Source organism: Rhinolophus sinicus, linkage group LG03 (genome assembly GCF_036562045.2).
Source record: "Rhinolophus sinicus isolate RSC01 linkage group LG03, ASM3656204v1, whole genome shotgun sequence".
NCBI classification, from domain to species: Eukaryota; Metazoa; Chordata; class Mammalia; order Chiroptera; family Rhinolophidae; genus Rhinolophus; species Rhinolophus sinicus.
In genome coordinates this window covers 9752065-9968392 of record NC_133753.1, presented here as the reverse complement: position 1 = coordinate 9968392, position 216328 = coordinate 9752065, and the positions used below count along the sequence as shown (strand labels likewise).

The window sequence follows — 216328 nt, the reverse complement described above, 5'->3', positions numbered from 1 at the left end:
CCGGGGGCTTTTTCTGGTTGTCGCATTGACTGGGGGCACACGGGGCATTTAGCTAGCTGGTGTCAGGAACCCCATTCTGCGATGTACAAAACAGATGAAGAGATGAGGGGGTGGAAACTGAGCCTCTTCGTGTCACGCTGGAATATCTCAGCCGCCATCCACATAGGTGAAAAATCTGTTTATAAGTACCTGAGGTCAATTAAGCTGGCAAACTCATCCTAGAAAAAGTGCTACATACTTCAATGCTGAATATCACCAAGGTCACCTTTGAAGTACTCCCCTTGGGAAGCTATGCATCGACGCCAGTGCCTAGTCCACCCTTCAAAGCAATTTTGGAATTCTTTTTCTGGAATGGCCATCAGAGCTGTCGTCATATTACCCTTGATGTCCTGAATGTCATCAAAATGTCTTCCTTTCAATATTTCCTTTATCTTTAGGGAAAGAAAGAAGTCATTGGGAGCCAGGTCAGGTGAGTAGGGAGGGTATTCCTATAAAGTTATTTGTTTACTGGATAAAAACTCCCTCACAGACAGTGCTGTGTGAGCTGGTGCATTGTCGTGATACAAGAGCCATGAATTGTTGGCGAAAAGTTCAGGTTGTCTAACTTTTTCATGCAGCCTTCTCAGCACTTCCAAATAGTAAACTTGGTGAACTGTTTGTCCAGTTGGTACAAATTCATAATGAATAATCCCTCTGATATCAAAAAAGGTTAGCAACAGCGTTACAACAAGTTCGTGAACTTAATTATAAGACCTCGTATAAGCCTGGAAACTAATTTGGTTTTATAATCAAACACAAGGTATTTTGTACACAGATTTATCACTCACTTGCATTTTCAGGAATTCGAGAACTATGTAGACAGAAAAAGAAGGTTATACTTTGGTTGGTTTGGGACTCTACCAAGAGTTGTTTAGTGTTTTAGGAAATCACATCTTAGTGGAATTTGAGTCAACACATGACATCTTTGTCACTGTTACATTCATAGTAACCTATGTATAAAAGTGGACGTCTGCCAGAAGAGTTGTACTTTAAAATACGTATTAAATTATTTAACATTAATTTCTTTTTTATTTATCTTTTAAATTTAGTACATTCTATTGATTTGTTTAAAGTATAAGCTTAGGACAGTTTTATTATCTGTGAATTTATTTCATGTTTGTAAAGTGTTATAAAAGGGGCACTTGGGCAAATGTGCTAATAAGCAGAGATCCTACTGGAGGAAGGGAGCCAGGAGCATATCTGGGGAAGAGTGTTCCAGGCAGAAGGAACAGGGAATGTGAAGACATTGAGGTGGAGGGGAGAAGGAGACCCAGGGAAAGGCGCCCCGTCAGGCCTTGTCAGCCATGGCAAAGACCGTGAACTCTGCCCCCCTCCCCTTGGTCAGCACTGAGGATTCAGGATTGAGCCAGCAGGACAAGCATATCGCAGGGGTCAGGACCAGGCAGGAGAGGAACATAATCTGACCTCCCTCCACCCCTTTTTGTAAAGCTCACTGTGGTTGCCTGATAGCGAATAGCTAAGAGGCTACTGCACTAGTCCAACCATGACAGTGGCTTGGATTAGGGGAGGAGGCAAGACATGGTCAGATTTGTGATGTGTTTTGAGGGTAACACCCACAGGATTTGCTGAGGTGCGTGTGATTAAAAAACACACACACAGTAGTCAAGGAATTGCCGCTCAGAGAAAGGATGACAGGGAGACAGCTGGCGAACCCACAGGGGATAATCAGGTTTCTAGTTGCGAGATTAAATTGAGAAAGGTTTTGCGTTTTGAAAACACAGTGAATGTCTAAAAATAGAAAATATTAAGCCTAATTAACAAAAAAACTCGTCAGTGTATTTTTAAGGGGAGGTATGGGTATTGTTTTATTATACTTTATAGTTTGCAAGTGTATGTTACATATTTTCCTTTGGACATGTTAAATATAACATAATAGAACTTTTAAAAAGCTTGGCACTGACATCTTTTGTGAGCCCTGGGACAAAGCCAGGACTAACTGGACTATGGGCAGCCGCAGACTGACAGGTGGCGGTCAAGAGGACGCTGAAGGAAGCAGTCAGGGGTTCGGGGCAGGACAGCGGAACAGGGGAGCTGGTCGGCCAGGGCTGAAGTTCTGGCCTCCACGCTTGTCATGTGCCCCTGGGCAAGTTCAGTCACTGCTCCGAGCTGGTATCCTCATCTGTAAAATGCAGACCATAATGGCGCCTCCTGCTAATATGGCTGAGGACAAAAGGGTCATCTATGCAGAGCCTCCAGGACTATGTCGGGCACAGAGGCTGCTTCAAGTTTACTTGTACGTGAAGATGGGCTCAGGGGATGAGAAGGGGGTTAGCTGGACACTCCTGATGGGCCGCGAGCTGAGCGTCGGGCTCCCTGGTAGAGACAGGACCCCCAGGCCTCGGGCTAGTGCTGAAGAAGCATCCAGGTTTTGTGCCTCCAGCGTCCTCTTTCAAAGGTGTCCTGCAGTCCAGCCCCTTTACTCAGCACCTTCTTTCTTAAAGCAGAAGGCAAATCCCTCCCCGTTTCCCTGTGGCCCAGGGATGAGGAGGAAATTTTTCTCCCGGAGGTCAGTTCATTCTGCACCTGTACGCCAGCTAAACAGGAGGCCAAATTGTAACAAAGAGGCCATTTGATGAGCAGGGGAAAGTAAAGGGGTTGATCTTACCTTAAAAAGTGCATGTGGCCTCCCCCTCCCCTTGGTCAGGCTGAGGACATGGCAGGCCCTGCCCTGAGCCAGGACCTGAATGGTCAGGGGATTGGTTCATACACAGGGAATGAGCCAACATGGAAACAGTGAAGACAATGGGCTCCGGTTTCTCATGGTCAGAAAAGAAAGCAACTTCCAACGGAAAAGGGGAAGTACTAGTGTACACCTTGTGTGTTGGACTGGAATTAGAAATGGTGTAAACTCGTGGTTTTTAAATATAGATACATGGAAGTTGATATTAGATGTACATATTAGCCATTCTCTCTCTCTCTCTCTCTCTCTCTCTCTCTCTCTCTCTCTCTCTCACACACACACACACACACACACACACACACACACATTTCCTGGCTCTGGCTGCTGGAACACCTAGAAGCTGTCAGCTCAATAGCTATAAGCATACCTGGCACACAGGTCATGGTTTCTAATTTCTTTTCTCCATTAAAACCACTAAAATCATTATTGAAATGGCTGATTCCAAGGGCGGGGCATGGAAATGACAAGATGAGCCTGGAATGTCTTGTGCCAAATGTAAGGAAATACTCAAAAAACAAAATGATGTGTGTATATCAAAGTACCATGTTTCCCCCAAAATAAGACCTACCCTGAAAATAAGCCCTAGCATGATTTTTCAGAATGACATCCCCTGAACATAAGCCCTAATGCAACTTTTGGAGCAAAAATTAATATAAGTCCCAGTCTTATTTTCAGGGAAACACGGTCACACAAGAGCCAACTGAACGAGTTCCCAGGAGCCAAAGCTAAAGCAATCTAAACACGTGTCTGGCTCTTTTTGGATGTTACGAGCTCCTTAATGGTTTACTGAGTATCTTAGTGTGTTTGGCGCTATAACAAAAATACCATAGACTGTGTGTCTGACAAACAACAGAAATATATTCTCACAGTTCTGGAGGTTAGGAAGTACAAGATCAAGGTGCTGGCAGATTCTGTTTCTGGCAAGAGCCCGCTTGCCCTTTTGTCACTGTGTTCTCACAAGGCGGACAGGGCAAAGGAGTGTGGGTGTCTTTTGTAAGGCCACTAATCCCACTCATGAATGCTCTGCCCTTATGACCTAATCACCTCCCAAAGGTCCCACCTCTAAATGGCATCTACTGGAGTTAGGATTTCACATACAAATTTTAGGGGGACAAAAAACATTTAGTCTATAGCATTGAGTATTAGGTGGAGTATAAGTTTGGCTACTGTAACAAGCCCACTGGCTAAACAAACAGAAGCTGAATTCTCTTGAACTTAAAAGTCTGAGCTTCTAAGCTGGTAGAGTGCCTCACCTCTGCGAAGTTATTAGGGACCCCAGCTCTTTCTGCATCCTCAACATTCATCTTCTACCTCATGGGGCAATATGGCTGTTCCACCCCCTCCAGCACAGCCCTGTTCCAGTCAGGAGGACAGGAGAAAAGGTGAGTGTGTGCCTTCCCTTTTATGACATGACCTAAAAGTTGTACATATCACTTCCGGTCACATCCAAACACTCTAAAACATAACTACCAGGTCATGCCCGTCTGCAAGGGAGGGTAGAGGGGGAAGTGGAGCGTTTAGCTGAGCAACTGTGTACTGAGCTAAAATGATGTTACCATGTAAGAAAAGAGTAACAAGTTGGGGGGCAGTTAAGAGTCTCTGCCACTCTTACAAATAAATTCCTTGTTTTGCTTTAATTAAACAGAGAGTTGACTTCTGTTGGGTATGACCAACAAGACACTAATACAGGAAAAGGGGACAATAACTTTTATCGACCATCTCCTGTGTCCCACGCACTTCATAGAGATTTTCTCTTTTAATCTTAACAGTGACTCTATAAATAGGTTTTGACAGATGAGAAAACTGAGACTCAGAGCGACAGTGACTTGCTGACAGTCCCAAGCCATAAGTGACAGAGCCAGAATCTGAACCTAGATCTCTGGGACCCCAAAGTTCAGGTTCTTTCCATGGAACCACAGTCTAGGTGCTCCCCCACTCTGCCCAATGCACTCCCCCATGCCCCAGCCCCTCCTCCCACTGGTGCTGGAATACACTGGCCGTAGCGATCCTCGCTCCACACTTTCTGCATGTGTCCCGGCCTGTCTGTAGTTAGCGTCTTCTCCCTTCAGCAATGTCGATGCCCTGCTCAGTGACACACCTCTGGGCTTAGACAGCGGGCAGTGTCTGCAGCTACACCCTGATCTCACGATTAGAACCTGGGTGTTAGAACACACCTTCGTCATTCCTCAGTCATCCCTGTGCTCAGGAAGCAGACAATAATCGGGGCTTCCCTGGAGAAGCTGCTCGGGTAGCAAAAGACTCAAGAAATAAACATAAATTTAAAAGCTGTAGAGGTGATGAGATAGAGTATTTGGGGGGTAAAGCGGGGGCACACAGTATTTGGGTATCAGGACAGGCTTCAGAGAAAAGAAGGTATTTGGTCCAGAAACTCCTGAAACCCTATGCAAACATTTTGTGTGTGTCTGAGTGTGTTTTCCCTACGGGAGAAGGTCCATGATCTTTATCAGATTCTCCAGATGATTGACAACTCTAGAGGTAGAGACCCTGAGCCAGAGGTTGAGAAGGCTGAGGCCTGGGTGTGGGGATGGGGTGGGGAGGGAGTGGGAAGGAAGGCGCTGGTAGGAAAGAGCCTGGTGATGCAGGAGGGCAAGGGCCACTGCTCAGAGGGCTAGGCCGCCTTGCTAAGGAGCGTGGACTTCACTCTAGGGGCAATTGCCTAGTTGGGTGTATATGTAACCTCTGGCCTATGTCACTTAACCCTCAGAGTTCTGAATTGTCTGCTGGTGTCTCTGAGGCACTTTGAGTACCCAGAGAACTGGCTTCCACAAACACCGGGGAGGCTTCTCACAGGAGAGGCACTGGGTGGAGAAGCACGAGTAGGAATTTGCCCAGCAGATGTTTCAGTCCTGTAAATGTTGAATAACCAGCTTTTAGCAGGGATCCTTGATTTGTAGCATTTGTCAGTTTCTATGGTGTAAATACCACTGCCATGGCCTATTTCAAGCTACCGATGTGATGTCATTGAGCAAATACATACAGTTAGTTTTCATGAGCCATTGTGAGCTAGCTTCCACACACCACTGCTTATAACCTATTTATTGTAAGAATATAAAGGTACTTTACGAGGACCAAGCTGGAGAAGTAACTGGGTCTTGGATCGGACTGGAAGCAGGAGCTGAGTACTTTTGCAACCTAGGCTACCCTTCCTCCATCTCTTCACTCTCATTCTTCTGCATTCTTTTCTCCTGTGGTGGGAGATTGGCTTTCTCTGCTCCCCAGGCCATGGAGCAAAGCATTGTTCCTGCCAGTTTCTAGTTGTTACGTCTCTCTTGACAAGAAAGCAGCCAGACTGAAACTTGGTCTCTCTTAGTCCCAATTCAGATTCCCTGAAGAAGAAGTCCATTGGCCCAGCTTGGCTCAGGGACTTAGCCCTGGTCCAATCAGCTGTAAGGAGGGAATAGGATGTTGTTATACCAAGATGGCGACCAAGCTGGGTGGTCCGATGGTCCCTGTACTGGGTGGTGGGCAAGGAGAAGTAACCAGAGAAAAAAAGAAGCAGCCAACTCCTTAGGTATCTAACCAGCAGAAAACGGGGGAAATTCATCATATAATAGTTTGTGTTATCTCCTCTAGTCTTTTGAACTATCCACGGAGGGTTAGTCACTAATTCATTCATTTGTTTATTCATTCAATCATGCAGTCAACATTAATTTGACATCTATTGAATGTGTGCCCTATATCAGACACCAAGTATGGCTAAAAATGAAGGGAATAAGATTTAGTCACTGCCCTCAAAGAGTTCGTAATCTGGGATTGAGACACAGCATCCATAACACAACATGGGAAAAGCTGTGCAAGAAGTGCGTGCAAAGTGCTGATGCCCTGAGGACTGCAGTGGGGAGCTGTGGCCAGCAGCCCAAGCGGGGCTCCGTGATCCTCACCTCCTGGTATTCACACCCCTATCGTGCCCTCCCACCATGCACCAGGGTTGGTCTGTGTGGCTAATAGAATAAAGTAGAAGTGGTGATATGAAATTTCCGAGATTAACTTGTAAAAGACTGAGTCTGCCTTCTTGGGTCCACTCTCTGTCTCCTTCTCTTGGACCATGCACTCTGGAGGAAGCCAGACGCCGTGTCAGGAGCAGCCCTATGAAAAGGGCTCCGTGGCCAAGAGCTGAAGCCTCTGCCAACAGCTGTGTGAGTGAGCTTGAAAGCGGATCCTCCAGCCCTAGTCAAGCCTTCAGGTGAGCCTGGGGCCTGCCAGGAGCTCAGGAACAACCTCAGGAGCGACCCTGAGTCAGAAGCACCCATCGAAGCCACTCTCGGATTGCTGACTCTCACAAACAGTGGGTCATAATAAATATTTGTTGTTTTAAGCTGCAAAGTGTTAGGGTAACTTGTCACGCAGCCCCAGAGATGACTAACACGGGAGGTGATATTCAAGGTGGATCTTAAAAGATGAACTCACCAAGCAGAAACAGAAAGGCGAGCAAAGCAGGTCATTCTGCCAATGCCATGTGCAAAGCTGTAGACGAGCAGGAAATGAATGGGGAACAGTACCTTGGTGTGGTTCAAACTTGAGCTGGCTGGGAGGAGACAGCATAGGGCTGTAGAGATGGGCCAGCCAGGTGAAGGGCTAAGGATACTGTTATCAGTTTAGTCAGCGGCTTCTAACCTTCCCTAGCACAAGGACCCCCTGCTTCAAATAAACTCTTGTACGAAAGGCCAAGCTGTAAAGAGACAAAATGGAGTTTCTATGGTTGGAGGTAGTGGGGTGGGGGTTGGAGCAGATGAGGTCCTGCCCCTCCTCCCCTGTCCCGATTCGTTTCTATACACAGCACACTGGGGAGAGTGGCCCAGGCAGGGGACCTGCTGACTGAATGGGTGGGAGAGAGAATCACTTTTTACTAGATTTTCTTTTGCATTTTTTGAATTTTAAATTGTGTGCATTATTACTTATTCAGAGAAGTAAACAAAATGAAAGAGAAAGCAACACCACTAGAGCAACCTTAGGTGGAAAACCCAGGAAGGTTTTCAACAGGGTAGTTCCAGGTTCGGATCACACTTGTGGACGGGTCCCTCTGGCTGCCATGTGGCGAACCTTTAGACTAGGGGCAGGGCAGGAGCCCAATCAATCCAGAGGCCACTTGGAAGATTCTTGGAAGATTCAGGCAGAGTAGAGCATGCATTCCAGGGACATGTCTGAGGTGGAAAGGCCAAAGCCCTTTAAACCATTGTTGTCCGGTCAACAAATATTTGTTTACTGAGCGCCAGCACGCACTGAGTATGGAGGGAGGCAGGAGTGCATGCCGTGGGGCTCAGTCCAGCTCTGCCCCTCTCTGGCTCTGTGACCTTGGGGAGGCTAAATGACGTCCCATGCCTCGGCTTTCCCATCTGTGAAATGGGATTACTAATATTACTCACCTCCTGTTTAATTTTTAAAATTTTTTATCATAAAATGTTCAAATGTACAGAAAAGTAGATAGTATAATGAACACCCATATACCATCACCTGGATGTAACATTTTGCTATATTTGCTTCACTTAGCCATCATTGTTATTGAATTAAAGTATAGACATCATCAAATTGAACCTCTAAATGATTCATTATGCTAAAAAAAAGTGACATTGTTTTCCTACAGTCACCACCACATTGTTATCACGACCAACAAAAGTAACAATAATTCCTTTACATCATCTAATCCCCAGTCCATATTCAGATTTACCTAAAGGTCTCCATCCAATATGTCTTGTACTGATCACTTTTTCCAAATCGGGTTCTGGTCAAGGTCAATACGTTGCTCTCAGAGCGTCTTCGTCATAAGGATGAAATGAATCAATAAGCAAAAAGTACTTAGACAATCCTGGTGCGGTAAATGTTGTGGGTGTTAACTCTTATTAGGCATTAGGGATTGAGCGCTAACTCCACAGGCACCAGCCTCGCGGAGCTGCAGACACACCATATCACAGTGGCAATGATGAGGGTGGCAAGAGCAGGACTGAGGTCCAGAAGGCCTGCGTGGTTGGGGGTGGTGACCCCGTGGGAGCAGATGGCCTAGAGGGGAACCTCCAGGTATGTCCTGACTGTCCTCAAGAAGGTGACTTCTTCAGGTCGTCCCAGGTGGAGGGGGAAGCTGAAAGCTTGCAGTGAATACAGAACCTCCAGGTGGCTTCCACTGGGGTCCCTGGCTGCGGAGTGGACTCTGCCTTTGGTGGAGGCTTGTGTGGGCCCCTGGGAAGGCTCTGCCTCTGAGAGCTTCAGGACAGACAGGCCCTGATCATGCCATGGAGACGGCCAGTGCCAAGGTCAGAGGGGCCTGAGCTTTGCGCCACGGCCTGGGCCACAGAGCCTGCTCCAAGTACACCTGTTATTGAAGTGAGCCTGGTCAGCCCCAGCTCTGGCCTCCCACCCCTACTGCTTGGAGGTCCCCCCTTCTCCCTCCCACCCCAAGGGTCTGTGCTGAATGGGGATGTGAGGGGACTGCGGGGGAGAAACTTCCTGCCATCTGTAAATGTGTTGCTCCCCTCTCCCCCCACACCCAATTTGGCATTTCTCTGGGCCTCATCTTGCCCCTTCTCCCAGGTTAGCACTGCCACTGAAACTTGAAAGGAGCCAATACCCAAGAGACCAGGCTTGGTCCTCATCCCCCACAGTGATTGGGTCAGAGGAAAACATGTGACCCTATATGGACCAATCAGGGCCCATGAGGGTCAGGTCCTGGACTTAGGCTGAAACCACCAAGAAAAAGGTGTTCTTTGCAGATGAGAACAAGCTGGAGCAGCTGGTGACAACTTGCCTCCATTCAGGGAAAGCCTGAATAAGAATAAAGCCAAAGTGGAGCAAAACAGAGTCTAGAGACGGAGAGAGGCGGGGTTTCTGGCACATGGTTTAAGCACTGAAGCCAATACACTTAATTTTTAATGTATGCCAGTTAGAGTTGGTAACTTAGCCCAGGTTCCCCAGAAAGCAGAGCCTGGGGCAAAGGCCTATTTGCTACTAATTTATAAAGGAGTGCGATCCCTGAGAGCAGGAGTGAGGGGCAGAGGAGGGGGTGGTGAGAAGGAGCCACTGTCTACATGAGGAGGCTCCACCCTGCCGGGCCGGCATCAATTTCATCTCAAGACAGTCCATGGCGGTAAAAGGGAAAAATGTATCCCCGTCTCCCATTGATCAAAGGTTTGCCTAGTGAGGCATTAACTCCCCTGCTGTCCCCCACCCCTAAGTTGTCCCCACCGCTTGGCTTATTACTTTGCATGGGGAGCTTTTGGGGCCTCTGGGAATGCTGGAACTTACATTCTTTGGGGAGGCCAGAATGAAACAAGTAACTGCAAGACGGTGTTGTGAAGAAATTGAGCAGGATATTCTGGAAGGGGGTCTGAAAAGACCATTTGAAGAGGTGGCGAATCCAAATGAAGACCCGAAGGAGGAGCGGGAGTTAGCCAGGCCGATAGGGTGCAGGTGGGGAAAAGGCGTGGAGAAGAGAGGCGAGTACCTCGGAAGCCGCGGAGCCGGAAAGAGCTCGGTGTGTTTGCGGCGCAAAAAGAAGGCCAGCATCTTGCAGCATTTAGAGCAAGGCAGATCAGTAAGCATTTATGGTGCACCAAGTATATACAGGGACACAGTCCCCTATTGTTGGGCTGCCAGTCCCTTCCCCCCTTTTCTCAGGGAACGGCGCCTTCTTCCTTAACTGCCCGCGCCAAGTGGTTACCATAGGAACAACCTCCATCCTACAATTGGACCACACCCCTCTGGCCACAGTTGATTGGGCTAGAGGTGAACACCTCACCAGGCTGGACCAATCAGAGTCTCAATCCCTAGAGACTGGGCAGATTGGGACAGAGTGATACGGTTTTCAGTGCAGGGCTGGACAAGTTGCACATCTCCTCGGAAATGCTGGCAGCCAGGTTTTCAGCCTAGGGGACCAGGAAGCAATGGAAGACACTGCAGGGAGGAGGTGTTAATGAGACAGATGCAAGAGATGAGGAACGGCAAGAGAGCCTGATTCCTGTTCCTCCAAGACGTGGCTGCACCCCTGCCCTGGGGCTCCTGGAAACAAAGCCCCCTTATTACTTAAATTGCATCTAGTGGGTTTCTATCTTTTGCAATGAAACAAGCCCTAGCCAATACCTTGCCGAGTGCTAGGGCTTTACATAGGTGCATAAATATGGCAGGGTCTCTGCCCTGAAGAAAGTCATAAACTGGCGGTAGAGATGGACATATACACTAACCATTAACCAGTGAGCGTAAGTGCTATCATAGAAGATTGTTCGAAGCAGGGAGGTTGTGCAGAGATAAATGAAGATAACAGATACAAAAGTATTTTTTAAAAATGTGTGTATGTTCCCTAAATCATACTTAGGAGATTCAATTGCATTTCTACTTTTAATTTAATCAAGAACACAGCCACCTTAGTCTCACAAGGACGCTGTCTTACAAGGCAGGTGCTGACCTGTCATCTCGCAATGAGTAAAGTATCCAGCGTCTCATGCTTTTAGGTCTTCATCTGTGTTTGGAGATTGAGTACTTAAATACAATCACACTTTCCCAAAGAATTGCAAAGCATTTGCTCTTTCTTCCCTTGCTGCTATGTCACAATTTTCTACTCTTTCTGCCCTGCCTACATCAACCTCTCCTTGACTCCTTGAAATGAAAAGGCTGCTGACTCAACTGAAATAACATTTCACAAGTGCATCACTAATTGAGAATTTCACTGATAGACATCCCGTGGCTACGTTAACCACAGATGGTGACATTATGTCTGGAGAGAACGTGTGACTGCTGCAACCTAAACAAATCTTCAAAATCACCCTGTCCAAAGGCCGCTTCAAATGAAAGAGCAATGATACCTTATTGAGAAATACCTGCCCTCCGCCCTCATCACAGACAGACACCTGGTTATCCCTGCTGAATTTCTGATGGCAGAGATAACAGCAGAAGCATAACTTAGAGGCATCCTGGTGTACAGAAACAAAGCAAGCTATGTGTCAAGCTGACCTAGGTTCAAATCCCAGCTCTACAGCCTACAAGCTGTGGGGTCTTAAGCAAGTTACTTAACCTGTTTGAGCCTCAGTTTCCTCATCTGATGAAGGAAAAGACACTGACAAAAGATCAGCTGGGGGTGGGGGGCGTGGACGGTGGATAACAGAGCCATGCAGAGTTGTAAGGATTAAATGAGAGAAGGTGGATAAGCATAACCTAGCACAAAGTGAAGCTAAAACCTTTTTTGTTTGTTTCTTCTCCTGTATCCTGGAGTGACTGAATTTTCTGGGACAGGCTAGGAGGGCAAGACCTCCTTTCCAGCAGAGATAATCTAACCCTAGGTATCAGAATCTCATCGATCACTTTAATGAGGATGATGGGTTTCTAGAGACTTGCATCATTTAAAACCCAATAACTCAAGGATAATTTTCACATAAGAATAACTCTAATGCTGGGGGCACGATCCTCAGAGCACAATATACACGCATCGTGGTATTGTTGTGCTTCCGTGGAACTTGCTCTCTGCACCATCTCTATTGTTTTGCAGAATGTTCACATACATAAATTAATGGCAACCGCAATCACAGCGACTGGCCTTCTTTGCAGCACTTTATCTCAGCTAACCTTTCCGCAAACGTGATCACCACACTGATGGAGTGTTTCAGGCCCAGCGCTTCCAAGACCACTTGAACTTGGAAGTCCCATACACCCAAACAACGCTGCGGTTCCCACGCGTCGGCTCAGGGTATGCATTTCTGTTTACCCGCTAAAGTGGCGCCACCCGGTGGCAACATCATGCAACGGTGTACAACCCCCAGTCCAGCCAGTTTTGATATTAAGGGATTTTTGACTAATTTTTAAAATTGGGTGGGGGTTCTCTATCTCTATTTCAATAATATGAGGTCATATTCATATTTTTACATTATTTCAGGTTCCCACAATTCAAATGGACATAAAATGTAATTACACTATATTCGATTTACTTAAATCTTTGAACTCCAGATTCAGGAGTTTCTCCCATCCAGAACATTTTTAGGAGAGCTACTAAATTTGGGGATTAAAAGAACTTGTCTTTCTGTGGGCGTTGTGTCTATGTTTCAACAACCCTGGGAGGGAGATTTTGTGTGGGCCACCCCATTTTATAACCAGGACTCTGAAAACGATAGAAATTTAAAAGTTTGCCCAACTTCTTACCATTAGTGACAGAACCAGGTCTGGATCTCCTGGCTACTCAAATCAATCCTCCGACAATATTGAAGTTTAAAATTTCAATGTTTCTGTTCTTATTTCTTAATTTTTGTGTCCCGCTGCTCCCTCCATCCCCCAGGTGAGTGAGAAATGCACAGGCTTCAAATCAGAGCGACCTGGGTTTCTCTGCCAGGAGGGCAGCTTGCGCAGATACTAAACCAATCTGAGTCTTAAGTTTCCCTACCTTTACAAATAATATGGAGGTAATCACATACACATGAGTGCATGAAAAAACTGGTGAAATTGGAATAAAATCTGTAGATTGTACCCACGTCAATTTCCTGGTTTTGCTATTGTACTGTAGTTATGTAAGATGTCACCCTTAAGGGAAGCTGGTTAAAAGTACACGGGGCCCTCTGTACTATGTTTGCAACTTCCTGTGAGACTCTGATCATTTCAAAATGGAAAAAAAAATATTTTTAATGTAGATAATTGACACTCTCCAAATTTCATATATATATATAATATATATATGTACACACATATCCTTTTAATTGTTTTTATTACTCAAAAAAGCTTCATTTTTTTAAATTTAGCTTTCTGACTCTGTGCTTGTGCCTTCAACACTTTCACAACGATTTTCTGCTCCTCGATAAGGAAAGCAGGCTTGATCCTGCACGGACACATTCAGCACACATGGACCCACCATAGGCTGACACGCTTTTCTGTTGTAGACAACCTTATTAGAACTTTAGGTCTCACAGCACGAACTCCATGAAGTCGGCCTGGGCACAGGCCCATACATGCAGATTTTAATGCTTTCCCAACCCTCTTGGTATAGAGGTAAACAATTCTATTACCAGGGGTTCGGGACAGCCTAGTTTTGTTAGAAGCCATACTGTAGGACAGCCTCTGACGGAATGTCAAAACGCTGGACCATTCTGAATGCCTGTAGACACCATTCCCTCCAAAGTATATTTTTAAATGTTAGTGCTTGCCTGGTCTTTGCTGACCCATGGGGAAATGCTTATGTCCTATTGTTGCTTGAAGAAAAATAAAGAACTACTGAACTGTACTCATGGTGTGCTTACAACTGTATTCAAGGAAAGGAAATTTATACCTCAAAGAAGTAGAAGGAAATACTTCCAAAAGTTAATAGTGACTGTCTCTGAGTGGTGGGCATTTGTTTGATTCCTACCCACTCCACTGTAGTTTTTGAATGTTCTATGATGAATTTGACTTTTATAATCAGGGGAGGTAACACTTCCCCAAAAGAAGAACAGACTTTGATGCCAAGCCGGAAAATCCAAGATGTGTGGTTGGCAATCACTCTGCACCGTATTGGTCTTGGAGAGTTGAGGCACTCTTCATTATTTAACAAAATGATTTCTCAAATCAATTATCCATGCTTATGTTAACAATCCATAAAGTGTAGTAGGGTGGAAAGGAAGTTCCCTGACTACCTCCTTCCTACTTCCCAGAGGTAAGCATTGTTAATTGTTTTTTGGTTTTTTTTTCAGACTCTACTCACTTTAGCCTTTTTTTTTTTTTTTTTGAGAAGTTTGCAGCTCATGTTTTAAGGAAACACGGTGGAAAGGCAATCATATATCTTATGTTGTTTACTTCCAGAAGGAGCCCCACTCTGTCCAGGATTACACCAGGCTTCCTGGAGGAGGCCACCTCTTCCTCAAATGTATAGGAGGTGTCTACATTCATCCTTGGAAACTCACCCCCACTTCCTTCCTTCTACTGTAGTCTTCCCAACGTGTTTCTGCAGGTCAGCAGAAGACACCTCCAGGCCCCGTGCATGTGGCCACTAAGCATCTCTCGTTTCAATCCTTTCCCCACATAACAGAAGGTGGTGCTTTGCAGAGTGGGGTGTGTAGGCATATTCCTGGGGGGTCTCTGAGTTCTACCAGAAATTTTGAACTCTGTGTTTTCATTTTTGGATCACCTGGATGAGCATCCCAGAACGAAGTGCCAAGTCCCAATTGTAAAACCTGCTTTTCCATTTGAATTAAGGTCATGTTCATGGCAGATGAGTCAGTGTGCAGTCTCCTCGAGGGCACACATTTCACCAGAGTTCAACTAGAGAAAACTGGCTGGAGAATTGTGTGGTCCTATGAGATGATGGATGTTGCAGCTCCCATCTCCTGCACATCCAACTTGCGACAACATGCATTAGCACTAAGTGTGGCGTAAATGAACAATAAAGACATTTCATTAAACACCATTTAAATATTTTCTGTATTATATTTTGGGGATGCATGATTAAATTAATTGGCTCATTAAAACATGGGTAAGTACTTTAAAAGGGGCTTATTATTCAAAACCAAAAAAATAACGATAATGTCAGTGACTCAAATAATGATCCATTATCCAAAAAAAAAAAAATCAAGTTGAAAATACATCTTTCCCTCATTAAACCACACACCCGTGATTCACAGTAATTCAGTTCCAGTAAAACATCATCACATCGATTTAAATGTGGTTAATTTGAAGTTCGTGACTTGTTTTTTATTTTTAAGTTTATTTTCGTTTAATAGCTGAGGCAGCGCTGCATATGAGCTTTTTAAATATGGAAATTTAAAAGGTTTGTTTTTCTCCCTTTTCTTCCCTCCCTGCCTTGGAAGGATTCAGCACAATCTAGGAAGGGTGCACACACCCCCATGCAAATATGCCCAATTATCTCCTTTCCTTTTCCAGTAGCAGAAGAAGAATGAGTCCTTCCAGCCTTCAGGGCAAGGGAAACCAGTTTTCAATGGGTAATGATTTAGTGTCTAGTTTTATTGGCCCACTAGGGTCTACCAGGAAAAAGAAGAGAGTGGAGTTTTTGTGTGGAGAGCCCGAGAGCCCAGGCTATGCTGGACCCTCCCCAGCTTCTGCTGGGGGACTAAATACAGATGCCTCTGTCCCTGCCCAGCAGGGACAACACCCAGCGATGCCACAAGACTGTGTTCTGTCCTGCTGTGACTACACAGTGTGTAGCTGCCTCCTGGAAATGGCCCAGAACCACTAAGAGCCCAAAGGGCATGCCTGGCCACCCAGCAGCAGGGATGGGAGGAGGCCTCACAGCTGTACTTAGCTGGTATAAAGCACATACTCAAGCTGCAGGCCCCCAACCTGGGGCACCGGTTGGAGGCGACCTAGCACCAATCAACCCATTGGGAAAACACCCCTGTGGAGGGGGCACTGCCCAGCCGCAGCCAACACTTGTAAGAAGGCACACGGAGCAGGTCCAGAGGTGTTGAAGGAGTCTGGAGGCTGGGACTGACAGCTTTTGCCAAGGCAACACGGACAGGAGCGTCAAGCCACAGGAAAGGTGTCCCTTCTCTCTTCCTCCCTGCCGGTCTTTCTGTAGATAGGCTGGGCCCATCAGAAAGCCAGTTAGCCAAGGAGTCTAGAATGTGGTTTTCAGAGTGCCAGCCCCAGAGCAGGTAGTTGAGAGGGCTTACCACTAAGACACTAGGCCAGTGACCACCAAGCCACGTTTAAGGCCAGAGAGGAGTTAAAATCCTGCATCTCATTCAGGACTCTTAGTTACAAGGTACAGAAGCTGAGTCTGGCCCATTGAAGCGGAAAAAGAATTTACCAAATGCTCTTGGGCATCTCATAGAACTGGCTTGAGAACCAAGATTAGAAATTGGACCAGAACCACAGCAGAATCACAGCCCAGAACCAGACCAGAAAGGACACTGCTGCCATGTAGCATCTTATGTTGCTGCCATGGTGTGGTAGATTCCATTATTTTCCAGGAAGGATTCCTTCTCCCCTCCCCCACCCACGCCTTCCTGCCCCACTGACGGTGGGCTTGGCCATGTAACCTGCACTGACCCATGGAATATGGGCAACGTGACCGTGTGCCCTTTCTGAGCAGACCTTCTGCCCCGCTCTTATGCTCCTGCCATCTTACATGAGAAGAGCACACTCCAGGACCTGTTGGTCCTCCAGCCTGAGCTCTGGAATGAAACATGGAGCACATCTGAACCCAACCTACAGCCTGGAGCCCAACCTGTGGGGACGCAGTAGAAACCAGCCAAGCCGCAGTCCACCAACAACTCATCCACATAACTGAGTGAGAAACGCAAATGTGCTGTTTTCCACCTGTGAAAACAGTGCGTGTCATCATCCGTTTAGTGGCCCACTTTAAGATGAGAATTGAGAACCGAGTAGCCTCACACATTTGAGAATCCACCACACATCTTCTCAGACTCATTTGCGAAAAGTTTCCAATACGAAAGAGAGAACAAAACAAATAGAAAAAAGAAACTTGGATGTGGGGCTACCCCTCGATGGGACATGAACATCACAAGATGCAGCGCCCATGGCTTCCGCCCAAGTGAGGGGCTCAGCCAGCCAGTCCAGTTGCCTCACCCAAGGGATGGATCTGACTGGAGGAAACAGCAACAGGTAGGCAATAGTAGAAAACTAAAATAATAAAGGAGAAGTCAGGCAGACAGCCAAAAAACCCTGCAATCAATATCCTGAGAGTGGTAGTAAAAAGTAATGAGCCATTGAGACAGACTGCGTTTCGCAATTACATGTCCGTCCCAGTCTGAATGCTCTTCTCACAGTGGGAGCTGCGCTTTCCTTAAGTCTGGGTGGGGGAGGGGCTGTGACTATCCAACCAGTAACCAGTGAGTACAACAGAAATGATGCTATGTGACTTCTGGAGCTAGGGCAAAGAAAGTGTTCAGTTTCCACCTGACCCTTGGCATGTTTGCCCTCGGAACCCAACCACTATGTTACAAGGAAGCCCAGACCACGTGCGAAGGCCTGGCAGACAAATCCTGTTCGGACAGCTAGGCCCTGAGCTGAACCCAGCACTAATGGTCACACAAGTGAGTGACGAGGCCTCAGATGATTCTAGCCCCCCTGCCTTAGTCTTCTTGCCGAAGCCTAAGATATCATGCAACTGGCAAGACATCCCCACTAAGCCCTGTCTGAATTCCTGACCCAAAGAAACCGTGAGAGATAATCATAAATGACTATTACTGAATTAAGCCACTAGGTTTTAGAGTAATTAGTTAGGTAGTAATAGTTACTAGGTACTAATAGTAATACAGCCAAGAATAGAAAACTAATAAAAATGGAATAATCACACACTACAAATGAAAGCTCAGAAAGTAAAGCTATAACCGAATTTAAAATTCAATAGAAAGGATGAAGAGGGAACTGGGGAAATGGAGTTCATACTTCAGCAGCTTTCATCTGGTCTCATGCCCACCTCGTGACCCACCGATTAGTTTAGGTCTAGGTTATCAATCCACCCCAAACTATGGCTAAGCTCTGGGGGAGAGAATCCCCAAATCAGAAGTGGGGTCTTGCTGGAAGAAGATAGAATGGGCGCTGGAGAGAAAAGCAAGTGTTTAATCAGAAACCCTGAGGAGTTTGCTCATTTCTTCAGTTGCTCTGGTCTCGACTCAATTCAAGTGCAGTCAGTCATTCAGAGAAAAAGCCTGTCCTTTGATCGTCCCAGGCTGGGCCACTCTCCAGGTCTAGCATGAACCTCCGCCCACTGGCTCCGACTGGGACATCTATTCTCTGAGGAGACGCTGCTTAGCCCTGCTTTGCTTAACGAATTATAAATTACTAATAAAAAAATAAGAGAGTAGGGTTTGCCTCTTGGAATTTATCTCTTATGGTTTGTTTTATTTTATTTATTTAAGAATCTGTAAACATTATACCAATAGGAAGTATTCACTGGAGAAAAGCAGAAACTTCACTAAAAAAAAAAAAGATAAAATTACCCATATTTTACCACCCAAAGATAACTACTGTTAACATTTGGTGTATGCTTTTCCAGACGTTTTTATTTACAAATGTATCTATGGATATTTGTCAACACAAAAACGAAATTGTTCCAGAAATGTTGCTGTACTCCGCATTTTTCACTCAATAGTAGGTTGTAAACTTATTTGTATAGCAAAAATATCCTTCCATTAGGTTGAACCATCTGAGATTACCAAAATGCAACCAGTTTGGGCTTACAAAACCAGCGATTGCATAGATAGGTTCCACCCAGTACAATTTTGTTTTAATGGCTACAAAGTTTATAGCCCTTTGGGCATGGCAAAATTTACTCAACCTATCACTTATTATTGGGTATTTCTATAGTTTCCCTTTTTTCCACAATGATAAAAAGCACTGCATGGGGAACGCATTGTTTGTGAATATACTTAGTTTCTTAGGATGTATTTCTATAAATGGCACACATTAGATAAAAGAAATGCACATTTTAAAAGCTTTTGTTGCATAATGAAGGCATAGTTTCTGAGACGCCAGAAGCTGGTTGAAGCTAGAAGCTAGAAGAAGACAAGGTAAGTCTTCTTCCCATTCCCAGGAAGGTGGGTGGGTCGGGCCTGCGGGTTACTGCTTCTCCTTAAAGGGCACTCAAAGGGGAGGGAGGTGAGATCAGAGGGAACTGGAAAGTGAGAAGCAGATGGGCATTTACTGCTCAGAGCAGAGGGACCCTGAGGAGGTAATTACGCCTGTATTCTAAGAAGCTGAATGAACATATGTTGGTTGTAAAACCTATGAGGGCCCATGGCAGTCTGTAGAATGGACAAAGAACAGCCTGTGTTTATCACTCTGATACATGTAAAAGTTAAATCAGTGATCAGGAATATAATGGAGGACTTTTGTTTCTCTTCTAACCTGGACCTAATAGAGGAATTTGACCACTTAAAGGTAAAATATAAAGAAGTAACGAAGCTATAGACTCGTTCTCTGTATATGTGAAAAAACAGTAACAGCTGTCATGCGCAGGCCTCTCAGATGGCTCCCAGTGAGTCTGCCTCCTGGAATTCCTTGTGTAATCTCTTTCCTTTGAGTATAGGCTGGATTTATTGACTTGCTTCTAATGACTAGAATACGACAGAAGTAATGGGATGTCACTTTTGAGATAAGATGATGAAAAACCTGTAGCTTCTGTATGGGGTGTTCTCTCACTCCCTCTTGGCTGGCTTGCCTCCACTGGGAATCAGCTGCATGCCACGTGGAGAAGCCCCTGTGGGCGAGGTCAGAAGATCTCCCAAGGGATGGCCACAGTCCTGGCCGACACCTCTGCTGCAGTCTATCCGAGGGCCAGAACTGCTAGTGAAGTCACTCCCAGAGTCTTGATGTACAGAAACTGAAAAATAACAACTTTGTTTTCAGTCACTAGGGTTTGGGTAATCTGTGCAGCAACAGAGAACAAATACACTAGCTGTTTGCTGAGTACTTATTAGGTAGCAGATAGTTCTCAGCACTTTACGTTATTCATTCATTTGGTCTGCACAGTGACCCTATGAAGAAGTGCCATTATCATCCCCATTTTCAGATGCAGAACCTGAAGCCCAGGAAGGGTTCATAAACTTGCCTGAAGCCACCGAGTCAGAAAATGGTGGGGCTGGAATCTGAATTGAGGCATTCTGGCAGAGAGCTGCGCTCACATAAATAAAGATAAAAAATAGCTGTTCATGTTTCACTGGACTGAATTGCGTAATTTGCCCATGCCTCAAACAAGCAATTTGGCAAAGGGTACCGAATTATCTTCAACTAATCAAGAGTTACCACCCCCACTTCCTGCAGCGGCTAGGGAAAGGCTGGGTTTCCCCTGAAATTCACAGTTCTATAAAGTGGGTGAACAAATCTGACGTCAGTTACAAAGGTGGAGGAGGGTTAATGGTTGCTGGGTGAGGGCTATCAGTGTTGTCTCCATGGCAGCATAACCTGGCTTGTATTATTAATTATTTTTGGAGGGAGACGGTGGGGAGTGGTGATACATAGGGTTTTAGGTTATATGGTCAGAAACTGGTTCACCGATGATTGTTAATACATTCACATACTCATCCCCACTCTTCAAGTGGTGCTAGTTTGGTTCAGAGCCAAGATACTTTTGGAAGCTGCCTCGCACAGTTTAAGTTACTGGCCGTTGAACCAGATACATCTTGGTGTCTTCTAGTTGTGTGACCCTGGGCAAACCACTTTATCTATCCAAAGATCTGTTTCCTTACTTGAAATTAGGGATAGTAATATACCCACAAAGGTTGTAGTCAAACTTAAATGAGGTAATATATGAGTATGTAAAGCCTTTAGCAACCTGCCTGGCACATAGGAAGAGCTTAACAAATGACAGCCATAATTATTATTATTATAGGTACTGAGGCACATCAGAGCATTACTAATTAGTTAAGACATATTTATTACCTCTCAAGTGGGAAACACCATGTTGGGCTTACATGGGGATATAATACCCCTTGATATCACAGGGAACAGAAACTAGTTAGGGAATTAGAAAGAACAGTCATTACAAGATATCTTTATAGTATTTGGGAACACATGTGAAGTGACAAATATTAAGCGTGTTAAGAATTTAGAGTCAGTTTTTAAATTGAGGATATTGAAATAAATATAGGGATCTTTTGAGTCACACAGTTTTAGAGCCGAACGGGACCGTAGATTTTGAAGTTAAGTAAACTGAAGTCCAAGAGGAATTAAGTGCCCTTACTTCAGGTCTCAGCAAGCCAGAGGCAGGCTGAGATCTGGGTTCAAGTTTTCGCTCTGTCACTAATTAGCTGTGTGTCTTTGAGAAGCCACTCACCTTCTCTGAGCCTCACTTGCCTCATCTGCAATATTCTATTTAGAACCCAGCTTTCTGACACCCAGTCCACCTCTCAGGGCGGTAACTAAGAGCCTTAAAATGCTATTTTACACTGAATCAAATTATTTAATAAACTGGTCCAGTTTATATGGTAATCCACGTGGGTATTAGGCTAGCTGGTAACAGGCAGGAGAGTGTGGGAAACCCAGGATGGCTAGAGGACTTTTGACCTAACTGTCATTCTCTTCGAAATGAGACTTTCAGAAGTTGATTTCTGAAATTATCTAGTTTCCAATGTTATGAAATGCTCTGGCTGGGGCTGAAGTGGAATCATTAAGAATATTCTCACTAATATAGACAGATCATTCTATTTGCCAAGGCCAGGAAGTCACTGTGACTGGCCTAGAGAGGGAGTCACTGTGCCACACTGAATGAGTACTTAAATACTTTTCCACATAAAAGCTTGAGAAATTTTCTACGCTTTGGAGAGGTGGGGGCAGGTATGATGCCACTTAAGAAACAATCCTCTTCCCTTCTTTGCCCCGGCAGAGGCCTAACCTGGGTGCTCACCGCCACCTAGTGGTGTTTAGATGAATAACCATTTTTAGGAAGGGGGGACCTCCAGTTACTTACTTATTTCACTGGCTGGCAGCCCAGATCACTTATTTGCTTGTGTATGTATGTATGTAAGTATCCAAGTATGTATTCAATGATTATTTTAGAAAAGTTATAGACTTACAGAAGTTACAAAGATAGTAGAGTTCCTGTAATATGATTCTTGTCCCTTGTTTCCCCCTATTAACATCTTACATTACCATGGTACATTTGTCACCTCCAAGAAACCAATACTGACATATTACTATTAACTAAAGTCCAGATTATATTCAGACTCCACTTTTCCACTGAGGTCCTTGATCTGTTCCAAAATGACTTCCAGAATACATTACATTTAGTGTCTCCTTAGGCTCCTCTGGTCTGTGATAGCTCAGTCTTTTCTTGTTTTCCATGATCTTGACAGTTTTAAGGAGTGTCGGTCAGGTATTTTGTAGAACGTCCCTCAACTTGGATTTGCCAGGTGTTTTTCTCATGATTAGACTGGGTTACGGGTTCTGAGGAAGACCACAGACGGAAGTGCCCTTGTCATCACATCATATCGGGGTTACATGCTGTCCACATTACTGACCACTGATGTGAACCTCGATCACCCAGCCAAGCTAGTCCTTGCCAGGTTTCTTCACTGAAGTTACTATTTTTCCTTTCCATATTCTTCCTATATTCAGCTCACACTTAAGGGTGGGGGAGGGAATAAACTCTACTTCCTAAAGGAGGCAGTATCTACATAAATGATTTGGAATTTTTCTGCAAGGAAAATTTGACTCTTCTCCCACATTTTATTCATTCATTTATTTGTAGAATTCTGAAATGAGTTGTTTCACGCTGGGCAAGTTTTTCTTAACTCTTCTGTGCCCATTCCTGTGCAGCAGTTATAAGAAGGTTGAGAAAGTACATGGAAAAATGTCCGGTCCAGTCTGCCACGCAGAGGTATGCAATGTTTAGTTCTTCCCTTTCACCCTCCAAATCAATGCACGGGTGCACCAACACACTGATCTGCTACGTGCACTAATTTGTGCTGTTTCATTCTGTGTGCTTCAGCAGGTCCCTCCAGTCATCTCACTTAGAACACTACTTCCCACTCATTGGGCACCACGAGGCAAGTGTCCAAAGGATTAAGATTGTGTAAATTCAGTGATTTTCAGATTCATGCTTGTGGAACTCTTTGTTCAAATGAAGTCTCTTTGGACATTTGATAAAAACGAAACAGATAAAAGAGGTCATTTTATTAGCATTCCTTTATTTTATAAGTTCATGCCTATAATCTTGTAACACCAATTAAAATGATACTCCAAACTTGATGTTTTGATGACACATCAGGAATCTGGGGTTAGAGATGGCAGCTGCAAACAACCTTACCATTTAACTCTTCCTCTTGGTTCGACTGAACCGAATCAATACAATTCTGGTACAGACAGAAAAATAGTATCTTAACCACTGCTCACAACCTTCACGATAAATGAAGGGCAGTGCACACCTAAAAACCATGACACATTATCACATCTGACACACTACACTGGCACGTTACAAGCTGACGTCTCCACGCGATCTGGTCAGCATACGCACCTGACCCTTGCCTTCCTGTCAGAGCGCTACACATAGGCAGTAATAGACCATTTGTGCAATTTTGTATGATAAAAAAATTCACAGGGGTGAATTTAAATATATCAATACCAGTGCAGAACTATACAGCCTTCCTAGTCAATGACACATTTAGGAGACATTAAAGAGGCACAGAAATGACAATGGATTTATACTGTGAACTGCACATAAAGGAGTTACTTGGCAGCACAAGGTAGGGATTGGTTAATGTCTATCACTGGAGTATATGGATTGTTCTACCTCCATGCTCTGTCAGATATCCCTTCCTGGTTTCCTAAGATTCAGGTGAAAAGCCTCTCTAATCCTGCCTGGAGAAGCACCTCCTCCTCTTCCTCAGCTGTTTCTTCATCCCTTATCAGTGTCAGTAACTGCAATGCGCCAGGGCCTGGGCCGTCCTCTGGCAGAGCAAGCCTCCTGTGCAGTGTTCTGTGGACTGTTCCAGCAGGGATTTGGGCAGGCGGGCCTGATTCACAGCTTCTCTCTCAACTGCTCCTCTCTCCACCAGTTTCTGTAATAAAGGCTCCAACCTTAGCACGTAAGCGGACAGTTTTTCTTCATCCTTCTGGTAAGGGGTCAGATATTTGACCTGCAACTCACTAGGATTATCAATAACGCCGAAGACTTGCTCAAGAGCCTGCAGACATTCAGGGACCGTGATTAAAGGGTTGTTTCTCTTGAGGACACGAATAATATCATATGCTTGGCCTTTAAGGCTCTCTAGCAATCGCCTTCTTTTCTCCGCATCTGACACCTGCCATGACTTCATCATTTGAATAGTATGAAACAACCAGGAATCAAATTCTTCTTCTTCTGGTCCTGGAGGACCACTGCCTGAAAATACTCGCAGCTTTTTGTATTTTAGGTACTGCAGGGCCGGCTGAAGAGCCTCATCTAATGCCTGCGCCAACGTGGGGGCCCGTGTTTCCGGGATCACGTCCTGGTCTCGGTCAAAAGGGTCGTTTCCATACCCAAGAGCTCTGGTCAACTCCCCTAATGTCATGCCCTCTCCCTCTAAGAATTCAGCTGATCTGCTTAAAAATTCATTATCTGGGCCAGGAGGCTTCCAGATCACTCTCCAGACACCCCCTTTTCCAGGCATCTCCTTAGGGACCAGAGCATAACTAGTCTCCTCGGTGAGTCCTATTAGGGCTACCTTCCTGTTCTCGTCCCTCTGGAACATCCTCCCGAGCAACCTGTACTCGCCCAGCGGGGCTAAACCTGCCCACAGAGCCTCCTCCATTTCTGTCACATTACAGGTCTGGGGGATGCCGGCAAGCAACAGTGCTTTCCGAGGGTTCACATCCATCCCCCCTACACCAGTCTTCTAAGAGCCTAAGCGTCATGGTGCCCAAAACAATAGATTTACGTTCCGGTTTGTTGGGGGCACTGATGCCACCGCAATTCACAGCATTCCTCCGAAGTACCCCACATAAGTCCTGCCAGCGTCCGAGTTCCGGCGGCCTGTGAGGATAAAGCAGTCAGGTCAGTGGAAGGTGTCACAGACCCAGGGAGTGGGAAGCCCCGCGCACGCCCACTGGCGGGCGACGCCACGGCGGCCCTACTGCGGCAAGCAGCCACCTTACCCTCCTCAGCTTCGGGCGTCCCGCCGTCATCTAGTACTCCGTGCCTGCGTCCTTCGCCGGTGGCCGAGGCGCCAGGGCCGGCTCCTGATGCTTCTTGGGAGGCCGGGCCTGGGGAGCCGGAGGGCGGCCTCTGCTCCACTGGGATGGGCACTTGAGAGGGCAACCGGGGGCTGCGCGGAGGCGCGACCGGAGTGGAGAACCGCCCGTCGCTGCGGAGCTCTCAGTGGCGAGCAGCGATGGGGCGATTAGAGTCGCGAGCTGGGCACGCGGTGCCAGGCCAAAGGGCAGAACCGGCCCGGACAGCCGCCCACCTGGAGGGACGCACCGCCCCCGGCGCCGTGGCAGCCTCCTCCCACGTCCCGACTGGAGCTGTGCGGGGCGTGCTCAGGAAGGCGGTGCCGCCGGCTGAGGCACCCTGACATCACCCGGGAGCCGAAGCTTTCGGGGCGGGGCGTGCGCGCTTCCGGGCGGAGCCGGAAGCCCCGACGGTGGCAGCATCCGGGACGGCGAGCGGGCGGGCCAACCCGGATAGGAAGGTGAGATCCGGGGCCTGCCCAGCTCTGCAGGCTCGGCCGGTGGCCCCTGCCCGGCACTGGGCTCCCGGCGCTGCAAGGCGAAGAGGCCCGGGCCTGGCGCCACTTGTGCAGCCCCGGTCGCGGCCGGCGGGCGCTGCAGCTCGACAGGGGGCGGGGCCGGCTGGGGAGCCTCCCGGCCGGGCCGGGTGACACAGGCTGGGGGCTCCGGCAGCAGCGACGGGGGCCGGGCCGCCGCGTGACCGGCCGCAGTCACGCTGTGCTTAATCACAATTAGCTTGTGCTCCAGGCTGGTCGCCTTCACCTTCCTCCCAGCTGGTGACCCCGGGGATTTCTTTTATGGTAGCTTCTTGTGAAATGCCAAAGCCACCCGATTATTCAGAACTGAGTGACTCTTTAACGCTTGCCGTGGGAACAGGAAGATTCTCGGGACCATTGTAAGTGTTTAAGAGTTACTGTCTTGACTTGGGAGCCCCGACATTGGTTTGACTTGTAGAACCAAGTGTTCACGTCTGAAGCAATAGTATTGTCAGAAAATACTTGAATTTTAAAAGTGAAATGTTCCGTAGGAAACTAGTTTAATTCCAATTTCTTAATGGAAGGTGTACTGGACCTATTTAAGTCAGATATAGTGTTTTATTCTGTGGGATTCACGTAAAAGCAGAAAATATATGCCGAAACTTTCTGTACTTCCTCATAACTATTACATAAAAAAAAACCCCGTAAGTCATTCACAGTTCTTAATAAATGTAATTTTCATTTATTTTAAACCGTAAATGCGTTAGTGGAGTACTCTAGAACTCAAAAGAAATAAAGCACGTACACTTGGAATAGATGCCGTGACAGCATTACTAGACACTAACTGTATTTTCTCTTTTTTAAAAATTGAAGGCACAGAGCATGGAGAATGATGAACTTCCGCCAGCGGATGGGATGGATTGGAGTGGGACTGTACCTGTTGACAAGTGCAGCAGCATTCTACTATGTTTTTGAAATCAACGAGACTTACAATAGGCTGGCCTTGGAACACATTCAACAGCACCCCGAGGAGCCCCTTGAAGGAACCACATGGACACACTCCTTGAAAGCTCGGTTACTCTCCCTGCCATTTTGGTTTTGGACAGTTATTTTTCTGATACCTTACTTACAGATGTTTTTGTTCCTTTATTCTTGTACAAGAGCTGACCCCAAAACGGTGGGCTACTGTATTATCCCCATCTGCTTGGCAGTTATTTGCAATCGCCACCAGGCATTTGTCAAGGCTTCTAATCAGATCAGCAGACTACAACTGATTGACACATAAAGTCAGTCACCGTTTTTCCTTATGATTACAAAACTGCCAGTACTATATGGAACCTGATCACAAGACTGCAGTTTCTTCACAGATCTCAGGAAGTTGTGGTGGGGCAGAGGCTTTTTAAAAAATGTGACTAGGGGGCTATCTTTATCTGAATAATAATGAATTTTAGGTAAAGCCTGAGATACAGTGCAACAAAATCATGTTGATGACTTCAGATTTTGGAAGTAAAATCGTGTCTGTTATTTGCATTCTTTAGAAACTTGAATTAAGTACCTGAACTCTTATTTTTATTCTACTGTGCAACATAGTGATGGTTCAGAAATTTTTCCTTTGGGGAAAAAAAATGAATATGAACATTTCCATTGTGTTTAATGTAAAAAGGTCCAAACATGGTCATAAAGTTTAAATTTTATACAATTACTTGGCTTGCTTTAAAATTCTTTAAACTAAAACCCCAATTCATCCTGTTGTAAGCCAACTGTTTATGCTTGCTTGTTATCAGCTTGTGAGAAATTGGTAAAAATTACTGACGTGATGGCTGTCTCGATAGGCAGAATTTGTTCCTCTTTTTGGTAATGCTACTGGCATTATTAATTTACTAGCATTATTAATGCTACTGGTTTAAAAAAAACTTGGGAAGAGGCTAAATGGTTGCAAGTTGAGAAATCTCACACATAGAAGATGGAAACAAGGTGTTCGATGAAAATACTTAGTGCGGTCCTGGTCAGATGTGAGTGCTCTAAACGATGCTGTCATGTCCACATCCTTCTGATTTCCTTTTCCAGCCTAAGAGCTGGTCTTCAGGCGATAGGTTCGTTGCATGAAGATGTGATCCTTGTACTTCCTCTTTGCATTTGTACTTACTACCTACCTCATGTCTGGGACCAGTACAAATAACTGAAAAAAGGGAAATATTAGATTTTGGAATTTTTTTTTCTGGGTGACATCTAGATATATTTTTATACCATTATGTCATTAATACCAGGGAAATGTTTCACATTGATAGATTTTAATAATAATCGTAACATTTTTTTGGTGCTCATTCTGTTGGGCCCTGTTCTAACAGCTTTATATGAATTAACTCAATCCAAAAACCCTGTAACAATTATCAAGATTTTACAGATAAGGACACTGAGATGGAGAAGTAACTTGCCAAAGGTCACATAGCTGGTAGGTGGCACAGCCAGTTATAACCAGGCATCTGATACCTTTGGTCCTGACCACGGAGCTGCAGTGCTTCTCACAAATGATCGGAAGTTTTAGCACTGGGTACTATCTGCCTAGCCGTGCCAAAGAATGTAAGTGGCATTACTGAGGAGGGTTTTGCTCAATTTGTATGAGCTACTGAAAATCTAAAGATTTTCTAGAAACCTCAATCTTTAAGTGTGATGTGACCAGAATGGAAGGCTGCACATTCCACAGCTTTATTTGAAAGATAAAGCAGGTGGTGACCTGTAACTCGAAAGCAGCAAGATCAGACCGCTAATTAGTCTTCATTTCTTTCCTTTAGTACCTCCAAAGGTCTAGTTCCTGAAATGATACTTAGTCTGCTATAGTACACCAACTCTTCAAGTAAGCGGCAGTTTGAAATACTTGTGTTTGAGTGTCAGATAACCAAATCACTTGCATTTTTTGAGTACTTACTAAGTACAAACCATCCCCAACTTAACCATGGTTTGACAGGAGTTTTTGACTTTACGATGATGCGAAAGCAATGTGCATTCAGTAGAAACCATACTTCAAATTTTGAATTTTGATCTTTTCCTGGGCTAGCGATACACACTGATACTCTTGTGAGGCTGGGCAGGGGTGGTGAGATGATTTGGCTCCAATGTAGGCTGCTGTTAAGTGTGCTGAGTACACTTCACGCAGGCTAGTTTAAACTCTGAGGTTCGGTAGGTTAGGCGTATTAAAGGCATTTTCAACTTAGGGTATTTTCAACTTAACGATGGGTTTGAGATGTAACCTCATCATAAATCCAGGAACATTGTAGTATGCATGCTGCAGGCACTCTTTTCTGGTTTACAGTCTTCACAACAGCCCTATGAGCAGGTATATACTGGTACTAGTGCCATTTTTACAGAAGAGGAACATGAGGAAACCAGAAATAGGAATAACTTGCCCATGTCACACAGCAAGTAAATGGAGGAGCCGGGACTTGAACCGAGAATGTCTAGCTTGAGATCTCCAGTTCTATCATTCCACTATACTGCTTCTCAAACAATGAGGATAATTTGAGGAAAATCATCGAGCAGTTTCTTGTTTTATTTGATTAGTCTTGAGGCAGTAATAGTTTGGAAATGATTTAAGAAAATCTTTTCAATTATTTTTTGTTTTAAAAATGTCTGATGTAATGCAAGGTTTGTGAATTTGTCACTTGTCTTGTAAAATAGTAATTCCTTTTTATTGAAGTAGACTTTATCTCTTATACTTCAAATTCTAATATTTTGAGATTTGGTAAGTAAATACTCAGTCCGTCTCTATTTTTCAAGATCATATTGCCTTGGTAGTAGAAATAGTAAAATAATTAAAGTAATAGTAATGCAGTATTTCCAGATGTAACTATTAAGTTTCAGATTGCAGAGTTAATCTGTTTTTTGATTATTTAGGAAGTAATTATCCAAGTTGGATTATTGCTGTTTTGTTGTCTATGGCTATTTAATAGCTCAAAGTATTCTTTCTGTAAAGAGGGAAAGGTAAACTTTATCTCCTCGCTCTATTAGATTGAGGAGGAGGTTGAAATTGATGTGTATTACAGATCATTTATTTTATATTCACATCACAATACACAAAGCAGTGATTCCAGGAGTGAGGTAGTGAGATAACGGCAAATACAGGAAGTGCTTCAGAGATTTTAGGGAACGGACAAGCATCCTAGGATCCATAACTAGTCAATAATTTTCTTCCAGCTATGAGAAAAACAGAGTTATATCCCACAGTGGTTTAATGAGTCATTTATTTGCAACTACACCTGAAATGAATATCTGTATGATGTTTTTCACAGAAACATGCCAGAAATTTTTGTTTTTAAAAAGTGCCACGATAGGGAATAAATAAACAAATTGTGGAAACAAACATCTAACTCATGGAGTGTTAGTTACCACATAAATTTACTGGTTTTAAAGACATTACCAGTTTTAAAGAAAAATGGGATTCCCTAAGTTTAGAATTGACTCTATTTCAAAGATTATATAATTTCAAAGCTTCATAATTAAAAGCTCTCCTTTGGGGAAATGGAATCATTAGATAAAGTGCCCCCAAGAGCACTTACATTATCTGCATCCATACTCAAATAGTCAAACTGGTCTGTTTGTTCACCATGGGTATTGTTAAAGTCTTTATTAAGATTATCTAGTGTTGGTTTCCCTCTCCATGGGTTTAACATGCTCAGTCTCCAAAACATTGGCAGAAAAGCTTACCACAATACCATGTGACTCATTTTTGTATCAAATATGTGCCATCACTACAGATTCAACATATTTGTGAAGTTCCGGGTAATTCTGGACCATGATTGGGAATCAGCATGCATTAGCAGTTTTGTTTTGGTCTAAGGCGAGTAGGTCTTTAACTGCTTGTATATTAGAATCACCCAAAGAAATAAACAGCAAAACTTCTCACGTGAACAATACTAGGGTCCTTTCCCAACCAATTATACCAATCTCTGGGGGTGTAGCACAGGCTATCCTATTTTTAGAGATCTTCAGATGATTCTCTCAGGGTTGAGAATCACGGCCATGGGGTTTTATGCACCACGAAGACACCTGTCAGGAGAGCTGTTTGTCTTGGGAACAGCTTCAACAAATATTTGTGGTAAGTTCAACCCAGCTGGCCGATTGCCAATATTTAAAGAGGTGTCTATGTTTCTTACGTTTTCAAGGTTTAAATAGAGTTTATTGTTAGAAGGTGAGAGGCCCCACTGAGCAGGGCCTTATAAACTGATATATGGGTGTCACCATGGAGAAATCGAGAGGTCATGATTCCAGAAGAGGTCGCTGTACCTGAAGGCCATGATCCAGGGGAGGCCAGACAGGAATGCACAGAGCGACCAGGACAGGCTGGGGTGGTCAGTCCCAAGGTGAGGGACAGGACAGTTTCATTCCTGCTTCTTGAAGCTCTCCAGGTGTGACAGACCCAGCCCATAGCAGGAGGAAGCAGGACGTGAGGCTGCGGTGACATCCGTGGTCCTGAGCTGCGCCTGCAGTAGCTTAGAATGGATCTGGGCACACGGCACTGGGAGCCCCGGGCGGGCCTGTCAGGCCCCTGAGCAGCGGACCACACCGAGTAGACTTCAGACAGCCGCCAGCTGGAGCCTACGTTTGGCAATGAGGTATCTGTATTTTCTGATTCCCATTCCTGCAGTTTATCCTGAATACAATTTTATCAGTTTTTTGCTTCATTCTACCAAATCGGCTCTCTTGTCAAGAGGTCGCTGGTTACTTACAAATAACTAAATCCACTAGTCAAGTCTCAGTCCTCAGATTGTTTATTAGTAGTTTTTGACACACCCCCTTTCCTTGAGATGTGTACTTTCTTCAGTCGCCTTCCGGATCAGTGCTGCTCAGTAGGACTTTAGTGAATATGGAAGTGTTACACATCTGTGCTGTCCTGATAAATCAGTAGTGACTAGCCACATGCAATAAGCCCTGAGACGTGGCTAAAGTGAATCAGGAACTGAATTTAAAATTTCAATTATAATTTAAATAGCCACAGGTGTCTAGTAGCTACCTTGTATTAGCCCGGTTTTAGATACTCTCCTGGCTTTCCTCTTCCTCATCAGCTTCTCCTTTCTCCTCTGTTGGTTTCTCCTCGGGGATCTTTCCAATTAATGTTGGCATGCTTCAGTTCTCTTTTCTCTACTTACTCTCTTGGTCATCTCATCCAAGCTCATGGCTTTAAACGCTCAAACTTGTATCACTACCTTCCATCTCTTTCCTGAGCTCCAGGTGTGAATAGCCAGCTGCCTACTTGATATTTACTAAGATGTCCAAAGCCACGCTGCTGATCTTACCACTCACCAACAATCTCAAGTCCCCGATAGGACGACTACCTAACAACTGGCGAGGGGTCCTTTTCAAATGCTACGCCTCTCAGAACTCCTCTTACATCCTCCCTTCTCAGAATCAAAGCCGAAGTCCTTAACATGGCACACAGAGTCATAAACAAGTAGCCCTTGACCTTTGCTTCATTTTCTACTACTCTCTCAGCCTCTGACTCCACTCCAGCCACACTGGTTTTCTTGTTGATTCTAGAACACACCAGAAAAACCTGTTTCAAGGCCTCTGCACTCAGTGCACCTCTGCCTGGATGCTTGGCCCTGGCCTGCTCCATCACCTTCAGACCTTCGCTCAATTATCAGTTTGGTAAGGCTGCCTCCGACAAACCTACTGAAAAGTCAGCATCCTCCTTCCCTGTTTTTCTCCACAGCACTCACCACTTGACATGTTATATAATTTGTCAGAATCTAAACTCCCTCCACAGAGGGCAGGGGTTTTGTCTGTTCACTGCTGTTTGCCCCTGCTTAGAAGTGCCCGGAACCTGGTCGGTGCTCAGTAATTATTTACTGCATGAAGGAGTCTCAGTGTCACTGAACACCTCGCTCACTAGCCTGCAAAACAATCTAGTTCACTCTCCAGAGAATAAAGGTTAAACTTAACATTTACTACTAAGTGCGTAGCATAAGCTGTCAGATGTGCCAGGGAAGTTTGGTTATTAAGCTCTTTCAGGTTTCAGCACGTAGTGATATATTATTTTCAAGGCCAACATTTCAAATGAGCCTCTCAATTTATTTTTGCTAACAGTTCTTGTGATGTTGGTTGTCTTGGGATTTTTCTTATGGATGCAGAGAAAAACATATACCACACTCACAAACAAGTAGTATATTTTAAGTGCTGGTGAGAGTCTTGAGAAATTCTCAAGTTATAATCATGAAAGTAACAGTTTTCTAAACCACCTAACACATGCACCAAGTGTCAAAACAACCTCTTAGAGCTACAGCACACAATGTCAGTACTTTGATGTTCAAGGCAATACTTGGCCCCATAAAGCACTCATTTAAACTAGTAATGTTTCTATAAGCTACTTCTATCCCCAGCAGAATTTTTGGCACCAGAGTAAATTTCCATTTAAAACTGTACCCAATGTGAGCGGCTACTTTTTAAAAGATTTAAATAGAAGCTTACTGTCTAGCATTCACTGTTTCCTGGGTCATGTCTTTAAATAGAGTAATTCTGATCCCAAAGGTCACCTGAGACTGGAATCGTCATAGCAACACTGAAATTCGTTTTATACTTTGAGAATAATTCACTGGCTAGAGAGCACTTTTTTCAAGGTTCAGGCCAGGCACATCAGTTTTAGAAACACCTCCTACCTTTTTTTTTTTTATGGTACTCTACCTCATATTTAGCCCAGCTTTTCTAACCTCTTTAGAAGTAGCATTCTACTCCCTATTCTGACAAAGTAGCAGTCAAATGAGAAATGTGGATTTTTTTTTTTAAAGTGTGGATTGGTTCATTTTTGTCCTGAATGACTTACACGACAATGTTTTAAACTGTTAATATAGCTTATCTGCCCTTATTAAATCTAAAGCATGACTTTTTAAAAGTAAAAATTGTTTGAAAGTTTCACAATAACTTTCTGTATTAGCATATAAAAATGTTACATGAGTTTTTGTTTATTCATCTTTTAAATAATTTATTTTTTAATTAGTTGACATACAATATTATATTAGTTTCAGGTGTATAACATAGTGATTACGAATGTATATAACTTATGAAGTGATCCCCCTGATAAATCCAGTACCCATCTGGCACCATACATAGTTATTACAGTATTATTGACTATATGCCTTATGTTCCCATGACTATTTTGTAACTACCAGTACGTACCTCTTAATCCCTTCCCTTTTCATCCATCCCGCTAACCCCCTTCCCATTTGGCAACCATCAAAATGTTCCCCGTATCTATGAATTTGTTTCTGTTTTGTTTATTTTGTTTTTTAAATTCCACATATAAATGAGATGACACGGTCTTTGTCTTTTTCTGTCTTTCGTATTTCACTTAGCATAAAGCCATGTAGGCCCATCCATGTTGTTGCAGATGGCAAGATTTCATTCTTTTTTATGGCAAAGTACGTATGATTTATAAAAATGCAAAAAGAGTATACAATGAAAAAGCTCCCTTTCACTCCCTCTACCTACAGTCTATCCTTTCAGAGCTATAAGATGCACATCTAGTCAATAGTCTCCAATAGTAGCATTTTACACTCTACTCTTTACTATACACTTAGGTGTCCAAGAAATAATTATCACAAACTGATCCTAATGTAGTTAACTGCCCCAAAACATGTTAATTTTATTTGCAACCATCACTAGCTGCATTGCGGTAATACAGTTTTGAACTCGGCAGTACTCAACTACCAACCACAATCAGTTCAAACAGGAATTTCTTGTCAACATTTTATCGCCACACAGTGGCTGACATTTGAGTTAACAAGCTTAGGTTTTCAGGATGTCTTATGTATGAATCTTATTGCCAAAAAAGAAATGACATTCTATACTTGTACAGGTTGAACTGAGGAATAGCTGTATCTTTAATAAGCTGAACAGGAACTGGATAAAAGTACTACATAATCAACTGAGGGCCACAGATATCTCCAACTGATTCTCTCATTTGGAAGAAACATAAGCTTTATTGCCTTTAAAAGTACAGGCCTTCTCAATAAAAGCTTTAAAAAAATCTGAGTAGCTGAAGAAATCATTCCCACCTAGTACATTTCATACTATGAGGGGGGACGTGCAGAGCACCCGAGAGACACACCCAGCACATGGACCTAATGTTGTCGAGAAAGCCGGGAAAGGTCTACTAGAGGCGTGTTTTCCTAAACGATGAGAAGAGCTAGACAGGCCAAGGAGGTGACATGGCCCAGGATGTGAAAGGCAAACTGGTTCCAGAAGCATAAATCCTCTGAGTGTGAACATCTCTAAACTGGGGCGTGCGAGGTGGGGAGGGGTGGGGAGAACTGAGTTCCTCCCATACTCTTTTTCCCTGTTTGTTTTCAAAGTCAATTTTTCTTCTCAGGTGATTTTTTAAAAAAATGTTCAAATTCCCTAACTCATATTATAGCCAAGTAACCTATTATAACCTATTATAAAGGAGCAAAAATTCTTGTCCTTGGCCACAGAACTCTATTAAGTATTTTTCAATGTGACACAAAAGCACTTATTGGAGATGTTTCAGAGAGTAACTGTTCTGCTTGTCTGAGGCTAATACTTCTACACTTACAAGGTAAAGAGTAGAAAACCAGGCAAGGCATTTCTTCTATACTGGTCCTTCAAATACGTGGCTTACTTATGAAGACTAGGAGAATTAAAATCAGTATTAAAGTTAAGGAAAAGATCTATCAAACCTATACCTGACCACAAAACACTGGACCACAAGCACACATATCTTGGTTTCTTCTTTATAAATATATTTACTCAACAAAAAAGGAAACAAAATGTTCAAGAGCAAAGTTCAGCTATTAATGAAAAAATACGGAATTTTTTTTAACTACAGCTTTTTTTTAAGGATTATGTAAAGATAAAAGATTATAAATCAGTAACTGAGTTGTAGTCCCAATATTAGAGATAATCAGAAACTAAACAATTTCTGACCATTTAGACATTCTCCAAATTATGATGGTTCCACTTAACAATCTTTTTTACTTTATGATGGTGTGAAAGTGAAAGCCATACACTTTCAGTAGAAAGCATACTTTGGTCTTTTCCTGGGCTACCACTATGTAGTAGTTATTTTCTCGTGATGCGGGCAGAGGCAGTGATTTGGCCCAACTGTAGGCTAATGTAAGTCTTCCGAGCATGTTTAAGGTGGGCGAGGTGAAGCTATGCTGCTTGGTAGGTTAAGTGTATTAAACGCATTTGCAACTTACAGTTTTAACTTACAATGGGGTTATTGGGATGCAAACCCCATCGTAAGTCAAGGAGCATCTGTATAAAACTTTTTCTAGTTGGTGTTGTTTTGATTATATATTTATAGATATAGATATATATTTCCAAAAAAATGTGTACACATTTTAAGAAAGGAAAACTGTATTAAAATTATAATACTCAATATACACCGATAACAAAAGATGAATACAAGTCCCGTTTGACTTCTGCAATGACAAGAGGTGCTCAAAGCGGTTACCTGCAGCGTTCAGACACTTCTGATTATGGTGAACTACTGCTTGAGCAACGCTGACCAAAGTGTCCACTTGTGTACATTTTTTTTGGCACCCCTGGTATGTATATACACATATATATACTTAAAGGACTTAAAATAGTCCTTTGTTAAGCAAAATCATATGGCTATAGGATGGGAGGAAATATCTAAGTTATAGTCAACACAGATGGTTTAAATACTTTTATTTGTGTTCATATATATAACATACCGCAGCAAAAAGCACACACCATTTGGCTCTCTTAAAGTAAAGTTAAATATGTGTTCGCTGAGTACTATCATCTCTCGATGTCTGTATATTGGGTGTGAGTGCGGATTCAAGGTTTTCTTGGGTTCCTCTCAAGGGCTCTCTTTCTCTTCAGTATTTCTCTCTATTCCCATTTCCTCCTACTTACGCACAGAACTGCCATTCTTGTTTTTAATACCCAATTTTCACCACTTGCTCACATCAGTTCTTTGAAATGTTACTGCCCGTGGACCATGACATGTACTTTTTACAACAGATGTGAAAACTAAAAGATGTAGACAGCACACAAATTAATTCAATGGTTGTTTTAAAAGTGGAAAACAATTAAAATTCAGTTGCCAACTTAAAGGATTTTACACATTATGAAATGTTCTCTATTATTTCCATGGTCTAAAATTTCTCACTCAAGAAAACAGATTCATTTCTAAAGAGTACATCTTTCTCGGCTGGAAACAAAAGAAATTTTTCTTTAACAAAACTGTCCCAGGGAACAAAAACAAATGCTTTTCCAAGTTGGGGCAGCACAAGTCTTCATTAAATGTCAGTGTGTGATAACTAAGATATGGTAGCAGTCTTTAAAATTTCATAAAAGCTATTAAGATGGTGGTTTTGGCCGTTTTGCAGATGGTCCTTCTGAGTTAGTTCTGTTATCAGTGTTATTTTCATCTTCTGCATCATCATCATCATCATCATCACCTTTTAAAATAAATATTTGTTGTATGACAATATGTTCAATGGTTGAAAACATAGTTAAAATGGTTGCTAACAAGATCATTTCACTTTAGGAGCAATAAGACCACATTCCAGATTTGAAATATGCATCGTTAAAAATATTTCAGTAATTTTAGTGTTTAAACCTTTCCTGTCTACTACTTTTTTTGAAGACAGAATTCATACAACCATAAAATTCACTCTTTTAAAGTATACAGCTTATTGGTTTTTAGTATATCCACAGGTTGTGCAATCATCACCACTACCTAATTCTAGAAGAGTTTCATCATCCCAGAAAGAAATCCCATACCCCTTAGCAGTCACTTCCTAGTCCCCTCAATCCTTGGTGACACTAACCTACTTTCTATCTCTATAGACTTGTCTATTCTGGACATTTCATATAAATTAATCATACAATATGTGGCCTTTTGCATCTGGCTTCTTTCACTTAGCATGTTTGCAAGGTTCATTCATATTGTAGCATTTATCAGTGCTTTATTCTTTTTTAGTGCTGAACAATATTCCACTGTGTGGTTATTCCACATATTGTTTATCCACTCATCAGCTGAAGGGCATTTGTATTGTTTCTACTTTTTAGCTATTGCGAATAATGCTGTTATGAACATTAGCTTACAAGTTTTTGTGTAAACATGTTTCCAATTCTCTAGGAAGAACTAGGAGTCCCTAGACATGGAATTGCTGGGTCAGATGGTAACTTTATTTCAACTTTTTGAGGAACTGCCAAACTCTTCTCCAAAGAAGGCTGGTCATTTTACATTTTCACCAGCAACGTATGAGGGCTCCATTTCTTCACATCCTTGTCAACACTTGTTATTGTTCTTTTTGATTACAGCCATCCTAGGCATGTAGCAGTATCTCGTTGTGGTTTGGTTTGTATTTCCCCAATGGCCAATGACGTTGAACATCTTTTCATGTGCTTATTGGCCCTGCATATTTATTTGGAGACCTGTCTATTCAAATCCTCTGTACACTTGGTAATTGGATTAATTATATTTTTAGTGTTGAGTTCTACCACTTTAGTACTTATACTTTTTTATTTTGTATATTATTTGTTGAGATATAACATAAAATTCACCATTTTATCTCTACCACTTTTAACAAACGTCATTCAAACCTAAACTTTATGGGATTTCATCAAGCAAATACAAAAACATGTCCACCTATACAAAGATATTGCTGATGCACCATTAATAGAACAGGTGACAGTTATTTTTCCAGTAAATAATGACAGACTTTTTTAAAAAAATGGCTCCAGCTATATACTCTTGTCTTTATGCCAATGACAACATTTTCAACAGATGAGAGAGGTACTTTTGGAGCCAAGAAACAGGGCTTCACTTTCAATACACGTGACAACACCCAACTACCTTATTCACAGAAACAATCTATTGTCTGAACTCAGTGTAATGTTACGAATTGGCTGCTTCACATTATCTGGATCTATCAAGATGTAAATAAGATAGAAAAGAAAGAAAAGGAAAGTACGGTTTAAGCTCCTCTACAGAGCAGTTAAATCCTGACTCCAATATTTAGTCTTAGGTTGTTCAGCTCAGGGCAGTCAAAATGTACCTACCTATTTTTGCATTTAAGACAAGATTTAAAAAGTACGAACGCAGTTCAACTTCACGTTTCTACTTTCAAACTGCACCTACAAAACTGGGATATGGGGAAGTAGTGCCTGGGAGTGAAGGCTTGTTAAACTGACATCTATCTGTCCCAACCCTCAGAACCTGCACCTATTCTGCGATAGATGGCAGTCTTCCACACGTATTTGCCATTTCACACCTGGTAAAACTCCTTTTCATCCTTCAGCACCCAGCTCAAAAGTCATGCCCTCTCTGGGCATGACTCTCTGAAGCCTTCCTGGGTTCTCTCGGTTTACAATAGGTACAGAGGGCCCTGGGGTCACACTTCCACTCTTTTTAATAAGAGTGTTTGCCTGTCTAACCCCGCACCAGTCTGAATTCCACAAGGAGAGTAACTGACTCACATTCACCTCATTCTTTCTCCAGAGCTCAGCCCAGTGCCTGGCACAGAGTAGTACGCGTTCAGCACGTTCTTGTAATATAAATGAAAAGAGACAGAGTCATGAAAACGCTTAGGAAGAAGCAGCCCAGATAAATCAGCCCAGATTCAGCTCAGGCATGGTGGAAGGTACCAATAACTGTTAGGTGGCATTCTCTGTCCTGTGAGGCGCACTTTCTTCAAGTCTGCTACACAACACGGGCTCCACGAACAGATGTTTCCTGGGCTCCCCTGCCCCTTCGCCCTGTTCCTGCACCGTCTCAAAACTCACCGTCCAAAGCCTCGTCCGGAGCCGCCGCCACCCGGTCCTGAGCTTCCCGCTGTACCAAGGGGCCGAAATGCTCAGCCACCAGCTCCCTCATCTGGGCTACGCCGGACAACAGACTCTGAAAAGGGTCGGCGTCGCCCGGCGACTCACAGGGCACCTCCAGCTGCCGCCGTTGTCCCTCCGGCCCGACGTACTCGCCCAACAGCTCCATGACAACCACCGGGCTTCCAGACGCGCTACAGGGAAGTACCACCGGAAGCGGAAACCAGCCCGCGCGGGGCGCAGGCGGGAGAAGGGAGAGGAGTGACTTCCGCTTGTCGGAAGTTGCTCCTCCCTCTTCCTTCCCTTCCTTTCTTTGGGATTGGTTCCTGGCTCTCAGGATCTGCCTCCTCCGGCCACGCCTCTCGCGGCCGCTTTTCCCGCCTCCGCCGGAGAGGAGCTGGGGTCCGGGTGACAGTTGACGATGGCCGGAGCTGAAGGGCCCGCTGGACGGCAGTCCGAGCTGGAGCCCGTGGTATCGCTGGTCGACGTACTCGAGGAGGACGAGGAGCTGGAGAATGAGGCGTGCGCCGTACTGGGCGGCAGCGACTCGGAGAAGTGCTCCTACTCGCAGGTGGGTGCGCGGCGGGGGCCTCGCCGCCCCTGGGCTCCCGCGGAACCTGCTCTTCCCGACCGGACTGGGACTTATTCCCGCCTGCCGCGGCCGGCTTCGCAGTGGTGGTCTGAGGCCGCGGTTCGCCGCAGGCTTCCCCATCCCAGGCCCAGCTGCCCCATCACCCCCAGCGCCGTGGCCCCTCTGCAGCTTGGGTCCAACAGGGCCCCCTCCTCCTCGATCTTCGTTTGGCCGCTCAGGATTCTCCAGGCTTTGGCCTTGGAGCAGCTGCTTTCCTTCCTCCCCCGTCTCCTCTCCGTGTGCCCCGGCTGCTTTTCACGGAACCGTCCCCGTGACCTCTCAAATCCAGACATCTTTGTCTTTACTTTTCCCATCCTAAGAGTATTTATTGGGAACCGAATGTGAGGGTCAAAACAGAGTTAAAGGAAAAAGCCCTTAATTTGAAAATCTCCCCGTGTGGGCTGGACTCCTGGACAGCTAGTTCCTCTGCAATTTAGTTTGACCAGCGGTAGCTGGTATTTTTAGCGAAAAGCAGCAGGTATCGTGTCGTTACGCAGTCTGCTCCCCATGGGAACTAGAGCAGCACTAGCACTGGCGAAGGAAGGGAGGAGAGAAAGGTCCACATGAAGAGGAAATTTGGCTTTTGGAAGACGTCATGAAGAAGGATTTGAGAGGGTGTGATATAGTGTTGGGTGACTCATCCTATATTTCGAGGTACAAAAGTGGATTGAGGTGGGTAGAAGAAAACTAAGAGATGGAAATTGGTAGGATGAAGAAGATTGTTTTCCAGAGCGGTGGAGTGGAAAACTGGGGAATGAGGAGAGAGTCTTGGGGTCTTTATGTGGTGTGGACTGAGATCATAATACCAGTTGTCATCGTTGACCAGTTTACACTGCAAAGTGGTTAGATTTTTTTTAATACACCTGGTATCCAGAGATAGTCCCAGATGTTGGCTGGTATTTTAAAACCTTTGGTCACCTCTAGAACAACTTTTTCTCTGCTTTCCTTTTTTTTTTTTTTTTTTTTAAAATCTGTACATAAACTATTTTTGGAGTGTAGTCAGCTTTATAAAATGATTTTCTTAAATTTTAATTTTATACCGTAGTGGATTATGTGACAAATTGCCTAGATTATATGTAGGGTTGAAAACAAACCAGAGGGACCTGCCACCCAGATAAAGAAATAGAACATCACTGGCATCCCCGGAACTTCCCATTGACTCCCCGAAACTCCCTCCTTTCTAGAGGAAGGTAACCATTATCAAGATTTCTAAAAGTTTTCCCCGTTTTTCTTTCAGCTTTTTATTTTGAAACATTTTAAATCTACCAACAAATTGAAAGACTATTATGAACACTTGTGTACCTCTTCCATATACTCATTTTTTAAACACTTTAGCACATTTATCTTTTTCCTCTTTTTTATAATTTACTTTTGTCCTTTGTTCTTTGCTGAACCATTTGAAAATAAGTTCCAGATATCATGATAATACAACTCTAAATACTTCAACATGCATCTCTTAAAAATTGAATTGATTAATGCATTGATTTTCTCTTTTGTGGAATCACAAGCATTTTCCAGAATTAAAGTGTGATATTACTTAACATAAACCTAACACATTCTCCTACATTTTCATGCGTCAAAATGATTAAGCAAACAAACTTATTCACAGCTGACTGAAAAAGATTAAATTACCTAGCACTAAGAAAAAAATTGTTTGAAAACAAGCACTAGTATAGTACCCATACGATGACATGAAACATGCAACAGTGCTTTGGTACTCTTGTGTAAGCTTTTTTTATTAGTTTTAGTGGTTTTTATAAGATCTTGACCACAGATAATATGATTTCAATTATTTCTCAGATCACAGTATGGTTATTAGGTAACTACGCCACACTTCATTAATTTATTTTCTATCTTTTTCTATTTTGGGGCTGTCTTTTAGGGCTCAGTAAAGAGACAAGCACTATATGCTTGTAGTACCTGCACCCCAGAGGGAGAAGAACCAGCAGGAATTTGCCTAGCTTGCAGTTATGAATGTCATGGAAGTCATAAACTATTTGAGCTGTACACAAAAAGGTAAAGACAGTCAGGGATTGGTGCTGAATATTTTTTAAATGTTTAGATTCTTTCCCAGCTGCACTTTATTTCTTAATCTTGTTTTTCCATTCAAAGTAGCTGTGTACTGGTAAAATTTATTATAATTGGTTTACGTAATTCGAGACAGTTTTTCCCAGGGGGCTTTTAAAATATAATTATGGTACAAACTCAAATCTTTCTCTGCCATTAACTTATGTGTGCCTGTGGATGTGATACAGATATTTATCTCTATGCATGTTAATTTCCAGAATTATTAAATCTTTTATTGTTATGTGCTTGAAGAAATTCTGAATTGATACATGAGCAGCATGTATCCAACTTTTTGGATTGTACTACCTTTTACATCCTAGAAATGAGTTGAGAGGGAAGAGGCTATGATATGAACTTAAAGAAGTCATTAGATTTAAAAGAAAAATTAAAATTGGCTCTTCCTCTTTTGTTTCAGAAATTTTCGTTGTGATTGTGGAAATAGCAAGTTTAAAAATTTGGAATGCAAATTATTTCCTGTAAGTAAGCACTGTAACTAAATGCATCAAAAGTAGCTGAGATCGATATTTGACAAAGTGGATACAAACCAAATATTTTCCAAAAGAGAAGTTTTTATGCTTATTCTTTGCAAAGGGGCAAATTAATATTAGACTTCATTTTTTACCATGTTAGAAAACAAACATATTCAGAGCCTACAGTATACATTGAAATAAATATGAAAGGTTTTGGGGAAATGTTCTTTGAAGTAATTTAGGTTGCCTTATGTTGGTTGTGCTCATGCTCTAAGGTTTTTAAAAGAGCAATGGTATGATTAAAAACTGAATAAATAAAACTGGGTAATAATGAATGTAGGCCAGATGCACACAGGAGTTTTTCACTGCTTTTTGACTAACAAAAACTGCTTTACAATATCTTTAGTGAAATAACAGGAATGGAAGAGAAAGTCAGGGATTTTATATTGTTCAATCATAATTGCTAAAACTGTCTTGCTTTTCTCTCCTTTGCAAGTTATTTTTAGACAGTTTTCTTGACTGCTTTTTATTTTATTAATACCTCTTAGTAATCTGGAGGCTTTGGCTATTACAGCTGGGCATTAAGAAGTACTTTGAAATTCTAGGCCAATGTCAGTTAACATAGTTTATAATTAATACTTATGATTAACTTATCACTATTTTATTAAATAGGTGTATTCATTTCCCCCCAATTTCTACAAAGAAGGTACAAAAAATAATTTATCTTTTTTCCCCTTGTATCTTGGGAAAAATATCCCTTTAATGGGAGTGAATTCTTTTTCTTTGTACTTTGAAAGTTAAAGACCAGCTTCTGGGGGAAAGATACAGAATGCAGAAATTTACTGAATATAGGAATTTCTGATGCATGAAATTATAAACTTAGATCATATTATGTATTGAAATTAATACCTTTCAGGACAAAGCAAAGATAAATTCTGGCAATAAATACAATGACAACTTTTTTGGATTGTACTGCATTTGCAAGAGACCTTATCCTGATCCTGAAGATGAGGTAAGAGAATTGGTGGTTAACACCTGGGACTGTGTCATCTCTAACTCTTCAGCAGCGTCTTGTCATATTTGGGCCTCTATAGCTATTCAGGGGGGATTTGGGGTTTGTAAAATGTTTCTATATTTATCCCTCCTGATGAATCTAGGCTGGATCTATAACTGGTACAGAGCTCAACTATTCTCATTCTTGCATCATAAGAATGAAATACTGGGCAGGATTTTCCCAAGACTAGGACCTTACTCCTTCCTCTCCCTCTGCCTGACTGCTCCACTCCCCCAAACATTATTCAAAAAATGGTATTTAACTTTTTGCCTCCCTGGAAGAAAAGAAATGGGATGTACAAATTGGATCCTGTTAAAAATTTCAATTAGAAGTATACAGAAAATTTAAAAAGAGTTCTTCCTCCCTCCTGTTCCTTCTTCCTCCCAGATATAACCAGTGTTAGCATTTTTGGTGTATCTATATTTTAGACCTTTTTCTGTGCACATATAAATGAGTGATTGTATGTTTTAGTTTGTAGTTTCCTTTTCTTGTAACAGAAGTGAAAATTCTAAACATTCACTTCTGCAACTTGCTTTTCTCTCTTATCAGTATATCATACATATCTTCCATGTTAAACAATACAAATCTACCTCATTCTAATCGCAGCAGAGTATTCCATAATTTGACATGCCATAAGTTAGCACCTAAATGTTCTTCTATAGCAGAATGGCATCGTCTATTTTTTTCAATATTATAAAGAAAGCTGCAGTGAACATCTTTATACCGTAGTATAACTGAGTAAACTGCAAGGAGTTACGTAGAATGGAAACCTAGAGTTAGAATTGATGGGTCACAGGATATTTGTATTTAAAATTGTGATCATGTCTGCAAAAGGGTTCAGCCTTTAACAGTATATGATACTGGTTTCCCCCCAACATTCTGGTCATCCCTATATATTTCCAGTCTTGCAAAATTTTGCCATTCTGATAGACGAAGAACAGTATCTTTTAAAATTTTTCCTTTCCTTGATCATGGGTAAGGTTATGCATCTTTTCATGAACTTATTGGACATTTTTAATAGCCATCTCTTTGAATTGTCCTTTCACATCTGTGGCTCATTAAGATTTTATTGGGGAAGGGGAACAGGACTTTATTGGGGAACAGTGTGTACTTCCAGGACTTTTTTCCAAGTCAAGTTGTTGTCCTTTCAATCTTAGTTGTGGAGGGTGCTGTTCAGCTTCAAGTTGTTGTCCTTTCCGTCCTAGTTGTGGAGGGCGCAGCTCAGCTCCAGGTCCAGTTGCCGTTGCTAGTTACAGGGGGCGCAGCCCACCATCCCTTGCGGGAGTCGAGGAATCGAACTGGCAACCTTTGTGGTTGAGAGCCCGCGCTCCAACCAACTGAGCCATCCGGGAGGCAGCTCAGCTCAAGGTGCCATGTTCAATCTTAGTTGCAGGGGGCGGCCCACGTTTTAATTGGGTTGGGTTTTGCTTATGCATTTACTAATCTGAAGGAGTCTTTGTATTTAGAGAAATTAGCCTCCTGCTGTCTTCCTTGCTTTCTTGTTGTCTTGGAACTGTAATTATTGAACCAAATTATTTAGAGGAGAAAATTGAAGATATCTTTGAGTTAACAGATAAAACCTTAAAACTGAGTATTTTAAGGTATGGGGTAAATTGTTATTAACACTGTTGAATCAAAAGACAGAAAATGAGGAAATTGATCAAGGCAGAAGAAAGAATAAAACTGCCACACACACGTGCGTACACCCATTTTAAGGAAAGGACAGAATAACATTGGAATGTTAATTAGTAGACAATGAAAGCTGGGAATAAAAGGAAAATCATTCTAAAAATAGTCTATGCCCTTTGTTATAATTTTCCTAGGCCAGAATTTAATTATTTATTCAAATTAGGGAAGTTGTTGCTGTTCATATTATCAAGAGATTGCAGCATTTACTTTCAGTTACTTGGCAGCGTGGTGTGATAAAAGTCCCAGTTGTCACATTCTATATTGATCAATTCATAATACCTTCTTGGGCCTGGGTTTATGTATAAAATGAGGATATATTACTTATTTATAAAGTTCTGTGAGAATCAGATATTAAATAACTGATGACAGAGCTTTGGCAGTTGCTTGCAAGTGCTTATCTCTGTAGCACCAGTTCATATAGAACGAACTTCTCTTTGGCCCCTTGATCTGCTTTTTCCTTTTCCCCTTGGGTAGCCCCGTGGATAGCACTCTCACAGATTGGGTAGACAATCACTTAATATCTAATTCTACTGTGTGCCAGAATTCTGTGTAATCATTGACATACAAACTGCTTTTCCATGTTAGATTCCAGATGAGATGATCCAGTGTGTAGTCTGTGAAGACTGGTTCCATGGAAGGGTAAGGAAAGCCTTTACCTTTTAAAGCCATTGTCTTCACAAAAGGAGACAAGATCTTTGCTTTTTAAGTTGTGTTATATTTTACATTATAGTTACTCTTCTAAAAATATACTATAAAGATATGATCAGTGTATTATTGCAATATTTGTTTATAAAATAACAAGCATTTTGGACAAGCTGGAGATCACAAGAAAAATGCTCAGTTTTCTGTACTCACAGCATCTTGGTGCCATTCCCCCCGAGAGTGGGGATTTCCAGGAGATGGTGTGCCAGGCCTGTATGAAACGCTGCTCTTTCCTATGGGCTTACGCTGCACAACTGGCAGGTAGGTGTCTCTGTGGAGCTGGTGTCTCACAAACTTGTGCTTGTGAAATTTTTGTGTTCAAGTCCAGAATTTTTAGCAACTATTTTTAATTGGACTCTGAGGTATAGAAAAAACTGTAGGATACGTTCTTTCTCCACAAAGTACTTAGAGATTGAATAGGAGACTACCAAGAACAAATTTGTACTTATAAATGGCATGATGCAGAGTATGGATGAGACTGTAATTAGGAAACGTGAAGGAGGCAGTTTTTGAATGGACTTGGAAAGATAAATAGAACCCAAATACGTTGTTTTTTAAAATGTAAGACATGCTATCTGTTGGGGAGGAGTGGTGGGTGGTACAGTATGTTATCTAGTGTTTTTATTATACACTAAGAAATTGACCCCAAACAACTATTCAGCAATGAATGGTCTTGAGGCATTAAATATTTCATTTTTTTGGTAATACTATATGGGTTTATGAATTTTTTTAAGTGGCAGTTACTCATACTATTCTGCTCTAGCCTCATAATTTCTTCTCTTTCTCACCTTTAGGGAACACTTCACCGTACGTACCAACCACAAGCAGCATAGCCACACCTAAGATCTCATCCTAAACTTTTGTTTTAGCTCAGAGTTCTTAAACTTGGTGCTGTCTTTCTGTTCATACTCTTCCTAGTTCTTTCTCTCTCTTTCCACTGGACCTGTATGTATTTCTCATTCATTGGGTTTTCTTAATTGGATTCCCCCCCGCCCTTCATGTCCTTCCCTGTCAATAGATGGCTTCATCTCCTATTAAACTGAAATGCCATCATGCCATGAGCTCCTTATTTCTCTTCTCGCCTGCCTCTACCCATCCGTTTTGATTTCTTCCTCTCATAAAGTTAAGCTGGTTGTTTTTTCAAAACGACCCTGCTACCTGTGTTTGCAGTTCAGTTCTTCCTTCTACCTCTTCTTGAGGTATCCCATCTCTCTCTAACATCTGGGGTATTTTTCTTTCTCCTTTACATATAAAGTGCTGAAGTAGTCATTGATATTTTTAAATAAACTGTTTAATTATTTGAACTTGTTGGATTAGGCAGACATAACCTTAAAAAGTACTGATTATTTTCTTTCTCATTATTCCAGAGATTAAGGTTGACTCTCTCCTTTTCCAGATTCTGAAATATTTTTTAATCAGGCAAAGTGATTTCATTGTCTAATATGTCTGTGGATATGTGTGTACATGGGTTTTTTTTTCCATTGAATCCACAGTAACCAAAGTACCTGCCGAGGATGATGGCTTGGCACTGAATGTCGATGGAACAGGTGATCAGGAAGTGATCAAATCTGAAAATGGAGATCATCAAGATGGTGCCCTCACAGAGGACAGTCCAGAGCCTGGAAAGGACGCTGACAAGGAAGTGAAAGCAGAGCACACTAATGAACCATGTGCCAGCTCTAGTTCTGAATCTGATCTCCAGGTAACATATGAAGTAGGAGCCATAAAAGAAAGAAAACTTAAGCAGAATTAATTCTGTTAGCTCTATAGCATTGTATCCTTTGCGTAAAGAAATCCTTTTTCAAAATCTAAACTATGATAGTTTAAAAAACACTTCAAAACTTAATTTTATTTCAGACAGCGTTTACAAATCAAAGTCTCAACACAGGATCACAGTCTGACTGCAAACTTCGGGAGTTTAAAGCTAAGCATTTTATAAAGAAAGACACTGCCACCTATTGGCCCCTGAACTGGCGTAGCAAGTTATGTACCTGCAAAGACTGTATGGTAAGTACCTGATCAGTGTTAGTATGTTTTGTAAACTTATGCCTAAAATAAGAACATCTGAAAAACATATTGATGAAATTGATGTTAGGAGTGTAGAGAACTTAAAAAAATTTTATATTAAGCAAATTTATGAAATAGTATTTGTAGTCTGCATGCTTATGGAAGAAATGAAGAATTTATGCATTACTTTTTATTTACTTATCTTCATTTTAGTGGGAAAAAGCAATTCTTAGCTTTTTTATATCATAGAATTGCTTGGAAACACAAATTGCTTGCGAGTTATAGTAAGTCAGTGGTTTTTAAGTAAAGCGCTCTTAGGCCATACAACAACTGTTAGGAAGTTGGGAGATTTCTAAGAGAGGGTTGGGCAAAAAGAATAAATCACTCAAGCAACTCAGTGCTAAAAGGCTTAGGTTTTTCTGGCAGTTAGTCTAAAAAACATTAAGAACACTTTCTTCGAGTGATTCTCATGACGTTGACTTTCTGAGAATGACACACAGTTCTAATGGGGAAACTGGTTTTATTTTTTCAAGAAAATGTATGGCGACCTAGATATCCTGTTCCTGACAGATGAGTATGACACGGTCCTGGCTTATGAAAACAAGGGCAAGGTGGACCAGGCAGCCGGCAAGACAGATCCTTTAATGGACACTCTGAACAGCATGAACAGAGTCCAGCAAGTGGAACTTATTTGTGGCAAGTACTTTTGGGTGGGAAAATCCATGAAGTTCATAAAGTTACCTTCACAATTGAAAAAAAAAATGTATGTGTATAGGGAGGATGACTAATACCTGTTGTTTTAATTTAATATGAAGAAAGCTTAAATTTGGAATTTATAATAGACCTCAGCTACACTTGCTTAGTTGTAATGTTGCTGGATTTTTAGTTGCTATTCCCACTGAGTCAGGGTTACGTGCCAGAGTAATTACATGCTCGAGAAACCACAATATGTGCTATTTTGATTCAGCGTAGATGTGTGAGTGAAGAATATTAGAGCATCAATTTCGTTTTTCATCCAGTGAAAAATAATTTTCATTGAGCGTTATATGTCCTCTTTTTGAGCAAAGCATTTCACCTTTTTGAGGAGAAAATATTCCCAAACCCTGAATTGCAGGCTTAGACATGTTTTTCCTCCAGCAGGCCCAACTTGTTTCAGTGTTTCCATCCCAACCAGTTTCTATGGGGATACCACCACCGTTGCACCCCTTTTATGGCATCAATCATTTCTATCTTTTATTTGTAACTACTGGATAATTTCCTTTTGCCTTTATTAGACGAAAAGCTTTCTGAGGATGGAGGCTGCATCTAAATCGTTGTTGTAGCCCTCAACGTGCCTCATACACAATACACTCTGTTGAGTGAGTGTATGACTTAAAACTTAGTGTTTGACAAGTCTGAGGTTATTTCAAATATTAGAATTCCAGAGAGATAGGAAACCCTTTTTAAAAATTCGTAGCTTGTCTTTTTGGGAGTGAGGATATCTCTGGCTTTTTTTTTTTTTTTAAAGATTTTTTTTTTATTGGGGAAGGGGTACAGGACTTTATTGGGGAACAGTGTGTACTTCCAGGACTTTTTTCCATGTCAAGTTGTTGTCCTTTCAATCTTAGTTGTGGAGGGTGCCGTTCAGCTTCAAGTTGTTGTCCTTTCAGTCTTAATTTTGGAGGGCGCAGCTCAGCTCCAGGTCCAGTTGCTGTTTTCTAGTTGCAGTGGTCATAGCCCACCATCCCTTGCGGGAGTCGAACCGGCAACCTTGTGGTTGAGAGGACACGCTCCAACCAACTGAGCCGTCCGGGAGGCAGCTCAGCTCAAGGTGCCGTGTAGGGGGCAGAGCCCACCATCCCTTGCGGAAGTCGAGGAATTGAACCGGCAACCTTGTGGTTGAGAGCCCACTAGCCCATGTGGGAATCGAACCGGCAGCCTTCGGAGTTAGGAGCATGGAGCTCTAACCACCTGAGCCACTGGGCCGGCCCTCTCTGGCTTTTGAGGTTTTCTTTTTTAACGAAAAAGTGTTCCAGATATCAAAATGAAGGAATTTTGGAGAAGTTGGGAACAAATTTCTATGCAGTTTCACTTAAAGAAAAATGTAAACTAGTAATATACTCAAATGTCTGTGGTAAAAGCAATTTTTTTTTTCTAAAAGCAAATGGCGTAAGTCCTTTTTGTTGATTTTTTGATTTAGAATATAATGACTTGAAGACTGAACTTAAAGACTATCTCAAGAGATTTGCTGATGAAGGCACGGTATGTTGAGTTAAAGAATTTTAATCATAGTCCTGTATGTTTTAAATAAACTGTTTGTTTTCTTTGATGGGAGAAATGACTGTGCATCTTAAACTGGATCCTTGAAAGTTTAGTGCAGGCAGAGCTAAGGGAAGTCAGTAAGCGGTGGTGAAACACCAACGGACTAGCCTCATTGGAGTCCTTCCCAAGCCTGGGCCAGAGGGACGAAGCAGTCAGTCACACAGGATCTGGAGGGAGTACGTGTCGCTTAGGAGAAGCCATTGGATTGCCATACCATTCTACCGAGCCTGACCTTCAAGCAGGGATCCTTGGAGGAGGAAGGAAAACTGACCAGGCAGGAAAAAATTAAAGCCAGGCCCCATTTTGGGGATTCTGCATTCTATAGTTTAGGATAAAAGAACTTTATAATTGGGGGCTAAAGCAGTTCTCTTGCTAGCAAGAAAATCTATATACCTTAAAGGGGAGACACTGACTCTACAGTTTATAATGTTTTAAAATAGTCTTCCAGATGAATTTACAAATACTTCGTAACCCTTTACTATTCATACTTCTGTGATGAATTTCTTTCTAAAATAGTTTTCTATCAGGGATGTAAAGTGCAACATAAGGAATATAGTTGATAATACTGAAATAACTATGGATAGTGCCAGGTGGGTACTAATAGGGAGATCACTTTGTAAATTATATAAATGTCTAACCACTATGCTGTACACCTGAAACTAGTATAAACTTATATGAATGTCAACTGTAATTGAGGAATAAAAAAATATTCATGATAAATACTAAACATATTACAATATAGAAGAATGTTCATGATAGAACACTAATTGAAAAAAAATAAAATTCTATCTTGCGAAGGCAGACATAAAATTTAACTTTTCTTTTCATGGTCTAAGTTTGTCCTTGTGGACAGTAAATGTTTTGCTCTGCTGTAGCCAGACATACAAATCTAACTAGACAGGGGTCTGCCGGATACCCAGGAAGTGCTTGTGAGACTAGCTTTCTTGGGAGAAGTCTCTGCCAGCCTACTTCAGGCCATTTGCTCCTTTCTCATAAATGTGAGAAGAACTTGCAGCGGCCTGGATTTCTGGACAGGGTCACAGTGCTGCCCTTCTACAAAATGAATTGTGACGTCAGAAGTGAAGAGCCTTCTCTTAAATGGCTTTCTCATCTTTTAGGGAATGGTTTTCACTGTCAGTGTGAACGTCTTCCTGTTTCCCAGCATTATCATACTAGAGTTATTCTTATTTCTATTGCAGAGGCTATTCTCTGGTTAATGTAGACTCACATTTGAGAGTTTTATTCAAAGCCTTCACATTTTTCTGCAACAAACCGTTTCCCCGAAAATAAGACCTAGCCAGCAATCAGCTCTAATGCGTCTTTTGGAGCATAAATTAATGTAAGACCGGTATTATATTATATTAGATAAGAACCAGTCTTATAGGAAAATGAGACCGGGTCTTATATTAATGTTTGCTCCAAAAGGCGCATTACAGCTGATTGTCCGGCTGGGTCTTATTTTCGGGGAAACACGGTAGCATCTTTGTTATCACTAGAGTCACTTTTTATGAATCTTCATGAGAGAATTTTGTAATCTGACGTGATGATTTAAAAGGACAGAAAATATGATTTTTACATTATTTGTTCCATGACATTACTAACTAGATCTTTACCACACACACACACACACCTTAAGTTGCCATAAGACTTAATCTGCTGTGCTTGTATTTGTCCACAGAAGATAATGCTAGCAAGTTCTAGACATTCTTAGATGATGGACCGCCTCTATTTAATGTTTGTGTCCGACTATTAAAAAACACTTAGAAACTAAATTTTCAGAGATAAACCGATCAGATGATTTATTATTGAGCCCAAGTATTTATTATTCTCTAACATTTCTACTCTGCATGTTGGCTGTGACCATTTGAGGACATCTAGAAACTAAAAATTACATGCTGCAATTTGTGTGCTTTTAGGTCTCTTCCCACAGTATCCTTGCAGGAGAAATGTTTGTCTTTTATTGCTTTTCAGTGTTTCATGTTTGTGACCCAAGGTCAGGAAAGATCCTTCATATTGGAACTTCCAGGCATCTTTTAAGTGTAAACTTCCAAGCCACTTAGCCCAGTACATCAGCGCTTTGAGCTGCAGCTGTCTTGGAGTACGTTAGCCATCTAGATCTTAAATCTGTTAGGGGTTCTAGTTCCTCACTGGTTGACCAGCATTTTTCCTCTTGGTGCTTATGAAACTGATGTATCAGCTACTGGTCTGTGGTAGAGTACTGAGAAAATATTCTTTTATTTAGAGGATTAATAAGTATCTTACCCCAAGAAAGTTCTTCAAGTAAGCACTGCCGTTTGTATATGTTAGCAGCACTTAACCATGGGGAGTGAGAGAGGAAGGTTTTCATTTTATACACCAGTAATTTTCCTCTTTCTTCTCTTTATCTCTTTCTCACATACATTCACTACTTCCTTTTTCTCTTTCCCTCCTTCTCCCTGTCCTGCCTTCATTTCTTCATAACAATAAGCACGTGTTACCTTTATAATTAAATTGTAAATTAACAAACCTGTCTCTTGTGATGGCCATTAGCTTTAGATCAGATCAACTGGCAAGACTCAGTCTTGGGCTGAACAGGGACTCCTTCTAGGCGGTCCCAGTTTACTTTTAGCCATATGCTCCCCTTGTCTTATTTTCTTATTTTTAATATTTTATTTTGCTTATATCGTAAACACCTTTGTATGATGCTCCAATCCTTTTCCCAAAAATTAGATCAATTTTTCATTTTTATTGCATAAAATGGATATCCATTTACTAAGAGTAGTACAGTGGTACGTCGGTTTTCGAATGTAATCCGTTCCGGAAGACCATTCGAGTTCTGAAATGGTTGAAAACCAAGCACGGTTTCCCCATAGAAAGTAATGCAAAATGGATTAATCCATTCCAAACCTTTAAAATCAACCCCTAAAACTGCAAATTTAGCATGAATTTTACTATCTAATGATACCATAGATCCATAAAATTTACGGTGTTCGTGAACACCTCAGCGGAGACATTCGAAAACCAAGGTACCACTGTATTTCTATATGGTTTTTGCCAATTTTCTGTTTATATAAAAATATCTTTAAATTTGGACTCTCCAAAGAGGGGAATGTTTTTTGGTTTCTTTTTTTCAGTAAAGAAGAAAGCCCAAATCTCAAAACACTGTATTTTGTGGGTGCTTATGCAGAGCTGAGGACATTCCCAAGTCAGCTGTGGTGAAGAAAGAGAGCAGGGGTCTAGGAGACCCTTAGAGTTCTCTGTTTTTATGCTGCTCTGTCACTTTTCTTTTCGCTTCTATTTATTGAGAACTTATTATGTGCCAGGCAGTGTTCTACAGGCATTTTATTTCATCTCTTCAAAAGCATAAAAAGTGCTGCTTTTATCTCATTTTGCATGAGGAAACCAAGGGAGCTGGTGGACTCTACTACGCTTGGCACCATATGCTTTTCTGCCTAGCAGTGTGACCCTGAACAGGCCAGTGTCTGAGCCTGGATGAGCTCTCTGTAACAGGGAGCTAGTATAATTAATTACACATTAAAACAATTCTCATCAGCAGTATTGTTTGACTTGTGTTAACTACAGGTTACCGCTATTCTGTAATGTAGTCCCCTTTCCTAATCTTTGCTTTTCATCATTAGGTTGTTAAGAGAGAGGACATCCAGCAGTTCTTTGAAGAATTTCAGTCAAGAAAGAGAAGAAGAGTGGATGGGATGCAGTATTATTGCAGCTAGAGTGGAGGACGGCGCCTTCTCACCCAGGCCAATGAAAATGCCACCTCCTGTTCCAGGAATAAAGGAGGCATATTTCACATTTGGTCCTCTTCCCATCCTCTCTGTGGAGAGGCCCCTCTTCCGGCCTCCAGCTTCCTTTACTCTCCTTAACTACAGCAGCCACAATATTTGTGCTGATTTCACAACCAGCATTCTTCTTTCTGACTCAGTTAAAAGCAACTCATTCCACAGAATACAGCCCTGATCCCACCCCTAGTCTATCCAGGGTTATCTGCTTATACGTTTTAAGAAGTTTGGTTTGGTTTTGAGAAAGTAGTTTCTTTTCTAATGATTTGCTCTTTAAGTTCCGAAGGTGTCTGCTCTGCCACAGAGCTGTTGTCTTCCAGGACCTGCTTTGGGGGCGTCACGGAAGCTCTCTTCCTGTCAGCTTGACCCGCTATAGGTCCCCTCAGCCCTGGGACCATGGTGCCTTGGGTCAAAGCTTCCTCAAGCCTGGTCACCTTCTCCCAAATCCCTGCTTTCTGAGGTTCGGTCGTGGCATACAAGGGATCTCGGAACTCGTTTTCCTTTGGGCCGAACCTCTGGAGTCGCCGGGACCGATGTTTGAGGAAGCGAACCTTTGTTAGGAATTTTACTAACCAATCTAAAGTGAAAATTTCACTCACAATTCTGCTGGCACTAGAATATTAGTATTGCAGAACTGTGGTGCTCACAGGGCTTCCTGGAGAGAATGTGCCAGTCTACTTAGTCCCTCTTCTGCTGCCTAGAAAACAGACCGGATACTTCCCTGTGAGATCTCAGTGGTTTACAGAGTCCTCTGGGTGTCTTTGTATTATCAGGGATATTCATAAGCATATATTAAAAACGGACCTATTTTGATATTGTTCTGTTAGGAAAATGTTACTAGAACCCCAATAAATTATTTTTCCCCCCTTAAATTGTTCTGGAGAAAAAAGATACTGACTTGGCTTACTCATAGTGAGCAGGGCAGTGAGTGTCCTGTCGGGGAGAGGCAGACTTGTGTGAAGAGATTCCAAACAAGGCCCGAGGCTGCGCCAGTGAGCTTTATGTATATAAGCGGTAATGCCCATAGCTGGTTCCCTAATGACTGACAGCTTTTGAAGAACTCCATGGAATGTTGTATAAAACCCTGTATTTGAGGGGAAGTCCTTTCAGTTGGTTAGAACTCTCTTTCAAGTTCCTCAGTCTACGTGGAAAACACCTTTTGATAAACAGAGCCCTCAGTTGCTATCTCCCTCTGGAGGAATGAGGTCTGTCCTGACAATGGATGACATACTGAGGTATGTGACTACAAGCATTTGAGGCGTTGGGGCCACAAGTGTATACTAATGTTCCTTTGTGTGTTGAGCAGTCACTTACACGGGTGCCCACTGATTGCTGGGTGAGATGAACTCAGTCTACAGGAAGTCCAGGCCTCAAAGAAATGGTCCCACGTTTTCTGCATCACGCCTCCCAATGCAGACAGACCCTCATGAAGAGTGAGTGATGTGTGGAGCTGGAAGGTCTCATGGCCACAGGAGATGCTTATGTGCCCTGAGCTGGCCTTGTAGAAAAAGGGTAAACAGGCTAGATGGGAAAGCTTGGCATCTCTGAGATTTTGAGACTTTCCAGTTCCCGGCTTGGGAACTCTTCCAAGTCGGGATTTTTACCCCAGCTCTGCAAGGCTGTACTAGTAGTGTACTGCTGTGGTCTGCAAGTTCATCTTCTCAAATGTTTGAATACCAGAAAGTTCCTTCCTTGTGACAGGTCAGGCCACGTGTCAGGGGATGCATTACAGCACAATAGTACACGTCACCCAGTACTGAAGGGCTTGTTGTATGAAAGGCACTATTCCTTCTTTTCCATTAACCAGAAAACCTCCTTTTTTACCTGTTGTTCACAACTGGGTTTATTACTGACTGTATTGGGCCATCTCTTCTTGTAGAGACTGACTTTGGCTAACATATGGCAGTTCATATTAATGCATGTTTTATGCAAAAGAATATATTAGTTGCTTTTAAGGAATTCTGGCATTGTATGTGCATTTTTGTAGACTTGTTACTGGACTTATAATTACATACTAAATTCCAATCAGGTTTCTGTAAAATTAAATAAAAGCGATTCAGAATAGTGGCTTTTCGGATTATTTAGTCTATTTAAAATGCACACAGCCCCCCTTTGCAGGTTATAAGTGAATGAGGGTGAGTACACTCCGGCAGCTGTCCCTGCCCTGGGGGACTGGTTCATTTCTCCTGCTGTTACAGATGTGGCCCGATCGGAGGTCATGCCAGCAGAGCTCCCTCACTCCCCTGGCTTTACAACACCTGGGGGGGGAGGGTCCATATCTTTGTTGGGACCTAGATGAACAATAGAAGAAAGAAATGGACTTGGGTTGTGAGCAGTCAGTTTGTTCAGGCACTGCTGTGTGCAGGAGAGGGCTGGGCGCTCACAGTCTAAGGAACAGGTGAGGTCCCCCTGCATGCTAGCCATTATTTCAAAAGTACATGTGAAAACAAACCCAAAAGCCAAGGCAGAGCCCCATCTTTGGCCTCTCAGCAGCTCTTGCTTCCTTGGAAATCATTCAGTTTGTTAAGCTTAGGTGAGTGAAGTGCTTGCTGCAGCCCTGGAGCTGCTCGTATACCTCAAAACTCACAATGATGTCACCAATGCCAAGAGAACTGCAGTTCTCCCGGCACCCCGAAAGGACCCTGTGGAGCAGAAGAAACAGAGCAATCCAAGTGATCGCGGATCTTGGCAGTGGCCTGGTTCAGCTCCCTGTGAAGATGGGTGTGTTCCAGGGAACGTGGGAAGTTCACGACACCAACCCAGCAGAGCTCCCAGGAGCCAGTGAGGCTGCCTCTGGTCTAGATGCAAGCCTTGGTCTGAGGGGCGCCACATTTGGCACCTGTCTCCCTGAACCGCTGGGCATTAGCTAGATTTGTGTTCCACATGTAAACCAGACTCCCTCAGTGTGAAGGGACCTGAGACGTCACCCAGCCTCACCTCCTCTCAGGGCAGAAGTCCCTCCCTCACAGGGGAGCTGTGCTGATGTTGGCCATTTGGCTTCCATGCCCCTTGCTCGTGGTGACTCAATTTTTAGTTAGCTCTCTGCCCCTCCACTTCCCTGCCATGTGATTTGAGGGCTCTGGCCACACACCTCTCCCAGCTGTGGGCATAAATCTTGTGGGCAGGGGAGCCAGGCCTAGGAGGAAGCCAACAGGGGCAAAGAGGAGGGAAAGAAAGCAGGTCTTTGGTGACTCGGGCATGGAGCCACGGGAGTAAGCCTCGCCTGAACCTTGTGCAGCCAGCACTTTCCTGAAACGTCTATGATTCTCTAGCTTCTGCTTCCGAATACTTCTAGTGACAGAGTGCTCACCCCCTCACATGGCACTCACCCCCAAGTCTTTCAGTATTGGTGTCCTTTTCTCTGGAAAAAGCCAACACTTCCTATGGACTTCCATTGGGCTCCCATCCAAAGCTCTGCTCTGGTCTCCCTGTGACTCTGGAGGTGTAGGGGCTGCTCCTGGGGCTGTCGAGCACTTGCTCAGCAGCTGGGCCTTGCCTCTCCCCACCTGGAGACTCCCACCGGGTTTCTCCTCAGCCATCTTTCCTCCTGCCTGGGGTCGACGGCTGGTGCTGTTTTCCTCATCCACTTCCCAACCCTGGCTTCCCTCTCGAGCCTCTGCCTCAGGCCCCACAGCTCCTAGATGCAGCTGACCTGTAGTTCCATGAGCCGAATTGGCAAGTTCTACAACTGTATCAGGATTCTCCAGAGAAACAGAACCAATTGGATATATGAATATGAAACAAGGAACTGACTCACGTGGTTATGGAGGCTGAGAAGTCCCACGGTCTGCTATCTGCAAGCTAGAGACCCAGGGAAGACAGTGGTGTACAGCCAGTACATGCCAAAAGCCAAAAGGCCCCGAGAACCAGAGAAGCTGATGATAGTCTCAGCCTAGAGCAGGAGAGGACCAATGTCCCAGCTCAGTCGGGCAGAGAGAACGCTCCCTTCCTCAGCCTTTTTGTTCAAGCCCTCAACTGATTGGACAAGGCCCACCACACTGGGGAGGGTGAACTTCTCTATTCAGTCCAATTCAAATGTTAATCTTACCCAGAAACACTCTCCTAGACATACCCAGCAAATAGCCAGGTACCCCATGGGCTAGTCAATTTGACACATGAAATTAACCATCACAACAATCAACCCATTTATTTCGTCTCATTCCACCAGCAGCTATGTTTGTGGAACAAGGTAGGCCCCGTATCCTGGGCGCCCTCTCCCTGGGAAGAACAGTAACCTGTGCTCTGCCTGTTGTTCCATTCTCTCTTGATCCAGGTGCAGCTCAGACAGTTTGCATTGTAAGACGCCAGCTGAAGGACCCAAGTGGTGGGGTGACAATGTCAGTCACCCCCCATGTGGGGGAAGGGGTGTCTCAGCTCCATCAGGAAAGCTCACCTGGGTGAGCAGGCTTGGAGCATAAATAAAATGGGGTAGCAACCGGGGAAAACAGGAGTTGCTTTAGAATGACTGGGAACCTTCTCTAGTTTATTCACAAGCTGCAGTCAGGTCACTGATTTCATTCCCCAGGTTCTCTTCTTTGTCCATTGGCCAAACACTGCTGCCTGAGGCTCTCCTGCTTTTTCCTGACTGGCATCCCCTCCCCGCTCAGTGACCTCTTAATGACGGACGGAAAGACCTAAGACATTGTGGGTGGCTAATACTCAAATCACGATTTCACTTTGTAATAGCATACATTAATATCTGTGAGTTTATTTGCTTACATATCTGTCCTCTCCACTAAACCATAAATTCTGTGAGGTCGGGGACTCTTTCCAGCTCATTATGAAAGTGCTGGACGCTGGCCCAATACCTGCCACATGATGGGGGCTCCACCGTTAAACACACGGATGGGGTGCTCACCCATGAATCCAGCGGTTTGCTGAGCACAGCCACAAGCTGCAATCTTCTGTGTATATGACCTCATTTTATCCACCCTCAACGACCCTCAGAATGTTACTGTCCATCCCCATTTTGCAGATATGGAAATGGAGGCTCCAAGAAGCTGCGGTCCCACAGCTAGTCTGCGGTGACTCCGGGGATTAAATGCTCGCCCGCCTGGTCCCAGGCCCTGTTGTTTTATTCCACCAACCTGGCCTCACTCAAGTGGGGCACTTGTGAGTAGTTAAGACTGGCTCAGAAATGACGGAAGATGCTGATGGCTTTTGCCTCAATCACAGGATGTCATATTTTGCCCCAGGGTAAGAGGGATGTTGACTCTCTTCTTGGATTTGTTTTGGTAAATGAGCTTCGACCTACATGGCAGAATTGGACCCTTACAGCATGTAAGCCAGTCCAGGGAGGGTTTTCTAACCCTTCCCAGAAACACGAAGCCAGCTCAGCCACCCCAGAGCCCTCTTTGCCTTGCCCAGTGGTCCTTACTTCCATCACCTGCACTTTGAAGGTCCTCTTCACACGGAACTCCTCCCAGTCCTGGGACCAGTTAGACCCCCAGCCTTACCTCTGGAATTATTCAATGTCTTTTCTTCCTTGAGACGCTGAGCTTGTTATGGGTGGAATGGTGACTGTCTTGTTCATTACTGTCACCTCAGGACCTAGCAGGGTCTGGAAGGTAGAAGTTGCTTATTTGATGAATCAATGTTTGCTGAACAAATGAATGCCACACTTGTACCGACCTCCAGCCCCCACACAATTTGTGTCCCCTGCCCGGGCCACCATACTTTCTGGTGCGCAGTACAACACCGTGGTTGAGAACCTGAGCTCTGGAGCCAGACTGCCTGGGTTTGAGCCCAGGCTGTGCTAACTTATTAGCTGTGTGACCTTAGACAAGTTACTCGGTATCTCTGTGCTTGTTTTCTCATTTGTAAAATGCCACTAAAAATAGTATGTCATTCACGGGTTAAAGAAAATACATGTAGTACCTAATTCATTGATTGAAGAAATAAAAAGTGCTTAGCACGGAAACCAGCATATTTCTCCCATTCATTCCTGGGTCCGGTCAGGCCAGCCTTCCCCTTAGCCATTACCTCCTACTGCTCTGTACCATTCTGTTTCTCGGACAAAAGTCATTTCCACCTATAGTTTCAAGTTTCTGAGAATAGGGATCCTGTCTGCTTTGTCTGCTGCTCCATATTCGCAGACTCTGGGAAGGGTGGACTCAAATACTCCTAATGCGCTGAGGAGAAATTAGGCATCAGTGGGAAAGCTGGCCTGAACTCACTTTTCCAGGGGTAATCCACAAGTGGAGACATGAAAATGGACTTACTCAATTTTTCTTAGATTAAGAAGCTCACTCACAAAAACCTTCGGTTTTATGTTGAAACTCCACAGTTAAGCTTAAGTGGTTACAAAATATAAAGAGAGAATTGCCTTAGAGAGGCATGAAGGGTGAAATGCTAGGGCGGAACCTATTAGTGAAATAATTAAAATAAAAGAGCTATTTTACAGTAATTAAAAAATGGAAGTTAGAGAACTTTCTCTTTTGCATGTTTTTTTAGAAACCTAGACTCTAGAGCATGACTTCATTCCTCTTTCAATTTGATAAATGTTCACAAGTCTGAGTTTGAAAGAGAATAAAAGCTCAGAATGTAAGCCAGGTCTCCAACACCTGGAGGCCCGTGAATCTCGGGATATACCTAGGTCTCTGAGCACATTCCAGGTACTGGGGCCTCGTGGGCTGAATGTCGAGCCTTCTCTGGAGACCCCAGAGCAGGTAACGTGTTGCTGAAACTTGTAAAATGAAATCTCTCAGAAGTTCCTCAATGAAAAAAAGCAACATATAATGACCTTGATTCAGACAAAAATGTGTTTCCAAGAAAACCAAAATTAAAAAAGCCTCCTGAATAACTGAAACCTTAGAAACAGAGGGTAAGTTCATGGTGAAAACCTCCCCATTCTAACCTAGAGGGTACAATCGCGTCTGCAATTGAGGGCTGCAGGCTACTCTGCGAAAACAGACTATCCAACTCGCCAGGTTCTAGACAAGCCATTTATTTGAAATGCCAACTATATGTAGGATAAAGTCAGTGTTACATGCTTATCGGTAACAGTAGAAAAATAGAACCAGTGAAAACCTTTGTACAACTGTAATGATACTCAAAAGAGAAATGTATCGTTTTATAATGCTTCACACAGACCAATTCAAGTTTGGAGGTACCTAAATAAAAATACTATATATTTCTTTAAAAAACATTATGTACAATTGAAGCGTAAACAAGTTTTACAAAGTACTGGTTATGCAGGTTGTAGAAAACACTTGCATAGGACATGGAATCAGTTAAGAAAAATTTCTGAGCCTTTAGCACTGAAGGCACTTGACTTTAGACCAGTCACAGCACAACCACAAGAAATGCAGTGCTATAGAAGCGCCACCTCTCTGATGTGGCACCCACAGCGTGTGGCGTTCAGGAACCTTTCAGCCGCCCCGTCTAAGAGCAGGATTCCAGACCACCTGCCCAAGGAACCCAGATACAGTCTCGAGCAGGTACCTGAAGCTTCCAGAGCTCATCTTGTCTCTTAGACAGAACCCACGTAAACACACAAACACCAGAGGTTATTTTCAAGACACACACTTGCCAGTCACCTTTCTATAGAAACAGCCACAGAATTATAATATTCAGAATATGGAAGACTGACACACAGTCTGAGGGTTTTATAAAGGAAAAAAATCAAGACTTAATACAACAATTACATAACAGCTATTGCCATTTATCAGACAAAAAGACAACATTCATAAAACATTGTTCATACAACAGTGTTAATGGAAAATAGTAAAATACCTTTTAGCGTGTGATGGTAACTCTTTTAGTAAGGTTGTCTGTAATGAGGTTTCAAAGTAATTACTTAGTAGACGAAGTAAACCATTGCAGAACCGGGAATAGCACCCATCACTGCTGCTTTAATAGTAACTTTCAACAGAAAGTTGAAAGTCAACTAAATAATTTCCTAAAAGTCTAATAAACATTTCCCTTTGAGTTCAGTCCTAAGATAAAAACATAAATGCCTTAGAATTGCAAAACAAGCATCTTACAAGTGTTTCACGAAACACGTTTTCTCCTAAAAGGTGAATTGAACATTATGAAAACACATACTTTGCTGAGTAGTTACTAAGAAATGTTAATCCTTCACCTCGAGGTCAGCTTTGAACCCCACCGCTATCGCCACATGTGCTGTTCCTCTCAACTCAAACGAACAAGTATTGCCCATTGCTAAAACTTGAACAACAATTCAAAAGAAAACCCAATAAAGGATAGCAATTGTAATAAAGTTTTTGAGGAAGCAAAAACAAGAATTAGGTGAAGTTTCAGAGAGTTCTACAAAAAGATTCAAACAAAAGGAAGTCATTAAAAATCCTTAAAATCTAATTGGTTATCAAAACGTCAGCGGGCTTAGGTCTAGGGGCACGTGCTAGAAAAGCTAAAGGGGCATGTGAGAAAGGGTATGGTATGTGGGAAATTCAAACCACCATTTTTCAGGAATAATTTTTGCCTTTGCATGCTGCTACCTTTTTCCTTTAGGAGTCACAGGTAACTTTGAACTTAAATGATTGATCAAAATCACAAAACTAAAAGAAAACGCTAAGAAAATCAGCATCTTGAGGAAACGCAGGCCTTCTCTTTCCGATTCAGGACCTAACAGGTAGTTCTCTAACCTCAACAAGGCGGGCACCGAAGGTGGCGATTGTCTGACGGCCTGATTGTCTGGGGGCCCGAGACACGATCTGGCATTCTGAGACGTGGTTCTCATGGAATATCTAAACCAAGCGAAATGTCAGGTCCTGTGGCCTAAAGTGTATATTATACATTTCTTTTTTCTGAGAGCAATCGTACTCAGACTTCACCTTTATCTTAGTACATCATTAAAAGATTTTAATGCTTAGTAAGCATTGAAAAAGATTGAATAGATGGGTTCAAAAGCCAGAGGCACAGAGCTATTCAACCTACCCTATTAACCATACTTCACAAGACACATTGAAAGTCCGCTAACACCTACCTTAACACACACAAAAGCCACATGTTTACCTTCTGAAAGTCACATGGGTCCACAGTCTCATAGGTTAAAGCAAGTTTCTCTCTATACACAGTTTAGCCAGGTAAGCTACTAAATAATTCAAAGCAAACTTCACAAATTAAATAAACTATGAACAGTGGCCACTTATTTTCATACTTACACTTTGGGGTCATGAAAGAATATTTAGGAAATTTTCAGAAAAAATGAATGTGTGGCATCAATAGCTCTTGTCTAACGTTTGTAAAAAAAACCCCAAAAAAAACCAAGTAAGAGATGAGAAAGTTCCCCCCCACCCAAATTAGCTCTACGCACTCTTATTTGCAGTACCAGTACATTATAGTCTGAATTCAGAATAGAAATTTAAAACTGTATCAAAATAATTCATGTCAACACAGGTATATAAACACACATTAAGGAATCTGATGGAATTAAGTTTTTGCTTCTGAGCGAGACAGACTGAGATTGGCTTCAAAAGACACCACCAGCTATTATAGAGTCAAACCTCCTAAAAATGAGAACGGAGTCCTATGTGTTTCTATTTTTAAAAAAGGGAGCCTGGGAGGCGATGCGGCGCCGACCTTACAGCAGATCAGTGAGCTCTGGGAGGCCTGGAGCTGCGTGCGCAGCCTCCGCAGCGCGGACTCGTCAGGCAGCAGAACCAGCGGCAGCGCGTGCCCGTGTGCAGGTACACAGACGTCGGTCCCACCTTGGAGACGATGGAGACTATCTACTGCTGGGAGTTTTTAAAATGTCAGATTATTCCTGAGTGTATATCCACAGGGTAAAGTAGGAAAAGACTGTAAGAGAAACTACAATTTCGGGAGAAATCAGAGTTGTTGACACCCAATAGAAACCTATAGACTGAAAAGTGCATGTAATTCATTTCTATGGTAGCTTGTAAAGGCTCCCTAGCCCTGCATAGCTTTAGAGTGTGAGTGACTCAGTTTTATATATACATACATACATGGAAGAGAGGCTCCCAAGCATCCTTCACATGAGGGAAGATGCAGAAAGTCTCTTTTCTTCTAAGTGCTACAGCTGTGTGTATGTGTCTGTAAAAATACAAAGTGAATGCTCAAATAATGTTGAAGTGATTTAAAAACTCAAATACTAATATATTTACATTGTAGAGTAAGAAAAAAACAGTCCTTAGCTCACACATTGCCCTTCCAAGGGAGAGGATCTTAAAAAATCCCATGTGCTCAGTGGTTCAGTAAAATCCCAAACCAGCGTCCCCAGTGGAGTTCAAGTAGGACATGTAGTGTTTCACTGAAAAAGAATGGTTTCTCTTTTTTGGTGACAAAGCATTATGCATTATACAACAACTTTATAGGACACCGAAATTCAGACACACTTTAAAAAACATTTAAAAGAAAACACGCTTACAAACACCAAATGACATCCGTAAGACTGAAGCCCTTTTGTTTTTTTGTTTTTGTTTTTTTCCCACAGAGAGCAAGACAACTGAAGGCAGCAGCAGTCATTTCCCCATCTCAGCTGGAGTCAACGCTCAGAACCAGGAAACCCAGAGTGCTGCCTCTAAGTTACTTCCTGATGTCCCCGGCTTTGATTGCAAGAAATCCGATCTCTTTAGAAGCTCATCTCTTTTCCTCTAACCCACACCACCAGAATTTGCAGTGATTCTGAGAGCGTCCACTCTGTGAAGACAGCAACAGTTGTCAGCCTGGGCACAAAAGGCTTTTCTCCTTCCTGTTCTTTACTGAAACAGCAAACTTCAGGATCCCGATTGGACTCCGCTGGAGGAATGAAGACCAGCTCCCAAGACTTATTAAAAAAGAATGACAACAGACTTATAGAGATTGAGCAGGAAGATTTCTGAACCAAAACAATTACTGAATAGAGAGGAGCATTTTGATGTGCTGTTCTTTGGAATTTCTATAATTAAAAAATAAACACAGAACTATTTCATAAGAAAATACATCTTAATGTGCAATCCAATGCACATGGAAATTGGTAGATGAACAGTAAAATGCAAAAAGTATGAAAATACAGTCCTTTAAATGTGGCAATAAAGTTTAACATACTGATATAAAATCAATAGATAAAATAAATGTACAAGTGCAAAAAAAATCCATCATTTGTAAGGAGAAAAAAAAGTGCCAGCTTGCTTGTTCTTAAAAATGCTTCCCCACAGAACTGTTCAAACACAAAACAGACAGATGCAGCATTCAAAATAACCCTCTTAGCATGCCACGTCTAATAAATGTGTATATACAAAACCAGAATAAAACCATGTGAAACTGAGTTATCAGCTGGCATCAATCAACTGGTCTCTAAGTTGTTGGGTTACATCAAAAATGGGATGTTTCACATCTCAGGCACAGACGACTTGGAGGTTGAGCTCAGAGAGCAGACTTTTTGTAGAGGAAGTCTGGTTTGCTAGGTGACCTCCTTCCTCTGCTTATCGAATCTTCCCTTTCCAAATCCGTATTTCGCTGAGCTCCAGGGCCCAGGGACTCGCTGTCTGCTAGTCTTCTACTGGATCTCTCTTCTGGAGCTTCTGAGCTACATGCAGAATGTGAAGGTCTGTTAGGAATCAGCCCAAAAGTCAAGTCAGTTTCTACTGCTGTCCGTCCCCTGACGTGGGCTGGACCAGTGCCAGCATTTTCTGGGGCTGCCAGAGGACAGTCTGACCGCTGGGGAGGTTGCTCAATGACATCCAGGTGTATCGGCTCGTTCTTCTGTCTGTGCGGCTGCCCGTCAGGGGAAAGTGGATATTCTTTCCTAGCTTCTTCCTGCTTTTTAGGAGACGTCTGGCTAGGCAGGTAGGCTGACTTTAAGCCACTCGGTGATGCCTTATTGTGGCTATACAAATCGGGACCAAAATATCCGCCTTGCGAAGGGGAAGGGGTGCGTCTGCCAGGGGCAGGAGTAGAGGGTCTGCAAGCAGCGTTTGAGAAGTCGTAGAAGCCTGGGTATTCCTGCTGATTTTCTCGGGCATCTGTTTTCTGCTCTAGTGTGTGTTTCTTCCGAGACGTGTGTGTGTGCCTCTGTGGAATACACGACAGATGCTGGGGAGGCCCTGGCCCTCCTTCAGACACTGATTGGCTTAATTCTGTGTCTGCAGTGAGTTCTGGAAGCCGCCTGTCCTTGAGTGACAGTGTGGACACACCCATGGCGATATCTGGCATTAGGTCGTTTAGCACAGGCTGTGTACACTGCAAACAGCAACAAAAGGAGGAGGAGGGTTAGACGAGAAGGGCCCATGACTCCCTCTTTGTAAAAATGATGTTCACTGATTTTGTTTCCTCATTATAAAACCAATACATGCTTGTTTAACAATGAGAAAGATACAACTATGAAGGTAAAAAATAAAACAAAAATGAACCCCTAACCTTCCCTCCTGAGATAACCATTTGTTATTAACATTTTGAGGGTTTTTTTCTTTCTTTGCACATATATGAATTTTCACAAAATTTTGTGCATATATAATTGTCACTAAATTGTCTCTGAGATTACTATTTAAATTACTGCGTAATATTCCACTGTATCAATGAGCTGTCACTTACTTAACCATTCTCCCACTACTGGACATTAAGGTTGTTTCTAATTTTTCTTTATTATAATATAATGAAGACTGCAATGAACATACAAATTACCTTTAAGGGGAGTTTTATTTAAAATGTAAACTAGCAGAACTTTTATAACTGTAGAAAATTTGGTTTATCAAACACTATCAACCTTTGTTGTCTCTGCTTTTGGGCGGGGGGGGGGACACAGCAGGGGGAATGGGGAGAAGGGTATGAGGTGAGGAAGGACCACAATTTGACTAAGTTGTACATTAGTCCCTAGATGCCAAAAAGTTCCATTTTACAAAGATTCCCTGAACTAATATATGTATCTTTTGTTTCTCTCTATATTGAATGCTACTGACAGTGGGTGACTGAGCAGGAAGACTTACAAATCACGATTTTGTTTCCCCCAAATGTATTGTGTAAAACAGAAATTCAACCTCTAATGCAGTGCAAAATCAAGCAAAGAACTCGCACTTAATTTACGAGCTGCTGGAGCTAGTACTTTGGCTCCCGAGCAAGTGCTCTGACCACGGCTTGCCAGACAGAGCAGGCGTGAGGACTAGTTTTCTGAATGGGGAGCCTTGTGCCACTGCTGATGGGACTCCTCCTGCCTCATCAAAGCATTCGGCAGGACAGTAATTCTGTAGAAGTCAGGGACAGATGCCAGAAACATGCTGGAACAGAGCTAGGATGGTGGGAATAGCCATGTGTGTTGCCCAGTAACCCCACCCTTCCCAACACCTGCAAAACGAACATAAAGATAAGGCAGGCTCTCGACTACTCCTTCCATATACACCTCTGGTGTCTCTTCTCTGTCCTTTTTCACTCCCTGACACTCTTTTCCATACCCCTCAAGTCTATGCTTTCAGCTTGTTAGTAACACTTCTGAATCCCACTAGGGCTCTTGGGGCTTCTAATAGTGCAGACTTCCTATTTTAGGTAAGTTACAGAACGCTGGCTAGCTTACCACTTGTTTCTCAGATGCTATTGTTGCCGAGGCGGCAGCAGCGGCCACCGTCTGTCTCCCCAGTCCTGTGGTGTTGGTACAATCAGGTGCTCCTGCTTTAACTCCTGGCAAATAGACTGGAGGGGGGCCAGTTTTAGGAGCCGTTCTGGAGTGAAACAGCGAATGATTACAGGGATAAGAAAACGAACGTGAAGGATGCTGAGTGGGCGGTCTTTGTTTCCAGCCGGCTTTGAGTTGATTGTGGATAGGGGTAGCCGGGGGGTGGTACGGGGGTGGTGGAGGGGGCAGGGGCGGGTGGAAGGCCACAAAAGAGTCCAGATCTGTAAACATGGTTTCTGCAGTGGGGGTGCTGTTAACCCGACATCTCCCAGACTGTCTCATTGTCAAGAGCGGACTTTCATCCCCAAAACGTTCATCAGGAAAGAACTTGTGAGGATTCTAAGAAAGATTAAAAAAAAAAAAAAAAAAAAAAGACATTAACAGATTTCCTAGATGAACATCTACAGGCTGACAGAGTTAAGTGAGGACCTAAGAAAACAAGAATAAAAGGCACAACATATTTTTCTAGGCTGGAAGTCTCCAAGAAAAAAATTACCTTAATAATATCACCAAAGAATAGACTGCAGCCTACCATACAAAAAGAGCTTCACTGAACATTCCAGCAAGCAGGTCAGTAATCTCTTGCAGGATTATGTGGTAATGCAAAAACAGGAAATAAAACCTAGTTCAAATATATCTTTACTAAGAAAATAAAATTACAATTAAATACCAAAAGAAGAAAAGGCATACAAGTGAAAATCCTCCTAGAACTTTCTAACAAAACATCTGTACACTCTCACTCTGAATAAAAACTATAAAATACGACTCCTTGCCTATTATATAGGAATAAGTTTGATTAACATTTTGATAAACATTATAAGGGACTATTTGAATTATAAAATCATTGTTTCCCCAAAAATAAGACCTAGCTGGACGATCAGCTCTAATGTGTCTTTTGGAACAAAAATTAATATAATGAAGAAACGACATACGAATGGCCTGCTGCCTTGCCGAAGAACCACGCACGATGTCTCCCTTTGAAGACTCAGGCTAACAGGGTCTGGAGTCAGTGGCCAGAAAATTCAATCTCTCGACCAGATGAAATTACATTTTACTTTAGTCTCTGACTTGGCAGCCATGAGCAGACTATACAGCAGAACCCCTTGTCTATAGTTTCGTTTTCCGTGGTTTCAGTTACGTGTGGTCAACCAAGGCCCAAAAATACTACATGGAAAACTCCAGAAATAAACAACTTATAAGTTTTAAATTGTGAGCCATTCTGAGCAGCATGATGAAATGTCACGTCATCCCTCTCTGTCCTTCCTGGGATGTGAATCATCCCTTTGTCCAGTGTCTCTGTGCTGTATGTACAATAAAATATTCTGAGACCACATTCACGTAACTTGTATTACAGTACTGTATATTATAATTGTTTTATTTTACTATTTGTTATTGTTGTTAATCTCTTACTGTGCCTAATTTATAAATTAAACTTTATCATAGGGATGTATGTGTGGGAAAAAACATAGTATGCGTAAGGTTCCGTACTATCCATAGTTTCAGGCATCCACTGGGGGTCTTGGAACATAGATGGGGTGGGGCTACTGTACTTTATAAATTCTACCTTCACTGCAAAATCAATGCCATTGCTTTTGTACCTAATAATGACTAGAAATGAGTTTTTTCCTGCTAGTTAGAAAAAAACAGCACTACTTTCTTGATTCCTTGTTACAGGGTTTGAACCATCATGCAAAACATTTCTTGTACTAAGGGGGAGGAGGGAGGAAAAAGTGCGGCAACTAGAAGATCTGTAAGTATGGTAGTGGCCCAAACCAGAAATTAGTGACCAAACCAGGGAGAGAGAGTAACGGAGGGTCAGAATTTTCTACTTCCTCTTTCAGCAGTTGGATATACACACCATGAACTTTTAGGAGTCACCATTTAATGTTTATTACATACAAGAGACATAGTTGCTTTACATATAGCGCCTCTAGTCTTCACAATCCATCAGACACATAAGGAAAGTGATGCTCAGAGTGGTTACGTGACTAACTGGTAAGCAGCAGAGCCGGGATGTAAGCCCAGTTCTTACCCCAGAGCCTGTGCCACACCCACTCTACCACACAGCCTCTCAAGGATCTCCCATGCACTGGAGGCAGCGGAAGAGCATGTTTTAAGAAAAAGACGCATGCTATGAGGGCTCCTGGGATATCTAAAATATTGCCTGAAAAACGACCATGGCTCCCTAGTTTAAAGAGCTTCACACCGTTCCCCACCTGCAAGAGCTCTGCAGCAGCATCTGCGAGACCAAACTCTCTCAGCACCCGAATCTGAATTTCATAGCTGACTGTGGCGCCTTCCCCACAGTTAAGCGCATAGGCCCTCTGCACCTGCTCAGTGTGTCGGAGCTCCTGCAGACGTCTGACCATGTCTTTCAAAATGAGGAGCCGAGGAACTGCAAGAAGAGAAACAGTCTGTAGGCAAAATACCTGAGCTACACAAAAGATCACCCACTGAGCACAAGAAAAAAAAGTGTGTATTCCACATCAGAATCTTCTTATAAATTTTTGATAATATTTTAATTTCCTAGAAACTTAGTATATGTTTCTAATTATTTTTTAAGGTTTTAAATTTTGCTGTGCCCAAAAGGCTCTCGGTAATACCAAACAGCTCCTGAGCTATATTATTAGTTTACAGCGTAAATAAAACTTTACTTGCATATGTTCTCTTCTGAATCTCAGGATATTTCAAAGTCTTTAAAATACATTCACTCTTTTATTCAAATAATTTCTGAGTTCTGACTAGGCACCAGGGATGGTGGAAGATTAAATTATGTTGCTATTCATAGTATTAACTCAAGCTGATAAAAACTGTGCTAATTACCAAAGCTTCAAAATTTGCACAAATGAGCTACAGAAATATTTTTCTTGATATTGTTATCCAATGTATACTGTAAATGAACATGTAGTGGACAAATCTGAGGCAATAACTAATCAGACATTAGTCTCAGAACAAAATGTGTGTGTTCAATTAAAAGTTGTCATTATGTCTTTTATTTATCCTTAATTGAAACATTTCCAAACAGAAAATGAACGGTGCTATTTCCAATAATGCTATAATTTGCTGATTTTCCCCCCCTTTTTTTTGAAACTTGCAATGGTAACTGTCAAGAGCTATGATCTGGGGAAACTGGATCTCTAGGAAACTAACAGTGATCACATTTTGGTTTATAATATTCTTCCCAAAGCGTCTTATAACGTGATAAATACCCTACAGTGATGAAAAAGCTGAATTCCTCTAAACCAGTGGTTCTCAACAGGAGGCGATTTTGCCCCACAGTGTATATCTGGCAATGCAGAAAGAAACATAAAAATGTTCCCCAAAAGCTGTTGCAAAGGGGCGCATGTGCGTGCATGCTATAGGCACCTAGCGAGTCCAGGCCAGGGAGGCTGCTGAACACCCTAGTGACAGGATGCCCCACAACAAAGAATTATCCATCTCTAAATGTCAATAGGGCCAAGGGTGAGAAACTCTGGGCTAAACTGAAAAACTGTGTAAACTTGTTACTGTAAAAGGAAATACAAAACAAAAAACGTAGCTTGTAAGTATTTATTCTTTGAGAACGATGCATAATGGGTATTGGAACGTGCAGAGAATTAGCATATATAAAGGGACTAAAAAAAAGATCAGTTATTTAATATAAATGCCTAAAACAAGGTTACTGCCTTACCGGGGATTTCATTGGCCACCACCGAAGGAGGGCTTGACTGGTTACTGCTGATCTGCTGATGGCTGATCATGTGACAGCACTGCGGTACGGCGTTACTGACCATGTAAAGTGTGTCTGGCACGTTGGACATTCTAACCATTCGCAAACGCACCAGATCTGTTTGTTCCACCATCATCTCATCTAGTACTGACTGAAAGAACAATTCAGTATTAACAGAATTAGTCAGCCCTTTATCTCTGTTAAATCACATTTGGAGAAAGATTACTACCCTCAGCCTATAAAAAGGGAATTACTTTACTGCTTCCAGTGTATGAAGTTTACAATTAGTGGTTCAAGGAGAAAGTATCCCTACCTCTTTAATTTTTAAAGGATCTTTTTGGAATATCTTTGAAAATAAGTAATCATCTTCTGAAGAGTTTCCTTTTAATTAAAGTGTTTGAAATTTGAAGGGGGATATAAAATTAATTGGAAGTAAATTATACATAAAGTTACCATAAATTAAGAAAACACTGTATATACATGGGCTGAATATCAGATCCAAAAAGAAATGCTCAAAAGACAAAATATTAATACTGGTATTAATTCAACAAACCTATAAATAAATCCGTTGTTAAAATCGGTTTCACCAAATCGCAGAATGGTCAAAATGACCTAACATATAAACATTTTCCACATTTACTGGGGGCAATTAACTACTTACGTACAGGTACAGCTGTCTGAGAAACAGGAACGTTCCAGGAGGACTACTGATTAGCTTACTTTGTAAGACAGCAGAATGGAGGGCAGGTCTAGTGTGTCACAGACCTTTTACCACCAGACGAAACCTTTTGTAAAGGCCTCTTGGCGGCTTCAGTGACTTTAAGAATTGAACTTATTTCAGAAAGACCAGATACAACCATTCTGCTTTTCCCCCTATGTTTCAGAACTATTTAAAATGTCAACTACTCAATAAAAAGGTAGATTATCAACCTACTCAATAAAATAAACTTCTCACAAATCCTTTTATATATCTTAAATTAGGAACTCTGACAACAAAAATGAGGAGAATTTTAAGGTAACTTAATTCTATACCCAAACACACATTGTTTGCCTGTTAATTTATAAATTAACATAAAGCTTAATGGTGATTTCTGACTTTCAAAGACTGTCAGTTCCTCAAAAGGCCACCCAAAAGTTCTTATGGCTGAATACATCTAATAAAAATTACAGTATTTCATTTTTACACTACCATTCTTTCTTGGAGAGTTATAATATACATAATGCCAACTAGTTACTTAATAGGCCTGAAATTTTGTCTTAGTTTGTATACTTATTCTAAAACTAAACACAATTTCCAACAGTCAGCCATTAGAGACATGTTGAAGAAATTGCGGCATTACTGTAGTTTATGAAGGATGACAAAGTGTGTGTAATCTTCTTTCAGAACATTTTCCCCATCTTGAAGGTCACAAAATACTGACAGCTATTTCAGTAAAATGAAACCTTTTTTTCAAGTTGACATTTTATAACTAAGATAATAAAAATGTAAAATGCAATATAACATGACCTAAATTATAAAAGCATGCTTGATAATTAAACATTTCAAAAAACTATTCTGTTGAGTAGTCAAACTATAATTTATTTTTTCACTTTCCCTATTCTTGGACATTTAGATTATTTCCAAATATTTACACAATGTCACCATATTTTTGTGTTCAGTTTGTAATAAAATAGTCTAAAATCTTAAAATAGTGTTCATTACCTTTGCTTCCTCCACATAGGGAGAGAACAGTCGAGGACGAACATATATTCCAGCACTCTTTTGCCGTAACCAGGCGTTTGACTTTCCACCTTCCGATGTAGGAAGCATATCTGATGGAGGAGTACTAATCAAGCCTCTTTTCATCTTGAAAAAAAATTATTTTTTACATAAACTAGAGGTTTGTGTAGCAATACAATACTAAGACAATAAAAATAATTACACCTGTAAATCAGAATGTTCCAACTTTACCATTTGTATAAAAATTTAGGCATATATGTGCAATTTTAAAATATTTCAAATGTTTAATAATATTTAAAGGATTCGGCAATAAAAAAGTAGTACAATTTCCCATTTTTCTCTAAATAGAGGAATGTTTTTTAAAACAAGAGCTATATTAATCAAAAATGTAATGAATTGGACTTTCAGAACTCAATGAACACCAATTTTTATTTTTTCTCTTATTCATCTAGGAACTGATTCCACCCCCACTCAACCCTTTTTCCCCAAAGACAAAACAAGAACTACAGGGCCCGGATCTGCAGTACAAGGATACAGGCTGTGTGTAGGGCGCTTCAGGGCTGGGACTAAAGGGGAAGGTGGCCTTGGCCCACACCCCCCACCCATTTCACAGCCTGTGACCAAGAGCGTCACCTTTGACCTGGGCCTCACTTGAAGGGCTCTTAGATGGAAATGAGACATCGCACAACTAACTAAATGTGGTGGTCCTGTTGTTTCTGTATCTCTGTTAAGAGAATATAAATCAAGTACCTACAGCTTATAAAGTGGTTGTGAGGATTAAATGAAGGTAATGCAGTTTAAAGCACTTGGCACAGTATTTAGCACATACAGAGAGCATAACCATTAAGAGGCATTATTAGCAAACTTTTACTGAGTACTGATTACGTATTAGGCATGGAATTAAGAGCAGCGACAGACATTTTCTAAGTCTACTAAACCAAAGTTCTAAAATATTTTTCTAAACCAAATTCAGGGTTCAATTTGGTTTGAGCCCCAGTGTTTGAACAAAACCAAACATTGCTTCTCTAATATTATTCTTGTTAAATACAATAAATGTCTAATTGCTACATTAGTTAAAATGATTTTTAACTAATAAAAGACAGCATTAGATAGTATTTAGAAAATAGAGAAAAAAACTTATAACTCTAATCTATTACAACTAATAATGTTGCTATATTTTCTTCCTTTTTTCAAATGAATTTTAATATAACTATATTCTAGAATACATAAAATATATTTTGTATTCTTATAAAATTATATCCATTATTAGCATTTTCCATGTTGCTATATTAGTTGTTATAACCATTGTAAGAGCAGCAAAATATTCTGTTGAGGAATTGTACTATAATTTACTTTATTTTCCATTCTTAGATATTTAGGCTATTTCCAAATATTTAATGACAGTGCTAGCAACATAGCAGCTATATGTCCCATAGCTATGGGGCAGTAACAATATTTCAAAAATTACTGACTTAATAGGTGAAACCACACTGAGATTTGTGATAGTTCATTCATTATGTTTAATTCTTATATTAATTAGGATCTTTTTCTGGGTTATTTTGTCATGCTTGTTATGCTAGCATCACAGATTAAATATTAGAGTTTTAAAATATGTTTTACATTCTGGAATAGTTACCCCTCCTTAACTATGTTCTTTTTAGAGAACTTAAAAAAGATTCTTACCAGTTATTTTCCCAGATGACTTCTATAATGTTTCTGTGCAGTTGAAAGAAACTATTGTTTACAGCATTACATTAAAGTTATAAGTCAATGTATGAGGAATATCTATAGTATTTATTTTTCTCATCTATTAATTTGAGCAATTCTATTAGCTTTAAAAAATTCACTTTAAAAAATTATAAAAGTAATATGATTAGCTCCATTAATTTTTAACTGAAATACAATTGTAAGACTCATTCATCCTTTTTACAGTGAACCATTCTCCCTTTGTCCTGCTTTCTGATTTATTGCTGTTTTTGAAGAGTCTCCAAAGGTAATTTCTACCCTTTCTTTTTCTAATAAGAATATACTAAATCTATACTGATAATTAACTATACTGATAATTAACTGCTGAATTAACTCCTTAGAAGCTATCCTCCTGCAAAAGTAAGACTGATATACCCACTCAGCTCTCATCCATCGTGCCATGTGCCAGATACTGGGGATACAATACAGTACAAAAGAAACATCTGTCTCTCACCTCATGGAATTTACAATTTCCCAAAACTCTATTAGTAGTAGAAATTATTTACAATGAAAAAAAAGGTAAGTCTATACATTTTAGTGCATTTCCTTTTCACGAAACGCATAAATGAAGAGAAAACTTACTGCGTCACTTAGGATTTCACTGTTTATAGGTAAGATGTGGTCAATTCGCACAAAAGGTAAGAGAGAAGAAAGGATCTCTCTAAGCTCTTCAATGTCCAGGTCTCGTCTTTTCACACCTCTTTTGTTCACACTATGAGCAGTGCCACTCAGTAAGTTTGGCTCTATGAGACAGAAAATGAAAAGTCCCCAACCAAATCCAAATTTTCAGAGAAAGGCTTTCTTTCTTCTCTAGTATACTTTCAGCACCATTCTTCATACTTAGGCACATTTGCTTTAAAAATGGTTATAAATTTTATGTCTTAAGAAGCGTACCTAATAGAGATGTTCTTGGACAGAGAAAAAAGCATGGTGTCAACAGTATAATAACATTCTTTTATGACTGTGCTGCACTAAAGAATAAAGGATTCTTTTCCATATACTAACTCAAAGGCAAGATGATGATCTATTAAAATCTAGTTAGACCAAAGGCTTTTTCTTAAGCTTTCTCACTTCTGTGACCAGTTTTTAGTATAATAAGGACACTGCAGGGCAAACACTATTTCTAGTCACTGTAGGTTATCAGTATGCTTATTAGGCATACTGACATGCCTAATAAGAATTTAACAAGATATTAACAGCAATTTTAACAAGATATTAACCACCTAGTATCTAACGCAGCAAAATAAAATACACTCTATTTAACTTAAGACTTTTATGATAGTCTCCTAAATTTCCACAATATGGGAATGTTACTAGATATAAGTGAACCCTTTGATCTCCGACATATATTTCCATCATCCACAGCAGAGAATAAAGATTTTCTTTATTGGATATTAGTGAACGGGGAAGATTTGAAGTATACATATGCTTCCCCACTGAAGTGGGAAACATTTACATAAATTTTGGAATCTTAAAGCACGTCTTTAATCTAGGGGGCTGTATTATTTTTTTTTTTTGCTAAAAATATAAGATCTTTATCATTCACAAACATAAATGCTATTCTGCAGTCTACAGACAAACTGGCAGTCTATAGGCAAACTAGTATTTCTTAAATCACGTGATACATAGATAGGTAAAGAGATTGATTTTGAGAAGCTGAGCTCTTTCTGCAGTCATCTGAAATAAAATTGTTGCAAGTATGTGAAAAAAGGTTGCTTTCCTTGCCTTGCTATCATTTATTTGGCTTCATACCTATATAAGGTATTGCTTGTCAAAATTTTTTTTTCTTAAAGTAGTGGTGTCCTGTTTTCAAATGAATCTTACATAAAATTCCCAAATATGTAACAGGTGAGGGCAGAACCTTTATATATGAAGGTGACAAACGTAGCCTGGTTCGCTTAGCCTCCTTAGCATCCACGTGGAAGAGCATTCCATTCTAACTGAGTCTGAAAACCACCGTTTTTAAGGAAAATTTCATCAAGGATGCTCATTATCTGCCCAAAATAAATGACATTACCAACCTTACATCACTGAACAAACCTATGACCTGTAATGATCATGTAGCAATATGTATACTCAATTCTTGTTCTTTGGGGTTAATTACGTTCCCTAAAGTCACCAAGAACAATTAATTAGCAAATACTGAATCACTGCTAAGGGAAACACAGGGTTAGCTTCTAGTGCGTCTTTGGTCACATTTTCGTCAACCAGTCAAGACAACTTTGTTTTACATGTGTTTCTGTTTAAACACACCTTATTAATATATATTGTTGATTCATCAACACTGAACCCAAGGCCAACAGCACTATAACTCATACCTGGATGAAGCTTATCTAACACACACATTTTCTGTCAGGCACACCACAGCCTTTTTGTGCTTCGGAACACTAGTCAGCACTAAGTATTACACTTGGGGGCAATTTTAAACAGTGAGATTACCCCCAAAACCCCTAAGAATGTGAAAAACACTGTGAAAGGACATTTGTTTACAATATGAGAGGAGAAACAAGAAGGCAGAGTGTCACCTTGTTTCACCTTAAGCTGGGAACATGTGCATCAGGGAACTCAAATTTTTTGTCACTCTGCACATGGCTTCAAATGCCCATGAAAGTGCCATGAGTACTGATTTTGGGGTTACAAATAAGTTTTAGCAAGTAAGTGAAATTGCAAATATAGAACCTGTGCGTAAGTGGAGACAGATTGTATACTGGCATTTCAAAAATGTCCCAAATTAATAGTAGTGGTTATTATACTAAAAAAAAAATCAAATCTGAGAATTGCTAAAGACTTTTGTAGGTCACAGAAATAAATTACGAGGAATGACACAGGAAGACTGCTTTTGTTCCCTAGTGCTTGGGTAGTAGTCATTAAAGGGACACTGTAAAAAGGTTTGAAGGCAGTTTAGCTTGATATGCTTTTATATATTTTAAAATGTGGCAGAATAACTCTATAAATGTACTAAAAACCATTGACTTCAACACTTTAAACAGGTAAACTTTGTGGTATGTACATTATATCTAAATAAACCTGTTGAATTGACAGGGAAGGAAAATCAGTATTTCATTTTTCTAATTAAAAATTTTTGATTTGGGTTCATTATATAGAGGAACACAATATTCAATGAGGCAAGGAGTATAGGTGGGGGGGGGCAGCCCTACCCTAGACATAAATAAAGGACTGCTATAGAAGCGTGAGCTTCCGAAGTTGAAAGCTCACCTCCACATGATACTTTCATTTTTTTCTAACGTATCCCCAGTTGGAGGCCATTCAAAGTATTATTTCTCCTTTACATTCCACAAAATTTAACAATAAACAGCAAATATGCTTTCTTGGGTAACCATATATTTTTTTTATTGAGGTGAAATTCATGTAACATAACTCACCATTTTAACCATTTTCAAGTGTACAAGTCAGTGGCTTTTAATACATTTACAATGTTGTGCCTCCGTCACCACTATTTAATTCCAGAACATCTTCATCAACAATGTGCTTTGTAACACTTTAATCATTAAATGAAAAGTTACATTCTACTACTTCTGTAAATCAGTCAACATATAATAATAAGCACATAGGAAGATAACATTAAAACTAAACGGTGATTTAAAATTACAAAATGTAATTTTTTTGGTTCATTTATTTCTAACAAAGTATACCCTTCTCCACTAAAGGATTGTGCCAACTGTAAAAAATTTTATTTCCACCAGGCGATAGCAACTACTGTCAAGACCGACATACAGCATGCATATGTGAAGGAAAAACTTACGGTGCAAGCTAATTTTCTGAGCTTACCTCTGTCTGCTATTCTTTTCATCAACTGATGCTCACCCCATTTAATCAGATATTTAAGGATATCTTGTTCACTTGCCTATAACGAAAAATGATTTATATTTATTTTGGTGAAATGAGATAAACAGTTAATTTTATTAATGATTTTTCCTAGGTCATAATGTAAATACAGTGCGCAACTTAAACCACATTTCACTCTTTACACTGGTTGTTTGAAATGTTTGTGTTAAACCTGTGGCCCATCAACAGCAAATACTGTTTCCCAGAAAATAAGACCAGGTCTTATACCGTATTTCCCCAAAAATAAGACTGGGTCTTATATTAATTTTTGCTCCAAAAGACACATTAGGGCGTGTCACATCAGGGGATGTCTTAGTTTTTCATGTACAACAATCTACATTTATTCAAATACAGTCATGTCATCTTCTTCTGGAACATCGTCATAACGTACTAATGCATCCGTCTGGCTGAGATCTTAACTGCGGCTTATATTCGGGGTAGGTCTTATTTTTGGGGAAACACAAAACTACATTACTTGGGTTTTGTCTCACTTTTGCCTCCAACTAAAGTTTTTATTCTTATTTCCAATTTTATTTTTTCTTTATCCTGTTCTCTTCACTACTTTAAATTTATTTTATCTTACTATGTGGTCACTTTACAGCTGCCTTAAATTCTTTTGGGTACAAGATGGAGATAAATAAAGAAAAGTAGAAGTAATATCTCCTGCAGAAACAGAAAAAACAGGTTTGACAACTTCTTTGGGCAAGGACCCTTTAAGCACAATCTATAAAATGGTAATGTGCCCCTTATTTGTTTGTATTTTATCTAAAGTATCAGAGCACATCTAGGCTGCTCTCCAAGGTTTTTACTTTCTAAGAACCAAACAGGAAGCTTCTAAAGACAATAATCTAAGAGAACTGACAAATTTTAACTCTCATAATGCACACAGAACAGTGAAACAAGATTAATAAACACAGATCCTAAGTAAATCAAATCCAACATTTGCTCAAATAAATCAAATGACAACATTTGTACTACAATCAAAGCAATATACAAAAAAAAGCGCAGACGCTAAGTGGATTATTTAACTCTTCACTGCATTTCTGACTGAGATGGAAGCATTCTGTGATTTTTCTAGTACAAACATAAAGGAACAGGAAATGGCTCAATGGGTTTTTATGTCTTCATAACATTAAAACTACTCTACAATTCTCAGCATAAAATTCATAATACCAATGCAAAAGAAAATTAAGCTTGCACATACTTTACCTGAAAATACTTTTTTGCAATATTTAAAATCTATTGTTTTAATTACTAAATTAGATGGATATATAAGTCAAGGACACAGAACTTGCTAAAAACTGCATCTGATTAAAAACAAGTCGTTGAAAACATTATTATACTTTGGCAGAACACGTGTACTGAGTTTCTATGAGCATGGGAGTAGATCAGGAATTATTCTTACTTTGTGCTGCTTAAGCTACTGTCTACGTTCTAAGTAGCTACTACTCCACCAAAAGTACGAAACTGAGACAGTGAATCTACTATTAATGGAAGCCAAGAAAAGCACTGTTGGGATATGTTTCTGACCCTGCCTACCGCCTCAGCCCCTTCGGTTTGGATGGTTAGGACCTGGGATGGTTCACAATGTTGAATGGTAGCAGCAGAGGGCATGAAGGACCAGAGAGCTAGAAGGCCTTGTTGTGCAAATGTGAAGAGCGGATTCCTGGGTAGGTTATCTCCCTACATGGGAGAATAACAGAGTACAGATGGGTTTCTTGGTGAACATATGAATGACAATGAATTTCAGAGGTGTAGCAATGATTACCTGTAGGTAGTCAGACTGGATAGCAGTAAGCAGATGGTCTTTGCTGAGTTCATAAAAAACATCCGAAGTCATGACCTGGGAAAATTCCTCACAGAGGAAATGTAAAGCTTGTCGGTGCACCCATTTAGAGCCATATGGATGAGAGCTCCACTTGAGGATGGCAATTAAGGTATCTAATGAGATGCTCTCAGCAATGATATCCTCACAGCCTAAAAGAGAAGGCAAATACTTCTTGAGATTAATCACAAATATTACTTATTGAACATCAGTGTGTTAGACACTATACTTAAAAGTAGCAATAGTAAAAAAGAACAAGGAGATAAATAAAATCTCACGGAAATCACCAAGACTTGGTGGGATGGGGTAATAATAAGTAAAAATAGACTATGGCATTGATAGGAAATCTGCTGTTCCATAGAGACAGATCCATAGACAAAGGCAGGGAATCCTCACAATTGTTTAAGAAAATACATATCTATGTGCAAATCCAACAATTTGAGTAGGACACTATAGTGGAAGACATTGGACCAAAGGGGAAAGAGGAGTAGGTTAGAAATGATACAGTTGTGGGAATTGGCCAGTTAGAGGAAGGATATGGATGACATTTGACTAATAAGAGAATCCACACTTGAACTATGAGGACATTTTTGGGGGGTATCATTCTAATAAAAAAATAACTTGCACTTTGATATTTTAATCCTTCAGGATACAGACAAAATATGGTAGTTTTACGCTCAACTGGAATTAATTCTGGTGAATTAAAAAGAAATAAGTAGTTTAATGAAAAGGACCAGAATCCTGGGGAAAGTAACTCTGACACCTTAAGAACTCAAAGAAAGAAGAAAATCTGAGATCAGCTAGTTTACTTTGGAAGGATCATTTCAAAATACAAAGATAATATATAAATAAAATCTGTGATGTCTCTCGATTATTAGCTCCATAAGACAGGGACTCCTGTCTTCACTGTACCTCTAGCACTTTCTTGCACACGGTAAGTGCTAAATAAAACTTTGTTTGAATGTACAAATGAGATCTTTGCAGATAAGACGAGAGGTAGATGGATGAAAGAACAATGGCTAACAGAACCATTTGTAAGCAGCACTGATCAGCTTGGGGGTGGACTGAGGAGTCTGTTTCTGCGATATTTATCAAGAACTTGAATGAAAATGTAGAAAGCATGCTTCAAAATCTTCAGATGACTAAAACTGGCCAACAGTTCACAACACAATGGATAACATGATCATAATTGGCATAAATGATGGGTCAAAATGAAGATGAAATACAACTAGGAAAATGAGGAAGCTCTGTATTTAAAGAAAATGCACTGCACAGATGACAGGGGAGAGCTAGCTTAACCTGAGTAAAGGGTATTGGAATGAAGGCAAAATGTGAAAGGGTTGCAATAGCTAAAGCAGTCTCAGGCTTTTAAGATACAAACACAGAGTCCTAATCAAAGGAATAATGTTGCACTGCTCCCCTGTGTGCTGTTGTGGGCCCTGGGTTTTAGATGGGGCACTGGCAAAATTCCAGAACTCTCAGAGGAGGGCAAAAGAACAGTAGAGAGTTTGAGACTTGTTATAGGAGAAAAGCTACAAGAAAGTAAGATTATTTGGCTTATGTAAGAGAACCTCAGGAGAGACATAATTATCTTTAAATGTCTGATGGACTTTCATGAGGCAAAGGAGAAACGACTATTGTTCCAAGAGCACGTCCTGGGAAACAAGTGGTTCTTAAAAGGGGGATTTTAACTCAATACTAAGAAATATTTCTAATTTGGAATTTCAAATTCCTAACAATTAGAATTGCTCTCATTTCCTGCCCTCAAAAAAAAAGAAGACCCCTCTAGAAATATGTAGGAGCAAAGGCTGGCTCATCACATTAGGGACAAAGGACAACGAAGGCCTATATTGGACATGGAAGAAGGTCAGATGACATCTAAGCTGTTTCCATCACAAAGATAAAATCATTTTTAGAAAAACAGTAACAAACAGAATAATTTAATCTAAAGATCAATTTAAACATTAAAATGAAATCCTTATAAGGAACACTAAGACCACCACAATGAAATCTGCATGTAAACAACACCCAAAAGACATGAATATGGGCTAAGAAGTAGGAAATATGGAAAAGTTCTCATTATTTTATGGTGAGCCTCGAGTGCCAAGCTGAGGACAGGCCCCTCCCAGTAGCCAGTGAGGGGCTTCTGTCAATCTGCTGTTGTAAAGTAGGCATTGGACTAGAGTTTAGTGCGATCAACTCAATCTGACAGAAAAGGAAATCTGACAGATGTATTCGGGAATGAAGCAGGGGCTTTTAGGAAAAAAGCGGTTATTTAGAAGGATGTATCACAATCCTACTAAACCAGGACATTGGCAGAGGTGAAAAAAGAGAATTAATGATAACATCACGTATTTAAACTTCTGAGGTTTACAAAGAAGTAAAACCTGGTAGGGAAAAAATGGGCTTTGAAATCAGACAGTTTGGCCTTGAAACCCCACTCTGACCATGCAGCAGCAAAGTCACTTGGGGCAAATTGCTTCACCTCGCTGAGCCTGAAACGTCTTCATTTGTAAAACTGGATTATACTCCTAACTCGGGGTTGTTATGTTGTTTAAACGAGCCCGTTCCCTTGACACCCTTCATTAATTCAAACATGCTGGAGCACCTACTTGCCAAGCGCTGTGAATACACAACTCTTTACTGCACTTTCCTGGGTGATGTCATCTGCCTCCCTGGCCTTAATTCTCATTGCATCTTATGGCTTTCAAGTCTACAGATCCAGCCCGGAGCTCTCTCCAGATGCCCTGACTCACTCCTTGAACTTTCCATTGGAGAGTTCTACATGGATATTCTGCACACATCTTAAATTCAAGTCATTCAATTCCTCCAGGAAATCTAGTACCACCCTTTTTAATCTCTGTTTTAAAGAAGGATATCTCATCTACCTTTCACCGAAGCCAGAAATCGGAGTACTATTATTGATTCCGTCTCCAGAAGGCCATATCCAAGCGTCCATCAAATACTGCTCATTCTATTCGTATTTTAAATCCATTCCCTCCACTGACTCTCTACCACTTCTGTTTAAGAATCTGATACTTTCTCCTGCATTATTAAAATAGCCTAAAAAATTTCCCATCTTGTCTTTCTCCCTTCCAATGTGTTCTGAATACTATTGCCAGAATGATCTTTTAAAATGTAAAGTAGATTATATACGCAACAAATTATTCAATAGCTTGCAAATCACTTCAAGATAAAATCCAAATCACATATTCTTGATGCCCTGGCCCCTGACACCTCCAGCCCCCTTTCTGCTCATATTGTACCGACACTAGTCATGCTGCATTACTTACAATTTCCTAAAATTCCACCAAACTCTTTCACTTCTGGGCCTTTACATAGGTTGTTCACATTTCTGAAATGTTCTTAATGCCCCTTAACTCCTCCACATCTTTAGACTCAGCTTAGACATTGCCTTTTTCAAAAGCCAACCTTGATCCCGCTCCCCAAAAACTCAGTCAGATGTTCCTCCTCCCTAAAAGTTTCCATGGTACGCTGTTTCCTGTATGATAGCATCAAACTCTTATACTATTTTATCTTTGTGATATATTTGTCCGAATCATCTACCAGCTCCTTTGGGAAACTCCACCTTATCTCTGATTCTAAAAGGCCTGACACCTAGTAGATAATTAAAAGCAATAGCTTACATTTTTAAAATTTATTATGTCTCAAGCTCTGTACTTAACTTAAATATTTAATTCCAGCAGTTTTTATCAAAGAAGGTGGTAGTATGTTTATTCCCATTTTACAGATGACAAAACTAAGACTCAGAAACCTTAACGTGCCCAAGGTTCTACAGCTATGAAGAAAACAAGTTATACTTAACCAAACATATCCTTCCCTTTCCTTCTAAAAATTACCTATCCCCGACTTTTTTGTGCCTCTAAACTAGGTCTTCCACTAATCAATTCTCATCAGAATTTCTTCATTTAAAACCATATCTCTCATGAAGAGAAAAGCACTTTATAAATACACTAAACATGGTGATACTAACTTACAAATGCAAAAGGAAGACAATTAGACAAAAAATTGGAATGTTAGAAGGTGTATTTTTAAAGTGATTTTTTTAATACTATCAAAATTAATATTTTCATATTACGGTAAAGGATTTCAAATAGTGGCAATTTGCATTTGGTCAAGGTTATCAATAAAGGAATGAAAATATAATTATAGCAGCAAGGTCCAAGGAACGCTGGCAGGGGAGGCCAGCAAGTGAGATGCAGAGAGGCTTCATAAAATGCCATTTCTTTGGTGTATTCTGGACCAGTCTTGTAGGTCCCAAAACATTACTAGCACACTCAAAGATGGTCAGATTCTTTGGTGACAAAGTGGTATAACTTAAATCCCAAAAGACCTCTGTATAAATCAGAAGGTCCACTTATGCGCAATGCAAGTGTTCATTTCTAGTGAGCAGAGTTATCATATTCTATCTTAGTTCTTCTCAAACTATCTCAGGTCAAAGAACAGTTTTTTGTCTTTTTAATTTCCGATCTGTCATGGACCAACACAGTAAAATTCAGTAAAAATCTGCTTGAATATTGTGGCACTGTCCAATTGCTACAAAAGTTTCTCAATGCTTATTCTCAATTTCTGTACTTACCTCACTGTGGACACACTTTGAAGAGCACTCCTCTGTCTAGAATTCCTTCCTCCTTGCCAGTTTCAGGATACATGGAGGTCAAATTTGTTTCCTCCCATTTGGTCCTAACTAATCTTCAGAAGGAACTCTCTCTTCCTCTTTTCTTCCCCTATAATGGAGTTCAGTGACTCCATTTCCTAACTACAGACAAAATAGTACATTATCTTATATGCCTTTAAAGACAACTAAATGACACAATCAGAACGACTACTTATTTTAAACTAGAGCCTTGGAGCGCAGACTGTTACCCACATATGGGAGATTACTGTTCAGACATATTCACAACCCGGAGCCTCCTGGTCTCCCCACAGCCCCCCATGGGCAGAGTATATGAGCGTATTTCCCCACCCCAAGACTTTGGACTTAGCCATGAGATCTGCTGTGACCAGTGAAATGTCAGTGGCTGTGATATGACAAACGACTTCAGAAGGACTTTTAGGAACTGGGGTTGCCCTCTTGCCTCTGCCACTGCCATAGTAGGAATATACTGAGATTCTCCAGTTTGTTACACAGCAATGGTTGGATTAATAAACCATGTAGCTTTTTGGATTAACTCAAACGCTTTTAACAATTTCCTTATAACAGACAAACTCATCTGTAGCCAAAGCCAAGACATTTAATGGCTCAAAGATGCCCATGCATTATGTCCAGGTGGCAGATTTTCAACGATGCTGCTGTGAGCTTGACAGACAGTGTGAAGTCAACTTCTGACGAGTCTTCTCTTGTGACGACCTCATCTTGTAGATCCACCTCCTACTTACTTAATTCCCTCTATTCTTTCACCAGAGTATTTTCTTTCTAATCTGTAATGTGGACAAAAATGCCTCTTTTCAAAAATTTGAGCTACATAACATGAATGATCAAGGCAGAGACATAAAAAGCAAAACAAATCAACTTGACAGTTAGTGATATGACTGTAATTATTGCGTGTTAAATAGGATGACTTTCCTTTTTTTCTCCTTTTCGTGTTCCTGGTAACTAAAACAAGCTTCAGTGTTGACAGACGTCCTGAAAACACACTCACACTCTTTGTTATTTTAGGTATACCCTCATACTTGTTTCACCAGTACCAGTGGGAAACCTTTCCACTGGCTCAAGTCCATCAGGAAATGTGTAAGCAGCCTCCACATTCAGAGTTTCATATTGGGGTTGAGGTGGGAAGAGAAAGAAGGAAATAGGCAAGGGGGAAGAAAGGGAAGGAACTGTGGAAGGAGATTACAGCTTGCCCTGCAACATAGAACAATACACAGGCGTACTGCATTTTATTGCGCTTTTGCCTCATTGTGCTTCACAGATGTTGCGTGTTTTACCAAATGAAGGCAAGAACCTCCACCAGAAAAAAAGGATTACAGCTCACTCACTACACTACAGTGACTGCTTCGTTGCGGTGGTCTGGAAACGGCCCTGCAACATCTGAGGGATGCCTGTAACAAGGTTAGGAGGAGGCTGGCCTCAGAGCAGGTACAGTGACTCTTCAGTGGCACCAGTTTGAAAAAAGATTTCAAGTGCAAATAGGCTTGAGAGAAAAGTTGCTTCAAATCTTTCCTACTAACCTGTATGTGACTGATTCTAAATCCCAAGGAAAGGAATTATGAAACAAGAGTGAAGTGAGGGCAGCATGAAGTAGCAGAAAGAGCAGAGGCTTTGAATTCAGGCACTTAACATCACTAGCTCTTGACTCTCACTTTTCACCCTGTGTTGGATCACTTCCTCGTATCGTGGATGAAACAATCCCACCAGATTTCTGAGGATTATGTTAAATAATACTGGGAAGCCAATGTGTCCACCAACACCACGCTTTTTCTAGCCCAACAATGTTAAACCAGCTGTGCCGACTCACCCTCCTTTAACCTATGCAAGTAACTAATCAATGTGTCCTAGTGAGTCTTCCTTCAAAATGCTCCTTGATTAGCTTTATTTTCCAGTCCTAACACGGCCTTTGTCCAAATCCTCTGTACTTCACACACCAATTACCGAAGTTCCCTCCTGTCTCCCTCCCTTCAGTATTCCAATCCATACTGAGCACGCTGTTGAAAGGTTTACGTTTTTTAAAACACCCATCAACACATTATCCCTGGACATCTCTCTATTTTAAAAAGGCAACCAGAATTCCAGATCCAAAGCAGAAAATGAGAGTCAGACACGTGGGTTAGAAGACAAATTAATCTGTGCCTTCGTGTTGTACCAGCCAGGCCTTGGATCTCTAACTTCTGAGAGCTGCTTGGATAGCTGCTCCTCTTTATTAGTCCCCAGGACCGTTCTGAAGAGGGCACAGAGCTCCTCAAAGGACCCTGGCAGGGTGGAAGCCCAGGAGCCTCCAGTGGTGACCAGCTCAGTGGCCCATTCTTGTACTGCTTTCCCTCCTCCTACTTCACTGGCCCCATTCTCACTTCTGTTCATAGGATAACTTACCAAATAAACTACCTGAGTGCAAGCCTTTGTTTCAGAACAGGTTTGGGGGAAATGGAGGAGACACGCACACAATTACAGTAAGAGAAATGGCCCTAGAAAACAAGATTCTCAAATGACATTCTGGAAATGGAATCACTGGTCAGGTGGCAGGTGGGCAGGTAACACCCCTGCGTGCAGCAGTAGTGGGGGCACCTGAGCGGAACAGGAGCACTACCTGAGGTAGGCGAGCTTTAGTTCACAGCTTTAGAAATCCTGAAAAAAAGAACAGGACAGGCTCAGGTGAGCCAGCCCTGAAGTGTCAGCATTCTGTCAAAGTCCGGCTATGTCTAGGTCAGTGGTTAAAAAGGCCCCTATTTCCTGCAGCTGTGGTGCAGACTTCTACCAGAACTCAGGCTCAAGACTGAATTTCAAGGATATCAGCTACAAAAAAAGACTTGAATGCAAAGCCTTGGCAAATCTTCTATGATAAAATCTGGAGTTGGGGTTATTTGGATGGATGAGCTAGGAATGTTACACCCCAAGATTCGCCTGAATATTCCAGGTTGGGAGGAGCAGCTCCCCTGATCCCTTGCCTGAGGACAGCAGTCTCGTCTTGTGAGGAGACCGTGCAGGTGCCTGAAAAGATAACGCTGTCAGACCTGCTCCTGCCCGGACAGCAGCTCCAAACCAGTCATCAGGAAGGATCTGGTCACTCATCATCAGTCTGAGTGAGAAGTGGTCCTGGGAGGAGAGGACACACCCAGGAACTGCAAGACCTGCTCTGTGTGCTGGCAGGTTCTGGAGGAACACTTGGGGAGCAGGCCTCGAGGGTGCCCAACCAGGGTGCTGGGTCTACGGCAAAACAACAGGAGCAGGAAGGTTCATCTTGGATCCAAGGGATCCGCTTCTCTGCCCAGTGATAACGGAGACCTAGCAGCTGGAGCACCCATGGATAAAGCCAGTGACATGCCTCTGCGATGAAGGTCTGGGTCACCCCACCTGGCAGGCTACCTAGGCCTGCTGAAATACTTGGAAAATGGTGACAGAAATCTAGGCTGGGAGATAGAGAAGGGAAATTGTGCTGAGCAGCACTGTTTCAATTTGCTTAAGCTAGAACTCTTCCCCACAATCTCCATCCTTGTATGATTCCAAGCTGAAGTTGGCCAGAGAAATATGTGAGATCTGGAAGGCAGCAGTGGTAACCATTACTCTTTAAAAGTCAGCATAGCTAGATGTGGTGACAGACAGACAGAGGTCTGTGGGTGCTACCGTAGCTTGTTCTTATTGTCCTCTGCTCGGCGTCCAGCTCTATCTCCCAATGCAGCCTGGTGACAACACTGGCCCCAGGCCACCACCAGATGCTTGCCTGCAGATCCACAGACCGAACAGTCACTGCCCCACTCCAGTGGCTCGATGTGCTTGGCTTCGCAGGTTCACTGTGGGTAACGTCTCTGATCCTACTCCTCTCCCTCTCAGACCGGCACTTCCCCCACAACTGCGTAAGGCCCAATTTCTATACTAATTCTCTGACCCTGTAAGTCAGAGTTGTTCAGCTTCCCTGACTGAACTGAGTGATATAGTTATGATGAGAATACCAATTACAGGCTCCAGTCAGTTGCAGCAGCTGGAAGGATGGGTAATTCCATCATTTTTCCTGAATTACATCTTTTGTAGAGGTGTGGCTTGTTACCACCTTGAAGGCTCTGTGATAAACTGGATTTAAATTATTCTCTCCTAATTAACTTAAATCACACAAAATTGTTGATAATGAACAGTTTTGACATCAGAAAATAACATCAGAAGATTAAATAATGTACTGCTGCTGTGTAACAAATGACCACAAATTTAGCAAATTTAGACAACAAATCATCTTCGATTTTCTGTGGGTCAGGAGTCTGGGCACACACAGGTCATGGGAGTCCTCAGCCAGGGTTACGTAAGGCTGCAATCAAGATGTCAGTTGGGCTTGCATTCTAATCTGAAGGCTGCATTCTCATCTCGACTGGGAAAGACTGCACTTCCAAGCTCATTCACGTGGTTGGCAGAATTCATTTCCTTGTGGCCGCATGACTAAGCTTCTTGCTGGTTATTGGCTGTGTTGGGGTGGGGGTGGGGGTCGGGCCCTGTTCAGCTCCTAGAGGCTGCCTGCAATCCTTGCCATGTGGTCCTCTCAACAGGCCATCTCAAAACACAGTAGCTTACTTCTTCAAGGCCGGGAAGGGTCTTGGAAGGAAAAGCGTCTCTGGTGCAAGTCTGCTATCAAGATGGAGCCGTATACAGTGTCATGGTATCGTGAGAGTGACACCCCATCATCTTGGCTATATTATATTGATTAGAAAGAAGCTGTAGGTCACACTAACACTTAAGGAAAGGGGATTGCATAAGGGTGTAAACACCAGAAGATGGGGATCATTAGGGGTCACCTGAGGGTTTACTTAGGGTCATAGTAAGCTTATGGCCATCCTAGCAATGCCCTTGCAGACATATTGGACAATCCCAATAATTTTAGTCTCCCCTTGGTATTTATTCCTTTGATCTACTTCAGCTGTCTTTCTCAGAATGTGTTCTCTGAAGACTGGTAAGAACTGCAATTAATATTTTAGGTAAAGGTGTATCACAGCTTGGCAAAAACAAACAAACAAACAAACAACAACAAAACACTGACTGACAAGGGAGCCAATACTAAATGGGAAAAGAAATAGTACTGGGAAAACTAATTATCCACATGCAAAAGAATGAAATTGGGCCCCGATCTTATACCACTCACAAAAATTAACTCAAAATGGATTAAGGACTTAAACGTATGACCTGAAACCGTAAAACTTAGAAGAATACATCAATAAAAAGCTTTTTGACATAAGTCTTGGCAATGACTTGTTGGATATGACACCAAAAGCAAAAGTCAACAAGTGGGACCACATCATACTAAAAAGGTTTTGTACAGAAAAAAGAATCAGCAAAATGAAAGGCCACCTACAGAAGCAGAGAAAATATTTGCAAACCATGTATCTGATAAAGGGTTAATATACAACTCAATAGCAAACAAACAATCTGATTTAAAAGATGGGCAGAGGACTTGAGATACAAATGGCCAATAAGCATATGAAAAGATGCTCAACATCACTAATCATCAGGGAAATGTAAATCAAAACCACAGTGAGGTATCATCTCACCTGTCAGCATGGCTATTCCCAAAGACTAGAGATAACAAATGCTGGTGAGGATGTGGAGAAAAGGGAACCCTTACGCACTACAGGTGGGGCTGTAAATTGGTGCCGCTACTATAGAAAACAGCATGGAAGTTCCTCAAAAAACTAAAAAATAGAACTACCATATGGTCCAGCAATCCCACCGCGGGGTATATATGAAATCACTACCTCAAAGAGACATCTGCAGCCCCATGTTCATCGCTGCATTAATCATAATAGCCGAGACATGGAAACAACCCAAGTGGCCATCAACAGATGAATGGATAAAAACAATGTGGTATATATAAAAAATCGAGTGTTACCCATTCATAAAAAGAAAATGCTGGGGCGGCCGGTTCGCTCAATTGGTTAGAGCGCAATGCTCCTAACACCAGGGTTGCTGGTTCGATCCCCACCTGGGCCACTGTGAGCTGCACCCTCCACAACTAGATTGAAACAACTACTTGACTTGGAGCTGGAAAATCACACTTAAAATAAATAAAAGTGGTTTTTTTTTCAAAAAAGGAAAATCCTGCCATTTGTGACAACATGGATGGACCTTGAGTGCTTTATTCTAAGTGAGATAAGTCAGACAGAGACAAACAAATATTGTATGATCTCACATGTATGAAACCTAAAAACATCAAACTCATAGAAACTTAATAGTAAAATGGTGATTGCCAGGGGCTAAGAGGGGCGGGGGTGGGGAAATGTTGATCAAAGGGCACAAACTTGTAGTTACAAGATGAACCAGGTCCAGGGATGTACCGTACAGCATGGAGACTGTAGTTAACAACACTGTAGTGTATCCTTGAGAGAGTTGCCATGGGATACAGCTGTAATGTTCTCACCCTAACAAGAAAATGTTAATTATGTGAGGTAAAGGCTGTGTTAGCTAACCTTATTATGGTGAACATCTCACAATTTATACATATAGCAAATCATTACATTGTGCACTGTAAACTTAATGGTTTAAGGATAGTACAAGGTAAGTTTCTGCCCCTTTTAATAGTCTTATAAGATTTCCTTGCAATAGCAAAATGCCAAAAGGCATTATTAATATTATACATCTGCTCCAAGTATCTTTCTATGTTCCTTTTCCATGTATTTTAAAAGCTATGTTCTGAGACAATCTCGGATTATCTGGATGGATGGATATACAAGAAGCAGGTAACATTGGTTACCTCTGTGAAGGGGAACTGAGTGGTTAGGGGACAAAAAGTCAGGAGGGCGAATACTCTTCACTGAGGACTCTTCTACCTTTTGAATTCTGTTCCATGTGAAAGTACTAATTTTTCAAAAAAGAAAAAAAACAACATCATCAGGCTATGGAAGTTGCTGGCAGTTTCTTTCCTCAGTGCTCAGTATAAAATCAATCACTGACCACAAAATCCAAGCAAATATTGGAAAGGAAATGAGAAGGTTCTCTACTTTGAGAACATTACTCCCTTCTGACGGGAAAGTGGTCGTCACTGAGATTCATACCGCTTGTGTGTGAAAATGTACACTGAAGGCTTGTACTCTTTAGTCTTAAGCTTTTGCCAAGCTGAGAGGGAAAAGCAGACAAAAATGGGAAAGAAGCTGAACACTTCTAACCTAGTAAACAGAGGTGGCTAAAGCACACAGACAACCATTGATAAAAGACTGAAGATTTCTCTCTAAGCCCTGGGAAAAAAAAAATAGACTAAGTTTAAGAACCCTTAAGATTCTTAATTGAATACAGATTTATGTTTCTTTGATGTTTATAATGTTCTCTAACATGGCATGTTAAATATTTATGCTTAAGTGTTTTTTGGGGTGAGAACAGCACAGTGAAAAGGGAAAGGATTCATGGGGATGTCAGTTCTCAGCACACAGGCCTCATAAATAAGCCCCTGCTGTACCACAATTCAGGGGGCTCTAACAGCGACCTACAGGATGCCCGAGCTCCTTGAAAGCAAACACAAGCTCTCATGTGCAGGCATCTCGCTGGAAGAGAGATGCAAGATAGACCTCTAGATCAGACTGACCAGAGATCCTATCCCGATTCCCATTTCCACATCTGAAAAATGTTTCCTAATCTTCAAAATTTACCTCACTTATTTTGAGGATTTAATAATATACAGATAGCACTTACCGGTAGTACAATATTTAACTTATGGGTAAATAAGTGGCAGCTATTACTATAATTAAGTTTCCCTGATGAGGGTGAAGGACATATAATTACAATTTTCAGAAAACTTTTTGATATCTACTGTTTATCTGTTAAAATATGATCATGTGTTCCCTTCCAAACAATGCACCTCACAGATGATTTCTTCTCAGAGATCATATTCTCTCCCCCTTCAAATGCGGAAGTCAGGAAATCTCTGGAGTCAGAAAGACCAGATTCAAATCTCGGCCTTAACATTTTGTAATCTCAGGTGACAATATTCTCAAGCCTCAGTTTATCTCTAAAATGGGGATAATAACTACCACAGAGGACAATGTGAGTTCAGCGCTTAACACAGTGCCTGGCAAAACACAGGTGCTCAAAAAGTTCTATGGAATAAACGAATAAATATGGTAGGAAACTTTTAAAAAGAATTAGTAATTTTTGATGTATAATTTATAGATTTCATCTGCTTAAAGAATGTATTATTTAAAAAACATTATTTCTGGAACATTTCTTATGGTCTGCATGCTGCAGCCAGAGATATTCCAGAAAGTGCAAATGCAGTCAGGTCACATGACTGGCTAAGCTCAGGATAAAGCCAACCACCTCAGCACAGTAAACCAAGTTTTCTCCTACAGCCCTGCTTGCCTCTGCAGCCTCATTTCTTGCCACCTCTCATCTCTGCACCCTCTATCCCCTCCCAACCTAAAGTGCCTTGCTCTCATTTACCTCCGGGTCTTTGGACCTTCTGCCTGACGTGCTCCCTTTTACCTCCAATCTTTATTAACTTAGCTCCCATTCATTCATTCTCCAGGTCTCAGCTTCTCTGGCAAGTTCTTGATACTGCCCCCTTCGCTGACTCCGTGTTGAGGTTCTGGGGCTCTTCTTCTTCCTATGTGCTCTCCTACTACCATCCAGCGCTTTGCTCTATTCAGGCTCTTATACTGTAACCGCCTATTGATGTCGGCACTACTAGACTATCATAGCTCATCAGTTTAATCTCAGGGCCTGGCATATAGAAATAGCTCAGTAAGCGTTTGGTAAATAAACGTAGCGATCACCATGCTGATTCTATACCAAGGGTCCATTTGAATCGACAGGTTATATATATTCCTTCACACACCGCCCCCCGCCCCCCCCACTAATATCCCATTTTTACCTTTATTTGCTTGAAAACTCAGGCAGGTGTTATGTTCAGGTACAGACCTATTACAATGATCAGAATTACAACACTGTAACCACCCACTTCTATTTTAACCTAGTACCTCTAAAAACCTGACATCAAAATGTAGTTTACGAGCGCAGTTCATACCACTGAAGACTTTAGGCACAATATTTTTATTGTTTATACTTATAAACAAAAACTATCAATTTAGAATTTAAGATGAGGCATAAGAACAACAAAGAAACTATTTAATCTCACAGTTTAGCTTAAAAAAATTTCTGAACCTCTCATCACAGACAAGCTCTGCTATCAGCATTTAGAAAACCAATGTGATGATGCCCATGTATTTTCTAGAAATATTTTAGTGAATCAGTGTCAAAATTCAGCAATGTTCTTTAATAAGAACTTCAATTAGGAAGGAACAGTGACAGTGGAAATGTAATATTAAAACCAATACACTTCGAAATAAGCCTAACTCTATCATGGTTAAAGAGGAATATGGCAAGAAACAAAGACATGTAAATATGCAAATTGTGTTTTTCACTTTCTGGCACTATTTTCAGATGCACGGATATTTCACCTTCAAATGACATGACATGTAAAGCATTTATCAGAAGTTTTATAGACATAGCAATGCTAATATGAGGTATATATAAAAATGTTTTAGTGAAAAGTACCAAAGCAGAGCTCAGAATCTTTTAATATATCAAAGTCATCCGCTTTGTGGAGACAAATTTAGTGAGGCTAACCCATGTTAATTCATAATAGAAACTGATATTCCTTTTCATCAAAATATATGAAAAAATAGCTGGAGGCAAGGAACCTTCTGGACAGTTTATAGTCACCGAATGTTTTAGCAGTTCCAGAAATACACTCCAAACTAAGTTTCAGTCTTTAGGAGATATTTATAAAAAGGTATTATTTGTCAACAGTGTTTTTCACTGGGGAGTGAGACTGAAGAGTTCTTAAACGCCTTTTGTATTATTTGTATCACCTGAATATCCAAATATTAGTGCATCTCTTATATTAAAAAAATGCAGTTATTAAAAAAAAGTTATCCTATATGTACTGACATAATTTTTCCGAAGTTAAAGCAACACAGAGTAGTATGTATAAAGTGGTGCTATTTTTTACAATAGAACAAAATATGCATGTAAAATACACAGATTCCTGCCAGATAAAGGTTTACAAGGAAACTCTTCAAACTGTTCAATGTCATCAATGAGGATTTGGGGGAAAGAATGGGAGTAAGTGAAAATCTACCTTAGGCTGTGTTTCTATTATTATTATTCCCCTTTTTCAACAATGAGCATGAACTGTTTTGAATTAAATTCATTCAAATTTAAAGTTGCTACTGGAGATGGTTTATTTATGAATGCTACCCAACATACTATCTAAAGTCTTTTCAAGTACAAAGTATACAGGAAACTTAGCTACTGAGTGTAAATTTTTGTTTTAAAGTCTATCTTTTGATCACTAGAAGTCACCTTGGGAAAGTAACAACTTAAGAATGTTTCCTCGTCTCTAAAACAGAAGAATGATGGCAGCTACCATATAGGTCACTGTAAAGATTAAGTGAGGTATTCCACAAAAAGAGCTTACTTAGCCCAGTATCTTGCACACAGCAATAGCTAAATAATATCATTACTAATCTATCTAAATTCTTAGCATAACTTCTTCCAGCTACTTGCAAAACCAGTAAACAGAATGCTTATGGCTGGTCTGAGTCCTTCTACTTTGGATATTTTAGGAGGTAAGTGCAATATTTGATTTTAAGGCAGAAACTTTCACTCTGTATCTTAATACTGAGTTAAAAAAGCCCACATATTTGTACAATGCAGAGGGCCTTCCTTCCTTCTGTCATTTTCCCTCCTCAATCACTAACGCCCTCCCCTAGTCCGCCTTTCCTTATGTCAAATAACTTACATCTTTGATTGTATTAGTTTTGTATTCCTTGGCAATGGAAGGTATAGGAGAGGATTCAAAATTTGACAATGGCAGTCAGAAAAATAAAAATAAGTTGGGGCTTTAGGAAAAAGCAACAATTATGCCATTTGTCTTAGTGTTTCTAAGAGAAAGGAGACTATAATTGAATCAAAGTGGAAGTTTAGACCAAATAGTCCACACCAGGAGAAAGCTCTGTGGACCATGTTTTATGGCCCTGCTTTGCCATCATCTAAGATTGACAGTTCCCTGCAATTATGAACACATGTATCACTGTTGCTAAAAGTCTGAATCTGGTAATTTTAGACTTTGGAAACTTGGAGTGAGGTTCCAAATGGTGTGCAAGGAAAATGACTCAATTCTTATCTTTAGAAATCTTCCACTAAGGAGTTAATGCAATTCAGTTTTTTAAAACATTTATTAAGGCCCTGACAACTGTAAGCAGGCATAATGTGTGCTGCTTGCGTTTCTATGAAGAAGAAACGAGCTCAGGTTGTGGAATCCAGACAGAATTTATGTGGTTAGTATGTGGCAGAACCAAGACTGGAACACAGATATAACCCCAAAGCTCATTTATAAAACACCATTAAATTTGGGCACTGGTATCTATCTCTGAACCTCTCTGCCCAAACTGGAAACCCATTCTCCAAGCTGCAGGGGGTTGTTGTGAGGATAAAATGAAGCACTGCGTGTTAAGTGCCTGTCGTAAAGTTAGGTACATAGTGGCATTCAACAACTGTTAATTCTCTTCTCCGTGGTATTATAGCTTGATAGCAATATAAGCTAACCTGAAATTTAAAAAAATAGTTTTTACGATCTTGAAAGAACTATGTGTCTTGTCTTAGGCCTCCTGACATCAAGTGCTGATCAACTGATAGAATTAACCATTGTTTTACTTTGACAGTCATATATAAACAGTGCATGCAAAAGGTAGCAAAAAACAGGTACTTCAATAATTCAGGACAAAATGTGATACCACTAATTTACAAGTCTTTCTCTAGTTCAGAACATGCTGCCCTGGACAGCACCCCTGGAGATGCTAGCTGCTACCTTCATGGTGGCTAGAGAGCAGTAGACTCTTTAAGTCACAGGTCTTTCTTATCCCAGAGAAGTGCTATGTTGTTCAAAGTTTTGTGTTCATATCCATACTGACCTGAGTACAGCGTTTTATCTTTTATCTTATTATATTAATGTCTGTCACATTCAAATTAAATCCAATTTCTCAGACCTTGACTATAATAAACACATAATTTGGGCTGAAGGAAAAAAAACAAAACAGAACAAGTCTTCCTCTATTCATCATTTCCCTCCCTTGTGGCATCCTCAGAATTTCAGTATCACAGAGAAAAGGTTTTGCTTATTGAGAAAAGGCTTCTAATTAAATGCCATATAATTTTAAATAAACAGAAGACATTCAACACACTCTACTTTAAATAACTGCACACATTTTAGAAATAACACTTCTTGCTAGAGCTACAAAGTGCCTGATAAACATTTACATTTACAAAGTTATATAACAAGCCATAACATTAATTTACGCTCACTTTCTTCTAAGTTTTCAAATAAGGGTGAATAAACACTTCCACCTTATATAGACAAGAAACAAACAATGGCAACTCCTTATAATTTTATTTTCCCTTAATAAATTAAGCAGGACAAAAAAGAAAAAAAATGCCTAATTTAAAATAAGAATTTCCAAGGTACTTTAATATTCTAAATCACATTTGTTTATTAATGTAAATACATTTTCATTGACATTTTAGATAATTAGTTTTTTAATCTACATTATAAATTAATACAAAAGGACTGCCCTTGGATGAAACTTTTTGGCTTCAAAAGATTAATAGCCTTGATTGACTTCCACGAATATTTTAAATCCGATTGATATATTTCATATCAATGGACCAACAAAGTAAACAGTTGATAATTTCATTTGAAATTTAACTTAAAACTGAGTTTAATGGTAGACAGTTATGTACCATTTAGACCACATCTAAACTTACTTTTATAAAGAACACTTCATGTTTATCTCCTACACTGAGGTTCAGTGTTTTCATTTTATTTGCAACTTCCAGGGTTAAACATTTATTACATTTCCCCTCCCTTTTTTAGAAAAGTTGCTCAGTTTTCATAGGTATTACAGGTAATTCAAAATACGTAACAGAGTCTACTAAGAGCAAAGCACTGTATTAGGTTCATAGGGTGATTCAAAAATGACCAAGATTTTGATCTTGTCTTTAGGGAGTAAATAACAGTTACTAGTTGATGGAGGAAATGAGACAGGTACATAGGTAATTCCAAAACAAGCTAGAAGATGTCAAAAACCTGGAAGAAAAATAAAAGAAGCGATTCAAAAGTTTGCAGGAAGTAGAAAATATTTTTAATGTGGAATGCCTAAGACAAAACAAGGAACGGAGCATGTGAGTTGGTCTTAAAGGGCAGGGTAGAATATGGACATTTAGTGATTAAAGGCAAAGATATTCCAAGACAAAATGAGCAGAGGGTCAGAGGTGGAGAGTTTGTAGTCTGTATGAAAAATTAAACTTAAGTTCTAAGATAAAATATGCAATTAAATATTACACTTTAGAACTTGTCATAATTTTCAATAAAAAAAAATTAAGTGCTACGTTAAGAGATGTATAGCTTGAAGGTCATTTGAACTGCCATTCCTGAAACTGAGATTAATTCATGTAATGTTACATGTTTAACTGAAACCTACATTTACTACTCTGATCTGTTGATAACTGTGTTTAACTTAGCTCCATTATTCTCTAGAAGTATACTCAGACTAATTTGCTGAAGAGGAAACAACTACAGACTGAAGTAAAATGAACTGCCAGCTCAACAAACTGAGACAAAAGGAAGAGTGTCACTATGGGAACAGTGGAGAGGATGGGACACAGAGGAAGAGATTAGTGAGCGGGACAGTCTTTGCTATTTTGCATTTGTTTCAAGTCACACACTCTTGGAATCTGACCAAGTTGGTAAGGGAAAAAATTAGGTCATTGCTTTCAGTTGTTTCTATTAGATTTTTAATTCAATAAAACATAATCACATGCATTATAACTAAAAATATGGGCAATGCATTACAGAGTCCATTTTAGAACTAAAGTTATAAATAAGTTTCATATTCCAAAGACTGAAAAAGACATTTTGGATGAAGATAAAAACATAAAGCCTGCCGTATGAAGTGCACTGCTGTAAAACGTCCTGCACTGAAATGTGCATGTAAATGGTGGGGCGAATTCTGGGCTATTCTGTCTGGGATCAACACAAGAAAACAAATTCTTACAGCAGGACTGTGGGTTAAGAGTTCATGAGAAAACCTCTAGTTCTCCTAAAGAGATTTTTACTCAAAATAACTATAAATCAATAGTCTATTCTCACTGTTCTCACATTTTCAGAGCTGTTTAGAGTTTATGCTAAGGTCATTGTGAAAAGTCAGTGATCAAACATCAGCTCCTTCATTTGAGCCTCTTCCAATCTAGTCATCTATTCTGGAATTTCATGCACTAGTCCTTTTAATATAGGTACTGTTATCAACCAGACTTTTAAGCTGCAACCATAGAAAACAACTCTAGTTGGTGTAAACAGAAAAGGAATTTATTTGAAAGGATAGTTAGCCCAGAGGTGCTGGGAAAGCTGGAGACCAGGCTCAGAAAACGAAGAGCAATGGCAGGTTGTGGAATGAGGATTACATCACAGACACAGCCCAGCGAGAACCTTGGGAGCTGCGGCGGGTCCCTGGCCACTACAGCTCCCGCTCTGTGCCTGGACAGTGAATGCTCATTGGCACCACTGCCAGTGCCCTCTCCTTTTCCATTAGATGTCGCTGCCCCTCCCCTTACAGAAGAATTCTCTATAGTCCCTGCTTTCAGTTCCAGATTCAGAAAGTCTAGGTCACATGCTTAAGCCCAACCAGAGAAGGCCGAGAAAGCAAGCATATGACCCTTCAGGTTTTTGTAGCAGGAGTTGGGCTCTGCCTTCCATCAAGACCTATACAGTGAGGAATTAAAACTAGGAAGGAGGTCCTTCGGCTTGTTGGGCAGCCGAAAAAGTTAAATAACCAGTACAGGAACACTCGCCTATTCCGGAAAGAATGGCCAACTCAGTAAACGCCCTCTGTTCTCTGGCTAAGTGCTGCAATGTTCAAGTCTGAGTGGTGACCCACTCATCCCGCCCTCAGTTTTTAAACCTCCAGGCTGGGGCCACATTTCCCTCCGGTAAGTGTGTAGCCCCACCCCAAGTGGGTCAGCACAAGTCAGGCTCCCAGTTGAGACTTCTCTGAGTGGATGTTTCAATCACTGGCCTGCTGTTTTGTTCCTAAAACTAGGCCACAGTGGCCTCGTCCCTGGAAACTGGTTCTCATATTGCTCCCCTCTCTCACCATGCCCCGATTCCTGCGCTTGGGTCAGAAGAGCTGGTATGAGTCACAAGTTCATCACTTACAAGCTTGGGAAAAGGCTAGTTATTAATCTCTGAGCCCCACAATATTCATATGTTGTCAGGATGATGAAATGAGAGAAAAAAGCCCTTTATAGACTAAACTTATAAGCATGATCTCATTAGTTAACATTCTGATAGATATGATAAATTCCCCAGTTCTTTCGGATTGTAGCCTGTCTCTCTGGTTCTCCTGAGCACTCATGTCATGTTTATTATAAAAATTAATTTTGTAATCAAAGCAGTATGTGCTCATATTTAAAAGTCTTGTACATAGTAGTAATTAAAAGCTTACCCTAAAATCAAAACCCTCTGCCTATTTCTTTTCCACTCCCCGTCCTGCTCCCTAGAGGCTAAAACTACTCTCAGTTCTTCACCTCTTTTCTTCTGGTACCTCTGTACTGTAATTTTTATTAAATCAACATTCAGTATTAATATTATAATGGCTACTTAAATACTGCTTACTGCTGACCCAAGCTGTGTACTAGAATTTTCTTCCAACTGTAATTTAAATTTTTTCTTGGAGATATTTGCTTCCTCTTTTCCCACTTGCTTCGTTTTCTATAAATTTACTACTAATTCTTCATAAAGGCACCAAAAGATCCAAAGACTCTTTCAATGTCGCTTTTCACTTCGCGTCCAAACATTCAGGTAATTGGTTTCTTCCAGAGGTAGGCTTTCATGATCCTCGTCCTGTCTCGATGGGATGCCCATTAGACCTGTTACACAGCTAGTAAGTAAGATTTCCCTTTCTTCTTTCTTGTGTGGGACCCCGTTTTCTTGATCCCACACTTCTTTGTTCTTGGTTTACTTGATCATTTAGTGGAATATCCTCAGTATCTCCCTGAGGTGGCGTTCAAGAAAGATTAAGTTTTTTTGAGGTATGACTGAAAAATGCCTTTATTTAGCCTTATAATTGATTGACAGTTCAACTTAGACTTTTTTTTTTTTTTAAGATTTTTATTGGGGAAGGGGAACAGGACTTTATTGGGGAACAGTGTGTACTTCCAGGACTTTTTTCCAAGTCAAGTTGTTGTCCTTTCAGTCTTAGTTGTGGGGGGCGCAGCTCACCTCCAGGTCCAGTTGCCGTTGCTAGTTGCAGGGGGCGCAGCCCACCATCCCTTGCGGGAGTCAAACCGGCAACCTTGTGGTTGAGAGGACACACTCCAACCAACTGAGCCATCCAGCGGGCAGCTCAGCTCAAGGTGCCGTGTTCAATCTTAGTTGCAGGGGGCATAGCCCATCATTCCTTGTGGGACTCGAGGAATTGAACTGACAACCTTGTGGTTGAGAGCGCCCTCTGGCCCATGTGGGAATCGAACCCGGCAGCCTTCGGAGTTAGAAGCATGGAGCTCTAACCGCCTGAGCCCCTGGGCCGGCCCCTAAGTATAGACTTTTGTTTAAAATTATTTTCCACCACCTTTTTGAAGGCTCTATGCCACTGTATTATAGTATTCAGTTGTTGCTATTGAAATACCATTATGAATACCAAATGAATACCAAATGAATACCATTATGATTCCTATTTCTTTGTATGGAATCTATTTTTTTACTCTATGTTAACTTTTTAGAATCTTCTCTTTTCCCTTGGTGTTCCTTAGTGAAAAGAATGGAACTTTTTCATATAGATATTTCTTTAGTTTTGGCAATATTTCCTGCATTACTCCTTAGATACTGTCTTCTCTTCCATTTTTCTCTGGTATATATTTCTAAAACCACTATCTGTTAAGATGCTACACCTTCTGGATGAATACTAGTTTCCTTATTTGTCTCCACTGTTGTCCGTCTCTTTGTTATTTCTTTTACTTTCCTGATTTCTTTAATTTTATCTTTATTTCTTCTATATTTTTCATTTCTGCTACCTTATTTCCAAGAGCACCTGTTTTTACTTTTATAGCAGCCTATTTATGTTTCTTTGATTCAGTAAAATGTTCTTTTATATGAGGGTATTTTTATTCTATTGAAGTTTTTCTTTTAATTCACTCTGTTTCTTCTTGTACATACTTTGTTCTTTTTGTTCTGATCTCTGCCTCAATTTAGAAGTTTCCCTCAAACATCCAGTGAGCCTTAGATGGGTTTTCGTATTTCAGAGTGAGGCAGCCATTTGGAAGCTCTGCTGAGAAGCACGCTGGCTGACTACAGTAGCCCCCCCTTTCCACAAGGGATATGCTTCAAGACCTCCAGTGAAAGCCTGAAACCACCAATAGTACCGAACACTATTTACCATGTTTTTTCCTATACATACATCCCTGTGATAAAGTTTAATTTATAAATTAGGCACAGTAAGAGATTAACAATAATAATATAAAACAATTATAACAATATACTGCAATGAAAGTTTTGTGAATGAAGCCTCTCTCTCTCTCTCTCAAATTCTCTTATTATACTGTACTTACCCTTCTTGTGATGTGAGATGATACAATGCCTACATGATGAGATGAAGTGAATGACACAGGCATTGTGACGTAGCACTGGCTACTATGAGGGTCTCTTGAATACAAACACTGTGTGATCTGATAACCAAGCTGGCTACTGAGTGACCAATGGGCAGGGAGCATATACAGCGTGGAGACGCTGGGCAAAGGGATGATTCATGCCCTGGGTGGGATGCAGCAGAAAGGCGCAAGATTTCATCACGCTACTCAGAATGGCATACAATTTAAAACTTATGAATTGTTTATTTTTGGAATTTTCCACTTAATATTTTTAGACTGCGGTTGACCATGGATAACTGAAACCGTGGATAAGGGGGGACTACTGTATTCTTCTTTGTAGAACAACTGGAAGGCAAACTGGCTTTTCTACCATGTAATTCCTAAGTATAACTTCATCATGGAACTCCAAAACACCAGTATGTACAGGCACACTCTTGGGCTGTTCACCATTTCTAGCGCTCCAGTTTATTGCCTTGTATCTGTCGAGGTTGAGCAAAGGAAGGCAAGGGAGTAATTTCACCATCTAGTTTGCAGACGTTCACATAATTCCAGATTTCAACCTTTTGCCTTACCATCCCAGCCCACCCCACCCCTTAGTAGCTATTTCCAGACTTGGAAGCTTTCTAGTTTGATTTCTTTAGAGAACAAATCTCAGGTCTTCTGTGCTTAGTGTGGGGTGGGGTACAGAGAAGGGAATTGAAGGGGAGGGTCAGGATTTGTCATCTGGCTGCAAGCGATACTGATGTAAGAACAGACAAATGGACCACTGAAACAAAACAAAAAGGAGTAACCCATATATATGAACTTAATAAAAGGTGGTACAAATCAGGGGTGGGGGTGGGGGGAAATGGATGGTTTATAGAGGATACTCAGAAAACCACCTCATTATATGGAGTAAAACAAAAACCTCATCCCTCTCTAACACCATATATAAAGGTCAATTCCAGGGTGAGGGAAAGGGTCCATCCACTCAGTGTTCAGACTTCAAATCAAATCTCTCTTTTCAGTTCTACACCATGCTTATCCCTGCTTTCTCGAGTACTTAGTACCCCTGTGAATTGCCTCTCTTCTCCTCAGTAGCCTCCTTTAAAGAATGTTGCATTATAGACTTCTCCTCTCTGTTAAGCCAGTAATCAGCTCTTTATTTGCTTTCCAGCTTCCAAAAATGTCAATACCTATCCCTTTTTCCACTGTTGTGTTCTTCTCAGGTATCTTTTGTCCTTGAGAGTTTATACTTGTTTTATTCCTTTATTCTAATATTAGGGCTTTGGAGGAAACCGAAATAAACATGTTCAATCTGCTATGTAGAAAATCAAGTAAAGTTAAATCTACTCCTAAAATGCCAGGTCAGTAAGTTGAAGTCCCATAACCTGTTAATTCACCTCCCTAATAGTGATTGCCTACTTGTCTGAATAAAATGCATTCTCAGTGTAGGCCAAGAATCCTTCCTTTTATCCACTTGCCAAACCACTCTTGCTGTCTGCCTATACTGCCTCTTTTTATGATGCTCTTGAAACTATTAAATCACCTTTACACCTTGAAGGGCACATCTAGTCTCAAGGTCCCAGACTCTCTCGATAGAATTTTGTCTCCTTTTAAAACTGGAGTTTAATTTTTAAAATGAAAACTAATTTGGAATAAAAGGTGACAGGTGCTAATTAAAAAAACATTTACTGAGTGCCTACTATGTTCCAGGCATTGGCGACGCAAAGATGAGAACAACCTGGCCCTAAAGTTGCCCAACACGCTTGTCTCACAGCCTTTCTTAACTGGGAATCGTGTTTGAACCACAGAACACAGAAAATAATTTTGTTGACTATTTTCTTACTTCTCTCCAAAAGGGTACATAAGTAGTATCATGCTGAATGCATGGGAGAGACACTAATTCATTACACAAACAGATACCTAAGAGCATTATACAAGTTAAAACATGGTAGTAAAGGATTCAAATCCAGTTTGTCTGGTTCCAGCGCCTGAGCTCTTAAGCTTTATTGTTTAAAATCCCTTTCCAAGTGACCAAATACGAGTATTCTCCTTCCCCTGGAAACAAGGTAAAAATTATGTTGAAGTTATAGTCTATTATAAACCTTACTTAATATGAATTGTATCATGGGCTTGGGGGGAAAGATAAGGCCTTTTGCAAAAAGCAAAAGACCACATATTAGAAACTATATTTTGAATAACGAAAGGAAATAGAAAGCCATGTACACCCAAATTTAAGGGAATTTTTAAAAAACTAACCAAGATTAAAGTAATACAAGGAGGGTTGTTTTGTATTTTAAACGTACTTAAAAAAAATACAATATCTAGCTAAATGATTTTTAAAAATTAAACTCACTTAATATCGATGAAGTAAAAAAAGTATTACCTAAATCCAAGAGCTGGCTCACAATTTTACTTTTCATTCAAAACTTAAAACAACAAAACTATACTAAGAGATGCTTTACCATTTTTTAAAACAGCAAAGTATGCACAATACACTTTAGTTTCTTATTTTTTAAACATGTCAAAAATAAAACCAATTTGAGAAAACAGAAATTATTATAATACCTTTTTGGTAATGTTGCAACCTTCAAATTTTTCTGTAGAGGCATTTTCTCACAAATTTGGTTTAACAGAATAAAAGAATAAAAGGTTAAGCTGCTAGGTTATTTTTGATAACACCTTTTCCTATAATCTGACACCTAAACAGTCTACTATTAATAATAATGATTTGTATTTTAAACTAACAAGAAAATATTTTAATGACATTTTGATTGTGGTAATAAAACAAAATCAGAACAATTACTAAAAAGATAATTGTAAAATAAGATTTTAACAGATTCTTTATGTAATAGAAATCTCAAATTTTTCACTCATGTTTATCAATGCCTTCTGTGTAATTCCTCTTATTACTGACATTGTTATTTAACTGGGGCATTTGTTTTATTTTTTTCTCTCTCAAAGTCCTATTAGTTTGTTGATTTAGCCATACACCATACAATATTTTCAAGTTAGAAAAATGTGCTTAGCTTTCCTTTTTAAATTCAGATCTTCTACCCAAACCATTAACATTCTCTAACTGGCAACTTCTAATGTTCTTTTAGCAAATACTCATTAGATAAATTTCTCAAGTAATTTTATGTCATATAGGTTGTTTTCTTTTAATATATAGCCATAGAAAGCTAAGAATACATTCTGTCAAGACAGCAATTTCCCTCTGCTCTCCCACAGGTCTCTTTTCAGATCTGAAATGTCAAGATTCTAATGTTTACCAACAGATATATAATTCTTCTAATGTAACTTCCATGTATTCATTTGCCAATAACACAAAAAGTGCCGTCCTAACTTAAAACTTTTTTTCTAAATTCAATGAGGAAGGCGCAGGAGTCTTGCACTAACTGTGCTTTACACACCTCAAGCGTCTGGGCTGTTGCTTCATGCACATGTTGGGCCTGAAAAGATTTAGAATATACTAAAATTTAAATCAGAAACCCTGCCCGATTCTTTCATTCAAATAAATTTCTCAATGTATCTTCATTGTTGTCATGAACTTTCATTCTTATCCTAAACTCTTCAGCATCAATAAGGCACTGAGTAAACACGAGAATCTATGTTAAGTTATCCAAAGAATCCTAGATCAAGAATAACCTTGAAACCTGGGAAACGGGGCTTGAAGTTCAAAGCTTGGGTGCAGACAGGGTGTAGGTGGGTGGGAGCTGGGTAATTACATGTCGCTGTGCCTCTCTTACATTAGGGAAGAAAGAGCCTCGAGTCTCATCTACTGCTCTTAGTCATTAGTTTTGAGCGCTTGGTTTTAATAGCAAATGAAGAGCCACATGAAATATTAACCCTCAATTCTGTCTCAGATGTCATAACTATACATTCTAAACAAACTGACCCTCTCAATCCCAAACAATGAAATCATGGAACATATTGGTTGCGTTTTCAATCTGGAAGAAAAATATGTAGTTTTACAAATAAAAATTAAAAACCAGAATTTCATACCTTGTGCAAGCATGTTAAATTCCAAGAACAACGCTATGTGGTAAAGTTCCATGGCTTCTTCTGCCCTGGTCATGTTTGGTTTCCCTGCGACGAGAGCCTGAACTTCACTGAGACTCCCCACAGAGGGGCTACAGTGCAAAACGGAGAGGTCCACCACATCGGTATACATACAGTGTAAGATAACTTTTGCATATTTTTTTGGTATAATGGACTCATCTAATATAATTCTTGTGGGAGTCCTCAAAGTTCGGTCCGTGATTTCTTCACCAGTCCGTATCCTCCTTTGTAATAAATTTCGAAAAAATGGGGACCGTGCTGAAATAATAGCCTTGTGAGCTTTGAGCTCTTCATCTAAACAGTTCTGATTTCCACCAAAAGCTTCCACCAGTTCAGAGTCTGAAGAAAAACTAAGGACGACATCATAGTAACACATGTAATCAAAAAGTCCACGCATATCTACATCAAGGGAATTTGGTGTTCCAAATTCTTCACTAAGCTGAACGAGGATATCGACGTTTTGAAACCTTGAGTCCTCCATCCCAAACTCTCCCGTATACAGGTAGTGTAACAAAGCAGAAAACATGGGCATATCTATACCAGCTGTATTGATGTCCATTATGATCTCTGCCCCATACTCGGGTGAGGAAGAAAGTAGTGTTTTAAAAAAAGGACACCTTGCCGCCAAAATGGCACGATGAACAGGAAAACAAGTTTCTTGAAATATTAAGTCTACATCAGTACAATACTTGTACTCATAAAGATCGGCCATATCTTTCTGCAGTGTCCGGGCTTCGGGCCGAGCCAAACTGGCTTGTAGCGAAAGCTCCTTTAAGGCTGAAGTCCCCTCATATTCCTCCACGAGCGCGTTCACATCTCTGACATCCCACCCGGAGAGGAGCTCTCGCATCTGCTTGGCGTGATCAGCAGACCTATTCGATTTTCGACGCTTAATGAACTTCTTTTTGAGGGTGGCAAGGCCAGAGGTTCTCTTTTTTTTGTCTTGTGGTTTCTCATGGCCATGGTCAAGACTATATAATTTTGATTCACAACCATAGCCTTGCTGAGAATAGGATGATGTCCCTAAGAAGGAAATTAAAGAAATAAAAATGTGTTTTTTTTAACATTCATTTTCAACATTCACTTTAACATATATTTCATGTTAAAAATTGTTACAGACATTCCTGAACCATTGAAATAAAACTGACTTTTATAAAAAGTTCAAATAACTCATTTTATATTAAATAAGAAATAGGACAAACAAAGCAGATTTTTCTTAATTTTAAAAAATGCTTTTGGTTCTCTGGCTACCAAGGACCAGATATCATGGATCTTAATCATGGATTTTTAGGAAATGAGAGTTAGGCGGATCTGTAAATTAAGGATATTATTTATATATAATTGTGAAATGTTTTTTTCCCCTTAACTACGCAAAGGCTGCATTTGTATGGGGGGAAAAATGGACCAGGACACAAGAAACATATATTTTACTATTTCCACACCAATGGAGATTGCTCCTTTTCCTAGGGTAATTGGCAATTATGGTTAAGATAACCAAAGGAAAGATCAATTGTGCTATATAGTGACTCAGCTAAGATGAACATCATAAATCAGGGGCAGCCAGATAGCTCAGTTGGTTAGAGTGCGAGCTCTCAACAACAAGGTTGCCGGTTCAATGCCCACATGGGATGGTGGGCTGGGCCTCCTGCAACTAAAGATTGAAAATGGCAACTGAACTTGGAGCTGAGCTGCGCCCTCCATAACTAGATTGAAGGACAACGACTTGGAGCTGACGGGCCCTGGAGAAACACACTGTTCCCCAATAAAAAATTTTTTAAAAAAATCATAAATCAGATTTCCATTTGTTGGGAAAAAGATCTGGATGCTGCAGAATTATTATCTATAGTAACTTTCCACAGCTCAATTCTCTTTTCATCCAAAAAGACCACTTAAAACACAATTATATTTATATTCACAAAAGAAAATGAAGTAAGAAAACAGTTACCTATAAAAGTCTGCTGGGCTTGGGAATTTCCCCCTACCCTCGGGGAACATGAATGAGGATAGTTAGATGCATTAGCACCCATTTTCTTCAGTCACTCAGGCATTCCATCTGCTGACTCTTCAGAGTATAATCCCAGAGGCCTTTACGAACTTTCAACCCTGGATCCAACAGCCTCTTTTCATCCATTTCTTGATTTGAAACAAAAATAATTTTATTCATTTTTTTCAAATTGCACAGTAAAAGAAAAGTAAGTTACCAAAAACTGCTTTTATTTGCAAACAATGATATGCTGTCAAATTCACATGTAAAAATTTCAGGAAATGTAAACAAATAAACTGGAATTATGAGTCAGTGTTAGCTGCAATTCTGAAGCATAAAATATATTAATTATATACTTTCTATGACAAAAAGTAACATATTAGACTAACTTAAATACATAGTTATAGAGTTATTTCAAATCACAGGGAAAAGTATTTAGACTAACAAAATTTTTTTCAATTTTTAAAAAATCTTTCGAGGCAACCACCACTTATTATATAACATTTCTAAGCAATTTACAAAAACTTAGGAAGCTGATACCAGTACTACACATAAAAAAAGCAGATGATTAAATGATTGGTTTGTTTTTCTGCCTTAGATAAAACTGATTAAATTGTTCTTTAATCTGTGAAATTGGGCATTTTACTGAAAGAGGGGGAAGGAAAGGTGAACAATTAATACTAAATATCTTTAGGCTACTTGTTCCATAGCAATTTTAAGAGATATTATTATAAATACAGTGAGACTCAATAAAAAACAAAAACTTCTTTGTATCCTCCCCATAAAGCCCTGAAATAAAAAATACTGCTGTCTATTATGTAATATTTTGACTTAACATGGACAGGGCAGTACCAGTAAGAGACAATTTTAACAATTACAGAATAAATTCCACATCATGGAACCTTAACTTTCAGAACTGCCAGCAGGAGATACACAAACGTACAGAGAAGAAAACCTGAGAGAGAACAGGGTTAATAGGAATACTTCTAAACCTTTATAACATCTGTATATATTAAACTTATCTGACTTAAAAGGGATAACGGTTTAAGAGAAAACACAATTTAAAACATATTAGAAATGTTAGGAAACCAAGAAGAAGGCAGTTAATGTTGCTTCAGAATGAAGGAGGAAGTATTTTAACAAATAGGAAAGAGACAGACAGACAGACACACACACAAATCACAAAAATCCCTGCTGGAAAACAGAACTCTGTCAAAATTCTTGGAATTCATTTTCATCTCTGTTACACACACAGCATAACCGTAGGAATTCAAGTTTAAGAAAATCAGTTAACATTTGTGCTTTCCTTCAGTCTTTTCCCACCATACATGAAAATTAGTATTTAAGCATAGAATTCTCTACCTACAGTGTTCATGAGAAGGCTGGGAAACTTTCTACTAATTAGATGTTGTGCAAACTAGCAGTACCTTCAATCATGTCATTTACTCATACAAGCAAATTTCCTATTTGAAATTAACACAGCACATTACTTTTTACTTTGGTGTATGCTACTGAAGTCAGACAGGCTACAGGCAGCCAGAGATGTGCCAGATGTAAGAACTACCCAGCAAGGAATCCAAAGAGCTTAATATACTGACTATTTGGTGAACACTAAATGGTCAAGAAAATTATTTCTTCCAGCAAAGTCAGTTTTCTTAAAAGTTTGATGGTTAAATTCAGTTTTCTATTCTTAAATATAAGAAATGTAGAAAAGTCTACTTTCTTTTGCAATTCATTTTGAATGCTGTCAATTTTTGTAAAAAGGAATTAAATCTTCCTGTGTTAATTTCAATTCAAACTTAAAAAAAACAACAGTAAGTCTAATAAATCTTCATTTTCAAATTTAGCTCTTTAAAAGCTTCAAGGTTCTATCAGGCATTGTTAGTGGTTCTTTAAAAGAAATGAGGGTCGTAGGACGCCACGTTTGTAACCTCATTTACAGGTCAAATCCTAATCTTACTAAAGATTTGTATTTAAAACATAAAAACAGCAGAGACGATCCCTTTTCAAATTTGAAATATACTAATAAAAATCCAGAATAAAAAACATGTAAAATAAAAGCCTTTACTAAAATGAGGAGGGGGAAAAAGATTAGTAAGATGAGTTTTGACTCAGGAAGTAACAGTGGATGGTGAAAAGCGCTTCTAAGTGTTTCTAAAGTGTCAGTCACTTTCTCCTTTACTCATTCTTGAAGTTCCATATTGTTTCATTTTTTTTCTTTTTAATTTCTAAAGACTGCAGAGCAAATTCACTAACAAAGCACAAAGTACGCTGTTGAAACAAAACAAAGAAGAATGGACCCTTGCTTCCAGACGAAGAAAAATCAGAATTCACCAAAATGGACAGAATTTTCACTCTTACCTTACTGAATTACACGCGCGCGCACACACACACACATTTTATTTTCACCTGAGAATTTTGTAAGGTTTGTTTTGTAGGGACACAAAATACTATTATGTTGGTCTGTTTTGAGATTTAAACCATATGAAATACGCCTTTTTAAAAAGCTCAATTTTATGATCAGCACACTTAGAAAACCTAAAGAAACCATTTCCGGGCTACAAGACATCATGAGCCCCACTGGAGACACAAGAACAGACAAAGCACTAAGGAAGTCACAGGCTGAGATAAGGATGCTTGTCAATTTGCCACTATAATGAGCACCACAGAGACCGCTGAGGTCTCATCATGGAGAGGTGGCTTAAAACAAACGTGTCTTTGGGACTTAGGGACAGTCTCTTCCTGGAAGCTTAGCTCCTAGTCAGTGGGAATCCCATTCAAGAAGAACTGATACGGGTTGACATTTATATCTCCTACTGGAGCTCTAACACTAAAGTAAACTTGGTGGGAGCGATTTTTCTAGATCAAGTATAATAACCCTTAAGTTCACCCTATGTCACTAGTTCCAAATTCTGGGGGTAACCCTAACTGTGCAGTTTTAGTACTAAAGCTATACTCCTCAAAATTCTCAGGAACAAATTCATTCATTTCTTAAGGTAACCAAAACCCTATGCCAAATGGAGCACAGTATTCTGCTACGTACTTCTTAATCTAATCCGCTGCCTTTAGATGCTGGAAATGAGAGTCACAGTCTAATCCCTCCAGGGATGTTTTCATTCCAGGAAAGCATTGTCTGTCATAAAACAAGGAGAAATCCAATCTTTGGATGATATGACAGGAAAGGAAAGGGAAAGAGAGGGCGTACAGGACTAGGATAGGCCCACAGGATGCAACGGCCCTAGAAAACTGATAAATTGTTTTTCTAGATTCACCATTCTGGGGGAGCGCCCTCTGTTACATGATCAATCTGAATCAGATCATAGATCTCACTGGCTTAAAATAAGCTTCAAATGTAATAGCAGACCTAATTGAAGGGGGGCGGGAAATCATGCTGAATGCAACATAAATAACAACCCTGAGAATTTTTTAAAAACAAAAATCAACCTCTGTCCTCAAAAAACCCCTAAACCAGCATTTCCAGAGTCTTCCCAAAATTGAAACAAAGCCTGGCAGGTTTCTTTACTTCAGGACTTTTATTATCTTTCAAGTGCTGAGGTGCACTGTGAACTTCCGAAAGGAAGCATTCAGCATGATCTAAAGGAGACTGTTTGCCCTACATCTGATTTCAAATTGTACCACAAAAAATTTCAAAAACATACTAAAGAGAATAATAGTACACTGAGCCCCCAAAGCCTCCATCCATCACCCAGATTCCAGAATTATCAAAATTATTTTGGCTTATATTTAAATACTTAAATACAATGTGTAAGCTTATAGCTAGAATTTAAATGTTTGTTGTTATCAGATTCTCACAGAAATAAAAATCTGAAGACACATGTATGCAGATACATGATTTCAATAATTATCGTAACACCCATCAGCAGTATGAGCCAGCCATGTTAAGCAGTTAACATGAATTAACTCCTTTAATTTTCTCAATAATGTGAGGTGTAGGTCTATTATTATCCCAATAGTATATAAGGAGAGACTTGGGAAGTAAGGAAAAAGGCACGGAAGGCTTGGTGGCTAAACCAAGGTCACAGAGCTAGCAAGCTGCAAAACCAGGCCTGGCATTCAGGCGCTTAGGAACAATGTTATCTTTGAGATTTTTTTCCTCTCCTAAATGTCCGAAGGAAAAATTTCCAGAGTAGACTAATATAGTTTCATTCCAGAAATGAGAAGTGAGTACACACCTGATAGTGTGACTTTTGACGCTTACCAGGATTTCTCATGTGAAGCAAAAAATGACTTAAGTGAAAGGAGAGCTAATGAAACGAAAGCAGAAGTGCCTTTCTGAATATTTACAGCTAGACTACATGTTGCTTAATGGCAGGATGACACTTTTTTTATGCTTGATCCATCCAATTCTAAGCATTTGCCATGTGTCAGGCACGCAGGCCTTGGGAATACAGCAGTGATCGCATCCTGAATAGGACCCCTTATGAAATTAAGAAAAACTACTGTTCTGGTTTCCTAGTTTAGAGCCAGAGCTTCATGAATTAATAGGAGTGCATCAAGCAAAGAAGGAAAGGTCATTCAAGGTAGAAGAAATAGGATGAATAAACAGGAATAACTCCCAACCTTATAACTCTATTATGTACTAATACTACAACATAATTACTTACATTTCCACCAAACTGCAGTAAGTTTCCCAAGGGTAGGCACTCAGCTTATTTATCTTAGAATCCTTACCATCTACCACAGAACGCAAAGTAGACACACAATATTTGAGAGAACAAACGTTAGCTATTATCACCAATGTTGATAAATAATGTGTCCAAGGCCTAAGGAGTACAAATGTCTGGGTGTACAGGTAGGAGTTGGATCAAAAAGCCTCAAATCCCATACGAAGGTTTCGAGCCTTTATTCAGAACACAATGGGGGAACTACTGGAGCAAAGCACAGAAGAGTAGGACAGAAGTACCATTACATTTGTGTTTTAGAAAGATTACTAAATGGACTGAAGCAGACTACACTTGCTGCAGGAAGACCTATTAGAGGTGTCTTTCACAGCCCAGGAAAGTGTTAATAAGGATCTGACTTTATCTCTAAAATGAGGATAATAACACCTATTTTACAAGGCCATCTTAAGAGTTTAATAAGATAATAAATATGGACTTGACACTGGAAAAGCAGAAGTAGCCCATCACAAGAGAAGGGTTTCATGAGGGGCCTGTTCTTATGCCAAGTTTGACCTGGCCTGGATGAACTACACATTAGAGATGCTGAGGTATCCTGAAAAACTCAGTTTCTATACACTAAATCCTGAGGACCAAGTCCTGGAAAGTGATGAGTGAAGGACCTATACGGCTGCACTTGAAGACATGAATGGACCCCTTACTCTGCCACCTTAACCTCACAGCTCACACTCCAAACCTCAGAATAAGATCCTCCTGAAGCAATGGGTGGAGAAATGGGAATAGAAGGCTGAAAAGGTTCAGAAGCCTGCGTCTCAGCCCCTGGACCTTATTTAATCCCCGCTGTCTGAGCCTTTGGCCCTGGTAACTGTGACCTGATTCGGAAGCCCGGGCCAGAGCAGTGATGGCCACAGCAGCCGGAGCAGGAGCTGCTGGCGTGGCCCAGCCAGCCCCAACACCCAATCCTGTGTTGTCTTTTCCAGCAGCCATACCCTCCCAAACTGAGGCAGCTCTGGAAGGAACAAGAAAGATTTTCTCCAACAGCTAGGAAAAAGGGCCTATAAGCAGAGGGCGGAAATGATGACGAGGCCCTCCAAGATAGCTCGCAGAACCTGCTCAACCAACTGTCTTAGAAGGTAAAGGTGCCACCTGGAGCTTTTGTATTCATGACAGAAAGATTAGCTTTGAGCCAGGCACACAATATTTGAGTGAATAAATGAAATCACTGCTCTCCTCGGGGACAACAGTTTTTCCTGTTGGCTTAGTGGTACATAGAAAAGTGACTCTGGATGTTTTAGAGACGGCAATGAGAAATCTGAGCCTAGATTTGCATTTACAGAAGATTTGCAGAGAAAAATAGAGCTGAAATCAGAGAACATATTCAAAGCAACTGAAGTTAAAAGAAAAAACATGGAACTTACCATAACTTCATTCCAAGTCAAAAAATTCACATTTTCTGACACAAACTTAGCAAATGTTAAAAAACACACAACAGCGTATTTGTTGATGATGAGTTTTTGAGGGCTCCACTGGCAGAGTTGGGGAGATAAGAAAATAGGCTGAGTGAACCTGACAGTAAGCCTGAGACCACGACTGCACACGGAGAAGAGCCAAATAAAGAACAAAACAGAGACAGGAATAGAAAAACTCAAAGGTATCGTTATCCAAGACCATCTTCACAAAGACATCCAAAGCACTGAACCAGCAGGGTATAGTCATGGGACCAATCCCAGGAATTATTCAAATTCTTATAAATGGGAAGATTATAATGATTTGGGGGCTAGAGATAATTCTGTACTAAAATTATGTTTTTCTTCACATCAGCAAGACTAACAGAGTCCAAATAAATATGGGAGAAAACACCCCACTACTTTAAATTTTCAATGAAAAGTAAGAGCAAGCGATATAGAAGGAGGCGCTGGCCTTACTAACGGCTGCGAATTCCCTTCGCCCATCAGAGCACCTGCTGATACTTGCAGAAGCTTTGTTAGCGTGTCAAATGAGGATGTGCTCCTCCTAAATTTCTTCTGAAGTCTAAAGTTAGACAGACTCTTGTATGAAGGAAGTAGTGGTAGGTTTGATGATGAACAAGTTTTAAGAAGTGTGGCTATGAAGGACCCTCTTGCAGAGACACCAACAAGACCTCTTAAGTAAAACAAGAAGTAGAAAATCAGACAAAACTCTTGCCCTCATAGGGATTATGAGGGGCCTTTCTTGGAACTACAATAAAAAAAATTTTCGTATCTCCCTCCTCAACTCCACGGCTCGTCCTGTTACCCACCTGTTGCAGCAGAAACACTGACGAGGATATTACAGTCCAAATATGAGCCTGGAACAGGTAGTCCGGGTCCTGTTTATGCAGCGTAAGTCTGCGTCTCCTAAAACCCCGTTTTGCATTTGTTTAGGACATCTATAAGGAAAACTGAGATAATCCATGGAAGTCCTGATTACAGGACACCTAGAGAATGCTGCCACATGAGTGAGGAGGGGACGGAGGGGACGAGGGAAGGATGATGAGGTGTCTCTACCTTGCAGGACTGGGTGGCGAGCCCTGCTGGGAACCAACAAGAAACACAGGACAAAGGACAGTTTATGGGTGAACCAGGAATAATAAACATCACGAGTGTGAGCTCCCAGAAGGACATACCAAGGGAGAAATAATGCAAACAGAGCAGACATAAAGGCAGAAGTCTAACAATAAGTTTCCCGATACTGATACTTTAATTCTAGAGAGACGTCTATTACAATACAGCTTTCTATCAATATAATTCATCTACTTCTGATTAAGGATGTTATTTACAAATTTCCTATCAATGTTTGAAAAGATAAAAGAAGAGTCTAAGAAGTGCCATGGTTCATTTCTTTGGCATAACACATGACTGCACAGCGCTCCGCGAGACACAGGTGACGTCCAGGGTCTCCTCCAGTCCTCAACACGCCTGAGTCCACGTGTCTCCCAATAGTTTCTGTATTATTGTCACGCACATAGTTTCAGTAAGGTATCTTGGATATTAAAGTATGTCATTAACTAAGATTTTTAGAGATTACTTCTTAAAATCAAGACTCTTTATCAGCTGTCTCGTATCTGCCTTCTTTGAAAGGAAGATAAATACCCTTTGGGTTCACTGTGCCAAGAAAATAACACCTCACATTAACAGAACATACAAACAAAATTCCCTAGCACTTTCCATCTTTAGTTTTCCCTTACTTTTCTTCCTAATAAGATAAACTAATCCATTTCCTTATATGTGTGCTGGGTACCAGTTGAGACAGACAGGTCTTCATTTGACTCCCAAGTTGTCTCTTTAAAAAGCATTTCCTGTTCCTACCTTGGGGCCTGATATTTCCTTTGCCCAGAACACTTTTTCACAGTTTTCACACGGTTCACTCTTTCATTTTATTCAGGTCTTTGCTCAAATGCCATCCCCTCAGAGAGGTTTTCCCTAATCATCCTCCATAAAATAACATCTTATCCTATCCCATCCCATTTTTCTCTATCCCGTTTCTTCAGCTTATTTTCTTTACAGCACTTTTCAGTATTTGAAATTATATATTTGTTTGCTTGTTAATTGTCTCACACTACAATGTAAGCGCCATGACAGCCAGAACTTCATTTACTCAACATGAAATCTTCAGCACATAGAAAGGCGCTCAGTTGAAAACTGCTGAATGAAATCAGTTTTTAAAAAATAAATATTCAATAAGGAAAGACTTGTTTGTAATCATTCTTTAAACTTCTCTGTCCAAAAATTGTTTCTCAGGATCCATATTCCTTGAATAGTCTAAGCCTCTTAGAAGAGTGATTTAAAAATTGCACTAATACTCGAGAGGAAAACAAATACATTTCCTAGAAAAAAAGACGCATGGATCACAGCCTCAAATATGACTCTGTTGAAATGTTTCAAAATACAAAAGCAATGAAGTAATTATAAAAAAAAACACCCAAAAAACAAAACACTAAGGCTTCAAAAAATTAAACACAGAATTACCATACAATCCAGCAATTCCACTTCTGGTTATATACCCCCCAAAATTAAAAATTCGGACTCGAACAGATACTTGTACACATATGTTCACAGCAACATTATTCACAATAGACAAAAGGCAAAAGCAAACCAAGTGTCCATCGACAGATAAATGGATGAACAAAATCTGGTCTGTACATACAATGGAGTATTTTTAGGTCTTAAAAAGGAAGGAAATTTTGATACATGCTACAACATGGATAAATCTTGAGGACACTATGCTAAGTGAAAAAAGCAAGTCACAGGAAGACAAATATCATATGATTCTCTTTATATGAGGTACCCACAGTCAGAATCACAGACAGAAAGTAGAATGGTAGTTGCCAGGGGCGGGGGGTGTTAGTAATCAATGGGTACAGAGTTTCAGTTGGGAAAGATAAAAAAGTTCTGGAGAAAGATGGTGGTGATGGTTGCACAACAATATGAACGTACTTGAAGCCATTAGAACTAAATACTTAAAACTGGTTAAAATGGTAAATGTTATGTTACATATTTTTAACCATACTTTTTAAAAATAGAAAAAAAACCCCACTAAAACAGGCAGACAAGCAATGACATGTCTTTCCTTTTTCACAGTCCTTTAATGACTTCAGCGCAAGTATTAACAGAGATACATAGTTTACACACATTAAGTCATTTTATTCTCACATTAAGTCTTCACTGCAGACAGACAGGCTTTGTCCCTTTATCTCCGAATGAGGCCATAAAGGTAGAAAAGTGCAGTGACTTATCCAAAGTGAAATATATACAGTAAAATGGCAAAGTCAAAACTAGACCCCAGGCATTTTGAGCCCTAATTTAGTGTATTTTCTCCCGTAAACAAGGAAGCATCTCAAAGTATTCAGTCCAATACCAACCTTTCTGAAGAGCAGAGCCAGGTCTTCCTTATGCTTCTCTGTCTCCTACACTGCTGTTTTCGTTACTCAAGTCTTAAACTGCTCAATTTTCACTTTATCCCCCAACAAAGGTTAAGGGACAGATATTAAATTAATCTCTAGTGCTCTGAATTGTTGGTGAACAATAAAGTTTCTGGATTGTGGATTATGTCCCACAAATATCAACCCCCCAGCATTCAAACAGCAAAGACAATTATGACTATGCTTCTCTATGTTCACTCCTTTCTATTACTCGTTTTTTTCCTCTTTTGAAGGAGATAACGCTTGTAATTTCTGTAATAAAGAAAAAAATATGTACAAAAGTAGAACAGTAAAACAAACCTCCACCCATCACCAAATTTCAACAATTACCAATTTGTGGAAGTCTTTGATCACTATATCCCAATCCACTCTCCATCCAATCCCTCTAGATTTTGAAGCAAATCCCAGATAGCATATTATTTCATCTGTAAATATTTCTAATGTGCATCGCTAAAAGAAAGGATGTAAAAGAACAACTACAATACCATTATCATATCTAAAATAATGAACAATAATTCCTTAATAAGAACTTTCCAGGCAGGGTTCACATTTCCCCAGTTGTTTCATTTTTTTTATTAGTTTTTTTGAATCAGAACCCAAATAAGGCCCATATATTGTGATTGGACGACTATCTCTTAAATTCCTTTAACAGGTTCCTCCCCGCTCCCCTCCTTTTGCCCTTGTAATTTTCTTTGTTCAAGACATAAAGTTATTACAGAATTATACACCTGAAATCTATGTTATCTGATATACAGTTTGTAGTGAAAAGACAGAATAAATTATTCTTTAATTTACTAATTTTCAAAACAATTAACTTTCCATCATTCTCTAAAGATGATAAGCGAGTTTAACAAAAATGTGTTCATGGATTTCAACGTATTTAATGGGTTTCAATCCTTTGTAGTTATCCTTACTGAGGGTCAAATTGTCCCACATTTGGACAGTGGAAGCTTATTCAAATTGGCTCCTGAGACCTTATGACACAACGCTACTTTGCATTTTGGGGTTACATCTTATTTCAGTCTTATCTTGCATTTTTCTTGCTTTAGGCCTGGAAGTAGCCATCTCTTCGAAAAAGCCCTAATTTACCATATTTTGCCGTGCATAATGCACGCTTTTTTGCCCACATTTGTGAGGGAAAAATGATGTGCATTATATATGGGTAGTACTAACTTGGTGTCTATATAAATGTTTTTAATTCTTTCATTATGAGTTAAAAGTGTAAATCTAGAAATCAATAATGTTATCCGTATGCAAAATAACACCCTGGAATACGATAATCCGTTTTGTTGAACTTATGATGAACTTGGAATGACGCAGTCCTTGGCCTTCTAAGATGCATAAATACTATCAATTTGTTATCAGTACATAAAATTTCTTGTATCTTGTATGTGTTCTTGTGTTTTGTTAATGATTTGCTATATAAAATTCCCTGTACCATAATATGTTAAAAAAAATAAATGCTAAAATTCCTGTATAATACAAAAAACAAGTACCTATATGTAAACAAATAAAAACTTGAATTAAAAAATTAAAACAAAAGATTTTTTTCCCCCCCTGAAAGTTTGGGCCAAAACCGTGGGTGCGCATTATACACAGAAGCGCATTATACTATATATGGCAAAATATGGTACTTCAGTGGGAACTGGTATGTAAAAACCACAATCTCGGATGGCTGGTTAGCTCAGTTGGTTAGTGCGTGGTGCTAGTAACACCAAGGTTGCTGGTTCGATCCCCACTTGGGCCTCTGTGAGCTGCGCCCTTCTTAAAAACACATCAAATCAAATAAAAAATAAATAAAAACCACAATCTGAGTGCTGGTGGCTTTCACTGCCTTTTTAGTACACAGAGCTAGGACAGTTTGTACACACATATCAATTTACACATGCATATGCGAGTTTATACCAATGCTTCAATTCACATTCAAACTTATAGGGTTTTTACTTTGTCTCATTGATCTCTCATCTGCCAAAACCCTATTCTCAATGTTGCCTACATAAGTGTTCATATACTTTATCCCACAGTAACACAAAACAGCCAAGAGTTAAAATGTCAACACTACCATCAACAATCTGAGGTCCGTGTGGTAGATGAATTAGACTGGAAGCAGACACCAAGTTTGATTTTGTGACAATTCGAGGAAGAGGTAATAACTAATGACTTGGTCTAAGTTGTTTGCAGTGGGATTAGTGAGCCAGTTTGATACAGAGGAGAGGGATGAGGGAGAGACAGCTACAGTTTTGACCCTGGATGCACAGAGTGTTTTCAACTAAAGGCATTTAGATAGAGTGGACAAATCGAGTTTCATTTCCCTGAAAGCATCTTCCAGTTTTTTGGAAGTGGTTCAATCAAGAATACAGCATAAGTACAAACTCCTTAGTCACAAATCCGTATCAGTATTTCCCAAAGTGCATTCTATGGAACACTAGTCTTGCAAAATAAAAGAAAATGAACCTTTTAAAAAATCCCGGTTAGGCTGGGAAATACCACTTACTATAGCCAAATTTGTAGCATTATTCTTTAAATATTTGAGTATTGACTATATGCCCTATGCTAAGTGCTGCGGGTTATAGTTGTGAACAAAATAGTCTTGGTTCTCATGTTGCTTACAGTCAAGTGAGAAAATGGACGTTTAAACAAATAATTACAGAAACACAATTATATGCTGGGGTAAATGCCATGAAAAGCATGGGCTGCTATGAGAAAGAATGAGTAATTTGATTTATTGGTATCAATAAGCCCAAAGACATTAAGAATACATAAAGCATACAGAAAAGAGATCTTGACTTAAATACATAAATATAAATAATACATAAACATAAATAAGACTTGACACTATTTACTGACAGAGGTAGTAGGTACGCGATGCTGGGGAGTTAAGGCAGAGTATGCAGTTTATCCTGGAAAAGCAAGAAGGCCACGATGACTCAGGCAGAGAAAGGGGGAGAAAAGGGGAAAAAAAGGGGTAATGTGAGATGAGACAGGACAAGTAATGAGAAGCTGGTCATGCGCTTCACTCCAAAAGACTCAGAGTCCTGAAGCTAAGAAATCTGTTTAAGTTAATTCAACCTTTCCAAACTTAATCACAGAAACCTTTCTAAGAAAAACCAGTAACAGGGCATGTACAGTGTTCCATGGAACACACTTTCAAACATACCGTGTTTCCCCGAAAATAAGCCGCAGTTAAGATCTCAGCCAGGCGGACGCATTTAGTACGTTATGACGAAGTTCCAGAAGAAGATGACATGACTGTATTTGAATAAATGTAGATTGTTGCATATGAAAAAATAAGCCATCCCCTGAAAATAAGCCCTAATGGAGCAAAAATTAATATAAGACCTGGTCTTATTTTCAGGGAAACATGGTAGGATAGCAATCAAGGTATGAAGTGAAGGGTTGCACATTTTGAGAGAAAGTAACAGTGTGGAAACTGGTTTTTTAAATGTATTTAAATTTTGAATGAAAAAAAAATCAAAAGATATTAAGCAGAACAACGTTAACATGGTAGGCGTGGGACTGCTGTCTTTAGAAAAACCTGCTTGCAAGCTTGGTCCTGGCTGGTCTCTGGAACTTGGATTTTGGACGTTCCGACCGTCCCTTTACGGATAAGGATGGTTCATGCTGCCTACACTGTGCAAACAATATGGTTTATGCGGAGTATCTGCTTGCCTTCTGCGAGCCTGGAAGTTTGGTACATGCTAAGTAGCGGGTGCTTATGTGACTAGCCCTTAACAAAAATCCTGGGTGCTGAGTCTCGAATGAGCTTCCCTAGAAGATAACACTTCACATGTGTTGTCACAAGTCAATGGTGGAAGAATTAAGTGTGTCCTGTGTGACTCCACTGGCTAAACACTCTGGAAAGCTTGTGTCTGGTTTCCTTTGGACTTCGCCTCATCAGCCTTGAATGTTGACTGATTTTTCTTTGTATCCTGTGCTAAACAAATGATAGCCACGAGTCTGACTGAATTCTGTGAGTCCTAGTAAACCTGGGATGGGCTTAGGGACCCAGACACAGCTACAAAACGGGGCCCTGTGAAAGGCCGCCCTCTACCTCTGTCCTCCAGCCTCCCAAAATGAAACTATGTTACTCTGGAATAAATACCTAGTTAGTATTCAGGTATAAAGCTATTTTTAAAAACTCTTGAAGGAAATTAACATAAAAATTGGAATAGTGGCAACCTTTAAGAGATGAAGAAAGTGGCTGTGGTTGGGAAGAGGCATGAGGGTGGGCTTCTAGAAGGCTTACCCTGTTCTAGCTCATGACCAGCGTGGTGTCAGCTTTAAAATAATTTGTTAAAAAAGAAGTTAAACTTAAATTCACTTAATGTGCTTCTTTGTATGTATATTATTTCACAATAAAGCATGTTTTGCTATAGCTAGTGCAGATTGAAAGTTGTTAGCTGAAGCTTTGAAACTAAATGCATTTCCTACAGAAAAGGACATGGAAGAATGAACGGAAGTCTAAGTACTAAGCCACAGGAAATGCTGATCATTTGAAACTTAAGCGAGAACTGAGTAAATGGAAAACACTAATCACCCTGGGCAGTGACCAGAATAGACTGCATGTAAGAAGTGGCATCTGAATGAGCTTTACTTCAAACTGGGAAGCCATCCCTTTCCTCTTACCAGAGTTTTGGATACATTTCAATTTCAGTATTGTCACTCTGTAAGGACAATTCATTGTTAAGATGTCCACGTCCTCAAAGACATTAAGTTCCTAGAGTACTGGGACTGTGTCCTTTTTTCAGTAACTACCTTGTTTCCCTGTAAATAAGACCTACCCCGAAAATAAGCCTCAGTTAAGATCTCAGCCAGACGGACACATATAGTACATTACGGCCATGTTCCAGAAGATGACATGACTGTAATTGAATAAATGTAGATTGTTGTACATGAAAAAATAAGACATCCCCTGAAAATAAGCCCTAATGGAGCAAAACTTAAAATAAGACCCTTATAGTAAAATAAGACTGGATCTTAGGTCTTACATTAGTTTTTCCTCCAAAAGATGCTTTAGAGCTGATTGTCTGGCTAGGTCTTGTTTTCGGGGAAACAGGGCAAGTACCTTGAAGAGTACCTGATTCATAATGAGCCTTGGATAAATAAAGGCTTAAAAATGGTGAATGAAATCGGGAAAGGCCCACATCACAGAAGCTACAAAAAGAATGTAAAGAATTCTGTGATCAGTTAAGTATTCTTCATTTTTCCTCTTTTTCTCCTACCTTTGGCAAACTTGCAGGTGGTCACTGTGTTTACTAAATTCTTTCCCCTCTACTGCTACCTCCTCATTGTTTCTTCAACAACTATCTAAACACCAACTAGGTGAGCTTACCATCTAGTGCAAGGCATATTTCAGTAAACAAATAACACAAAGTTGCAAGTGGATACAGAGATAAAGACTATGAACATGGCAAGGAAGTCAAAGAGGGTGGTTCCCTCTTTCCTTCCAGGAAAGGCTTTCATGGAAAGATGACAACTGCTCTGGTTCTTGAAGGATGATAGAATTTAAACATGGAGAAATGTAGGTACTAAGGGCATTTCAATAGAGAAAACAGCTTAAGAATTAATAGGTATAGGAGAGACACTATATAAGGAAATGAGGCAAGAAAGGCAGGAACTGACTTGATAAAAGTAAGAAAGAACGAAGTAAAGATTATGCCTCTGTCCAACTAGGTAGAGCTGACAAAGGAGACCAAAATGGAGCAGCCCGAGAGGGCGAGGAAAACCAGAAGACTGCGGTCTCATAGAATTCAAGACAGGAAACTGAACTGGAAGTGAAATTTGGAGAAAGCAGATGTTTTGTAACTCTTTTTCAAGAAAGGCTGTAAAGAGGTGCCAAGAAGTAAGGCAGTAGTAAAGAGAAATGTGGAGGTTTGGAAAGGTGTGTGATGAAGAAGGAGAAACTACAGCAAAATAAGTAAGTGGAAAGGAATGATGCAGTCAAGCAGTTTTCAACCGGGGAGATTTTGCCCCACTAGGGACATCTGACAACAATCTGGAGACAATTTTGGTTGCCACAACTAGGGTTGGGGAAGGGTACTGCTAGCCTCTAGTGGGTAAACGCCAGGATGCTGCTAAACATCCCGATGCACAGAACAGTCTCCCACAAAACAGAATCATCTGGCCCCAAATATCAACAGCGCCAACGTTGAGAAACCCTGTAGTAGAGTGTAAGGGATGCAGAAGAGAGCAAGATTAACCCCAAGAAGCCCGAGAAACAAAGTCTTAGGTAAAGCAAGAGCAAGAGCATTCATGGAGAAGGAACACTGTTGGTTCTCTATCTAGTGACCCTGATTACAGCACGATGCTGGAAGCAGCTTTATGCGTTATTTGAAAAGTCTATTGAAACATGACAACATTTCAACTTCTCCCATAAACATCAACACAATGTGCATGTCTTAAATCATTATCTACCCTGTGCCTATGTGATATAGCTTTATCTTTTGGGATACAGTCAGGGTTTAAAATGTGGACTATGTCTTTTTAAAAAATTGTATACATGCACAGAAATCACACATTAAACAGTTAATAGATATAAATGATCAGAGTCCATTGCATAGATGTAGATGTGAACAAAAACCATCTCCATCTTTGTGTCCTTTCACGCTGTGACCTTTGACCAACCTCACTGCCCTAATCAGCATAGCAAAGTCTTCTAGTTAATCATTACCTGTGTTCCCTAAAATGTAATCATAAACACTTTGGTTAGTAATGGCCAGAATGACAACAGAGATGACTATCAAACTGGTGACAGTGCCACTAACACGAGGTACGCCCTCCCACCACTGCATTCTTTATCCCTTTGTCTTGTCAATCAATAGTATCTGCGTTATATTTTTAAAACAGTACAGTAACAGGAGTCTTTAGCAGAGAATAATTTGCGCAAAACTGCTGGGGCGTCTGTCCACTCCAGCCCCATCTTCCTGTAGGTAAACCAGCCTACAATACATTGTTATATTCAATGGGGCTGTCTGCTTCTTTCACTCTGAAGATACCTTCTCATTATGGTGGCCATCATACCTTTGCCCCACCATAGGACAGTCCATATACTAGTGTAAGTTTATTTTATAACATTTCCTAGGTACCATCTAGAAACTAGTTACAAATGAGCTATAGTTTACCAGTTCATAGGGATACTGAAACCGGAAGCCAACTGAGTCCGGGGCTCATTCTGCCTGTGCCGTTCAGCCAACAGACTGACACAGCAGTTGGGCTATTTAGAATAAGAGTTTATTATTTAAACACTGGTGGTCTGAGAAGGCAGCAGGTTAACACCTCCAAAAACTGCCTTAACATTCTCAGACCGGCTCTGGATATTTAAGGGAAAATTTGGGTATTCCTCCAGAAGCTATCAAGCTACAAGATAGTTGGGGGGTGGGGGGGCGAGGTCTGCATGGAGCCTTCCCTCTGGCCAGGTGATTCTCTGGTGGAATCAGCAACCCAGGAACAATGATGGGAGTAGCCTGGAAAGATTCCCAGCCCATAGAGATTGTGATCAATAAGCCTAACGGTATTAAGGATAAGTTTCAGGGTAATTTTCTGAAACAGGGAACTGGGTGGGACAGGGGACATTCGGAGTTGAAGGCAGGTGCAGGGAGTTGATGAACTGTTAAGCTATAGGTAGGTCAAGGAAAAGGGAGGCCTGGGACAGCGACACCTCTACTGTGGGGGTCCCAAACGAGCCCTGTTTCAATACTATATGAGCCCTGTTTCAATACTATATGAAAAGGAGCACCAGTTGTTGTTTTTTTATCTTTATTAAATTGATTGGGGTGACTTTGGTTAGTAAAATTATATAATAAAATTATATAGGTTTCAAGTGTACATTTGTATAATACAAAATCTATATTGCATTTTGTGTTCACCACCCAGAGTCAGTTCTCCCTCCATCACCATATATTTGAAAAGCACGTTTTTTAAGTTGCAAAGTGATATTGTTACAGAAGGCTAAACTGAGTTGACAGTGGTTATAAACATGGGGTTATAACTATCTTTGGTGGGTAGTACAATATACTTTAAAACCACAATTAGCTTTATCATATAAATTTTGCTTTGTAACATAAGCACGAAAAGACTATTGACACATGAAAGGTACTGAGAGAAACTAATCAAAACACTGCTTTCAATTAAGAGAATTTTCATTCAAACATTTTCTGAGCACCTACTATGTGCTAATAATTAGCACATGGGGATATGACAATGAACAGATACAATTTTTGCTTTTCAGGTACTTAGGGGCAAACTGGTAAATAGGCAATTACAATATAGAGGAAGCATATGAGGTGTGATCAAAACTGAATGCTGCTGCCAAGTGCCATCTAATGGAAAGGCAGGGATCTTCAATACAGGAAGCAGCACTTTGAATCTTACTAACAGTGTGTGACAAGTTTCAACTTGTTCTGTGCAGTTAATCAGGTGTGAGCTATCGTTGAGAGAAGGTGAGGTCTGTTTTAAAGTGTGCTGTAAATCATCCTCCATCATGACAACGCTCTGTGTCACACATCGCTTCTGCTTTACGGCAATTTCTGTCAAATAAAAATATTACGGTGTGTCTTCATCCACCTTCTGGTTCTTCCCGAAGGTCAAAATGACCATGAAAGGTAAATGTTTTCAATCAATTCAGTACATGGAGGCAGTCACGACAGCGCAATTAAAGACACTCACAAAAGAGGACTTCCAGAACTGCTTCAGAAAGTGGCAAGAACGATGGGATAAGTGTGTTTGAAGCGAGAAGGAGTATTTTGAAGGGGATTAATGACAATGTGTCTTTTATTGTAATAAATTTTTAAAAATTTAAACATTCACCGTATTTTTTTTTCATACCTCATAGATTAGCAGAAATAAAGAATTCTGAAGCCAAACTGCCTGGGTTTGGATCTTGCTCTGCCATTTATAAGTTGTGCAATCTTGGGGGCAATTTTGTAAAGCTTGCCTGTCTGATAACAATAAAAGTGTCTACCTTATGCGGTTGTTGAGAAAGTGGTATCTAAGATGTAAGACTGACAACCTAAAAAGTGTGAACTTTTCCTTTTCTTGATGAAGATAATGGGGGGAGGGGTTGGGATGCCAAAATAATGCTCTAAAACTATGGGAAGGTCCAAGAAGAGAACAAAACCTCGTTCACTGAGGAAATAAAAGTAATTGTATGTGTAGAGTGGGAAGGGGTTGTGGCAGTAGTAAGATATGAGCCAGAGAAGCAGCAGAAGCTAAATAGCAAAAGCCATGTAATCCATGACAAGTTGTTGTTTAATTAAAAAAAAACAAACATATATAATTATTTTAACTGACTTTTTCTTACTCGAGAATTAATAAACCCACAGGACATAAAGAACACATACATATAGAAGAGAAAGATTGGCTTAAACATTCAAAAGCTGAAATCCAAACAGCATTAAAGGCATTTACTTAATTTTGAAAAGTTGATGGATAAAAAAGGAATCTGTTCTAAACATCTGTTTAACTAAGGATCTGTTCTAAACACCATATTGTGTTCTCATAGATAACCTAGTAAAACAAGAACTCTGATACGACTCACTTTACAGATGTGTACGACTCACTTTACAGATGTGTAAACTAAGGTACAAGTAGGTTAACTTGTCCAAAGTCCAAAGGTAAAAAACTAGACATCAAAACAAGAAGCATGTTCTTCATAGTCAAATGTGACAAATTTCTTTTTCACAATAATCTCAATTCATGATATTATAACTTCTACATGTATACTCTAGTCCTCTTTTCCTTGTTTTAAAAATTACTATGTTGAAGTTTAATTTATCTGACTGAAATCAACAAAGGGTGAAGTATATATACCAAATTGGGAAATTTCTCTCTCCTTTGTCAGATTTATTGTTGAAACATGTGACAGAACTCCCGTGCTTCCCCGAAAATAAGACCTAGCTAGACCATCAGCTCTAACGCATCTTTTGGAGCAAAAATTAATATAACACCCGGTCTTATATTATACAAGACCGGATGTTATAGATTATATTATATTATACCGGGTCTTATATAAGACCCAGTATTATATTATATTATATTATATTATATTATATTATATTATATTATTTTGTATTATGTAAGACCGGGTCTTATACTAATTTTTCCTCCAAAAGACGCATTAGAGCTGATGGTCTGGCTGGGTCTTATTTTCAGGGAAACATGGTATGACTTAGTAATTAAGGCTATAATGAGATGTGTCTATCATAAACTATTACTAACGTTTGCTACAAACTCATCTAGTTCTGTCACAGATTTTTTACTTACCAGAAAATTCTCATGTCTAGTCTCAAGCAAGCAAAAAATATTTTGGGAAAGTCTAAAGACAAGAATAATTAGGTCTTATGAAGCAAATTATGGGATTTTCCCCCAAAGAACAATTCACAAATAAATCCCCGACAAAACAGGCCTAAAGAAGGAAGGGAGGGAGGGAGGAAATTGCACAGAAACAACACAATTCATTTATTGCTCCTCCCAGGGTTCCTCTTTAGTAGGTAAGATTTTTTCATAAAATTTAAGGGACTGTTAAACTTTTAATCTAAGTGAACACTTTTAGAAAATAATTAGGGGCAAGCAAAGAACACTTTGTATGTCTAGTCTAAAGACAATAACATACCTCGTGTTTATTAAAAAATTGTTTACAAAGCACTTTTTCGTGTTAGTTCATCCTAACAACTCACTGAGTACCTATAATGTATACCAGATACTGTGCTTACATACTGTAGACTTTGGCTCAAAGTACACTATTACATGGAAAAGTCAGACATACAAGCAAGTGATTATAATCCAGTGCAATGAAGGCTGGAAGAGAGGTCCGAAGTACTAAGGGAGTGAGTGTGTAACTACCGGTAAAGATAATGTTTGAACTGGATCTAGAAGAATAAAGACCAATGTATCAATCAGGATATTTTTTGATGGCAAATAACTCCAAAGAATTGGCTTAAATAATAAGGAATTTATCTGTCCTAAGGAGAAATGCTGGTTGGGAAAAGCCCCAGGCCCAGTACAGTATGTGCCTAAAATGATGTTATCACGGACCCACGTTCATTCTACCTCACTGCTCTGCCATCTTCAGGGAATGTTTCATCATCCCAATGGCAATTTGGGAAACGTGTTTGTTAAGATAGGGGATTGTGTTCTCTTGTTCATATACAAAAGGGGAAAAATCCTCTCCCCTAGAAATAGAATGTCTCCTTCCCTTCAATCTGACTGGGACAAATAACAGTTTGCAGGGAAATGCCTTGAGCTGATTGGCTTAGAGTAATAAAAATCTAGCTCTGGAGTGGGCAATTAATCACCTTCTCAGTCTCCTAAATGACAAAGAATAAGAACTCCAAGCACTGAGATAAACATGAAAAACAAAAGTACAGAAAACAATAAACAGCTTGGTATGACTGAAGTGATGGGAAATCTAAAGCTGGATAGTCTACAAACTCTTGTGAATTTGGGCTTTATCCTACAGCAATGGAAAGTTAATACAGGTTTTTTAAGTAGGAAATAGGGTTTTTTAAAAACAGAAGTGTGGTAACAATATAAAAAATAGCCAGAGGGAAAAACTGAGAGTGGGAGAACAAATGGCAGAGACTTGGTTGGTGGGCTGTTCAATAAATAGTCCATAGTAGTAAGGAAGTGGTAACAGGGAGGGAAAGGATGGAATAAAAAAATACTTACATGGGGGCAAAGCTGCTATGTCAGACGCTGCTATACTTAGTTGTACATACTCATATATATATACACACACACACACACACACACACACACACACACACATGTTTTTTTTGTTTTACAGATGAAGAAAGTTAAGTCTCAGACAGGTTAAATGGCTGCTTAAGATCACAAACAGTAGCCAGAATCTGAATGGAGGTTGGATTCCCAGTCCAGTGTTCTACTACATCACAACTATTATCTAAAAACTCTGAACAATGCTCAAAAAAGGGGACATTTTTTTGAATCCTGTGATTTAAAGGATGTTCTGTATATTGGATTAAGATGATTCCTATTTTATTCTAACCTTAACATAATATTCACTATGTAGATTTAACGTCAATTATAAAATTAGTACATTGTATGTTTGAAGTTTTATATTACTTAAAATAGTAAGGATGTTGTGAAAGACTCAATTTGCAATGCCAATTTACAGACTATCAAAATTTTAATAATAAAAAGCCCCCAAACCACTGCAGTTTGTATTAAATATTTTTTGAACTTGTTTTGCAAATAAACTTGGTATTGAATGTTTGATTTTCATTATAAATCTGGTCAGCAGGCACTTAAAAGGTTTCTTATAAATTATGCCTTTTTGAAATTTTGATAACTAACTTCCACTAGCATCAACTTTAAAAGAAAAAACTGTTACCTCATTTTTAAAATAATAACTCGTATTTTTAAAAGTGACCTGCTTGTTTCTTTTTTGAGTGGAGAAGTTTGATTTTGTTTTATTACCATTGTACCAAGGCTGGGTTAATAGGGAAGACGGTTTAAAATAAAATAAATATAAACACTTTGAATTCCATCAAAAAATTACAAACAATATACTTGTTAGTTTACAGGTTCAATTCTAGTCTTGCTTCTTAATTCAATTATTAACTTTAGTGAGCACCTATGTGCTTGCACTTTGCTAGATGCTGGGAATACAGGTATGAATAAAATTGTACTATATACTGTGGTGCCAAAAAAATGTATGCAAAGTGGACACTTTGGTCACCGTTGCTCAGCAGTTGCTTGCCGTAATCAGAAGTGTCTGGACGCTGCGGGTAACCACTTTGAGCACCTCTTGTAATTGCAGAAGTCACACGTGACTTTATTCATCTTTTGTTATCGGTATACATTGAGTATTAAAATTTGAATAGTTTTCCTTTCTTAAAATGTGTATTCATTTTTTTGGCACCCTCTGTTATTTGTATGATGATTTGATTAAGGTCGGTCATCCCCACTGAATAAATATAGTACAATTTTTCTTCAGCCAAAACATTACTGTAAACACACAAAATGATGCCTAAAACATCAATTTGGCAATAACGTATTATTCTGCTAATGGTACCAGAATTTTCTCGTTCATCAGGCTAGAAAGAATTTTCTCTCTCAGCACCCCTGATTTTTTTTTCCTTAAAGCATACCTGCTAAAACACTCAACAAACCAGGAATATAAGGAAACTCGTTCAACATAATAAAGGTCATGTATGAAAATCTACAGCTAACATTATACGCAGTGGTCAAAGCCTGCAGCACGTTTTCAGGAACAAGACAAGGATGTGCCTTCTCCCCACTTCTAATCAACATAGTCCTGAGCGATATAGTCCTGGCTAAAGCAATTAGGCTAAATAAATAAGTAGACATTCAAAGTGGAAAAAAGTAAAATTGTCTTTTGAAGATAACATATGTAGAAAGCTCTGAAGATTCTACCAAAAAAACCTGTTAAAATAAATGAATTCAGAAAAGTTGCAGGATACAAAACAAACACACAAAAATGCGTTGTTATATATACTAACAATGAACAATTCCAAAAGGAAATTTAAAAAATCAATCCCACTTACAATAATATAAAGAAGAATAAAATACTTCGGAATAAATTTAGCCAAGGAGATGAAAGACTTTTACACTGAAAACAACAAAGAGCTGTAGAAAGGAATTAAAGACACAAATAAATGAAAAGACATCCTGTGTTCAAGTACTGGAAGACTCAATATTAACATGACAATACTAGTCTAAACAATCTATAGGTTCAATGTAATCCCTATCAAAAAGAATATCCCAATGGCATTTTTCTTGCAGAAATAGAAAATCCATCCTCAAATTCATATGGAATCTCAAGGGACCCCAAATAACAAAAACAATCTTCAAAAAGAACAATGTTGGACATCTCACATATCCTGATTTCAATATTATAAAGCTACTGTAATCAAAACAGTGTGTTATTGGCATAAAGACAGATTTATAGACCAATGGAATAGAAAAGAGTCCAGAAATAAACCTTCACACCAAGTGATTTTTCAAGATGACAAGACTATTCAATGGAAAAATAACAGTCTTTTCAACAAATGCTGTTAGGAAAACTAGATATCCATATGCAAAGACCTAACTAAGCATAGGAGTTTTCTTATAAGAGTTTTATAGAGGGAAAGCTTCAAGACATTGGATTTGGCAATGATTTCTTGGCTATGACACCAAAACCATAAGCACCAAAAGAAAAACTAGATAAGCTGTACACCATCAAAATTAAAAACTTTTGTGCATCAAAGGACACTCAACAGAGTGAAAAGGCAATGCAAAGAATGGCAGAAAATATTTGCAAATCATGTATCTGATGAGGGATTGAACATATAAAGAACTCCTACCAACAACAACAAAAAACCAACTTCATTTAAAAGTGGGCAAATAAGTTAAACAAATATTTCTCCAAAGAAGATATACAAAAGGCTGAGATGGTAACATCACCCATCATTAGTGAAATGCACATCAAAACCACAATGAAATGCCACTTCACACCCAATAGGATGGCTATTATCAAAATAACAAGTGCTGAAAAAGATATGGAGAAATTGGAACCCAAATATACAGTGCTGGTGGGAATGTAAAAATTTCTAGGTATGTGCCAAAAAGAAACGAAAGCATGTACTCAAACAGCATGTCACAGCAACATTAGTCACAACAGCATAAAAAAAAATAAATGGGGGGGGGGAGCAAACCAACTATCCATTGACAGACAAATGAATGAACAAAATGTGGTATACACATACAATGAGATATTTGGCTTTAAAAATGAAGGCAATTCTGGCAAATGCTGCAATAGGGATGAACCTTGAAGATATTATGCTAAGCGAAATAAGCCAGTCACCTAAGGATAAATACTGTCTGATTCCACTTATATGAGGTTCCCAGAGTAGTCAAATTCATAGAGACAGAAAGAAGAATGCTGGTTGCCAGGGGCTATGGGTGAAGGGAAATAGGGAGTTAGTGTTTAATACATACAGAATTTCAGTTGGGGAAGATGAAGAGGGTTCTGGAGATGGATGGTGGTGATGGCTGCACAACAATGTGCATGTACTTAATGCCACGGAAAAGTACACTTGAAATTGGTTAAAATGGCAAATTTTATGGTATGTATATTTACCACAATAAAAACAAAAATAACACTTGCTATGCATCCTTCCTATTGACTCTATCCTAATCAAAGATCTCATCTCATCTCTTCATACCCAGGTAAAGGCAACAGCTACTGTAGTCCCTGGTTCATCACATTCCCTTCTCATTCTAACTTAATCTGTAGATCACTGACAGGTTCAATCTTGCTGGTTTATCACATTAATATCTGGTCTCCAAACTTTCAAAGGCTCTGCGTATCTTACAGAGACTAAAAATTGAAATCTCCTCAATCCAGTACTCACACTCTTTTGTAGACAGATACCCTTCCAATTGTCTAATGTTTTCTTTTTAGTCCCCCAAAGAAATTCAGTCGACAGCATCAGCTCATCCTTGTTTCTATTTCCCTCCCCCAAAACTAATCTCCACATTATACTCTTGCTCTTACCTCACAAAGTTAACTGCTCCAATCTCTCTGTAAATCTAAACCCTCACAGGTTAGCTCAAGTCCCAAGTGTTCCAGGAAGTTCTTCAGTCTCCTGAGGCCTCATTCATCTCCCTCTAAGCAGAATACCTACCGCATTCTTTGTACCGGTAGTACCAGACTGCCTTCTATACTCACAGAGGCACACAGCTTATCTTTCTGGAGGGCAAAGCCTACATATTACACTTCCTTTTTTCCTCTAGCACCTAGCATAATGCAAAACCCAAAGCAGATCTTCAATAATCACCTGTGTAATTGAACACAAGGTACAATGTTGGATGTGTAAGTTTCATTCACCAGATTATGAAATCAGAATCATTTGATATTATTGTTATTTCTGAATGTTAACCTGTGGCATACAACAAACCAAATTGCTGTGATTCAACAAGACGCATAGAAACTAGGTGGCATAACCTGGCAAACACAACACAGGTGTTTTAAATCCTAATATTTGAGTCTGATACAAAAAAGTTGTTTAAATGCTGCTGTTGGGGCACAGACAATACAGTAATTTAGGTCATGGGACAGAGTATTGACATATGGGGTTTTACTGAATGCATGCAAGAATGAGCCGTGATGTAATTGGGCAAAAATGTAGTCACAGGCCTATGAAAACTCTAAATGAAAAGTCATTTTTTATTAAATTCAGGTTAGGAAAAAAAAATCATCAGTTAGTTATCATAACTGCTGGTAGCTGTCAGAATCAGAGTAAGATACTCTCATTTCTGCTTTCAACTTGAATGCACAAAGACGTAGGAATGCTGATAGGTATTGGTGTGAATGCAATCAATGAATAAGAATTCAGGAGTGTAATAAGAGCTTTCTAAATGGGGCGTAGATCCTAGTTTTGGTCCAATCCCTGACCAGCTGTAGAACCCACAGCCAGTCACTTATCTCCCTGGGCCTAGTTTCCTGGCTCTAAAAAAGTCACTAAAGGTTTTCTGACTCCAAAATTCCAGGACAACCTTAACCACAGCTGCCATTAATATGCATGATTCTTACAATTTTAAATCTTCCACATTTCCGGAAGAAAGTAATTTATTTCAGCAATCTAACAGGAATGGATGCTACTCAAAGGCAAGATTCTGTTAGTTGAAAAAAACTAAAAAAAAGAGAAAAAAAAAACTAAGTAATTCTGTAAAAATGCCCATGTCCTCATTACAGTAAGATGTTTTATCAGGGGGAACAGTGCTATGGTAAATATAACCAATACTGCTTCTGTAAATTACCCCTAATCCAGAGTATTTATTATCTCTCCTTGTATGTGAAGACGTGCTATTGTAAATAGTTAAAAGCAGAAGCAACACTCCTTAGAGCTTCTCCAAAAGACAAAACAAAAAAACGTGAGAAAGTTCTCATCCTCGGGATAAAGCTAATAAACAGTTGTGCAAATGATAAGAAACTGAGAAATGCACGCTGTTAGCCATTCAAATACTCCAAGCACACACTCCTTTATCAAACACTCAGTACTGTCTCCCTTCCAACCTGTCAAAGCGCAATTCCAGTTTGATCCCGAAACAGAAACTTACCCGGACAATCTAACTTCTCCCCCCAGGAGCAGCCATCTACAGGCCTGCTCCCTCTCCAATTCTGGCCGGCCGTTCTCACGTCTACACAGGGGCAGTCGCAGCCTCGCAGCCCCGCAGCCGGGTAAACACGCGCCGGAGTCTCGGGAGTGGTTCCCCGGCGTCCAGGGAGCCAGCGGGTCCCGCCCCCCGAAGCCAACAGCCCGGAGTCCACCGAGCCGCCACCGCCGCCACCTACGACCGCTCTTCCCGCCCCGGGCGCCACACCTAACGCTGCTGCCCCCGGGACGGCGGCGCACAGCCCAGCCCGCCTCTGAGTGCACGGGGACCGGCCAGTCCGCTGCCGCCGCCGTCGCCTCAGCCCCAGACGGACAACTGTCCCTTCCCCGCCGGCGGCCCGGCGCCTCCCGCGGCGGCCCAGCACCAGCGCGGCCCCCTCACCGCCCAGGCACAGCCCCTTCATCGCCGGGACGCCCCGCGCCGCGCGGGGCACAGCCTCGGCTCACAGCCTCAGAGACACCGAGGAACACTCACCCCGGAGGCTCCTCCCGCCGCTGCTGCTGCTGCTGCTGCCGCCGCTGGGACCGCGGCCGTCGCCCCCGCCGCCGCCACCACCAGCACCGCCGTCCGCACCGGCGCCAGCACCCCCAGCCATCCTCCTCCTCCTGCCGCTGCCGCCGCCGCTGCTGCCCTCTCCGCTCCTGTCAGTGGCTCAGGCTCCGGGACTGCTCCTGGTTTCCCTCGCCGCCATTTTGACTCCTAGAGGGAGCATCGGCTCGGCGCGGCCCTACGGCGCCTGCGCGGCGCTGCGGAGCCGACCCGAGCCCCCCCCCCCCCACGTACAGCGTCCGGGATCATGTGGGCGCGCGCGCCGGGCTGAGCAGTTCGCGGGACGCGAAGCCGCCTGAGCCGAGTGAATCCGTCTTATTCCCGCTCCACGCCGGGGAGTGGGGCGCATGGCGCTCGGAATTGAAGTTCGTTGTAGCGTCCTGCTTATTACAGGAAATGATGACAAATCATTAAATGTATTAGACTGTAATTATAGTAACTATGTTATGGACGACCGGTTCTATCAATTCATGTTTCCATTCGTCGGCCGGCATCCTAACTGGTCGCACACAGCGTAACCACCTTAAAGAGGAGTCTGCGCTTTCGCGAAGTCCTTTCTAACGTTCTTAGTGGTTCAGTGGCTTCTTGGCAGTTTATCTTAAGCACTGTCTGCGTGGTATTTTTACAGGCACCACCTTGCCAGTTGTATAGTAGGTTAAAAAAATCTTGAAAAGTTTTTCTCAACGAGATACCTCCATAAACGAGGGACAAGGATTGATGAAAACCCACAGTTGCAACGTGATAGAGCCAAATCCCTCTTCCCTAGATGCTCCTTGTCGGGGAGGTTGCAAAAATTTCAGCGGTGCAATAACAAAACGCTTTACATTTATGGAGTGCCTTACAGTTCTCAAAACACCGTTTTAGAAAGAAAAAAGAAAGGCATCATTTGAACACAAAAACTACTCGGAGGTAGTCGCAGCAAACTAAGGGGATAGACTTCAACGTAGCAAGTTGTTTGCCCAGGGGCAAACCAAGTAGGCAAACCAAGACCAGAACCTTCACAGTTCTATAGGCCTTAGCAATACTAGACGTACTAGTCCTCTGGGGTTTATTGAAAAACCTCTGTAAAGTATTTGCATTTTCAATACCGACCCACCCTTGGGAAACAAGTTTTCTAAGTCCCAGCTAGTCTCTGTTATGAATCCACCTCTAAGATTCAAAGAACAAGAGCAATTTCAAAATGTGTGAGTATTTTTGACCATCTCTTGGTCCTTTGTTTTTTTATACATTTCATAGCTGGTTTGGAAGATTTTTCTTTTTTGACATCCTTCAATGGAAGGACTTCATCTCTTTGACTATAATGGTTGCTTTTGTCTGTACTTTCTTCAGATTCGATTTGCCTTCCTTGTGCTCATTCATCACCTCCTTATTTCCTTGACAAGATGTTTCTTTCCAATTTGTATTCAGTTTTTTCCGTTCCAGCCCATGCGTTTCCCTCTACCCCAATCCTTGAACGTTTGGAGGTTGTAAGGAGAGATTGTAGTATTCCCTTGTCTGAAAAAGGATCCCCTAGCTAGCCAGGTTATCTTTAACTGAGTACATAGATGTGGACAGTAGACAAGAAGTGTGTGGAAAAGTGAGAAAATACAAGTGAAACTGACCCATCTAGTTGGAGCAAGAATTGGCTCTGAATGCCCACCTCCCTCTTTGTTGTATTTCCCCTAAATGCCTAATTAAATCTTATCTATGAAGGGAACCAACGTTTTGCCACCTTTAAGCAGCCTTTTTGGGATATTGATTTTAAGCTGTTTCTTAAAAAACAAAAGACTCAGAAAGAATCTTTGACCACACATCCTTTCCTGCTCAAGAGATTCAGACAGAAAAACCTGCTTCAGGAAGGAACTCTTAGGATGTTCGCTTTAGCCTAATCTAGCTTGAGTATGCTAAATAGGAGGGCTTCAGGCAGGGGCCTGTTAGCTAGTACATAGCCCCTGTGTCCCATTGTTTCTGGGTTGCTGTCATGCGGGAGACCCTGCTCGCTGCGCCATTTTTCAGGCGGGGCGGCCTGCGGGGTCTCTGCTCCCGCTCCCCACACAAGAACGCAGGATATGGTGAGGCCAAAAAGGAACACCCACGGAGCCATAGGTAGGGGAGTCATACCACTATGGTCTCACTGGAGGCTGGGCCCACTGGACGCACGACCTGCCATCCGCCTTTCCGCCAACCGACCAACCGACGACTCTCCTCCACTCTCGACTCTGTTCCTCTCCTCTCTTCCGCTCCCCTCGGCTCTGCTCGGCTCCTGGGCAATCCTCGGCAGTCCTGGGCTCTCCTCCGTAGCCGCAGCAGTTATACCAGTGGCCAATTGGCTAACCGGCCACAGCCGACAGCCAATCAGCCACAGCCGAGCCAGCACCTTTCCATGTGAGGCCGAGAGCCTGTAAACTACTCTCTGGGGCTCTGTCCCCACAGTTGCCTAGCGAGAATTGGCTTACCTTGTATGTTCTGCTCTTCCTCAATCACCTGCAAATCGCCCATTCTCACTTCTGAAATCTAAGGCCCCATTCATCCCTTTTCTCCATTGTCCAAAATGTCATATATACCCAGTGTTGCCTCACTGTCTTTGTAATTTTCATGTTTACATGAATTCCCCATGTGCATGTATTAAAATTTGATTGTCTCCTGTTAATCTGTCTCTGTTAATTTGATTATTAGCCCAGCAAGAAGAATTTAGAAAGTGGGAGGAAAAGTATTTCTTTTTAGCCCCCACACTATTTGTTTAGGATTTATATAGCTATGAACTAAAAGGTTTAGCTTTGCCTGTTTTTGTATTTTATGGAATTTAAGATGCCATGATTTGACATCTCATTAAGAAACAAAAATCTATTAATTAAATCACAACCATTTGTGACAATATGGATGGATCTTGAGATTATAATGCTAAGCAAAATAAGTGATTCAGAAAATGCAGAGAAACATATGATTTCACTGATATGTGGTATATAAACCAAAAACAACTAAAGAACAAAACAAACAAATGAGAAACACAAACTCACAGACACAGACAATAGTTTAGTGGTTACCAGAGGGTAAGGGGGCTGGGAGGGTAGTAGATGAGGGTAAAGGGGTCAAATATATGGTGATGGAAGGAGAACTGACTCTAGGAGGTGAACACACAATGGAATTTATAGATGATGTAATACAGAATTGTACACCTGAAATCTATGTAACTTTACTAACAATCGTCACCCCAATAAACTTTAATTAAAAAAAAATCACAACCCAGCTATAAGAGAGCATCAATTTTAAGACAACAAATTTTAGCATTGTTAAAAAATGAAAAAATAAAATAAAAGCATCTTAGAAAGGATGAAATATAAGTGGAATTGTCTTGTATGATTACTTTTGTGTCTTGCTCCTTTGGCTTAACATCATGTTTGTAAGATTCATCCATGTTTTGTACAGCTCAAGTTCATTTAATGCATGAACATATCACATTTTTTTTAATCCATGCTATTCTTGATGGATATTTAGGTTGTTATTAGTTTTTGACTCATATAAACAATGTTGCTGTGAACATTCTTGTTCATATCTTCTGGTGCACGTGGACATAAGTTTCTCTACACATATACCCAAGAGTGATAGGACAAGCCAATTTTCATCTTTTCTAGGTCATGCCAAACTGCTTCTCCAAATGGTTCTTCCTATTTTCACTCACACCAGCAGTATAGAGAGTTTCTATTAGTCCATATTCTCATCAATGGAATTGTCTCTTTTTTTCTTCATTTTTACCAATCTGATTAGTCAGTTGTGTTATCTTATTGCAGCTCTAATGTGTACTTCCTTTATACTAATATGGTTGAGCACCTTCTTTCTCATTTGAATTTCTTCATTTGCTCAGCTCTTTTTCCCATTTTCTATCTGGTTGTCTTTTTCTTCTTTAATTGTAGGAATTCTTTATGTATTTTGGATGTAAACTCTTTTCTTGGTTTTATGTATTGCAGATATCTTTTCCCACTGTGTGGCTTGTCTTTTCACTCTCCTTATTGTGTGTTTTGATGAAGTGAAGTTCATATTTTAAATGTAGTTGAATCCATGTGTAGGGGAGGCAAAGCTTTACCCATTTCAGGTCTCTAGCGGGGATTGAGAATTAAATTAACAGAGACAGACTAACAAGAGAAAGGCATACAGACTTTTACATGTGCGGGGGAGCCCCCTAGGAAAGTGAAGACCCAAAGAAGCAGTTAGAGCCAAACTAAGTTGGACAAAGAGTACTAAATTGTAAAAATGTGACAAGACAAAGGGGCTTGGGCCAGAGCAGTTAATCATGAAAAAGTGATTAGGAAAATAAGGGTTAGGTTAACAAGATTCATTTGTATAGATTTCCCTCATCCTTGATTCCCGTCTCTGGTGATAAGAATGTTTCTTTTCTCCAGGTATGTGGAGGACGTCTTTCATATCTTTCAAGGTACCAATCACTGTCCTGGGTACTTTGACACATTCATTTTCTTTTTTTTTTTAAGTTTATTGGGGTGACAATTGTTAGTAAAATTACATAGATTTCAGGTGTACAATTCTGTACTACATCATCTATAAATCCCATTGTATGCTCACTACCCAGAGTCAGTTCTCCTTCCATCACCATATATTTGATCCTCCTTACCCTCATCTCCCACCCGCCTCCCCCCTTACCCTCTGGTAACCACTAAACTATTGTCTGTGTCTATGAGTTTTTGTTTCTCATTTGTCTTGTTCTTTTGTTGTTTTTGTTTTATATACCACATATCAGTGAAATCATATGGTTCTCTGCTTTTTCTGTCTGACTTATTTCTCTTAGCATTATACTCTCAAGATCCATCCATGTTGTCACAAATGGTCCTATTTCATCTTTTCTTACCGCCAAATAGTATTCCATTGTGTATACATACCACAACTTCTTTATCCATTCATCTATCGAAGGACATTTTGGTTGTTTCCATGTCTTGGCCACTGTAAACAAAGCTGCAATGAACATTGGAGCACACATGTCTTTATGTATAAATGTTTTCAGATTTTTTGGGTAGATACCCAGGAGAGGGATTGCTGGGTCATATGGTAATTCTATTCGTAATTTTTTGAGGAACCTCCACACTGCCTTCCATAACGGCTGCACCAGTCTGCATTCCCACCAACAGTGTATGAGGGTTCCTTTTTCTCCACAGCCTCTCCAATACTTGTTACTATTTGTTTTGTTGATGATAGCCATTCTGACTGGGGTGAGGTGATATCTCATTGTGGTTTTTATTTTCATTTCTCTGATGATTAGTGATGTTGAGCATTTTTTCATATGTCTAATTGCCATTTGTATTTCCTCTTTGGAGAAATGTCTCTTCAGGTCCTCTGCCCATTTTTCAACTGGGTTGCTTTTTTGTTGTTGAGTTTCATGAGTTCCTTGTGTATTTTCGATATTAGCCCCTTATCGGAGGCACTGTTTGCAAAAATCTTCTCCCATTTAGTTGGCTGCCTCTTTATTTTGTCGATGGTTTCTTTTGCTGTGCAGAAGCTTTTAAGTTTCATATAGTCCCATTCATTTATTTTAGCTTTTACTTCCATTGCCTTTGCAGTCAAATTCATAAAATGCTCTTTGAACCCAAGGTCCACAAGTTTAGTACCTATGTTTGTTTCTATACAGTTTATTGTGTCAGGTCTTATGCTTAAGTCTTTGATCCATTTTGAATTAATTTTGGTACATGGTGACAGATAGCAGTCCAGTTTCGTTCTTTTGCACGTGGCTATCCAATTCTCCCAGCAGCATTTATTGAAGAGGCTGTCTTTCCTCCATTGTATGTTTTTAGCTTCTTTGTCAAAAATTATCTGTCCATATTTATGTGGTTTTATTTCTGGGTTCTCAATTCTATTCCATTGGTCTATGTATCTGTTTTTCTGCCAATACCACGCTGTTTTGATTATTGTAGCCCTGTAGTACAAGCTAAAGTCAGGGAGTGTGATACCTCCAGTATTGTTCTTTTTTCTTACGATTGCTTTGACTATTTGGGGTCTTTTGTGGTTCCAAACAAATCTGATGATTTTTTGTTCTACTTCTTTAAAAAATGCTATTGGGATTTTGATGGGGATTGCGTTAAATCTGTATATTGCTTTGGGTAATATGGCCATTTTAACTATGTTGATTCTTCCAATCCATGAGCACGGAATGTCTTCCCATTTCTTTGTGTCTTCTTCAATTTCTTTTAAAAATGTCTTGTAGTTTTCAGCATATAGGTCTTTCACATCCTTGGTTGTTTATTCCTAGGTATTTTATTCTTTTTGCTGCAATTGCAAAAGGAATTGTTTTTGTATTTCTTTTTCTGAGATTTCATTGTTAGTATATAGGAATGCAATGGACATTTGTATGTTGATTTTGTAGCCGGCAACTTTACTGTATTCGTTGATTGTTTCTAATAGCTTTTTGGTGGAGTCTTTAGGGTTTTCTATATATAGCATCATGTCATCTGCAAAGAGTGACAATTTAACTTCTTCATTCCCAATTTGGATGTCTTTTATTTCTTTCTCTTGCCTGATTGCTCTGGCAAGGACGTCCAACACTATGTTGAAAAGCAGAGGTGATGGGGACGACACATGCATTTTCATTTCTCTTTACCTTTTCGGCTTTAGGAGATACAGAAAAATGCTTGGAAACACTATCTTATATGCAAAGCATATGAGTAAACAGAATTTTCCTTTTCTTCATGATTTTGAAAACCCCACTTCCATATTGTATTTCCAGAAAGATGAGCCTAGGTAGGGGCTTTGGTGGATGGTTATGCATAGTAGAAAAAGGAAGGAACAGAGTCGAGTAACAGAAAATGGAATACACATTTAACGTAGAAAATGACTCCGGTTTTCAGCTTAAGTGACCAGGTGGATGGAGTGCAATTCACTGATGGAGGGAGCAGGGGGAAGAATAGAACGTAAATTTAGGACTCTGGATTGCAAGTGACAGAAACTCACTGATTTTACTCACTTCCATCTAGCTTAAAATTTCTAAAAAAGGAGGGAGTTAGGGCAACTTATTGGCTCATAAAAACTAAAACACCAGGGATGGATTGGTCTTTTCTGAAATTTCCAGAAAAGGTTCTCTAGAATCCACACTCTTCACCACTACCGAATACAGTTGACACTTGAACAACACGTTTGAACTGAAAGGGTCCACCTATATGTGGATTTTTTTCCCCCCACTAAATACCTGTACTGTTTTTGATCCACAGTTGGAAGTCTATAGATGTGGAGGGCTGTCTGTACGCATGGATCTGCACCATTTTATGTCAGGGACTTGAGCATCCTGGGATTTTGCTATCTGCTGGGATCCTGGAACCAATCCTGAATGCATACCAAGGGCAGTTAAGTTTTGGGGGAGTCAAAAGTTACACGTGGATTTTTGACTATGTGGGGGGTCAGTGCCCCTAACCCCCATGTTGTTCAAGGGTCAACTGTACTATCTTAGCACTAGCCTTTTAAAATTGTTATTGTTTTAAGTTATTTTTCAATCTGTCTTCCTATTTAGATTCTAAGCTCCTCAAGGACAAAGATTCATCTATTTATTTAGTTTTGTTATAAACATTTTTTGTTTATTAGTTTCGGGTGCATCATTTATTTTTTCACCCTGAGCATCTAGTGCTGTGCTTCACACATGGTATTGAATGCCTTAAAAAATATGTGTTGGACTGAATTGACAAATCTAATTCAGATGGATGTGTAAACTGAACTAATTCAATATCTCAAAGGTGCAGCTAAGTGGTATAATAAGAAAACAGGGTGAGTTAAAGGGTAGGAAAAAAAAATCACAGAACACTCATTCATGGTTTCTATGAAGGCAAATCATATCCAATTTATCTACTAGAGTTCTTCAAATGTACAGATAGACAAAAGGACAAAGTGGAACCAGCAGACCTTATTTGGCTTTTCAAAAAGCCTTTGGTAGATTTCCACATCAAAGGCTTTTAGAAAAATGGTGTTACCCTGGAATTACATAGAATGCTGTCATTTTTGGTATTGTTTTGAAAATTGTGTCTAGGAAACAGAACCAAAGTCAAGCAATGAAAGTTAATAATAAATGAGAAAGTGTAATTAGTGGGTACTGATCTTATTTAACTTTTAATAAATTATCAAGAGGTTGTATGGACAATGGAATTTTTAGTTTGCATATAACAGCTCTTTTGGTTAACTCAATATTTAGCTGATGAAGACAAATGCAAAATAATGGAAAATATCAGTAGGTGGCTTTAATCTAGATGTGGAGGATAAAAAAATTACTACTTTTCCTCCCACCTTCTAAGTTCTTCTAACTGGGCTAATAATCAAATTAACAGAGATAGATTAACAGGAGACAATCAAATTTTAATACATGCACATGGGGAATTCATGTAAACATGAAAATTACAAAGACAGTGAGGCAACACTGGGTATATATGACATTTTGGACAATGGAGAAAAGGGGCCTTAGATTTCAGAAGTGAGAATGGGCGATTTGCAGGTGATTGAGGAAGAGCAGAACATACAAAGCAGGCCAATTCTCGCTAGGCAACCCAGAAACAATGGGACACAGGGCTATGTACTAGCTAACAGGCCCCTGACTGAAGCCCTCCTATTTAGCATACTCAAGCTAGATTAGGCTAAAGCGAACATCCTAAGAGTTCCTTCCTGAAGCAGGTTTTTCTGTCTGAATCTCTTGGGCAGGAAAGGGTGTGTGGTCAGAGATTCTTTCTGAGTCTTTTGTTTTTAAAGAAAGCTTAAAATCAATATCCCAAAAAGACAGCTTCAGGGTGGCAAAACTTTGGTGCCCTTCAATAGAAAAGCAAGGATGGGTAATGGTGATACAATCTCAAGTATTTAAGATGCTATGGAACATTCTAGACATCTATTTGGCAAGGGTACCAGCCAATCCTTAATCCTTGGAAGCATATGTATCCTCCACGAAACCTAGAGATGGAATTTACCTCAGTTTACTCATCATCCCACTTACAGGCACATTCTCACGTTGTCTTGGTTCTTCATCCATTTCCCACCTTCCTTCTTTCTCATAATTCCTCACTTTTTCCAATCAAGTGACTTGGGTGGGATAGATTCCATGTTTTTATATATCTGGTTGCCAAATTTGACTAAGATTTTCAGCAAATGCTACTCCCATGCTTTTATGGGTTGGTTCAGAGAGGATATGTAACCCCATCAAGAGCCAGGATGTGGTGAAATGTTTGCTAGGACTTCTGGAAAAGAAAATCTATCCTTGTATAGAAGATGCTGAAAGAGTCTCCTCCTCTTTTGTTGAATATGACTGAAAAGGATGTAGCCCCAGGAGCTCTTGGCAACCATCTTGCTACCTGAGGGGCACCTACCTTAGGGTATAGCTAACTGGTACCCTAAGAAAAACCAAGTCCCTGGAGACCTCATTAGAGATGCTGTTAAGCACAACATTTTTTAACGTCCACAGCTGAAAGTCTTTTTATAAATAAAGTTTTGTTGAGCCAAAAATACTAGCCAGAAAGAGGACTGGTCTTGGCGCATGGAGTATATACCAGCAGCAACATGGCTAGGTAGAAAAGACAGCATGTTTTTCATCCTGGAGTTTTGCAAGCATTTTTTTTTTGGTTTTTATTTTTTGTTTTTTTTTATACATCAAGTAGGGGGCAGGGGGAAGAAAGAGGTAATTTGAAAGAATTTACATAGGCGAAGGGGTGCAGGGAGGTGAAGCCTGGCCAGCTGTGGGATAGCAGAGTCTGCATAAAGAAATGTTGGCTCATTTGGAGTGGCTCAAACATCAGTCTGGAAAAACCATTTGTGTAAACAAGTGGAGGCTCCTGGAGTTAGGTGGTGCCTGGCTAAAATAATCTGCAGAAATAGCCACCTGGAAATTATTTCCAATTTCCAACAGGCCAAACAGGAATGTGAGAAGTCTTTTGTTAGTTGGTTAGCATCTGTTAACAGACTACACAGTTCTGTCTCTTTCTCTCACTCTCTGGCCACTGTAATTTAATTTAGAACATCTCAGAATTTTTTTAAATCAGTGATTAATTAAGCTGCACCTGAAATTAGTCCTACCTCTGGCCTTTCCAATTATGTGAGCCAATCAGTTTGATTTATCATTAGGTTTTCAGTAATATGCATCCAAAGTGATCTTAAGTACATATATATATATATATATATATATATATATATATATATATATATTCACTTTATCTCCCTGTCAGTATTTGAAGAGAACGTTATACTTACTTTTTATTTGTCTGAGCCTCTGCAGTTAGGAAATGGTAGTGCTAAGGTGTGACCTTTGATCTTTTAGCTCTCACTGCCAATCTCTTTTCACTCCAGGATAACAAAAATCCACTGAAAAATTTCTGGATGTAGTTCAGGAAAGGAAGAAGAATGACAAATTTGAAAACAAAAAAGTGATGCAAGAAAACTAAAATGGGTTTCAGTTTTAGTAGTGGTTTTATTCAAATCAAGTGTAATTTTTTTGATTAAAATATCAGTTAAAAAATTTTGCACAAGTTCAAAACAGTGAACTTGGAACACCAAGATTATCTTTTGCACTGTATAGGGACAATTCTTTCTTCACATTCTTTGTAATAATGGAAGTCGGCTTTTGTTGGATCTTATATCACCACTGTGCTTTCAATTCAAAAGTGTGTTACTGATGTTACCAGTTGCATAACTCTGAAAGTTTTTCCCACATTTGCAACCCTTCTGCTCTTGCTGCTTGCTTATCTGAGTTTTCTATCTTTGAGGTCATGTAATTGTAAAGACAGCCACAAATAGACCCACAGAATGGCACTGCATTCCTCAAAAACCTTTGGTCCTTGAACAGCAATTAAATGTGTGTTTCTAGAGAGGAGATGATTCAAGACGTTTGAGCCTGGGGTAATGCAGTCCTAATACATTATATAATTTTCTAGAACCTTAGCACCAGTGTATTTAGAACATGAACATTTATAAAAATCACATTAAAAAGAAGTAAGTGGGCGAGTGTGCCTTTCCTTTTCATTGTATACATAGAGCTCAAAAAACTTGATCTCTAGGCTGTAGTTCTAATTATGTCCTTTTACGTAACTGCAGCAGGAAGGTCCCGCATTGTAGGTCACTGAGAATATATTGAATGCAGTGCCCACTAAGCCTTTTATTGAAAATTGTACAGGTTTGAATCAACAGTGCTAGTCTTTTGTGACTTGGAGAAGAAGGTTGTTTGTACCGGTAACTTGAGAAGTTAAAAGTGCCACCTCCTGGGGTAGGGGTGGGAGGCAGGGACCTTAATGGTATTGTGACTGAATGTGGAGTCAGATTTACTGACACTGTCAAAAGAAATTTAAGGTTTGTCACAGAGGAAGACATGAAATACTTAATTCACACATCAGCCGCACTCTAACCTTTTCCAGATTATGGTTAGTCCAGTCAGGATTGTCTCTTATTGAGCTCTTTCTTAGTGTCCTTCAGCATTTTTTGTTCCCTTTTTTCCAATTAAGAAGGGGGGAAAAAAACCTGAGAAAAAGACAATCAATACAGTCTTCATTGAGACTTTTTAAAAAATTTATTAGGGTGACAATGATTAGTAAAATTACATAGGTTTTACGTTGAGACTTTTTTAACCAAAAGTGATAGAAACCCAGCTCCAACTACTTTTCAGCCAAAAGGAGGATTCATCATAAAGAAAATAAAGAGAACCCCAGACTTAAGGACAAAAAAGTGTTCGAGCTTCAGGTACAGTGAAAACCACAGATTTGAACATGGTCAGGATGTTCCCTCGTCATTTATCTCTGCTTCTTTCAGTAGGTTGGCTTCATTACTAACTCATGGTGGAAGGGCTTTTGGCCAGTTAGAAAAAAAACTTGGCTCCCAAGTTAGACCATCCATCGCATAAAAGATTCTGAGTTCCAGCCTGCTGGTCCCAAGCATAACATTGGTAGCAAAGGGCTCTTTGGCCCAATATTTGAGTGAAGAGCCCAACTTTAAATTACTCTACCGTGTTTTCCTGAAAATAAGACCTAGCCAGACAATCAGCTCTAATGCGTCTTTTGGAGCAAAAATTAATATAAGACCAGGTCTTATGTTAGATAAGACCTGGTCTTATATTATAGTAAAATAAAACCAGGTCTCATGTTAATTTTTGCTCCAAAAGATGCATTAGATCTGATTGTCTGGCTAGGTCTTATTTTCGGGGAAACATGGTATGGTGGCCAGGAAATGGGGACAGGCTGTACCAAATCAGTTCTTAAAGGACTCACGTAACCCAGAGATGCTCAAACTATGTCTGGGGATTTGGGAGTCCCTTAAACCATTTTAGGGACCCCACGATGTCAAAATTATTTTTATTAAAAACAAACAAAATTATTCTCATAGTAATAGTAAGATATTTGACTTTTTCACTCATTCTCTGAAGAGTGCACAGTGGAATTTTCCAGCGGCTGCATGACATGAGATATCACAACAGATTGAACACAAAAACAGATGTGAGACTCTAGGTGGCTTAGTCTTTCATTAAGCCTGACATTAAAGAGATTTTAAAATGTAAAACAAGGCTACTCTTCTCACTATTATAAAAATACATATTTACATTTCATAAAAATATTATATATGTTAGTATGTGATGGGTTTATTACCATTTTAAGTGAATTAATAAATACATTAAATATTTCTTAGTTTTTATTTCTAATATAGTCTTTATTAATAGTATAACCTAGGTAAACAAAAGCTCTTTAGAGTCATTAATAATCTTTAAGGGGGTCCTGAGATAAAAAAAGTTTGTGAACACTAATTTAATAATGGACAACTTGCTTGGTTTTTCTGTGCCTTAGCTTTTTCATCTGTAAATGGGGATAATAACAGTGCCAACCTTATAGGGGTATAGGAGGATTAAGAGAGTTAATACTTGTAAAATGCTTAGAGCAGTACCAGGTACATACTAGGTGCTTTAGAAGGATTAAATAATAATAATAGCAAGAACAACTACCACCATGTAGACGGGGGAGGCATGGTTCTCAGAAAAAGAGAGGCTCACGGACTATGCCAGATGTCAACATCATTGGAACCAAAAAATAACCAGAAAAAATTGAGCAAAGTATCTAGGATGCTATGTTAACACAAATACTAAACAAAAAGAAGTACAAGGTTAGAAATTATCTCATTACTGGACTCTATAGATCTTGATTTAGGTCACTCAGCAGTTTAAGTTTCTCTACCAACATGCTAGTTGATTCTGTGTCTCAGAGGTTGCAACTTTTCCTACATGGCTCCTCTTTAGATCTACTTTGACTAATTGTTGTGCCCTAACCCACAGATTGCCCTCATTTTTGGGCAAGTATGACACCTATTGTGTGACACCCCTTCTCCCCCATGTGCCAAAGGCACATTTAATCCTCTCAGCTTTTCAGAACTATAGGTATTATTAACACAATTTCACAAATGAGGAAACTAAGGCTGAGAGAAGATGCAAGCGGCCCCAAATAATACAGTTAAAAAAGAACAACGCCAGCAACTGAACTTAAATTTGTCAGATTGTGAAGTCCAACATCTTTCCAGTATTCCATCTAGTCTCCTATCTAGAGAGAAAGAATGAAAGCCTTTAATAAGAAACACTGTCTTTCATTTCACAGTTAGAGATGAAAGGCTTAGTTACACCTTTCCCTTTTTCCAACATATACATCTAGTGCCAAAAACTTCCCTCTAAGTACTGCTTTACTGCATCCCACAAAGTTTGATGTGTTGTGGTTTAACTTTCATTCAATTGAAAATATTTTCTAATTTCCCTTGTGATTTCTTCTTTGATCCATGAGTTACTTGAAGGTGTGTTGTTTAATTTCCAAATATTTGGGAATTTTTAAAGATATTTTTCTGATTTTGATTTCTAATTTAATTCCATTTTTGTCAGAGCATACACTGTGAAAGACATCACTCTTTTCCAATTCTTGTGACTTCTTTTATGGCACAGAATATATTCTATCTTGGTAAATATTGCATGTGCACTTAAAAAGAATGTGTGTTTCGGTATTTTTAAAATAGAGTGTTCTATAAATGTCAATTACTTTAACATAATGGTGTTGTTCAAGTCTTCCATATCCTTACTGATTTTTAAAAAATATTTTTTTATTAGTTTCAGGTGTACAAAACAATGTAATAGTTAGACATTTATCATTTATACCCCTCACACATTTGACAACCCTCCTCCCCCTCCGTATTGATTTTCTGTTTGCTTGTTTTATCAATTATTACAATAGGAATTTTGAATTCTCCAACTACAATTTTAGATTTACGTATTTTTCCTTTTGGTTCTGTCAGTTTTTTCTTCACATATTTTGAAGCTGTGTTATTAAATCCATGGACATTTAGGAATTTTATGTCGTCTTATGAAAGATCCCTTAATCATTATGAAATGTCTCTCTTTATCTATGCTAATTAATATCCCTTGCTCTGATGTTTACTTGGTCTGACAGTATTCCACTCTAGCTCTCTGTAATTAGTATTTGCATGGCATATCTTTTTCCATCGTTTTCATTTTAATCTATCTACATCATCTTTAAAGTGGGTTTTCTTTAGACAATATGTAATTGGATGAATTTTTAAAAAATCTGATATGATAACCTCTGCCTTTTATTACTTACATTTACTGTAAATGGTCTAAACATATAATCATCAACCATGTGGTCTAGGCTCAGAAATGTCAAATGAGACATGTAATATGTCACCTAAAAGACATTTCACAATTTTAAGTTTTTTATTTCAATTTTTCAGATATCCTCAAGGGGATACATACACTATAGCAATCCTTAAAATTGCCCTTCATTTTTCCTTCTACTTTCCTCACACAGTGCAATTCTTTGCACTCCTTTATTTTCAACTATTCAGAAAATTGCCCCTGTCCTTGTGTCTCCTGTCCTTCTCTGCCTCCCCATTTCCTCTTGATTCTGCATGACAAGAGTTCAAAAGAATATTTCTGACACCCATCTTCCCTCCATCTTGGAGGGTGAGGGAGAGAAAGAAACTGAGTAGGCAAAACTGGAGTCCTCTTTGGTCTGCAGAAAGAGAGACAGGTCTTGGAACAATTATACATTAATATCTTTTGTACAGTCGTGCTGTCCCATGGTTTAGCTGATGGCCACAAAGAGATGACCAATATTTAAATGTGCCACTATGCATTCATTCCCTGTCTTCACTATCCAGTACCTATCTTGCCTATTTTGTCAGCTTCTGCTTTGTAGGAGAGGGTATCATCCCTCTGTTTTTTATCCTCTGCTTTCTCCAGATGTGTCTTTAGTAGGGAAAGGAAAAGAGAGCACAGCAGTGTGAGCATTCATTCATTCAACAAATATTTGTTGGGTACCTACTATGAGATGCTTTTGGGGTGGTTAGGGGTGATAGAGTCAGGTAAGATTCCTGCCCTTGCAGTGCTCACCTCCTAGCAAAGGAGATACACAATTAACAAACAAACTGTGTAAGTTCTGATGGGGCTTATGGACCATGAAGAAAATAAAGCAGAAAAGGGGAAAGAGAGCAATTCAAAGTGGGGTGAGGGCAGGCAGGACCTGAGTGGTCAAGGTAAGATTCCAGAGCACAGCCATTCAAGGGAAATATAATGTGAACCATATGTATATTTTTTAAACTTTCTTGTCGCTATGTTAAAAGAACTAAAAAGAAACAGGTACAATACTATTTATTGTGGATTATTTTAAACAAAATATATCAAAAATTATATCACTTCAATATGTAAGCAGTATAAAAACGACTGAGATATTTTGCATTCTTTTTTCTTACTAAATGCAATGGACTGAATGTTTATGTCCCTCCCAAATTCATATATGGACATTTTAGCTCCCAGTGTTGATGGTATTAGGAAGTATGGCCTCTGGGAAGTGACTAGGTCATGGGGGCGGAGCCCTAATGGATGGGATTAGTGTCCCTATAAAAGTAACCCCAGAGAGAGTTCCCTTGCCTCTTCTGCCATGTGAGGATATAATGAGAAGGCAGCCATCTATGAACCAGGAAGCAAGCTCTTATCAGACATCAAATCTGTGTCTAAGTTACTTCCCGGGATGGCAGTAGTTGGGAAGCTTAGAGTAGAAGACCCTTACTCACTTTGACATGGGGATGAGGAAGGATGTCTTCCTGCTTGTCAATTGACCTACTCAGCCCCCTCACATAGGTCATGCAATCAGCATTTTCATTCTGAAGACAGATTGGTGATAGAAAAGAATCCATGTAATTCACCAGGCTCTTCATAGTCATATGCATAAGAAGACATCCAAGGGTCATAAGACAGTTGAGCAAAACCAGCAAGGCCCAAAGGAATAAACAGACTCACCCTAGAAGAAACAGAAACAGTTCAGTGAACAGAACTTTAAAAAAAAGTTCAAATGATAGTCTCAGAAAAATTTGAGATGACAGTACATCTGTAAAATATAAATAGGTGACACTTTAAAAAAACTCAAAATAATTACTAAGTGTTAGAAATAAAATTATAAAATGAAAAACTCAACAAACAGAAGGGTTAAAGGGAAAAGTCAAGGATATCTTCCAGAATGTAGGACAAGGAGACAGAAATGGAAAAGTTGAAACACATAGATGACCCACCAAGAAGGGCCAACATCCATCTAATAGGAGTTTTAGATTGAGAATAGAGGAATTAGAGAGAAGGAAATAAATGACAGAAGTAGATTGCTCTTTCTTTTCAACCCGGTGGCTGAGCAGCTTCCCCAGCAGACGCAGAGATGCAGAGACGCCGATCTTTGTGAAGACTCTGACCGCTAAGACCATCACACTTAAGGTGGAGCCCAGTGACACTGTTGAGAATGGCAAAGCTAAAATCCAGGACAAGGAGGGCATCCCACCTGACCAGCAGTGTCTGATTTTTGTAGGCAAACAGCTGGAGGATGGTTGCACTCTCGCAGATGATAATATCTAGAAAGAGTTCATACTGCACTTGGTGCTTCGTCTGTGGGGGCGGCATCATCCAGCACTCCCTTTGCTAGCTCGCCTAGAAGGACAACTGCGACAAGATGATCTGCCACAAGTGTTATGCCCACCTGTATCCCGGAGCTATCAACTACCACAAGCAGTGAGGCCACACCATCAACCTATGTCCCAAGAAGAAGTCAACTAAGGCCTCTCCACTGCCCCCTTGACCTGCAGGGCAGACTCCTGCCTGAACCCCTTACCCCTAGGGCTTCAAAAAAGTTTCCCTTTGGTTGACTGGAGCAATTAAAATAAATAAATAAATAAAATCTCCCAGAGCTAAAGAAAGATCCAAGTCTTCAAATTGAAAGGTCTCACCCAGTGTTAATCTATATGAATTAAAAAAGACCCATATCTAGCCATATCTTGAAGAAACTTCACAAGTCCAAAGACGAACAAATTCCTAAAAGATTCCAAAAAGAAAACAATGGAGCCTACATCAAAGGATGAGAATTATATTGGCATCATACTTATCAGTTACAGAAAATACCGAAACACAAGGGAATCCTGCTTCTCAAACTCCTGAGGGGCAGTTATGTTGAGCCTAGAGTTCTATAGCCAGCCAAATTAGCATTTTAAGTGGGGAGCAAAATAAGGATGTTTTGACTTCCAAGGATTGAGGAAATTTATCACCCACAAACCATTCCTGAAAGAATTGCTTAAGGAAGTACTACAGCAAAATGAAATAGGAATCTCAGAAAGAGGAAGATAGCAGGTTTCAGAAACAGGGCAGTCAAAGGAAATCCTAGAATGCTAGTTGTGTGATTGGACTAAAAAAGAAATACTGTGAAAAGATTGGGTCATCTTAGAGAGTGGATAAAGATATAATATTACATTTAAAAATCACAATATATATTCCTTTTTTCCTTCAAGAGCTACAAGTTTAGTGGCACCACCCTTTCTTGTGTCCAAACACTCTTTCATCCTGCCATGAATATTTTTAATATCATTCACACACTACAGATACTTGCTCTTGGTTTTCAGTGTTGGGAATTAATTTACAAACAATGTATAGGAGATTTAATTAATGTTAGAAAACAGTATAAATGTTATAAACTCTGACAATGAGAAGTGATAGCATATTGAGAGGTATAGGTAGGGAAGAAAGATAAAGAGAAGTTAAGTGTAGGGGTACTGAGTTCTTCACCTTACGAAGCAGAAAATCAAGAAATGCTCTGTTTGGGTTTGGACGGGAAGTTTGGAAGGGGTAGGAAGCTGAGCCTAGGAGCATAGGTTTGAGGGAGTTGGCGGTAGGATGGGAAGGGAGATGGGTTGAGGGCTGGGAGAGAATGAGGGCGGGGACGCTGGGCGATAGGGGCGGGACAGGGGCAGAGCCTCGCAGGGTACTGAGCGGAAGAGGAGGGGCTGAGCGGGGGAGTGGCGCGAGCGCCCCCTGTGGCCCGGGCGCCTGCGCAAACCCGCCGCCAGCCCAGCCCTAGAGCTCGCGCAGTCCCGCCTCGCCTCTCCTCACCTCACGTCGCGCGTGCTGTTTCGTCGGCCTCGCCTCGCTTCGCTTCGCCTAACCGGACGCGTCATGCCCCGTCTGCTTGTTCTCTGCCTGCTTCGCCGCCGCCGCCGCGTGGCCCAGTCCGGCCGCCGCCTGGCCCACTCGGCGCACGGTCGCAATCCGCAGCTCGCGTCGTCTGTGGTGAGTTGGGGCCCGGCCGTCAGGGCGGTGCGGACGGGACTTGGCGGGCGAGAGCGCGTGGCGAAGGTTGAGGGTGACCCGACGGGTGGGGAGGAGGGGAAGACGTGGGCCACGGCTCATGTGCGGGGCTTCGGTGCCGGGGCCGCTATTGGTGGAGGGTTGGAGGCCGCGGGCGTCCGGGGACCGGTCACGGTGAGCGCGCCGTGGTTAGACCTGAGGGGAGAGAAGCCGAGACCTTGCGTACGGGGGAGGGGGGGCTTGGAAGGGGCTCGGCCGACTTCATGTGTACCCTTTACGGGCACCAAGACCGAGAGCGCAGCCGTTGTTGCACCGCCGGATGTGTACCACCTTCGAACGCCATCTTCATTGCCAAGACCTTCATTGCCAATTTCCCCTAAGATGGTGGAAATCTGGGCGGTATCTAGGTCCCAGAGTTCAAAGGTCGCATCTGGCGAACCGTTAGACGAAAAATGAGGTTTTACTCAAATATTTAAGTTAGGTCATCAAGGAATGGAAATTCTGCTTTTCTGTGTTCGTCCGGTCCCGCTTTCTAGGACGACGGCGAGATCCTCACAACTAAAGCGGTTTTTGTTAGGCAGTGAATGATGGTTGCGGAAGCCATACTCGTTAACAGCACTTTTCATCTTCTCTTCCAGGACGTGGCTGTTGGACTCGTCGTGATTTTTATGACGTTCCTAACCCCGTGTGGGTATGTGCTGAGCAATCTGAACCAGTTCCGAAGAGATTAGATGGAAGAAGATGTAGAGCAGCTGTTAACGCCCAACGAGATTTCAGAAAAGCTGTGGCTTCTTTAAATGAGTAAAAATGCTAAGTTGGGTTGATGCAACAACCACTGTGGGCTTTCAGTTTCATAACCATGTTTATGGCAAATATTTTGCACGTTTTTTAATACTGTGCATTATATAAAGCTGAGTTATATCGTCATTTAAAAATGTTAAATAAAATTGAAACATTCATGCATGCTGGGTATTATGCGTGATCATATTTTTCTAAACATCGTGAAAGGTGATACGATTTACTGATGAAAAATACAATGAGAACTATGTAAAGTCAGACTTAGTGACTATAGTGCCATTGAGTGTTATTTTATGGGAGTGAATGCATGTTTCTAGTGGCATAACGTTAAAAGACTAGGTATATATCAGGGTAATATAAGTTTAGCTAAATGATTTTTCCTACTATTTTTTTTCTTCCTATTTTTATATTCCATTGTTACTGCACCGTAGAGTAATGAGATCCAGATTTCCCTTTACACTGTGAGAGAGGTAACTATTAATTTGTCTTAAATTTGCCTCTTTAAATTCTTACATTCCAGGATTTAGTAAGTACCTATATACTTTATTTGTACCTGTCCTAAATTATTCTAAGTCGTCTTTGCATTTTGAAGAATCATACACTTTGAATTTTAGCACACTATTTCAATCATGTTGTGACTATGGACAGCACAGTTTTAACTCTGAGCCTTGGTTTCCTTATTTCTGTAATAGGAACTTAAAATTGTGATCTTGAAGGGATGTTCTGGGGGAGTAAAACATTTAACAAAGATCAAATGCCACCTAGCATAGTTCCTGAAATAGAATAATAAATAGAAGTTACTGTTAAGAGAATATATGTTTACTAACATTCATTCATTCAGCAGGTGCTGCATTCCTGTGATGTGCCAGGTATATTGTCCCAGGTCAATAAACCAACAATAGATCCCTGTCTCTTTAGGGCTTGGAGGACTTGCATTCTAATTACTTTAATATTCTTGTATTTCCATTTCAAAATTTCTATTGGTGTATTAGGATTCTCCAGAGAAACTAAAGCAATAGTGTGTGTGTATTTATACACACAGAGAGGGAGAAGGATAGAGATAGATGACGGATAGGTAGATAGATTGATTGATTTTAAGGAATTGGCTCCATTTTGGAGGCTGGCAAGTCCGAAATCTACAGCGTAGGCCAGAAGCATGGGAACTAAGGAAAGAATTGCAGTTTGTATCTGAAGTCAGTCTGCTGACAGAACTTTAACTCTCAGTGGAAGTCAGTATTTTTCTTAAGAACGTCAACTGATTGGATGTGGTCTACCCACATGGAGGGTAATCTGCTTTACTCAAAGTTACTGATTTAAATGTTAATCTCACCTAAAAAAATACTTCACAGAAACATCTAAAATAGCATTTGGCCAAATATCTGGGTACTATGGCCTATCCAAATTGACACAAAATTAGCTTTCACAGTTGGATAAAATAATTTTTTGGAAGGAAACCATGAAAGGGGCTTGTGATATTCCTAAAATTTAAAGGTATAAATACAGTGGCTAATTGAAATATCACTAATTTGTTAAGCTCTACCTTCTGTGTTCATTGATGGCAAACCTGCTCTTATGCTCTTTAAAAAACTCTGCCCCATCAGGACACTGACTCTTATCTTCTGGTTTCTTGTATTCATCAAGACTATGTTCCTGCCGCTGATTTTGAACTTATTTTTTTCTCCTGACTGATGACTGTGCGTAAGCTTCTGACACCTGCCTCTCTGTGCTCCAACTAATGACAAAAGACTGGTCTTCCTTTGTCCTGGATGGGGAATAATATTGAACTATAGAAGTCTCTTCCATAGAACTTTAGCACTTAATTTTCTGAATCATTTATTTGGCACTCTTATTGAGTATTCTCATGGAATAATGCTATGTGTTGGGAAATGGTAGCTCATTTTGGTAAATGAACTCTGTTGCCCTGTGTTGTTACTTAATTTTACATGCGTAAAGGTGTCACATTCAAAGTACAGTTGAAGGGGGTGGCTGCTTAGCTCAGTTGGTTAGAGTGTGGTGCTAGTAACACCAAGGTTACCGGTTTGATCCCTGCATGGGCCACTGTGAGTTGTGCCTTCCTTAAAAAAACCCCAAAACACAAAAAGTATAGGGCCGGCCCGGTGGCTCAGGCAGTTAGAGCTCCGTGCTCCTAACTCTGAAGGCTGCCAGTTCGATTCCCACGTGGACCAGTGGGCTCTCAAGCACAAGGTTGCCGTTTCAACTCCTCGAGTCCCACAAGGAATGGTGGGCTCTGCCTTCTGCAACTAAGATTGAATACAGCACCTTGAGCTGAGCTGCCTCCTGGATGGCTCAGTTGGTTGGAGCGTGGGTTCTCAACCACAAGGTTGCCGGTTCGACTCCCACAAGTGATGGTGGGCTGTGCCCCCTGCAACTAGCAACGGCAACTGGACCCGGAGCTGAGCTGCGCCCTCCACAACTAAGACTGAAAGGACAACAACTTGATTTGGAAAAAAGTCCTGAAAGTACACACTGTTTGTTCCCCAATAAAGTCCTGTTTCCCTTCCCCAATAAAATCTTTAAAAAGGAAAAAAGAATACAGTTGATTCTTGTTATTTGGGGTAGTCAAGTTCTGTAAAGTCACTGTAAACACTGAATTAGTGAATACCGAACCATTGTTCCTAGGGGAAATACAGGGTTAGGTTCCTGTTAGCCTCTGGTCACATTTTTGTCAGCCTAGCAATACACAATCTTGTTTTATATGTGTTTCTGTTTAAAGACATGTAATTTAATATATATTATTGATTCATGGTTCATAACCATTTTACTCATGGCCAACAGCACTGTAACTTGTGCCTGAGTGAAGCTTATCTATACTCTTTTCCTCATAAGACACATAGTCTTGTGCTTGAGAAGTCTAAACAGCACTTAAGCACTATGCATGAGGGCCATTAAAACATTTTTAATTGGGGAATATTGGGGAAATGTGTGTTTTTCCAGGACCCATCAGCTCCAAGCCAAGTCGTTTTCAATCCAGTTGTGAAGGGCGTAGCTCACTGACCCACATGGGAATCGAACCAGCAACCTTGTTATGAGCACTGCGCTCTAACCAACTGAGCCATCCGGCTGCACCAGGTAAGGGCCATTTTAAACTGAAATCAACAAAAAGTACAAAAATGTAAACTGATGCTAAATAGGAAAAGACACTTGTTTATAGCATGATTGCTGAAGCAAGAAGGCAGAGCATCACCTTTTTGACCTCACCATTGGGTGATTCCAATTTTTGCCACTATGCATGTCTTTGATGTGAAAGCATTGTATTGATTTTCGGAATGCAAATCAATTCTAGTGAGTAGGAGGTTTTGCAAGTACGGAATCTACAAATAATGAGCATCAAGTATAACTCTTAAGGTTTTGCTCTCGTTTGTGGAATATTTTGGGAAATTTTAGTTTGAAATTTTAAAAATGTGCGGGATATTCTTTTGTGAAGAACTAAGTGGAGAAACCTTTGCCCCTTGAGGTTGGAGTTTTGTGAATAGTTTTAAAAAGGGCGTTTGTGGAATAAACCAAGTAGTGCCACCTCTTAGTTTAAAAATGAGATTTGGCGATTAGAAACTAATGATTTTGATAAAATTGACTGAGGTAAACTGTGAAAGAGGACATTATAAACTATTTTGATAGTGATAGCATGGTAGATTAGAGTTTCCATTATCCATTTTCCAGATAAGTACTTCATTGGCCAACATCCAGTTGGGTATACAATTGGGTACCTAATACACAGTTAACTCAGCATATAAATATACTGCAAGTCTGTCTCATCTACATAGCCAGATTTAAAATTCCTTGAGGAAGGGTGAAGTATGATAATTTTTTTAATCCTTAGGTGTAGCATATTAGATAAAATATTTACTTTTTGATCAGAAGACTGAAACAGCTCCTTCACATGAGTATTTTTAGTGAACATCTATTATATATATTCTGTAGATGGCAACACAGATAGTTCCTATCATTTTTTCCTTGTCTGTCATCATTTTTTTTTTTTTTTTTTTAATACACCAATTGAGTGGTTAAATTGCTGGTGACAAATAGGGTTGATCTCACTTGCCAATTTTCATCTTTTCTAGTAGTGGCTGTCTACAGTGCAGTGTTGAGGAAAATTGTAAAAGAATTGGAATAATTTTAATCAGTGTAAATGTAGCATTTATATTGACTCAGCATATCAATTTTTCCTTCATAACTTTTGGCAAAGAAATTTATAGAATTATAAATTCAGGTCTTTAGGCAAGGACCAGAAATGATATGTAATATATAAGCATGAATGTAGTATTTGTAAGCATAATAAATGCAGTATTTGTGGCAAATATTCTTAGATTTTTGTAAGAAAGTTGATAATTAGAAATACTTTTCTTCAGAAGGATCAGGAGTGAGCTATTTTTCAACACAGGAAAAACATTTCTTGTAAAGTTCCATTTATTTTTACAGTTCTGTAGCTATGTAAAGTTGATGGATTTGGGCAAATCACTTAATTTCTGGATGTCTGTTTTCCATTTCTGTAAAATGAACAGGTTGACGTAGACCAGTGATTTTTAACTTTTTGCTTTATTCAAATCAACATATTGAAAAATTTCATGGCTTACCATGTACGCAGGAGATTTTGAACTTTTAAAATAGTAACCTAATATTAGTAAGAATTAAACTTTATAAATCAAGTACTATTTAAAATTGATGTTTATAATTTATGCATACCAGTATATGCATAAAATATACATGCAATATGATACATGGGTAGGCCCATCAATGGGGAAAATCACTTACCTAATGTCATACATATCAGGCTTCATTCCTCAGCTTTATTACTCCGTTGTTCCCACTACACCTTTACTTGGCAAAACTTAGACTTCTACTTCTTTCTCCTCCATCAGAACCCTGCTTTTTTTCCTGACTGACTTATCCAGTCTTTTCACCTTACCCACTTTTTTCCCCCACTTTTTATTTAAGTGTTCTATTGCCAATACCATTAACTTCCTTGCCCTTTTATTTTTCTGTATATGTGCCCTACACAATACAAACCTTGGATAAATCTTAGTCCCTTGATTTTTGGCTCAGAGAAGTGTTTGCAGAGGGAATTACAGAATCACACTGTTAGTGCTGTTAGAAATTCATCATCTCCAAACCCAAGCTTGCAATGTTTCTTTAAATTCCTTTGTCTTTTCCTTTACTTTTCGTGGTAGTAGCTATTTAAAAATCTCAACTTACTGTATTGGCCTTCTTCTCAATCTTAGCAGCCTACCTCACCTCCTACTTCACATAGAAAGTTAAAGATATACCTTAATTATTTCCCCACTGTCTACAAATGTAACTGAATCTCACCCATTTTTCCTCCAGTCACAGTGGAAAAAGAATTCTAAGGCTAATCTGTGCTCTGGGTCCTACATCCTTCTTACACTATTAGGATATAAAGCTCTAGCAATTGTCTAACTTTGATTTCTTTTTATTGATTCTATCTCATAATTTAAGTATGCTCAGCTTTCATTCTTTTGAAAATGAAAAAAATAAACCCTTCTACCTTCTTTTAATATAAGCATCCAAGTTTTTGGTAGTCTTCTCAACTTTCTGTACTCCCATTTAATTTTCAACTAAACTGAAAATTTATCTCTGCTTTTATTCTGTACTGCTATCCAAGGTCATAAGGATAAGGGGGTTTGTCACTAAATCTAGATGTTTTTAGTCCTTACCTCGTTGTAGTATTTGGTTCTATTTACAGTAGTCCCACTTATCCATGGTTTTGCTTTGTGTGGTTTAAATGACCACGGTCTCTGCTGTCTGAAAATATTAAATGGATAATTACAGAAATAATTTAAAAAAAATTTTTTGTTGGGGACTGTTTGGAGAACAGCGTTTTTCCAGGGTCCATCAGTTCCAAGTCGTCCTTCAATCTAGTCGTGGAGGTCGCAGCTCAGCTCCAAGTCTAGTTGCTGTTTTCAATCTTAGTTGCAGGGGGCACAGCCCACCATCCCATGTGGGACTTGAACCGGCAACCTTGTTGTTAAGAACTCATACACTAACCAACTGAGCCATCTGGCCGCCCTGAAATAAACAATTCTTAAGTTTTAAATTGCATGCTGTTCTAAGTGATGAAAGCTCGTGCCCTGCCACTGTCCCCCAAGGATGTGAATCATCCCTTTGTCTGGTGTATCGACACTGTATATGCTACCTGCCATTAGTCACTTAGTACCATCTTGGTTACTAGATTGACTGTTGTGGTATCGTAGGGCCTGTGTTCAAGTAACTTAACTCACATAGGTATTTAGTCATCTCACATCACAAGAAGAAGAAGGGTGTGTACAGTAAAATAAGATGATTTTGAGAGAGACCACATTCACATAATTTTTATTACAATATAATGTTCTATTTTATTGTTGTTAATCTCTTACTGTGCCTAATTTATAAATTAAACTTTATCATAGGTATGTATATATAGTAAAAAACATAGTACATGTAGGGTTCAGTACTATCTGGTTCCAGGCATCTGGTAGAGGTCTTAGAACGTTTCCTCTGTGGAGAAGGGGACATGTCTATGTTTCTGAAATGTATTCAGTTGTATCACACACTTGTTTACACACTTCTTATTTATCTCCTATCAATTTGATTGTTCTTTCTTAGTCTAAGCTTCCCTACCCCTTTTGCTTAAAATTCTCTCTCTGTATTCTCATCCCTTTGGATGGCTTCTTTTACCACCTGCATGATTACTCCCAAATCTGTCTGTCTGGCCTAGATCTGTCTACTTAGCATTTCCTCTTGGATAGTGCATAGACACTTAGATTAAAAATATTCAAACCTGAAATCTTTCCCCCTCAAATCCGTTCTTCCTGTGTGCATTCATTTGTTTGCTATTTGAGTACCTCCTGTATGCTGCTGTTCCATTGTGCTAGGTACTGGATATATACTGAGGAGTCAAAGTCGTGGTCTTAACCTAGTCTAGAGGGGGAGTCTGACAAACTATATCATCTTAAATACAGAATCATAAATAGGATATGAAGAATAATCAGGAATCTAGCTTAAGTTGGGGAGGGTGAGTCATTGAAGATGTTTGCTAGAATATTTAGATTGAGACAGAGATAAATAGGGGAAAAATGGGGGCAGGAAATTAAAATTTTAGAAGGAACATGTGTGAGACCCTGAGGTGGCCAAGATCTTGACATTTTACAGAACTGAAGAAAGCTGCATAACCTTTAGTGTTGTGGGTAAGAGGGAAAGTGTTGTGAGACCTTGATGATGGTATAGGTGAGAATCAAATCACAGATGGCCTTATAGACCATGTTAGAGATTTTTGAAAGTTTATTGTATGAGTTGTGATTAAAAAATATGGTGAATGTTTGAATTTAAAAATAAATTATTACAGTAAAAAACACATTGCCATTAATCCCCCTCAAAATACTCCTTGCTTCGAACACACTTATCCCATCATTTTTGCCACTTTCTGAAGCAGTTCTGGAAGTCCTCTTTCATGAATGTCATCATCCTTCATCATGACAACACTCCCTGTCACACATCACTTCTAGTACGGCAATTTCTGTCAAATTAAAACATTATGGGGTGTCCTCATCCACCTTATTTAGCCGATCTGTCCCCGTACAACTTCTGGCTCTTTCCCAAAGTCAAAATGATTCAGGACATCGAGGCAGCCACGACAGTGTAACCAAAGACACAAAAGAAGACTTCCAGAACTGCTTCAGAAAGTGGCAAGAACTTTGGGATAAGTGTGCTCAAAGTGAGTATTTTGAGGGGGATTAATGGCAATGTGTTTTTTACCATAATACGTTTTTTTTATTTAATCATTCACCATATTTTTTTTATCACACCTTGTATATGGCTCAATGAATTTCAAAAAATTAACACAGTCATGTAACCAGTACTGAGACCAAAAAACAGAATGTTACCAAGATCCAAGAAGCCCTTCTTATGCCCCCTTCCTGTCATTAGCCTCCCCTAAATCATAAACCCCATCCCAACTTCTTACAGCACAGATTACTTTGGCCTGTTTGAACTTGAGATAAATGGAATAGTACAGAATGTACACATACCTCTTGCTTCTTTAGCTCAATGTTATACATGTGAGATTTATCCATATTGTAATTTAGAGTTTACTATAATAGATTTAACGTAGGTGAGGGGAGAATAAATAAAGAAGGTAGACTTGGCATATATGTTCCACCTCCAAATAAATCTGGAGAAAAACATTGCTCAATAGTCACAATAGATGGGTGTTTTGGATGTGGGGAATTCCAGGCTCAGTTTCAACATATACAAAGAATGGGAAAGGGGTCTAGGATAATCCTGAGTCTGGGAACTATACTTAGCTGCTTATCAGTTTATGGCACTGACTTAAAAAAAAGCTTTAGTGAGATATAATTTACATATCATACAATTCACTGGCATTGGTTCTAGACAAAAGTTGTAAATGTGATCACTCGGACTAAACAGGCTGGGATTTTCTCCAGGAAACTACTTCTAAAAGGGATACAGAGCTACAATCACCATTAGGTCCTATCGGGGACATACGCTGTCTCCTCTTTATCAGAGTAAGGTTACAATGAAATGAATAGAAATTTTCAAGTAAAAAAGTGATCAGACTACCAAGTTTCACCTAATACTTGAGGAAAATCAATACCATGAAAAAAGAAGTACCAAATTCAAGAAATCCAAGAAGTATTACTGAGAAATCAGAGTTAATATAGCAAGCAGAAGATTTTAAAACAAATACATTCTCATAGATTTAAGAATGTTGCATATTTTACTATGAAACAGATCTTGGATGTTAAAAAATGTTCTTAAAATGAACTCAATATCTGGGCTAAATGACAGAGTGATACAGTCAAAGCACAAGTTAGCTGCAAGAGCAAACAAATTCTTTGAGAACGTAGAGGTCAAGAGATTAGATATTGTGAGAAAAAAGGACATATGGTTGTAGATTCAGGAGTTTAATTCCAATAGGAATCCTAGATAGAATAGAAAAAAAATTGAAGTGAGGAAATAAAGGAATCAAAGAAGAAATTTTTTTCCAGAGCTTAAAAAGACAAGATTTCACATTGGAACAATCCATCAAGTACAAGTAGAATAAATTATAAAAGCCTGCACTTAAATACATTATGGTGAAATCTGAGAAGACAAAGCATAAAGAGAAATTTCTGGAAAGCTTTCGGACAGAAAAAAAGACTACAGGAAAAAAAGTCAGATTTCTTATTGTAACACAATCTTTGAAGGCAATGAAAAAACACTTTCAAAGATAGGGGAAATGATTTTTTAACTGATCAGAATACTATACCTAGCTAAAGAAGCATTAAGTGGGAGGGAAAAATAAAGATAATTTTTAGATATGCAAGGCCTCGACCAGTTTTCCCTAATGTCAGCACCTTATATAACCATGGGATACTTGTCAAAACAAATGAAAATGGGTACTTTACTATTAACTGAACTCCAGATTTTATTAGAATTTCATCAGTTTTTTAACTAGAGTTTTTTTCTGGTCTAGGATCCAAACCAGAGTACCACATTGCACTTAGGTATATTCGTGTTGATTCGTTTGGATAAATCCCAGCTGCAGCAACTCTGATAGTGGAGACAGTATAAATTCAGGATCTCTTTCTCTCTCACTAGTACTTTATTTCCTCTCATCTTCTATAGCTTTCTCTCATGTACTCACATGTAAGCATACAAGTAATGAGTTTTCCCTTTCCATTTGTGGGATTCCTAGAGGCCTGATTTGACGGAGACTCCATTGACCTTCAGCTGCAGCTGAGGCAGTGAATTTTGCAAGATTCAAGAAAGGAGTTGGGTGAGCATAGTTGTTTCCTGAGGATATGGTAGGTATTCTGAGGGATGAGGGCTTAAAAAGAACAATTACAAGGGGAAGAGGGAAATTATTGGAGAAAAGATGAGTTGGAGAGTAAGAGTAATTACATAAAACTCATTCTGAAGGTTTAACCAGAGAGGGGTTGCTTATATTGTGATAAAGGGGTGGATGAGCTATAATGGAATGTAATTTCCTTCTATGCTAGCATGCACCATCCCCTACTTTGCATCTGAAATATAGTTTCTGTTTCCTTATGTGAGAGGATGGGGTGAAGTGGGAGTTGGGGTTGTTGAGGGAAATGGTAGTGAGTGGGTAGGGAAGTAGGGTAGAAAAAGTGTCTAATATAATTGATTTTTAATTCAATGTAGAAAGAATTCAGGGTTCTTGTCTCACAGCCCCAAATTGTCTTTTTCAAGTAAGGACTGACCAATTTTATGCATTTGTTTTCTTATGGATTCCCCTTCTGCCTTTCCTAGTTCTGACACTTTGCCACACAGGAGAAGTCTGAATTTTAGAAAGTTTATGAGGAGTGTTAGAATGCTGAAAAGGAGAAAGCAGGGAAATCTTTGGGGGCTGTGTGTGTGATGATTGGGAATGATTGGTGGGGAGGAAGCTCTGCCTTTAGACAGAGTCCATTTGTTTTTGTATTTATTTTAAAACCAAAAGTCAATTAATTAATTTATAGTGAGAAATATAGCTGTCAAAGGGACTGAGTGTTGGTTTCCTTTGGCCACAACACTCTCTAAAGGCAAATTGCAAAAAGAGCTTTCGGGGCCATCCCGGTGGCTCAGGTGGTTAGAGCTCAATGCTCCTAACTCTGAAGGCTGCCTGTTCGAGTCCAACATGGGCCAGTGGGCTCTCAACCACAAGGTTGCCAGTTCAATTCCTTGACTCCAATTCCTCGACTCCCGCAAGGGATAGTGGGCAGCGCCCCCTGCAACTAGTAACGGCAACTGGACCTGGAGCTGAGCTGTGCCCTCCACAACTAAGACTGAAAGGACAACAACTTGAAGCTGAACAGCACCCTCCACAATTAAGATTGAAAGGACAACAACTTGACTTGGAAAAAAGGCCTGGAAGTAAGTACACACTGTTCCCCAACAAAGTCCTGTTCCTCTTCCTCAATAATATCTTAAAAAAAAAAGAAAAAAAAAAGCTTTCTCAGGACCAGTTTCTATTGGTTGTTTTTTTTCTTGTGTATGGGTCATACTTTGTTGTCTCAGCCTGTCTCATAGTTTTTTTGTTGAAAACTGGACATTTAAAATAATATAACAGAGCAACTCTGGAAATCAGATTTTTCTCCTTCCCTAGCATTTGTTTTAATTTTTTGTTATAGTTTGTTTAGTGAGTTTCTGAGTTAATTATGTAAAGTCTGTATTCTTTGTTGTGTGTGGCCACTAAAGTCTGCGTGTTAGCTTAGTGGACAGCTAATTATTGGTGGCGAGTTCCTTACCTGCCAAGAATCAATACGTCTCCCAGTCTTTGCTGAGGATCCGTTATGTACGTGTGTCGGGGGTATGCCTTCAACTCTCAGATGGGCAGTTGACAACTTTATTTCAGCCTTCAATTCCTAGACAATGTCTCAAGGTTAAGCAGAGGTGAGAGCTTGGGGCTTTCTCAGATTTCTCCTGAGCATGTGCATAGCCCTATATAGTATATAGATGGTCTTCTGGATTCCTTCCCTATGTTGGAGCTTTTCAAAGCCCGTACAGTATCTCATTCTCTATCTTTTCCTTTTAAGCTTTTTGGTTATTCTGTTGTTTGCCCCCACTGTTATCCACCCACTGAGGCAGCTGTGAAGTTAAGCAATTGCCTGCAATTGTTTTTGACAAATGACTCTTGAAAAGTCTTTTTGAATTTACACTTGGGCAAGCTCCAAATCAGGTCAAATACAGACAACCTTGTGAGTGCGATCTCCCAGGAAACCATCAGACAGGTCAAATAATGACAATTCTTAGGGAAAAGGACTTTGAAAAAGCCCTAACTTGGTTCTGCCCCAATCAGTGGCTGCCAGCTACTAAATTTCATTGCAAATACAATCTGTTAAGTTTTCAAGGTTGCCTTGGAGCAGGAGAGGGGGATATGAGCGTAGGACAAGTTATAATGCCACAAAGCTCTCTGTCCTTACTGAGATTCAGTTTTTTAAAAAGTAAATGCTACCTGGATTGCTGCAAGCCTTTAATTTCCAGAGTTCAGAAAAAGTTGATTCTGACAAATTTTGCCAGCTATTTCTTTGCTTTTATGACGAAGAATTTTCAGAAGTCCCTCCTACCACTTTTCATTGATATCTTCCCAGTAACTATTAAGAACTTAGCTGGTCTGTTTTACATGATGTGGATATAGTCGTATAGAAGCATAAAATATTTTTTTACGTGTGCTCCAAAAGAATCTTGTGATTTGGTTCTATCTACAGGGTCAGCATAAGCCAGTAGGTGGGATGTTTTCCTGGGCACAAGATTGAGTACAAGCTGGAGGATTAGAAGCCAAGGCAATGTGAGGTAAGGCATCTGGAATAGGGAAGCAGCAACATTATGGAAAGAGCCAAAGTTGGAGCCTGGATTATAATATTGCACATAAATTTTGAAGGGCACACACGTTTTCTACATAAACTTTCAAATGCGGGCAGAAATAGAAGGATGTATAGAGTAATTAATAGAGTTTAATCACAGAAGCAGGCCCAGGTGATTAGTTCAAGACTGAGACTCACATTTTGGGGATTACGATGCAGAAGGTAAAGGAGGGATAAATGGAGAAGCAGTCAGATACTACCTGCCCAACATGGTAATATGTTTATAAATTGGGCCTAAATTCATAGTAATGATAAATAAAACATGGCTGAGTTCAAAACAAGATCAATATCAATTTACACCAGAAATGGAACAGAAATGCAAATTTATTAGTAGGGTTGATGTCACAGCCTGCTACACTCCAGGCTGAAAGCAGACAAAGTTATTGGAGAGTTTCTTGCAGGATGATGGGGGTACAAGTTTTCCTTGTAAGGCAGAAATTAGAACCACACCTATTGCTTGAAGTCTCCTGCTTTCCTCAGCCTCTAACTCCACCTCAATAAAACAGTCTAAAGGGGCTGCCAGTTAGCTAGCTCAGTTGGTTAGAGCACGGTGCTCTTAATAACAAAGTTGCTGGTTCGATCCCCACATGGGCCACTGTGAGCTGCACCCTCCACAACTAGATTGAAACAACTACTTAACTTAGAGCTGATGGGTCCTGGAAAAACACACGATAAATAAAAATTAAACAACAACAACAACAACAAAAACCTTTAAAATAAAGAAGAAGAGAGTCTGAAGAAAAGTGTTGGCTCCTGACTGGGATACATACAGCTTAGCGCACACTGTAAACCTGGAGATTAAGGAAGATATCTATATAGTCTTAAGATTTAGAATGAATCAAACTGCCCAGTGATTTGTGACTGGATTTATGATATTTCCATTTAACAATCTTCTCTGCTAGTATAACATCTGGTTCAAGACTGGCTGTCCTGGGTGTTAGTCAGAAGCAAACAAATAAACCACTAGTTACTAGATAGGGAGAGTTAAACAATAAGGAAAAGGAGAGAGAGAAAAATTAAAATAACAGAAACCTCTTATACAAGGCACACCCAAAGATTCCACAAATAAACCTAATGGAAAGAAACGTGACCCAGAAGAAAATTTATGATATGTGAATTCAATATAAATAAAATTATTTTTCATGGAACAAACTGTCAAAGACCTTAAAGCAAGTATGTTTAGGATTGAATGAAGGAATAAAATTCATAAACAAGAAAAATTATCAACAAAAATCAAACATACATAAAATGAGAATTGGTGAATCTGAGTAATATAATTTAGATACAGGAAAATGAAATATTTACATCATTGAAATAAAAATTAATAGTTGGGACATACACCCAATGGGACACATATAGAATCAGAATTAAAAGATAATTCTGAGGAATTCATCAGACTGCACCATGAGAGATAAAAAGATAAGGATTATGAATAAGCTGTTAAGAGCTATGGATAGAATTAGAGGTCATGAAACACCAAATAGAAGTTACAGAACAAGAAAAGGGAAGAGATGGTAAAGAAGAAATATTTAAGAGAAAATAGCAGAAGTTTTCCAGAATTAAAATGTCATGACTTCTCAGGTAGAAAGTGCACTCTCAATGCCAAACAGAATAAAATAAATCTTCATTTAGACACGTCATAGTGGATCTGCAGAATATTCATGATCAAAGTAATGTTTTCAGTGCTACCAGAGAGGGAAAAATGGATTATCTAATAAAAGGCAATTAGAGTGACAGCAAACATCTCATCAAAAAGGATTCCAGGAAACAATACAGTAGTATCTTCAAATGTTGAGGGGAAAATAATTTTGAATCAGAATCTTTTATCCAGCTAAATACTACATGACAGTGTGGGACAAAGAGAAACATTTCAGCATATGAGAGTTCTCTATGTACATACCTTTTCTAAAAGAAATAATAAAGGATGTACTTCAATAAGAAAGGACAGTGAAACCAGAGGGAAGATATGGTATAAGAAATAATTGTGAGCACAGAAACTGACAAAATATGCTGGTAAATTTACTTAACTTGATCAAATGAGTAAATTTTATTTTTAAAGGCAATCCACAGCTCCAGACAACAACAAAATGGAGAATCCTGTTATGCAAGTAGGATAGAAATATTGAATAGTTTGAGTTTGTTAGAAAAATTTATAGTTAAGCATTTTACATTAAAATTTGTAAGAGTAATCAGTAAAAGATTAGAAACAATCTATATCTTTCAAAAGAGCAGAGGGGAAAAAAGGATTAAAAATTTAAAGTTAGATGAGAGAAAAGGAGAAAAGTGGCAAACAGCTTCATGCATATATAAAAACTTGATTTATGACAAAGTTGGCATGGGATTAGAAATTGTTGGGGAAGAATTTAATGATTTAGGATGATATTTATCTATATGGGAAAAAGTAGATCCTATCTCACACTATACATAAACATTAATTTGTAATAAACACGTAAATGTATAATGTAAAACTTTCAGAATGAAATGTAGGAATCTCTTTATAACCTTGGGGTTGGAAAATAATTTGTTGAAATATAAAAAGCATAAATTATAAAGAAAAACATTGAAAAATTTGGCTACGTTTACATTTTAAAACTTCTGTTTAATAAAGACTATAAACAAAGAGAAAATAGCAAGATAGCCTATGAGAAGAAATTCTCTTAGTTTTCTTCTATCTGAAATGTTTTTGTCTTCATTCTGAATGATATTTTTGCTGATATAGAATACTGCACTTTCAGCTTTCTTTTTCCTTTTAGCACTTTAAAGATCTTGATTCATTATCTTCTCATCTCCATTATTTCTGATTAGAAGTCGGTGGAAAATAGAACTTAAATTCTCTTGTATGTAATTTGTCATTTTTCTCATGGTTGCTTCCAAGATTTCCTTTTTGTCCTTAGTTTTTGGCAATTGGAATCTGATGCACTTGGACACGATTTTCTATGTATTTCTCTTGCTTAGAAATTTTTAGGGCTTCTTGAATCTGTAAATTTTATTTCACCAAATTTGGAATTTTTTCAGCCATTATTTAGTAAAATTATTTTCCTGCCTATTCTCTGTATCTTTTCCTACTGTGACTAATATTACACATATGTTAGACCTTCTGCTACTGACCTATGGGTCCCAAGGCTCTTTTCATTTTGTTTCAATTTTAACCTCTGTTCTTCAGATTGGATAATTTCTGTGGATTTATATTCAACAAGTTTATTGAATATTTCATCTATTTTCTGCCATTAAGCTCATCCAATGCATTTTTAATTTAAAATACTGCATTTTTATGTTCTAAAATTTCCAGTTGGCTCTTTTTAAAAATACTTTCCATTTCTCTGCTGGCATTCATATCTTTTCAACTCATTTTGAGCATATTTTATTTTACCTCACTGAGCAGAATTAGGCTTTAAAATCCTTCTCTGCTAATTGCAACTTCTAGATCATCTAGAGTTTTTTTTCTGTTGATTGTCTTTTTTCTTGAGAATAGTTTACATTTCTTTATGTGTCAATTAAGTTTAATTATATTCTGGACATTGTGAATATTGTGCTGTGAAGACTCTGAATTTTGTTAATTTCCTTTGAAAGTTGTTGATTTTTTTGTTTTAGCAGATAACTAATTTAATTCAACTTAAGCTATAAATGAACTCTTGGGTGGCAGCTTAAATCTGAGTTTAGTTCTTTTATTCCTAGCTGGATTGTTGTTTGCACATAGCCGGGCACGTGTATGGTTCAGGGATCAGCTAGAGATTTAGACAGAGACACATAATTTTTATTTCCTCCTCTCTAGCTCTATCTTTCTAGTAGCTCCCCTCCCCTTTCCAGGAGATATGGTGGTTCTAAACTATATGCTTTGTTAATTCACACCACAAAGGCTGTCAGTATACTCTTGGAGTTTTAGTTACCCTGGGCGGCACCAACCGAACCTACCCCTTAGGTCAAAAGCTATAAAAAATGGAAATTCATATTGTTGTGATATTCATTTCATCCAAGTGTTGTCACCTTTCCAGGATCTACCTTTTGGTAAGTGTCCAGTTCCTTCAGAGTTTAATTTTTATATTTAAAAAAATTTATCCAGAGTTTGCGGTTGTTATCTTTGGGAGGGTTGGTCCAACAGTCATTTATTTGGCTATACTGGAAGTGGAACCTGGAGCGACTTGATACAATCATGTTGGCACGGAATTTGGCAGTAGCTGGTAAAAGTTGTAGTTTAGAATATTTTAGAGAAAATTTTGCACATGTACCCATATATAAGAATGATTATTGCAGTTTTTTGGTAATAGGAAAGAGTTGCAAATAACTGAAATGTTCATCAACAAGACAGTAGGTAAATAAATTGTGGGATATTTATAAAATGAAATACTATACAGTAGTGACAATGAATAAATAGTGCTTTTTGTATCAACATGATTAAGTCAAAATGTGATGTTGAGTAAAAAGTGTGATTCACAAAGATATGTTAGTAGAGTATTAATTATATAAAGTTAAAAAAATGTGAAACAATACATATCATTTTGGATATAGATCTATATAGTGTGTAGAAGCTACCCTATCTAAAATTTTACCCTACCCAACATTCTAAGCTCTTTCAATATTTCTTCTCTCTTTTCCTTGGTTTAGTACTTTTTCGCTTATGTAGTTATTGGATAAGATACTATATATTTTACTTAATTTTTTGTCTTCCCCCCTACTGTGTTTCACCAAAAATAAGTCCTAGCTGGACCATCAGCTCTAATGCGTCTTTTGGAGCAAAAATTCATTTAAGATCTGCTCTTATTTTACTATAAGACCGGGTCTTATATTAATTTTTGCTCCAAAAGATGTATTAGAGCTGATGGTCTGGCTTATTTTCCGGGAAACACGGTAGTATATTAGCTCCATGGAGGCACAGATTTGTCTTTTTTTTTTTTTTTTTTTTAACTGTATTCCCAGTGCCTAGGTGTTTGGCACATAATTGGTACTCAGTAAGTATTTGCTGCATGAATAAATGAATAGTATAAAAATATGAGGGTTTGATTAGCCACACATTTAGATAAGCTTTATGGGCTTCAAGTGAATCTAAAATGTTTTATTTCTTAAAAGTAAAGTACCAAATGAAAATTTGACAAAATATTAAGATCTGATGGCACTGAGTAGTGCAAAATTAGTGTTTATGCTATTTTTTATATTTCCAGTTGGAAATACTTCATTAAACAAAAGAAGCACCAAAAGTTTGGAGAAGAGTTTTCAGAACGTTACAGCATGGAAGTTAAGGGAACAGGGAGTTTAACAAATGAATAGATATTTGAAATGCTGGAATTAGTCACCAAGAGATAAGATAATTATAATTTACTATTAGGAAATTATTAGTGACTACTGAAAGAACTTGTTGCAGCAAGGAGTTGATTATAGAGGGATGCTGAGGAAATGGAGGCAGTAGGTGAGGAAATGGAGATTGCTTATTCAGTATGATGGCAGGTATAGCTTTTCCAGGATGGAACATTTATTCATGTTTTTGAGCAGAGCAGAACAATGCATTGAAAAGATGGAGACTTAAAATGTTGGAAAGAGAGAAGACAATTAATGGAAGCATTTATAATTAGAGGCATATATTAAGAAGAAAAGGGCATTTCACTTGCAGTGAGGATAGGTACTACTTCTGCAATAGAAGAAAGAGAAAGGTTGACACAGGTAGAGACAAAGACAAGGAAAGGTAAGGAAGTTCATACTTGTTTCTTTGAAGTAGTAAGTCAGGCCATCTGTTGGAATGGAGAAGATGGGTAATGGATATGGTCCAGGTTAGTAAATTAGCACAGTGGACAAGTCAGAAGATTGAAGCTCTTAGAGCCTACCTAAGTTGATAATTAGGGTATCAAGTATATGGATGATTTTAGGCTTTGAAATAGTCAGAACTAACCTTAATGGAATGGGTGCATTTGAGTGGCTTGTACAGTAATATTAACAACAGTAAACACTGATATGTGCTAGGGATTATTCTACATTGTCATGTGTCATTTGAAGTGTGCCAGGGATTGTTCTAGATTCTTTACGTATTCTCATTTAATCCTGACAATGACCTTTGAGGTAGCGATGTTATTAAGAGTATTCTGCTGGTGAGGAAATGGAGACACAGAGAGTAACTTGCTCAAGGTCACACCGAGGCAGAACTGGACTTCAATCCCAGAAGGTCTAACTCCTGAGTCTGTACCCCTAACAACATTATACTCCCTCAGTAGGGTACTGGGTGGTTTACTTGATGAGAAACAGCAGGATTAGTAAGCAGTCCAAGGGAGAATAGTTTTCTAACACATATTTTGTTACTTTGTTTCTGGGTTATCCAAGATACCACATTAAAAAAATTTTTTTTTCAATCATTGTTTTTGTTTTTCTATTAAAGCCTTAAAACTCCCAGAAATTCCTCAATAAATCATTTTTTCTTTTAGTCACACAAAAGATGTGTCATCTCACAAATTTATATTTTCTTTCAGAATGATCCCAACTTATTTTTGCCAAAAATTAACTTTTCAGCATCATTCTTCATATCACCATTAATCTTTGAAGAATGGAATTCCCTTTGGGATGTATTCTGGGAAATGAAAATGGTAGGGTGATCTGTCCAATTAGCCAGAGCAACCTGTCAAGCAGCGAGGTGACATAGTCCGGTTGCCTATACATCCTAAAGAGACAAATTACTAACATTCTGCTACTACCAGGAAGCTTAGCCGCTGTGTATGTCATAATGGGCAGCTTCCTTGCTGTCTGTAGACTTTTTTTGGCTACTTAGAAACATCTTTTCGTGGTATTTGTTTACGTATTTTTTTCTTAATTGTTAAAGATTTATTTAGAATATATTGTACATATCATATACAATTGAACATTCTTTTCCCTAAAATAAAGATTATTCTTTTTTGGTTGAGGTGGAAAAACATCGATTTCATGGCCAGTTGTCAATGTTAAAAATAACAGGTCACCTCTTACAGTTCTGCTTCGATAGCTTTTGCTAGATCAACCTGCTTTGATCATTGTTTCTCAGCTTTCACAAAGTATTTAAATTCTATATTTGAATGAAGAATGGTCAGAATGGTTGGCAGTCGTACAGTATTTTAATTTTAAAAGGACTTTCAAATTCATAATATACCATTTGATCTGCCCAATGATTCTTTAGGTGACAGGGCAGGTTTTATTGTTCCCATTTTACAGATGAAGAACCTGAGGCTTAGGGACATTAAAGGATTGGTCCTAGAATGAGTATATGGTGGAACTGAGTCTTGAATTTGCTTCTTCCTGATTTTAAGTCCAGGCTCAGAATATCGCTCTGCTCTGTAGATGACTCTTTGTCTTCCTTTTAATATTCAGGATGCTCTTTTTCCATCGCCTTCCTTTTCTATTGACTTTGTTTGGTTTCCCAGCAGAGGGGCTTCCTAACGTGCCTGTCTCCATCCCGGGTGGTGGCAAGGGAGCACACCTGGCTTCCTGCTGTCTCCAGTCTTGCATTTTCCTTTTCTGTGGCCCTTCCAGTTTCACCATCCATGGAAATCTCCTCCTTCCGCAGTCCCAACTTCTGAAATCTTCTCACAGCCCCCTGTCAGTGGGACCTCCCATCCTAATCATCAGCAGGAGAGCCCATGAGAGAGGGGAGGCAGAGGGCAGCGAGCGCAGCACGCCGGGAAGCCATGCTGAGGGCTACTTCTGCATTTCCTTCCTCCCGGTCCTCCGCTGCATCCTCACCGCCCTTCGGCCCCGGCTCTCTCCAGCCCGCCCCGGATCCGCCTCCCCCTGCTTCCTCCCGGAGGTTGAGACGAAGCGTGGGACGCACCTGTGTCCCTCTCCGGTCACCCGGTTGAGACACCCGGGGCTGCTCCCGGAGCAGGATTTACAGGCCCGGAGAACGCCAATGGGAGATCCAAATGGTCGGGGACTCCGGCACTTTAAGAGGCTTTTCTCTGGGAAACACCCGTCCCCTCCGTGCGCCTTATGAATGGAAATACTCCTCCCCCGGTCGAGCCCATTTTCCCATTTCACCAGGAGCCGCAGCTTGCTCTCTCCTTTCGGTCTCCCCGCCCACATCAACGCGGGCAGCTCCAGGAGGGGACGGACAGGAAGCCTTTGGCCGCCTATTAAATCCCACCCATTTCTCCGGGGGCGATTTCCTAACCTTCCGGGACCGAATTCTGCAATTTGATGTGCGTTTTGTCCGAATGGTAGCGACACGGGCCTAAGGGAGGGGGAAAGCGAGGGGGTGGGGGGTGGGGGGTATGCGCTCTTTTCCTCGCAACATCGCTGGCGGAGCGAGGGAGCTCACACGACACAGATTTTGGGGCAAAGCCTTTCCATCTGGACAGCACCATGTCCACCAAAGCGGAGCAGTGTAAGTAGCAGCCGGCCCGGCGTTCCGGCCCGGCCTCCGGCTGGGAGCTATTGCAGTTGCGGCGTTTGCGGCTGCCGGGAGACCTTGGCATCGTGCTGGTGCGGGGGTGGGGGCTGAGGTTGGGGCGGGTGCGGGGTGGGGGGTTGAAGAGAAGGTGGGGGAGGGTGGACGTTAATGGCAACGCGGCGCTGTCCCCGGTGCTGAAAAATAATGCGGTCTTCCTCGGGCTTGTGGGGTTTCGCAAAACTGAAAGACCCTGCGAAATGAAATTAGAATGGGGTCATTCTCGAAAAAAAGAGGCCTCGTATCTTTCTGATAAACATTTCAGTATGTCTTGTTGGAGTGGGGGAAGGGGGACAGCGGCAAATCAGGGGCGGGGAGCTGTCAGTACAAGCAAAGCCTGCCTGGCCTTCTGAGCATGCCCAGTTCTCTGTGCTGGAGCCATAGGGGAGTTTGTCTGCAGTTTCCACTCGGGTTGGAGAGGCAAGCAGGGAGAGAAGGGGGTGGGGGTGGACCGGGGAGCCAGGCGGAATTCAGGATCTAGTGTGAGAAATATCAGCTCAGGAATACCAACACTAATGCTAAAACTAAGCACAAGCATAGGTTAAAGCAGGAGTTGGGACTTGCAAGAGAGTGAAAGGGGCTCTGGGAAAATGATCTAATTATTTTTCCAAAGCGCTTTCCTTTGTAGGGCAGCTCACACAGACTATAACAAATAGCAAAAGGATTTGAGTTGTCCCAGTAATGGTTGAGTGGTTGTTTGGTTGGAAACAACCTGCGAATCCTCGTGAACAGAGGAAGTTTCTAATAGGCTCCCTACAGTCCCTTATTGCAGTGCGCATTAGTAGGCCTTCAGTATGTACTTGGTAGGTTGATTAATGTGAAACCTTTTCCATAGTGCACTTGAGGGATTCAGGAACTTAAACTTCTGATTGTGAATAAAAGATGTTTTTATTAATCAATTAATTGGAATTTTTAACAAATACACCAGAACTTATTCATCGAATTGATTCTTGTTTCTTTCAAACAAGGTAGTTATGCATAGTTATGTTGATAATGCTGTCAGTACTTAAAAGTCTTTGTTATTCTTCTTTGGAATAGCTGTTAAAGCCATTCTGTGAGACACCCCAAACTGTAGTCTTATTATTTGGGGGCAGTAGCTTGTATATGATAAAAAGTGGTCTGTCACTTACTCACCAGATAGGTTAAATGAACTGAAGACTCATGGAATTTCCAGATTGATGGTTTACTAGAGATTGTCTATGCCCAGCTACCATCCAGTGTTTGTACCTCTTTACCATGTTTTTTGGAATCTGGAACACCTGAGTTTGAACCCTAGTTCTACCATTTACTGTTTGACCTTAGATGAGGTAATTGACTTTTCTGAACTTTATTTCCTCACCTGTAAACCTGGGGTAATAATGCTGATGGGGTTATGATTATAAAAGAGAGAATGCATATGAGAGGTTGAGTAGTGAGCCTAGCTCAGAACAAGTACTCAATAAATGATGGTTATAGTACTGACAATTACTTCCCATTTAATAGTCCATCTCTTCTAAATAGCTAGAAAGTTCTTTTGTAATTTTTTTTGCCTGTCTCCAAAAGTTAAGTCAAAACCTCAAAGATAAAATTTGCTTCTACAGAGGCTTTTGGGAAAATGGAATGCATTATGTTTTGAGAAATGGCCACATACTTGGAATCGGTGTGGATCTTCCCACCTGAGGAAATCGCACCCTTGAAGAGGTTTTATGATAGTACAGTTAAGAAAACCACCACCTGTCATTTGATTTTTATAGTTACATATTACATAAGAAATTTCAGGTTAAAGCCAGTGAGTATTACTGTCCTCTTCCTGTGTTTTCTCTTCCTAGTTATATTTTGAGATGCACTGGATACTTTGTCTTGTCTTTTTCCTGGACAGTTAACACCAAGACAAGATAAGTAAAATCTGCGTGTGGACTTGGCTGTGTAGTGCAAGTAGTGTGTAGTTCAGTAGCTATTTTAGAATTGTTTGTAAAACAGATTTTTCCATCTGTAGATAGTGGAAAGGACACCATATTTGAAGCTAGAACATGTGGACTTGAGTTTTGCATGCCCTTCTGATGAACTGTGTGATGCTGGGCAATTAATAGTTTTGTGCCTCAGAGTTTCCATCTATCAAATAAGGAATAGTGGTAGCAGCTATCTTTGTTTAGTCCTAAGGGTTTTGGAGGGCAACGGAGGTAAATGGGAGTAGGCTGCAAAGAGGAAAAGGATGCTTTGGGTGTTTTTAGGTGTCTTTGTTTAGAGTGAAGGGAAGTTAAGAATCTCTTTTCTTTTTCTCTTACGTGCATGAACTTGAATGGATTGACATCATATACCTGAAAATAGAGAGTAAACACATAAAAGATTGCAGAGCTGATGTTCAAGAAGGGTGAATACTTTCTAATAAAGAGAAGATGCAGATCGTGTTTTATCCTTGGACTCTGTAGAGTGTGGCTAAGGGGAAAGAGAAAGAGAAGGGAAGACCATGAGATTTTTCTCTTCTATTGGATGTGAAGACCACCCGAACGGAGAGAACGAGAGAGTTCATTTCTCCTCTGCATTCAGGCGTGTGCACAGTACCACTTGCCTAAGGACCGAAAGGGGAAAATTAGGTTTAACATAATGTGAAAGTATTATTCCTATTACTCTTCTTCCTGGGCCTCTTGTGTAGGTAAAGGTTTCACTGGTACAGGAAATGGGCATAGTTTGGTTGAATCAGCAAGAGGAAGTACTTGCATTTCAACCCAAACAGATTACGTGACTTACCTTTGAAATGTAATGTATCACGGATATGTGAAAAATGATTTTATTTTTATGTAGTGGTATTTTCTTTTATGAAATAAGTAATAATGATGAAAGAGAGGCTAGTTTTAGCTAAGATATAGTTTGGAGGCTGCTTTTATACATTCTATCTGTTTCCCATGCTATGTACATAACATCGTAACAAGGTGAAAGCTTAGCAATTTCTCAGGCGATTGCAGAAGAGTTAATTTTTTTTTCCCCTCCAAATGCTTCCTTTTCTTACAAAGTTCACTGCATGAAATGAACTTTGAAATGTTTATGTAGCTGACATAGAATCTGGAATAATAAAAATAAGAATTTATAGTTCTTTTATTTGGGATTCTAAAGAGGAGTCCAACTCTCCTGTACCCTCCCACCCCCCAACTTTCTCTGCCTTCTAAGAGTTAAAATTGATCAATCTGGAGTACTTTGTGTGTGTGCTTTCCAAAAGAAGCTTGCTTTTGATGAGAGCAGAAGTTAAGAGTTGGGATTCTAGAATCAGACTGCTGCCTGGGTATGAATTCTGACCCTGCTTATAATCTGTGTGACCTTGGACAAGTTAACTCAGCCTCTCTAAGCCTCGACTGCATTAATCTATAAAATGGGGATAGTTGTAGTTGTGAAGATGAAATGAGATGATGCATAAAAAGTGCTTAGCACAGAATCCTGACACATAATGAGGAGTTAATTAAATGTTAGCTATTATTATCATCATCAAGTATAAAATCTTGTGCTTGCTGCTATGTTATAAATTACAAATTTGGATCTAGTCCCCCAGAGTGTAGCAGAAGAAAAAGTAACCATGATATCACTTAAATGGGAGATGGGTTATTGGACTGTTTTTTATTCTCCTTTCCTTGTCCTCTACAGTAATCTGGGTGGGAGGGGATCTCTGTCTGCATGGCAATTCCTTGACTTGGTATACCTCGGAAGGCATTGGCTAATCACCTAAATAGGACATTTCTAAGGCATGAACTGCCTAAGGCATGAACCTTTTGTGTTATGATGACAGTGTAGCAACTGGTAAATCAGTTACATAAATATCCATCACAGTGTTTTTCAAATTTGGAAATTAACCGGCTGATAATTGGAGTATAAGCTCAAAAATCGCTAATTATAGAAATGTGAATGTATGCTGTTTGTAATGTGTTTATCCTACTCAACATCTTTATCTCAGTAACTAAAAATCTTTTTGATTACATCAAAAACACTTTTAAGAGTATAGCTAATTTGCAATATGATTTGAAGTTGAATTTGCCCCTCTCCCATACATAATTACGGACCATGCTTGCAGAAATCAATAGAATGTTTTTTAAAAAACTTTATGCCCATTATAAGATAATATTACTAAAATAGAAAAGTACTTTTCCTTTGAACAGCACTGCAATCTGTAGTTGTTTAAAAATCTTTGCATAACATCACTAACTTCTTATACATGAAACTCTAGTTTTATTCATATATACTAACAATATGACTACTAACCATATTTGTGGTAACAAAAAGAGCACATGATTTTTAGCTCTTGTCTTACACGATTTCTCTGTACCACCGACACTAGGTGCCGCATTCCTTATTTAAACTCTTTTTTCTTCTTTTTCTTCTGGCTGTTCTTACTCAAAAATTTTTTAGGACTACTTTCTTCTTGCCCTTTATAAACAGGATTCTGTCATTAGTCCTCTCACTTTTTTTTTTTTAATTCCTACAGATTCTTAACCTCATTCAATCTCATGGTAACAGTTATCATCTTTATGTGGATGACACCCAAATACAATTTTCTAGTCTAAACATGTCTCTTGAACTACTACTATAAGTCTTTGTTTCTATCCAGACATCCTATAGGCATCTCAAACCCAAGCTCATTGTCTTCTGTCCCACACTTGTACTTCTTTTTGTATTACTCATTTCAATGAATGGCACTACCTATGAACCCAAATCAAAAAGTTGGGAGTCTTCTTAAACTTCTACTCTCTATGATTACTATTTAACAGATCAGCAAACCCTGTTGATTCTAGCACATCCAGCCAAATCACTGCCCTAACTCCTTACATTGCACTGTTTCTTTTTTTTTTTTTAAGGTCCTCCAATGTATCGTGTTCTTTTTGCCTGAAATGCTTTCTCTCCCTCTGTGGCCCTCTTTTCCTTCTTATTGTTCAATATTTAGCTTGGTAGCCCTGCCTGCTTGCCAGTCTTCCCCGGGATGCCTCACTCCTGTGCTCACACTGTATTGTAACGATTAGTTTTCTAATATTAGGTGTCCACATTTACTTTGTCTGTAGACTGTATTTTGTTCATCTCTGTGGCTCCAGTGTGCAAACTTCGTTGTCTACTGCAGTGTTTGCACAAAAACTGTTTCTTGTATAAGTGAAAATGATTGAGGGTGAATTGAATGTCTTTTATAAAGGAGGATTGTGTAATTAAGTTTTTGGATTTCATTAATGTGAGGATTACACATTTTTGCCAGTTTGAAGTTCTGCATTCTGTGCAACAGAATGCATGCTTTTCAAATGTTTTTACAGGAGAATAAAAATACACTTGTCAAAAGTGCTTAAAACGTATTTGCTAAATCAAATTTATAGTATTTATATAACAAGTTATACTTTTCCTGAACATTCATTGTGTTTTTGGTTCTTTCTCATCAGTTTAAATTTCTATTGTTATGTTCAGCATAATAATTATGATTCCTAATTGGTAGACAATTTTAGCACACAGCTAACTGTTTTTCTTAGATAAAACGGTAATACATCTGAAGTCAGGGACTCTTCATGTTTGATGTGGATCCTTTGATAATACATCTGTTCAAGATTTACATACTGATTACTTAACCAATAAATAGGCTTTAAGTGGGGATTTTCATTTTGCAGCATCACTGTTGGAAATTCACATGCATTTATTTCTTATATTCTGAAAAGATATGGGTAGCTCTGCATAATGGGGTCCTTTTTTTTGGTCTTTATTTTTATGCATAAAGGCTATTGATTTTTTGTGCTAATTTTATAACTTTTACTACATTATTTTCTTTTTGTAGTTGTTTTTTCAGCTATTCTTTGGGTTTTCAAGATGTATGATTATATAATCTGAAAATAGAAAATAGTTTTATCCTTTTCTATCCAATTCTTATTATCTTTAATTGTTTTGTCTTTTCGTATTGCATTGGCAGATAGCTCTAACACAATGTTAAATATAGCATAGCCAGTGAGTATTCTTATCTCGTTTTTAATTTTAGTAGGAAAGGTTCTAGTATTTCTGTATTAAGAAAGTTATTCTTTTGGGCTGGGGTAATGAGGTAGCCATCAATTCCTATTTTATTGAGAAAAACAAAACAAAACCTAAATGGTATTGAACTTTGTCAAGTTCATTTTCCGTATCTATGGAGACCATATGACTTCTCTTAACTTTATTAGTGTGCTGGATTGGATTTTGTCATATTTTATTTAATAATTTTTGAATTGATATTCATGTTAGATTGGTTTTTTGTTTGTCTGTTTTTCGGGATGGGGTGGGGAGTAATTCTACTCAAGATCTGGCAACGATGTTATGCTCACTATATAAAATGAGTCTGGAAGTTTTGCTTCTTTTTCTGTGCTCTGGAATAATTAAAGTAATATTGAGGTTATCTGATCTTTATAAGTTTGTTAGAGTCCCTTGTGAAACCATCTGGCTGGTACTTTTTTATAGTGGAACTCTTTTAACTTCTTTCTCTATTTTCTCAATGACCCTTGTTCTATTTAGACTTTCTGTTTCTACTGGGGTCAATTTTGGTAAGTTTTATTTCTCTAAAAAATTATTCAGTTCATCTAAATTTTCAAATTTGTTTGCATAGAATTATGCAAAATAGTCTTTTAGAAATTTAAACATTTCCATTATTTTGATGTTTATTTTCTCCTTGCTATATCTAATGTTGTGTATTTAGTGCTGTATATTTGTGTCCCCTGCCTCCTTTTCCTTGATTGAGTTAGTCGTTTGTCTATTGTTGATTTCTTTTGTAGGGAACCAGTTTTGGGATTTACTTATTCTACTGTTGTTTTTTTTGGTTTCTAAATTAATTTCTGCTTTTATTATTAATTCCCCCTTTTCCTGAGTTCTTTATTTTATTTTGGTGTTCTTTTTCTAGCTTTTTGAGTTGGGTGTTAATTTAGTTATTTTAATATTTTTGATATAGTCATTTCATGCAATGTATTTTTCTTCGACACTTCCTTTAGCTGTAGCCTACAGATTCCTGAAAATGTCAGGCTTTTATTACTATTTTCAAGAAGTTGTGCAATTAAATTTTGTATTTTGCCATTGACCCAAGAGTTATTTAAAAGCATACTTGTAAATTTCCATGTGGAAGGAAATTTTGTTTTTTTAAAATTTTGTTAATTGATTTTTATTTTTATTGCATTATAATCTGAGGATGATATTTGCATTATTTTTATTCTTTGGAACTTACTGAGGTTTTCTTGTGGCCTAAGATTTGGTCAGTTTTTGTGAGTGTTCCATGTGTACTTGAAAAAAAGTTGCAATCTCTATTTTTAGGGTTGGAGTTTGATATAGATCTATAAGATCTACCTTATTTATGTTGCCTAGGTCTTCACCTTTATTAATTTTTAGTATGCTTGATTTTGGATTGTGAGGTATGTTAAACTTATCCCATTATTAGTGTGTTTCTGTCTTATTTCTCCTTGTATTTCCTGTAGGTTGCTGCTTAATAAAAATTACTGCTGTTATTGGGTACATAAATATTAGTAATTGTAATATCTTCATTGTGAATTGTGGCCTTAAACATTATTAAGTGTCCTTCTTTATATATTTTAATGCTTTTTTGGTCACAATTCCCCTTTGTCAGATATCAAGATTATGACCCCGTTTTCTTTTTGTGTTTGCCTGATATATCTTTTTCCATCCTTTTATTTTTAACTCTTTTGAATCTCTTTGTTTTAGGTGTGTCTTGTATTCTGCATAGTGTTGGATTTTGCTTTATTAGCCAATCTGAAAATCCTTTTCTTTCAATAGGTGAGTTAAGCCCATTTACATCTATTGATATGATTAATATGTTTGGCCTCAGTTCTATCATATTGTTTTATTTTTATGTCTTTTATAGCTATACTTTTTCATTATGCAGTGGGTTGTATCTGCTTGGTTGTTTTATTGTTTAACGTTATACTAATACTTTTATATACCATTAATCCATTTTTTAGGATTTAATTGATTTCTTACATTGAACAATATTGATATTAGCTTGTAAACTCTTCTTCTCCCTTGCTCCTTCAATCCCAATATCTGATCAAAATAATATCTTTGTATTTCCAGTTAATGTCTATTAGGTGATCATATCCATATGCAGTCCTTATTTCCCCACCCCAATTTTTGATAATCATATTATATTATATCTACTATATTCTCTCCTTTATAACCATGGTTTAGCTTTGTTCTACAGGTATATTTATATTGAACGCTTACCACTGATTCTTATATTACTGTCTCTTAGTCTCTTTGGTTTCCTGAATGTCCTTTTCTAATAGATTTCTTTGAAGGGCACACAGGATCAATGTACCCTGAGTTTTGGCAAGTTTACATATGATAGTTTGTTTGCAGCTTTGTACTTGGAGGTCAGTTTGGGCAGGTATAACTTGCTTAACTCACATTCCCCTTCCTTGAGTATCTTAAATTTATTACACTTTTTTTTTTTTTTTTTTTTGCGGGGGAGCGGAAGGGGATGGCGGGCAGAGCATTAACAATTGTTGAAAAGTCTGGTGACAATTTTGGTTTCCTTCTCTTATTAGTGACTTAGCGTTTTTGCCTGGTTGCCCAAATGAGTTTTTGTTTTTTTTTAAAGTAGTTATGACTCAGTGTAGGCCTTGCTGAAATGATTGTGGTATATCCTCTCAATATGTAATTTAGAGTTTTTTGTTAAATTTTAGGAAAGTATTCTGGAATTATAGTTTTATGATTTATTTTGTTCTATTGTTTGGCATTCTTTGCAATCCGTATCTTATGTATATTGGATCTTTTTTGCTGCTTGTCTGGATGGATCAGTTTCTACTGAATGTTTTTAAAATCCCTTCATTTCTTTTGAGGTTTTTAAGAATCAACTGTACAATATACTTTTATTAGTCTATATGTGAACTAGTCTATTCATGATCATTCTGTACGTATATAAGTATTATAGCAATATATTTGTTTAGCTCTTAAATTGAGATGTCAAATATAAATTAAAAATTGAAATTATTCAGTTGAATATTATCATTCTCATAAATCCAAACGTACTCATTATAAGTAAGTACAAGCATTTATGTCATTATGTCTCCTAGTGCAGATATGCCCAAGTACCTGCGTATTGGAATACATGTTATTTTTGTCCTGTTTTTTGTTTATTATGGAGATAGTTATATATAGTAATATTCAGCCATTTTGACCGCATAGTTGAATTAATTTTGCTAAGTATAAACAGTAGTGTAACCACCACCCTACTCAGTATAAAGAACAGCCCCCTTACCCTGAAAAGATTCCTGTACCTCTTTGATCTTTTTTTTTTTAAGGAGGGTGCAGTTCACCATGGCCTATGCGGGGATCGAACCAGCAACCTTGGTGTTGTTAGCACTGTGCTCTAACCAACTGAGCTAACCGTCCACCCCCTCCTCTTTGCTCTTGATCCCCTTCCTCTAGCCACGGTCCCAGGCAGACATTGATCTGCTATTTTATGTCACTATAGTATTGCCTTTTCTAGAATTTCCTATAAATGAAATCATTTAGTACGTAGTCTTTTCTGTGTGACTTCTTTCATTTAGCTTGAAGGTTTTGAGATTTATTTGTGTTATTGAATGTATTAATATTTTGTTCTTTTTATTGCTCTGTATTCCATGGTATGTATATATTGGTTTGTTTCCAGTTTTTGGCCATATGAATAATGCTGCTAAAAGTATTTGCATACATGTTTTCATGGGGACATATGTTTTTAATTCTCTAAGGTGAATACTTAGGAGTAGAATAGCTTGACAGTATGGTAAATGAATATTTCATGTAATAATATTGCCATATTGTTTTTCAAAGTGTCTAAAACATTGTGCATTTCCACCAGCAGTGTGGGAGCGAGTTCCAGTTTCCCCATCCTGACCAACACTTGGTATTGACAGTCTTTTCGACTTTTGTCACTCCAGTGAGGGTGTAGTGGTATCTCATGATGGTCTTAATTAGCATTTCTCTGAGAACTAGTGATATTGACCATGTTTCTTGTGCTATTGGCTGTTTGTATATCTTCTTTTGGGAAACGTCTGTTCCAATCTATTCATTTTTTATTAAATTTTTGGTCTTCTATTTAATGAGTTGTAAAAGCTTTTTATATATTCTGAATACATGCTCTTTGTTTTGAAAAATTTTGCTTCCATTCTGAAGTTTACCTTTGTGTTTTCGTAACTATGACTTTTGAGAAATGAGACTTTCAAATCATGAAGTACATTTTATCAATTTTTTCTTTTATCATTGGTGATTTTGGTATTCTGTTTAAGAAATCTTTGCCTAACCTAATGATACCAAGATTTTCTCCAATATTTTTTTCTAGAAATACAATAGTTTAATCGCTAACATTTAGGTTTATTTTTGAGTCAGTCTTTACATGTGGTATGAGGTAAGGTTTGAGGTTCATTATTTCCTTATACAGTATCCAGTTGTTCCAGCACCATTTGTTGTAAAAGCGATCTTGACTCCGTTGAATTATCTTGGTACCTTTGTTAAAAATCAATCAACTGTATATGATTGGGTGTATTTCTAGACTCCATTCTGTTTATTCATTTATATGTCTATGCTTATGCCAGTGACATACTGTCTTTATTACTGTAAGTTTATAGGGAGCCTTGAAATCAGGTACTATAAGTCCTCCAACTTTTTCAAAATTGTGTTAGCTGTTTTAGGTCCTTTGCTTTCCATGTAAACTTAAAAATCAATGTGTCCTTTTTGTTTTTTTTAAAGAAGGTTACTTGGGCTTTGGCCTATAGATCAGTTTGAGGAGGATTATTCTTTTAACAACATTGAGTTTTCCAGTCCTTGGAATGATATATACGCACACTTATTTAGGTCATGTTTAATTTCCTATTGTAATATCTTGCCACATTGCTCATTAAATGTATTCCTAAGTATTTTTGTGAATGGAACTGTTTTCTAAATTTCATTTTCTAATTGTATGGTGTTAGTGTAGAGAAATATAATTGATTTTTGTATGTCGATCTTATATCCTGTACCCCTGCAATGTTCACTTATTAGTCTAGTAGATTTTTGGGGGTATTACTTAAGGTTTGCAACACATGCCATCACGTTGTCTGTGAATCAAGTTTTACATCTATCTTTACAATCTTTATACCTTTTGTTGCTATTTATTGCCTTATTGCACTAGCTAAGACCTCCAGAACAATGTCCATGAAAGTGGTGTGAGTGGATATCCTTGCCTCTTGGTTTTGGGTAGAAATCTTTGAACCTTTCACACTATTAGATCAACCTTTCATTCTTGAAATAAACCACATTTGGTCATGATACATATCCTTTTAAAATAGTGTTGTATTTCATTTGCTAATAATTTGTTAAGGATTTTTGTATCTATGTTCGTGATTGTTATCAGTCTATAGTTTTCTTTGTGCTTGATATCTTTGTCTAGTTTTGGAATCAGAGTAAAATTGGTCTCACAAAATGAGTTTGGGAGTGTTTCACCTTTTTTTTTTTTCTGAAAAAGTTGTATAAAATTGATGCTTGTTTTTCCTTAAGTTTTTGATAAAATTCAGCACTGCAGCCAGGTCTGAAGGGGGTGGTGGTGGTTATTTGTGTGTGTGGTGGGGGGAAGATTTTAAATTTTAAATTCAATTTATTGATATAGAGCTGTTCAATTTTTTTTCTTGTTTTAATTTCTTCTTGGTCAGCTTTGTTATTTGTGTCTTTCAAGGAATTTGCCCATTTTGTACTTTTGATAAATTTGCCCATTTATTGACCTAAAGTTGTTTGTAATAATTCCTTTTTATCCTTTCTATATCTGTAGAAACTGTTGCTATGTCCTTTAATTCTGATACTGGCAATTTATGTCTCCTTTTTCTTGACTTATGTGGTTAGAGGTTTATCAATTTTATTGATCTCAAAGAACCAGCATTTGGTTTTGATTATTTTTTGTATTGTTTTTCCGTTTTATTGATTCCTGCACTTATTTGTACTATTTCCTGCCTTTGCTTTGCTTTGGATGTAATTTGCTCTTTTTTTCTAGTTTCTTAGAGTGAAACCTTATTTTATTGATTTCAGACCTTTCTGCTTTTCTAATACAGACACTTAAAGCCATAAATTTCCTCATAATGCATCTACTTTAGCTGCATTCCACAAATTTTGATAGGTTATATTTTCATTATTGTTTAGTTCAAAATATCCTGTAATTTAGCTTATATTTTTCTTTGACCCAAAATTTCTTCAGAAGTATGTTGCTTAATTTCCAAATAGTTGGGATTTTTCTTGGTTATTTATTGTCTTTGATTTCTAACAATTCCATCTTTGTCAGAGAACATATCTGTAAGATTTCAGTCTTTTGGCATTAATTGAGACTTATTTTATGGCTCCAAACATGGTCTGTACTAGTAAACATTCCATGTGCACTTGGAAAGAAAGTATATTCTGCAACTCTTGGGTGATGTGTTCAAATCTTCTATGTCTTTGCTGATTTTTGTCTAGTTTTTCTATCAGTTGCTGATAACAGCATATTGCAGTCTTTAACTATGATTATGGAATTGTCTATTTTTCCCTTTAAATCTGTCAATTTTTGTTTCATATGTTTTGAAGTGGAAGTGCTGTTACTGGGTTCATACTCATTTATGATGGTTGTATTTTCCTGTTGAATCATCTATTTTATCATGATGAAGTGTCTTCTTTGTTCTTGTTAATATGTTTATCAGATCTAGTTATCAGATATTAATAATGCTACTCCAGCATACTTTTGCTTACTGTTTGAGTGGCATATGTTTTCCATTCATTTTCTTTCAACCTTTAAAATTTTCCTGTTTGCTTCTTAGGTATTGTCTTTTGCATTTTTAAGTAAAGATTGACCTGCAAATTATAATGTACAGCATTAATTTTTCACAGTTATCATACAGTTAATAATACCATTTTATTTAAAATATAGAAATCTTGCAGACTTTATGGGTCCATATCCGTCTTCATTTCATAGTTGTTATGTAATAACGTAGTTGTTACATTAGTGTAATATATCTACATATGTTGTATATCCCAAAAGATAATGTTATTATTTTAATTTTAAAGTTATATGGTTGATAAAGAAATTAAGAAGAAACAGGAAATAGTATCTTTTGTATTTACAAAGAGATTTACCATTTCTGATGCTCTTCGTTCTTTTCTGAGGATCTCTGTTTCTATCTGGTATCATTTTTCTTCATCCCCCAAATTTTCTTTAGCCTTTTTTTTTTTTTTGGTAACACAGCTTTGCTTGTGACCAGATTTCTTCAGTTTCTTTATCTGAAAATGTCTTTATTTTGCTCTTATTCTTGAATGATATTTTTGCTGAATATAGAATTCTGCTTTGACAGTTTTTTTTTCCCTTTAGTACTTCAAAGATATTATTCCATCTGACCTTCACGGTTTTAGAGGAGAATTCAGCAATCAGTTGTAATATGTCTGTAATATGTATGTAGTATATTTTTCTCTTGTTCCTTTTAAGATATACTGTTTATTTCAGGCTTTTAACAGTTTGAGGATCATATAGGCTGCTAGATGTTTAGTCTGTTTGGTGTTTGCTTATCATTTCGTGTGTGAAAAAATTTTTTTAAAATTAAATTTGGGACATCCTTGGCTATTATTTCTTCAAATATATTTTCTCTCCCATTCTTTCAGTCCTCTCCTTTTGGTATTTCAATTACACATCGTTAATTTTACTGTTTGATGTTATGTAACAGGCCTCTGAGGTTCTGTACATTTTTTCCCCCCAATCTTTTTTTCCCTATGTTTTTCAACCTTCAATACCTTCTATTGATCTATTTTCAAGTTCATGTACTCTTTCCTCTGTCATGTCCATCCAGTGAATTTTTAATTCAGAAATTCGTATTTTTCACTTCTAGAATTTCCATCTTGTTCTTCTTTTATTATTTTTATTTTTCTGTTGGGACTTCTTATTTCTCTGATGAGAGTTTCATGTATTGAAAGCATGTTTTGTTTTACTTCATTGAGGATAGTTATAGTAGTTGATTATACCTGTCTGTTCCAACATCTGTTTCATTTCATGATCGAACTAGACTGATTTTCTTTTCTTCGGAGAATGTGTTTCATTTTCTTGGATCTTTGTATGTCGGATAATTTTGGATTGTATCCTGGACATTATATATGTTAAGTTGTGGAGACTTTGGGTTCTATTACTTCCCACTGGTGACTAGTGTTGCCTTTATTTTAGTAGGTTATTTTCTTGGCTGGGCTTGAACTGCAAACTCGGTTGCTTGTGCAGTAACTCCTTCCTTTGTTCAGATCGTTTGCCTTTAGCTGGGTTGCTTTGAGTCTGTTTTTGACTTGTGTGGTTCAGGGGCCAGTCAGGGTGGCTATTCAGAATCTGCCTGTCCCCTTTCCCCTGTGGGTGTCCCCCACTTGCTTCAACATCCGCTGTTTGTCATGCTTTCCTTTGCTGGTTCCCCAGGTCAGAAAGATTGTGGGTTTTTCTATGTCTGCCCTCACTGCTGTGCATGGACTGCACTTAGCCTCAGGCTCAATGCCACAGAGATGGGAATTTCCTCACAGAGCTGCCTGTCTCCCCTCTTCCTTGGCAGCTGGATTCCCTCTCAGAGTCTGTCTGCTTCTGTCCATTCTCCTCTGCTCTCACGCAGTTGCCTTTTCGTCATGTCCAAGCCTTGCGGTAGTTTTATGGGAGAAATGGAGGAGGAGCTGTCGGTAGAGGTTTATTTTATCATAGCCAGAAACCTCTTTATTTCTGTTTTTAAAGAAAATAAATTCTATTAAATTTATGGAAAGGGTGACATTAGTTAATAAAATTATATAGGTTTCAAGTGTACCATTCTATAATACATCGTCTGTATATTGCATTGTGTGCTCACCATCCAAAGTCAATTCTCCTTCCATCACCATATATTTGACCCTTTTTACTCTCATCTACCACCTCCCCCTAACCCCCTTACCCTCTGGTAACCATTAAACTGTTGTCTGTGTCTATGAGTTTTTGTTTGTTGGTCCTGTTTGTTTATTGCTTTCAGTTTTCTTTTTTTTTTTTTAATATTTTTTTATTGGGGAAGGGGAACAGGACTTTACTGGGGAACAGTGTGTACTTCCAGGACTTTTTTCCAAGTCAAGTTGTTGTCCTTTCAGTCTTAGTTGTGGAGGGTGCAGCTCAGCTCCAGATCCAGTTGCCATTGCTAGTTGCAGAGGGCGCAGCCCACCATCCCTTGCTGGACTCGAGGAGTTGAACCGGCAACCTTGTGGTTGAGAGCCCACTGGCCCTTCTGGGAATCGAACAGGCAGCCTTCAGAGTTAGGAGCACGGAGCTCCAACCACCTGAGACACCGGGCCGGCCCATATTGCTTTCAGTTTTATATCCCACATATGAGTGAAATCATATGGTTCTTGACTTTTTCCATCTGATTTATTTTACTTAGCATAATAATCTCAAGATGGATGCATGTTGTTGCAAATGGCAGTATTTCATCTTTCTGATGGCTGAGTGGTATTCCACTGTATATATGCCACATTTTCTTTATCCAGTCATCTATCAAATGACACTTTAGCTGTTTCCATGTCTTGGCCACCATGAATAATGCTGTAGTGAACATAGGGGTGCATATATTTTTGTGAATAAATGTTTACAAATTTTTCGGGTAGATATACAGAAGAGGGATTGCTGGCTCATGTGGTAACTATATTCTTAATTTTTTTGAGGAACTTCCATACTGTTCTTCATTTCTTTTTAATTTTTAAGGATTCCTTCTTTCCATGTTTTATTTCTCTTACACATTATCCATTGTGTTTATTTATTCCTATGTTTCTACTGGTTGAGACTCCATTTTAAAAATATTTCCTTTTTTATTTCTAATTCTCTCCAGAGTTCTTTCACCTTCTTTTTTGTTTTTTGTTTTTTTAAATTGTTTCATTTTTTTTCAATTACAGTTGACATTCAATATTATTTTATATTAGTTTCAGGTGTACAGCACAGTGGTTAGACATTTATATTAGATTGGTGCAAAAGTAATTGTGGTTTTTGCAATTATTTTTAACCTTTTCAACCGCAATTACTTTTGCACCAACCTAATATAATTTATACAGTGATCCTCCCGCCTGTCACTATACATTGTAGTTACAACATTATTGACTATATTCTCTATGCTGCACTTTACACCCTGTGACTATTTTGTAACTACCAACTTGTATTTCTTAATCCCTCAACTGTTTTCACGCAGCTCCCCAAACCCCACCCCCTCTGGCAACAGTCAGGTTGTTCTCTGTGTCATGAGTCAGTTTCTGTTTTGTTTGGTCTTTTTTTTTTTTTCTCTTTAAATTCCTCATACAAGTATAAGCAAGATCATATGGTATTTGTCTTTCTCAGTCTGACTTATTTCACTTAGCATAATAACCTCTAATCCATGTTGTCCCGTCACCTTTCTTTTTACAACCTCTTTTCTCTAGTCACTTAATTTCAGTGTGTTTAATAACACAGTTTCAATCCTTTTCTTAATTTCTTTTTGCTTGTTTTGAAATATGAGGTTACAGTTTTCATCTGTATAGTGCACATGTCTCTGCTTCTTATTCTCTTTCTCTTGTGATAAATTTGTATGGGATTTTCTGTTGCTCATCTTTTAAAGAAAGTAAGTTTTGTTGTAATTTTAGGAGGGAGGGGAAGGTCAGGATAACTTTATGGCTCCTCTTCTATGTTCTTGTTTTGCAAAGTAAGAAAAAAAACGTTCTTGTACTTTCTGAGACTGGCTTTCTTTGGTTCCCTTCCCCACTTTTATTTGGACTTTCTCCTTTGCATCTAATATCCTTACAGGGTTCAATTGAGATTCTATTCCCAGCAGTTTCTTCTGATCACAGGGCTTTATCCTGAAAGTAGCCTTGGTTTGTTTTCAGATTTGATGTGCTCCCCTTACCATAACTCTTATTACCTGAGGAATCCCCTCCCTGCTTTGACTTCTGTTTTCATGTTGGTCGCCATAGTTCTCTGTGAGTACCTGTGGATGATTTGGGAGCTCCCCTGTCCCGAGGACCGTCAGTGGCCCCATGTCCTTCCTGGTGTGGATGCTGCTACCGCATGGGCGTGTAGCTGTCAGAAGTTTGTCCTCATCCTCTGAGAGTTGGTTTATAGGGCTACCTTGTCACCTAGTTTTGTTGTAGATATTGTCAGCCAGTGTTGGGGTTGCCATCCTCATCAATCTGTCTGTTTTTAGGTGAGGGGCTTGGGTTGATTAAAAAACTCTGCTATTGCCACTGCCCTCTTCCCAGAACCCTTCCCTTTTAGCATATTTAACCTGACTCTCTTTTAAACCTTGTTCTCTGGTATTTAAGATCCATTTCCTGAATAAATGGCTGCTGTTGTTAGAACTAGACTTGTGACTCTTCGTCCACTCTCTGTGTCTGTGTCAAGATGAAATCATAGCAGCCTCTTTAGTCCTTTTTTCCTGTTGCCACTAAGAGACGACCAACACTTGTAACTATGGGAACTTTCAAATCAGTGGCAAAATTGTGTTTTCCTGACACTATTGAGTTTGGGCTTACTCTTCAGTAAATAATGCAGTGTGTTATTACTATATGCTATATACATGCTCGGCATGAGACTATAAAGAAAATCAAGGGAACACTTCATAGAAAAGTTAGAAAAGTGTTTACCTTTATGGTGAGTGAGGGGGATGAAAGTAGAGATCGATACAGATAAGGTACAGGAAATGTTCTTTTTATCTGGGTGGTGGGTCTTGAGTGTGCATTTGATATTATTTTTGAAACTGTATATGTATTAATAATTTATGCCATCTTTCATACCATGAAGATAAGGTAAGTAGGGACACAGTTTGAATTCAGTATCCTTGAGAGTCCATTCTGGGGACGTCACAGAGCAAGGTCAGCAGTGAGTGAGTCCAAGAAAAGCAGGGTTCATCACAGTTGGGGATTTTGGTGGATGCAGAAGTGTGAGCCAGGTACTGGGTCTTTCCCAGGAGAAAGGACGCATGGGAAATACATTTTTCATAAATGTCTTTATTTTTGATTTGCGGTTTGCTTGAATATAGATTTCTACTTTGAGAATAATCCCCCCCCCCCCCCGCCCCCGGGTTTTAAAGGCCTGGCTTCATTGTCTTGCTTCCAGTGTTGTTTTGAGAAGTCCAAAGCCATTCTGATTCCTGGTCTTTCCTAAGTGACGTAAATTGTTAAAAAATCTCTAGAGGCATAGAGAATCTTTTGTTTGTCACCAGTTTCTGATCTTTCACAATGATGTGCCTTGTTATTTTTACTCAGTGTGATAGGCCTTTTAATTTGCCATATTCTAAAAATTTCTTAACGGTTTTGTTAATGATTTAAACCCTTTTAGTTTTGCTATTGCCATTTCTGGAAATCCTTTTATTCTGATGTTGGACCTTCTGGATTAATCAGTTCTTTCTTATTTTCTCTCTCTCTCTCTCTTTTTTTTTTTTTTTCTGTATTTTCGGGAAATTTCCTCAATTGTCTCTTCTAGCCCTTCTATTGGTTATTTAATTCTAGGATCACATTTTCAGTTTGCAAGGACTTTTCTGTTTGGTTTGTTCTCTGCATTTGAAAAAAATAAGGAACTCAACATTCATTCTCGGATAGAGTATCTCATCTTTCTTATATTAGTAACAGTTTTTTTTAAAAGGTTTTCTTCTGTCTGGCATCTACTCACTCTTTATATCTTAAATATGATCTCTGATGAGAGACCTTCGCAAATCATCCAATGTAGAGAAGCTATTATTTTTTTCCAAGTTGATTTTCTATTCCTTCTGATCTGCTTTCCATGTTAGAGGCTTCATTTAGGTAGCTGGCCATCCTTTCCTATCGTCATGCTTAACGGTTGGGATTAAGGAGCTGACCTGAGCATGTTGGGGGGCCATTTATTGGGAGACCTTTAATGTCACTCTCTGCCATCAGATCTTTCCTCTTTGACTGGTTAGGTTCACAGAAGGAAGGAGAAAAAAAGAGGCTTCCAGTCTCCAGCCTGAAGGGTAAGGGTCTGGCTGCTAGGTGTTGGGTGAGGCAGGCAGAGGTTGACTCGGCTCTGTACTCAGTATTCATACTTCATATACCCACCAAATCCCCTTGGTTTAGGTAGGTTACCCCAGTCTTCAGCTGTGTTTGGTTTCTTCCATTCCATAAACCCTCCGGTATATATTTTCTTTAGACAATAAACTTCAGATCCATTGAGTTGGGGAGAGGTGCTCTCTTAGGGATGTGAGGTAGGTGAGAGAATTTAGGGATCCTGTTGCTTCTTGGGCAGCTTTCAGCCAATTTTTTTTTCTCTCTCTCATTCCTGCTCCACACCTCTAGTTCAGAGTAATCTGGTGTTGCCAGTTCCATGCCTTTTGAGAATTTTGAGATGCCCGTTGTTCATTCTCAGCTTTCCTTGCTGTTGGCCTGGGCTTCAACTCTCTGGTCTGCCAAGGCAATTGCTGCTTGTCTGTTGGCTTTCCAGCTCCTAGAATTATGTTGCTGTGTGTCTTCTTGCCTGTTGTTCCTTTCTTCTTATCTGGAAAAGATCCTTTTACTGTAGTTTGGTGGCATTTCAGGTGTGTATGATGGAGATGATAGTGTTTACTTTGTAGCCTTAACCCAGAAACTTTTCCCCATTTTTCCACATCTGGCATCTACTTATTCTTTATATCTTAAATATGATCTCTGTTGAGAGACCTTCCCAAACCATCCAATGTAAAGAAGGTATTTCCTATGTCCTTCTTTATTCTCTATTTTAGGCCCCCGTATGGTTCTTCATAGACCTGTAAAACAAAAATTTTTTTTTGGTCCTTTTTGTTCATCTTTGACACTTTATGATACACACCATGAGATTAGGGGCTGTAGCTGTCTCACGCACTGTTATATCACTAGTATTTGGCACATCATTGATCCTCAATAAATATTTGCTTAATGAGTAAAAGAACAATTTATGTGTAGACTGTGCAAATTTTTAAAATTGATAACAATTCCCTCAGTGTTTTCATGTATAGAAAAAGAAGGGCAGGGGAATAAACTAGCACCTACCACATAGGATTGTTGTAAGGATAAAGTGCTTAGAATAGTGCCTGGTACATAGTAAATAAATACTAAAGAAATGTTATGTTTTCAAGAGTCTTAAAAAGAGTCTCCAAAGAGTTTTAATTTTCTATTGAATTAATCAGTTTTGATCAAGTTAGAGAAAATCTTGTATGATGGATTGAATTGTTCTTGAGGATTGTGTAGTACGTTCTCAGTCACAGCACATCTGAATTTCAACTCCAGGTTTATCATGAACCTCAACTTGCACTTCAGTCCTGTCTGTACTTTAACAGGAAAGTAGGATCCCAGATATTTCCCAGAGTTTGTCTATGTAGCCAGACATTTAAATTTCAGGGTAGTGCTGTTTATAATTCATCTTCTTATTTAGGCAATTCTGGGATATCTGCATCTTTTTTGGGAGTATAATTTATTTTTGGTGCAATCATTTTCTTTTGAAATGGAGTCACACTGATTGGACAGATGGTTGATAATTCAAATATGACTTGAGTATTTCACTTAGACATGGAAACTTAAAGAATGATTCAGAGTCATCAGCCTCTGTATATCTCTGAAATCATTTAATTTCCACCAAATTGCTCCTCAGTTCCTCAAAAATCTATGATTTTAGAGAGCTCAGTATGTTTAGCAATGGAAGATTGAAACTTTCTCTAATTTTCATCTGCTAAATCCATATGTCTGGATTTATACTTCCTTGAACAAATCAGTAATACTCTTGTTTTCCTATTCCCCTTCCCACCTGATCCTTGCAGTTTCAACTATAGTATTCAGATGTCTTGTCACATCAGGAAAAAAGTACAACCTTGTGAATCACTCTTTGGGTGGGATGGGAGGTACTTAAAATTTGGCCTCTTCAATCTCAAAATCTTTTTTTTTTTTTCATATAGTAAATTTAATTGTTTTCATACATTTGACCTAATTCTCAATTGCAAAACCTTGATCTGAGGAAGCTGCCCAGTAAACTTTAAAAAACAAGCTTCTATAACCTAACCTGATTGCGTGAAAATAAAAATAGAGCTCCATATTCCATTTCAAATTATTACTGGTATCCAACAAACACTCAATTTGAAGAAAATTTACTGCCTTTATGACTTTCTCCATCACACTATGAAATGAATCTGACTTTCACAGTTCCTAGCATAAACTCTTCTGACCAAATAGTTCAATAGAAACAGGAACAGCAATCTCCTCTTTTGACTTGAATAAATTGTTTTTCCCCTTTTCTTTATTGCAAGTGCCCCATCTCTGGCAAATGAAGTGCTTCCGTGTAAAACTTACTCCAGCTGGCAGTTGTTTAGGTCTCACTAATTCATGCATGAAAGCATTGGATGATTTTAGGTATCTATGTGTTATTTTTTTTTAATGCCCTAAAAATGTACAATGGGCTACAACTAGTTCACTTGTTTCTTTTCATAGGTGATATGTTAGAAAGTAGCTTTATTATTTACCTCCTGTATGATTTTGAGCAAGTTACCTGACTTTAAGCCTTGGTTTTCTCATTGGTAATATGGGAATAATTATAATAACACAACTATTATTTTTACATTTAGTGGCACAACGTAAACACTCAGAATTTATAATTATTACTGTGATTACTGTGACCCAGAAGATAAAGATTATGTCTTTTTCACTGTTGATTTATTCATACCTCAAAGTGCCTAGCACATTAGTGAGTGTTCCATCAAAAGCTGATGAATGAATAAAAGCACTGATATCTTTCCCTTCACCTTTGCTGTTTAACTTTTGCTTAATGTGTAAAATTCCCTAGAACTCCTGACATATTGTTTTTCACAAGTTAATTGCTCAAAAATGTAACAGCATAATGTATGTGGAAGTGCTTTGAAAAATGTAAGTGGCTATACAAATGTAATTGATGATGAGGATGGCGGTGACTTCCCTCGCCAAAGAATGGGTGTATTCGTTGCTGACCTCTCCTGTCTGCTGAAAGTGCCAGGTAAAGTGTGCCACCCAGAACTAAAACCGACTGAAGAATATATATGTAAGTATATGAGTATTTGGAAGAATCAACAATGAAATTTGTGACCTGTGACATCCTTTTGCTTTTGAGGGAGATTTGACTGTTTGGCTCTCTGAATATTTGTATCCTTTTCTGTTACACTTCATTTGTGTTTTTTTTAATGAGATTTTCCTTTCAGTTAAAGAGGATGACCATCCTGAAAGGAGGATTATTCTTTGATCAAGGATTTGCAAAGAGCCCTGGTTCCTCCTGGAACGCCCAACCCGTGCATTGTGGCGTTGTTCTCCCTTCATCTCCATTTCTGAGTATCTTTATTATTAGCTACATTTATTTTTTTATTCTTTAAAGAAGACGACTCTCTAAATATAGAACTGGATTTCAGTACCAAGTGCACTAGCAGATTGTGTACGTGTGTGTGTGCGTGTGCAGGGGATTATGCTTGATTTTGCTGATGAAAGATCACGGCTGTGTTTTCCTTATTCCACAGGTTACTCTATTTTAAAGGACAAAGTATTTGACTAGGAGAGGGGAAGGAGAAGGATCTCACATGTAATTGCTAGTTATAGTAGCAATTTATATCTACTGTGTGCCAGTCCTTGTGCTAAGTAGGTTATACATGTAATAGTTTAAAATCCCCATTTTATAGTTTAGAAAATTGAGGCTCAGACAAGTTCATTACCCTAGTTCTCGTAGCTGGTAAGGAGAAGAGCCTGAATTCAAATGACACCATTTAATTGACTCTAATTTTCTGTATGATTTGAACTCTGGGTTCCTCCTGTAAAACGGTGTGTGTGTGTGTGTGTGTGTGTGTGTGTAAAAAGCTCTAATCGTTGGGGGTGGGGTGACAAAGGGAGTTGAGGTGACGCTTGTAGTAACTGCAGGAAATTACAGATGTATAATGAAATAAGTGATGACAGGCTTGGAGAAGCTGGAACATAGGGGCAGAAATGGAAATAAAGAGGGGCGACAGGTCCATATGGTCTGTGCCTTCCTTAGGTGTCTGGTTAGGGCAAGTTAGAGTTGTGACACTAGAAGGGAAGGAGGAATGGTGCATATAGAATTTGGAAAATGCCCCTCATGCGTCTTGTTTGTCTCCTGATATGAAGGGATTTATTTGTTCATTTTATTGGGGGTGGTAGCGGTATTCTGATTATGTTATAAACATCTTATAGTCAGAGGTTAGTTACAGATTGTACTGAAGTATTTGTAAGTGAAATAATCTGATTAATAGCATTTGCTTTAAATGCTCAATCAAAACAATTGCAGTAGGGAATAGACGGTGACTACTAAAGTTGAGTATGGGGTATGCGGCTTCATTTTACTTTTCTCTCTACTTGTATGTGTTTAAAATTTCTATAGTAAAAAGTAAATGAATCCTCCCCGCCCCCCCCAAGCTCTATGTGACAATAAAGGATAAACAGAAAAGAGGCAATTATACTAATGAGGACTTCCAAGGTGCAATGGGCTAAAAGGATCCAAGTAACTGGAATTTTAGCCTTAGTGGATATTAGAGCTCCAAATTCGGGTCTGTTTCTATGACATTATCCCTAGCCAAAGTTCCCTGTGCTTGAGTTCTTTGACAGTCTGAGGGGTGAAAGTTGTGTCCCCAAATGGTACAGGTAGCTGGGGTACCTTCTGCCCTCGTGGGGTTCTTCTCTGTGGTCATTATCTACCAGAGGAAGGGAGCTCATTCTGAATGGAACGCAACTAATTTCAGCAGTGCTAAGCCCTATACATGTATTTTCTACTTTTACTTCTAAAATAATTTTCCCCCCAATGTCCTTCCTAGGGGTGTGCCTCTCTGAAAGGTGTTTCACATTCCTTCACCTAGAGGCACCAGTTCTAATCCTCTGTTGACACTGACTCAGAGGCTGAGGACTGTTGATATTCATTCCTTTGCTCTGACTGTTCTCTGAGCTCGTCAGGTGAGACTGGGGCACATCAACCTATGACTCCAAGGCCATGCCTGGTTTCTCATGCAGTTGGTTGCTTAGAGTGGGACTCTCTGTGCCCCTCTGACTCTTGGAAGAGGCCTTTCTTGCTCTTTCTCCATCCTTGCAGGCACAAGTCCACCTTGGGCCCTTCAGTTGGCTTTCAGCCAGACCAACTCCACACCCCAAAATGGCTCATAGTGGAACTGGAGACTTTGGAAGAAAATGATACAGTAGTTCTTGTGATACAAATTGTTCTTCCTATAAGTAGTAGGAAGAAGAGGTAGAGGGAACTTTAGTGTCATATCCAATATCCCAAACTAGCCCATGAAAGGCATATAAATTCTAAACTGCTTTGTTGTACCAAGAATCATGTGATATGTGAATGCGTTCATTCATTTATTCAGTCATCCATTCTTTCACCAAACATTTATTTAGGATAAGAGACAAGACACTTATTAAATACTGGGTATACAAAAATAAAAGAGACAGTTTCTGATTTCAAGGAGCGGATAGCCCAGTGGAGGAGACAGTGAGTGAGTTAACAATGATAGTTTATAGTGGTAAGTGCTATGACAGAGGGAAGCCCTGTGGGCTATGAAAGTGCTGAGATGTATCTAAAGCAGCTTGTGGTAGGGAGGGACAGTTATCTACAGCAGAAGTGGTTACCGCTGAGTGTTGAATAATTCTTAGGAGGTGGCCAGTGAGAGAAGTACAGATTGCATTCCCGTAGAGTGAATATTATGTGCAAAACCAGGGAAGGTGGTGTTTCTGCGTCAGTATGGCTGAAGTGTGGTAGGTACATATGGAAAAGACAGAAGATGAAACTTGGCAGATGAGCAGGGATCTGTTCACGCTGGACTCTATATGCTAAATTAATTATTTGTATTTCAACCAGCAGCTTATGAGGAAATTTGCATTTTAGAAAGATCACTTTGGATGTCATGTCAAAAAAGGGTCAGAAGGGAATAGTCTGGATACTACAGCAATAATCTATGAAAGAGACTGTGCAGACTTGAATTAAGGTGGTATACTCGTAAGTATTGGTGAAGAGAGTAGATTTTAGAGAGGATTTCTAGATAGAACCAATTAGCCTGAGAATCTACTGGATATAAGAGACATTTTGAGAGACAAAAGTGGTGATTTAAGACAGATATGCAGGGTGAGTAAGAAGGATGTTTGATTCCTTACTGATCTTCTAATCAAGAGAAGAAATGAAAAAGGTACCAGGAGTAATTTTCACTTTAACCATTGTGATGAATATATTATAGCAGTCCAAATTTTTGAGGTATTCTTTATTTATGTCTGTCATTTCTCAATGAAAGTTTAGACTGAAGAGAAGATGAACACTTTATAAAGAGGCAATGACAGCAAATCCATACAACCATGGACTTTATGTAAAAGAAGACACCAATAAAAAAATAAGATGGAATTAGGATATGTACATTCACATCTACAATATTAGTAACCAACTTTTGCAAAAAATGCAAGGGAAGTATTATTTTAATTTCTCATTTGGCAAACAGAAAATAACGAAACAAAACAAAACAAACTAGAACCCCTGAGGCTCAGAGATATTAAACGATTTGCTTGAAGTCACACATAGCTTTAGGTGGGAACTCACATTGTATCCCAGAGCTCGCTGCAGGACATTGCAATAACTCCAGGACCGTCACCCAGCATGGTTAGGGTCCAAGACATGAAAAGTGAAATGAGTGGCCTATTTGAAGAAAAAAGGAGAGAAAATACTGAAAATGATAATGAAGAACCTATAGAAACCTTTGGAATATATATCAAATGAAATGATGATTTGGAGTTCTAGTGGAATGAGAGATGGTAGGAGAATAAGTCATGAAAAAGAGTTCTGCATTATTTACACATCACACGAATGTTATCTGGAAATTACTTATTTGTGTAAATGAAATTAGAATTTTAAAGAATTTTTTTAGAGAACATCGATAGGTGATAGGACAACTGACATTTACATTTTCAATTCATTTCAACCACTGTTTTAAGGTTGACCATCTGCTCTGTACCTAGCGTTGTGAGAAGACCTAAGGGAGTTACAAATGATAATAAGATAGTTCTATCCTCAAAGATCTTAAAGTGTTGTTAGGATACTAGATTTGCAAACATGAAGCTATTTTAGATTCTTTTTTTTTTCTTTCTTTCTTTTTTTTTTAAGGAGGGTGCAGCTCACAGTGGCCCATGTGGGGATCGAACTGGCAACCTTTAGGTGCTACCAGCACCACGCTCTAACCACGGAGCTAACCAGCCACCCCAACATGAAGCTATTTTAGAACCACACAGAACAGTTTATTATTAGTGATAAGTTTATATAATGAAGTGACAAAAGTTTTGAGGCAGATAATGAGTCGTCAGAAAAGGAACATAGTGATGGAGTCTGGAGTCTATTCAAAGGCTTCATGAATGTATGATTCTTAAGATGGGCCTTACACGATAAAAGGGAATTGATTTTTCAAGAAAAAAAGTGTGGGACTAATGAAGTAAACAAGTTTCGTTTTGTTATTTCTAAAAAAAAAAAAAAAATACTAAAACAGATTTAGTTTAATATTTCTTCTGTTCACTACAGTGTTACTTAGAAACATTGGAAATAATCTAAATATCAAACAATAGAATAAGGGAAGTATTAATGTTTCATGCTATATCATGCAATTAAATATTATTAAGCAAGTAAAAATAATTAAAGAACAAATGTGGCCTGGTGGAGAAGTCTGGCTTATAGCCAGTTAAACTATGATGTTCTACCATTTACTAGCTTTGTACTTTTGGGCAAGTCACTTATTCTTTTGAGCTATGGTGTATTTAACTTTAAATGGAAATGATAACCACTTTGAAAAATTATTGTAAGAATTAAAAATAATGTATGTAGAGCATCTGGTAAATAGTGGACATTCAAAAAGTAGTGGACATTCAATAAATATTATTCATATGTATACTACTGGTATGTAAAAGATACCATCATTCTGAAAGGAAATTCTCAATCATTACCAAAAGCTTTCAAATGAGTATTTTCTATTGGATGTGGCAATACCACAATTAAAAATTTTTTTCTGAGGAAATAACTAAAGATGTATACACATATTTAAAAGGATATTCTTTGCAGCACTGAATAGGATAGTGAAACATAACCCAAAATTTCACAAATAGGTGATTGGTGAAATAAATTATGATTCATTTACATAAAGGAAAATTATAAAGCTATTAAAATGATGATCCCAGTAGAAATGTATGTCTGATACACCATGTTTCCCCGAAAATAAAATTTACCCCGAAAATAAGCCCCAGTTAAGATCATCAGCCAGACGGACGCATTTAGTACATTTTGATGATGTTTCAGAAGATGATATGACTGTATTTGAATAAATGCAGATTGTTGTACATGAACAAATAAGACATCCCCTGAAAATATGCCCTAATGCATCTTTTGGAGCAAAAATTAATATAAGAGCCGGTCTTATTTTCGGAGAAACACGATAGAAAGTGAGGAAAGCAGATTCTAAAAGTATCTACTATAAAATCCCATTTTTATAAGTGTATATTTATGCATAGAAAATTTTCTAGAAGGATAATATACCAAAATATTGACTATGGTTGTCTCTGAATAGTGGGCCATTAGGTGATTTTTATTTTTCTCATTGTGCTTATCTGAATTTTTTACTTTTATGGTAATGAGCATAGATAATGAAAAATTTAAAAGTGGGAATGAGCCGTTATTTAAAATATTTAGTGACAAAATACTTAAGATTTAAAGAAACAATGATTTAAAACTTCCGTATTATATGATCCCAATTTTGTTACAGTTTTTTATATCTATGCTTAAAATGAATGACTGAATTTTGCTTTTGTGGCTCTGTCTCTCAAAACATAGCAAAGGTTCGATGTAGAGATAGGATGAGTAGTGAAGTAGCAGCAATCAGCCTGGATAAAAATCATCACTTTCTCAGAACCCTCCTCCCCTTTTGTGTTTTCTTCATTTTTCATCACAACTTTAAAAGTTGCCTTTTTTGGCTATTTTCATAAAGAAACAAAGTTTAACCACTGCCAAAATCCATTCTCTTCCACCCTCCTTCTTTTTCTTTCATCCTTACTAGGACCCCCAACCACTAGTTGCTAGGCAGATACATAGTTCTTGGACCCTACTGTCCATTGGGGAGAGATAGTCAGCAATCACCCAAATAAGTATATAATTCAAAACTGTACTAATTACTGTGAAGAAAAGGATATTATGACACAGAAAAATGGGAGGGGAGGTCAGGAATCAGTTTAGACGGGGAGATCAGCAAAGACCTCCAGGGGGAAGTGTGAGTAGGTGTTAGCCAGATGAAATGTGGAGGGAAGAGCATCCTAGGAAGAGCGACAAGCACATACAAAGGTTGTGGCAACAAATAGCTTTGTGTGTTCAAACAACTGGGGCAAGAGCGAGTGTGTCTGGCTCTTGTGGTGTGACATGAGTTCGGAAGGTAGGCAGGGACGTGGTATATTATGTTAAGGATTTTGGATTTTATTCCGAGGGCAGTGGGCAGTCAATGAAGGATTTGCATGAAGCTGTTTATATTTCAAAAAGATCTCTGGCTACTGTGTTTCCCCGAAAATAAGACCTAGCCAACCATCAGCTCTAATGCGTCTTTTGAAGCAAAAATTAATATAAGACCCGGTCTTATATAACATAATTTTTTATATATATTATTTTAATATAAGACCGGGTCTTATGTAATAATATAATATAATATAATATAATATAATATAATATAATATAATATAATATAATACCAGGTCTTATATTAATTTTTGTTCCAAAAGGTGCATTAGAGCTGATGGCCCAGCTAGGTTTTATTTTCGGGGAAACAGTATACAGTTCAGGTAACTGGCAGAGATAGCGCTGAAAGCCTTGTGGATGGATGGGATTGCCTGTGAAGAGGATTTTGTGAGAGACAAATGGAGAGTCTGGGTCTGAGCCCTGAGGAATTCCAACATTTAAACATCAAGGAATGGGGGAGATGGCAAAGCACGCTGAGAGGGAGACATTAGGGAGGTGGAAGGAAGATGATGAGAATGTGGTGTTGGGAAGACAGTGGGAGAGTTTCAAGGAGGCAGGGGTTGGCTGTATGGAATGTGCTGAACAGTCTAGTAAAATGATGACTCGGTGCCCATTGGATTCGGCAACATGGAGGCTCTAGGTGACGATGCAGAAAGCAGGGTCAGTGTGGTGGCAGCGGTGGGAGCCAGGTGGAGTGAGTGGAAGAGAGAACTGGAAGTGATGGAGAGATGAGCGTGTACACACTCTAATGGTGGATTTGAAGAGAGAGGCCGATAGCTGGGGGCGGATGTCAAGTCTAGTGAGAGTTTTTTTGTTTCCCTTTCACAAACATTATTTGAATGCGTATGGAAATAATTCAGCAGGGTGGGAGAGATGCGTAATGTAGGACAGACAAGTGATGGATGCAGGGCACTAGTGGTGGAATTGCTATTTAATAGGAAATGGAAACAAGGAGATGCCGGTAGGCCTTTGATATCTATCATATGCTGAGTGTATACTGGGTGCTATGCTAAGTGATTGGCACAGTAAGTGATGTGTTATTCACAATAGCCCCATGAAGTTGTTATGATTAAACCCATTTTACAGATGAGGAAACTGGGGGTTAAGTGGAGATAGAGCCAAAATCTTAATCCAGACCTGTTTGATTTCAGAGCTTGGACTTACAATCTTATAGGGTTTCTGCTCTAGGATGGCGTATTAGTCAGTCTGCTAGGGCGGCCATAACAGTCCCACCAAGTAGGTGGTATAAACAACAGAAATTAATTTTCTCACTGTCCTAGAAGCCAGAAGTCCAAGATCAAGGTGTCGGGCTGGTTTGATTTCTCGTGAGGCCTGTCTCCTTGGCTCGCAGATGGCTCCTTCTCCGTGTGTCCTCACATGGCCTTTTCTCTGTGCGCATGCATCCCTGGCATGCCTCCTGTGTCCTAATTGCCTCTTCTTCTAAGGACACCAGTCACACTGGAGTAGAGCCCACTCTGAGGGCCTTGTTTTAATTTAATCACCTCTTTCAAGGCCTTATCTCTAAATACAGTAACATTTTGCGATTAGGACTTCAGTATGTGAATTGGGAGGAGGGGACAGTAATTCAGGCCATAAAAGGTGGCTTCTGTTTTCTTAAAGTATAAGGAAAAGAATGGGTGTGGGAGGAGCGGGATGAAACAATGATTGCCTCAGGGTCCCTTGAGGTAGGAGATACTTTGTTTATATCCATCCAGCCCAATTATCTGAGTTTCTGCAGCAATATTCAAGAATATTGTTGGAGTAAAGAACGAGAACTCTGTGCTGCGATGCGTCTGCTTGGTGCTCACAGGGGCTTACTAACCAGTCAAATGACATCCCTTCTGTGCAAGGTTGAAATGTAAATGAGCTTTATTCATATTCTCAGCACAATTACAAATGACTCTATGTCACAGACCCTTCTGGCTCTTCTCAAATAGTTGAGAACTTGCCATTAAATAAACCTATGACTTGCTAAGATTATGTTGCATTCACCAATGCAAAAATAAGCTGGAACATTTTTCCAAGCAGTTCTATAAATTGTCTTTTATGATTACTCATCACTACCTTTGTTCTTCTTTCTCCCCCACTTCCTTCTCTTCACTCATCATTTATTGAGTACCTACTAGATGTCTGACAGTAGGAATAAAAAGAGTCAACAATCTAGGATGGGAGACAGATATGTATATATACAAACCCCGCAAGTGATGTGTTATTATTAAAGTAATAATTCATGTGTTCATTTATCCCACAAATATGTCGAGGGCCTACTATGTGCCAGGCACTGTGTTAGGCTTGGGATAGAGATATGAGTAAGATTTAGTTTCTGCCTTCAAGAAATTTACAAGCTGGTATAGAAGAATAAACAGGTAAGTAAACAAAGACAATGCTATGTGACATTTGTAAATTATTAAAAGATCTCGAAGAACGGTGTGACTCTTGTCTCTGCTTTCCCTTGCATGTTTAGATACCCATTGAAAGGAGCCATGGCTGCATTTTAACAAAAGGAACTATGAAAAGAACATTCATTTCACAAACTTTTCTGAATGCTTGCTGTTGTTTTATAGTGATAATATTGTACTCTTGAATTCTGAGCAAGCATCGAATTGGGGGAATCCATGATTTTTCTCCTCATTTGAACTTATTGTCTACAACCTGTACTATCCACACCTTTTTTAGGTGGTGGAATGATTAACAGTTTTCCTGAAATACTCAACAGAACCCTGCTGATTATTAAAGCTTGAGAAAAGTCACAGTTACAAAGCATTACTGTGATGCTGGGTGAGCAGAAAGCATATGCTGGCCTAACACATATCTCAAATATTTGGAACTTGGTGCTGTGTATTAATGTGGGGGTTCCCTGTATTGTGATTTAGAAAAAGATGAATAGCTGAGCTGAAAATGGATTTGTGTAGATTATGTAATCGAAACATTTTCAAGTATCACTTATTTTTACCTTATATCAGGAAACAAGTTATTTACAAGCAAACATGGGGTTAATTGAGACAATGGGTATAAACTTGTTGCTTTCTTCAGAGGTGATATGCTATACACACTCAAGGTATTATCCGCAATCTAGACTTATTTTTTTGTGGGAAAATGCTAGCTGTATTATGGAAATGCGTAGGTAGTAAGAGAAAGAGGGAAATCTGATAAATGAGATATGTGGGATTTAGAATCAATGACTAACCTAATAACAGTTGAAAATTGCTTTGATGTCATGCAGTAAGCACCCACTACCTTCATAATAACTGCATTTCAGAATCTTATTCTAGAGTACGTCGTAATAGTGGAGAGAGCGCTGGATGAGAGTCAGGATTTACAAATTCTAGTCTAGATCTGCCATTGAAGACCTTATGTACCTCATTTCCCCCATCTTTAAAATGAAATGGTTCCGGAAAAAGGTCTCTAAGGTCCTTCCAGTTCTGATATTTCATCATTCTGTGATTCTGTGTCCCACGCCTATCAAAAGCATTTTGACATTCTTTAAGTTGCTTAAGCCAGAATTTCAGTTAGAATGCATCCAGGAGCCTAATTCCATGGGCTGTTGGGAACAGCATGGCCTTGCTTCTCCAGGACTTGATATGTCTTCTGTTAACTGCTGACAGTGAGCCATTCCACCCAAAAGGCTCCCTTGGTAGCCTTAAAGATTGAAAGGACAAATGGACAGTGTTGAGAGCTCTGTGGAAGAGGAGACCTGAGAGACGTTGATCATCATGGCCCCTTGGGATTTGCAAAGAGGAATGACTAGAACTGGGCCATTCACTGCTGCCAGGTCAAAGGTCAGGTCAGGAATGTGGACAATGCTGGTGACTCCAGGTAGGTCTAGGAGGGTAAATAAGCCTATTTAGTCCCTCCTGAATCTTGAGAAGATCTGGGCAGCCAAGCTCAAAAAGCTTAGGAAGTCTCATTTCTGAAATTCCTTGTACGAAAAATGTCATATTCATTTTAAAAATATTTTTATTAGCACCTAATCATTGTATTCTTAATCTGATACTAAGTTAATCTATTCTTGATAGTCTCGCAGTTCAGACATTCGTTAAACATGCCTTTATGATCACTTACTGAGTTAAAAATCTGGTTTTGACTGATGCTATTATTCAGTGGACTCCTATATTTTGGGATTTTTAGAGTGTTGTTGAAAGACCTTTGAGTTTTCTCTTTCAGTTTCAGTTGAGCAATATTATATATAATTCTCTGATGGCAGAGATTTATATCTATTATTATTTTGTTAATAATAAGCTAACTTGGGGGTGATTATAAAATGATTTGGAGTACTGCCTTTCTTAGTGATAAAAAAAAAGTAATGGATAATTTGTGAATAGGATATTAAATCAGATAACTAAAAGTAATTTTGTGTGCTGAATACAAGTATAAGGAATTAAAGGTCTTTTGTAATTGTTTCTATCATGACATTCCGGTAAAAATTTACACATTTTTCTAAAAATACTGATTAAATTCCTGTATCTCATCATTAAAAAAAAACAACAAAAAAAAGCTGTCTACTTAATACACATTACAAGATGATTCTTCTTTTTTTTGTTTTGCTTTTATCTAGTTGCTTCCAAGATCCGGTACTTACAGGAATATCATAACCGGGTTCTCCACAACATTTACCCTGTACCGTCAGGAACAGATATTGCAAACACCCTGAAATACTTTTCTCAGACCTTGTTAAGGTAAGCTTTGAAATATCCTCTACATTGAAAGAATTATTAGGTAGTACTGCTGAATTGATTGGGACCTAAATTGTTATTGAGCTGAAAGTTTTGAAAGCCTTATGTTTTCTAGTGCTCTGCCAGAAGAGTCTGGACTCAAGTTCTCTGGGTGTATATAGCTGATCAGATCACAGGCCTAAGTGAACAAAAAAAATGGGTTGCATAGCTACTGCCTGCTTTCCTCAATTAGACGTCTCTTCAAGAGATTTATACAGTGATAAAAGTTATATGTCTGGCAGTAACATAGAGTGGGATTACAAGGAGAACCTACATTGCTAAAATTAAGAATAGGAAGCATTTATGGCCTTAAAGAAAATCAGAATTATGTAGCATTTAGGTTCATCGGTAGTATTAACTATTTTGTGAAGTATACCAAATGGTAATAACAACTATTTTTAATCTGTATAACACTTCAAGTGTTCAGCATACCTTACAGTTGATATGGAAATTCTGTGGAGGGCCAGGAAAGAAAACAAATACTGTCTCCTTGTACTATAAGGTAGAGACAGGAGGGAGCTTTGCTTCATAGTTCTCATTAGGAGAAACAAGCAGACTAAGGTGGGCCTTTCAAGAGAAGACGCAATTGTCTGGGAAATAACATCGAAGCAGTGAGAGGAACGCTTTACTTTCCATTAAATTCTATGGCTTAGTCTCTTTCATTACTAGTATGATCTTCTCACTCCAAATCTGATTTTGGAAAAACATGAATTGACCTGCCCCTATTTCTTTAGGTACATAACAACCGAAGTTTTGTTAAGACAGGTTTTAGGGGAAGAACACCAATTTGGAATGACTAGTGGCCTGGAGTTCCTAGTGGTCTGAGGCTGTGCCACGCGCAGACTGCACTCTTTGCAGAAAGAAGCTTCATGCATTCAAGCCAGTTACGAGTTTTCTTCAGTTCCACTGTCTCTTTGTTCTTCTCATTCTTTGGAATATCTTTTCTTCTTTAGAACCCTATTCTGAACCCTTTCTTCAGTGTCCTTGTTCTGTATTAAAGGAATTCAGATACATAGATTTTATACTTACATAGTAAGTTTAGGACCTTGTTACAGGATATTTCCCTTCTTTTCAAATTGCAGTGGAATAATGAGCTCAGTTTTCATAGCAATAACCAGATAAGTTTATTCACCAAGGCATCTGATTTTGTTCTCTTGAATTCTCTTTTTGTCTTTGAGGTCAGGGTTCCCAGTGGGAAACACTTGTTTCCCTTTATCACAAATTCTGAAAGTTATCAAATCGAGAGGCACTTTTCAGTAGGAGGCAAATTCTGAATTCCATTTCCAAAGAAACTGTGACATTCTAGTTGGCACTTTGAAGTTTACTGCTTAGGTCTTAGTCATTGTGCCAAAAAGTTAAGAAATTTAGGTTACTGACGTCATGTTTGCAAGACGTGAAGTTTCCATTTTCTTGAGCAATGGGTCATTAGTATATGATCATGGATGATACAATTTTAATGGTGAAACATGTTAAAGTAGTTTGTTCAAGTGGCTGTTGGAGAAGTTTCTATGCGATTGAGCTGAGTCCGTTTTAAAAGGAGAAATCAACAGCTACTACTAATGGTAATACTAACAATAGCTATCATTATCATAGTAATATTATATAATAATAATAGTAATTATATGTGTCAAGCACTGTTCTAAGCACTTTACATGTATCATCTCTTTTAATCCCTTATAATAATTCTATGAAATAAGTGTACTATTTTCCCCACTTTACAGGTAATGAAGCTAAAATATAAAATGGTTAAATAAATTACTCGGAGGTGCATATGTAGTAAGTGTTGGAACAATTATTTGACCTTGGTGGTCCTAATCCACAGCACACACTCTCAACAATTACGTTATACTGCTTCTCGTTAGTACTGCTCGTTATCGTAGGAGAGGGACACTTCTTTTTTCAACAACTTGGTTTGGCCTTTGAGAATGCAGGCATCCATTACAAGTCCATGGAGTAGTTTGGGCTCTCTTTGAGAGTAAGGGAAAAAAGCAAGTGCTTCGTGCAAAGACTTACAATCTTTTTGGAAGTTAAATTGAGCTGTACCTGAGGTGATGTGGACAGTCTTTTAATTCCCAGGTATTTTAGCTCTACCTCTCACTCAGTAGTTCATTGTGGATAGCAGGTCAGAGCCGAGTTGATCGTGGACAGGACACACACACACACAAAGTGGGAGGAAGGAAATAATACTGAGGAATGTAACATGTCATAGGTAGGGCTTTAATTCTTACCGATTCAACTCTGGGATTAACCCTAGTACATTTGCTTTCTTCTTTTTGCCTACCTCAGCTTTTTAAAAAAACCTCTTTCATCTCTTTTGTTTACTGGAAATACAGAACTTACAGGTATTGTCCTGTATATTGGACTAAGCTATGATCACTTTCACTATTGGTATATACATCCATAGCGATCATAGTTATATTTCTTCATTTTATTTATGCCGTTAGAAAGTTCATGACAAATAAGATGGTCTAGGTGTTTGATGTCTGAGACTATTGACAGTAAGATTTCCTACTTACAAATGAGATGATTCCCTTTGCATTTTATATAATTTTTACATTCAGAAGCACTTCTTGCTTGGAGAATTAAGATTCTTGAAACAAAAATTAGAAATGAATTCTCACAGAGTAACCCTCTGTCTTTCTATTTGGGTATTCTCAAGGAAGTTAAAATTGTTATTATTTTGGTTAAAATATGCAACTCGAAGTTCCAGCAGCTTCATTTGAGTCAGAATTGCATTTTTAAAGTAATAGTCCTCTATTCACCACGAACGTAACTTTTACTGATTTCAGTAGAGTTTGTACATATTGACAAAAGCAGAGATTAGCTGAGCTGTTGAACTTCAACTAATTTAATCTACGGGAGAGGAGATTACATGTTAGCATAACTGACTATATCAGCAATTGAATAGTCCACATATGTCCACATAACTCATAATTAGACTCATGTTAGAGTTCACGGAGTTTCCTTAAACTCTAGGTTAGTGGAAGGTGAGTCCTATGTGTTACTCAGCTTATTAGCCCTTGAGCATAGAGCAGTGTTTGGTCCTTAGAAGTGGATCAGTAAATACTTGTTGAATTGAATTGACTTGAGTTCAAATTTCATCCATTTCAGGAACCCTTCTAGAGCACTTATTTCATCTAGCAGTGACCTACGGTCCTGTGTACAATTTTATCTGTGTGCTGAATTGTACTCATTTTAATTTTGTAGGGACCTAAGTGTAGGAAGACACACAGTTTACACACAACTTCAGGGGTTCGTTTTTTCGTTTGCTTTTAGTATTAGAAGCACCTATGAAGATCATCTAGTTTAATCCCCCCTGATCGCTACAGAGTGTCTGTCCGTTTTATATTAGAAGCATTCTGTGGCCATGTTTTAAACATCTAAGGTCTTCTTTAAGGATCTTGCCTTTTACCGGGCAGAATATTTAAAGGTTCCCAGTCTTCTTATGTCAACATTCTTTTAGAATTCCTTCTCCCAGGTCTCTCTTGTGGTGCTATTCAGCTGCTAGCACATAGTTCTTTCTTTCTTTCTTTCTTTCTTTCTTTCTTTCTTTCTTTCTTTCTTTCTTTCTTTCTTTCTTTCTTTCTTTCTTTCTTTCTTCCTTCCTTCCTTCCTTCCTTCCTTCCTTCCTTCTTTCCTTCTTTCCTTCTTTCTTTCCTTCCTTCCTTCCTTCCTTCCTTCCTTCCTTCCTTCCTTCCTTCCTTCCTTCCTTCCTTCTTTCTTTCTTTCTTTCTTTCTTAATTTATTATTAGTTTCAGGTGTACAAAACAATGCAATAATTAGACATTTCACCCCTCGCAAAGTGATAACCGCACTCCCCAATCTATTGCCCCTCTGATATCATACACATCTATTACAGTTCCATTGACTTTATTCCCTATGCTATGCTCCATATCTCGTGACTATAATATATATATATATATATATATATATATTAAATTATAGTTGACGTACAGTATTATTCAGCTTCAGCTTCAGGTGTACAGTGCAGTGGTCAAGCATCTACACTGTCCATGAAGTGGTCTCCCTAACAAGACTTGTGACATAGCATCTTTTAAAAAATCATTAGGTTTGGGGAAAGCTACTTGCTGCTAACTCTTTAGAAAAAGTTTAATATGTTTTAAAAAGGGATGCTAGCTTAAGCTCAATAATTTAGTTGAACTGTAATTTCTCATTATTTGGGAAGAATACATAGACCTTCTCATTGCTGACTTGAAGTCCACAGAGTAGCTTTAGAGCGTAGCATGATCAAGTAAATTTTGTTTGGTGCGTAAATTCAACTCACATGTCAGAATTCATAATCTTACAGAAAGCTTATTTTATATATTGATTTTCTGTGTTGTAAATACCTCAGGGCCACTTCTCATCTTTCCCCACACCCACAGAAGTCTTCTTTTTTGACTTCTCTTGATGTTAGAAATAAATGCTTAATACAGAGGATCTCAGGAGGGAAAAGGAACGGTGAAAAGTTGGCTGCTGGGTCAAACTCTTCTGAGCAGGGCATTCTTAATATTCTTTTTGGTTGGGTGTACAGACCTCTGGGAAAGCATTTCAAATGGGGAAGAAGGTGTTATCATTCCCAAGTTAGACAGTTTGGTTGGGGAAATAAGTTTTTTTTTTCCTGAATAAACTTCACAAAACATCATAAAATCACAACGCATTGTACATTTATTCATGAGCCCTTCTTAAGTTGTTCCACAAATGAAAACATTTCCTTACATTGAAACATGAATGGTAATTTAAAACTGGTTTCATGGATACCTCATCTTCAGCCATTTTTTCTCAACCTCACCTTCTTATTAAATCTGAAAACAGTGAGAGAGAAGTTTTACTGTTTCAATGCTGACATTCTTCCCTCCCTGCATGTATGAAGTTGTTGCTATCATTTGCGAACCCCACATATACAGGAAGGGAAAAATATCAAAATAGAGTTTTCAAAGTTGATTTGACTAGTGTTAAATTCTATCAAACTTTGGAAAAATACTCATTAATGTACATTTGAAAAAAAGAATGTGCTATATTTCCCCCACCAAGGAACTTTGACGAGAGCACTGCATTTAATTTAAAGGATAGCATTAATATATGATATATAACTATTTTTTTCTCTATGGCAAAATGTTTTTGTATGCCACTCCTATAAGTTCCACATCTTGTAATTTTGAAAGGATGCTCGTAGTAGGCTAATTTAGGGCTGAAGTTGGGAAATAATATTTCTGACATGTCCATTGTGATTCTAAAGGCATTTTCAGTGGGTTAGAATCCTACAGGATTAAAACAGATTTTTGGTGACTGGGTTTATCAGGAATATAACATTTAAAGGTTGGTACTTTTAGGAGTAATTGAATTATATAAGTCTGATGGAAAATCTGTTGGTATTTATAATAGATGTAGGCAGGCAAGGGTAACTGGAATGTTGATATTATCCCATTGTAAAGTACAAGCCTACAAAGTTAAATACATCACACACAAAAAAGGTAAATTAAATCCCTTTTAAAGTTAAAAAATTACACTAAATCTTAAATTATTTATTGCTGAGAATTATTACATAACTATTCTGAAATTATTTTTATTATTAACTGTTTTCCCCTGGACATTGGGTAACAGAAGACAAAGGAAATCGAGGTAAATTAGGCACATGGAAAATAAAAAGCATGTAGTCATTCTTTTTACATTGTAACATATTTCACACTAAGAGTAAATAAAAACAAATGTAAACTTGAAATAGTAAGCATGCTTGACACTAACCAGTTCTTCACATCACTGTAAAACTGTAAATGTAATATTATTAACTAAGAACTTAGTAATGTTTGAGACACATAGAATAAGTGTAAAACAAGGTTATTTTCATGTAATGAAACATTTATAAATTGTTACCTATTTTGATTAACATATAAGTGTTCTCTATAAAAGCACATTGTAAGTGCAGCAGATATTATCATTATAATGTATACCTGTTGCTTTTAGTGATAAATAGTATAACCTAATTATAAAAACTTAAACATTTGGCTAAGCAGTCGATTTCTTTTATTTTTAAAATTAACAACTTTTCTGCTTTATCGCTTTTACTAAAAGGTTTTTATTTAAAAACGAAGGCTAAAAGAAAGCCAATTTATTTTCGGAACTTATTTTTATTCCCATTAAAGTTTTTTAACTTTCTAAATTATCTTTCCTCTAGTTTTTAGTGAGTTTTGTTGAATAATAACGTAAGTAGCAGCAGTAATATATGAGATCTTATTGTATGATATGCAGCTACATGACAGATACTGCTTGCTTAGTCTTTAGAATTTTGAAGGTAACTATTTAATAAACCACTGTTTGTATTCATAAAATAAAATGTTTCCTCCCCAACATGCAAAATTAAAACACACACATAAATAACCATTATCATTAGTTCACAAACATATGCTACGGACCATCTAATATATATTATTTTACAGCTTTTCCAATGTAGTTTAGCTAACATTTTAGAAATATGTTTTATTTCTAAATTCATATGCCTGTTTAAACTTCATTATCTCAAATGATACTGACAGAATGTCATGAAACAGTATCATAATATACATATAGACATTATTTTGATGCAATAAACATGTGATTTTTAAGACTTTCTTAATAAACACACATGTTTATTCTTTGCTAAAACATGTTTCTGCAAGTGCCATACCTATATTTTGCAAGTTTCTATTTACTTGA

The 216328-nt window shown here is 39.2% G+C and overlaps 5 protein-coding genes, 1 long non-coding RNA gene and 2 pseudogenes across 25 annotated transcripts in view; 4 read left to right on the top strand and 4 right to left on the bottom strand.

The window, feature by feature from the left end:
* Positions 1-13435: 13435 nt before the first annotated feature.
* Positions 13436-13948, bottom strand: LOC109454663 (large ribosomal subunit protein eL34; annotated as a pseudogene).
* Positions 13949-14870: 922 nt separating this feature from the next.
* Positions 14871-39909, bottom strand: GON7 (GON7 subunit of KEOPS complex). 3 transcript variants are annotated; one of them, XM_019745443.2, is made up of 2 exons: positions 39574-39909; positions 14871-20000 (listed from the first exon to the last, which is right to left on the bottom strand). In XM_019745443.2, exons 1-2 carry the CDS (start codon positions 39779-39781, stop codon positions 19816-19818), a joined length of 393 nt encoding a protein of 130 aa, XP_019601002.1. In that variant the 5' UTR covers positions 39782-39909; the 3' UTR covers positions 14871-19815. The 3 variants fall into 3 exon arrangements, with proteins under 3 accessions (XP_019601002.1, XP_019601009.2, XP_019601016.2); XM_019745450.2 differs by lacking the exon at positions 14871-20000 and adding an exon at positions 36467-37241 and having other exon boundaries at positions 39574-39846; XM_019745457.2 differs by lacking the exon at positions 14871-20000 and adding an exon at positions 37249-39335.
* On the bottom strand, positions 21034-25502 carry LOC109454668 (modulator of apoptosis 1). Its single transcript, XR_002138498.2, has 2 exons — positions 25250-25502; positions 21034-25127 (listed from the first exon to the last, which is right to left on the bottom strand). It is a non-coding gene; the product is annotated as a modulator of apoptosis 1 (long non-coding RNA).
* On the top strand, positions 25664-27502 carry LYSET (lysosomal enzyme trafficking factor). Of its 2 annotated transcripts, none has more exons than XM_074327019.1 (2): positions 25664-25785; positions 26674-27502. In XM_074327019.1, exon 2 carries the CDS (start codon positions 26690-26692, stop codon positions 27083-27085), a length of 396 nt encoding a protein of 131 aa, XP_074183120.1. In that variant the 5' UTR covers positions 25664-25785; positions 26674-26689; the 3' UTR covers positions 27086-27502. The 2 variants fall into 2 exon arrangements, with proteins under 2 accessions (XP_074183120.1, XP_019600988.1); XM_019745429.2 differs by having other exon boundaries at positions 25768-26219.
* A 46-nt stretch (positions 39910-39955) lies between the features above and the next one.
* Positions 39956-56373, top strand: UBR7 (ubiquitin protein ligase E3 component n-recognin 7). Its single transcript, XM_019745405.2, has 11 exons — positions 39956-40183; positions 42126-42259; positions 42726-42786; positions 43697-43792; positions 46109-46162; positions 46381-46486; positions 47719-47927; positions 48083-48232; positions 48766-48928; positions 50412-50473; positions 54151-56373. Exons 1-11 carry the CDS (start codon positions 40034-40036, stop codon positions 54241-54243), a joined length of 1278 nt encoding a protein of 425 aa, XP_019600964.1. The 5' UTR covers positions 39956-40033; the 3' UTR covers positions 54244-56373.
* Positions 56374-61239: 4866 nt separating this feature from the next.
* BTBD7 (BTB domain containing 7) lies at positions 61240-136423 on the bottom strand. Its single transcript, XM_019745488.2, has 11 exons — positions 136285-136423; positions 109051-109238; positions 107049-108128; positions 80666-80874; positions 78841-78916; positions 75634-75794; positions 73288-73431; positions 71547-71736; positions 70093-70271; positions 67778-68215; positions 61240-66453 (listed from the first exon to the last, which is right to left on the bottom strand). The coding sequence occupies exons 2-11, from the start codon at positions 109130-109132 to the stop codon at positions 65638-65640; spliced, it is 3375 nt and encodes a 1124-aa protein (XP_019601047.2). The 5' UTR covers positions 109133-109238; positions 136285-136423; the 3' UTR covers positions 61240-65637.
* Positions 136424-152956: 16533 nt separating this feature from the next.
* LOC109453985 (ubiquitin-ribosomal protein eL40 fusion protein) lies at positions 152957-153437 on the top strand (annotated as a pseudogene).
* Positions 153438-175725: 22288 nt separating this feature from the next.
* UNC79 (unc-79 homolog, NALCN channel complex subunit) overlaps positions 175726-216328 on the top strand; it is a 233123-nt gene continuing 192520 nt past the window's right edge. For 9 of the 17 annotated variants that reach the window (XM_019745580.2, XM_074327015.1, XM_074327013.1 and 6 more), the window contains exons 1-3: positions 176355-176437; positions 208529-208739; positions 209479-209599. In XM_019745580.2, the coding sequence (XP_019601139.2) occupies positions 208637-208739; positions 209479-209599 (224 nt within the window). In that variant the 5' untranslated portion in view covers positions 176355-176437; positions 208529-208636. Of the gene's footprint in view, positions 176253-176306; positions 176438-184162; positions 184235-208528; positions 208740-209478; positions 209600-215239; positions 215258-216328 lie in introns of those variants that run through there. The other 8 variants (XM_074327008.1, XM_074327011.1, XM_074327014.1 and 5 more) reach the window with 6 other exon arrangements.

What these genes read in the sequence shown, in the direction of transcription:
- LYSET (XM_019745429.2), top strand. Translation starts at nt 26,122, where the DNA reads ATGGTAGCTTCTTGTGAAATGCCAAAGCCACCCGATTATTCAGAACTG. An exon ending in GGAAGATTCTCGGGACCATT is followed by an intron (nt 26,220 to 26,673) that starts GTAAGTGTTTAA and finishes TAAAAATTGAAG; the next exon opens with GCACAGAGCATGGAGAATGA.
- GON7 (XM_019745457.2), bottom strand. Translation starts at nt 39,781, where the DNA reads ATGGAGCTGTTGGGCGAGTACGTCGGGCCGGAGGGACAACGGCGGCAG. An exon ending in TCCGGACGAGGCTTTGGACG is followed by an intron (nt 39,336 to 39,573) that starts GTGAGTTTTGAG and finishes TTATATTACAAG; the next exon opens with AACGTGCTGAACGCGTACTA.
- UBR7 (XM_019745405.2), top strand. Translation starts at nt 40,034, where the DNA reads ATGGCCGGAGCTGAAGGGCCCGCTGGACGGCAGTCCGAGCTGGAGCCC. An exon ending in GTACCTGCAAAGACTGTATG is followed by an intron (nt 48,233 to 48,765) that starts GTAAGTACCTGA and finishes TATTTTTTCAAG; the next exon opens with AAAATGTATGGCGACCTAGA. An exon ending in GCAAGTGGAACTTATTTGTG is followed by an intron (nt 48,929 to 50,411) that starts GCAAGTACTTTT and finishes TTTTTGATTTAG; the next exon opens with AATATAATGACTTGAAGACT.
- BTBD7 (XM_019745488.2), bottom strand. Translation starts at nt 109,132, where the DNA reads ATGGGTGCTAATGCATCTAACTATCCTCATTCATGTTCCCCGAGGGTA. An exon ending in GTGAAATCCTAAGTGACGCA is followed by an intron (nt 73,432 to 75,633) that starts GTAAGTTTTCTC and finishes TTTTTTTTCAAG; the next exon opens with ATGAAAAGAGGCTTGATTAG. An exon ending in CTGCTGCAGAGCTCTTGCAG is followed by an intron (nt 68,216 to 70,092) that starts GTGGGGAACGGT and finishes AATCTTTCTTAG; the next exon opens with AATCCTCACAAGTTCTTTCC.